Raw genomic sequence first — 288,358 nt, 5'->3', positions numbered from 1 at the left:
TTGTAATCATCTCTGATTCCGTCCAGGTTATCACAAATGACAGGATTTCATGCTTTTTAAATGACTGAGTCATGTTCCACTGGGTACTTGTACCACATTTTCTTTATCCACTCAGTTGATGGACATTTAGGCTGTTTCCATTTCTTTGCTAGTGTGGACAGTGCTGCAACGAACATGGCAGTACAGATGTCTCTTCGACATACTGACTTCATTGCCTTTGGATATAGTAGGTTGGATCCCATGGCAATTCTGTTTTTAGTTTTTTTGGAAACTCACTATTTTCCATCATGTCTGTTCTAATAACTTTCCCACACACAGTGTATAAGGGTTCCCTTTTCTATTTATCCTGGCCAACACTTAATCTTTTATCTTTCTTAACCATAGCCATTCTGACAGGTGTGAGTTGATAATCTCATTATGGTTTTCCTTTGCAATTTCCCTAATGGTTAGTGACATCCAGCAGTTTTTCATGTATCTGTTAATGGGATTGCATCAAGTAAAAAGCTTCTGCCATCAAAAGAAACAATTAAACGGGTGAAGAGACAGTCTGGATTGGAAGAAAACATTTGCAAACCAGATATCAGATAAGGGGTTAATATTCAAAATATATAAGGAACTCCAACAGTTGAAATGCAAGAAAACAGATTACCCATTAAAAATGGGCAAAGGATCTGAATCAACATTCCTCAAAAGAAGGAATGTGTGTAAAGGACCTTTGTGTATAAAGGACCTCTTTTAAAGTGGGACTTTCATATACACGGTGGAAAGCATTCCCATTCTAGGGTTTATATCTGCAAGGAATTGTCACATAGGGGACACTAGGGCACATGTACAAAGATGTTTACTGCAGCACTGTGTATAATAGCAAAAGCTCGAAACTAGCCTAAATACAGAATAAATGACAATATAGTCACACAATGAAATATTAAAGTCATTAAAATAAATGATCTGCGGTTGAATGCATCAGTATGGACGAATTTTAGCAATATAACAGAAGTTAAAAAAAAACAAGCCCCCAAAGATAATACAGAGCAGACTATACTAGTTAAAAAGTTAAAGCCATCAAAATTTAAAATACATGCTTTTTAGGAGTATATATTAATCAGATATGGCTTCATTAAAAGGAAATTAAAGGAATGATGAGATTTGGTATGCTGTTTAGCTTAGGTAAAGTGGTGAATGAGCTGGGGAAGGATTCATGGCTACATGTGAACTTTTTTTTAAAACAATAACTATATTTTATTTATTTATTTGTTTTCACGTGGTGCTGAGGATCGAACCCAGGGCCTTGCACATGCTAGGTGAGCACTCTACCATTGAGCCACAACCCCAGCCCTACATGAGAATTTTTATAGGAGTCTTAGCTTTCAAATTCAGCAGTCGATTTGTATTTATTACATTATAATCAACAAAAACATTAACAGATAACAGCGATACATATACTTATGAGGAGAATGTTCCTTGAACTATGGAGTATGACTAATTCAATTCTGAATATATCTGGGGTCCAAAGGGAAAAACAAAAACAAAAATCATACGTTCACTGTGAATGAATTCCTCCCTGATTGTATCCTCCCAAGAGATAATCACGACTAACATTTTGGTATATTTCCTTCTAGCTATTTTTGAAGAAAAATAAAATTTGTATTTTTGAAGAAAAATATAATCATGATATTTAAACATAGCATTATTCTTTATATTTTATATTATATAAATTTTTTTTAAAGAGAGAGAATTTTTTAATATTTATTTTTTAGTTTTCGGTGGATACAACATCTTTGTTTGTATATGGTGCTGAGAAAAAGGGAGAGGGCACAATTTACCAACATTGGGAATGAAGAGAATATCACTGTATCTTGTTGACAATAAAGGATACAAGCAATTATTGTGAACAACTTAAAAATTTTTTTTTTTTTAGTTTTAGTTGGACACAATAGCTTTATTTATTTTAATGTGGTTCTGAGGATCGAACCCAGTGCCTCACACGTGCAAGGTGGGCACTCTACCACTGAGCTATAGCCCCAGCCCCATTGTGAACAACTTTATATCAATAAATTCAACAATTCAAATGAAATGCATAAGTTACTTGAAAAACCACAATACCGACAAAAGAAGAAAGGAAATTTAAATAATGATATGTCTATTTTTTTATTGAATTTGTTATTAAACCTTCTCACAAAAGAACCCCAGGTCATAACTCAGTGGTAGAGCGCTTGCCTTGCACATGTGAGGCACTGGGCTCGATCCTTAGCACCTCATTAAAAAATAAATAAATAAATAAAATAAAGATATTGTGTCCATCCACAACTTAAAAACAAAATAAAACAAACCGGTTCATTATCTAGTTAAGGGCTAAGTGATTTTTTTTTCAATGAGAAATTTTGGACTTTGTTAATTTTTTTTCTACATGTATAAAATACATCATATCCAAGTAAGGCTTATACCTCAAGAATTCCAGGTTGGTTTAATATTTGAAAATCAGTCCATGTAATTTTCTGTGGTAATAATATAATGGAAAAAAGCCACATGATTCATGCAATAGATACATAAAAAGTATTTGACAAAATTTAATATCCATTCATGATAAATTCTCTTTAAATTAGGAATAAAAAGAAGGTTGACCTAAAAAAGGACATTTCTGGAAAACATACAGCTATCATCATATATAATAATGAACTATTGAATAGCTTCTCCCTAGTTTTATGAAAAAAGTAAGAATGGCTATTTTCACTTATTCTATTAAACATTGTACTGGATGTTCTAGCCAGTTTTATAAGGCCAGAAATAAAAGCATCAATGAAGATTGAAAAGGAAAAAAAACCCATATTTTTTCTTCACAGACAGCATGATTATTTGTATAGAAAATCCTTTAAAATATATATAAAAAAAGAAAGAAAGTAGAACTAACAAGTGAATTTAATAAGGTTTAGGAAATGGGTCAACATTTTTTAAAAAAACAATTTTATGTCTATATATTAACAAATAATCCAAAAGCAAAGTGAAAACAATTCTTCCATTATAAACACAAAATACTTAGAAATAAATTTAACAAAAGATACATGAAAACTCTATGTTGAAAATTTCAAAATATTGCTGATTGAAATCAAGAAGACCTAATTAAATGGACAGGCATACCATGTTCATAGAATGAACTCAGTATTGTTGAATATGTTCTTCATTCCCAAATTGAATCTCCAGATTCAATACAATCCCACATGGTCAGGTTAGCCACAGAGACAAACCCACTTTAGAGTACCAATTTCTATGTTAAGTCAGCTTTTTCACTGCTGTGACTAAAGAACCCAACCAGTACAATTGTAGAGGAGGAAAAGTTTATTTCAGAGCTCATGGTTTCGAAGATCTCAGTCCATAGAAGTCTGGCACCATGCCACAGGGCTCCAGGTGAGGCTGAACATCAAGGCAGAAAAGTGTAGTGGAGGGAAGCCGCTCACGTGATGATCAGAAAGCAGAGAGAGGTCTCTACTTGCCAAATATAAACATTTTGAGCTTTTTGGAATTGGTGGGAAGAATTTTGAGGTGCTTAGCAGTGTGTCATGGTTTAGATTGAGGTGTCCCCCAAAATCTCACATGGGAGGTAGTGCAAGAAGATTTGGAGGAGAAATGATTGGGTTGTATCCTTAACCTAATCAGTGAATTAAACTCTGATGGGATTAACTGGGCAGTAACTGGAGGCAGGTGGGCTATGGCTGGAGGAAGTGGTTCATGGGGGTGGGGCCATGGGGTATATATTTTGCATCTGGCAAACGGAATCTTTCTCTGCTTCCTGATAGTCAGGTGAGCTGCTCTCCTCCACCACACTCTTTCACCATGATGTCCTGCTGGAGGTGCCCTTCTATGGACTAAGACCTCGGAAACCATGAGTCCTCAAATAAACGTTTCCTCTCCTAAAATTGTTCTGGTCAAATATTTTAGTCACAGAAAAAATCTGACTAAAACAAAGGTGATCATATAAAGTTTCCTTCTGATAAATAAAATGAAAAATCTCAAAAGCCTATGGATTTACAAACTAATACAAAGTGCTAACACATTATTTTAAAATTAGGCAGATTTACCCCCAAGGCACTGGGAGAGCAGGAAAATTCAGGCTTTTTCCCATTACCAACCCCCTCCCCTCTTAGGCTGAAACTCCCTTTACTATAGTCAAAAGTAGATCTAGAAGTGAGTTCTCACTGACAAGCAGGTAAACTACCAACTCAGCAACCTGCTAACTAGCTGATGGAGAGCAAGTCGGAGAATCCTCAGGATGGGCACTTCTCATGGAAGCATGCCAAATATGAAGTCAGTCTGTCTGTCTCTCTTTCTCTGTCTCTCTCTCTCTCACACACAAACTGTTCATAGACTTCCTAGTCTTCTGTACCTACTACCAATTTCATATAAAGGGATTCTGAATTTGATTCTCCAATTCAAAACTCCATCCCAAAGTCCAGGGTACGTGTAGCTCATTGGCAGAATTAAAACTATGAGGCTGCCAAAGCAAGGGTATGTCCAAGAGACTTTATTTCCATACTGGCATCACTAACAGGAAATGGAGGAAGTTAGGTAACTTGCTAGGGTCACATAGCTAGCATGTGGTTCTGCACTTACAAATCAAATACTTCCTAAACCAGCTCTGGGAATTAAGGCTTCTGGAATTTTGTTTCTTAAACAGGAGAAAGAAAATTTGATGGGAAAACAAGATGACACAGAACCACCAAGACTCTGTGCAGCCCAAAGCCACTGCAGCAGGGCGGGTTTGGTGGGGTGGGATGCCTTCCCCTAGGTTTTCCAGGGAGGTGAGTGGAGCAATGCCTCCCACCTTTTTTGTACCAAGGATTTGCCGTAGTCCGGCTGGGCAAAATAACCGAGAGGTGACAAGCCACTTGAAGGTTGAAATGGGAACTACTTTATTGCGAGTGAACTCAGTGGGAACTGAGCGAGAACTCAAAGTAGCGGGCACCCAAGGTAGCAGGAGCTGCTTCTCTGCAGGACAGCAGAGGTACATAGACCCAACCAATTACACACAGTTTAACTTAATTAACATCATCTAGAAACAGTAGTCAGTCAATAAGGAATCCTCATCATCTTAATGGCTCCATGGCGTTACTTCACAAACCACTCCTCCTGGCAAACTGCCAGGTGCCATCTTGACTTAAGTTGCATCCCCAACAAGGATTGAACCCAGGAGCGCTTTCCACTGAGCCACATCCCCAGCCCTTTTTATGTTTTATCTAGAGACAGGGTCTTGCTAAGTTGCTTAGGGCCTCACTAAGCTGCTGAGGCTGGCTTTGAACTCGAAATCCTTCTGCCTAAGCCTCCTGAGCTGCTGAAATTGCAGGTCTGTGTCATCATGCCCCATGTGATGTCCCTTTTTGATGGTGAGTTTAGAATGCCCAGGAAAGCACTTTAGTTCCCCCCCCCCCTCCAAATCTAGTGTTCTGTTGGAATCACTGCCTTGTTTTACTTAAAATCCTTTCCACCTGTGTTCCCAAAAGCCTCTTTGGCAATTTCAAGCTCTTCCTCTGGTTTTGGAGATTGTGCAAAAGCTGGCACCGTGCAGCCTGGCTCCTTGGGCTCTGGAACCCAGCACACTTTACAACACTCATTTTACATGATGGAAACCCCTCTGGGCAGTCGCCTGGTTCATCTCTGCATGTCACTAGGAGGCAGCCTTGGTACTGCCTCGCAGAGCTGGCTAGCCTCCCTGCTTGGCCGGTTCCCTTCCAGAGATTCTCCGGACGGTAACTACAGTGGAGAATAAATCCTGGTGTCCTGAGGATGCACCTCCCTTGTGTTAACTTCTCCTTTTTTCTTCACACTGAGATTCAGTTTATTACCTAGTCTCCTGCTGCATAAGATCTCCATGAACAATTCAGGCCATTTCTTTTTTGCTTCTCTCCCAAACACCCGACTTCTGAACGCTCTTTATTGTTTCAAGGGATATTTTTTTGCTTTCTTTTCTTTTTAATATTTTAGTTGTAGATGGACACAATACTTTATTTAGTGTGTTATTTTTGTGTGGTGCTGAAGATCGAACCCAGTGCCTCACACATGCTAGGCAATCGCCCTGCCACTGAGCTACAACCTTAGCCCCTTCTGCTTTTATTTATTTATTTATTTATTTTGGCACTGAGGATTGAACTCAGGGGCACTCAATCACTGAGCCACATGCTCAGCCCTTTTTTTGTATTTTATTTAGAGACAGGGTCTCACTGAGTTGCTTAGCACCTTGCTTTTCCTGCCCTAGCCTCCCAAACTGCTGGGATTATAGGCATGCACGCCTGGCCCTTCTGCTGTTTTCTGAGAGATTGAAACAGGCGTGTTTCTGCTGATGGGATGCCTTCCCTGCATCTAAGTCAAAGGCCGGAACACCCAGCCAAGATGCTAGTAGCAACCAACAGAGCTGATTCCTACAGTGGGAATCTACAGGCGAAGCTTAAGGAGGGCAACCTGGAGGGAGGTGTGATGTGAGGAGGGGACTTAAAGGCACCATGGCTAATTATAGCAACCATATTGGGTAGGAGCCAACTTCTCCAGAAATAGCCATCCTTGAAATCGGGTTTATGATTATGCCTACTTCACAGGTGAAGAAACTGGGAGACCCAGTTCAAGGTCACAGAATAAGAGGCAGACTCTGAATTCTAACCTCAGCAGCCTGGTTCCAGGGTCTGGACTCTCAGCTTCTACATTACATGTAATAGATTGAGGGGAAAAAAAATCTATAACATGTAATAGACTGAGAAAAAGTCAACTGCCCTCTTTAGTTCCCTTGGTGCCACCACTAGGACCCTGTAAGAGACTTCTCTTTTCCTATGACACCCCCCACCCTGTGAAAGTGCTTCTGGTTGTGGCTAAAGACACCACTTGCTAGGCTTTAGTTTTTTCATCCATAAAATGGGAATAACATTTAAGCTATAAGCACCTGATAAGTATAGCCATCTCATAAAGGAGCATAATTATTACAGGGTATACCAAGTTTCACAGAGGTTAGGAAAGAACTAGCTAGAAATGTGATGTCTCTGGTTTCATGAATCTAGAACTTTTCATAATTGCCTTACCAATATAGAGATAAACGGGTTGGGAGGATGGGAGAGAATGTGTTCAGCACGTGCAAGGACCTGGGTTGTATTCCAAGCACCACCAAAAGAGAGGGCAGGGAGTGACAGGTCATTTATCATTCTTTCTTACAGTTCTATTACTCAGAATCTCTAATTTAGAAATGCTAGATTCAGTGATTCAGGACTAAAGGGAACCATTTCTGCCAACATCACAAAGCTTGGGGACCCTTGGGTTTGAAACCACCCAGCAGAGAGGATCTGAATCCTGGTCTCACTGCTTGGAGTTCTGCCCTACACATAATTAAGATGAATAACAACACAAAAGAAAAGAACAAAACGTATTGTTTCATTAATGGTTTTATTCATTGGGAAGAATAAATGTTGCCAATGAGAAAGACCAGTTTTCAGGGAATTATGACATTTTTGCTTGAAGGTGCAGAAAGTGTGAACAATGAACAGTGGACTGTCTAAGCCAGTGGTGGTTAACCCGTAGTCCATACAGCCCTGATGTTTCACAAATGCATCTCAGGGCAGCTCTGAAGTTAGTGATTACCTTACTGGCTGAATGTTAACTTGTAAAGGAATGGATGAACAGAGGCTATGAAACAAAACCATGACCTTAAAGCAGAAGCACCGGAACTTCTTTGCTTGCTAAAGACATAATTAGTTCTAGACAGTGGTGACAAGGTCAAATCACTCCCCACCTCTGCCTTCTATTTTCCAAGAAGGCCAATAAGGAGAATCAATGATGGGATGATCTCAAGAACCTGTTAGCTCTAAAATTCTTAGATCCCTATGTGAATTGTGTTATTTTCAAGGTCGACTTCTAACAACAAAAAAATTTTTTTAGGATTACCTTTACCTTTACACAATTGTCTCAAAGTTCATACATCATTTCTTTTCTCCTTTTTTTTTTTTTTGGTATTGGAAATTGAACCCAGGGTTGCTTAACCACTGAGCCACATCCTTAGCCCTTTTTGAGACAAGGTTTAAATTGAGCAGGATCCTGATAAGTTGCTAAAGCTGGCCTCAAACTTGTGATCCTCCTGTCTCAGCCTCCCAAGTCATTGGGATTACAGGTGTGTGCCAGCATGCCCAGTGGTACATCACTTAACATTTCTCAGTGATGACAAATCCTAGTTTTTTCAGAACAAATGAGATTTGGGGAAGCGGAAAAATGATTTCATATATTCCAACCCAGATACCCAAAGGCTTTGTGAGTGCCTTTCAAGAACTGGGTGCTAGTGAAAGCATGACGAAAGTGAATAGGCCAAACTTTTCCTTTCCTCAAGGGGTTCCAAGTCTTGTGATAAGCTGGCAAAATAGGTTTCACGTGTGTGTGTGTGTTTTATGTCCTAAGTCAGGCCATTCTGATTGGAGATAATGAAATATTTGAGCCAAAGATCAGAGAAACTGGTGGTCACTTTAGAAATAAGACCTACCTCCACCATCTACAATTTTTCCATTCATTTGATTCAAGTGTAGGGGTCCAGCTATCCAGAAAAAGCTTTGTACACATGCAGGGAAATTTCTAAGTGCAAGTCCATGTAATGTGTATCCAGCAGGCATATGGGTTGGTGGAAGTTGAGGGCCTGCTCATCTGCATCTATTTTCTCAATGATGAGGCAAGTGACTGGGGAGGAGTGTGGGAGATTTAAACAGTGGGGTGAGACTTGTTTCAGAGTACAAAAATAAAGAAATATGCCTGGAACTTTGGAAAGTAGTGAATCTCATTTGAGATTTCCAGTCATGACTGCTCAGCAAGAGAGGTGATTTCATCCAGTTCCAACAGCTACTTCAGTCTAGGTGTACAATCAGTGGGCAGTTGGATTTAATCATATTTAAGGTTTTGCCAAGTTAGTTCAATAGAGGAAAAGAGGTTGATGCTGGCCAAGATAGGAAGCAAAGTCAAGGGCAGTGATGGATTGGGGTTCCTGAAAAATTATCAAACACGGTGGACAAAGTTGAACTGGAAGAATAAGAAATAATGATTAGGGACTTAGATCACAGGGCTTTGAAAATGTTTTTAATTGTGCAGTTAAGACAACTGAGTCTAGAATACAATTAGCTTAAAGCTCTCCATGGGGCAGAGTGGCTGAATGAACAGACTAGCATTTCTAGTAGCAGCAGCTACCAGGGACTTAGTAGAGAATGCTATCTACTCTACCAGTGGAGGAAGCTGGAAGGAAAGTGGAGAAAAAAGACAAGAGCTCGCAGTGTTACACTGCCTCTGAGCCTGAAGGGAGTTGGCTTTTCTTAGAGGTTCAGAAAAAATGAAGGTGGGTGTGCCCCATGTTGCTATCAAATGCCAATAACAGAGCAGTGGACTGGTGGGTCAGCCTTTTAGCTTGAAGTTCCTTTCATTGGTGTATTTAGGGACTTTGATTCTCTCCTCAACCATAAGAGGAAATTTGAATCTTTTTAAGAAGTTATATCGTATTATGACCCCAATGTATTTTCTCAACATTACCTGCTGCTGTTAGTAGATATTTCTACCTTCAATTTTGGTAATACTGTGCCAAAAGTACCTCACGACTTCTAAACAGTAATTGTCCCACTGTCATTTGGGATGTCAAAAGTACATTCTTTTATGGGTTCAGAAAATCGTCAGTAGCCTCCCATTTGCTATTTCACTCAGGGTAGATGGTAATTGACTAGCCTAACCCAAGAACAAGACCAACTAGTTAGGTTTAAGAGGTGGAAACCTTACTAGCATGCAGAGGCTGGCACTTTCTATTCTCCATTAACGTTTAAAATATTTAGCCCTTCTTAGTAAATAGATATCCTTAAAATCAACCTCCCCTTTGAAAACTTTCAAAATACACTATCTCTGGGTTCCTTTAACTCTGGCTGTAACAGAGATGCATTCGTTGTCCTGGACAAATGGGGACATGCCAAGACCAGAATCTTTGCCCAGAGAACCTAAGAATAGATAACTATCATTTCTCAACTTCAATCTCAGAAGGGGGAAAGGTCAAGTGGGAAAAAAGTGGCTGAGAAAAAGGTGAGCAGAGTCTGAAATAAGGGAGGAAGGCTGAGAAAGCCGGGGGAAGGTAGTGCACTGGAAAGAGCCCCAGCCTGGGCCTGCGGGAATTAGGCCTCACAGCCCAGTTGTTCAATGTGCACTTTGAGAAAGATGCTTACATGCTCAAGTATCAGTTTGTTCATTTTAAAGACAACAGTTACCAATGAATTGCGCTCAGAACCCTTGAACAGTACAGATGAAAAGCACAGTGTCATGGTATAGAGGTTACGGGAAGGAAATTACTTCACTGGAGTTAACAGGGAAGGGTTGGTGTTACTTTGGATGATAACATTAAGAGGCCAAGTGATTTTTATTAAATATAAGTAAGCTCAAAATATAAGCATGTTACCAGGACTGACACTGAATTATTAGTATTTTTCCAACCATCATCTGAGGACCCTTGACACTGAGTTGTGGAATTGAATTCAACATATGCCTGGATTCCTATACCCAAAGATGTCCCCCCCAAATTCAATGCCCTGGGATAATATGAAAAGAAAAAGAGAACAGAATGGTGAAAAAAATTAAAGATATCCAAACTATAAAGATATGCACAATAACTCTAAAAGTTCAAATTAAAACTAGACCTAAATATTTACATATTTTATTAAATCTTTACAATCAGTAATTATAATCAAATACACAATTATATACAAGAATTATATACATTTTGCCCAGACTTTTACATCACAGTACATAGTTTCCCTTAGAAATATTGTATACATTTATCACCAAACAATAAAACCCAACAACATAAGTGTTACAGCACCTGTTAGTACAGACATCTTTTTCATAAATTACATCATAAGAAAATATACGGCTGTAAATTGGGCTTTTAAAAATGTCTTTTATAAAATCTGAACATACAATGTTTCATTCACAGAATGTTTTTTTCTATGTTCTGACTGAAGCCTTGTGCATAAAACGACCAGTTGAATATTTACTAAATTCTACCCACCCCTCTAAAATTATAAGCACTATTTAAATTTCTTATGCTGAGCTTTCTTTATGATGAATTTGGCATGGGGTTTGGTGAGAGAACAAATGCTGGCTTCACTATAAAAAGGGTTCTGTGATAGTAATTTAAATCTAAAAGAGTTCTCAAGAGATATATTAGGGAAATTAAACTCAAAGTGCACAATTTTTCATTTTAAAATCTAATACTGTGAAGAAAAAAGGAAAAGGAAAATGTCACAAAGTAATTTGTTCTGAAACAATTATACTCTTTTTGGAAGCCTGTTACAGTTAAAAAGAAAAAAGAAAACTTACCCAACAAAATATACCATCCCAAACATATCTAGTAAATTACAATTCTTCACACTTAAAACTTTATGGAAAAAGTACTGCAAATTAGGGCATATTATTTCAGTGGATTTTTATATGCAAAAAAACCCTATAGCTATTTTTATTATTAGGTAAACAAGTTAAGTTTTAAAACTTGAAAATACCTGAATTAAATACTTGTTCTAATAGATGACTTTTAACTTTCAGATAAAATCCTTACTTGGTTCCAGGTTTGTAAACACTGTATAAATCTTTCTTAGTCAATTTTATGGCTGTGGTGATCATTTCAGCTCTATTTCTAAGCAGTCAACATTTAACTGAGGTAGACCAGATGTTTCTAAATTCAAGGTCTCATAGAGTTCCCTGAATCTTTAGCAAGTAAATAAAACATCTATGCAAGGTATTTCACAAACAAAACATTATAAAAACTAATGCTGTTTGAATTTTTTAATGAATTAAAAAATGACTTCATGGCAGTATGTCAAATAAGTAAATGAATGCTGAGTCAATTATGTTGGTGTTTGAAGCTGAATGAAAAAAAAATATATATATATACATGTGTGTGTATATATATTCTTAACTAGGGAAAAATTGTATATAATTCATTCTGGGTATTAAGTATAACAGATTAAACTTTTTTTTCCCCTCTTTTTAAGAAAGGATTTAGTTTATCAAACAAGTGAATGATTTGCTTCTAAATCTCAGTGAAAGGCAACAACTCCCCCTAATGGCCAAAGGGAGAGTAGCAGTAAGATGGCTGTTCCCAAAGGGCCTGCCACAGCATCCTCCATACCATTAAGTTTTCCTTGTTGGAAAAAAAAAAAATTATGTGGTTTTGATAACTCAGAAGAATTAGATTTAGACCGAAATGCTTTGAGTTACAAATACAAAATCAAATCAACGTATATAAGGCTTCTGTAATCAAAGTCTTAGAGGAACATCTGCTCCTTTTCTCCAAGCCCCAGTCCTATAAATCAAGGCAAGTCAAGTAATTAAGCTTCAGCTATTTTGGCAGCTTTGCAATTAAATAAACAAAGCACTATGTCTATCCTTCTGTATACTGTATGTATTATAGTTCTATCTTCTTACATCAAATTTCACATGCAGAGACTAAAAATATCCATTTTTTGGTGTCAGGTTTTAAGGGCCAATAAAGGTCTTGTTACACTACTTTTTCTCCCCCTTCCCTTCCCACCAAAGTGAATTCTTTATTAGATTTGTTACTCACTGACCCAATTATGTTTAGATTGAATTTAAAAGCAGGTATTTATCCCTTTATAAAAAAATATATTTACCTGGGATCTAAGACATACTGTACATGAATATACACAAGTACAATACAGCACTGCTGTTCTTCAACAGCTCCATATATAGTGTAGGTTATTTAGTACCTCAAAACCAAGTTTTAGGAAAAGGTTATTGTGTGATGTTATGGTAAAAGAAAGGAATCAAGTCTCTCAAATATTCCTTTATAACTGATTAAGATAAGTTTAAGAAAATAAATAAAATGAGTAAAGCCATGATTTCAATAATGGGCTGTCTACCAATATCAACAACAAAATTTCAACAATTTAAATGTGGCCAGCACCAGACTGCCACCAAAAAAAAAAAAAAAAGGAAAGGAAAAAAATTTCCTTAAGCTATATGGCTATATGTAGTTGCTACTGTGTAAATTTTTTACACAGGTTACCATAGAGTAATTTTCAAGTCCACATCAGAAAGAATATATTAAAACAAAAAACAAAAACAATCCTAAAAACCATGATTCAACAAAAAATGTGACAGATTCCTTAGGTATAACTTTAGAAACTAAAGTTTCAAAGGAGAAAGATGGGAATTTTAGACTACTACCACTTTTATCATGGCTCCATAAGATAGAAAAATGGAACAGAATATATTCAGGTTGGCTATCCAGGCCTGTTGGCTCAAATTGCATACTAAACATGGGCTGGAGTAAGGCTGATGGCTAGAGGTAACCACCTCCAAAAGAAATGACTGGGAAAGATTTATAATCTACCCCACAAGGATATAACTCTAAGCTCCATTTAAGAGTAGTCACAGCTTTCCCTATGGAAGGCCCCATGGAAAGTTCATATTGCAACTTACAATTTCTCCCTTCCTCAATTTATCAAAAGAATTAAGTAACCAATTTCCATAACATATGACCTTTTACCTCATCCCACTGATTAGTCTTTATGTAGAAAACTCACTGAGAAAGTATATTGGTTTCACCTTTGGTTTAACTGAAAAGAACATTGTTTGGGATGGGGGGGATCAAGTCATCTTAATCATTTGTCACTGAACAAAGTAAGCATAAGTGATGAGCAAAAACTTTTTATCATGAATGTATTTGTTTCATAACCAGTTAGGTCACTTAAAGTGATTTTGTGAAGGCAGCATAACCAGAATGCCACAAGACCCATATGTCTTCCCAAGAAGAGCCTCTTACCCCAAAACCAGGAAAGTAGAGCTTCCTTTAATTAGAAATCTACACAAACTCCTATTTCCCACTCCATTATTAACTGAATGTGTTTCTTGTCTATCCAGAGACTAGAATATGGTTCCTAGAAATGCCCAGTAATCTTTCCCTGGCCTGACATGCTGCAGGGTGTGCAACACTGTCATTTGAGGAGAAGACTGAGTTTTTCCATTTTGATGGGACAGTTTAAACAAGATCAATTCTAACACAGCATGCTCCAGATTCCTATGACAACTACCAATCCCAGTCAGAACGTGGTTGCTCATCACCATACTTAAAGCCTCCCACTGGAGAGCCTGCTCAGTATTAGGGGGTCTATGACCACAGTTTACCTTTGCTTTTAAAATACCTACCACAAGATTCTTTAGTGAGTCATAGTTCATCCTTCTCCATCATTTCAAATGCTTCTATATCTTCATTCCAGTCTGCTAATATGGAGTCTATAGGCTGGACCTTTTTACCCCAGCTGACGTTAGGATTGGAATCTTCCTCAGTTTCTGATTGTTCTTGAAGTTGGTTATCTAAATCTGTACATTCACCATCAAGACTTGTAGTCTCATGGTCTTCTGTGGGATTAGAAGTCTGTTCAGAAGGGGAAAGGCTTGCAGCATCATCGCTATCTGCCGGAGACAACGACTCTGGGTGAGAGTTCAGAGAACTTTCCTCAGGAGACTCTTGATCAACCAAATCAACTGCCTGAGAAATCGATATAATCTGTTCAGCACTTTGATTCTGAGAATCATTTTCAGAGGATGGTTGTTCTTCATTTTCCATTTCAGGATCTGTATAGAAAAAAAAAACAAACTTCATACTACTTTTCCTCTCAAATTTTACTACTGTACTTGAAAAGCCATACTGGTTTTTGCAATAAAAGAAAGAATAAAATGTCACACAATCACACTAATGTAGAACAGTGAACATTAGCACTGAAGAGAAGATGATTGTCTTCTAATAATGCAAACACATTTTCTTAATATTTATTTTGCAAAATACGCCAGCATTAGGAAATAAACATTCTTCTAAACTGAAAGGAATGACCAATAACAGTGAAGACTGACTTCAATGAATACTAGTAAATACCAAAAAATTCATTCAACAATATTAAAATGCATATAAATTTGCAATAAACAACAAAAATTCATTAAATATCTAAATTTAGGAAAGTTTGTACATGAGAATAGTACATGAGAATAGAATAAATAAAAAAGTTTTTTCTCAGCAAAAGAAATAATAAGAGAGGTAAATAGGGAGCCTACATCCTGGGAACAAATCTTTACTCCTCACACTTTAGATAGAGCCCTAATATCCAGAGTATACAAAGAACTCAAAAAATTAAACAATAAGAAAACAAATAACCCAATCAACAAATGGGCCAACGACCTGAACAGACACTTCTCAGAGGAGGACATACAATCAATCAACAAGTACATGAAAAAATGCTCACCATCTCTAGCAGTCAGAGAAATGCAAATCAAAACCACCCTAAGATATCATCTCACTCCAGTAAGATTGGCAGCCATGATGAAGTCAAACAACAATAAGTGTTGGCGGGGATGTGGGTAAAAGGGTACTCTTGTACATTGCTGGTGGGACTGCAAATTGGTGCAGCCAATTTGGAAAGCAGTATGGAGATTTCTTGGAAAGCTGGGAATGGAACCACTGTTTGACCCAGCTATTCCCCTTCTCGGTCTATTCCCTAAAGACCTAAAAAGAGCATGCTACAGGGACACCGCTACATCGATGTTCATAGCAGCACAACTCACAATAGCAAGACTGTGGAACCAACCTAGATGCCCTTCAATAGACGAATGGATAAAAAAAAAATGTGGCATTTATACACAATGGAGTATTACTTTGCATTAAAAAATGACAAAATCATAGAATTTGCAGGGAAATGGATGGCATTAGAGCAGATTATGCTAAGTGAAGCTAGCCAATCCCTAAAAAACAAATGCCGAATGTCTTCTCTGATACAAGGAGAGTAACTAAGAACAGAGTTGGGAGGAAGAGCATGAGAAGAAGATTAACATTAAACAGGGACGAGAGGTGGGAGGGAAAAGGAGAGAGAAGGGAAATTGCATGGAAATGGAAGGAGACCCTCATTGTTACACAAAATTACATACAAGAGGAAGTGAGGGGAAAGGGGGGAAAAAACAAGGGGGAGAAATGAATTACAGTAGATGGGGTAGAGAGAGAAGAGGGGAGGGGAGGGGAGGGGAGGGGGGATAGTAGAGGATAGGAAAGGCAGCAGAATACAACAGACACTAGGTATAGCAATATGTAAAACAGTGGATGTGTAACCGATGTGATGCTGCAATCTGTATATGGGGTAAAAATGGGAGTTCATAACCCACTTGAATCAAAGTGTGAAATATGATATGTCAAGAACTATGTAATGTTTTGAACAACCAACAATAAAAATTAAAGAAAAAAAATAAATGTGTCACCTTAGCTAAGCAAAGATGCCCAATTGTTTGGTCAAATACCAATATTTGTAGATGTGATTGATCAGCATTTGAACCAGTTGACTTTGAATAAAGCAGATGAATCCTCCAGAATGTGGGCAGGCCTTCCCCAATCAGCTGAAGGCCTTAAGAAAATAAAGACAGAGAAACCCTGAAGAAGAAGAAACTTTGCTTCCAGACTGCTACACAGGAATCCCACCTGAGTGTTCCAGTCTGCTAGCCTGTCTTATGGATTTTATATTCAATTCTACAAAACCATCTTTTACCTACATTTGCAGATTGCTGCTGGCCCTGTAAGTTTGGACTTGTCAGTCCCTTAAGATCTCGATATCTATCTCTCTCTCTCTCTCTCTCTCTCTCTCTCTCTCTCTCTCTCTCGTATTATTTGAGGTTTCAGTTTCCTGCTGTTGTTTCAGCCAACCTTGGTCCAAAAATATTAAACAGAAAATTCTAGAAATAAACAACTCATAAATTAAAAAAAGAACAGAATAAATAGAATACAATTTTAAACAGCACATATCATCACTGCTATATTTTAAAATAATGTATCTTTGAAAAGTGAAATTATCACTCAGTAAGCTGTGAAGATTCATTTAGCAAGATTTTGGGTGAATATAGGTATTAAAGCAACAGATCAAATAAAATATTTTTACAAAGACAAGAAGAGATTATTTACAAAACTTCCCATTGTATGTGTATGAATTTTAAGGCGTACTCATTCTAAAATCCACTGCAAGGCTGAAGAGTAGATTAAACCTCTTGTAATGAATATACAGTGAAACAACTAGAGGCATTTAGGGTTCCTGCAAAAGTGTTTAAATAGTATTAATGCCCACGTGCTATATCTTAGTCTCTGCTTCTGTGATGCAGTCAGTCAGCAGATAGCTACAGAGTGTTCACTGTGCGTGGTACTAGAGATAAAATGAGGGACAAAATCAAACGCTGTCCCTACCCTTATGCATCCCATAGTCCAAGGGGAAAAAGATATTTAAATACATAAAATAAAAACTCCAACTGTGACACATATTTTGAAAGAGGTGTGTGGTGTTAGGAAAGCTTATTGTAAGTAAAGAAATGAGAGGTTCCTTCAGAAAGTAACCCTTGAGCTGAGATTTAAAGGATAAGCTGAGTTCATTAGTCAAAGAAGGAAAAAACAAAACAAAACAGAAAATCTGAAGAAAATGTGGGCATGCAGACAGGATGTGAATTGATTCATCCTGCTTAAGAAGGAAGTTTATGTCCTTAGGTTTTGGTTTTTTTTTTTTTTTTTTTTTTTTTTGAGGGAGAAGTCCTCACATATCTTCTCTGTCTTCTGAGCTATAGAAGAGGTAAATTTAATTAAACAGTTAGGGAAACCATGATGGAATCCAAAGAAATCAGGGAGCTGGTTGCTTAGGGCTTAAGTTCCAAGGAGATCCAAAGAAAGATATTTAAGTTTCTTTCTGGATTGTATTGTTGTAGTTTAGAAGGACAGAAAAGGGTGCAGGATTGTGTTGCCTAGTAATGAAGACTGAGCTTCTGACTACATATAATACAATATTACTTTTGAAATCTAAATAAAGCAATAGGATAAGAAAATAGAATAAACAGTATAAGTACAGGAAACAGAACTATAAAATTATTGTAAATTATTATAAAAACCTAAATACTAAGGCTGATAAAGTAATTTAATAAGATTAAAATCACTGCAAATACCTATCAATCCTCTATAGTAGCAATCACAAGCTAAAAATAAAATCATACTCTTTTCATAATAAAAACAAAATAAAGCTACAAAACAGAACTAAATTCATTGTGAAAGTTATAAGGCTCATATTGCTTACTACTATAAAATCATAATAAAAACAACACCGGATCTGAGACACACACACACACACACACACACACACACACACACACACACATACATAAATATATATCTACCCAGAAAGTCTTAATTTTTTTTTCATTTATATATGACAATAGAATGCAGTACAATTCACACTACACATATAGAACACAAATTTTTTGTATCTCTGGTTGTATACAAAGTATATTCACACCAATTTGTGTCTTCATACATGTACTTTTGATAATGATGTCCATCACATTCCACCATCATTTCTGACCCCATGGCCCCTCCATTCCCCTCCCACCCCTCTGCCCTATCTAGAGTTTGTCTATTCCTCCCATGCTCCCCCTCCCTACCCTACTATGAATCAGCCTCCTTTTATCAGAGAAAACATTTGACATTTTGGTTTTTTGGGATTGGCTAACTTCACTTAGCATTATCTTCTCTAACTTCATCCATTTACCTGCAAATGCCATGATTTTATTCTCTTTTATTGCTGAGTAATATTCCATTGTGTATATGTGCCACATTTTTTTTAATCCATTCATCTACTGAAGGACATTTAGATTGGTTCCACAGTTTAGCTATTGTGAACCAAGCTGTTATAAACATTGATGTGGCTATGTCCCTGTTTTTAAGTCCTTTGGGTATAGACTGAGGAGTGGGATAGCTGCGTCAAATGGTGGTTCCATTCCCAGTTTTCCAAGGAATCTCCATACTGCTTTCCATATTGGCTACTCCAATTTGCAGTCCCACCAGCACTGTATGAGTGTACCTTTTCCCCCACATCCTCGCCAACACTTAATGTTGTTTGTATTCATAATAGCTGCCATTCTGACTGAAGTGAGATGATATCTTAGAGTAATTTTGATTTGCATTTCTCTAATTGCTAACAGTGATTGAACATTTTTTCATATATTTGTTGACTCATTGTATTATCTTCTTCTGAGAAGACACTGTCAGGTCCTTGGCCCATTTATTGATTGGATTATTTGTTTTTTTGGTGTTTAGCTTTTGAGTTCTTTATATACCCTAGAGATTAGTGCTCTATCTGATGTGTCAGGGGTAAAGATTTACTCCCAAGATATAGGCTCTCTATTTACCTCACAGATTGTATCTTTTGCTGGGAAGAGACTTTTTAGTTTGAAAGTCTTAATACTTTACCTTTAAATTAGGAAAATGTTGTTAAGTATGTGATTACAAATGAATCCCATTTCTTTTCTTTTTTTGGAACCAGATAGAATTATTTTAAAGTTCCTATGCAAGAATATATGTCAAAGAAAGACAAGATTCTGGAAAGAATCAGTAAAGGCAAAAAAATTCATACCAAAAAACCAAATAGCTCAATTAATGGGAAAATGATTTAAACAGACACTTCTCAAAAGAAGAAATACAAATGGCTAATAAATATATGAAAAAACATTTAATATCAGTAGCAATTAGAGAAATGCTGATCAAAACTACACTTATAGTTCATCTCACTCCAGTCAGAATGGCAGTCATCAAGAACACAAATAATAATAAACTCTAGAGAGAACGCGTAGAAGGAGGAACACTTTCACACTGGTGGGGTTATAAAATTAGTACAACTACTTTGGAAATCAGTATGGAGGTTCCTCAAAAGGCTAGGCATGGAACCTCCATATGGCCCAGCTATGCCACTCCTAGTTATTTATACTGACAAAGTGAAGTCATCATACCACAGTAATGCATGCATACCCATGTTTATGGCAGCACAATTCATAATAGCCAAAATAAAATCATCAGCCCAGATGTCCATCAATGAATAAATGGATAAAAAAGTATATATACACAATGAAGGTTTATTCAGCCATAAAGAAAAATAAAATTGGGGCTGGGGATGTGGCTCAAGCGGTAGCGCGCTCGCCTGGCATGCGTGCGGCCCGGGTTCGATCCTCAGCACCACATACCAACAAAGATGTTGTGTCCGCCGAGAACTAAAAAATAAATATTAAAAAAAAATTCTCTCTCTCTCTCTCCTCTCTCACTCTCTCTTAAAAAAAAAAAGAAAAAGAAAATGATATCACTTGCAGGAAAATGGATGGAACTAGGGACTATCATGTTAAATGAAATAAGCCAAACTTAGACAGTCAAGAGTCTTATGTTTTCTCTCATCTAAAGAAGCTAGAGAGGAAAAAGGAAAAGAAAGGTGGGGGTAGATCTCATGAAAATCAAAAGGGAGTCAGTGGAGGAAAGGGATCAAGAAGTGGGAAGTATAGAAGGGGAGTGCTGGGGAGCTTGGTATACTGTGTACTGTGTGCATGTATGAATAGGTAACAACAAAGGCCATCACTACATACAACTATAATGTACCAATAAAAAAGTAGGGAAACTGAGAAACAAAGTTTGTATTTTCAGTCCTTTTGCTACTCCGAGGCCAAGAGCTTGCTTATCCTGGTGATTTGCCTTCAGTTTCCTGAAGGTGCTTTTTCCACAGTCGAGGTGAGGCTGATGCCCACTGAAATTGAAAATAGCTGTACAAGTTCACTTTGTGTTTTCTGATTTCCATGGCTGATAGGTAGCTTTAATAAGCACTCTTCTATTGACACACTATCTTGATTCTGTGTTTGTTCCTTATTAATTTAAGAATGGCTTGAAATCATGTTGATATTTGAGTGTGGGTATGCAAGAGAAAAGCATACTTCTGCTTACTTGTCCCGATTTGAAAGTGTTATTTTTCTATAATAAATGCTCTACCATAGAAATAAATGTGGCTATACTATTTCTCAAAAAAAAGTGGGAGTAAAAATAAAGAGTAAGGGGAGAGCTGCCATATTAGACATTAAAATTATTCAAAACAAAATATTTTATTACTGGCATAGGAATAAATGGATTAGTAGAACAAAAGTGCAATTCTAGAAAAAGATCCAACTATGTAAAAAATATTTGATATATAGCAAAGATGGTAGTTTATTTCCAAGAGAAATGGGTGGTTTGCTTAATAAATGGTATTTAATAACTGACCACTCAATTGGAAAGTTAGGATCCTACTTATATTTAAAAAATAAATTCCATGTGAATTAAAAACCAAAAATTAAAGAAATGGTAAAAATTCCAGAAGAAAACTTAGGAAAATATTATGTACACCTAAGAAGGTGTGATCTTTTGAAGAAAGACTGGAAACCCAAGATCCTTAAATGAATTAATTAGTATTTTTGTTTACATAAAAATTTTAAATAAAATAAATTAACATAAAGTCAAAAGATGCTATGCCTTAAACAATATATAAATATTCTCTCTATAACTGTCTTTTATATGTATATATCCTTCTACACATAAAAATAGGTCCTATAAATAATGTAGAAAGACACACAATCTTATTTAAGGAAGGCAAAACTTATGAATAGACAACTTAGTCCCTTTATATTTTTCATTTGTGTTGATAACAAATAATACTAATAACAATAATTTTGTCACTGTGGTCCAGTCCTGTGTGGCTCCTTTAAGCTATTAACCCATGTGGGACTCACTGAGCCAACATTACAGAAAATATTCCTTTTGAATGAATACATTATTCTTAGTCTTGTCTTGAAAGCCTTACCTTGGCCTATGTAGCTTTTACATACCTATATGCTTCTGATTTCATTACTAACCTTATGAATAAGATTTCTGGATATTGCCTTGCATCACCAGTTAAACCTGTCACTTATCACACTGTCTTCTTAGGATGTTCCTTTCAACTGTAATTTACTTGTCTGTTCTAGTTACACGTCTTTGGACTCTTGAATACAGACATACATCTCTGAAGAAGCAAGACCAATCTCAATGAAAAATATACATGTAAAGGCAAATCTGCTGTACAATTAACAGAAACATGCACTCTCATTTCTTGCTGCAAGGGATATGAACTGCTACTGCAATTTGCAACATTTATTAAAATTAAAAAACCTGTATCTTTTTCGCCAGCACTCCATTTTAGTAAACCTCAATTTTTCCACAGGTAAAAGTATCAACAGATAAGAAGACATGTACACGATGTTCCCTGCACCACTGTATATAGTGACAAAACAAACTAAAAATCCTAGAACTGATTTGGACACTTAACAGTGAAATGATTAAATAAATCATTGTAAGTCATACTACAAAATTTAATGTAGCTTTTAAAAGAATAACTTCTGCTATCCTACTAGCATTGAGCAATGTACTTAATATGGATTTAACTGTAAAAGGCAGTTACTGAATGATATTTATAGTATATACCATTATTGTGAAAAGGAAAAAAAAATCTATAACTTTGAAAGGTATGAAGCACAAAAGAAAATAACAAAGATTACATACCAAACTCTTAATATGGGTTGGTTATCTCAGGAAAATGAGATTATTTTAAAACTTTTAATATACCCCTGAGTGAACTTGTTACAAGTTGAAATTTTATTAAAAAAAAAAAAAAGCAACTGGGCACGAGGATGCACAATTGTAATACCAGCAGCTCAGGAGACTGAGGCAGGAGGATCACGAGTTCAAAGCCAGCCTTAGCAATGGCGAGGCACTAAGTAAGACCCTGTCTTTAAATAAAATTTACAAAATAGGGCTGGGGATGTAGCTCAGGGGTTGAGTACCCCTGAGTTCAATCCCTGGGTATATCCCTCCCCCCCCCCCCGCAAAAAAGGAAAGTTTCCCAAATGCCAAATGTTTTCTCCGATATAAGGAGACTGATTCATAGTGGGGTAGAGAGGGGAAGGAACAGATGAACTCTAGATAGGGCAGAGGGGTGGGAGGGGGCAAGGGGTTAGCAATAATGGTGGAATGTGATGGACATCATTTTCCAAAGTACGTGTATGAAGACACGAATTGGTGTGAATATACTTTATATACAACCAGAGATATGAAAAACTGTGCTCTATATGTGTAATATGAATTATAATGCATTCTGCTGTCATTTATTTTAAAAAAATCAATAAAAAAGTGAAAAGTGTGGAGGGAAAAGATTCCATAACACATAACAGATATAAAAACATGTCTAACACATCAATAAGAAAAATACAGACAACTCAACAGAAAAATGTGCAAGAACATTGAGGAGGCATTTCACAGAAGAGAATATCCAATTGCCCCATAAATACATGAAAAAGGAGTCAACCCCATTAGCAACCAGTGAAATGCAAAAACTGTATACAAATTAGATGTATTCATGGAGAACACTATCCAGAATGGCTAAAATTAAAAGAAATGACCATAATAAGCATCAGCAAAAATGCAGAGTAAGAGAAGCTTCATACACTACTGGTGAGAGTGAAAATTTGTATAATCCCTTTGGAGAATAGTTTGGCATATCCGCTAAAGCAAGCAAGCATACATACACTCTATTATCCAGCAACTCCATATGCACATGCTCAATAATGGTTATAGCAGCTGTGTTTGTAATAGACCCAAACTGGAAACAAACCACATGTCCAGCAATAGTAGAATGGTTAAATAATTTGTGCTATGTTCATACAAAAGAATTTGATATAGCAATGAAAATAAATAAATTCTACCCATAATATGTATAAATTTCATAAACACATCATTAATCAAAACAACCCTGACTTAAAAAGCATACTGTGCAACTTTATTTCCATGACTCTTGAAAAATAGAGTGTTTAGAGATGCCTGATTAAATGATAATTAAGAATGCCAAGTAAGTGATGATTACAAAAAAAAAAAGTTTTCCAAATGATAGCAATAATCACTGTATGAGGCCAACTAAATTGAAAGGTAAAGGTGGATGGTTAAGATATCAAGAAGAAAACATTTTGGTTTTCACAAACTTATGGAACTATATAGAATGAGAAACACAGGCAGCAGTCAGGAAAATAAAAATGGCAGTTGGAGTTAAGGTCCTTCATACTACTATAAATCTTTATTCCAAGATGCTTGTTTTTTTACCAGTGATCATAGTTTCAAGAGTATAATTTTTATATTGTGGGCATGTCCACCATTATGTACAACTATAATGCACCAATAAAAAAATTTTTTTAAAAAAGTAACTATTACATAAATTCTGGAATGCTGTAGCAGAAATACAGGAAGCAAAGAAAGAAGAAAATCTTGAGATCCAAAGAAAAGAAAATCAGTATTAATAAAAAGGGACAGGAAATCTTAGTAAAGACTTAAGAAATTGGATTTTCTTCCTTCCTTCCTCTGTACACTGTTTACTGAAGCAAGGAATACAGAGAACTATTTAATGTAAAGAACTATATGTCATATAAATATCATAGAACTATAAAAAGACACCTTAGATTTTACGGGACAGTAAGAGAAAGTTTCTTACCAAGATGCCGTTTCAATTGGACATTTAGGGGACGGGGACACATTTTCTAGTGTTCTCAAAGGGGAAAAGGGCCATGGGGATAGGGACAGAGATCAATAAGACATTTCCAGAAAGAGGGAAGATATGCGCAAATGCAAAAGAGCATGCAAAAACATGCAGTCGTTAGAGAAGGATGGTAGCTAAGTAGCAATTCTGCCAATAAAAATGTTTGGGATGTTCCTCTCCAGGCAAATATGTTCTAGTTTTTTTTTCCTTGGAGTCAAATCTTTTCAGCCATCTGAGTTCTATAGTTCAAGTATAGAACATATTCACCACAACCAATTTGAGCAGGGAATAATCTTAGGAAAAGTGACACTGCCTTACTTAAATTGGGAGCAGTTCAAAGGATGAAACCTTATTTACTTTTGTAATTTTAATTATTTGTTTTAATGTGGTGCTGAGGGTAAAACCCAGTGCCTCACACATGCCAGGTAAGTGCTCTTACTACTACAACTCCAGCCCTGAGACCTTATTAATTTTGAAAAATCTTTCCCCCCATTTTCTCTACCTTTTTACCAGGTAGATACAAATATAGGAGTAGCCCTAAAAATGTCTTTCTATAGCACTGTAAGCTGCAAGCATGACAATGTACTAGAACTTCAAAATGCTGATTTATCCTCCTTGAGAAATATTAAGGAAAAGAAGAAGTTGATTCTTAATTGTAAATTGCCTCAATTTGGATCTAAAGGTAACAAAAGTTTGGCTTTTGTTTTTGGGCACTGGGATTGGAATTATTAAGTATTTTATAAATTGAAATTTCAGAAAGATGAGACACACGAGAGACAATATTAAACATTTTGTTCAACAACAGAATGCAGACGACTTTTAGAAGTGCCACTGATTTGACCCAAGGAAGCAATATTTTCACTTGATAAATCACTAATGTTTTATCATCTGAAGAAGAATGGGTAATAAGATATCTGAAGATTGTGGCAAGCAGGCAGGACTATTTCACGTATGTGTACACTAATGACTAGAATTTACCAGAATAAGAAGATGGAAGTGGGAACAGGGGCTTGTTTGGGGGCTTCTGTTTTCTGTATTATATATGCAAAGGACTGCTCAATCAGTATGGTGTGACTTTATAAAGAAAAATACATATAAGTGGAATGAGGTTGTTAGAACAATTTAGAGGATATTTTACTGTTTGAATTTTAAGGCTGTTACTATCTGATGTATTTATGTAATCTTAACTACTACCCATAATGATCCCAAATGGCCATACACATCTGTTTCTTCAGAATATAGCTGAGGAACTACTACTTCACAGTCGCCTGGGATGCAAGCGACTGTGAAGTAGTAGGATCTGACTCTTGTCTGCAGAGAGTCTGATTCAATACCTTGGTGTAGGATTAAGGAGGCTACACTTTTAATAAGTACATCAGCTGACTCTAATACAGGGGAGAAACATGTCTATGTAATAATTCAGGACAAATTAATGATAACACTACAGAACTTAACTTCTTAGAACATTATCCTAAATGAATAAAGTAGTTAATTTCATTAAATTATTATCATGGATTTTTGTCACAAATATTAATAATTAAAACTTGTTGCTGATTTGGTTTGATAGAGCTGTATAATTCTCAAAAGAGATGTTATACAACAGGATTTCTAAGACTTTTTATCTAAGGATCATGATGTAATAGAATCACAATAAATTTAAAGACCATCAATATATTTTTTAAAAATTACTGAAATAATGTCCTTTCACTGTAAAATCCCTAAGAGTACTATTTAACAAACTTCTTTTTCCCTCATAGAATTAGTCCTTTTTTAAATCCTTTCTCTAGTATGGGAAGTACATTCTTTACCATAATCTTGTAGTCCTAACCCCATGTGTGCCCCCTCCATTGTCAGCTTTTAAAACAAATCAATATTTTAAAATTTTACTTGTATTTAAACAAAAAAAATGATCCAAAGTTATAAATACCTAAATCATAATGCTGTTAGTATTGGGGATTGAACTCAACACTGAGCAACATCCCCAGCCTTTTTTGTATTTTATTTAGAGACAGGGTCTCACTGACTCACTTAGGACCTTGCTAAGTTGCTGAAGTGGGTTTTTAACTCACAATCTTCCTACCTCAGCCTTCCCAGCTGCTGGAATTACAGGCATGCACTACCATACCCAGCTTACAGTGAGTCTTATATGAACATGAACTAGTGAATCCATCTATTATACAGAATGTATACTTTATAGAATTTGTTATGACAGGCTTGACAAAGAATTATATTTATTATGGGGTGGCTGACTAGGCATGAAAATAATTTAATTACATTAAACAAGAAACTATGATGGTATTCACTGAAACAAAATTATATATGTATATATGTGTCTGTACAACACATACACATATATAATTTAAGGCTTTTTAATGCAAGATACTTACTACGATTAATAATGTAGCTTGGAATCATTTTACCTTTTAATATTGCTGCTGAAATTCCAATGACAGCACAAAATGGGGGGAAAAAGCAAAGGCATTAAAGAGTTACATAAAATAATATTAATTTGCCTACGTTTAGTGTGCCTAATTTCATGTATGTAGAAATGAAGATCTAAATTTAGAAAAAGGGCCTGGGGGAAGGGAGAAAATAAGGAACATAGGAGGATTTAAGAAGAAAACCTTGTATTCTACTTCCATCTATATGTCCTTACATATATATAGCCTACAGCCTACTCCATTGCTCTTCAGTAGCTGACAATGCAAAGAATCTTAAAAGATAAAGAAGACAAAACACTGAGAAGCAAACATCAGATTACTAACAAACTTTTTTTTTTTTTTTTTAAAGAATGTCCCACTTGGAAGTCACAATGAAACGAATCAGTTTCCTACACATCTACCAAATACGATAGGGGACGTAGCAACCCTATACAAACTGTACAACTCCACTCATGTAAGGGGGAAGGGAGGCACAGGGTGTCTGCAGCAAGAAAGAAAGACTGCTACCACAAGCAGGATCACAGCCCATGTCTGATGGTTCACATTCCCACATCTCTCGCCTGTCCCTGGGTGTAAACTATAAACGAATACCAGTAAGACCTTTCCTTTATATAGTAGTAATTTGAAAGCTCTTTTAAAACCTAACACACACTTTGGCCTAAAGAGGACTACATGCTTTCCTGAATTCAGGTATGTTATCTTGTTCTTCAGGCACAGCCACTCTTATAAATACCCAGGTGATAAACCTAGATCTCAGCAGTACAATACTGCTAGATTTCTGTGGCCATCATCAAGACAATGGTTATATGAGTATAAGCGGCTGGTGAGACAAATTACTATCATATATTAGATAACATCATTCTATACCATCTATTCTTTTTCCTTATAAAAGACATCAAAGCAATCAGTGAAACTGAATGGAAAATATGAAAATGGTTTTCTTGATGTTGTGTATTTATCATCTGGACAGAACCATGGTAAAAATTATAAATTACATATAAAAATATAATTGTACAATCATTCTCATTCAGAAAACCGAGCAAATAAATATTTTACTACTCTTTATTTTCAAACCAAAATATATCCTGAAATCATCTAAAAATTTTACTTACTTTACCAATGAAAAACACACACACATACAACTCTCACTTTCTGGTAACTCATTTTTGTTGTAAAACTAGAAAAATTAATGCTAAGCTGCACAAAAAAAAAAAATTATTTTTACCCTTACCTCGATCTTTTGCTTTATCAGAAAGGAGCACTTCGACCTCCTCATATTCCCGGATGGCATCTAATATGATACTTCCTTCTTTGCTGAATAAGAATAGCATGGGGATCTTGATGTCATCCGTATCCTTTCCATCACCTGCCATCTGGAACAGCGGGGCAGTATCACTGCTGCTCCCCTCATTGTCATCTAGACAAAATGAATGCAGCAAATATCAAGACATCTGTCCACTGAAAAGATTGATCATACGTTACTGCTCTTTTTTTTTTTAACCTGTTGAGAGATTTAATCTGCATCAAGAGCCAAAAAAACTCCAAACATTTTGGACCCATTAATTATCCTAAAGAAATAATTCAAAAAGAAGCAAAAAACTCCATGCCCAAAGAAGTTTACTGGACTGCTATTTATAATTGTGCACAATTATAAACTATTATAAACAAATGATAATGAAATATTTGATGGAAAACAAAGAAAAACAGAATGACAAATGAATCACAGAATGCAAAATTCTATTATAACTGTAAAAATTTCATGTGCTTAGGGAAAAGCCTGGAAATAGAAAAATTTAATAAACCAGATTACAGTGTCAGAACTATGAATGAGTTTTTGTTGTTTTAGATTCCCTTTAATGACATCATTATAGGTCAAACATCCCTTATCTGAAAATACAAAACCCTATGAAATTACAGATTTTCAGATTAGGAATTTATAAACTGATAGTCTATGAAAACATCACAAAATCCAAAACTTAAAACTCCAAAATTTGAAATACTTCTGGTCCCAAACATTTTGGACAAGGGATATTTATTCTGTATATTGTCTTTAACTAAACTAAAAATTGATATAACTTTTATATGTAATACAAAGAATAATTATGACTATATATATTTTTTTCTCTATAAACCAGTTACACCGTACAGTTATTTCACACTGGTTCAATAACATTTAAGCAGCCCTGTTTAAATGCACTGTTATAATGGAGGGGTCAATCATGTCCACCCCCAGTATCACATGCCAACTTCCCTGAAGAAATTGCCTGTCCTATCTTAGAGCACTTGCTCTCATAAACCACTGCTAAGTGGAGAATACGACATATGACCCCCACTCTTAGTAGACAAAGGATGCTACCTGACTGTTTCCCTGGAGAACACAGAGAGACTGTGTCTGTTAGTGGTGAGTAGTAGTCCTGTTAAGTGATGCGGACTCAGGGTTGAGGCTGTCATTTAAAAAAAAAAAAAAAAAACGATTGGAATTGATGAACAAAGAGGGAGCAGGCTGGTGAGAAGCTGGAGAAAAAGGCAGAATTACAAAGAAAAGCAAAGAAGAGAGTCAAGAAGGATCCAGAGATGCAGATAGAAACAGAAATAGAAAAAATGTTAGTATCATGGTTTCTAGTGGTTTTTAGTTTCTACTGCTACCTCTAGCATACATAGGACATATTTTAGACTTTGTAGTTCTCTGTTGTAACTTCCCATCTCTGAAGCTCAAAGCCATAAGACAATATAGAAACAAATCAGAGTGGCCATGTTCCAATCTAACTTTTTACAGAAACAGGCAGTGCGCTGGACTTGGCCTATAGTCTATTGTATGGTTTGGATATGAAATGACCCAGCAAAGCACATAAGTTAATGCAAGAGTTGAAATAATTAGATTATGAGGGTTGTCATCTAATCAATGGATTAATCCATTTGACAAATTAACAATTTAAATGGACTAATTGGGTGGTAATTGTAAGCTGGTGGGGCATGGCTGGAGGTATAGTTAGGTCACTGGGGGGGGTGCCTTTGGAGTTTATTATGTATTGTGTCCAGGGTTCCTGCCACTTTCTCCTGCTTTCTGGATACCATGAGGTGAGCAGCTTTCCTCTACTGCCTGTCCTTTCGCCATGGTGTTCTGCCTCACCTTGGGACCAAAGAGACGGGAGTCAGCTAACCATGGACTGAATCTTTAAAACCATGAGCCCATAATAAACTATTCCTCCTCTAAGGTGGTCCTGTTGGATATTTTATTCATGGTAACATTAAGCAGACTACCACAATCCATAGTTTGCCAATTGCTGATTTATTAAATAGAAGTTCTCTTAATATTTATTTAACTAATAAATCAATATTGAAGAACCCATATGGAATAAACAAAAGAAATGAAAATAAATTTTCACTGAGATAAATCCTAATTTTAAATGTCTTTTTTTCCTCCCATGGTACTAGGATCAAACCCTGGGCTTTCTACTATGCTAAACCCCCAGACCTTTAAATGTCTTTTTGCTTACCCTGAATTCAGAAATCTATCCTAACTGCGGGGTGGGAGAAGATCCAAAATGGATTTTCCCTGTGAGAAAAACTCTACAGAAGAACTCACGATTATAGTAAGATCCCAGCTCTTCTACTTCTTTTGAAATGTAAACTCCTGTTTTGTTTTGTTTTTTTGTACCGGGGGTTAAACCCAGGAGTGCTTCACCACTAAGCCATATTCCCAGCCTATATTTTTTATTTTGAAACAGGATTTCACTAAGTTGCTGAGGCTAGCTTTGAACTTGAAACCCTCTTGCCTCAGCCTCCCGAGCCGCTTACGTTATTATAGGCATGCACCACTGTACCTGGCTTCTATTTGCTTTAAACAGAAAAATTATGTTTCCCTTGACAGCAGTCATAGGCTGCTTGCCGAAATATAAGTGATTTTCTATGAAGGGCAAAAATACAAAACCTACTGGTTGAAATATATAAAGTGATTTAAAGCTGGTAATTTATAATTTCAGTAGAAAAATATATAAGTGGATAAAAATTTGCTGATAACTAGTACTAATATTGATACCCTCTGTTATGCCTAGAAATTTTACATGTTATCTTTAAACCTTGAAACAACCTAAAAGGTATTTCTTACCATTTTTTATTGGAGCTCAAAAAATATTCTACATAACAACAAAAGGTTAAAAAAAAAAAACTGTATCTGGGCCAATGTTACTCTGTGATTTTGTGGCAGAGCCTGGAACTATGTTCACATGTCTCTGGCTCCAAAGCCTGCTTCTATGAGAAAGAACAGAAGTTGTCAGGGGCTCCCCACTGGAGCTGGCAGAGTATAATTCTTGCCTTAAGGAGTCTCATGGGTACATTTTCTTTTCCACAGTATTGAGCATTGTTACTACTCCTCCACCACCCTCACTCTTTACCCCAAATATTTTCACTGATATTAACATACAGAAACAGGTAACTAGGCTTTAAAAAAAAAAAGATATTATAATAGAGAAATTATTAAGTCATTGAATTATCTGTCATTTATGTTCTCAAAATAAAAATAATATGACAACTCTATAATAAAACTTTAGAAAACAAAAGGAAGAATTCTAAAGCTTCTCTCTCCCTGGTCGACACAATGGCACAGAGGCTTACTTACCAATGACAATGCCACCGATGGCTCCAGCGTTCTGGATGTTGCGAGCCTTTTCTGCAAACATGCACTGTCCTCTTTGTATCAGTGCGATTTTTCCCATCACTGCCTCGGGGTTAGTAAGCTCTGAACAGCCATTGTATGGTTTACTGCTTGCCACAAATCCTCGAGTCTGTCAGAAATAAAAGTAACTCAAATCTTCTATCTTCTCATATTACAATCTAGTCATTAAACCTCGATAAAGTCTATAGCTTTAATGAAATTAGAACTCATTTCTTTTCTAATGATAACATATCTAATATAATTTAGCAAAATTTTTGTTAACATTTTGTAACAGTACTCCATTGTGCTTTGTATTTGTATTGTGCTTTTGTATTTTGTAAAACATTTTTCAGAAATTACTAAACCTGATCTGTAGGATGACTGAAGGAAACAAAGCACATATATCCATCTTGTTATGGGGCAACTCAGGCCAAGGTTAACATAATTTGCTCAAAGATACAATAGTTTTAGCTATTTTCTATATTAAGCTCCTAAGTTATATTTTTGTTCAAATAAAGGTTCTACTAGTTGTTAAAAGGTCTGAAAATATTTTTTTTTTAAAAAAGATATTTTTAGTTGCAGATGGACATACTACCTTTATTTTATTTATTTTTATGTGGTGCTAAGGATTGAACCCAGCACCTCATACATGCTAGGCAAGTGCTCTACCACTGAGCTACAAACCCAGCCCCTGAAAATCATTTTTTATATAAATTAAGGTACTAAGTCAGATCATAGAATCTGAGCAATATTTTATTTTACTTTGTAGTTTTTAAGTGCTGGGGATTAAACCTAGGGACTCACACACATGAAATATATGTTCTACAGCTGAACTATATGCCAACTCCCCCCAAGATTTTATTTATATATATATATATATGGGTTCTTTTTAGTTACACATGATAGTAGAATCCATTTTGACATAATTATACAAGCATAGAATACATCTTGTTCTAATTCAGACCCAGGTATCTCTCCTTCCTCTTCCCTCTCCCCATACCCTGTTCTCTTCCCTCTATTCATCTCTAAAAAATATTTTAAATAAAATTGTATATGCACATTACATACAAGATATACTTTAATTTTATTAAATCTGGGAGACTAGTTTTTTTTTGATGGTACTCGGGATTGAATCTAGGGGCTCATACACACTAATCATGTGCTCTACCACTGAGCTATAGCCCTAGCTCCTAGGTTTTTATTTATTTTATATTTTAAATATGGGAGGGGGTGCTGGAGATCAAAACCCTAAAGGTTTTTAAAAATAAATTAAAACCACTAAGTTAGAGACAAAGAAATTAGACAATACTAAATATTTTAAATTCAGTTTTGACAAGCCTATTTCAAGTGGACATACCTCCTTATGTTTAGACAGATCCAGCCCAAACTGAGCTGGTCCGGCAGTCAACACTACCCTGCCAAAAAATGGGTGAGAGACAATTTGCACAGCTCGTGGAGGCAGTTGCTGCTCTTTTTGCTGCTGACTTGACAATTCAATCATCTCCTGCATGAACCTCAATCCATCTTCAGCATCGATTGAACTAGCAGCCTATGGAACAAACAGATTTGTTTCATCCTTCCTTTCTGGAAACTTCCACCATGTCTTTGATTTCCTAAGTGTACTGCACTATAGTCTCCTGCTCATAATTTCTCCTTTTAGTTTTAGATCACTGCTAAATTGGTGGTACTTGGGATTGAACCTAGGGGCTCATACATGCAAAGTATGTGCTCCACCATTGAGCTATAGCCCTAGCCTTATGGGCCTTATTTACTTGTCCCCAAAATAAATATTACTTCCAGGTTTGCTTATTTTCCCCACTGCCCCCCTCCCGCCAAGAGATAAACCTCATATCTGACCAATATCCTCCCTCCTTGAAATCATGAACTAATAGGCAGATTCAATTTGATTCAGAACACACAAATCAGGCACCTATTCTATCACAGCACTTCCCTAGGCACAGGGGAGACAGCCCCCTAAGTATGCTTCTAAAGGAGAAAGACATGTAAAATTAACTATGATAAAGTCTCTTAAGTGAAAAAGTGGAATAGATCATAGGCAATAACTGATTTTGCTTGTATATTTGAGAAAGATCAGAATAACATTTGAATTGAATCTTAACCAAGGAAAAGTTGGAAAACACTGTAGAAAAAAGATGGTGGATTCTTGACACTTTACAAGAAAAACCAAGACTTGATGAAAGTTGGAGGGTTGAGGGCAGAATTTAAGCCTATTCTCAATTTTCCTAATTTTCTGTTAGGGTTTACTAATATAGAGAACAAAAAAATAAAAGATGAGGCTGAAGTGGAAGTAGGAAGAGAGCAAAGGAGGAGGAGATGATTCAAGTTTGGACAGGTTGAGACTGAGATGCAGAAATGTATAACAGGTAGATTAAGGCTGGGTTTAGGACTGTAGGTAGTAGGTTTTCACACTACATCTAAGAAGTACAAAGATCACAGCTGACCTGTAGAAACAGGGAGGCTGCTGAAGAAAAGGACAGAAAGAAAAGAATGTCACCTAGAGTCTTAGGTAGCACCTATGTTGAGGGAGTATGCCAAGAAAGGAATACAAAGGAATCTGCAAAGCAGTGAACAAAACAAACAAACAAACAAACAAAAAACCTGTGTTGCCAGAATATCCTGGATACCAGAAAGGAAAATGTTTTAAGAAGGGACCAATCAATAATTAGAGAAAAGTTAAAGCACATTAAGGATTAAGAGCCACTTGGTGGCTATTTCATCACTGGAGCCTAAGTGAAAACATCCTCTTTAATAAAGAATAGAGATGAAATAAAACTCTGAGGGAAATGTGAGGTCATGGGACATTCGAATTTGAGATGAAGATAAAACTGAATATGATTCCAATTTAAAATCATTCAGCAAACTAAATTTTTCTCAGAATCTATGTGCTTAATAAGGTAAATAATGTAAAGGTCTCATGTTATGAAAACTTTTAAAGTAAAAATCAATACAATTTTCCTTAAAATACATGTTACTTTCCTAGTCACAAATACATACAAATTTTGATTTCTACAATGAATAAAATACTTAGATTCGGTAATTTTTTGGAAAGTAAGATAATGTGAATCACTGAGATATAAATATTAAAAGTAATTACTAACTTCTAAAATTATGCTTGAAATTAAAGTAATAATGAAAAGATGGACCAAGAAACAGAAAATTAGATATGGGTCCTGTATTTGTTTGGGAGGGTGGGGGTTTACTGGGGATTGAACCGAGGGGCACTTAACCACTAAGCCACATCCCCGGCCCATTTTATTTTTTATTTTGAGAGGTCTCACTAAATTGCCGAGGCTGGCCTCAAACTTGTACTCCTCCTGCCTCAGCCTCCAAATCACTGGGATTATAGATGTACAGCACCACACCTGGCTCTGGGTCCCGCATTTGACTCTATTAATATAAGCAAAATATCCAATCTGATTTAATTGTTATTATACTACAAAGGGGTTAGAATTAGATTACTTTCCAAGATACTTCTAAATTCTAAAATCCTGATTCTCTAAACCATGTATTCGAAAAAAAAAAAAAAAAGGGCAGGTGCCATTATCTTATTAAACCTAAGGAGACCAAAAAGGGCAGAGAAGAGAGAGTATCTAATTAGTATAGCAAAGTCTTACTTGGATTGCATGTTGGACCAACTGGACTCTCCCATCTTTGAGGTGAATCAAACTCACCCCCATCTTCTTCAGTATTTCTAAATGTTCAGGGTTAGTGGCCATGAAATCTCTGGCTCTCAGAGGGGGTTTAGCTCCACTCCTGAAACTCTCCTCTCTGCTAAAAATAATTATAGGCAAGGCTTTAAAAATTATGAATTAGAATTACAGAGAAAACATAGAACAAATTAAAATGTTAGATATTCGCAAATTTGCTGATTTTAGAACTAATAAAACAGAAATAGCTAGAACATTTATTTTTCTACACATAATTTAGGTTATTAATAAGTTGTATAACTTTCAAATATACTTTCCAGTTATAAAAGCATATATATCATCTAGATAAGGCAGTATTAGTCAACAGTACTCAAACTCTTTGAAGACATAGAGTAGGTAGTGTCTGTCTCTCAAAACACAGTTTTTTTCTCCCAATATTTAAAACAAAACAATATTTGTATTAGTGAATAATGCTCACTTAAAATTTTTTTTTAACTTCTTTATAATGGCCTCCCTAATGTAACTATCTGCAAAAAAATGAACACATCAAATCGAACAGAATTTAAACCAAGAATCAGTAATACCTTTAAAAATAAAAACAAAACAACAAAACCCTGGTTTTCACTACCCACCAACTACAGACACAGGAAAAAATATTTTATTATGCATGTATCCTCTATATAAAAATGAGCTAGAGATATTAAAAACTGTTACATTCTGCCCACTACTATTACTCAGTTCATTAAACAAAGGATTCATTGAAAATTTCCAAAATAATACATGACTGCAAATCAGTTTCACTGTGTAACTTTACTAATAATACAATGAGTGATATTTTTGTTGTAAGTGAATGCCTTGGCTCATGGAATATGCTCCTTAAGCTCTCTGTCATCTACCAAGAATTAACTGTGGTGTGCGCACGTACAGATGTGCAACGACAAATCCCATCAGTGAGTGTAACTATAGTGCACTGATAAAAAACGTGTGTGGGGGGGAATAATTAATTTTTGTATTAATAAACACAAAATTATACATTACACTCTGCTGATGCCTCTTGGACAGCTCTTATCCACCACATTTTTCAAGGGTTCACGAATGCTCTGCGCATACAATGGATCATTAGGAAAGAGAATCTGAGTATTTGGACAAGTCCAATCAAAATTACTGTCATCCAGTTCTGTATATTCTGAGGTCTACAATATAAAAGAATTTTATATAAATAAAAATGATTTTACTTTACATTTCATTTAAAAGAAACATTTAACAAAAACATAAGAAAATACTATATTTACTTTTTCTCTTAGCATACATGTATTTATTAAATTCTAGTCATGGATTACCTTTTACTTAGAAAATAAAACAAATACATAGAAATGTAAAAAAGAATAAGATACTTAAGTGAAAAACTCACTGTGTTCTTCTTAGAGATGCTTTGATTTGTAGTAGAGAGCCAAAGGGGCAACAGATGAGCTTCTGTGGTAAAGATGTAATCTTCTATGTCAAAAATAATGTCTTCTTTATCAGCAAATAATAGATACAGATATTTAAACATTTCAGCCAAGAAGAAAGAATCCATTCTAAAAATAAAAAGTCACAAATAAACAAACACATTAAAAACATCTAAATGTCAACTACTGAAAGACAGTCAAGGTTGATGACCTTGTCTACACCAATTTTAATGTCCAAAGATCTATAGAATCTCTCACTTCCCCAGTATCAGAATAACTGTGACTCCAAGTATATTTTAAGGAAATAAAAAAAAGACCAGAGGAGCTGCCTCACACACAGACACACTAAATCTTGTTAATAATGAAGATAAGGTTTTTCTATAGGCCTCTAATGAGGGGAAGTTCTCTATTTTTTCTATGAAGGATCAATAGCAGAAAGGTGACCCAGATGAATTTTACTAGTGAAATCCATATAAGAATTTTCAACTAACCAGGCGTGGTAGCTCACGCCTGTAATATCAGCGGCTCAGGAGGCAGAGGCAGGAGGATCGTGAGTTCAAAACCAGCCTCAGCAATGGCCAGGTGCTAAGCAATTGAGACCCTGTCTCTAAATAAAATTTTAAAAATGGGGCTGGGGATGTAGCTCAGTGGTTGACTGCCCCTGAGTTCAATTCCTAATACAAAAAAAAAAAAAAAGAATCTTCAACAAATATTAACAGAATCGGATGAAGTGATATGACTTTGATAAATTTTATTATGCAGCCATTTAAGTGATAAATAAGAAGGCTTTAAGGGTAAAGGAAACCATTTATAAGAAGTCAATGAAAAAAGTACAGCATGAAGTCACGTGCACTATAATTCTAACTTTATAAATATTTATATATCTGTCAAGACGAGAATGAGGAGGAAAAAAAGGGGGTAAAGGATATGTGCCTTTACAAATGACTTAATGTTATAATGTTTTAATAACATTAAAAAAAGTTTAAATAAAATTAAGTGTCAGGAAAAGAGCATAGCTCATTGATGGAGTTATAGTAACATCAAATTTATTTCCTGGTCCAAAGCTTCCAAGGTTTTGGCAGTAATAAATAACTTAATAGTTTACTAGACAGATTGCACAGTATCAAACCTCTGGCCAAATATACAAATATCCTGGTATACAGTAGGCACTCAATAAACATTTACTAAATTGAAAAGTTTAAAGAACATTACTAAATAAGCTGGAGAGGCATCAGACTACAATAGTGGAGAACATTGGCTTTGGATACAGAAAGATCATCCACCAACCAGCTTTATGATCACTGGGATATTGTATGAGAACTGTTGCTTCAGTTTACTCTTCTGTAAAAGGAATATAATAATAAACTCACAACACTGATATAAAGACTAAATGAGGTATTATTTAGCACAGTACTTAGCATATACATGAGATCAATGCTACAGCCCTCCTTTTCTTATTATAAATGATTTCTTATTTTGGAACAAAAACTCACTTGTAAAGTTTCAAAATTGTTTTGCTCATTTTGGATGTTACTCTCATAAGAATGGACAAAAAAACTTTCCCTTCAACTTGTAATACACTTATCATAATTTAACCCTGAAGGGCTGATAGTTACCATCATGAACAAATGTTATTTTGAGAATTGTAGACTAGTAAGCAAGACATTTGACAAATTTGAGAACAAATTATAAAACATGATTTGTAAATATTTAAAAGAATAAGATCACTAAAATTTAATGAATTGGGTAAAATCAGCAAGTTGAATATAATATCCTATGATCTAATTTGTATTTAAAAGCCATAAACAAGCCAGGCGAGGTGCCACACACCTGTAATCCCAGTGGCTCAGGAGACTGAGACGGGAGGATCGCAAGTTCAAAGCCAGTCTTAGCAAAAGCAAGGTGCTAAACAACTCAGTAAGACCCTGTCTCTAAATAAAATACAAAATAGGGCTGGAGATGTAGCTCAGTGGTCAAGTGCCCCTGAGTTCAATCTCTGGTACCAAAAAAAGAGAAGAAACCATACATAAACAGATGCACAAATGCACAAATGCAAACACGTAGGCATTAAAAATATATGGAAGGCTATCAAATTGCTAACAAATGCTAGCTTAGGCAGGAAGAAGAAAGTGTCTTTAAAAGGATTTTCATATACTCTTTTTTTTTTTTGCCCTTTAAATTCTTTTTGGTAATCATGGATTAGGAAAATAGGGTATTTTGAAAAACCAAGCGTGCACGTGTGTCTGCACGCATGCGTACATTCAGGCCTTGGAGCACGTGGATGCTAGTAAGCTAAAGGATCCTGCCAGCAGAATAAGCAACCAAATGCAAAAAGCCTGTCCCTGAAAGCTCTCCAGTGCCATAGCATGAGGCACCAGTCATGATCCCACCCAAAATTCTTTCTAATAATTTGTTTGAGAAAAATTTAAGGTATGCTTATGCAAAATGCAGATCACTGAAACTAAGTTTAGCTTAGAGACTGAAACTGACTGAGATAACAGTCAACATCGTTTTGGTCTAGAAACAGAATAAAAAAACAGCCAAGGAAATTTTGCTGGGATGGATATAAAGTTCTAAGTTTACACTAAAAAAGAAATTGGTTGCTCAAGAGCAGGGTGGAGAACATCCATTTGTCAGCAGGCTTTGGTTAAGCATCTGAGACCAGCTGGGGTCAGTCACAAGCTCACTGTGAGTAGAACACAATAAAGCTGTTAAAAGTCTAATGCAGGCGTAATAACAAGTATAATAAAGATCAGTAGTTGTCAACCATTTTGGGGGTGAAATGTATCTGAGAGGCAAAATGTCCCATGAGGAAGAGTAAGTTGGTGAAGGAGTGACCCTCACTAGATAGAAGTGTGAACTTGTCAGCCTCTGAGAAAATTAGCAATCCTCTGTCTGAATTCAGATGTTTATAGTGCTGCTGTGCTGGGCATATCTTGAGTTTGGGTAATTCTAGACAATTTTTGTGATGTTGGGGACTGAACCTAGAACCTTGTAACTACTAGGCAAACACTCTACCACTGAGCTACATCCCCAGTCCATGGACATGATATTTTGAGAGATATTCTACATACTGGAATAAAATCAGAACAGAGCAAAGGCAGTTGTAAGAGGTCCAGAAACTATCAGAAAAGGAATATTTGGTGGGAAAAAGAAAGACGTGAAATTTTGGAAAATGGAACCCCCCCCCAAACTAGTAAATCATATTTTCTTCTGTAATATCTCCATCTGTCTCTCTTTTGCTACTATAGCATATATCTGTGGTTCCAATTGTTTCTTTCCATATATGCTTTATTCACCAACTATAAATTATGGGAGGGCAGAGACTGGTTCTAATTTATCCTTTCATCCTCACACCTAAGTGCAGTGCCTGGCTGACAGTAGGTGGTTAATTATTGTTCTTTGAATATAGTAGTTGTCAAAATCCAATGTGCACTGACTAGAATTCTGATTTTTAGCTAACTGTGTAATCTTGAGCAAGTTCTCTAATTTTTCTTTGCCTTGGTTTCTTTATCTTTAACATGAAGATCATAACACAAGTATGCTTCAGGGGACAGTTGTAAGATCAGAGTTAAATACAGAAAATGCCCAGAAGACTGCCCGGAGTCCAGGTGACAGTCAACAAATGTTCCAGCTATCCACGGTATCTGCTTTCATTTCTTGCTGTTATCTGTATGCCTGCTTCCAGAAACCTACCCATTTCTTACCAGCTGTGGTCAGGTAAAGGGGTTACCAACAATCTGAGTGAAGGACTGAGGGACAGTCCTGTGAGTAGATGATGACTGCTCTGTTTCTCGTGTCTTTATTCCCTGAAACTTCTTTTGTCTTCTAACTCTTGCTCATCCTTCAGGACTCAGGATCCTGCAGGAACTTCTCAGTGACTATCACATCCCAACTGGCCTTCGCGTCCCTTTCATGTATTTCACAGCACTTATGCAATGTTTTAACAGTCTGTTTATCCAAAAAATAAAAGTCTGTATATCTGTCTGTCCTCAGTGACAGAATGGACGTTTCTTCATAGCTTTAATCCTTAAAAACTGCCATAATGCTAACACAAGAGAGGCCTCAGTAAATATTTATGGAATGGACATTTGCTAATAAGCAAACAAGTTCAGTTAGCTGGATAACTGATCTTAGAATAATTGGAATGTTGGTGAATAGCAAATTGACCAAAGTGTGCTTTTTATAGCTTGAATACTTCATGCCATCCATACCCATCTAGTATCCAGTGAAACAGCAACTACCACTGAGGGTCTTACCCACCCCTCCAAATCAGGAACAGAGTAAGAGTACACACATTAACCATGATGTGTTTTTGTGAAATGTTAGACCGAATACTATTAATCATCCAGATCTTTCATCATTATCTTGATAGTTTCTAACATCACACACAACATAAAAACTGTTAACAAAGGGGGGAAAACATTTCGAACACTCCTAATACCAAGGTTCTGATATTCAACAATTATTCATTCATCCATTTAAAACTTATTTGAGCACTTATTATATGCTATGGTAAAAATACAAACCTTTTGAAAAATTTTAAATGTGTCTATTCAAAAGAGCTTTAAAAATAAACACAATTGCACCCTCCACTATACTTTATCAAAACATTAAACTTAGCTGAATCCTAGCATGTATTTGTATTTTGTGCCGTTTCAGTTACCCTAACAAAAGGGGGAGTTAGCAGTTGTTTTACCTGTCCTCATGACTTCCAGTACGAACATCCTTCATGGCAGCAAATCCGCAAGGCACTCTAGCATACTTATTTAGATTTTCAATAAGTGTTTTCCCTACTTCAAGGTAGTAAGGATCTCCTGTAGCCTATTAAAAAGGAGAATATATATATATACACACACACACACACATATATATATAGCTTATATATTACCCATTCATTTATCAAATATTTATTGAGTACCTCCTGGTGCCAGGCACTGTATCAGGCACTGTGATGCATGTTACACAGAACCTAGATCTGAAAATAAACCATGGATCCGCCTCACAGAATTTCTTAAACAATTGAAAATATGCTCAATTGCAAACTTTAGCATTTAGATTAAATTTCTAATGCCCCAAAAGGTTTCCAGAGACACATGCTTTAGAAAGCAGCTTTAGAAAACCCAAATTCTCTTGAAAGAATTGTTTGGCTAAATATGTTGAAAAGGCATAAAATGTACACATAAAATCTTATATCTTTCAATAACTTTATGGGCTAGAAGAGTATAAATGGTGATATATCCAACCATTATAACATTAAATGTCAATTTCTATTATAAAAGAGTGAGAGATCCAACAGGGAATGGGGCTAAAAAGCAAAGAAAGGTAAAATATCTTACTTTATATAAGAAATAGGTACTTTCTGCAAATTCTGGCCTTAAAGGATGTTGAGCCCAATGTACCCTGAAATCTGTAGTAAATGCCTGAAAAAAAACATAAAATGTGATTAAAAGAATGAGCAGGCATTTCTAGAATATAAAGTGGCATATATTAACAGATAAAAGTAATTAAAATATCAATCATATATTTTCATTTATAAAACATAATTTTTCACTGCTAAAATCACAATTAATTTTTACCAAGGCTACCCTTTTTATTAATTAAATGGATTACTCTGCAAATAGCCATTTGAGCTCTTAGGAAATCAAGAAAACTCAGTAAAAAAGTGATGAAATTCAGTAACTCTTAATACATGAATCCTGATGGTTTATATAATTGCGTTTTCTTTTTTTCCTTTTCCCACCATTTCCTCTTTTATTTTTGGTCCTGGGGATTGAACTCAGGGGCATTCAACCACTGAGCCACATCCCCAACCCTATTTACTTATTTTTTTTTTTAATTTTTTAGTTGTAGTTGGACACAATACTTTTATTTTTTACTTATTTTTATGTGGTGCTGAGGATCGAACCCAGGGCCCTGCACGTGCTAGGCAAGCACGCTACCACTGAGCCCTAGCCCCAGCCCCAGCCCCCAGCCATATTTTGTATTTTATTTAGAGACAGGATCTCACTGAGTTGCTTAGTGCCTTGCTTTGAACTCATGACCCTCCTTCTTCAGCCTCCTGAGCCGCTGGGATTACAGATGTGCACCATTGCGCCCAGCTTGACCATTCCCTCTTAATTATCACTTACCTAGTCCTCATAATTCCTTTTAAATTTCTTTAACTGACAAAACCATATGTGGTACACAATATGATGTTTTGATATATGTGTATACATTGTGGAATGGTTAAATCAAGCATTTCCTAAACATTTTTTTTGTGTGATGAGAAACATTTAAAATCTACTTTCATAGCTATTTTCAAGTATATATATTTGTATCTTAACATTATTTTAGTATATATTTTCTTTTCTAACAACCTCAAATCATTTGTGGAAGGGGACAAAGGAATTGATTAAAAATAAATCTTACTCTATTTGAAATTTAAATCTCTCAATAACAGAGCCACCTGTTCAAAAAAGAGGAAACCAAAATCTTTATAGGAATCAAACAAAAATTTATGTGATAGATGTATTTGTTGAAACCTCATTTTATTCTTCCTGAATATGAACTTTCTCCATTGCCATGTCCTACTGACCTAAAGGCTAATAAAACAATACTCTGTAAAACAAATGTATCAGGGAGCATTCTGAGTTAGTGGAATGCTTAGAACTCTCACAGAGAGTAAATAATCAGGGACAGAACAAGGCCATCACATTTGGAAATTTGTAAAGGTACATTTCTGGAAAGCCAAAAGGCATGCTATTAAAATTTTGTCATATAGATCTAGTAAGAATACTTATTATTAATATAATGTTAAAATTAAAAAAAAAAAAGAGTAATTCACAGCCAGTATGAGCAAGGCCAGATATTCTCCAAATTTCCAGGAAGCATGTGTGACCAGCAAAAGTACACTTAATGTAAACAGGCATCAAACAAATCTTAGAAAATAAAAGATGACAGGATCTCCCTAGCAGGTAGGTACACATGGAAAGTTAAAATGAGAGACTATTAGGGTGCTGAGGACACAACTTAGTGGTAGACAGCCTAGCATGTGTGAGGCCCTGGATTCAATTGCTAACACCATAGGAAAAAAAATTGACAATACTGCAATGGCATGGTTTAGAAAGGTTGACAAACACTATGTTGGAATTTCTTCTTCTTTTTTTTTTTTTTTTTTTTTTTTACAAAAAAATTAATAATGGCATTATCCAAAAATTAAGCTGCTCACTTTGATACATGAAGAAAAGCAAAAACAGGGGCTGGGGGTTGTGGCTCAGTGGTAGATGCTCGCCTAGCATACACAAGGCACTAGGTTCAATCTGCAGCACCACATAAATGTAAAATAAAGATACTGTATCCACCTAAAACTAAAAAATAAATATTAAAAAAAAGAAAACATATAATGTTACATAAACAACAACAAAAAACCTATTTAACCAGGGGAAAATTAATTAAAAAGAGCAAACATGTTGCAAACATGTTATGAAGATGTCATTTTTTTTTAAATTAGCAATTTACAGTATATATGTAAATGAGAATTCTAAAGATTACTTGCTTACCTCTGGTAGAAAATTGTGTTTTTTAATAACTTGATATAGCATTTCATGAGTTTCAATAGCAGGTCTAATATCCCCCTTTAAAACCTAGAAGTCAAAAACCACAAAATGACCCAATAAAATATGAGTTAATTTTATATATAGTCATTTTACAAATGGATATGAGTATATTAAGACACCTTTGGAAAGGGACTATATTTTGTCATTCAATTTTAGAGATTATAAATGTACTTAATTAATAATCATTTTATTTTAATATCAACAAAATGTACTAGGAGAAGAAAAGTGAGGAATGCTGGAATGAATCTGACCTTTCTTCTGCACATACATGACTACACCACAGTGAATTTTTATCTTTATGCACATCTATAATGCAATAATTTTAAAAAACTATAAATAAGTAGAAGAAAAGTCAAGGGAGTAAAGGAAACGGGGGGAAGTAATGGGGACTGAATTGGAACAAATTATATTCCATGCTTATATAATGTCAAAATGAACCCTAACATTACGTATAACTATAATGAATTTAAGAAGAAAATGTCCTCTCCATACCTGTAAGCCTGGAAAAAAGGCAAGCAAAGCATCCATCCACGTCCGAGCATTCAGCATTGGTTTGTGGATATGCACATCAAGTAGAAGAGGGGGCTGGCTGATGTACCTCATTATGGCATCATAGTGCTAAGAGATTATAATAATATGTTCATTAAAATAGACTGAAAGACACGTGCTACTCTAAATATACTAAATAGTGCAGTCAAGAAATTAAGCCTGAATTTATGTTCATAAATAAATTCACATCTGTTAACTGTAGAAATACTTGAATTATTTTAGATGGAATTTTTTTCTGAAACATATATTCTCCCTTATGTCCTTTAAGTCAGATGCAGAATACTAAGGACTGTATTTAATATGAGATTTTTAGAGGAGTAAATCCAAACATCCCTACCTCCTTTTGGGATCAGCCTGTGGTTAGCACGCCTTTTCGGCCCAATGATGCTCTTAGCTCTCCTTGGAATACAGTCACAGGCTTCTATGTTACAGACTTAGTTTTCTCCTGTGTCTAGGAAGTTTGGTGCATTCTCAGCTAACTGGTGCTGAAGTTAACATAACATCACTGTTCCTACTCATGGTCTCCTATCTTTGCTTTTTACGCTCTTAGCAACTTTTTCTCTTTCTTTTGTCTTCTCCTTGGTATGTCTCAGCTTTCTAAAGAGGACAAGCTGTGTTTATGAGCCAACAAAAGGTTATCTGTCCAAATTCACCTCAAGAAAAATCTTACTGTAATCTAACAAAGAATATATGTGATAGTATTTTTAAAGCATTCAATTGATAATTTAGTAGGGCATATAATAGGTTGTTTGGTTATTGTTGTTACTTTGCTAGCTTGTCTACTCTTTGCTAATCACTATTACTGAGTACCTGCCACGTGTTAAGGCACTCTTCTAATCACTTTATGTATATGTATGTTTATTTAATCCTCCCAATAGCCATATAAATAGTATTAATACTTGCTTTTCATAAATGAGAAATAAAGGCCAACAGGGTTATTAAACTTGCCCAAAGTCACAAAACTAACAGGCAGTACAATCAAGATTTAAAGCAGGATGACTCTCATACTTTTACCCTCTTACTGTCTCACATATGTAATGTGGGTGAACTGATGGGGGTGGATGAAAGAAAGGAAAGAAAGAAAGAAAGAAAGGAAGAAAGAAAGAAAAAAAGTAAAAATTATGCTTAAAAGAACATAATGATATAGCCTATGAGTTTGCCATATTAATTTCAGTTTGCTTCACTTACAAAGGCAATGCAATTGAGCTCAACAATCACCCCACTCCCCCAAAATTATGACTGTGGTGCTGATTCAGTCCTGACCCTTATAAACCTGCTTCTGAAATGCACTGTCATTAGTTTCTCCAAATTCTGCTCTATTTGGTATCATCAAGGACTAAGCCAAACTTTCAAGATTCAAATAAAATTGGATTCCAAAGGAAAAAGCTAACTGTGACTTATTCCAATAACTGTCTTCCTTGCACAAAAGATTAGGTAAAACTCAAATCTACATATTTTATTACTTATTGGCAAATCTAGAAAATTTCTGATAAAAGATTAAAAAACAAAACTATTATGTAAGTTAATTTTTTGAAATGTATGTAGCTTTTACACTGTCTCTGTCTAATATCATCAGGGAATTCTGACAAAAAACTACCAAACATTTAAAAACAAATTATTTTTTAGACTGCAACTCAGGCAATTGAGTTTCTATCAAAATCTTAAATGAAATTGGCTATAAAATTAATACAAAATTTGATCAACTTACTGTATTAAATCTTTCCAGAAAACTGTCATCTCCAAGTAAGACATAGGCTTTCAAGAGATACTCATAATATGAATCAATCCCTGCTCCAACTCCACTATCTATAGAAAATACATATAAATGATCTTTTATTAAACAAGTCTTAAAAATTCTTTATAGAGTACAAATGAGGGTACGAGTATATCAATAATGAAAAATTAGTCTAAACACGAAATTGTTTAAAGTAAAAATTATACATTTACAGAAATATTAACCCTACTATATAAATAATAGTTCCCTTGTTGATAATAGTTGTTTTTTTCTTTTAAAATCACTTTGTAAAATTGTTTACAAAGGGCTTATTTAAGAGCAAGAGATATTAGAAAAGACATATGGAAGATGGAATAGAAACAACAGTGATTTAGATAACAGGAATTACAAAGAAATAAAGGTGAAAGGGATAAAATACCTAAAAAACTAACTATCAATTTTTAGCAAATTAAAGATTTTAAAAGAAAGGGCCCACATGATATAAAAAGGAGAGATACAGAGGAAAACCTACACCTAAAGTTATAGTAATTCTTTTCAAAATTTCTCCTTGTCTTTGATATTCATACTCCTTCAGAAAGAAAGAGAAGACCACATATAAAGGCACTGAAATAAAAATGATATCACTTTGTGTGTATGTGTGTGTGCGTGTGGTACTAGGGACGGAACCCAGGGCCTTGCACACACTAGGCAAGTGCACTACCACTAAGCTGCATCCCCAGCACTTGCTGTCATATTTAAAAAATTTGCTTAAGAAGACAATGAGTGCTTACTTTAGCAGCACCTATACTAAAATTGGATCATGAAGCGTTTCATGTATTTAATTAACAATATTTCAATTTTCCCAATTCTTTGTGTATATAGTATTAAACAAAGTGCTTCTAAATGAAAGAATAATAAACATTTCAAACCCAGTTTAAAAAGAAAAAGACAAAAGAGCTGTATTTTCAAAACTTCACTCAAACATGAAAGCACAATAAAGATACTGTTAGGCATAATCCCTCAGCAGTTATTAAACACAAGAGTTTGGGCTGAAATGCAATTATCCCTTGGTATGTGCAGGAGACTGGTTTCAGGACTCCTGGTAGATACCAAATCCAAGGATGCCCAAGTACCTTACATAAATCGGTGTAGTATTTACATACAACTTATGCCCATCCTCCCATTTACTCTAAATTGTCTTTAGATTACTTATAATACCTAATGTGATATAAATATTAAGAAAATGGTTATTATACCATATTGTTTAGAGGATGATGACAAGAAAAATAAGACTTTATATGTTTGGTACAGATATAATTTTTTTCCAGATATTTTCAATTCACAATTGGTTGAATCTGCGAAGGCAGAACGCACAGATACGGAAAGCTGACTCTACTTTTTGTTTTTTGGGGGGTATGGGGATTGAACTCGGGGTCACTCACCACTGAGCGACATCCCCAGTCCTATTTTATATTTTATTTAGAGACAGAATCTCACTGAATTGCTTAGGGCCTTGCTTTTGCTGAGGCTGGCTTTGCACTCCTGATACTCCTGCCTCAGCTTCGGATTACAGGCCTGCGCCAACATGCCCAGCCTGACTCTACTTAAATAAGAAGAGAGATAAACCCAGATGTTGATAGGAAGAGAGAAAGAGAGAACTCCAAGACTAAAAGAAAAAAAGAAACAAAGGGATGGGAGAACATACTAAAGTTTATGTTTTCAGGAGGCAAATGCAGGCATCAATGAAAAACAAAAGGATTCAAATGAAAAATAGAAGAGAGACATACTGAAATAATATTAACATAGTATAAAGAATGTTGAAATATGTTAAAATATCAAATATGTAAATGGACTAAAATTAACAATTACGAGACAAAGACAAAACAGATTTAAAGATATATATTTTTACCAAAGACACACTTATAGCATAAATACCTGCAAAGACTGAACATAAAAGAATGGAAAAAGACTTATTAGGCAAATGCTATGCAAGATAAAGCTGATGTAGTTACTACCAGACAAAATACACTTTCAGACAGAGTATTATTAGAAATGGACAGGGTCACTATATAATGTTAAAAGGTTTAACTAAGAAGAGAAAGCAATTTAAAATGAATGCACTCAACCGAATATGTAAAGCAAAATCCAAAACTATAAAAAGAGCATTGTTGGAAATTTACCTAATTTTCTTCATGATTAATAGATCAAGCAAACAGAAAATCACTAGGATGTACACACTATTATTAGTAACTGAGCAAACTAACATACATAGGGTTCTAATCTGACAACTGGAAAAATTACAATTTCTCTTAAGCATATGTGGAACATTTATAAAAACTGACTATGTTCTAGGCCAAAAAGAATACTTCAACAAGTTTCAAAGGATAGGTGTCACATAGACCATAAACATCATACATGTAGCGTACAGACCACTGAACTGTAACTATTATAAAATTTTTAAAAATATCTCCCTATATTTGTAAAGTGGAAAACACTGCTAAAAATTCTAAGAAAGTAGAAATCTGTGAGAAGTAGTTTTACCTCTCATTACAAACACAAATCAACTCCAGATGGCTTAAGAATTTCAATGTCAATAATATAACTTAAAAACTTCTAATACTTAAATATCTTATGAACCTCTGATTAGTAAGAGAGTCCTAAACAGGACAAAAAAGTATTGATCATAAAATTACAGATTGATAAGTACAACTATATTAAAAATTTAAAAGAACTTAAAGTCAAAGTTGTGAATCATAAACTGGAAGAAAATGTATGTGATACACACAACTGACAAAGAATTAATATTAAGAATATATAAAAAACTTTTACAAATAATTCTTTTACAAAAGCACACACGAACCCAAAAGAAATGGAAAAAGTACAAGACCATACAATTTAAAAAATAAGGAAACATACATGACCAATAAATATGAAGTATTCAGCATCATTAGTGATTAAGAAAATGTAAACTAAACCATAACAGGATGTTATTTAGAAACTTATTTGTATGGCAAATACTTTAAAATCTAACAATATACAATATACAATGTTGGAGGGCATGTCAATTCACAGGTAATCTTATAAAGTGATGAAATAACTGTAAAAAACAATTGGACATTATCTCCTGAAGCAGAACATTAACTTATCTTCTGACTTAAAAAATTCCACTCCTAGGTACATGGCCAAGAGAAACTCTTAAGACATGTACAACTGGAGTAAACAACAAAAATATTCACAACACTATTGCTCATAATAGCAAAATTCTATAAGCAAATGCCCATGATGGATTTAGTAATTCAATAAATTATCAAACAGCAATTAAAAAATTATAACTCCATGCAACAATATGCATGAATCTGAGTAATGTAATATTAAGTGAAAAAAGTCTCATAGGGGCATCAAATATGACATCCTTTAATAAAATTTAAAATAAAACAAACTACACATTTTTAAGAATACATGTAGATTTAATAAAATTTAATTAAAAGGAAATTAAGAGAACAATCAACATAAAGATGATGACTACTTCAGGTGGAAGGAGGCAAAGGTGTGGAGTTACAAAGGTGGGGAGAATCAAGGACCATGTACAATAGTATATTATCAAGTAAGTTGCTGTTGTAATGGTTCATTAGTGGGTATTTATTATAAAAAAATGATTAAATAAAATGGGTCATGTATGGACCAATGATAAGTGTCATGTCATAAGTCAAGAATTATGACCAATTCAAAATTAATTATGATTAATTAATTTATACAAGAGGCTTAAATTAGGTTTAAAAAAAAAAAAAGGAGAAAAAATGCAGAATTTTGAAGCCTATATTCAGTTTTCTTTCAGAAACCATTCAGATAAAACTTAGGAAAATTTTTATGATACTGAAAAGATAATAGTTTTATTTTAATGTTTAATAAGCAATTATATAACATAATTTTACTTATTTAAATATAGGCAATTATTTTTTATTTTATACAGAAACAAGATAAGCCCTGTGGAACATAGAGAATTATATAAAAAAAGATAATCTCATTAGGAACATTCTAGTATATTTCCATTCTTTGATGTTTATTTTATAGGGGCATTTTTTTCATTTAATTTTATTTTCTTATTGGTGTATCTCATCTATACATAATGGTGGGTTTCATTGTTACATATCTGCATATACATAAAAACACAATTTGGTTAATTTCACTACCAAATACACCCCCACCCTTCCCTCCTTCCCCCACCCCCACTCTAATGGTTATCCTTCTAATTCCATGGCATTATAGGGCTGTTTTATAAATATAAAATTATATTCTTTATACAATCATATCCTATGTGTTCATATAACATTGCAATGTTTATTTCCTTACTTCTAATTCAACATTCATATAAAATAATTTTCTTAGCTATTCTTTCTCCAGTGTTAAAAATAACTATATGATGAACATCTTTGGGGACAATTTTCTATAGTTCTTATTATGCTAAATTAAAGAAGTAAAATTATTGATCAAAAGGACTAAGATCACATTAATGTGCACTTCATAGTAAATGTAGTGTGCCAAGGAGGCACTGTTCTAAATGCTTTACATTAACTCATTTAGTCCTCACGATCAATCCGTAAAGTGCTACTATTATCCCCATTTTACAGATATGGGGATGTTAATATGGAGAGGCACACAGAAGTTAAACAACTTACCTCTGATTACACAGCCTCAATTCCAAAAATATGACTCCAGAGTCCATGTTCTTAGCTACTATGCTACACTTTATTTCCAGAGGTAGGAAAAAAAAACCATGAAGGACTGATAACATTAAATATGTCCACTAAGCTATACCTTGATGTGAGATGGCTGAGGTATCCAGATCCTGTAGTCCTCAAATAAATTAATTCTAGTGTTTCATCTATACCCTATACCTACAATGCCATACCTATAAAGGCATGAAACAGAATATTATACAAAGATTATTTGAAAAAATGAAATCCTTTATTTCCCAACTATTATGAGGACATGAAGGTTTGACTTTTAAAAGCCCAAGTTACATACCTTTCCGCACCCAATCTCCAGTATGAATATTGATAGTCACACCCACTAAATTACTACTTCGCTGTCTTTTTTCCCATAGAAAATCAAGAGCTTTTCTTGCATATTCCTAAAATTTAAAAAGAAAAGCAAACTTGAAGAACTGCATGCCTTTGGAAAAAAGGAAACAAACAAAAATCAAAGGCCCACAGGATATTTTAAGAATTAAGTAAAATTCTTAAGCTAACCATTTATAATATAAACGTCTTTGAAGTCGTATCTTGGCTCTTTTTCAGTCAGTCTATTTAAGGACTCTGAAAATGCTTTTTAGTGGCAGTGATCCCACTTTGAGATCACCCAATTTCATTTAAACTTATAGTACACCTTCACAACACACATGTATCATTAAATTATATTAATGGCTGGCATATTAAATGCACTTGTTAAAATAATTTCTGTCACTTAAATGATCTAAGGAGTATCTAACCTCCTTAGATTCTTTATTGGAAGAGAATTTTAAAGTTGGAATGCTATCTTTGAAAGAGTCATTTCAGAACCTCTCTCTTTGTGGGGGAAGGAAGTACTGGGGATTGAACCCAGGGGTGTTCTACCAATGATCTACATCCCTATCCCTTTTTATTTTGAGACAGGGTCTTGCCAAGTTACCCAGGCTGGGTTCCAACTTGAAATCCTCCTCCCTCTGCCTGGATTAGAGGTGTGTACCACAGTGCTCTGCTATATCCTACTTTAAATGACACATGACATCATTAGTAAAAAGTTAGTAAATTAACTAGGTTTCTGAACATTTATTTGGTTTTACCAAACTTACAACCTTATGACAGCTTTTTATGTTTTCATTTTTAACTACTGAATATGAAATTAAAATGATTTCTGATTAAATTCTTAGTGTGGGATAAAAATGTTAGAAAATATAAAAGCAAAGGGCATGTATAGGTGAAGTTAATTTCAGAACACAAGCCTAATAGAAGTACCACTATAAAAGAAAAAAATCATTAAACCAATCTGCCACTTTGTATATTTAAGAATAGAGTGTAAAGCAGGGCGTGGTGGCTCATGACTGTTAATCCCAGCAGCTTGGGAGGCTGAGGCAAGAAGAATGCAAGTTCAAAGCCAACCTCAGCAACTTAATGAGGCCTTAAGCAACTTAGTGAGACCCTGTCTCAAAATAAAGTACAAAATAGGCTGGGGATGTGGCTTAGTGATTAGAGAGCCCCTTGGTTCAATTCCCAGTCCAAAATAACAACAACAACAACAACAACAACAACAAAAAGACCCAGTGAAATAGAAAACTTAACCCAAGTTTAAAATGGAACTCTAGGACACTAATACAAGAACTCAGACCTTTTCATAGGTTAGACCAAGGTTGGCAAACTTTTTCTGACAAGGGCTTAACAGTAATTATTTCAGGCATTATATGCCATGTTGTCACTGATCAAAATTCTCAACTCTGTTACTGTAACACAAAGCAGTCATAGGCCAAAATAATTAAGCATGACTGTGTTCTAATAAAACTTTTTTAAAAAAAATACAAAAATAGAGAGGGTTGGGCATATAGCTCAGTGGTAGAGCAATTGGTGAGCATGTGCTAGACTCTGGATTCAATCTCCAATATCATTACTTTAAAAAAAAAAAAAAAGCAGGTAGTGGCTAGATTTGGTCCACAGGCCAGTTTACCTATTATATCAATGCTCTGTCCATCAATTGCATCAGGTTGCTTCTCTGAAAATCAATTACTGTATATTCAAGAAGTTTTTAAAAAATCATGATTTTCAATAGATTTAGTTATAAACACAAACAAGCCCAGTGGAAAGAGCATGAACTCTGAATTCAGAAAGAGATGGATTCTAATTCCAACTGCATTCATTCACCCACTAGCTCTATAGGTCTCTTATCCTCTCTTAGCCTTATTTTCCTCACCTTTAAATTCATCAACATCTCTGAGTTTGTGGCTCATATTTAAAAGTATGCAATAGTATTTAAACTTTTTAATGAAGGGAAAACATTAATCAACAAGGTATGGAATAAGATTTTTTAAAGGTTACCTGTTCCACCATGATAAATGTGTCCTTAAGACATCTGAACATACAGACACACACATACACAAAAAGATCATTTCACTTGTTTTATTTATAGTCTGATCCAGTGCCTATAATGCTGGTATGCATTTCTTATTTCTGTTTTGTCCATGTGTACCATTTGCTGAATTTTAAAAAACTCACCTAAGTCATATGTTTGAAAAAGAGGGTGCTTTATGTAACTTTTGCACTCCAGTGACAGGCTTACATAATTAGCTTTTCAAAAAGAGAGAGAGACAGAGACAGAGACATAGCTACACCACAACAAACTATGTGGATGTTAAGTCTTCTAGATAATAAGTAATATTTCCCTTGGAGTAAATACATTTATGGATCAGACTCTCAATCATGACTTAAATGCAAAAATTTCACTATGGTTTTAGCAGAGTAGTGAAGGTTTCCAAAATGCAACTGACTGTTCAGAAGTCTAACAAAACAGACATAGTATTTCATATAAGACATTTGTATTAAGGAGCCATGAAATATTTTTTAAAAAATTTTTTTTAGTTGTTGATGGACCTTTATTTTATTTGCTTATTTATATGTGGTGTTAGGAATTAAACCAAGTGCCCCACATGTGAGGCAAGTGCTCTGCTGCTGAGCTACAACTCCAGCCCAAGGAACCATGAAATATTTATATAATATAGCTAAACAATCTTCTAAGAACAAAACTAAACTTTTACTTTGTAGTTTGTGAACAAAATACAGAGTGATATTTAACATAATTGCTTCGCAATGACTTTGATGTTTTCAATAATTAAAAACTATGTAATAGAATTAGATGAAAAGTTCATCAAAATAACATTTATCCTCCAACTGATAATCTTAAAACTTAACCAAAGGAAAACAAATATGAAAAGAGCTATGCCCAAAACCCAGGAGATCAAAGACCATGAAAAGCAAACCTCAAATATTGTTGCTCCTGTGAATCGACTTAAAGCAGCAAACTCAAGGATCAAGGTACCTGCACATGCTGTACAGGTATCTGTCTCAGTTCCCGTGCGAGCTTCGGGTTTTCTGATGCCAAACTTTAAATTGATCTATTATAGAACCAGAAGACTATAATTAGCAACTATCAAGAGATATTAGATTTTTTGATAAGAAATTACCTTTTTATCAAATCATGAAAAATAGTTCATGAAATAACTGATCACTGAGATTTACTCTGATGAGCTTTGTGACTTTCTAATTAATGTCTAAGGAAATACATTCTAAGCACATAATATACATGTGCCATTTTCTACAAAATTAGCAAGAAGGATTCAATCTTTCTTTTATTTTATTTTTTAGCTTATGGGAATCCTATTGTTGACATTTGGTTTAGAAGCTGGTAGGCTCCTGTCCTCTTGACTAGGCCTCCAGTGCCTGATGTAGAGCAGGCACTGGTAATGGTGTCCAATTATTAGTGTAGATGTTAGAAACAAAAAGCTTATTGCCCTACTTACTTGAAGGCTTAAGACAAAAAGATATAAAAGTATTAATAAACTTTTATATTTAGAAGGAATCTGAACCTGGTTCTTCCTGATCTTGAGTTCCTGAAAAATCACAAAGTGGTTTTTGAAAAGGATACTTTTTTATTGAAAAGTAAAACAATAAATTACCTACACTAAATTTATCTACATTATCTCTTTGCTATCCTGGAAAATCCTTAAAACATGTACAAATCATAACAGAATTTCTATTAACCCTGTATTTTAGGACATGATCATTATTCGACCTTAGGAGTAAGACCTTATCTGAAAAGTGGACAAGTTGCTTTCAATTAACTTTAAAGAAATGGCAATATGTAGTGTGGATAAGCTTTAAAGGTCAGTTTAAAAAATGTCCAGCAGCTCTTACAACAGCATTTCTGTCTAGCAAATTCTTTTGGGTTAAAAACAGTAACACAAATTTTATCAATTATGTATGATACCTAAGACAGAATGGTTACACAAATTTTCATAGGCAAAAGCAGTTATTTACTAAGTATGTAGAAGGAAGGATAGAAAGACATTTTCTTCTGTAGTCTCTTTTTTTAAAAAAGTTTAAAAAATCTTCTTGAGATTTAAGAAAATGTTACTTTGTTTACTATAATGCTCATGTTATCTTCTATTACAATTCCATGCTTGCTTTTCATATTATGGTAAAAGTAAAGAAATGCTAGATTCCTCAAAATACAGCACCTCTATTTATAACAAAAACTAAAAATATTCACTAAAAATAAACTGAATTAAGTAAATATCTATATATTGTTTAAAAATAGTTTAAAATTGCTTCTAATTTTAATAAGTTGAAAGTGAATCAACAAAAAATTTAACCAATAAGCATATAGATTCACATTAAAGAGATTCTATTTTTTTCCTCATTAAACTGGTTAAAAAAAAAATGATAACATACAGTGTTGGCCCCAGCACCATGGCACATGCACTTTTATGTAAAACTGAAAAAGTACAGAAGAAACTTTCCGGGAAGCAATTGGGCAATTAAGTAATTCCTCTTCTAGTAATTTAGCTTAAATAAAAAATGTAGTCTCTTTTTTTTTTTAACAGATTTAAGAATGTTTTTACACATGTAAGAATGTTCACAGGAAAACCTATTTAAAATATCAAAAACTGGAAACTTAAATTGAAGCTCATTTCTAGGCTTTTTCATTAAAGAAAAAAGTGCTGATCTTAACCCACTAAAATTAATGGATAAGTAATGGGATGTGTACTCTAATTTGAAAAGCACTAGCCTTTAACATGCTATATGTCTACCTAGTCAAAGATGGCTTTTTTTCTTTCTTTTTTTTTTTTGGTGGGGTGGGTACTAGGGAATGAACTCAAGAGCACCAAGTCCTATTTTGTATTTTATTTAGAGACAGGATCTCACTGAATTGCTTGGCACTCACTTTTGTTACAAAGATAATTTCTTGATGGAGAAAACAGCCTTACTGATTTATACTGGTAGAGAAGTAACGCCAAGTAATAGATAAAGTAGGCCTAAAAATATGGACTGAAAAAAAAAAAACCCAAGCATTTCAGGGGAACCTAGACTGCTTTGGTTGAGGTGGAAAAATGATTCCACTGGGGTATGGTACTATAAGAGAATGCCAAAAAGTCTACTGTCTAACTGTGAAGAGTTCTAAATGATAAAGAACACTTAATAGGGACGATGAATGAGCGAAACTTTTAAGTTATGCTTTAGTAATATTAATTTTTCAAGTGCTCTGGATCATAAACCAAAGAGAAAGGAGTAGGATAGGTATTTATGGAAGTTTAGGGAAAAAATTATATTTGCTTCAACAGTATAGCTGCAATAAGAAAAGGGAAAAAGTGATAGAGCTTGGTAATGCCTGAGGTATCTGACTTTGATAAAAAGAAGAAAATAACAGTGCTAATAAAGAATGAAGAAAATCAGAAGAGACAGCTCTTTCCATCTTCAATGACCTCCTTCCCTCTGCTTTAAATAAAAAATTCTCTCAGAGGAAAAATCAAATAAAAAATTCCCACAATGACTCTATTGCCAGCATTCCTTTAACTACCAACACAGAAGAAACCCCCAAATAAGTGGTCCACATGTACTTTCTACCTACTTTGGATTCTTCTTTCCCTTTTAATTTACCCTACTACAACCTTCAAGGTTCTGTTTGTACTTGATTCTCCTCAAGTTTTCTAGGATGGCGTGTGTGTGTGTGTGTGTGTGTGTGTGTGTGTGTTACTAGGAATTTAACCAAGGGTGCTTCACACATGCCAGGTGAGTACTCTACCACTCAGTCCCCCACCTCTTTTTTTTTTTTTTTTTTTTTTTTTTGAGGCCCTGTATTACTAATTTGCCCAGAATGGCCTTGAACCTGGGATCCTCCTGGCTCAGCCTTCCAAGTAGCATTATCTGGGATTATAGGAGTGTTGCCATCATGATTGGTGAACATCTCCTTTATAAGTTCCCATTTTTGGATTTTATAATACTATTTATATTTATATATTTATAATACTATTCACCAGCTCTACCTCCTCCTCATTCCTCTGTCTGTCCCCTCTTCTCTCTGGTCTTTTCCTTTGGAGAATAATACCTACCTGCTCTCAGTGCTTTGACCATAACTTCAGCACAAACAATTCTGGCTCAAGGTTTAGTCTAGCATATATTTCTTCCTTCTTCAGCATAATCCAAATTGTTATACATAGACACAGCAAAGCTTAAACTAATCTAATTCTCACATCACTCAAATGTAAGTTAATTGAAATGTCAATATAAATTTGTTATATAGCTTTGAAGCATTTTTTTCCAGTGCTAATAAAGAATGAAACCATTGAGAAACAATGGCTCTGATCAAAAAAACATTTAAATGTTTTGTAAAACAACAAAGTATACAAAGACTGTTATACATATTTAGGATTACTTACTCTTGGGTAAGGAAGGCCACTGGTAGTATTGAAAGCTGGTAAAAGTTTGTAACCCAATTGCTTTGCCATTTGCAGAAGTTCATCATTGTACCACTGCATGTATTCACCTTTTTCTTTCAGCATGATTGCCAGTGAGTGTCCACCCAAAAGACCCCTGTGATCACAGAGATGAAATATTATCCACCTCTTACAGACACTTAAACATACCACCTAAAAATGTGTGAGCATTTTGTTATCAACAAGTAAACATAAGTAAGGAAAGACCATAGAAGACCTTAATTCTTTACTGGCTACTTATGTTATGGCAAACTATTAGAATTACATAGCCAACATCAGATATTCTATGTTATTGTAAAGTGTTTGGCATTTTTAAATACACTAAATTTTCTTAAAACAAAGAACATCCTAGACATCACATCTAACAAACGTGACAAATTAATCTTAACAAATTGCAAACTTAAAAATTTATCACCATAACATTTTAAAAATAAAAACCTCCTACTCCAGTAAGTGTAAAAGATTCATAAACTCTGAAAAGCTACATTACCACTCATATTTAATTGAAGAGTAGACTTATTTGAACAAAAGGAAATGAGGTACAATAAAAGTAATTATTAAATATAAAAATTTACTAATGTTGAAATAAATGACTAAATCTTATAATTACACATTTTAAAAAACATTTTAGTTGTATGTGGACACAAGATCTTTATTTTTATGTGGTGCTGAGGATCGAACCCAGGGCCTCACGCATCCGAGGCAAGCGCTCCACCACTGAGCTACAACCACAGCCCATAATTACACATTTTTAAGCACCCCAAGATCATTTCACATTGTTTAGTTGAAAGGCAATCCTATAAATTTGAATTTATTCGGCTTCGTTGAGAGGTGCATGGCTAAGTTTAACCAACTATGGAAGCTAGTGAAAAAACTAGTGACATAGCTAATACGACCTATGTCCAACCTTCTGTTGCTCTTTACATAGGAATACCTCTGATTTGAAGCTACCACTCCAAAACCAGCTGCTGTCTGTGACCAATATAAAGCAAGGTTTTCCTAACTCTGTGGGACAATACTCCAGTTTTTTAACATAAGAAACTACTTCCTTACCTTTGATCCATAAGCAATTTACCCTAAGCTTCTCAATTACTAAAATTAAAGCATTGTTGGCTTAAGTACTCACCCCAGAACTCTGATGTTTGTTTCAAAGACAGAAACAACGACATCATTATCTAAATTAACATCTCTTAAAACTTTTCTCACAGCTTCCTCAAATTCTTTAGTTTTATTTAATACCTAGAAGAAGAAAATTACAAAATGAAGTTCTTTTCTACAAAGTGAAAGACAAATATTCTCAGAATGAGCTACTAAAAGCAACTTAGAATACTTTAAAATGCAAAAAAGTGGCATATATAATAATTAATATTTCCCTTAAGTGTATTATAAAAATGTAATATCTCAAACTAAAAAAACTTAAATGCCTAATTACATAGCCTCTTTATACCTTTCTTTTTTAGACATACTGAAGTATCTTTTTTTTTTTTAGTTGTAGTTGGACACAATACCTTTATTTATTTATTTATTTTAATGTGGTGCTGAGGATCAAACCCAGGGCCTCGTACATGCTAGGCAAGTGCTCTACCCCTGAGCCACAACTCCAGCCCCATACTGAAGCATCTTTAGAACTTTAAAACAATCATTAGCAAAACTGATACTAGTTTCTTAGTACATGTTGGGCATCTCTAAGCCAAAAACTGGAAATCTGAGCATTTTTGAGTTTTCAAGGTTATACTGGCATTACTCAAAATGTTTCTGATTTTGGATCATTTCAGATTTTTGGGTCAGGGATCCAAAAAAGTAAAGGCTATTACAGCATACCAAAATACAAAAACTGAAATCTCTAACACTTCTGGTCCCATGTATTTCAGGAAACCACCTCCCCTCATAAATATGTGTGTTCTCTCTCTCTCTCTCTCACTACACATACACACATGAAAAACCTATGACCTCATGAGGTGAACTTTACTGGGATTGGTTTCCAAGTCAAAAACCAAACAAACCACCCATCCTATATACCAAACACCATCTTAAACAGCAGTTTACTCTCAGAAGAAAGTACTTTCTTTAACTGACTGATCCTAAGTGTACACCTGCCATTATTATCCCATGGTCGTCCTGTTCATTAAGGAAGCTGTGTAACAATACAGCTCATAGGCTCTCAGTTTGATCCCCAGCACCAAGAAAAAAGCAGGTCCTGATCAGAATTCTGGTTCTTTCACTTACTACCTGCGATCCAAGTCAAGTTCCTTTAACCTCTGAGCCTGTTCCTTCACCTAGAAAAAGAAGAAATGCCTACTCCTATGGTTGCTTTCTTAAATGAGATAATGTGTTTCAACTGCTTTTAGCAAAGTGTCTGAATACTAAGTCTTAACATCAAGTGTCTAACCTCATTACTATTATCACCACGTAGGTCTAAAATTCTGACTAAACAACTCTGTGGATTCTTGCATGAGCTCTATCACATAGCTCACTGTTATTACACAGGCTGTTTTGATCTTTCAGTCTAAATTAAGGCTGCATGACTAGATGTTATTTAGAGACTAGACGCATTAGAAGTGTTCTTCCTTTACTTGACTGTTCAATATTTTTGTTTTAGAGTTTGTTTTTTTTTTAACTTGACCTGATACTTTCACAAAAAATTCTAATTCAGGTTTAAGACATTCCATAAGATTATGTGCCTAATTTCAAGTAAAAGTAAATCAGAGGCAAGTTCTAAGTACTAAGTCTTTTCAATCTCAAAATCCATGTAAACTCTGCAGCAATAAAAGTAGATACAAATGGTCCTGGTCCCCTCACTTGTGGAATGAAACACAACAGTTCTACCCTCCCCACCCTCCAAACACATACATTTTAGTATCCAGTTTCTAATCCCATCTCACCTTCTCCCTAGTGTATCTCCTGAGTTTTTTTTTCTGTCACTCTTCTTACAAATCTCCTTCCACATGTGTTCTCTAACTGAATAACGTTTCCCTCTTCTCTCCAATATCAAACTAACCAACAATAGTACAATATCATGTGTTTCAAATGAGAATAAAAGGGGACAGAGAGTTATCTCTGTATATAATTAGCTAGGAAATTTGTTTTAAAACAGCTCCAATAGTTTCTTAATCTTCTAGCTGATAACAAAAGGACAATCCAGATCTCATCCTTTCCCCCATGATCTTTAATCTGTTTCAATTTTTTTTTTACAGATTTCATGGTAATGTTGAATTTAAAGGCACCCTTAACATTTCACTGTTTGACTCTATGACAATCAATAGAAACTAGATACCTGGTATTTTGAATAGTTTAAATTTGAAGATCAAATTATGGCAACAGAAATTCTACTTAACATATTATGGTATGACAAAAATAAAAATGGTAGAGCTGTATACACTGTTACAGTGATACATCCTACTAATATTTTCAAACTGTTAAATCACCAAATGAAAAATTAATCACAGAATAAAAGCAAAGTCAATCAGAAATATTACTACTTGTATTGACAAATGTATAATATAGCATTCCTTCTAAATATAGCAAAACATTTCAAAGTACTTTAATTTCCTCTAATTTTTTGTTTAAATTCAGAAGAAAATATTTAATAAAAATTAATAAAAATTCAAAATGAATTGATATATTTCAAAGCTTTAATACTATGTAATAAGTTACTTTCATTATTCCCTCTTGAAAAGACTGAAATTTAAAGATTTCATGTAGTAAGTTTTTAAGTGTTTATCAGACTTTACTGATTTTTGTGCTTGACTCCTCTTAGACAGCTTCAACAACCAAGCATTACTTATCTAACTCTAAACCAAAGATCAGTGAGAAGTAATATAGCTACTAGGGACCAGCACCTATTCTAGACCCTTTTGTAGTAAAAACAGGGGTCCACAGAAATTAAATAATTTGGCCAAGTATCATGTATCACTTCTTGTTCAGAGCGAGGACACAACTTACAGCACAATCTTGTTACACCACACACTTTGGTGTGGCCTACTGGATCAGAGTTCACATGTTAGCAAGATTCCTAGGCAACCTACAGTACATTCAAGCTTAAAAATTACTGCATACATCAGAATCATCTGGAAACTTGTTTATGTGCTGGGCCTCTCTCCCAGTTTCTGATTCAGTATGTCTGCAATACAGCCAGAGAATTTGTATTTCTAACTAGATCTCAGGTAATGCTGATGCTACTGGCCCAGGGATCTTATTTTGAGAACCAATGCCAAAGTGTGTAACAAGTATAACCTGAAGGATATAACCTTCATAATAATTAATGGCTTCCCCATTAGAGAGGCCAACAGATTTCTAAATGTAGGAAAAGTTATGCATCCTGAAACTACTTTTTTCTCCTTCATTTCTGATAATATTTTGGAAAACTCATATGTTGAGGTCAGTGTTCATGAAAATCAACTAATAACTTAGAGAAATGATGAAAAACTTGTTACATAGAGAAATAAAGCTGAGACAAATAATGAGAAACAAATTTAAGCACACCTATGGTCTTTCCCAATGCAAAGCTTCTACTCTTCACCTACTCCCCAAAGTAGACCTGATATGTAACAGGTACAAATAAAAATTACCTATACCTGTACAGGTACACTTAGCAATAAGCTATTTTATGCTGAACACCCAGGACAACTAAACCAAAAATTAGGCATCAAGTAGGAGAAATGAAAAAAAATGCACATTCTATTTTTCATAGATATTATAATGGGGCTTACACATTCTATTAGTCTCTTAAAAAAATGAAGTTCAAAACTCTGACCCAGTTAATAAGATCTAAACAACCACATTTTTCTCAACCATTGACACATTTTAAAACTGAAGAGACTCAACTACTATGTAGAACTATAAAGCTCTAATAGAAAATTTTTTAAAAGAGGAAAAAATAAACAGTAATACCCAGCATCACCCAGAATAATTAAATCAGAATAACTTAAGCAGGGATTACCCCACCCCCACAGGTGATCTTTGTAGGTTGCTATTAGAACTGAGAATCTTTGTTCTAAAAATAAAATATGCCTTGGTAAAAAAAGAATATTGAAACTATCCAGAAGCAAAGTTTGGTTATGAAAAATTTCTGCTACCCTGAAGATATTTTTGTCTTGTTTTGTTTTTTGAATACTAATAAGCACTTGGAACATCAACATCAGGCCTAAAGAAAATCCTTAAAAGAGATTACTTTTATACTATAAGATCTAAAAGAAAGACACTACTTGAAATCATAACATCTGGAACTCAATCTTTCCCCTTTGTGATTTCAAATAGTTCTATATCATATGAGCTTGAAGAGAGAAAAGAAGTCATTAATGCTAAAAATTACTGTTCAGAAAATAAACTTGTTTATGAACATACTGTAAGAAGATTCTAGTTAACAATTTCAGTGTTATTGTGGCATATCATTATGAAACAAGAATATCAATGACATTTGCCAAAAGTATTTTCTTCTAATAGCGTCAACCCAACTTAAAAAGGCTAGGAGGGGGCTGGGGTTGTGGCTCAGTGACAGCGATTTGCCTAGCATATGTGAGGCATCGGGTTCAATTCTCAACACCGCATATAAATAAATAAATAAAACAAAGTTTCATCAACATAAAAAAAAAAAAAAAGGCTAGGAGAACCTCCCTAAGATGTCATCACATAGAGTGACAGCCTTATAAATTATTTGGGTATTTCTATTATTCTGCTTAATTTCACTTGACATTCACTTGACACCATTAACTCTACAGTGATTTATTTAGAAGCAAACATCTGCACATCTTAAATTCTGAAGGCTTTTATTTTATACTGTATTGATTATATTTATAATACTTGAGTGAGTATATTATATCCAAAAAGAATCAAACGTACCACAAGAGTGTCCAAAGAATCAATCAGTGTCAGGGAAAATCTGAGAAACAAGTATAATGAGACACAAAATATTAGCATTCTAAGTATTTTATTCACAAAGTATAAACAGACATACCCACATCCTATTACTGGTAGCTTCTATTAACTAGTACTTCCATATATCTATGTTGCAATACAACATAAAAAGCACTGAATGAATCTGAAAAGTCTTAACATTCTACACATCTTTGAAGATATACACAGACATTTATTAGTGATTTTAAAAACAAATGAAAATATAAAAGTAACAACACTTTATAACGTTAATATGCATATAGCTTTAACAAACTAATTTTTCTCCAATCTAAGAGGTAAATTGATCAATTTTTTTTACAAAGACAATAGAAAGGAACAAAGGTATTTAATGTAATACTTAAAAGTGATTTTCAAAATTTAGCAAATTCCTGGAAAGTTAGATTGCAAACTGCCTCTAAGGAGCCTATGACATGGGACTGTGAATGCTAGGCCAGGCCTTGTACTCTACTCACTTTCCCAAGGCATCATCCACATCGCCCCGACTTGGCTCCTGGCCTCTCACTCGACCTCTACAGGTTAAAGGCATGAGTTCATCAGCTGGGTAAGCATGTTCCTGCAAAAGAAAACTTACTAAGTCACTAAGGAAGATAAGAGAAAGTACAAATCATTTAGGAAATATGACCTTTTCATAGTTAAAAAAAAAAAAAAAAGTAAGATGAGATTTAGTCAAAAGTTGTACAGTCTGGAAAATTTTAAATTATAATTACTAATGTAACACCTGCTTGAAAAAAAGTCAAACAATACAAAAAACATTCCTTTAAAAAGCTGATAACCAGGGCTGGGGGTGTAGCTCATTGGTATAGTATTTGCTTAGCATGTGTGAGGTCCTAGGTTCAAACCCCAGTCCCAAACAAAACAAAACTAAACAAAAAACCTATCCAAATAAAAACTCCCCACACAATCTGATTTCCCTCCACTAATCTCATTCCCCAGAGGCTACTACTGTTAAGACTGGCATTTACGGTTAGGGTTGTGGCTTAGAGGTGCCTAGCATGCTTGCCCATCATGCTTGAGGGGCTGGGTTCAATCCTCAACACTACATAAAAGTGAAGATATTGTGTCCACCTACAACTAAAAAATAAATGTTAAAAGACTAGCATTTATCTTCCAGATTTATCCATACACATTCAAATGTATGTACATACATAATTAATAATTTTTATTTATATATAGGTGCTATGCCACATGCATATACTATTCTAAAATTTGTTCATTTGAATCACAGTGAATACTATGGATATACTTCATTCTAATAACTGCAAAGTAATAATTTAATATTAGCTAATAGTCACTGAGCACTTACATTCTAAGCACTATTCTATACATTTTAATAATTTAATTATCACAACAACCCTCTGCAATAGACTCAACTCCATTTTACAGCTGAGAAAATTGGGGCCTAGAGAAATTAAAGAAGCCTAGGCCATGCAGGTAGTAAATGAAGGATCCAGAATTCAAAGCAAGGTAATCTGACTCCAGAACCTATGGTTCCTGCTCCTCAGAGTATTCCAGTACAGACATGCCAATTTATTTATATCTTCATTGATGAATATGTAGGTTGATTTCACATTTTCAGTATACAAACAATGCTGCAATGTGCACAAGGCCTTGGGTTCAATCTCTAGCACCACCAAAAACAAATAACAAAAAAACCAATGCTGTAATGTGCATCTGCCTCTTATACATATGCTAGAATTTCAGTGAATTACTTGAAAACAACCCGCTGAGTCAAGGGCATATTAATTTTTTAGTATTCCCTTTCTCGTTCTAATAGTCATAATTAATTTTTGATATTATCTAACCAATGGCATCAATTTACAATTTATTATATTCTAACATAGGAGATAATCAATGCTTTATATTTTGCCAATCTGGATTAAAAAACTGTAATCTCAAATTTCAGTTTTAATAAGGATAAGCATCTTTTTGTTTTTATTAGTCATTGCTACTACCTTTTTGAAATGTTTGTTTATACCTTTTTTCCATTTTTATGGGTTATAGGGGGGTGCAAAAGAGACATTATGTTTGTTATATGTAAATATTTTTCTCCTGTCTTTTGTCTTTTGATTTTTTTTATGGTGTTTTCACATTAAGCTTTAAATATACAGTCCCTTCCTTTTCAGGCATACTTTATAAGACAACCTTAGGCCTCTGAAAATAGTACTCTTACAAATGTATATTTTTTTCTTACATTTAAATATCTACCTAGAATCTACTTTGTGTTTATAATGTGAAATAGGGAATTTAACAGCATTAGCACCCCCAACAGCCAATTTTATAAATGCCACTTTAAAAAAAAATTCGTTCCCACAATGATTTTTCTGCTGCAATAAATTATTAAAATGTACAGAGATTCACTGCCCGCAAACACACATTTTTGTAGTCTCTATTCTGTTCTGTGGACATATTTGCCTATCCCAAAAGCATTATCTTAATTATTCTATCTTTGCACCATACTTTCTCACATTGATTCTAGATAATTTTAAAATTTCCTTCATATGATAAAGTTTTAATTAGAAGAATCTAATCTGGGAGAACTGATGTCTTTACTGATTCTTCCTATCTAGGAATATATTACCATATTTATTCACAATTTTATGAATTCAGTTCTCATATATTTTTTATTAAGAGCATATTCGGTTCTGACCTTTTTTTTTTTTTTTTTTTGGTACCAGGGATTGAACTCAGGGGCACTCAACAACTGAGCCATATCACCAGCCCAATTTTGTATTTTATTAGGAGACAGGGTTTCACTGAGTTGCTTAATGCCTTGCTTTTGCTAAGGATGGATTTGAACTCTTGATCCTCCTGTCTCAGCCTCCCGAGCTGCTGGGATTACAGGCATGAGCCACCGTGCCTAGCTTCTCACATATTTTAATTAGAGCATTATAATTATGCATACATATATTTCTAATATTATTAACAGGTACTTTATAGTTTGGATTACTGAGATTTTAGAGAGAGAGAGAGAGAAAATATGAATAAATTTTAATATTTATTTTTTAGTTTGGGGTGGACACAACATCTTTGTTTGTATGTGGTGCTGAGGATCGAACCGGGGCCGCACGCATGCCAGGTGAGCGCGCTACTGCTTGAGCCACATCCCCAGCCCTGAGATTTTTTTTTTTAAAGAATGACATGACAGTTCATTTTCAGTTTAGATGCTGATAAAGTACGTGCAAAAATCTTTTTTCCTACCTACTATAAACACAAGCTGAGCTTGAAAATAAAGAAATTTTCAAGTACCAAAAGTAAATAGTGGATTATAGAAGATAAAGCTGCATGACTACAACATAAGCACTAGGAATAAAGAGGCTTTAGTGGGAATCACAGTAATGCCTAAAGGGCACCAGAGTTGATGCTGCTGGCCCTGCACATGTGGCCATAGCCAGGACCAGGCTCTCTAAGTTGGCTAGCTGCTTCTAGGAAACTGAACTGAAATATTTCCTACCTTCTAGTCACAGAATTAATAGAAAAGGAAAGAAACAAGAAACACCTGCTGAACTTTATATTTTCTTCACCAAGGGAGAGTCATAAAAGATTTTCCCTAAGATTAATACAATATCAGAAGCATTTAGAGGTTAGAAACATTGTGTTAACTTCATGTTTCAATTTTAGAAAACATTTATTAACTTCCTGCCAAGAAAATAATAGGATTACCATACTCTTACTTTTTCCCACTTAACATAGCACTTTTGTCAGCTATGTTATTATCATAGGCAGTCTTCTCTTCACATGGTCTCACTTTGCATAATTTTCTACCACTACAACTTAAATATCCAAGAACATGGTTCAAATGTCAGTTAGTAACTGCATAAAATACAAATTTTGATGCTAGTTCTTTAGCCCACAAATCACTACATAAATAACAGATGTTTATCCTGATTGGCAGTCAACTGTATTACTTCCTTCAATGTCAGTCAGTAACTGATCACTCTGTATATTCATGTCCAAGTCCTTCATTTCACACATAGACAGCAAGGATGTAGTATGCTGACTTCTTGTCATTCAGTGATAATCATCCTATGTGACAGTTTACAAACTGGATAATAAAAGAGAATTAGTCAACAAAGATGAAAGCTCAGGAAAGAAAAAGAAAAAAGAAAAATGGAATGTTGGAAGTGAAATTCAAATTGAACCTAAATGGGTTTAGAGAAAAAATGGCTGACCCTGGAAATGTTAACACTGCACCATTCAAGAAACATATGCAGCCAGAGAAACTTAGTGAAAGCCAAGTTACCAACATAACTTAAGAAAGTGGTTGGGAAAGGATGAAGACATCACAGAGGAAGTGAGGCCTGCAAAAGCCTTCTTATTGAAGGAAGTCCAGGAACATTTCTTGACACTAAAAGAGCAAAGGATAAAATGTCAGAAGTGGATCCAAACTTAAAAGCAGTGTGAAAATTCATCAAGCATAGAAAAGATGCTTGTTCCTATCCTAAGTGATACAGTGAGAAGCCACAGGCAAGGAAGTGTTGTTCAAATTGCTTTTAATGAGTGTTTTACAAAGAAAAACAACTTATTTTTCAATATTTTTAAATATTTTTAATTGTAGTATACCAAATATCATTTTGCTATTTTTTACATTGCTCTCTAAATTTATAACCATCAGAAACAGACTTTTTAATGTTTTGACAAAGATTTTTCGAGGCTTATAACATTTGCATTCTAGTGTGGAATCTCAATTCCCAATATTGCTAGTGTTAGAGCCCTTCTACATGAGGGGAGTCAATTACACCATTTTTCTATGGACTCTCCATTCTTGAAGTTTTAGTTTTGACTTCTCCTAGTTGCCCAGTGTCCTCAGGTAGTTTATTCATATTAGCTTATTTTAAATATTGTTCTGGTTTTCCTGGGACAACAATCTGAATGGATGCTTGAGGCAGCTTTCCTTCAGAAATTGTAAGATACATCTCCACACCCTTCATATATTCACTGGGTACTGCTGTGGCAAAGTTTCTAAGAGCAGTCCAATCTTTTGTACACTGTACATAACTTGTTTTTATTACGCGAATGCCCATGAGTTTTCATTCTTGAATTTCAGCAAGAATGGTTCCAATTACATGTCCAACTTTCTCCTACTGCCTCTCACTCAACTGAATTATCTAGATTCTAAACTCATAGTACATTAAGCAAAGGAAAAATAGAGACCAGGAACATTACACATACAGTCAATAGAAAGGCAAAGACAAAAAACCAAAATTAACCAACCAAAACAAAACACTCAAAACTTTTAAAACTGGCTGAAGAATACGAAAAAGAAAAAGCATCGAAGCCTAAAACCTCTTCAAGTATTCATAAAAATTGAGTGCTCTATGATTCATTCCCTGAGGAAAGGATTCCAGGCAACAGATGTTTTGATATAATTAGAATCCACATACAGCTACCAAATTCTGAATTCAATACAGTACTCAGTAATTTTTTCATCATAAATCCCTAATTACTTTTACATGTGTTTTTCACATGTCAAATTCCTAATTACTTTTTCAGGTGTCAATTCCAATAGAACTGATTTCCCAGAATGGACATATTTCACTGCTTTATAGTTTAATATTTAACATATAAGTAACAGAAGTCAGGAAAACCAAAATTTTAAAAGTTGCTGATGATTTCAAAAGTCATTCTGTAAAAAGCTCATTGAAATGTTAATTTGGTTGTTAAAATTTCCTTTCTATTTTAAACCCCTGCTTAGAAACTTCACACTATTTTTAAGGTTTTATAAAATAGACACAAACACCTCTGTCTGAAATAAAATACAAACTCCAAATAAAATATGAAAATCCAAACCCTGAACTTACCTAATAATAAAAATGTAACTAACAAGCAAAGCATAACAATCACATAAAGGAGTTTTGAGCCACGTATGAAAACATTTTATGTCCTTTTGTTTCAAGATTAAGGATAAAAGTAAAACCACACCCTTTTCTTTGGGTTAACCACAAAGCAAACTAGAGAGGGCTCCAGAGAGTAATGCATACGTGGCAAATAAACAGAGACTTCAAACATCCTGGCTGTCCCAAGTACAGTAGTATCTCCTCTTCACAGTGTGCTTCCAGGCATGACTGAGAGCCACGAAGACATTTAATAACTACCACTCAGAAATAAAATACGAGTGATACAAAAGTCCTATACAAATTAAGTGTATGTGCCTAACTAAAGCAAAAGGGTAAAAGTAAATTATAAAGAAACAATAGATTCTCCACATCAGACTTAAATTTAATAGGGCCTTGAGGTGACAAAGTGATCTAAAACAATCAAAGCAACATCAAAAATTTACTTTTTAGTAAAATAAATTCTAAAATTAGGTAAGAGAAAAGGTTTTATTCTACTAAAACCAATAATTTAAAAAATCATTAATTATAAAAATTGTTGGAAATACCAGTTATGCTTATTTTCAATAGTTACATACACTTTTTAATGTTTTATTCCAGATCCTCATTGTTAAATATCCTTCCTCCCTAAGGCAGCTAAGATACTCCTTCTTAAAATAAAAACACAACAGAAATAAATAAAAACTAACAAACATACTAATAGAATATGCTAGCTACTGCACCTGCACAATCTACCAATTGTCTTTTCAATTCCACTCCTTTTCTATTTATCACTTATATTCATTTATCAATTTTTTCAGGTGTTTAGAAATTCACTTATCTAAAGTATTTGACTAACTTCCTACACTGAATATTTGTTGTCCTTTAAGGTATCCTATTTCATGAAATGTTTCTCTACTGAGAAGAAATAAGTAAAAAAACTGGAGTTGTCTCATATGATTTTAAATTAATACTATTAATATTAATTTAATACTATTAATATTAATTAATATTAATAATATTTCAAGTTTGTATTCAAATTTAGATGAAAACAAAAGTCTCCAAATTCTTTATTAAAATCAATTTGGTTTTGGTCAATAAATCAAACTGATATAATATTGTTATATTAAAAAAATAATAAATAATGAAATAAAGTCTTGCTACTAGCAGATTTTTTGAATAAAATATTATAACAAGGGCTGGAGCTGTAGCTCAGTGGTAGAACACATGCCTCACATGTATGGGGCACTGGGTTTATCCTCAGCACTACATAAAAATAAATAAAATAAAGATATTATGTCCATCTACAACTAGAACCCGTGCAAAGAGGGTTTTAAAAAAAATTATAACAATAGATGCAGAAAAAGCATCTGGCAAAATTCATGATCAAATTTCTCATTCCAGGAATAAAGGGGAATTTAAGTTGATAAAGGGCATCAACAACAACAAAAAAAAAACCCAACATCTAAACTTGTACTCAATAGTGAAAGACTTTTACCCTAAAATTATAAATTAGGCAAGGATCTCACCATTTCTCTTCAATATGCTACTGGAGGTCCAAGCCACTGCCGTAGCAGATGGCATGACTGACCACATGGAAGATCCTAAGGAATTTACCAAAGGGCTACTAGAAACAACAAGCTCAGTCTGTCAGAAGACAAAAGTTACTGTATTTCTGTGTAATATTAATGGGAATAAGGGAATTAAAATTAGAAAACTATCATTTACAATAGCATCAAAATACAAAATATTTTGGATAAATTTAGCAAAAGCTGCACAAAGACCTGCACATTTAAAACTACAAAATGAGGCTTGGACATTAAATAAGGCCTAAATAATGAGACAGAAACATTATATTAATGGATTAAAAGACAATGTTGTTAAGAAATCAATCTCTTTAAATTGATTCTCAGATTTAAACTGTACAAGAAAGCTCAAAGGACTTTTTAAAATAGAAATTGACAATGCGATTCTAAAATTTACGTGAAAATGTAAAGGATCTAAAATAGCCAAAACCATACTGAAAATAAACAATAAAAATGACAGATCAACACTGCTTGAGTTTAGAACTCAACATGAAGCTATAATAATCAAGACAATGAGATATTGGTATAAGGATATTTAGATCACTAGAACAAGATACAGAGTCTACAAAGAGACGCACATGTGCATACAAATGGTCTATAGATTGTTTACCCCCTCCCCCCCCCACACACGTAACAAGGTAATTTAGTGGGGAAAGAATATTAATTTTAACAAATGGTGACAGAATAATTGGATAGCCTCATAGGAAAAAAATGTAAATCCACCTTTACCTCATACCATATACAAAAAATTAACTCAAAATGGATATAAATCTAGATGAACAAGTTAAAATTATAAAACATCTATAAGAAGAAAAGAAAAACTTCGTGATCTTAGGCTAGACAAATTTTTTTTAGGTAAGATATTAAAGGCATGAATTATAAAAGAGAAATTGATAAATTGGACTTGATAGATTATCTTTACAACTTAGTAATAACAGAACAAATGACCTGATTTTGAAATGGAAAAAAAAGATGTGAACAGACGCTTTATCAAAAAAGATACAGAGGCTGGGATTGTAGCTCAGTGGTAGAGAGCTTGTTTAGTATGCTTAAGGCGCTGGGTTCAATCCTCAGCATCACATAAAAATAAATAAATAAAATAAAGGTATTATGTCCATCTACAACTAGGAAAATATTTTAGAAAAGATATATGAATAGCAAATAGGCACATGGGAAGATTTTCAACATATTATACATCAGGAAAAATCAAATTAAAGTCATAATGAAATAGCATTACACATCCACTAGAATGGTAAAATTAAAAAGACTAAAAATACCAAGTTTTTTAGAGGACATTTAGTAACTGAAACTCACACACTGCCAGTTGCAAACACAAAATATTGCAGCTACTTCAGAAAAGTTTGGAAGTTTCTTATAAAGTTAAACTTACATATGACCTAGTAGTTCTACTCCTAGGTGAAAAATATATGAAAACATATGTCCACACAAAAACTTGCACTCACGAGTTCATAACAGTTTTATAATAATATCAGAAACAAGTTAAATACTCATCGACAAATAGTGTTCTATCAAAACCAACTGAACATTACTGAGCAACAAATACACTATGATGTCTCACCAATATCAGTAAATCTCAAAAGCATCATGCTAAATGAAGAAACCTGAATCAAAAGACTACATACTGTATGACAACGTGAAATCCTAGAAAATGGAAAACTACTGTGACAAAAAAAATGAAGCAATATTTGGAAGGGTCCGAAGTGAGGGAAAGGAATTTACTGCAGAGGAGCACAAAGAAAATTTGGGGGGATGTTAGAAATGTTTTATATCATGATTATGGTGGTAATTAAATAATTACATACAAATGTCAAACTAAGAATTGTGCACTTAAAATTGGAACTTTACTCCTCATAAATCATACCTAAATTATATTAATTAAACAGAAAGATCTAGTTCTCCTGAATTAAAACTCTATTTGGGGTACCAGAATATAATTAAAAAACATTATGAGTTAATATGACAGCATTCTTGTATAGGTTTGGTGAGGTTTTAGGATGCTACAAAAGTAGAGGTCAAGGAACAATGACTAATACATGATAATCCCCCAATGGTTTATACAAAGAGATAAATATAAATTTATATCCTCTAAAATACTTCGTTTGCAGATTTTTTTTTATTTGCACTGTGGATTGAATCCAGGTACATTTAATCACTGAGCAATGTCACCAGCCCTTTTTATTTTTCATTTTGAGTCAGGGTCTTGCTAAGTTGCTTAGGGCCTCACTAAATTGATGAAGCTGGTCTCAAACTTGCTATCTTCTTGCCTCAGCCTCCTGAATTATTGAGATTATAAGTGTGTACCACCATGCCTGGCCAGATTATTCTTTTTAATGAACAAACTATTAAAAAGAAACATAAGGTACAGTCTCAGATGGAGAAGATGAAAAAAATTCCAGATGAATGTACAACAATGTGAATGAACTTAATGCCACAGAACTGGCATTAAGTTAACTGGCATTAAGTTAACTGTATACTTAAAAACAGTTTCTCTGGTTCAACAATAAACATTAATCAACTATTTCTTTTACGAAATCAAACTTAAAAGTGGTTATAGCATTAGCTATGATTTTACTAGTTAATGGACACTCTGCTTACCAATTCATTCCAAGTCTACTTGTAATACTTAGTGCTCTACCAAGTGCAGTTATTGCTTAAGAGAGTTTCTATAGTAGTCAGGAAAAACACTGGGAAATAAATACCATGTTAGAGTTAAGATCCAAAAAGGTTCTACATTTGTGTGTTCCAAATACACGTCATTTTGTCATCTACATTAATGTGTGAACTGAACTTAGCATAAAGATTCAAAAATATGCTACTAGGAGCCCTAAAGTGACTATGGTCTGGGGTTAAGTAAGGTTACACAAGATTTGCCAAAATAAATGTCAAATTTCATGTTATTTTGGGAAAAGAGAAAGCCATCTGTGTAACTCACTGTGGATAAACTGAATTCTGATTAGGGTTAGAGATCTGTCAATCATTACAATATTAATGATTATGCCAATAATTGAGGAGATCAGAAAATTCCTGAATGTAACTCCAGGGATAGCAGAGATATAATAATCTACCAAGAGCAGGCAGGACATTTTTATTAAGAAATAAACTGAAGAAAACCTTTTATTTCATGACCAGAAATAAAAAGTAAACTCAAAGGGCACATGCACAGAACAGGAAAGAATGTATGTGTTTTAAGGAACTTCTCTGTACAATCTGAAGAAAAAGCTCAGAATTAAAGCTTAAATGAATTTTAGAGGGCAATATCAATCTCAGGCAGAGGATACATAATAATAATAGTAGTAGTTATTATTAGTAGTTGTTAGTAGAATAGGTAGTAAATTCTTACATAGAGCTATTATCAGTAGCAGTTGTGAGGAGTAGTAGTCAATTCTTGCATAGCACTTCCTATCACTATAAGGCTTGCAAACCATTGTCTCTATTTCACAGAGATGAGGAAACAGGCTCTGGGAGATTAGGTAACTTTCCCATTGTAACCCAGCTGGTAGGTGGCAGAGCCACCTAAGGGTATCCTGTTCCAAGCCCAGAGCTTTTGCTCTTAATTACATTATGTTGCCTGTCTTTGGAAAATACCATTGTTTTCCTGGGAACTAAGAAGGCTAAAGGAACTGTTAACTACAGACTAGGCCAGAGAATATAAGGAAAACTATGAAATGAGGAAAAGCTATCAACATTTATTAAAAGCCCACCATGAACCAGATATTTTACATTTTAGCAGAGTAAGCAACTGACAATTACAAAGTAAGGAGATTTAAGAACCCCAAATTCACCATAAACATGAGTGTGTGTATGTGTGTGTGTGGGGGGATAATGAGGATGGAACCTGGGAGAGAGGGAGAGAGGGAGGGGGGGCTGGGGGAGGAGAGGAAGGGGGGGAGAGAAGGGGAGGAGAGAGGGGGGAAGGGAGGGAGAGAGGGGGGAAGGGAGGGAGAGAGGGGGGAAGGGGGGGAAGGGGGGGAGGGGGGAGGGGGGGAGGGAGAGAGGGGGGAGGGGGGAGGGGGGAGGGAGGGAGGGAGGGGGAAGAGGGAGGGAGGGAGGGGGAAGAGGGAGGGAGGGAGGGGGAAGAGGGGGGGAGGGAGAGGGGGGGAGGGAGGGAGGGAGGGAAGGAGAGGGGGGGAGGGAGAGGGAGGGAGGGAGGGAGAGGGGGGGAGGGAGGGAGGGAGAGGGGGGGAGGGAGGGAGGGAGAGAGTATGTGTGTGTGTTAGTTACTGGGGATAGAACCCAGGGCTTCAGTATGCCAGGCAAGTGCTCCATCACTAAGCCACATCCCCAACCTCATAAATTTGTATTTTTATTTTTTGATTTGATACTGGATATTTAACCTAGGGGTGCTATACCTCTGAGCCACATCACATCCCCAGTCCTTTATATTTTTTATTTTGAGACAGGGTCTCACTAAGTTGCATAGGGCTTCCTTGATAAGTTGCTAAGGCTAGCCTCAAACGTGTGATCTTCCTGCCTCTTCGTCCTGAGCCACCAGGGTTACAGGTGTACACCACCTCGCCTGGCCATAAACTCATATTTTGAAGAAAGTTATTATTTCTTTGGAAAAGGCAAATATGGAGTGTAATACTCAAATACAAAAAATAAACATTACTTGATTTTATCTTTACCAATAATTCACTTTTAAAAAAATTAATAAGCACTTATATTCCACATTCAATGCACAGAAAATAAAAAATTAAAAATAAAGAAAAAGAGTCTCTGTTCTCAAAAAATCTTATTGTTTACAATAGTACTTTGTAATCACCTCCATTTTACATCACTAAGACATGGCTCCAAGGGGTTAAATGATCAGTTTAGGGATAAACTAGTGAAGAGCAGACTCAGAAGTTGAACTCAAAACCATCTAACCCTAAAACTAATACATTTTTGGTAACAAGCTAACAGTGTTTCGGAATGTAGAAACTAGAAAAACTTTTCAAGTAACTTCAAATAACAATTAAAAGGTACCTGGATTCTCTTTAATATTTTAGAACTGTGTCATATCAGTTGAGAACCCGAAAAGGGGAAGGATAAACTCTAGACTAAATCTTGGGTTACATACCTCACAGATTGAGCCTAACATGAGGACAATGCAAGAGTCATGCAGATTGTAAAATATTTGAACATTTAAAAATGAATTGCAGTGAGTATGGCCCACTGGAAATATGGAAGAGGCTGCTTTCAGAAATTTCCAGTCTTTGGAGTTGAAATCTCTCTAGCTTAAATCTCATAAGTAGTTGTAGCAAAAAGTTAACCTGGTTAGATTACAAAAGGAACTGGGCCAAAAAGTTCACTGAAGACTGCCCTCAGTACCTGCTTTGTCACAAACTCATTATTTAAGTATACTCTATGGTGAGAAAAAAATGTATTGGTATAACTTTCTGTTGTTTAAGAGACACAAGATATTAAAGGTATCAAGCTTTATAAAGAGAGGCTCCTATTCCTAGTAAGAAGTAGTAAATTTATCTAGTTAAATACTTTTTTCGACTTTCTAACCAAAAGTCTACATTTATGAGATGACTATGATTTGGGGAGTAGAGCATGAATCTACCTGCCCCTCTCAAAACCATTAGCCTAGACTTGTTAAACTATGCTTTATCCAAACTGAATTAAGCAGGTATAAATAATTTTCAAAAAAATATTAAGGGAATGGCGAAGTCTAAAACTTAAAACTCTTGTTTTCAATGTAGATTCAAAAACTTAATTACTATCATATTCTAAAATATTAAGAAGTCAAAATGTGCTCGTACTAAATGAGCAATATAAAAGAGAACAAGGATTATCAAATGTAAAACATGTTTTAAAAAGATAAAAACAAAGTACATATACTCAGATGTCCATCAACAATAATGATGTTACTATATGAAGATATTTGGTTGATATATAATAAAAATGGATTCAAAGAACTATATACCTCTTGAAAAATATTGAAAACAAAATTCTACTTAGCTCCCTGCCAAACTTTTGCCAACTACATTTTAAAGACTATAATCATAAAAGAAAATCTGCCAACATTTTTATTTCATTTTTGGTACCAAGGATTGAATCCATACAGGGGCCCTCAAACACTGAGCCACATCCCCAATCTGCTTTTTTATTTTTGGAGACAGGGTCTCACTAAATTGCTTAGGCCCATGCTGTGTTCCTGCCTCAGCCTCCCAAGCCGCTGGGACTATAGGCATGTACCACCACGCCTAGGACATATTTTTTAAATGTGAAAGCAAGGTTATAAAAAGTGATTCTAGGGCTAGGGATATAGTTCAGTGATAAAGTTGCTTCCCTAGGATGCCAGAGGCCCTGGGTTTAATCCCTAGCTATGCAAAAAAAGAAAAAAGAAAAGTAATTCTCAGGATAATTTGATTGAACACTTAAAATTACACAAATTTATATGCAAAACTTTCTTTTAAACTCTAAAATCTGCCCTACAGATTGTATAATAGATGTTAAGAATTTTCACCTTGTAAAACTGAAACCATATTTCATTTTAAAGGAGTTTTAAAACAGTATAGATGTATAGATTAGTATAGCAGAGAGCAAAATATATTCAATTCAGAGTTCACAAGGATATAATTTGAATGGAAGCTAGGTGATACAATTCGTCTCTTTTAATAGTTTTCTTCAAAGATTATATAAAGTAATAAAAGTTTTTTAACTTAAGAATTTTCCTTAAAGTAACGGCTAACTTCTTTTTCATGTTTTCATCCCTAATATCTAGTTATATAAAACACTCAATGAGCATTGTTGAAAATGCCCAAGGAAGCTTTATTTATTTTTTTTGGTACCAGGGATTGAACCCAAAGGCGCTTAACCGCTGAGCCACATCCCAAGTCCCCTCCCCCCGTTTTAATATATATTTATTTAGAGACAGGGTCTCACTGAGTTGCTTAGGGCCTTGCTAAGTTGCTGAGGTTGGCTTTGAACTCTCATCCGCCTGCCTTAGGCTCCCAAGGTACTGAGATTACAGGCTTGCTCCACAGAGCCCAGCTCCAAGGAAACTTTAAATACAAAGATTAATGATTGATCGATTTTCAATTTATTATTACCTATTTGGTAAGAATAAATTGAAAATCTATCCATTCACTTAGAACCACCATATTCTGTTGCTTATGCTTGCCCAGATGTTTTTAAAATCTTTTTAAAAATTTCTTTCCATATTTTGTTAATTGGTGCTTTATAATTATACATAAAGGTGGAACTCACTATTACATATTTGCTCACATGCACACAATAAAAACTTTCTTTAAAAAATATGCTAGTAATGTGGGTTTCAAAATTCCCAGTTATGGTGCCCATATAATAATCAGCTTATATAAATGAAAAGATAAGCTTTCTACTTACCATATAGTTACCATAAGCATGATCAAACATTTCCAGTACTTGATTCCTAATTTCAAAAAACACAGAAATGGAGAAAAGTTAAATACATTATATTTATCATGTTACAAAAAGTTAATTCTCCCTAAATATTCCAACAAAAAGCAAAAGAAATATTTAGTTAGACGGGGACATAGAGAGTCGGGAAATATACCAGTTAGTAAATAAATTTTCATAAATTCACTGCAAAGAGCTGGGCCAAACTTTACTCCTGGTAATTGAAAAAAAGTTCATCTTATAATTTTTCCTAAAAAAAAAAAAAAAAACCTGCAAATGATGTGTGCCATGAACAGAGGGAAGGAATCTTTATGAAAGAGGGAAGGAAATCTGATGATGAAAACCAATTACTGGGGCTGGGGATGTGGCTCAAGTGGTAGCGCGCTCATCTGGCATGCGTGCGGCCCAGGTTCGATCCTCAGCACCACATACCAACAAACTTGTTGTGTCTGCCGATAACTAAAAAAATAAATAAATATTTAAAAAAAAACAAAAACTTCAAAAAAAAAAGAAAGAAAAAAGAAAACCAATTACTATACCTCTTAACATAATTATTTAATATGTCTTGAAGGGGAAATACTACTGGAGAGCTCCAAAAGAAATAATTATTGGTACCATTCATTATTTATCCTATGTGTCCTACCAAAAGAGAGGGATGGGTGTGTGTGAATAGTGATATGAAATAATATTTAACAGAGCCAATGTCTTTCCAGATAAACTGAATAAAAGCAGTAATGCCTAGTTTAAGAATATATTTATGGTTTGTCACATTTCCAAAAGATATATTTTATGATATACTCTGTTCCCTTTAAACAAACAAACAAAAAACCCTGTAAAAATAGTACTCACCTGTAAAGTGAGAAACCTAAGGCTCAAAAAAATTAATATGCTGTAGCTAACATCACTCAAGACCTTCAAGGTGACTATTTAAAAAGGATTTCAGATTTACTAAACCAAAACCTATGAACCAGACGTAGTGGCACATGCCTGTAATCCCAGCAACTTGGGAGGCTGAGGCAGGAGGACTGCAAATTCAAAGCCATTCTGGGCAACTAAGTCAGATTCTGTCCCAAAACAAAAAGCACTGGGGATGTAGCTCGGTGGTAAGGCACCTCTGGGTTCATTCCCAGTAGTGCAAAATAATAATAATAATAACAACAACAACAGAAAACAAAAACAAAAGAACCACCTATAAGGTTGGGGCAAAGGAATCAGTGTCTCAACGTTCAGGGGCTTGAATGCTATTAGAAAAACCACAAAAGTATATGTTGTGGCCAGACAAGGTCAGAGCTCTCAAAAATTAACAGAGGACAATAGCTAAACAATCTATTATTAACTCTTCCCCAAATTCCAATTACTAGTAGCAAGAACTGAAAAAGTATAAAGAAATAGATAGTATTTTTATTTTGCCTCCTATTATAATGCAACTGTTATTTTTGTCATTGCAATCGTGGATGATGAAATACTGATAATCAACAACCTAGGAGACAGAAAAGACCTAATTTCTGGACCCTGGCTATAAAGACCAGCAAAATCAGGTACACTCAAACTTGTGATATGAATAAGCCCTGAAAACATTTTTTTAAATGAATAATAATAATTTTAAAACACCCAATCAGTAAACCCAGGTGCAGGCCTATAATCCCTGACTACTAAGGAGGTTGAGGCAGGAGGGAGGATTCAAAGTTCAAGGAAGGTTGGGCAACTTAACAAGATCCTGTCTGAGGATGAAGCTGAGTGGTAAAGTGCCTGCCTAACACACACAAGGTCCTGGATCCCCAGTAACAGAAGGAAAACAACACCTCATCATTAGAAATATTTTATTCACTTGGTTAAAACATTCATTCTTTATGAATTTGTATAGATATGATAGAAAATGGGGGCTGGGTTGTGGCTCAGTGGTAGAGCACTTGCCTAGCACTGGGTTTGATCCTTAGCACCACATAAAAAATAAACAATAAAGGTATTGTGTCCATCTATAACTAAAATATTTTTTAAAAATGATTAAAACCAAGAAGTAGAAATTGCTATAACTAGAAATGGTAGTGCCTAGGTGGGAGTGTTCCAAATGACAAGCTTTAACTTGCTAACCCAACTTTGCAAGCACTGAATTTTCAAAATTATAAGTAAATTATGATTGCTTACAAGTAAGACACACTATTTTCCCAATCCTTTCATTTACGCATCTCTTATGATCAGCAAATTTCACAACACATACTTCGAAGTGGACATATTTAATATCTAGCTGCTCTCTGACTTACAAGTCCTAAGAGAGACATATTTAAACACAAAATAATATCTAAATACAAAATAATTGCTATATTAAACAGAAAAAATGTTTCTGTAAGATTTTATATCTGTTCAACAACTGAATAAAAATGTATTGAAAAGCATATCTCCAGTTTAAAAATCATGTCTTTTTCATTTTAGATAATTTTTAAAGTTACATTGCCAGCCAACACCTATGGTAATTGAATTGTTTTATAGTCATTTTTAAACAAAAAAGATAGCATTAGCAAAAGCTGCCCTAACATTTGGAAACAAAATTAAAGAACAATGTATTCCATGAAAGATAAGACTATGATCAGGTAAATAATCCACAAACTACAAGCAACTGCTTACTATTCATAACAATCCCAGTTTTCTATTTTCTGTTTGGTTTGGGGTGCAGGGAAGAGGGTAGGGCATTGTCTTTTTATCATAAATTTTATTTGGACTTTTTAAAAAAATCACACAGGTAAATCTAATAAATCAGAGTTCACGTTCTGAAAGTTTCCAAAGGGGAAAGTCATCATGTATTTGTGGTTTGTAGCGTTAGTCTTATTCTACTCTTATTCTAGGACAATCTAAATTAAGAAGCCTAAATAACTGTACTTCACTTTTGCAAATGATCTCAAATTTTGAGCTGAAATCTCAAGCCCATTTGGTTGGATTTTTCCAACTGAAAATTAATTCTAATAAAAAATGAGTTATCCAATGACTCCTTCAAATAATTTTTTTAAGGAGAAAAAACAATGGTCAAATAAAATACCTATGGTCCATAATCAACTTCATATGTCTAAGTTTTAAGAAAGTGCCCAATGGATGGGATCTGAGATCAGACAGACCATGGTTTGAAAACTGGTTCCACCACTTACTAGCTTCACAACTCTTAACAAGTTAACCTTAAATCTCAGTTTCTTCACTTAATAAAATGAAAATCCCATTCACCTCATGAAATAATAGTATCACAGAGACAACACATGTAAAGTACTAACAAAATGGGGTATTCATTAAAAGTTGTCAATGATACATTAAATTCACTGAGAAAATTTAAGACACTAATTAGTTTACTGGGTAATTCTGTTTTGATAGTTAATACTTTTATCTTTTTTCCATTATGATCTTTGTTGCTATTTTATTTAAAATAGATTTTTGCAATCATTTAAATAAAGTACATAAATTAAAACCTGATGGTTCCACCTCCCTTTCATCCTAACGCTACGAAATAATTATCTTTTCATTTTTTCAAATCTTATTAGACAATATTTTTTTCTTTAAAAAATATGGTATAGTACTATATATAGATTATTCCACAACTTGTTTGTGCATGTGTGTGTGTGTGTGTGTGTGTGTGTGTGTTGGAATACATCCTGAACAGCCTTCTAAGGACGCACCTCCTTCTTCCTAATGCGTGAATCTACTCCATAATACATGCAACATATTCAAGCATTTCCCTCCAAGGAACAGTTCTCTTATAATGTACATCAATCTCAGTGCTTTTATTTCTCCAAGACAGAATCCCAGGGGTAGGACTGATGAATCAAACAGTATGCACAATTTTAATTTTGTAAATTTACAGATACAGTCTGTAAGTCACATTTACACTCCCATTAAGTTTTTTCCCCAAGTCATAATTAGCCAGTACAGTATCCTTGTGTTTTGTATTTACTAATCTGTTAGGCAAAAGCAGCTGTCTTGTTTTAATCTGTATCTCTTACATTTATGTGGTTGAATAACTTTTCATGTTTATTGACCACTTGCAGTCCCTCTTCTCTGACTTAACTGTTCATACTTTTGCCCATTTTCTATTGGTTCTCGGCTTTTTTCTTATTCTTATGCGGAATCTCGTGCCAATTAGCATTACTGAGCCTAAATTAAATGCTGAAAATACAACTGATAGTTTTATGACACTTTCAAGCTGATAAAACGACTCTGGGTACAGTGAGTAGGTACACTTATTTAGGACTTTTGATTAATACTATCAAACAGTCTACTATGAAAACCGCAGTCAGGAAAACACTGCAAGGAAATAGTAAAATCTGTAAAGTTCCAATGAACGTCCCTTTTCCCTAACAGGTGTAAGCCTTAACTAATGCGAGATCAGCAACATTTTCCAGCTGGGAGTTCATCTGGGCGAGAAATCTAACCACGCCTCTGTGGGCAGGCAACCTCAGGACTCTCGCACGCGGCTACATGGGCTGTAGCCCCCTCACGGGTCACTGACATGGCAGCTGTGTTGACACACCACGGCTGGACTCAAGGAGCCCGCACATGTCACCGACAGCCCGAGCGACACCTCGACAGCCTCTCGAGGTCAAGTCGCGGGCAGCGGTTCCCATCTTCCCGGACCCCGGTCCACCCCTCCGAGGTCCTCGCGCGGCAGCAGCTGTTCCACTCGCGACAGGGGAGGCCACTGCGCGCCCGGGTGTCAATGACAGGCACCTCGCCTGTGGTCAGCCTCACCAGGAAACCCACCCCAGGCTGCCAAGCACCCTTACCCAAGCTTCTGTTTCTCCTCCCTACTCATGGGCGCGGCCACCGCCGTCCCCACGGACGTGGCCGACACCAGGCAGAGCGCGGCCGTCGCCGCCACCAGGCTCCATGGCGCTCGCTGGGGGACCGGAGACCCAGAGCCCCGGCCGCCGCCGGCTTCGCTCATGGCCCCGCGGTTCCGCGCACGCGCAGCTGCTATGCCCGGTCCGTGGAACACATCGCCAGACGCCGGTGGCGAGGGGGCTGCAAGCCGTGCCGCGGGCGGGACGTGGAGTGAGGCGGGCAGCCGCCGGCGCCAAACTGTTTGCTGAAGCCACCGAGCCGGTCCCCAGCGCCAGCGCTGCCACCGCCCTCCGCCCTCAGCAGCAGGGAGCGCCTCCCCCAGCTTTCCGGTGTCGTAGTCTAGGAAACCGCCTCCCCCAACGCTACTTCCGGGTAGGGCCTCGGCGTTGAGCCTCAGGACCAATGGAGACCGCCTTGGAGAGGGCCAGCGCCGGCGCCGGGCGAGCGCATTGGCCCTGAGAAGTAAGACGTGGACAAAAGGCGGGACGGGGGAGGGATCCGCCGCTGCGACCCTCCTCCGACCCTCCAAGTCGCCACCTGGGGACTTCCAGTCCCAGCCTGCGCTGTGGAGCCCCGCACCCCCATATCCCTGCTCGCGCCTCCTCCGTAAATTGCTTCCCTGGCTGGCGCGCTGCACCCTGGGATGTGTAGTCTTCGCGGGTCGCGAGCGGCTCCGTACGCCCCGCTCTCCCCAGCGCCCCGCGACATCCTCCTAGGGTGGGCTGCAGGGTCCCGTCAGCTGTTGATCCCTCTTCCTACGCGGGATGTTTCCCTGAGGGCGGACAAGATGAGGCGCACCATACCTAGGTCGGTGCTTAGGAAGTAGTGTTGGAACCGTCCTCTGCCTTCAGGGAGATTACAAAACACGAAAACAGCAAATGAGTTAAGCCTTTGACAGCATTGTGCTCAAGTGTTACTTACATTATTTTATACACTCTTCTTGACTCTAATAGGTAAGTACCCACCACCAGCCCTCCATCATTTGCACACGAGGAAACCGAGGCTTAGAGGAATTAGTGAACCAATCCTCCTGACACTGCTGGATTGCATTGCAGCCAGCGTCTGATTCAGAAGTCGTTGCATTTAGCACTGGGTCAGAACCACAAAGACGAAGAAGGGTGCATAAGGACTAGTTATCAAAAAAGTTAGGTGTAAGATAAAATGAGCTGTAGGTTCCTCTTGAAAAAGCACATTGCTTTTTCTTTTGTGGTATTTCAGTAAGTGCAAAGTGGAGGAGCATGGATGTGACTTCTGTGACCACAGTAAATTGCTTATTTGTCCCCTCAGCGGAGTTCAGATCTCTGGATACTTCCTTGGCTTGTATAACATTACCACTTACCTCTTTGATTAACCATTCAGGCTCCATTAGTGACGCCCCTTCCTTCACTCCCCATCTCTCCTCCTCCTCCTCCTCCTCCTCCTCCTCCTCCTCCTCCTCCTCCTCCTCTTCTTACAAATACAAGTTTCTTTCTGTCCTCTTTCTCTTCATTCTCTAATTATTCCTTGGTGATTTCTTATATGGAGCCAACTCTATTTCTTGGTTGATTTCTAGATCAGTGTATGCCCTGATCATTATACCCACCCTCCCTAAGAGAAATTTCCTATGCCTGGCCCAAGAGTAGCTCAAATGTAAAATGAATGTATTTAGAATCATCTTCACCTCATCCTCTTCCCTTATAGTTGGTGTCCAGTCCGTTGCCAGATTACATAGATTCTACCTCTGGTATCTTTCTAATTATTGCCTTCCTACTCCTACTTCTGCTTAGTTTGAGTGTTCATTACCTCTTTCCTGAACCATTGCAATGGCTTCCTTGTGATTTCTCTACCATCCTGTTCTTTTTTACACTGCTACCAAGTTGGCATTCAAGGACATCTGCAAATGCTCTGCACACTTTCTCTCTTCTCTCCTGCCCTGTCCTCAAAACTTATGCAAGGATCTTACATCCTTTCTGTGCCTTTGCTCTTACCGATCCCTCTTCTACCCCACCATCTTTGTAGAATACCCACAATCCCCATTAAGGCTTGGATCAGACTCCATCTTCACAAAAACCATCATTTTTAAAAAATATTTTTCTAGTTGTAGATGGACACAACACCTTTATTTTATTTGTTTATTTTTTATGTGGTGCCGGGGATCAAACCTAGTGCCTCACACATGCTAGGCAAGCGCTTTACCACTGAGCTATAACTCCGGCCCACAAAACCATTATTAACCTTCCAGTCAGTACAAGTCACCCTCCTCTTGTTCCTCCATTGTAGTCTGTGCCTTTATTATTTCATATTTCACAGTCTATCATGTTCATTAGATTGTGACCACTGGAAGGGTAATGACTTGTTTATTTAGTACCAAAACTCCAACCTGTGTGTTTCCTACTAAAATGTTGAGCATTTTTGTTTTCTGATCACTTCAGTTTTCTCACCTATAAAATAAAAAAATATATGGTTTTTAGGTACATACATAAATGCTGTAAATCACATGAGGTCATTTCTAAACAGTGTTTAATTTTATCTTTTTATGAACCTGCAATCCTGCATTGGTTAAATCCTGGATCCTCTCTGGCAAACTTAATGATGAAGTTAGCTAAATCAATAAATACCTATGAGTTGATCTTGGCTGTGTGATAGAGAACATGACACATTAAAGGTCAACACCAATCATCCAGTATTTGAAAACTAAGAACAAAGAACATTGAAAAACAGTCAATGGCTTTGAGTTAATGGAAATATAATCAAGTCAGTTAGAGTGGAATATTGTCAGTGACTCAGTTTTCTTTACCTTCCTGCTGTTCAAGCCTTCATAAGAAGTCCAATTTGACTATTAACTGTCAATAAGAAGCAGCATACTGAAGAAAGAGAGATACTGGCTTTTAGGTATTTAACATTGTCTGCATTTTTGTTTGTTTGAAGCTAACACTGCATTTTTAAGTGTCATCATTGAGAAGCCAGAACATATTTTTTGTTGACTTGCTAAATAATAAGCATCTTTTTCTTCTTTACTAAAATTTATTTTTTAGCTAATGGTTGAGTCCATTTTTCACTGACCTGCAAACCTCTAAGTAGAGAAGCTGATGTTGCCTAAAAAGTATTGAAATGTATCATAATCTAAGGTGGATCCCCCATGGAAGTGAAATGTATATTTATTTACAAATGCATTTCAAAAGAGAACCCATTTATGGTTGCAAGTGCAGCTTAGTGGTAGAGGGCTTGCCTAGCATGAGTGAGGTCCTGGGTTCAGTCCCTAGCACCAAAAAACAAAGAAAGAAAAGGAGATAATACTTATAATAATTAAAAAGGAGAATCCATTTTAACACCTTAATGAAAATAATAGGAAGTCTTAATTATCAGTTTTGGACCCTAGGAAAAATTTATAAGCCCAATATACTACTGATTAAAAGGATATAGGAATTAATTGAGAGAGCTTGGTGTTTTACACGGGAGAAAACACTGGTGAAAAGCCCTTAAGGAGAATAAAATATAAAGACTTTATGGATCCGCCTAATTCATAGATGGGTAAAGCCCATTAGAAATAATAAGAAATTGCTGGGTGAGGTGGCATAGGTCTGTAATCCCAGTGGCTCAAGAGGCTGAGGCTGACCTCACAAGTCTGAGGTCAGTCTCAGCAACTTAGCAAGCCCCTAAGTAATTTAGCAAGACCCTGTCTCAAAATAAAAAATAGAAAGGACTGGGGATAAGATTCAGTGATAAAGTGCCCCTAGGTTCAATACTTACTACAGAAAAAAAAAGAATATTAAGTAGAAGAAAGAAAGAATAAGAGTCATTTATAAAGTGCCCTTTAACCAGCTAAGAGTTTGTTTGCACAGCCTTGTAACTTATGTAAATATCTTTGTTCTGTCAGCTGTGAGGAAGGAGTAGGAGCTTAGATAGAACCATATGGATTCACAAACATAAGAGAGAGGCTCCACTTTAACATTATGGCTCAGAAAGAGTCTGGGAGGCTTGGACCAGCTGCATGAGACAGGTTACACAGCAGCAGTTGCCCCTAAATGAATTCTTTAATATTACAGATCCAGTTACTCTTAAAATTCTAGCATGGAATTTGGGAGTGGTGGTTTTGTCATTCTTCACATCGCTTTTCCCATTGTTTGTGAGTGTGTGGAATTTCCAAAACACTTCTCTTCTTGAGAACCCAGTCTTGCAATCATGAACTCAAGACAGTGCTTATTCTACTTTCACAGCTTGGGACTGGAGGCCCTAGAAGGAGTACTTCATGAAAAAAGTAGTCAGTGAATGTTGTGGACTGACTCCCTGCCTGACTTATCCAAATTCCAAGAGAGAGAATGAAGAATTCAGATGACTTGCTACCCCAAAGATGTCCCCAGGCCTTTTTCTATTTCTCAGACATGATTTGAGATCTAATATTGAAATTAAGCTGTATTTTCAATCTCTTTTGCCCAAGAATATGCATTTTAACAAAATTTGATGCTATTTCCTTTTATACTTACCCCAGAACACTAAGGTAGGGGGACTTTTGCACCCAAATTCTACCACATTAAGTATAATATGATGGAACCAAAATAGACCTGTAGACTAGTGGTACAGAATAGAGGACACAGAGTCTAACCCAAATAACTAAAGGTATCTTATATTAGACAAAGGCACCAAAAACATACATCGGAGAAAAGATTGCCTCTTCAACAAATGGTGTTGGGAAAACTGGAAATACACATGTAATAAAATGAAATTAAACCTCTACCTCTCACCACACACAAAACTCAAAGTGGATCAAGGACCTAGGAATTAAACCAGAGACCTTGCGCCTAATGGGAGAAAAAGTAGGCTCAAATCTCCATCATATTGGATTAGGCCCCAACTTTCTTAATAAGACTCCTATAGAGCAAGAATTAAAACCAAGAATCAATAAATGGGAAGGATTCAAACTAAAAAGCTTCTTCTCAGCAAAAGTAACAATCTGTGAGGTGAATAGAGAGTCTACAGAATGGGAGCAAATCTTTACCACAAGCACATCAGATAGAGCACTAATCTCTAGGATATATAAAGCACTCAAAAACCTTAACACCAAAAAAAAGAAAAAAGAAAAACCAAACAACAAATAACCCAATCAATAAATGGTCCAAGGAACTGAATAGACACTTCTCAGAAGAGGATATACAACTAATCAACAAACATACAAAAAATGTTCAGCATCTCTAGCAATTAGAGAAATGCAAATCAAAACTACTCTTAAGGTTTCATCTCACTCCAGTAAGCATGGCAGCTATTAAGAATACAAACAACAATAAGTGTTGGCAAGGATGTGGGGGAAAAGGCACACTCATACACTGCTGAGCCAATCTGGAAAGCAGTATGGCGATTCCTTGAAAAACGTGGAATGGAACCCCCATTACCCAGCTATGCCACTCCTCGGTTTATACCCAAAGGACTTAAAAACAGCATACTACAGGGTCACAGCCACATCAATGTTTAGAACAGCACAATTCACAAATTATGCTGCTAAATTGTGGAACCAACCAAGATACCCTTCAGTAGATGAATGGATAGGGAAACTTTGGTATATGTACACAATAGAACATCACTCAACATTAAAAGAGAATAAAATCATGGCATTTGCAGGTAAATGGATGAAGTTGGAGAATATAATGCTAAGTGAAGCAAGCCAATTCCAAAAAAACAAAGGCTGAATGTTTTCTTTGATATGAGGATGCTGACTCAAAAAGGCAATGGAGGGGGGTATGGGAGGAATGGAGAAACTTTAGATAGGGCAAAGGGGAGGGAGGGGAAAGGAGGGGGCAAAGGGGTAGGAATGATGGTGGAATGAGTTAGACATCATTACCCTAACTACATGTATGAAGACACGAATGGTGTGAAAATACTTTGTGTACAGTGACTTGAAAAATTGTACTCTATATGTGTAATATGAGATGAATTGCATTCTTCCATCATGTATAACAAATTAGAATAAACAAACAATTTAATAAAAAAGTATAATATGAAAATCACACCTTTGGTGTAGAATTAGATTTACCAGTCAGTTGTGGGAACTGAGATGCACATCTCTTGGATGCATTGAAAGAGCATTTACTGGAAGAGCATTCCTTTTTCAGGCAAAGTCAAAATTCCAGACCACAGGAATGCCTTTTCCTGAAATGATAAAGAAAGCAAGCTGTGGGTCCATGTGTGTGGGTTGAGAAATGCTGGTCTTTTCTCATCAGAGGGTTCTAGAAGAGATTATGCTGGCCTAAGGCTCAGCAGTGAGCTGGCTGCTAGAAATAAAAAGTGCTATTGTGTGAGGTAGAGGCAGCCCTCTGTCACCCATAGACCCGTCACTGGTTGACTCTGTTTACGCCAATTAGTGGCTATTGTTCCATTATTTTTCATGGGCCATTCTCTGATATTTACTATTTTTTGGAGCTTCTGCACCAAAGTTAAGCTACAGCCATTGACATTTTCTTACCTTCTCTGATGATGCCTGAGTCTTGCCAACAGTGGACCCTCAACAGTGATTGGCAGCAATGGCAGGATGACAACAGAGACCAATAATAAGGCCAGCTAGACAACCTGGAATTCTCTGATTAAAGTAATTTTTGTTGTTGTTTTTGTTTTTGCTGTGTGCCTTAGATTTGGTTCAATTCCAGGAAGGTTTTATTTTATTTTTTATTTTTGGAGGGATGTGTGTCAAGGGGAGACAAGTTAAAATTGGTTACCATGGTCTAAGAGGGAAAATAAGTGTTTTAAATAGGGAATTCTAAAAAGAGCATTATTTCTGTGAAATTTATACCCAGTTCATTCTAAATCATAAATCATTCACAATAAGCATCTTTTTTTAAGATCTGAGAAGTAGAAAATGTTTTCCAATAAAATTGTTTCTTACAGATTTATTATTCATCTCAAAGGATCAAAACCCACTATAAAATTTTTAAAAATATATTTTTGTATAAAGAGATTATTTTAAGGCAGACTCTTTATAAATGGTTGTGAAAATGAAACTTTTAGCTGTTGTGAAATCAAAACTTAGTGTATATCAAGTATTTAATAAATATTTATTGAATAAATAAGTAGAATTCCTGGAAGACAGAGATATGAGTAAAGATGAGTCTATCTTTAAAATGTTCAGCACTGTAGATTGGTAGCATACAGAAACCTTGTCAAAATTTATAATAAAACATGTTGAACTCTTCGCTACATCTTGAAAGTATCCACTAGGTATTTTGTGGTGTCATGGACGGGTTGGGGGTGATGGTAATGTTTTGAGCTGGGAGAATGCGAGAATTGTTGTGTTTATCACATTTTCCAAGGAACAAAATTCCATTATTGCCTAATCTAATACATGAACACTACCTTCATCCTCCACCCTCACCCTTTTACTTTGTTAGGATAATGAAATTTTGATGGTTGGTTTCTAAATGAGTTCTTAACATCATTCTGAGTGTTTTGTGTATGTATTGTTTTTTATCCTCTTAACAATTCTTAGAGGTAAGTACTATAATGAGTCTCGTTCTCCAGAAGAGGAAAATGAGGTACCAAGTGGCCCTCAGTTTCCTGGTCATTAAATGGCAAAGCCACATTTCAAACCCATGCAGTCCTACCTCAGAGGCAGCATTTGACCAGCCAACACCTGGCCTCATGAGTGACTTCCAAGATGAGTTAGTGTCTTCCCTGCTGCCTTACTGACTAAAGCAAAAGTCTGTAATTTATTTAAATAGTGTGCTGCTCTCATCCAGCAGCTCGGGAGGCCGAGGCAGGAGGATTGTGAGTTCAAAGACAGCCTCAGCAAAGGTGAGGTGCTAAGCAACTTAGTGAGACCCTATCTCTAAATAAAATACGAAATAGGACTAAGGATGTGGCTCAGTGGTCAAGTGCCCCTGAGTTTAATCCCCAGTACCAAATAAGTAAATAAATAGATAGATAGTAGACTCCTCTCAAATTGGAAAGCAATGCACAATTTATCCTATTTGTAACATTTAATTAACTTATAGGACATCTACATTGCCTTTAAATGTTTTTAAATATAAAAAGCATTCATTAACTCTATAATGAATAATTTACCGTTCCCAGCTATAATACAGAGTCTGTAGGAAAAACCCTCTCTGATGGGAGATATAGGATAAGCACACAAATCATGCATGAAGCAGCAAACAAATGCCATCTGAGAAAAGCAAATAGAGTTAAGGAAATTCAGGGAGGTAAAGCTGCCAAATTTAGTGACCTAAAGCTCTAAGAGTGTCCTATCTTCTTGAGTGTTGTTTGTAATACCTGCTATGTGTAAACCATGATGAAATCTTTGAAGATGTCATAATGAGGAGCAAGACCCTAGAGAAGGTATTGATAAGTTAGCATTTCTTGGTTATAAGGTAAGATTCATTGAACTTAATAACTATATCACATGAAATCCTCTGAGTACACTTCTGAAAAACTATGTTCCTCAGTTTTCTGGAAATACTGTTAAATGGGCTCCCCTACGTCATTCTCATTACTCCCTATTGTCTTCATCATATTTGACCTATCCTTTCATTCATTCATCAGTTTAGTCATTCAGTAGACATTTGTTCATAAGTAGCAGTTTGGGCAAATGGTTGAATGGCTGTACCACTCAACACAATGGAAACCACAGATGAAGGACCATCGGGAACAGGAGGACTTGAGTTTGGTTGGGACAGATGAATCTGCGGTGCCTGTGTGACATTCAAGTGAAGGAATACAATAAGCATAGAGGCTAAATATACAAAACTTGAGAGTCACTAGCCACATAGGTGGTAGTTACACCCATATAAAAGTGGCTCTTAACCTGAGGGGTAAGTACCCTTAGGAGGTCTACCAGTTGCTTCAGGATGTCCATGTCATCCTAAACTTTCATCATGACTTCTTCTCCCCAATCCCCAGTGAAGTTTCCTGGACTTTTACCACAATCTCCATGATGTCCGAGACTCCCCAAAAACGGATAAAAATAATTGTGGAAAGAGATTGATAGGGGCTAGGGTTGTGGCTCAGCAGTAGAGCACTTGCCTAGCACGTGTGAGGCCCTGGGTTCAATCCTCAGCACCACATAAAAATAAATAAATAAATTAAATAAAGGTCTTGTGTCCAACTACTACAACTAAAAAACAATATTTTTTTTAAAAAAAAGAAAGTTGGGGACTGTCCAACAGTTAAGAGGGAGAGGAAAATGACTGGGTGGGGGGAAGACCAGAGCTGGTGGTGGTACATGCCTATAATCCCAGGGACTTGTGAAGTTGAGACAGGAGGATTGCAAGTTCAAAGCCAGCCTCAGCAACTTAGCAGGGCCTTAGCAACTTAGTGAGATCCTACTTCAAAATTCCAAAAAAAAAAATTTTAAAAGGGCCAGGGACTCAGCTCAGTGGTAAAGGGTCACGGGTTCAATCCCCAGTGCAAAAAACAAAAAAATTTAAAAAGCAGAACGTTTGGAAGCAACCATGGAAAAGAACCATGGCAAAGAGTAATAATTCAAAGGACGAGAAAGTTTCAAGGAGGGTGTGGTCCATGGTGTCTCATTCTGCAGAAAGGTCAGTTAAAGTCAGAAAGGTCCTTATCTTATTTGCACATTCCTCTAGGGTGGCTTCTGTATACTCAGTTAATGCAGTTAATGTTAGTAGAAAGACATTAGGGCTATTAAATAATTTGAAAAGAGTGAAATAAAAAATCAAAATTAATAAAAAGACATGCTAATTTGATTAGGTTTGCCTTCACATGAATAAATAAACATATGAGATTGGACAATAAAACTTTATTAAGTCATTTTACAAAGTTTCTTCTAGGTAGTGAACTGAATCAATCTCCCAAATAATTAGAGCCAGTTTTATACATAGGTAAAGTAGGCACAGCTGGGCTGGGGTTATGGCTCAGTAGCAGAGCACTTGCCTAGCACATGTGAGACACTGGGTTCAGCTCTCAGCACCATATGTAAATACATAAATAAAATAAAGGTCCATTGACAACTCAAAAAATATTTTTTAAAAAGTAGGCAGCAGCTTCCATGGAGTATTTGAAAAGATGCTTATCCCTATGTTTCACCCTCCTGTTGCTACACTGAAAGACCAATTATTCTGGAAGTAGTGCCTGTGACCTGGATCATGTTTTCTGGGAGGCTGGCCACATTAAGCAGGCTTAGTGTGTGTGTGTGTGTGTGTGTGTGTGTGTGTGTGTGTGTGTGTTTTAAAGAAGGAAGTTTTGAGCATAGTAGAACAAATGACAATGATGATGCTACGGAATAAGCCAAGGTGCTAGAAGAAAGTGACCCCAAATACAATGGCTTGTACAAGATGGAAGGTATTTTTCTCAGGTAACAGTCAGAAGTATGTGGATGATCCAGGGCTGATGGCCTATGTATTCGATGGTCGTTCAGGAGCTCAGGTTGCTTTATCAGTTGATAGGTGTCTCTAGGGTTCACCAGCATCAGATAAAGCGTCCAGCCTTCCTGATGGTAGAAAGAGAAAGGACAGCAGGCAGCTTCCTTTATAAAGATGTGGCGTGGAAGTTGAACATCCCTTTATTCATCTTTTGGGGAAGGAGCTAATCCCTAGGCCATACTTTGCTACAAGGCTGAGATTTTTTTTTCTCTGAACAGCCATGTACCCATCTTAACTTGGGGATTCAATAACTAGAAAAAAGAAGAGAATAACAAATATTGGGAAACACTTGGCAGTCTGTGTCAAAATCCTTGCTTTGATATCTTTGTAAGTCATCATTAAACTTATAGTGAATATGCAAATGTGAATTTTTAAAACACTGAAAAGATTTCTAAAATGGGTTAGCTGTGGGAAAATCAATCCCAGTTTACTTTTGACTTTTATTGCTATCTATAGTTTTATCTATTGAAACCCTTACTACTATAAATAAATTATCTCTTTGAAAAGGTGCTTAAAAACCTCATTATTTTGACTGAGCCTTGGGGAATCTTTATAGTTGCCCAGTTTATCATTTTGGCTTTCCTTCTCCTTTCTCCTCAGTATAAGACGTGTAGAAACAATATGTTACTGGAAATACTGCAAGGCAGCTTCCCTTGTGAGTACTTAAATCCCATGGTGATAAGAGATGTAGCTAGTAAACAGTAAAAGCTAGAATACTAGCGATTGAAAGAGCACCTAAAATTAAAGAATAAAAAAATATAGTAGCCTTCGCATAAAAGCACCACAGAGATGTTACTTCTTGTTCCATTTTTGGAGAGGAGGAGCCTGTCAGAGTTGATAAGAAAAGTTAGTGGTTTGCAGACTTATTTGATTTACTTTATATTGGGTTTTGTCAAGAAGGCAGGGAAATCATGAGAATTAACACTCAAGGGAGGGAGAATGTAGCAAGTAAACAGAAGTCTTTCTTCATCACCTCCATTCTTCCAGGATTCCAAGAAACTTGGATTTTTAGAAACAATTCTGTTCTGTGTTTATGAAGGTTTATTTTTTCACCCCTAGAAATCTGATTAGATTTCACTAATGGCATGTGCTCAAACTGTGAAGTCCACCATCCACATGTGGCCCTTGAGCACGTGAAACTGTTCATTCTCAAGTGTAAATAGACGGATTTTATTCTAATATCACAGATTTCGGAGACTTGTTAAAGTATGTGAGATGATTTTTGAACGTTGATTAAATATTTAAATGGATTTTTAGATATATTGCTGAATAAACTATGATCACTAATTTCACCTTTTTCTTTTTGCCTGTGTGTGTGTGTGTGTGTGTGTGTGCGCACACAAGCTCAAGTTCTCCTGTGCTTGCCTGCTCGCATGCTGATGCAGATGCAGGCACTGAGGATTGAACCTAGAGCCTTGTATATTCTAGGTAAGCACTCTACCTCTGAGCTACACTCCCAGCCCTCTTTTGCTTTTTCTAATGTAAATTAATTAAATTTTAAATTATGTCTGTTGGATAAGAGAGAAGGTAGCTGCTCTTTTCCAAGCTTGAATTAATCTATTCCATAGTAATTTGCTTTAACCTAAAGGTTGTGAAGATTTAAACCAACAGCCTCTCCACCTAAAATTCCTTCATACTCCAAGTCAATGCAAGAGCACTTATAGGATATATAGGGTTATTGGCTTGGGGTTGAACAGTTTTTAATGGTGGATGTTTTGCTAATCTGCATAAAGATATTTTCTATTTACTAATTCTATCAGATAGCCCTTCCTCACATTGGGAAGCAATTGGGTTCTTTGTACTTCAACTTCTGAAACTTTTCCCTTTACCATAATAAAAATAAACCTAATTCTTGCCATATGAGTCTTCCTATTTAGTTGAATTTAAAAAGTACAAGGCTGTGCAAGAAAAGCTGTCAACAGCTGTCAGCCACCTTCCCCAGCTCCAGACTATTCCTCCCCAGGGCAAACAGAACAGTCCCTGTTGTCTCTTATTTGTTTGACAAATTCTCATATCAATAGAAGTTCTTTTATCAGAAAATTCATTCTAAGCTCTGCAAATACAAGTTTGTGGAAGAAAGCAAGTTATTCTAAGATGAAAATAGTCACTAATGAACTGAGCTCTAAGAAATTAGCCTGCACTCAAACATCACTTTCACACCAACGTCATTAGGATACAATAGTTTCTTTCAAAGAGAGTGATTTAAATACCAAAGGATGGAAAAGCAAGCCAGGAAGATAGAAGAAATCTTTTAAAGGATGATTTTTTTTATAATGGTGTGACAAAATTCATATGATATGAATTGTCTCATGTGATACTATCAAATGATTATTTCCAGGAGAAGGTTTTTTTGTAAATAAAACAACAGCACGTTTATGAGATAGGTTGAAAAACATGACCCTAGTATTTTTCACCTCCTCTAAAGGGTGAGGTCTCATTTCCTCCCTTTGAATTGGATCTGGCCTCATGATTTGCTTTGGTTTATAGAATACATTAGAAATGGCAACATGAAAGTCCCAGAGGTCTGGCCCCAAGATTCCTGTAGTTTTCACTTTGGGCCTCTTGAAATGCACCTGCTAAGTAAAGGAGACCTAAGCTAGTCTACAGGATGATGAGTGACCACACAGAAAGAGAGGTCCAGCCAAAAATCAACACCAGCACCTGTAAATGAGGTCATTTTGGTCATCCAACCTCAGTTAAGATGCTAGATAATTGCAGCAAATAGTTGACCTTGGATAATGAGAAATGTTAAAGTTGATATATTGATATACAAAACAACAACTTTATATACAAAGAACTCAAAAAGTTAAACAATACAAAAACAAATAACCCAATCAACAAATGGGCCAAGGACCTGAACAGACACTTCTCAGAAGAGGATATACAATCAATCAACAAATACACGAAAAAATGTTCACCATCTCTAGCAATCGGAGAAATGCAAATTAAAACTACTCTAAGATACCATCTCACTGCAGTAAGAATGGCTGCCATTATGAAGTCAAACAACAATAAGTGCTGGCGAGGATTAGGGGGAGGTACACTCATACACTGCAGGTGGGACTGCAAATTGGTGCAGCCAATTTGGAAAGCAGTATGGAGATTCCATGGAAAACTGGGAATGGAACCACCATTTGACCCAGCTATTCCTCTTCTCGGACTATACTCAAAAGACCTAAAAATGGCATACTACAGGGACACAGCCACATCAATGTTCATAGCAGCACAGTTCACAATAGCTAGACTGTAGAACCAACCTAGATGCCCTTCAATGGATGAATAGATTTTAAAAAATGTGGGGCTGGGGATGTGGCTCAAGCGGTAGTGCGCTCGCCTGGCATGCATGCGGCCCGGGTTCGATCCTCAGCACCACATACCAACAAAGATGTTGTGTCCGCGGAGAACTAAAAAATAAATATTAAAAAATTCTCCCTCTCCCTCCCTCCCTCCCTCCCTCCCTCCCTCCCTCCCTCCCTCTCTCTCTCTCTCTCTCCCCCCACTCTCTCTCTTTAAAAAAAATGTGGCATTTATACACAATGGAATACTACTCAGCACTAAAAAGTAACAAGATCATGGCATTTGCAGGGAAATGGATGGCATTAGAGCAGATTACACTAAGTAAAGTTAGCCAATCCCTAAAAAACAAATGCCAAATGTCTTCTCTGATATAAGGGAGGTGACTCAAAAAGGGGTAGGGAGGAAGAGCATGAGAAGAAAATTATCTCTAGATAGGGAAGAGAGGTGGGAGGGAAAAGGAGAGAGAATGGGAATTTCATGGAGGAGGGAAGGAGGATCCCGTTCATTATACAGAATACAGGTATGACGATGTGAGGGGGGAAAAAAAAAAGCAGTGGGTCACATTAGATTGGGTAGAGAGAAGTGATGGGAGGAGAGGGAAGGGGAAGTGGGGAATGGAAGGACAACAGAAGAAAATAGACATTATTATTGCCGTGTGTATATACGTGACTGCATGACCAATGTGATCCTGCAACCTGTACACGCAGAAAAATGAGAAATTATATCCCATCTGATTCAAAGGTATGATATGTCAAGGTCATTGTACTGTCATATGTAACTAATTAAAACAAATTTAAAAAGTTGTTATTTTGAGTCATTAATTTCTGGGATGGTTTGGTATGTAACAGTAGATACGTAGATAACCTGATTCAGATGAATGATCATATTTTCATAACCCACCTTCCCCTACTCTATTATCTCTCTAACCTCTGTCTTTCAACTCTCCTTCTTATGCATTCTAACCACATATCTGTTTGCTGTGACTTTGCCCCAAGCACAACAAAGTCAATCCTGGCTTGCAGACCTTATCCCTCACCTCCTTCAGGTCATTAATTCTGCAGAAGACTGACCCCACTGGGGCTATATTAATCTACGCATTTATCTCTCAGTCTTTAGTTTTTGTGTTTGACATTATCCTTTCCAAGTTTTGACTCTGATCACTTGTTTTTAGTTAATCCAATGAATATTTGTTAGAAAATGTTATAGGAAAGAATCGACAGAGTTGTTGTAATTAATGAATCAAGGCTGTAATGCATAATTTTACTACAAGATTGCTAATTCTGAGCAAATTGCTTTTCAAAACAGATTCTTGGTAACAGCTCTGTATAATTTTTGAAGGGTCACCAGTTTTAATTAAGTGGAACAAAGCCACTGCTTCCATGATAAGTATTATGTAACCAGGAGGAAAAAATAATTAAAGAAAGCTCTCCAATTTTATGGTTTACTAAACTTTAAATAGAGTAGTCATGAACCCACTGCTGTAGTGCACACCTATAATCCCAGCAACCCAGGAGGCTGAGACGGGAGAATTCCAAGTTCAAGTCCAGCTTGGGCAACTTAGAAAGACCCTGTTTCAAAAAAGTAAATAAATAAAGGGCTGGTGACGGAGCTCAGGATAGAGTCCCTCTGGGTTCAATCCTCAGTATGACAATAAATAGATAAATTAATTAAGTAATTAAAAAAGAATAATTATGATCTTGTTCTGTCCAAGCTGACAGAGGCTTTCCCATCTTTATCTTGTAGCTTGCCTGGGCATTGACAAGTTGCTGACAGGCAGGCGAATAAAGAAAAGTTCACGCATGACTTTCACTGGGAATTCTGCTCCTGACCCATTAGAGATGTGCTGAAAACAGTTATGGTCATGTGTTTGGTCTCTTCTCATTAATGGAGTCTATTAATGTTATTGTCAGGTATTTCTTTTTTCCACCAAGAGAGTTTCTATCTGTGCTTTTGATCTAGAAAGCATTATTTTGCAAACAAAAACAAACAAAAACCCATTTACACATCAAAGGATATTCCAGGTGAAAATTTTAAAACTCAGTAGGCTTTTCAGATTTCAAATAACCATATGTTGTGTTTCTCACTGCACGGCATGTTGTGCTTTAATGAGTGCAATGTCTTTCATGTTTGCAATTTCTTAAGGCACATGAAGCAAATGGAAATGGCCTTAAATAAATTAAGTTTTCTTTCATGTTAGACCTCCCAGGGGATTCCTCAGCAACACATAGCTGAGACTATAACCTGGGAGTTCCTAACTCCCATCTGGCCAGGCGTTCACAACTCGCCATGCCTAGAGCTTGGCTTCCTATGATGGGAAGAAAGTATCAGCAAAGTAGCCTGCCAGATGCCAGGATGTCAAAATAGGAATTCTGATGGAGAAGATCTGAGTTGAGGTCAGAACTTCAAAGATCAGAAGAACCCTTCAGAACAATTCTTGAACAATTTTATTTTTTATTTGTTATAATTAGTTGTACATGACCATAGAATGCATTTTGATACATCATACATAAATGGAGTATAACATTCTTCTGGTTGTACATGATGTAGAGTCAAACCAGACATGTAATCATACATGCCCTTAGGGTAATAATGTCTGATTTATCCTACTATCATTCCTACCCCCATATACCTTTCCCTCCTTTCCCTTAACTCTGTCTAGTCCAAAGTACCTCTGTTCTTCCCTTGCCCCACCCTTACTGTGAATTAGCATCTGCATATCAGACAGAACATTAGGCCTTTGGTTCTTTGATATTGGCTTATTTCACTAAGCATGATATTCTCCAGCTCCATCCATTTGCTGGCAAATGCCATAATGAAGAACGCTTTTGCTAAATTCAAATTCTAATTAAATTATTATTAAACATTCATTTTTTTCCGATTTGACGGTAATACATCTTCATTGTAAAACATGAAGATGATCTCACCACTTCAAGCCATTCTTTCCATTTTAACAATTTTCTCCTAGGCTCTTTTCTCTGTGCATATATGTTTGACCTTCTTGTGACTATGTAACCCATAGCTAAACCTTTCCCACATTACTACAGTTTGTAAACAATTCAAAGTTGCTATACCCAGATATACTGAAAATAAAACTTGCAGAAAGATTCAGATGATTCTTCTTGGTATTTTGAAGTTTATTCCAACATGAGTTTGGAGGCCTGCAGTTAGAGAAGATGTTTTCTATCCTTTCTCTCTTTCTGGCTTGTCTCAATGGAGTCTGAATCCAGTTCACTGGATGAGTGCCACAGGCTATATCTTGCTGGAGATGATGTCTCCTACATGCATTAGTGATGTAGAAGTCATCACCAAGCATAAGCCACATTTCTCAATGATGATCTAAGCCACCACCCTCACTGTGTAGCTGTAGCCCACTTTGTTAATGGTCTGGTTTTAAAAATAATTTTTAATGACTATTCTATCATTCATATTCTATTCATAGATGGAATACTACTAAGTAATAAAGTTCTTGGTTGCAAACAATACTCGTGCTAATTGAAGAAACTAGTATTTACATTAATGTGTTCTTTTCTTGGAAGGCCCAAGAACCTGGCCTGAAGAATCTACACCCGTGACATTGGAGCCCTGCTGCTGGACCTCTCTCTCTCTCTCTCTGCCAGTCCACCACACTCAGCAGAATGGATTTTCCAGAGACACCTCCTATTCTTATCAGTCTTTTGAATTGTAATTGTATAAGTGAGCCTGCTTGGTAGAGCATACATCAGATATCATGGCCTACCTGCAAAGGAGAGTGGAAAAGTTAAGTTGGTGACTTCTAATTTAACAACACATATTCTTATAAGGTGAGAAATCTCTCCTATAGGGGAAGATTATTCATAAGCTTCTAGACAGACAAAAAGTCTTCAATACAACTACATAATGCTAGATTGTATAAATGTTTCATAATATATAAATTATATATTTATACATTACATAAATATTTCATAATATATTTAATAATTCCTTTATTGTTTAGCCACTTAGGAAATTTTTTACAGTCAGGTTTATTGAGGTATAGTTTGCATACAAAAAAATATTGACTCTTTTATATGGTTTACCCTTTTTGGTAAATGGTTTTATGAGTATTGACAAAAGTACATAGTCACGGAGAAACCACCATAATCAAGACACAGGATGGTTCCATCACCCCACAAAATTGCCTCACATACCACTGATTTATTTTTGTTCTTATAGTGTTTCCTTTCCCAGAATGTTAGATAAGAAGAATCATAGTATGTAGGCTCTTCAGGTCTAGTATTTTCTACTGTACCCCATTGTTTTGGGATTCATCTGTATTATTGTACATCTCAGCAGAACAAGTCTTCATTACTTCGTAGTATTCCATCTATGAACGTACCATAGCTTGTCTATCTATTCACAACCTAAAGGACATTTGGATTGTTTTGGGGTTTTGACAGATATAAAGATAGCAAACAATGGGCTGGGATTGTGGCTCAGTGGTAGAACATTCACCTAGCACATGCAAGGCCCTGGATTCGATCCTCACCACCACATAAGAATAAATAAATAAAATAAAGGTATTGTATCCAACTACTTCTAAAAAAAATAAATATTAAAAAAGATAGCAAACATACTCATTTGCCTATGGTTTTTTTAATGAACCAAGTTTTCATTTCTTTTCAATGAACAGCTAGATTTAGCATTATTGGATCATATGGCAAAGGTATATTTAACTTTAGAAAATACTGCCAAGCTGTTTTCCAATGTCATGCCATCTTGCATTTCCACCAGCAATGACTGAGGGTCCCTGTTGTATCCTCACCAGTACACAGATTTTAAAAAATTTTATCTATAGCTAATATGTGTTAAAAATAATATTGATGCTAACCCTCAATGAAATTTCAGGACAGAAAACAGAATTGTGTAATACAATACAGTGAACCTCAGTGAAAAATCATGCTCTTTCCCTGTTCCCCCAACTTTCCTGATAAAATTTCATCTTCTTGGAGATAGGAAGAAAATATGAATGACGTAGTTTCTATTACCTAGGTGAATTAGTAGTTGGTTCTGTCCAACTCCAACAGTTCCACATGGGAAGAGTTCCTCTGAAAAGAGTTAGAAGTTCCTTTGAAAAGAGTTAGAAGAGTTAGAAATGTCCTGTATCGTTTCTGATTTATCAAAACCCTTGGAATTTTGAGGGACAATTAGCCTTGCACATTGAGGAAAGGAAATGAAAGCCACTAGAAATCTAAAAGTTACAATCAATATATATATATATATATATATATATATATATATATATATTGAGCCTGAAGTGACTTTGAATGTTCTATTAATTTCTCTGACTTCTGTATTTATCATTTGTATCGAATTTTCTCATCTACATTGTGATTTGGCTCAGTTCCTGATTATCCACCATTCCATATCCATTGCCCATCGCCTACATAACAACCTTAGTACCAAATGCACTGATTTCCCTGTCTTCCGACCTGCTAGTGTCAGCATTTTGATGTTTGTTTTTGGCTTCCAACCCAGCCATATCTTCCAGTTTTCACCCCATCCTTACCTGAATGCCTGTGACTTTACATTATTGATTACTTGGATGGGAACACTGATGGTGCATAAAGCAAATTTATGGATGACATAAAGCCAGACGAAAAATATATTAGATGACAGGCTGGAACAAAGAACTCAAAACTAACAATGTAAATTGTAACTAAATGGAATTTTGAATTTTATTTTACAACTTAACTGCATGAGCACAGAATGGGAAGTCATGAGTTTCTTCTGCCACATGTGGAAATGGCTTAAGGTGTAAACAGATGACATATTGTATGAGTCACTGGAGTGGTGCAATTAGTGACAGCCAAAACATAATACAAAACAAAAAAAAATACTTCAATGTGGCCAGAAGCTCACTAATAGAGTGATTGTTCAAAATGGGGAGATAATCCTAGTTTGTTCCAACAGGCCACAGACCATGCTTAGAATATCAGATTGAGTTTGATGTAACACACTCTAAGGCAGACAAAGACAAACTAGAGTGTGTCTACCCCATCAAATCAGCTTTGTTTCTTTCCAAGGTACTAATAAAGAAGCCAGTGGACACATTTCATCCTCATCCTACCTGATCTTTTCTGCAGACACACTGACTACCCCCTCCTTCAAGGTGTCTTCTCTAGTTCCTCACCATTGCTCCTACATTTTTTTTCTAACTCCCTTTCTGACTTTCTCCCCACTTTTCCCACTTCTGTGGATGCTACCTAAGTTTCCTAGCTCACTTTTCTATAGAGTCTCAAGGGAGATATTCTATCCACTCTCAAAGCTTCAGCTACCACATATATGTCTTTGACTCTTAAATTCTTATTCTAGCCTTGACATATTTTGGGTTCTTGTTCTATACATCCATTTTGTGGGAGTAGAAATTTGTGATTAGTAAATGCTCAGAAGACCACAAAGATGTCTCAAAGAGGAATAATAAAATATCAAAAAGAGATTAACAAGACACATCAAGTTGAAGAAAAGATTTGCTAAGACAAATCTAGCAGAGATTTCTTATAGTCTGGAAGCCCTTACAGATGAAAAAAACTATGGAAACACCTTTGTTTTTCCCAAATTGCATGCTAGGAAGAGGTGTTTTCTAGAAAGAAAGGATTCTTATGTCCTTCTCCAAGCTGGGGTCAGAAGTAGAAAGGGTATGTTGGTGAGCCTCACATTTAGAAATAAGTTGAGGGCTGACAACAAACAAGTCTTTCTTTTACCACCTCTGAAGGAGTTAAAAATGGTAGATCTGAAAACTTGAATATAAAAAAAAAACGTTTAATTTTTGTAATTTCAGAGTTTTTATTGTTTTATCCCATTTATGTTTCCCATAGTTCTCGGAAGCAAAAGCTTTCACATTAAATTGGGGTGGGGGAGTATTCCTTGCATTCCTTTGAAAATAACAAGTAGGGTAGGTAGTGAAAGGAGGTGTCTCACTCTGTGTCAGGTATGGGGAAAAGAAATCTGTAGGTGTTAGACTGAGGTAGAGGCTATTGAAGGAGATGGGGGATATTTTGATAAATCAGCTTCTAGGAAAAAAGGAAAGCACAAGGAATTAATTTGTAAAAAGACCCAACATAGAAACTCAAAGCCACACCACATTAAAAAGAGAAGGATTTAGGAATATTTCGTCTGAAGAAGTCATCTCAGTTTGGAGATATTTGAAAGCTGTTATGAGGAAAAAGGCTTGGAATGTTGTGTACTGCCCTGATGGACGAAACTGGACCCACAGAGTTAAATTATGGCATGTGTTTGGGGAGGTGAATGAAGCAGGGGAAAATGGCAGGGCAATATTTTTTACCCTTTCATTATTAGAGTTGTCTGGAAATGGCGTGTGCTCCTTAGAGAGAGAGTGGGTTTCTCATCCCTGGCAGATGACCACACAGCAGGCAGGTTTTAAAAAGGAAATGCAAGCACAACAGATGCATTTGCGCTGGATGAACTTCAGAGTATGTTCTAGCCTCAAGCGTTTATGATTCTATGACTATATTGATGTCTAGACATGGAGCACAAACTTTCTGTCCTCTAAAATCTTACCAACTGGTTATGAGACAAAACACATGAGAAATCATTAAAGATTTCTTGGTGGCACATAGAGAAATGCCCAAATCAATATCATTAGCAATACTAACCAAGAGAATTCATAGGAAGGAAGCTTAGAATTATGTGGTCCTGTGGAAAAGGAAGAAATTCTGGGGAGACGGCATACGCAAGAAGTAGAATAAAATTGTCATAAGTCTCAAAAACTTTTATTCAGCTTTTGTTAAAAATTTGAAAGGAAACTGTAGGTCACTCAGCACAATATTCTTTTTTTAAATTTTTCTTTAGTTTGTAGATGAACACACAGTATCTTCATTTATTTTTTTGTGATGCTGAGGATCAAACCCAGTACCTCACATATGGGAGGCAAACGCTTTACCTTTACACTACAGCCCCAGCTGCTGCAGTCTGGCTGGGCACAAAATAACCGAGCCACCACAAAAGCCTTGTAGATTCAAACAGCAACTCTTTATTCTCGAACTGTCACTGGCACTCTACACGCAAGTTCTGGGAAAATCCACACACTCCACCGGGCTCTGCATACCAAATACTCTCTGAATCCCTCGAGAACTCAATGGGAACTCAAGGAGCGGGCGCCTGAGGCAGCAGGATATGCCCTATTCCCAGCAGGATCCACCCTAAACCCGGATCCACCCTGGTCCTTGAGCAGGGTCACCTTTCTCAAACATTCATGCAATGTCACTGCAAATGACCTGGGTCCAAGGCAAGCCCATTTCCATAATGGAGAGTCCTCCCTCTAAGCAACATTGGGTAGGCTGACAAGGAAATTGCCATGCTACTTGGCTATGGCTCTCAGCATCTCCCCCCCTTCTGATTAATTAAACAACAAGCAATGTGGCTTAGGGTCCGTGCCTGTTAGGTTGTCCAATTCAACATATGGTTCTCACCCGTCATCGGATGATCTGACCTCTAGGCGTCAGCCTCCTGTCTTAGGTTGGTACCACTGCAATTGGATTACACCCATCACTGACTACCGGTCCAGCATACAGCCATACTTGTGGATAGGCCTATGCACCAGTGGGGGGGGGGTGAGGTTCTTTGCCTCACCTCTGTTGGCCCCCAAATTTTAGACCATCACTAGCAGAAGGGAGGAGGATACAGAAATGCCACGACACCAAGCCAATTGATGGCTCCTTTGGAAAAATTGCATCACTGGTGACACCATCAGCAAAGATATGCCAGCACTACCACAATTCGCTGCACCAACAGATAGTTCACAATGCATACAAGTGATACATAGTCCAGGCAAGTTCTTCAAGCAGTTCAAAGTGGAGGAATCTATCAATATGTCCATTTCCTCCCAAAGTAAATCGACTCCTTGATTGAGCATTACTTGTTGAGTTATTATTCATTGATGCATCAGTTTATACAGTTTACTGTGATAGCTATCATAGAAGCTGTAGATTGGTTTTATCTTTGTCTTCACCGGCACTGGGATGAAGATAGGAATTTTGGCAATGATGCTAAAGAGACATTATCCTGAACAGAATTATTAAATATAATGAAAAGGAAAGGTGAAAGTAAACAAACAGATCTGTTAACCTCCTTTAAAAACAATCCTTAACAGCTATTTACCTAATTTAAATTAAACCATTTAAATCACATGAATAAAAAAAATTTGGATCCATTTTTTCATGAGCGCTCCCCATATATGAAATATGGACATACGCACATACAGACATACAACACAAAACACAAGAGTGCACACAAAAGTACAACACATAAGACAATAGTAAAGGCCTTGTAGTTTTATACAGGTGAAATTTCCATTGCAATGTTTAAAAACTCCACAGTCAAAAAATAAAACTGATCAGAAAAACATTAACCTAGGTTTGTATGAGCTCAAAAATAAAATAGAACTTTATGATGCGGGAAAAGGCAATAATAAAATAGATATTGAAAAAAGCATCCTGGTTAATCACTTTCACAGATGTAAGAATAGCCAAGCTGGAGCTCTGGATATCAGCTGTTATGGATTTGAGTCAAAGCATCTTCTTTTTGGTCTGTAGAAATTGCTTTGGTTAGTCTCTCTGGAATCCAAATCGGCTGCTGTTCTCCCTGTGGAAACACACAAACAGAACCCCCGACTCCAGACAATCACTGGGTCAGGACCTTTCCATTGTCCTGTTAGAATATCTTTCCAAAGTACCTTAGGCTTATGTACATTTTTTGGATACATATGTCTTTCCGCAGCACTATAAGCCCTGATGAATCCAAATTTTAAAAGTTTAGAGTAAAAAGGGTTATTTTAAGTTTATCTTTGGGGGATATATACCCCTTTCCAATTCCCTCTTTTTGTTTTAATAAGTACATTTTAATAGTTTGATGAGCTCTTTCAACTATGCCTTGTCCCTGTGGATTGTATGGGATTCCTGTTATATGAGTAATACCAAATGATGAGCAAAATTGTTTAAAAGAGGTAGAGGTATAGCCAGGACCATTATCTGTTTTTAACTGTTTTGGAACGCCCACAGTGGCAAAATTTTGTAAGCAATGAGCTATAACATCTTTAGTTTTTTCTCTGGCATGAAGGGAGCCCATCAAATATCCGGAAGAAGTATCAACTGTAACATGCAAATATTTTAATTTTCCAAATTCTGGCAAGTGTGTGACGTCCATCTGCCAAATATGGTTAGGTATCAGTCCTCTAGGATTGACTCCAAGATTAACTTGTGGTAAAAAGGTCACACAATTTTGACATTGCTTTATTATATGTCTGGCTTGTTCCTCAGTTATTTTAAAACACTTTTGTAAAGTATTAGCATTAACATGGAACCTTTTATGAAAATTTGTAGCTTCTTCTAGTGTAGAGAAAATATGTATGTCATGTGTAGTTTTATTTGCTAAATCATTGCCCAAACTAAGGGCTCCAGGCAATCCTGTATGTGCCCTCATATGTCCTATAAAGAATGGATCTTTTCTGTCCAAGATTAGACTTTGTATAGCGGAAAACAAAGAGAAAACAGTAGAGGAAGGGGAAATCCTACCAGCATCTTCAAGGGATACTATAGCATTAACTATATACTGACTATCAGAAAATAAATTAAATACAGAATCTTTAAACATCACAAAAGCCTGTAAAACTGCATTAAGCTCTACCTTTTGAGCTGATTGTTTGGGTACTAAAAATGTAAAAGTTTGATCAGGGGTAACTACTGCTTCTGTACCATTATTTGACCCATCAGTGAATATATTTGGAGCATTCATGATAGGGGTTTTTCTTGTCATTTTTGGAAAAACTACAGGATGCTTAGACCAAAAAGACAACAAAGGATTAGATGGTAAGTGGTTATCAAATGAAACATTAGATTTACACATGATTATTGCCCAAGTATTTAACTCATTAGCTAACTCATCAATTTGATCCATAGTATATGGAGTAATAATTTTATTGGGAGAAATTCCAAACACTCCCTTCGCTGCTTTTATTCCTTTGAGTATTAATTGTCCTACAGCCTCAGGATACCTAGTAAGAATAGTGTTAGGAGAATAAGATAAATGTATCCACAATAATGGACCTTCTTGCCAAAATACTCCTGTAGGAATTTTTTTTTGTTGGTAGTACAATAAATAATAAAGGCAAACATATCAATTCTATCCAAATGCATATTTTCCATATATGTTTCAATAATTTTTAATGCCTTTCTTGCTTTAGGAGTTAACATGCGGGGTGAATTTGGATCTTTTGGACCTTTTAGAATATCAAATAAAGGTCCCAACTCTCCTGTTGGTATGCCTAGATAAGGCCTTATCCAGTTTATGTCTCCCAATAACTTTTGAAAGTCGTTAAGTGATTTGAGTTGATCTACTCGTATTTGAATTTTTGGTGGACGGGACATGGTTGAGGATAATAGAACTCCTAAATAATTAATTGGAAAATTTAATTGTACTTTATCTATTGCTATATCTAGATTACAATTTTTAATAAGTTTGTAAGCGTGGCATAACATTCTAGCAATGTGTTTTTATCTTTATGTGCTAATAATACATCATCCATATAGTGAAATATTTGTAGTTCAGGATTTTGATTTCTAAGTGGCTGGATTGCTTTGTTAACATAGATTCTACACATAGTTGGACTGTTAGCCATCCCTTGAAGGGGTACTTTCCATTCATATCTCTGATCAGGACCTTCATGATTTAGTGCAGGGATAGTAAATGCAACACGTGGACTATCCTCGGGATGAACTGGAATTGAAAAAAAAAAAACAATCTTTAATATCTATAGCTAAAACATGCCAGGTTTTTGGCAAAGCAGACAATTGAGGAATCCCTGATTGAGCAGGTCCCATAATAACCATCTCATTATCAATGGCTCTTAAATCTTGCAATAATCTCCATTTACCAGATTTCTTTTTGATGACAAAAATGGGAGTATTATGGGGAGATACGGAAGGTTGCATATGTCCTTCCAATAATTGTTTTTTGACCAGGTCATGGGCTACTTGTATCTTTTCTTTAGTCAGGGGCCACTGAGGAACCCATACTGGTCTTTCTGATTTCCAAGTAATTTTGATTGTCTCAGTGGCCCCTTCTGAAAACCCAATCCATGTCTATTTATTCCTTGATCTATTTGAATTGGTGCTGCTATACCTTGTTCTTGTTCTCCTAATCTTTTCTCTTTCCTAAAACCTTGTCTAGCCCTAGTAGTGGGTGCATTAGGATTGATGTTATTTGTTAACATCAAACCTAATTGATCTAGGACATTTTGTCCCCATAAATTTATAGGAAGATGATCCAATACATACGGCTATATAGTTCCTTCACATCCTTCAGGATCCTTCCAATCTAATACCATTGCACTTCTATGGGGATTAGTTGCCACTCCTAGGCCTCGAAGCGTTTGAGTGGCTTGTTGTAATGGACAATGTTTTGGCCATTCTTGACGAGATATGATGCTAAGGTCAGAACCTGTGTCCAGCAGCCCATTAAATTCATGTCCTTGAATATTAAGTTTTAGCATTGGGCGAGAATCTAAATTTAAAGACAGCATAGCCCAATCTACACCTGTGGAGCCTAATCCCCTGGAACCTCTTTCTACACTATGGCTGGAAAATTTATCATGCAGGCTGGGTATTATTGATAACTGTGCTATTCTATCTCCTGGTGAAATTACTGATATACCTCTTGGAGAACTAGCTATAATTTTTATTTCACCTACATAATCGGGATCAATTACCCCAGGACTTATCATAAGTCCTTTTAGTGTAGAAGAACTGCATCCCAATAATAAGCCTACTGTTCCTTGGGGAAGAGGTCTTTTTACTCCTGTGGGAATGATTTGAACTCCCATCTCTGGAGTTAGTACTGATCTGGCGGAGGCGCAGATGTCCAACCCTGCGCTCCCTCAGGTTTGTCTGATGAGGGATTTAATGGACAATGTGTCCTGGGCACTACCCTGATGGTGTTGCTGGGTTCCTCCACTGCCCCGTATATTTGTGGTTGTGGGCCCCAGAGCATTGGGCCCCCCAGTCCATTTTTTGGCAATGGAGCCTGATGCCTTTCTCCATGATACCGTGGGTAAATACCTGGTCCTTGTCCATTTTTTGATAAGGGAGTACCCTCTATGGTAGTTTGAGAACGGCATTCATTAGCCCAATGTCTCCCTCTACAGCATCGTGGGCAAATACCCGGTATTCTATTCCTTTGGTACCTAGTTTTGTTAAACCCTTTTCCTATGGGGCAATTCCTTTTAAAATGTCCTGTTTGTTCACAATTGTAGCATGTTTTTGGCCTGGCATCTAAAGCCTGTTGTACTGCAGCTGCCAAGACTTGCCCTTGTTCATTAATGTCTCTACATAATTTAATGTGTTTAAATCTTCATGTTTCCATGGTCTAATAACCTCTCTGCAGCAACAATTTGCTTGGTCATAAGCCAGTTTTTTTATTAATGGCATTGCTTGTTCTGTATCCCCCAAAATTCTGGCAGCTGTTTGAATAAGCCTATCTACAAATTCAGTGTAAGGTTCATTAGCTCTCTGTATTACCTTAGATAGCTGATCTTGTAAATCTCCATGTCCTTGTAAAGTCTTCCATGCCCTAACTGCATCTGCAGCAATTTGTGCATATATAGCAGGATCATATTCAATTTGTTGCCGTTGACCCTCATAAGGTCCTTTTCCTAATAACATATCTAGATTTCTTTGAGGGTAACTGGCTGCTGCATTTCGCCTAGCTGTCTCCGTGCAAAATTCCTCATTGGCAACCTTCCATAACAAATATTGTCCTCCATTTAGCACAGATTTACACATGCTAGCCCAATCTGCTGGCGTCATGTCCAAGTTGGTAATGGATTTGACCATGCTTACCGTGAAGGGTGCTTGGGGACCATAGGTTGTTACAGCCTCCTTTAACTGCTTAACTGTTTTGAAATCCAAAGCACGGTGAATTCGCTGCCCTCCTGCCTGCTCAAGTGCAGGGTCTACCACGCGGCCTGCGCAGTGGTTTCATTAATGAGGTTCTAGGCATAAAGTTAGTTAGAAGAGATCAAAATAAAACACACAGACCAGTTACCTTATTTATATTGCTAGGTCTGAGACGGCTCACCTCTCTGGTTCCCACCTCTAGCCGCCCAGCAGGGCAGCGAGGATTACTCTGGGCTAGCAGGAGAGAGAGAGAGCGAACATGCCGGGGAGTAGCCTTTTATTTGGGGAACAAGAGATTCAGGGGAGAATTCCATCCAATGAAGGTTGAGGGGGGGCTGCACTCCAAGGTCAGGGTCAGTGATTGGGTCCCCGGGGTCAGTGGTCAGGCACACCCCCACACGGATGGGCTCTCTCATCAGGAAAGGGTCGGGAAAGCTTCGACAGAGCCAAAGCGCCTCAGGCCCTTAACGGGAGTCACCCAATCACGTGTCAGAATGGCTCCCCACAGCAGGGCATGCTAATCTTTGAGGTCCTGTCTCAGGATCCCATTTATCAACTAAGCGGTTTGAGGGCCACTCAGCTGTCTCCATAGGTGGAGCTGTTGGTTGAATTACACCCTCTGGTGATAAAACAGAGATAGTAGCAGCCTCCTGTTGTAGCCTTTTTCCTAATAGCCCCTTTTCCTTTAAATTTTCTTCCTCTGTCTGACTAGCTCGAGAGATCTTCTCTTTTGCTTGATCTAAAATGTCTTTCTCCATGGTCTGAACCTCTAACAATTTACTTAACACTCTTTCGGTTTGTTTTTTACTAATTTCTAATTTACTATAAAGATAACGCAACCCAATAAGATAACACAAAACAAAACCAAAACTGAATGAAACAAAAACAGAATAAAAAATCGTATCAATTTTCTCTTCCTCAGGGCCGACAAACTTCAAACCTTGAGCCAACCATTTTTCCCAGTTTGCCTGAGAAATTTCTAGGGATAGGCAGCCTGAAACAAAAACAAAATAAATCAAAACAAGAACACATTGTTTTTTGAAATGGTCACCCATTCTCTTGCCTTCCCTCAGGGGCGAGCAATTTCACTTACCTCCAAGCTTCAGACGTTCCCCGCAAGGGCCGCCAAATGCCGCTGTCTGGCTGGGCACAAAATAACCGAGCCACCACAAAAGCCTTGTAGATTCAAACAGCAACTCTTTATTCTCGAACTGTCACTGGCACTCTACACGCACGTTCTGGGAAAATCCACACACTCCACCGGGCTCTGCACACCAAATACTCTCTGAATCCCTCGAGAACTCAATGGGAACTCAAGGAGCGGGCGCCTGAGGCAGCAGGATACGCCCTATTCCCAGCAGGATCCACCCTAAACCTGGATCCACCCTAAACCCGGATCCACCCTGGTCCTTGAGCAGGGTCACCTTTCTCAAACATTCATGCAATGTCACTGCAAATGACCTGGGTCCAAGGCAAGCCCATTTCCATAATGGAGAGTCCTCCCTCTAAGCAACATTGGGTAGGCTGACAAGGAAATTGCCTTGTGTCATTCCTACTTGGCTATGGCTCTCAGCACCCAGCCCAGCACAACAATATTCTAATGAGAAAACCTCACGGGCAAAATCTGATAACAAGTGTTTTCAAGAATGTTGTATCCTGGGGGTCACATTTTAATAGGCAAAGGAGAGGGGTAACGAATAATGTTCATCAAATCAGTTAACTTAGCATTATAAAGAATAAAGGGGGTGGGCTGGGGGTGTGGCTCAAGTGGTAGCGCGCTCGCCTGGCATGCGTGCGGCCCGGGTTCAATCCTCAGCACCACATACGAACAAAGATGTTGTGTCTGCCAAGAACTAAAAATAAAAATTAAAAATTCTCTCTCTCTCTCTCTCTCTCTCTCTCTCTCTCTCTCTCTCTCTCTTTCTCTCTCTCTCTCCTCTCACTCTCTCTTTAAAAAAAAAAAAAGAATAAAGGGTATTAACCAAGTAGGATAAAGGTTGTAAGTAAGATTTTTATTTGATTGTTTGGTGGTAGGAAATTGAGTTTCTAGCTAGTGTTTTGTTTTATTTATTTGTTTGATTGATTTAATTGGGAGAAAGGAAAAGAGCTTCCTTCAAAAGCAGGTACATGTTTATAGTTATCCCCCTAAAGGAATTTAACTTTTTATAGAGACTATAATTATTTGCCATAGAAAAATGCATTGGTTATTAACATTTTGGAGAAAGAATTGTGCTTGCTACATCAGTTACAAACTATGTTTGCAATATGTGATGTTTTGGCACTCTCTTTGAGATAATTAACATGTTAACTGTCACCACTGAACTTATTATAATTAGCCTAAGAGAGATATAAACAATGTAAATTTTTTTGTGCTAAATTAGTGGTAAAATCTTCTTTAGATCTTTTTTCTTACAAGGTTTATGAATTCTAAAAAAGATATTTTTAATAGAAGATTCATTCTCAAAACCAATGCAAAAATCAAGGTTTTGGGGCTGGGGATATAGCTCAGTTGGTAGAGTGCTTGCCTCACATGCACAAAGCCCTGGGTTCAATCCCCAGCACCACAAATAATACTAGTAATAATCAAGGTTCTTTGATATATCAAAGGCTTGGAGTTGGGAACGATCATGTTTTGTTCGCCCAATAGCAAGTCTGGCTCCAGCAGAGACTAGACATTAGAAGAGTGCATGACAGTGACTTAGATTGGCTGAGGGAGTATTTATAGTTAGTGCAGTCTGGAGGCAAGAGTGTGGGTTTTAGAGACCAGCAGGAGTCATTTGAATCCTGGTGAGGTAGACAGATTGCACTGATAGTCCCTGGTTAATGGCATCCTTGGATTTATGCCCAATGTGGTGTGACCTTGCAGCTCTCCTATCCTTTGAAACTTGGCCAGCCTCTTGACTTCCTTTAGCCAACAGAATAGGGAGGAAGTGATGGCAGGCCAGTTCTGGCCCAGGACTCTAAGAGCCTTCTGCTGGCTTCTCCTTCTGTCTCCCTCTCTCTTTCTCTCTTTACTTTGCTTCTACCTGAAGAATAAGCCTGGACTAGATTGCTGACATCTGGGAGGCCACATGGAGTAGAGCCTGGTTGTCCCAAAGGTGTCTAGACTAGACCAACATCTAGCCACTCAACTCCCAGACATATTGAGAGAGCCATATTCAGAGAACTATGTACCTGATGCTCAACCTATAGTCTTTGGCTCAAGAATGTTTTAAGCTACTGAGTGTTAAGAATGGTTTGTTTTGTAATGATTGCTACGTGGTACAACTGTTTAACTAGTCACCAGCTATGTAACCTGCAGGACATTACTTAACTTCTCTGAGCCTATTTTATTCATCTGGGCTTAAGTTTTATAGTACATTACCTTTTTTAATCCCCACAACAACTTTTAAAAAGGAAAGTGAATGAAGTGACAGTTGTGCAACATTCTCACAAAGGACCTCAGAGAGAGAGTGAACCTAATTGATAATCAGGCTTAATGAAGAATTTATTACAGTCTGGACACAAAGTGACCCCCAAAGACTAATGCATTGAAGCTTGATCCCCAGTGCAGCAAGACCAGAGGTGAAGCCTTTGGAAAGTGATTGGATCATGAGGGCTCTAATCTCATCCATGCATTAGTCCATTGATAGTTGAATGGACTTCTGGGAAGTGGGACGCAATTGGAGGAAGTCACAGTTACTGGGGGGACACCTCAGAAGATAATTCCTTGTCCCTAGTCCCTCTCTTTCTCTCTGCTTCCTGGCTGTCATGAGTGAACAATTTTCTTCCATTATGTCCTTCCTCCATGATGTTCTGCCCCACATCAGGCCCAAAGTGATGGAGCTGGCTGACCATATACTGAAACCTCTGCAACCAAGATCCCTCAAATACCTTTCCTCTCTGGAGTTGTTTTTCTCAGGTATTTGTCACAGCAAGAAAAAGCTGACATGGAGTTCCAAAATGTGATTTGATTTTTTTATGTGTATTGAATTTCTCCCTAAAGTTAAATAATTGAAATTTTCAAAACAGAAAAGATAGCCCACAAGTCTGAATGGAATGAGGGCAAGGACTGATTGTTTTGTTTACCACTCTATTCTCAGGGCCTAGCAGAATATGCAGAACAGAAAGTAGTTTCAAAGAGAGGGCAGAGAAGGGCAAAGCTAACCAGAAGGGTCCAGGTTCTAACAAAGAAAGGAGTCTGTGTTTTCTTTATTTATATCAGAAGACATCAAAGAGATTCTATGGAAAGTTCTTCACCAAAACAGGATAGAGGTGGAGGCAGGTAGGCTGCTCAGTTCCTAGCTGCTCGCGCCCATCTTTGATGCTGCATGAGAACACTTAGCAGAGCTGAGGGGGAGTTCTCTTGCATTTGGGATATCTATCCCTGTGGGACTGCCTTGGGAAGTTCCCGATGCCAGATCTACTCCCCCATTGGCTACGATGCTGAAGAAGGTCCTCATGCATTTCACGGATGGCTTCCTGCAACGGTACATTGAAAGCATCATCTAACACAAATAGAAAAATTCAAGGACTCAAAAACTTGAAGCCTCCAATAGATAGAAATAAAGACACCTTCCTTTTTTCCCCTCATGATCTCTCCCAAATTTATGTTCAAATAAAATCACTTTCCCAAAAAAATGGGACTGTAGAAGGCAGGAATTGAAGTCATACCAGGAGAAGTCACCTCTTAGTTTCAACGTCACCTCAGTGGCTTCTTCAGCACACAAACACACTTCCCTGCCCAGTGTGCCTTGTCTCCCACCCCTCTTGGGATTGTTAACCCACACAGAGTCCTTCCCCCACTGCATGTAAGTACTGCTTTGTGTAGACACCAGATGGAAGACACACCAGGTCTGCAGAAAGTCTAGAACAGCACCCACAGAGGACGCAAGATTCCTGGAAAGAGTTTGTAGGAATGAGATAAAGGAATTTTGGTGATTACCAAGTTTTCTTCAGGGTTTAAAAGAGGCAAAAAGAGGGCAGGCTGAATAGGTTCAATAATTAAACATGAACTTGGGTGGATAGTCAGTAGTTGCTCCTCGTGTGTGCTATCAGGACTCTCCTCCTCTTCTTGCAGAACTCCCATTGGTTTCTAGGTCTTCCCAACTAGACTGAGCTTCCTAAAAAGCAGGGACCACATCTTCTTTCCTGCTCCTTGCCCAGCAAGAGGAGAAATGGCCAGAAGGCAAAGGCTCTCTATGAGCATTGGTGGGTTTTGCAGACTAGAGCGCAAAGCAAGGGAACTTTTTAACCTTTTTTTCATAGTTTATATCATGGAGACCTTGGGAAAGCCCAATGGAAGCCACTCTCCTGAAAACCAGGAGGTGGTTCATAGTACCCCTGATTTGGGGGTAACTTGGCCTTCAAACTCCCTTCTGAAAAAATGGGTTTGCATAAACTCATGGTCAAGTTTCATCAGTAAAACAGCACACCAGGTTGAGTAGTTGCCATCTTTACACATCCTTCAGGTACGCTGAACGGTCATCAGCTTTACTTTTATCCAACATCTGGAATGGGTGATATTTACTTATTCATTCATTCAACATGTATTGAGCATTTACTATACATAAGGACTGTCTGTCTGCTAGGGACACAAAGATTGAAGACGGGGGTACATGCCCCAAAGGCAGAGGGAAGGTAAATGGCTACATTAGAGTAAGAGAGGAGAACAGAAGTAGGCAAGTAAGTCAGGGTGAGAGTTCAGAAAATGTTATTGGGTATGGGGGCAGGGTGGGGAGTTTGTCCTGATGTGTCCCGACTTTCAGGAAAAGTGGGAACTGGCCAGATGGAAAGGGAGAGCTGGATGCTTATGGTAAAGTGAAGAATATGGCAAAGATTTAGAGATGCTCAAGAAACAGCCACTCTGAGTGTGGCTAAGGAGAGAATAACTTTAGAAGACTCTTCTCAAAGCCTCTACTGTCCTAAGCTACACCCAATAAGCATAGATAAGAACAAAAACAAAAACACCCCCAAACTCTGCACACTTCCAAATCAACTCCCTCATCTCCAATTCCAATATGATTATTGGCCCTACATAGAAGGTCCAAAGGGGCCACTCTGGGACTGATAATTGGATATTGTAAATTTAGTATGGAAGAAGGAGAAAGAATGATAAAGTTTATGCCACGCTGAGCATCTCCATAGCTGCTAGACTTGATTTTTGCAATGTATCTCTCCTGCCTGAGTGGTTGGTATAGAATTAAAGCTGAGACAATAGACAAGGTTATGTCAAATGAGGAAGCAAATTTCCAGTCTAAGTTCACGTCACAGACATTCTGGCCATGTCCACCCTGAGAATTTGAGTTTGCTGATTGCAGGATCACAACTACTGTGTTTGCTTTTATTTCTCCACCACCCACTATAGTCAATGCCTGTATATAACAGATACACAGTCATTATTTTTTTGATGAATGAATTCATGGATAAATGAGCAACTGTGAATGAGAGTGAATAAATACAATTTTATAATTATAGAAAGACTGAATGTTTTGTCCAATGTTACCCACTGAAAAGATATTTAAGATTGAACAGCCATTTAATGCGCTGAGTAATGGCCCATTTCTGTACTATGGGTGTGATCCAATTCCTAGAAAAATAAGCATATGCATTATCAAAGTGTAATTTCCCCTGGCATTAAGCAGCTTCCCTGCAGATTCCTTCCTAACAATAGAAAAGCAAAAGTTCCACAGTGTAGCAAGGGTGACTCACCTTTCATTTCTGCTCCTTCCAGCTCAAGTATGACATTTGCTTAAAAGATGAAACCAGCCCTATTCCAAATAAATGACATCTGGGACAGCTCTTCAAGGATGAGGATTTTATTGGAATATAGGCACTTGGCAGAGTAAATGCATGGCTACAAAGTGTTTTGAGTTTATTTGCTTCAAATAGTGACCATAAAAATAAAACTACAGTATAGATTTTTTTTTCTTCATGAAGTTGCAGACTTCTGAAGCCAAACCCCCAAACCCATTTGTTTATGGAAAAGTACGGAGGCACAAGTTGCCAGCTTTTTCACCTAGTGAAACTGTGTTGTTAAGTCAGCAATGTCCTTCCCTTTCCCCATCTGAAATTGCTGTGTAGCACCTAACAGTCACTTTTTATAAGGAAGGAAAGTCTGGGAGAATAGTAAAACTATCTGAAGTCATGGGCTCTGATCCGGAGAACTGCAAAACCAGCCTTGAGAATCTTTATAATCAAACATAGGTCAGACCTAAGAAACTGCTGTTCTTCACCTTCAGCCTCTTTATAAAGCTTTTGGAAAAACTGAAATCTTATCCTTATAGTCACAAGGGTAGTTTTTTTTTTCTTTCTTTCTTTTTTGGTTAGGAAAAAAATAGATAATGCAAGGCACTACTCTCTGTCCTCCAAACTACATAGGAAAAAATAACAAGCCAAGTTTTTTTTCCAAGGAAAATATTTTCTTTGTGAAAGGTCAACAGTAACATAAATGGTTTAATGTCATCATTTTTGCCAAAAACCATGTCTTCGGATTTTAGGCATTTCTAATGCTTTGCCCATAGCAGAAACCACCCAGAGCAACACGTGGAGGCCTTTCACGCTGTTCATTGAGATCACAGTAGCCTGGCTCCCACCAGGAAGCCACCAAAGCAACACACACAAACTAGCGTGAGCAGCAAGACAAACATCTGGAAGTTCTTCCCTTCAAACTGTTAACACGGTTACAGATTAATGCGCTTCTGTTTCCTGCTCCATCCTAGTATGTAACAAGCACTCTGCTTATTTGAGAGAACTTGAGAAGTGTGTAAAAGCAAAGTTCCTCGAATGCATTTTCCAGCACATCTTGCCACTTCGAGCCTCATCCTTGATGTATAAAAGAAGGGCATGGATACTGGTCCTTCCGACACAGTCAAATGAATCCTCCTTTAGGGTGGGAAACTTCTCAGCTTTTTTAAAGGGGGCGAGAAGCCCTGAGGTGAGCAAAGGGAAGAGGCTCTGGAGGGGAGCTGGCTGTGCCCTGGGACTGCACCCGCACGAGATCTCCTAGGGAGAGCGCAGTCTGTGGGGCTGGGCACTGCTCCTTTGGCTCCTTGCCTTACTGGGCGATGCTTCTGGCCATCTGGCTGTCAGCCCCTTGGACTTTGAACTTTATTGAAGGGAAGACTCACCAAGGGCAGAAAGCCTGCTTACAAACAGCTCCCTTCCTAACAGCAAGCCCCAAATAGCCCCTGCACAGCAGCGAGCAGGGTGTTCAGTTCCCACGTTTCCTGAGCAGGGTGACACGTGCCAGTTCCTGTACTAGGCGTCAGGGATATGAAAGGTACTGCACATGCAGGAAGCCATTACTCAGGGCTGTGGGCTTGCAGCAGGAAGCACATAGGATGACTAACCCCTAGGTTCTGTCCTGGAAGAGAGCTTCTGGGAGAGGCAGGAAGTAAACATGATTTCAATACTCGGAGCAGAAAGCCAGGATGTGAGGGAGGGAGCCCAGGGTGGGCAGGGACCAAGGGAGGAGTGGGCTCTTGCCCTCCTCACCTGTGATGGGATCACTCCTAGACAGGAGGGTCTAGCCACTCTAAGAGGAGCTGAAGCAATTTAACAGGAGACCATTCGGATACTATTATTCATCCTTTATGGGGAAGGGAAATATTTTAATTCTTGATTAAATGGCTGACCTGTGAAACCAATTCTCTGAAGAACTGATATAAATACACTTGATGGGGATAATCAAAACAGGCTTTTAGGGCAATATGTTGAAATCTAATATTAAAAAGTCTCTGGAAGGAATCTTCAGGATGTAGTACTTGGGACAATCTGGCATTTTTTGAAGGACAACAGAACAAATCTTAATTTTTTGCAAGTAAGTCTATTCTGTCTTGAACATTAATGGTTACAGACTATGCTCCATTTAGAAGATTTGGTATTCTCACAAATATTTCTATTTCCTTCCAAGAAGAAAGAACAGCAGTTTTTCATGGTGTATCCCCAGTGGTTTTTAACTCACAGGAACTCAATTAAATTGCTGAACGACCAAATGATTTCTACTTTTTGGTAACATTTTTGGAACTTGATTATACAAACCTTGGCTTCTGTCTTTATTCATTCCTTCTTTTATTCATTTATTTTGTTCCCTTCTGTGAATGAGTCAGGATCATTTGAATGGAAAGAGAGAAAGCTGCTATGGTTTGACAATTGGCGCTTGTATTTCTTCTAGACTAAATTCTCATGGGTCTTTTAATTTGTATAAGACAAAGCACTTTACCTTTTCTTTTGTCATTACTATGCCTAATACTGTATGTGGCATGCAGTAGCTGTTCAAATAATGTTTTGTTTATCTAGTAGGCTTTAAGCGCCATAATTTAGCTGACTTCCTTGCACCGTCTATGGCTAATTTGAAATGCTTTCAGGCTTATATACGCCAATGAGATTTCCTTGCCTCATCTGAATTTCCTTAAAAGGTGATTAACTGATAAGAATCAATAAGATTCATTAACAAGAAATTGATAGCAGAATTAGGAACAGGCCCAGACAAGATCACAACCTTCCTCCCTCAGTTGCAACTCAGCTTCTCCAGAGACCACACAGGTATGGGCGGCCCCCTGGGGCTGCACATGGCAGGGGCCACTAGGTTCCTGACCTTCCCTTCCTTGCAGACTGACTAAGGACAAATGCTGAGTCTTGAAGAGGCTGTGAACTTGATAGAGTACATGGTGAGGCTGGAGTTACAGTGTATATTTGTATTCTTACTCAAAATTTAAAAGCCTTAAAGTGCAAGTGGAAAACTGCACCCGTGCAATGTGAGAATACCAAGCCCTGAGCTCCCTCTCCTGGCTTGAGCTCTCTCTCACCCCAGCCCTTTGGTAATGCCTATTAAAATGCTGAAGCAATCATTCATGGTGGAGCAGTCCTGTCCCACAAAAGTCTGCCTCCGTGTTCACACCCTGTGTGTGTTACCTCTGGAAATAGTTCAGAATTTTTTGATAGCAACTCCTAAGCCTACCCATAACTAGAACCCTTGTTCGAAGAAAGACTCTTGCCAAATCATCCCTCTCACTCCTCTGAGGGCTGCTCTGAGGCGCTCTCCTGACAAGCTTCCCACTCCTTCCCGTCCTCTAGACCCTGGGTGTGGGGGGCGCTCTCGACCACCCACGGACACTCATGAACGCGGGCAGCCTTAACCTCAGTAACACTTCCCACGGCTGGGGCTGTGCAGCTTTCCCCTCCCATTGCTTCTCCTTCCTCAGAAACCTGGCTCTCTCTGGGGCAGCCGGGGTCAGAACCTACAGTGCCACCCTCCTGCAACACAGCCTCTCCTTCACGGGCCTCCGGCATGGAAGTCCCTGCTGCCGGCTCCCTCTCGGGGGGCTCCACAGCCTCTGCTGGCCCCTCCGCAGAGCCTGGACAGCTGGCATCCTGGCTGATCTCTCCACTGGCTGGCTGAGAAGCAGGGCTGCTGGCCTCTGGAAATGCCCCCGTGTCCACTCCGGGGACCTCAGCCTCTGGAAGGGGAGGTTGGGCCTCCCTCTCACTGACTGGGCTTTCCTCAGAGTTGTCCTGGGGCGCAGCTGCTGGACTGCCCTCGGTGTGGATTTGGGGTTCCTCTTCTCCTTTTTCATTTTCTTGGGGAACCAGTGTCTCATTTGTGTCTGTTCCCATCCCTGGGGCTGACTCCGCTGGTCCATCAACCGTCACTGTCAACAGCTCTCTGAGCTCCTTCAGGGATCCTGAGGCAGCCATGGACTCGGGCTTCTCAGGGCTGGGTTCTTCATCCCCAGGTGGCTTTCCCGACTTTGGCTCTGCTGAAGGTGTGCTCAGGGCTCCTGCAGCGTCCTCTGCAGCCAGGTCATTAAGCACCTGCTCATCCCCACCTGGAGGAGGGCTGGGCCCAGGGAGAGAAAGGCTTTCTCCTTCTGCCTCCGGCTGCTGGTATTCCTCTGACTCCTGGAACACCTCGCTGCCACTCGGGGTCTCGCTCTCTGGAGCTTCCGGAGGGACAAGGGCAGACAGTCTCCTGGCAGGGCTGGCCTGGTTTGACCCCGGGGGGGTTTTAAGATCTGTTAAGCTGGACACGCTTTCACTGGGCAAGGCCAAATTGTCTTCAAATAAGTTGTGCTTCTTCAGAATCGCAGCCTCCTTTATCACTGAGATACACCAGAAAACAAAACACAGCATTGACACTCTGCTTGGCAAACCTGGATTTTCTCATTTTTATCCAGAAACCAAACTCCCCCGCCACCCTCTCTGGATACCCACATTCTCAATTTCAAGACCCGGCGCTTATGGCCATCCACTCCAGGTCCCCTCCCCTGATGACCAGTGACGACAAATGTCTCTCCAGACTCAACCCTGGCAGCATTTGTTCATTCATTTATTCAAACTGCAAATGTCTGTGGGGCATCGATATGGAACCAGCACTGAGAATCCAGAGGTGAATTAGAGATGGCCTTTGCTTTCGGAGGCTCATAGTCTCCAGCAGCGTCTCACTCAGAGAGGGCCCATCACATTGCATGCTAATACGTGTAGCTCTGTGTGTCCACCTAGATTGGAATTCCTGCAGGGCAGGGGCGGCCTTTTTACCTCTGCTTTTTCTCAGAGTACATTCCTGAGTGTGTCCTAGGTGTTCAGTTCTGATCATGCATCTGACAGAGCCTCATTTGGCATGAAAATCTCTGCTCACGGAGACCAGCCTCGAAGCCTTGGGAGGGAGGCAAGACAGCAACAACAAAACAGTAGCAGCCGTTTCTGGCCACAGGCCTCCACTCCTGGCTGTGAGGGCTTGCGGTCCCAATAAGGCCACATTCCTGGGGGTGCCATCCCTATCAGAGGCAGTATAGATTTGTGTCTTTGGTATAATTTTTCATCAGTTCGCCATAGACTATTCTAACGAAATTAGAATATCGTGACAATTTTCTTATTTTTTAAAAAATTTATAGAATTTTATTTGAAAAACAGGGAAATACAGAATACGTGAAATCTTTAAAGTGCATTGTGACAATTTCTTTTTTAAACATTTCTTTATAATTTCATTAAAAAACACACTTGGGGAAATACTGATATAATTGAGTTTTGACAGTTTTCTGACAGAGGGCAGTCAAGTGTCCAAAGGAAAGGAGCCTTCTTCCAAATCACCCAGAGGTGGCTGTGATAGCTGCCTGCAGCCCTGACAGGGTCCTCCTTGGTGTGGACACCATGCCGGCCCCTTTACACGCCTCATCTCCTCAATCCCTGTGATTAGCTACTGTGACATGCATGGGCCTTGTGCATGGCCAGTTTTCTGTGTGGAAGCATTTAGGGACACTCCAGGTCTCTGCCACGGAGACCAGATGCCTCCTAGGCCTGCAGTTTGATGGTGGCCCTCTCCAGCATATTTTTATCAAAGTGTCCCCATTTACACTCCAATTCCAGGCAAGCTCCGATTCCACAGCACACGGGGTGCCAGAGTCCTAGAAAGGCTCCCAGGGCACTGTGTCACCATCACTCTGTGTCTTTTTCTGTCTGGCCTAGCGGAGGCGAGGAATGTGCTGAGCAAGCTTGGGTCGAGCCTGCGGCTGGAGCCACTGCTGCCCTGCTCCGGGAGGGGCCCTGAGCCTCAGCCCACAGCTCTTTCCCCGGTTCCATCTGGCACGGTGCATGGAGACAGCTCTTCAGAAGAGACCTTCATTTAATCCCCCTGAGCCTCAATTTTCTCATCTGTTAATGGAAGCGTAACATCCCCATCTCCAGAGTTCATGTTTGTTGAAAGAGGATAATATCTGAAGGGCTAGCACACTGGGTGCCAAATCAAGGGTGCTCAGTCAAGGTCACCTCCTTCCTTCCCCACCCTCCTTGCTCTCTAATGCCAACTGTCTCTTCCCCTTTCTGAGTCTTCCTAATTCCCACTTCAGAAGTGCTTCCCTCCACAGGGAGTTCCCTCCAGCGCCCCGTAAGCCCTCTTACCTTTTAGAGCTTCATCAAGGAGGATCTGATATAAAATCTCCTCGTAGACATTTTCAACGTGGATCATATTGGTGTGATCTGCAAAGATGAACTGCTCGTATTTCTGAAGCTCCTGAAGAGAGAGAAATAAGAGGATGGAGAGGAAAAGCTGTGCCATGGGATTTCTGGTCTCAGGGAAGATAAGGAAAGGGTGACTCCCACTTGTGATCCCCTCCTGGGAGTGGGAGGGAGGGACGAGGGTCATGTTGGCCCACAGGCAAAAGATGCTTAGATAACAGCTGAGTCCAGCGATCTTTGACTGTGTTTTCTCCAATCTGAGTCACTCTAGGCACGCAGGCACGTATGCAGGGTTAACTGCCCAGGACAGGGTGGTGTTTGACCATTGGCAGTTCCAGTCCCTTCCCTCATCCTGGGCACACATCCTAGGTGCCTCAAGGGGGAAGACAGAAGAGATTTTTGGATCATCTCAAGACCTTGTCAGGCCTTGATAGAAAATAAGGGTCTGGGCTGCCTTATTTTCTATCAAATCTAATGTATTTCCTTTTTCCTTTTTAATTTAATGCCAACAGTATTTTATTGTATATATATATAAATATATTATATATAATATATGTTATATTATATATTATACATAGTATACAATAAAATACATAGATTTTAAAAGTACAGTCCAATAATGTTAAATATATAAATATACCCATGTAACCACAACCCAGATCAGGATGGAGAACACTTCCTTTGCCCCCAAGGCTCCTCCTTGGCCCCCCTCAAGCCCACAGCCCTCCAACAGAGAAGCACCATCTGACACACATCATGATAGATTCATATTTGCTTGTTCATGAATAAACAAAATTATATATTCATTTGTGTTTGCTTTTCATGTTTTCCCGTGTTTCTGCATGTATCTGTAGCTCATTCCTTTCCATCGATAAATAGCATTTACCATATGGATAAACTAAAATTATTTATCCATACTCCTTGGACATTGAGATTTTTCCACTTTTTGACTGTTGGAACTGCCATGTTATTGGTACATATTAATTATAGAAAATTATGGGTTTTGTGGGGACATATTCATACATGCATAGTACATATTTTGATCATACGCACCCCCCCTCCACTGTTCTCTCCGTGACAGTAGAATGTATTTTGACATATCATATGTACATGGAGTATAACTTCCCAGTTTGGTGGTTGTACATGATGTGGAGCTACACTGGTTATGTATTCATATATGAACATAGGAAAGTTATGTCCGATTTATTCTACTGTCTTTCACATACCCATTCCTCCTCCCTTCCAATCTGGTGAACCTCCACTCTTCCCTCCCGCAACCCCTCACCTATTATGAGTCAGCATCCACCTATCAAAGAGAGCATTTGGCTTTTGGTTTTTTGGGATTGACTTATTTCACTTAGCATGATAGTCTCCAGTTCCATCCATTTACCAGCAAATGCCACAATTTCATTCTTCTTTATGGATGAGTAATATTCTACTGTGTATATGTACCACATTTCTTTATCCATTCATCATAGCATGAATAGCCAGAACCATCAGTGCAAAGATTGCTGAGAAGCGGGATAACTGGGTTCCATTCCAAGTTTTCTGAAGAATCTTCATACTGCTTTCCAGAGTGGTTGCACCAATTGCAGTCCCACCAGCAGTGTATGAGTGCATTGCCTCTTTCCCCATATCCTTGCCAACATTTATTGTTACTTGTTTTTTTTTTTGTTGTTGTTTGTTTGTTTGTTTGTTACTCAGGATTGAACCCAGGGGTGCTTAACCACCGAGCTACATCTCCATCCCTTTTTATATTTTATTTAGAGACAGGATAGAGCTATAGTAACAAAAATGGCATGGTATTTCCAGTTGCTTAGGGCTTTGCTAAGTTGCTGAGACTCTTGGCTTTGAACTCGTGATCCTCCTGCCTCGGCCTCCCGAGCCACTGGGATTACAGTTGTGTACCACCATGCCTAGCTATTACTTTTATATAATTGCCATTATGACTGGAGTGAGATGAAATCTCAGTGTAGTTTTAATTTTTTAAATATTTATTTATTTTTAAGTTTTAGGTGGACATAATATCTTTTTTTTTTAAAGAGAGAGTGAGAGAGGAGAGAGAGAATTTTTTTAATATTTATTTTTTAGTTCTGAGCAGAGGATCGAACCCGGGCCGCACGCATGCCAGGCGAGCGCGCTACCGCTTGAGCCACATCCCCAGCCCCTGGACATAATATCTTTATTTTACATTTATGTGGTGCTGAGGATAGAACCCAGTGCCTCATGCATGCTAGGCGAGCACGCTACCACTGAGGCACAACCCCAGCCCTCAGTGTACTTTTAATTTGCATTTCTCTGATTGCTAGAGATATTGAACATTTTTTCCTATTTTTGTTCACTGACTGTATTTCTTCTTTGTGAAGTACCTACTCAGTTCCTTGCCCATTTATTGATTGGGTTATTTGGTGTTTTGGTGTTAAGTTTTTTGAGTTTTTTGTATATCCTGGAGATCAATGCTCTATCTGAAGTGCAGGTGGCAAAGATCTTCCCCCATTGTGTAGGCTCTCTCTTCATGATTTGATTGCTTCCTTTGCTGTGAAGAAGCTTTTAGTTTGATACCATCCCATTTATTGATTCTTGATTTTATTCCTTACACTTTAGTAGTCTTGTTGAGGAAGTTAATTCCTAAGCTGACATGAAGGAGATTTGGGCCGACTTTTTCTGCTATTAGGCACAGAGTCTCTGGTCTAATGCCTAGGTCCTTTATCCACTTTGAGTTTTGTACAGGGAGCGAGATAGGGGTCTAATTTCATTTTATTACATATGGATTTCGGGTTTTCTGGCACCATTTGTTGAAGAGGCTATCTTTTCTCCAAGATATGTTTATGGAGCCTTTGTCTAGTATAACTGTATTTGTGTGGGTTTGTCTCTGTATCTTTATTCTATACCATTGGTCTTCATGTCTGTTTTGGTGCTGACACCATGCTTATTTTTGATACTATAGCTCTCTAGTATAATTAATTTAAGATCTGATGTTGTGATGCCTCCTGCTTCACTTTTCTTGATGAGGATTGTTTTGGCTATTCTGGGCCTCTTATTTTTTCCAAACAAATTTCATGACTGTTTTTTCTATTTCTGTGAATAACATCATTAGAAACGTATAGGAACTGCATTATATCTGAATAGTGCTTTTGGTAGCATGGCCATTTTGATATGTTCCAATATTAATTCTGCCTATCCAAGAACATGGGACATCTTTCCATCTTCTAAGGTCTTCTTCAATTTCTTTTTCTTTTTCTTTCTTTCTTTCTTTCTTTCTTTTTTTTTTTTTTTTTGGTGCCAAGTATTGAACTTGGGGGCACTTGACCACTGAGCCACATCCTCTGCCCTATTTTGTATTTTATTTAGAGACAGGGTCTTACTGACTTGCTTAGTGCCTTGCTGTTGCTGAATCTGGCTTTGAACTCGTGATCCTCCTGCCTCAGCCTCCAGAGCCATCTTCTTCAATTTCTTTCTTTTGTTGAACAGGGTTTTTTTTTTTTGAGGCCTTAAGGACTTTATTTATCTTGGGTATATACATACCTAGAAGTGAGGTTTCTGGGTAGACATAGCTTTAACTTTATAAGACCCCTTTTCTGGCTGAAGAGTCATGTGAGGATTATTCAAAAACATTCTCCTCCATTCTTCCAACTGACCCTGACACTCACCCATTCCTTCTAAGATAGCCCAAGCATGATGCAAAATCCCTTAACCTTTTCTGCTGTCTAAGGATTTCCCAGTGGCTGCCTGTGATCAGCACAAGGACAGGGCAGGGACATAGTGTACCAAATCATGTTCCAGTGATCAAGTCAGCAATCTCTGCACTGATGGTTCTGGCTCTTAGAGAACTGGAGTGGGATTTGATGCCTTCAGCAAGTGAACGGAAATCACAACATTCAAACAGATTTCAGTGCTAAGACTTGGGGGCGCTGTGGTCCAGGGTTGTATTGCCGGTAGGCAATGATGGGATCCCTTGATACCCACCTGAGAGGAAACCCAAAGGCCTGGAGAGACATGAGCTTCAGTGACTCCTAGACAGTTTATGAGACCAGGCAGATGGGCAGATCACTGCCCAGGAGACTGGACACTGTCCTGAATGCACCACTGGCTCCTGGGTAAGCCATGTCACCACTCTGAACCTCTGTCTTTTCCTCTGCTAAATGAGGGACAGAGGTTCATGCGTGGAACACCGTTTCATCTTCCCTTCCTCTGTCATTCATCCCTGAGGACCAACTGAAGGCATGACTCTGCCAAGTCCTCCCTGATCCTAAAAGCAGGGTCCAGCACAGTCCCAGGAATCCTCCTGCATTGGGCCACTCTTGTGCTCCTCATGCGGCATCCCATATGGCTGTCACCTGCCTCTACACTGTGAACTCCAGGACAGCAGGGACACTGCTGGGGCACAATGCCTTGATGGTATTTGATGCATTTTAATACGTGGTTACTGAATAAATAGACCTTTAAAGTTTCAACCAACGGAATAATTCTGTGAGAAGGAATAATGGAGGGACATTTGTACTGCTGTGACCTGCCCAGTTTTACAAAACAGGTCTTCTATATTGAATTGATTGAACTTCATCATATGCTTAATTCTCCGAACCAATTAAATTGGAATCGTGGGGGTAAGTCTTGGGGATTTTTTTTTTCCCCAAAGTTCCCCAGGTTCTTCTAACAGCAGCTAGGATAGGGTTGAGTGCCACAGGACTAGGAAGTTCCCAAGAACCAAGGCAAACACGTGACAGTAAAATAAAGACTCATATGAAGCAGATAATCCCCAGATTTACCCATTCTGTAAATACAAAGCTTTGAAAGCTCATGCCACTGACACAAAACTCGGAGTCACCAGCTTTTCTGAAAGCAGTGTCAATTGCAGATTCAATTGCAGGTCTCTGTGGACTGGACCCAGCTCACTCTGCTGAGGTTTGGAAGCGAGGTGCAGACAGGAAGGGGAACCATCTTCAGCCTGCCCTTGTCTGGGAGGAGGTGGCTCTGAGACCTCCAAACTGCCTTAGGGACTGAAAAAGAGAAGTCCAACTGCAGGCACGTTTAGAGGTGGACTCAGTGGTGGGCTGGGTGACGGCACTTTCTGCACATAAGGCCAAGGGACAGTCATGTAGGCCAACTCTTTCCCCTTTAGCTTAATCAAATGCTTTTCTACTAAAGAAATACACCCCCAGAAATAAATGCCAATACTAGATACACCAATGACTAGCTGAAGGAAAATGGCATTTAGAGAATATAAAAATGACCAAAGAAAATTCCACAGTGAAATAAACTCACAGATGAATTTTAATGTGTCATTGCTTGGAGACTCTCCAAGCTGCCAAAAAAGCCCTTTTGGGGATAAAGAAGTTCTTTAATCTTTACTCCAAGAGGGAGCAGGCCTTGCCAATGCCCAAGCTTGCAAGTCATTCTTAAAAGGCAGAAGTATGACAGGCGAACAGCTTCAGGGAACCCACCATGGTACAGGTGAGTGTGGACTGTTTAAACTCGGGTGGGAACCTGCACTGTGACTTTGGGCTGGTTGCTTAACCTCTCAGATTTCCTCATTTGCACAATGAGGATACAAACAGGACCTCCTCAAAGGGCTATTGTGAAATTTCTTGCAATAATCCACTTTGTTTAAGCATCGTAAGCATTCATCAAGTGTTAAGGGTATCATTCTAATCTTCTCAGTCTTAAGAAAGATATTGCAAAATATTATTGGCTACATTTTAAAAAGATGAATTCTAGACCAAAAGAGGAGAAGTGACTGGCCCAGGGCCCAAGGGCAGAAACATGCAGGATCTGGGGCTTGAACCCTGGTTCTGAACCAGCCCTAAGACTCCACTTGCCCACTACTCTTCCCCTCAGACCAAGTCACACCTCTGTGATCATGGCTATCCTTGTGTGCCGGCTGTGTGCAGCACGTTTACACAATGTCATTGATTTCAGTAAGCAAACATTACTGGATGTAACAGAACAAATACCCTACTGTAATCATGTTGCTGGAGATTTTCTGGATGTGGAAGTCAAGTTTCGGAGCACATGTTGGACTTATGAGCCGTGCTATAATAGGGAACACCTGGTCCCCTTAGGCATTCAGTGCCAACCCTTAGCTTGGCTCAAGTTCAGATAATTACCCTTTGAGATTTCCTCTAGTTCAGGGGTCAGCAAATCCTGGCAGCTTCCTGTTTTTGTAAATAAAGCTTATTGGAACAGAGACTTAGATCTGTCTGTGCGCTGTCTCTGGCTGCTTGGGTGCCACAACCGCAGAGTTGAGCAGTCACAACAGAAGTGATAAAATGGCCCATGAAGCTTAAACTATTTACTATTTATAAAAAAAAGTGTGCCAACCCCTCCCCAGGCCCAGTCAGATGTTTGCAAGTACAGAGCAGCGAAAGAGCTCATTTGAATTTCAGAGGCAATAAGAGCAGGCTCTTTAGGGTGACCCATTTGCTTACTGGTTTGCAGGTGGATGCCAGTGCCTTCTGCATGGTGGGAAGTGTGATCTGAACCAGCGCCTCCTGAAAGATCTTCTTCCGGATGGTGCTGCTATCATAATCATATTGCTGTCAAGGCAGAAACATATGTTAAACAGGAACACGACAATCTGTTAACTTTCCCTTAAACAAAAAACTCAAGACACCCACGTCATCTCCCTTCCCCAACCCAAACTTCTGAGGACTCTTGCATTTCCAAGGTCTCAGAGATTTTTCTGTGTCATTCCTGCATACTCGAGGTGTAGGTTGTGACGGAATGACCCATCTCACCATCCCCTCTTACAGATATGGAAACTGAGGCAAGGTCAAAACAGAGAGGTGCCATCTGTGTTATCAAGCAGCTGGAGATGGAACTAGGGGGTGAGTGTGCACCTCATCACCCTGTCTGGGTAGGCCCCTGGGAGTCACGGTTGGCTATTACATTATACTCTGTTCTGCAGGCAGGGTCAGTGTGTCGCAATGATTTGCACAGAGAAGAGAGGGCCTGGCTCGTAGCACCATCAACACTGAGACCTATCAACCAAAGAAATTCAATATCTAGAACAAGAAGGATGACGGTTCTCTCTGTTCTGAATTGAATATCCACACCTGGAGCCAAGGATTTGATTTTCAATGTCACTTCAAGGTGATCACAGACAATGTAGAGAACAGTCACAGTGATATGAGCAGAATGGTCAGGCCAACTGAAGGATAGTTAGGTGAGGGCATTTATCAAGTATTATGGGAGCATTTGATAGTGGCACTATCTTTTCTTTCAGGTCAATTGTAAGTGCATTATTATTATTTGTATTATCATGTTTTCATTGTTTTTATCATTGTTTTTAATTGCAATGATTTGGTTGCTAGAGTTTCCTCTGGTCTATGAGACATCAAGAGCAGGTGTAAAATCCAAGGACCTCCTCCAGGCTTTGACCTTCTGAGAGCAATGTTTAGGGGAAACAGCAGGTGGTAAAAAAAATTAGTAGATCACCAATGACTAGCTGTTTGAGCTTTGGTAAAAAAAAATCACTTAAACTTTTTGAGGCTCCGTTTCCTCATCTGTAGATTGGGGATACATTCTAATCATCTCACAACTTCCTGTGAGAATCAAACGAAACAGCCTAGGTGTTTTTAAAAAGCTTTAACAATAACTGTAGTAACTATATTTATACAAATTCCTATTATTTTAACCATTTACTCTGCACTCACATGTGAAGCCAGTTTAAAACAATTTCATTCGGCAGATATCTTTTCCTTGCAATTCCTTTGCCTTCAGATTTTGATTTTTCTTAAAAATGCTGGCTGATTTTATAGATTTTACTATGTTGTAAACTCTTTAAAGAGAGAATCTGTGCCTTTCTTGTTTTTATATATTATACAATACCTGTCACAGTGCTTGTGGGGACAGCCAATAACGTTTGTCAAGTTCGACTGCTGTGAAAGTAAGCTTAGTTACAACTAAGTGGTGGGTAAGGATGCTTAGTAGCTGTAGTCCCTAAAGTGTCCACTAGATGGCAGAAGAGGCATGAAAGCCACTGGGGGAATTGCTGCTGGATGACAGTCACGGGGAGAAGAAGGAGAGGGGAAGAGCAGATTGAAAGGGAGGACAAGGTATTTTCACCTAACAAAAGAAACAGGGGCTTTCTTGTTTTATGCTTCCACAGATGAGAAAAAGCCTTTACCTTCAGGACTCGGAGCTTGACCTTCTCAATGGCAGCTGCAATTTTGGAGGCGTCTCCTTGGAGATGTGGGGAAAGCAACTGCTCAAAAGTGAATACTGCATTTTGCATGAGCTAGAAACCAGAACAACACAGAAACAGAACAAGTGAGAGGCTGGGATGACCACCCAGCGGTGTCCATCTGGGCTTGGAGAGAAGGGAGGGGTTGAGCCCACAGAGTCCTGCTGTTCTGGGAGGTGACCCAGGGCAACGGGTTCTCATCCACTACCTGGGCTGTGAGACCAACAGCCACATGGCTACAGGGCAATCAGTAAGAGGTTAGGAGGGACGTATGCAGGTCTGCATGCATGTATATATATATATTTTTTCCTCATCTGTTTCCCATTGTCCCTCATCTAGAAAGCCCAGGGCTGTGGGACTGAGATGCCCCTCCTCCATGCTCTGGTGCTGCAACCACAGATTGACAAGATGAGGTGGGAGCCTTTGCCAACCATTTACAGGCTGCACCTCCAGGCTTAGGTGGACATCAACTACTCCACAGCACATCTCTCTGCTTCCCATCCTACCACCTCACATCCTTCCTTTCTCTGCAAGGCTGGGAAGGGAGAGAGGGTGAGGTCAGGAAACAGAGACGGTTCAGATAGATGTCTTATTCTCTACAGTTGTACCTGTATCCAGTCCTCAGGGGTGCACTCTTATCTAGACTGCTGTTAAACTGTTGTCCAGTTTTGTTCCTTGCCCATCTTTAATCCCTCATGACTCAGAGGTTAGGTAATAAGATATATTGATGAATCCTACCCATAACTGTTAAAAAAAAAAAACAAAACGCTCCTTTCTTTCCCATGCCTGGGATTGATCCCACACCATTCAACCCATTTTCAACACTGTAGTGAACTTATCTAAGAATTTGTGTCACTACTGAACTGTGAAGTGGGATCTGGCACAATGTCCAGCCTAGAGTAAGCTTGCCCCAAAATATCTGTGAAACAGAATAGTGTCTGATTACACCTTTCTTCATTTAGGAATACTGTAATACGGAAAGAGTTTGGTATTCATTTCTGTTCCTGGGGAAAAAAAAATTCCTTGCGGGTAAAAAAAAAGGGGGGGGGAATCTATCAATAGACACAAGAAATTCAAATATGAAGTTATGATTGATTGACTGGCTTACTCTTAATCAGATTAGGAAATTAATTTAAGCCAGTAGTTCTCAATCCCAGCTGTGTATTACAAAGAGTGGGAAGGCAGGCAGGGGAAGCTCTTTTAAAAATTTTACATATATATAAATTATAAATATTTACATATATAAATTAATATTTATGGGAATCACATATATAAAATATCTGTCCACCTACTTATATACATCAATATATATTCAGAATCATTGGGGATAAGGTGGAGACATCAGTATGTCTTAAAAATCTCCCCAGAAGTGTCTAAAGTGCAGGCCAAGCAAGGTGAAAAGCACTGAGCAACCAAGTAATAACCAATTAATGCTACTCTAGTCCCTCAGGTATTTCTTCTCTGTGATGCTCATCAACATAGAAGGAAGGAGAAGCCCTGTGAAGGACAGAGTGTGTCTTCAGTCAACAGGACGGAGGAATCGTGCCCATTTCCCTGAGCGGCACCAGTACCCGCTCGCCTGCCAGCACCTTTCTCTGCCCCCTCTCCGTCCTCATGAACCAGGGCTGCCCTGAGGCTCCCACCTCCTGCATGTCGTTCTGTGTCCTCTGGACCACCAGATCCATGTGGGGGCATCTGAAGCGGCTCTGGAGTTCCTGCAGGCGCTCTGGGAGCAGGTTGACTTTAGTGTAACAAGGTTCCATCTTCACAGAATCCAGAGGAAGATTCATAAGCTGGTCTAGATGCTGCGTTTCAGTGAAGAGAAAAATTAGTACCTTCAGGTTGTTGCCATATTTCATACATGTCATACAGTTAGAGTGAATCACTACTCAGACCTGGGACATTTTCAGCTGCTTTGTTTTCATTCTTCAGTGGGTCCCTTGGGCAACTCTATTGCTAGGACAGAAACCCATGTCAGAAACAACCGGGTGACAGGAAGACTCAGGGGTGCCTTCAGGGCAACTCCAGCTTCTTCAGTTCTTGATAAACTCCAAGTTCCCACTTCAAAGCTCAAGAACCAGGCAGGCTCGCTCTTTGGCAAATGGAATTGGCAAAACTTTCTTAAAGGACTGACAGCCCTCTCCTCAACCCCAGGGAGACTAGGATGCTCCCTGGACTCCTAGACTCGGGGAGGGAAACAGGCTTCCTCACACCCCTCTGAGGCTCTGCAGGGCGCACAGGGCTTCCCTCTGCAGAAGGCCACCCTAAGGTGCTCGTGATGGAGAGGGGTGAGAGGAAGAGGGTTGACAGCAGACACCCAGCTTTGAAAGCTGGGGTCTCTCCTACTCAGTTTGCACAACTGCCACCTTTAATCAATGAGACCACAGGGCTTCTTCCTGCGAGAGCCCAGCTGCTGAACCCCCAGGATTGTCAACATACTCTCACGTGCAAATGTTGCCGCAACAGAAGCATTCTATTTTCAAAGTTTATTTTAAAATATTTTTTAAACTGAAGAATGGATGCTTAATATAAAAAAGGAGACTAGGTGGAGAAGAAGACAGAGAGAAGGTTGCTGAGAATGAGGACTCCAAGGAGAGAGGCAGGTTGAACCTCGGGAATACAGGACGCATCGTCTGTCAGGAAGTGTTAAAGGGCCATTCCCGTTGTTCTTCAAAGGGAAAAATTACTCCCTTTAAGAAGCACATTATGGGCTGGTTCACTGAAGTGGAATTAATGATCAGAAACACAGTCGAATTTGACCCTTGTTGTGTGATTAAGGAATGTGTCATTTAAAAAAATATATGTCAATTATTTAAGCAGGCAGGGGAGGAAAAAATGGATTGTCACTTTGCTCTTCTTAAATTGTCAAAGTTCAAACAGGCAATAACACCTATCACTGATGGCAATGTGGGGGAGAAAGCCCCTGCCATATACAACTAGTGGGATGTAAAATTTAAACCTTTTTTTAAAAGTACAATGAAAACATCTATTAACATGAGAAATATACCTTTCAATCCAGGAATCTATCCCACAGAAAAAAAACATCATATATAAGGATATATGTACCGGTAATTTATTGTAGCTTTGTTCATGGTGCCAGCAATATTGGGATGATTGAATAAATCATGGTGCTTTCATATAGGAAATATTATGCAGCCATCACAAAGAATGATTTAGAGCTAGAATGGTTACCGTGGAAACAGTTTCATGAAGTATTTTTGAATGAGAAAACTGATAAGCAGTGCAGTGTAGGAAATATAATGCCACTTTTCTAAAAGCAAATCATAAGAAAATAGCTTATGAATATGCATGTTTATATACTATATAAGCATGGGGAAAGTACAGGGTAGCACCTGCTAAGTCAGTGACACTAGTTATTTAAGAGGAGGTGAGTGGTGTTCCGGAGGAAGGGGAGTAAAGGCAAATTTAAAAAACAGGCTGCAAAGAAAACCTCAAAAGGTTTACAAAACAGTGTTGTTTTTATACAATTATACATTTGAATATATGCATAGGGACATAAGAAAGAGACAACACAGAAGGGTGACTACAGCTTATAACAATTCATCATGGGTTTTATTGTTCCCAACACAATGATATGGGTAATGTTTCAGGAGGTGGAAATGCTAATTATTCCAATTTGATCATTATGCACTATATATATGTATCAAATTATCACACTGTATCCCATAAATATGTACAATTGAAAGAAAAAAATAGCTATTAGCTTTTAATGATGGAAGGAAGAAAGGAGGGAGAGAAGGCAGAAAAGGAAGGAGGGAGGGAGGGAGGAAGGGATGAAGGAAAAGAATCAGAATTAAATCATCTGGTTTAATCTACTGACTTGTTGGGATGTTCATCACGATATGTCAAGTAGAAAACCAAGTTGCCAAGTTACGTACATGCCAATTATTCTCAATTTTAGGGTACACCATATCCTCTGAGGTCTTGCTGAAACAAGATATCAGGGTCCCTTCCCCAGAGTTCCTGATATGAGGGGCCTGAGGATTTGCATTTTTAACAACCAGGTGATAATAGCATGCTGGTCCAGGGACCCCACTTTGAAAAACCCCATTCTATATCCTGAGTGTATAGTTTTGAAAATAAACGAATCAAAGAAAGTTCTTTAAATGAGGGTATATGCTTATATATTTGGAAGAACAAAGAAAAAACCCACAGGAAATTCAGGGAGTGGGAATGAAGGTGGCTAGGAGTTAGGGGAGGACTGGATTCGTGTGTATCAGTGATGATGATTAATTTTGCCTGTGAATATTGTGCATATATGAACTGAGTATACTCTTTCACTTATACAAACATTATTATCTTTTCAACTTGAACATCTTTAATGAAGAAAATTAGGTGAATGGATGGATGTATGAATGGGCAAATAAATGAGGTGGCTGGATGGGTAGAGGAGAGACCAGATGAGTGGTTGGGAGGGCAGAGGAGAAGGAGGAGGGAGAAAACGAGGCTGGTGGGCAGATGAAGCACATGGAGAGGGCAGCCCCAGCAGCCCAGCTGCCCACAGCTCCTGGCTTGCCATCCTACCTGCTTTAGCTGGGCGCCGTCTTTGGTGGTGCGAAAGCTCTGGCTGAGTTCATCCACTTCTTTTTCAAAGAGCGAGCGCACCTCACTGAACCCTGAGCTCACCGGCCCCATGAGCTCCTCCAGAATGGAGGCCAGGAAAGGCTGCACACTCTCCCCACAGCTCTTCTCTGCGGGTTGGGCCACCAATGCTGCGGTAGGAAATAGCCAAAAAAAGTGTGACTTAGGATAAAATTGGATCCAGGGCACTGGAGCCAGGTCAGGGCTGGACTGTGCCCCATGGAACCACCCAGCAGCCTAGGCAGATTCAAATGGGCCAGACAGATGGGCACCAGGGTCCAGTGCCAGGGTCATCAGAATGGGAACCAATGGCTGCTCTGAGAAACCATGCAAACAGACGCTCTGCCCTCCCGAGTTTTCTCTGCCCAGTTTCTTTCTCTTTTGCTTGGTTTCTGTGAACACGCAAAACCTAATACTAAGAAGAAAATGCTGGGGACCGGCTTACTCCTATCCATCATTCTCCTCATGTATGCAGTTTTTTTTTTTCTATAGACATAATTTATTATTTTATAATTTATATTTTTATATATTCATTTCTCTAAGAGAACGAATATAATTCCATCACCCACCCCGCACACACAAACTTTTTAAGGACAATCTTTTCTCAGTCAAATGGAACAAACTTGCATTCAGTTTGCCATCACACCTTCTGTCCCCGTTCACAATTAAAGCAAATCCAAACAAGACCACAATATTTTTTTACCCCTGATAAGGAAAAAATATAGCAACAGATATGTACAGAGTACAGAAAATCACAAAGAGAGATTTTAAAAATGTTGCCATAATTCCTCTCCCCAGAGACAAATAGTCGCTTTGACTTGGAGGAGGAAGACCATGGGTCTGGGTGCGACAGAGCAGGGCAGGGGATCAGGTAACTTCAGAAGCAGTGAGTAGGGGACAGGGCTGAGCCTGCTCTGTGGAGCTGGACAGGTCACAAGCCTTGAAACAGCATCCCAGAACTCAAAGGGGAAGCTCAAGCCCCCAGGGCATCCCATCTCCATGTTATAGATGGGGAAAAAAGAGGCCTGGCAGTGTTGGGTGACTCAGCCAAGGTCACATCCCAATTTGCAAAAGTGAGACTAAATTCAAGGGTGTTTTTAAAGTTCTTATTGGCAAAGAACTTGCTTATGGGGAGACGAATGGTTTTGGTTTATAGAAATAAGTCAGAGTCATGGAGGATCAAATGGGTCCTTTGATTCTGAGAGTCTTAGATGAATAGTACTAAAAATATTTGGGATGTAAACTATTAAACAGGCTTTGGAATTACTAGGAAAAAAACCATTTTGGTTTTATGGTTCAAATATGAAACAATCTATGCCTTGTAAAAATGACTTGTTTTGATATTAAAATGCAAAACTGTTTGCCAGGAGAATAAATTAATTATTAGTTAATTAAGTGTGAGAGGAACTACTTGAAAAGAATCTAATTGAAAATTTGGAATAATCCTGCAACATGAAGTCGTGATTCCGCAGAGCTGGCCGACTTCCCCTGCAGCCTGGGGTGGACAAGGTTGGGAGGGTGGGCGTGGCAGGGGATGCTCCTCTGGGCACTTGCTCCGGGCCTCCTGTTAGCCGCAGGGTGCTCCAGCCGGCTCTCCTGCCTTCTTTCACCCTTGTTTTACCTGGGCCTTCCTTCTTCCATTTTTACTCATAAACATCCTTCTCATGTCTTCAAGGCCCAGATCAAATGCCACCCATCGGGCACAGCCTAATGCCCTAGTACCACCTGAACTATGATCTTCAGGTGACAGTTTCCTGAACTACGGTCTTCAGGCGTCTTCTCATGGGCTGCTTGAATTCCACATCCCACACTTGGATGCTCTGCTATTTTCTCAAGCATGCAAAGATGCGGTAGTGATGAGCACCGTGTTGTGACATGTTAATTCAAAAGGCTTGCTCAAGTGAGGACAACTGTCACAAAGCCCTGAGGGGACCACGGAGCCAAAAGGAAGGGTTCAGAGCCAGACTGTCACTCACTAGCTGGGCAAGTTCCTTAATCTCTGCCTCAGTTTTCTTATCTGTACAATGGAGCTCATAAAAGTCATTCCTTCCTGGGATTATGATGAGAATTAAATGGGTTTACGATTTGCAAAGTGCTCAGAACTGAGGAGGAGCCCTGGAAGCCTGCAGTTCCTTCTAACTCTTACTGTACCTGTTGACATTATCATTCTTTCTAATTGCCCAACATTCAAACAGCACCCTCCTTAGGATGCACCCGCAGTTTTCTGAAGTTGAAATGGGATCCTGACTGGGAACCACTAAGCTTTGTTCCAATCTCTCAGGGCATCTCCCATATTCTTCCTTCTGTCTCTGTATCTCTGACAAGAAGATATTCATCTTCTTACCTGGAAAATCGTGTTGTCTTTTAATTCTCACAGCCCCTGGACTCAGCAGAAGCAGAATAAATGCTGAAGAAATGAAAAGACAACTGCAGAGCAGAGCTCAAGTGCAGAGAGCACTGCTCACCACTCCCACAGTCGTTGTTGTGGTTGTTTGAAATCCAAGGCCCCTTATCAATGCAGCCTGAGATTTCTCTCTTTGTTTAAAGGTAGGAAACCAGAGGTCTGGTTAAAATGTGCTTCCGATATTTTGTTTTAAAAAGACTTCAGGGTTTACTTCTTTTTAAAAACTTTTTTCTTTTTTTTTTCTAATTTTTTGGGGAGTGCTTAACCACTGAACCACTTTCCAGCCCTTTTTTATATTTTCTTTAGAGACAGGGTCTCAGTGAGTTGATGAGGGCCTCACTAAGTTGCTGAGGCTGACTTTGAACTTGCAATCCTCCTGCCTCAGCCTCCCACACCTCTGGGATTCCAGGTGTACTCCATTATGCCCAGCTTTTTAAGGTTTCTTTTAGGAAACAACTAATAGTCCAGGGTAGAATCTTTTTCCAGTGTATGAGGACACACAGAGCAACAGATTTAGATGAGAGAATGTTTTAATTTGAGCCATGGGAATGTCTGTGGTTGGGCCCAACGCAGCCCCAGAGGGCAGAGAGTTGGCGCAGGAGTTGGTGTTGGCAGTTTGAAGCTGTACAGAGTGTTTCAATGTATAGTCAACCCTAGATCATTGCGCTCATGGAGCAATGAGACCTGGATGACAGCAAACGGACAGCGCTCTGGAGTTGCTCTACCTCTGGCTTTGGAAGGCATCGTGTGAACAGACCCAGACAGATACCATGCACTCGTGGTGTTAGGCCTTCTCTCATCTTCTCTCAGGCAGGACCTGTCCTGAGAGCCCAGAAGCAAGCTGAGCTGCAGTATGAAGAGGGCCTGAACTGCACAGGAGAATCCCCCAATCGGACAATCCCATCAGACTGCACGCCTTGGAGTCCAGGAACTGGGGCTTCCGTGTGCATTGACAAAGCTTCACCGAGCTCAGGAGGCAGGTGGTAAACATTTTTTAATAAGCCAATGATATCTGAGAACTAACTATCTAAAAAGATTGTTGATAATCAATCACAAATGAGCCTACCTGCTCTTCCTCTGAAATGACATCAGGTTGATATGTTCATGGGGTTATGGAGGCCCCAGATACCTTAGAATCTTAGGATTTATCTTGGGGGATTCCTTCAAGGCCACTTAAGTCCTCTCATGGGGGAATGAGCAAACTTTTCCATCAAGAGCCAGATAGTCAATTTTGTCAACTCACGGTCCATAAGGACTCAGTTCCAACTACTCAATTCTAATGTTACAGCAGACAGCAGCTACGACAACACGTGAATGAATGAGCATAATTGTGTCCCATAGAACATCATTTACAAAATCAGGTGGTGGGCCACAGCTTGCCAACCCCACCCTTCTGAGCCCTCCTGACTTCAGAGAGGAACACTGAGGCAAACAGAATTCAAGTGACCTCTCAAGTACACGGGACTGGCCAATGTTGGAGTTGGAGCTAGAAACGCAGATTTATTGACTCTAAGCCAAAATTGTAGGCTTTCCAGTCAAAAGAAAGTCTGTTATTCATTTAACTATTTGCTGAGAGTCCATCTATGCCAGATATGGTACTAGGCAAGAATATACTTAAGTAAACCAAGACAACATGGCTCTGGTCTTTTTTATTTTTTTGGTACCAGGGATTGAACTCAGGGGCACTCAACCATTGAGCCACATCCCCAGCCCAATTTTGTATTTTGTTAGAGACAAGGTCTCATGGAGTTGCTTAGTGCCTCACTGTTGCTGAGGCTGGCTTTGAACCCGCCATCCTCCTGCCTCAGCACCCCGAGCTGCTGGGATTACAGACTTGCATCCCCGCGCCTGGCTTGGCTCTGGTCTTTGAGAGCTTACAGCACAGCAGAGGTGGACAGAAGCCACTTTAAGTCCATGTAAGAAGTTCAATAACTGGAGCAGCACAGACAGCATCAGAATACACAGGGCATGAAGCAAGTTCCCTCCACCTCGTGTCCATGAAGCTTCCAAGGAAAGACCTAGGCTCTTCATGGCACCTACAGCGGGCTCCTAGTATAACTGTTATCACCTCCCCAATTCCCTCAGTTTAATTCTCTAAAACTATGAACAGTCATCACTCAGTATTTTGGGGCAAGACCCATCTACCTCCACTACCGAGAACACCAAAACCCAAGGGCACTCAAGTTCCTGATATAAGATGGCACAGGATTTGTGTTTTACTTACGTGCATCTGTCTGTATACATGACATACTTTAAGTCATCTCTAGATTTCTTATAATACCTAATGAACACAAATGCTGCATAAATAGTCATTACACTGTATTATTTACAGTATTATTTAGGAAATAATTTTCAAGAATAGAAATCTGTACCTGGTGAATACAATTAAAAATATATATTTTTTTTGATCTGAAGCTGTTTGAAACCACCGATGTAAGACTTGCAGATACAGATGGCTAGTTAGAGATCTAACTATGAATGAATCCCTAAACATACAGCTTATTTAATTAGTAGGAGCATGGATTATCTCCACTGACCTTTGATCTTCCCAATTAAAAAGTTCTTTGAGTTCACAATCTGATCCATGTCTGATCGGACTGTTCCCTCCAGGCCCTTGGTCAGAGCTCTGCATTCCTCCTTCAAGGCACTTAATCCTTCTGAAACTTGGTGTTGAACCAGGTTGTAAGCCTCCTCCAGCAGCTGAAAGGGAAGGACACAAGAATCTTGGCTTGCAGCGGGGAGTGTGTGAGGGGCTCAAGGAGAGGGAGGAGGAGGGTTGACGCAGACTCCCACGGCATGAATGGACTGCAGGCACATTTGAATTTTTCTTTTAAAGTTCAAGTTTGTTTGGATTAGTCCTCATAGAAGTGAACTAAGCAGGCTTGAGGTGGGCATTTCTTCACCCAGGGAATAAACTATTTAAAATCAGCAACAACAAATGCCCTGAAAAGGAAAGGGAAGAGGAGGTGCATTTTGAGAAGCAGGGCTGCAGAGCAACCTCACCACTTACACCGAGCCAGGCCCTCTTCCGGTCATTCTTCTTCCCCTTCATTTTAGGCAGCAGGTCTGTCTGAAGGGTTGGCAGGAGCTCCTCCATCACCAGGTTGCTCAGGATCTGGGGTGTGGAAGAGAGCCCTAGGTCAGCCAGCTAGTCTGAGCATTGGGCCTACTAGAGATCTCATAGTGGCTGTCCCCGTCCTGGTCTTTGTGAACTCTGTTGGGGTAATGGTGTGTGTGTGTGTGTGTGTGTGTGTGTGTAGCTAGGGATGGGGAATGGACACAGGGCCTTGTGCATTTAAATAAGACCCATTCCACCATGAATCAGACCCCCAGCCTAGGTTAATAGCTTACCCCTGGTTCTGAGGCCACAGAAATATCAACTAAGACAATCTTGTGGGGTAAACATGCTTAAACATTCACAAGGAACAGAACCGTCTGCTAACCCTCCTCCAGTGCCATTTCCTCATGGAAAGAACACCATCTTCACCCTCTCTGATATTTAGAAAAAGAAAAGAGGAACAATTTGAAGAAGAAGAGCTCGAGAACAATCCCCAGATGGCCTAAAGCCCCTGAGCCACTGCATTCCCCTGTCCAGCACTTACATCCTGCACCACCACCATGCCCAAGAGAAAGGCTGAAGGTCCAGATGTGGTGGCACACAGCTGTAATCTCACCAGTTTGGGAGGCTGAGGTAAGAGGATCGCAAGTTCAAAGCCAGCCTCAGCAACTTAGCAAGTCCCTAAGCAACTTAGTGAGCCTCTGTTTCAAAACATTTTTTAAAATAGAAAGGACTGGGGATGTGGCTTGGTGGTTAAGTGCCTCTGGGTTCAATCCTGGGCCAAAAAAAAAAAAAAAAAGAAAGAAAAGAGAGAGAGAGAGAGAGAGAGAGAGAGAGAGAGAGAGAGAGAGAGGGAGAGAGAGAGGCTGAAAGGAACGCTAAAGATTTGCTAATACCAAGGAGAAGGAAGAGCCACAGAGAAGATCTGCAAGGTTGTTGGTTAAACCTGCTCTCTAAAGGCTGAGCTCAAGCCTCAAAAATGTTCCTGCCAAGAAGGAAGAGAATGTACCCAAAGGGCAAAAGGAAAAAACTGACATGGGCAAGAATGGTAATAACCCTCAGAAACTGGAGATGTCCAAACAAACCAGGCACAGAGGCCTGAAGGTACTGGAGATGCCAAGGAAAGTGTCTGCTTTTCAGAGGACTCTCTACTTCTGGCGACTGGACAGCTTTAAATACTATTTTTAAATCAAGTTTTATAAAAACAGAGAGTTTTGTTTTTTACTTTTTTTAAAGCTATGTTGTTAACCCACAGAACATGTTGTTGTTGTTTTAGGGGCAAGAAGCATATATCACAAATAAAAGTCTCCAAAGCTGGATTGTTGTGGGGAAAACACTTTTCTCTTGTAGTTTTGAGGGACTTCCTCTTGGCTCCCAGAGGAGGGATTCCTTGACGGTGACACACAGCCATCCTGGCACAGATGCCTCATGGCATGAAAACACTAAAATTAGTTTTTACATTCTCTTCTCACTGTCTGTCTTCAGTATCCACTTAACCTCCTTAAACCCAGAGACCTATGGGAACCCGTTCTTCACAAAATTGGTTATCAGTATGTCAGACAACCTGGACTTTCCAGTGATACCATTAAGATAGTGTCCCTCAAAAGTTTCCCTTTCTAGCTGGGTACAGTGACGCAGCCTGTAATCCCTGCGGCTCGGGAGGCTGAGGCCCAAGGATCATGAGTACAAAGCCAGCCTCAGCAAAAGCAAGCCACTAAGCAACTCGGTGAGACCCTGTCTCTAAATAAAATATAAAATAGGGCTGGGGGTGTGGCTCTGTGGTCGAGTGCCCTTGAGTTCAATCCCCGTTACCCGCTTGTACCCCCCAAAAAGCTTCCTTTTCTAGATAGTGGATCTCCAGATGGAGAGTTCTGCCATGTTCCTTTCCTTTCTTGAAAGCAGCGATGGCTCATGGAAAGTAGTTAAAAACATGCTGAATGTGGTGTCAACTGTCACCCTGAACTTGTCCAGTTCAGAGCACTGAAAGAAGATGTCACTGGGTCTTACAGTGGCTTTTGGATGCTGGTAGTCCACACTAAGAAGGGAGTTTAAAAGTTGTTGGATACCGTTGTCTGTCCATATCCTGCCTGAAATAGTATGAGTGTTTATGAAAAGTATCTTAAATAAATCTGGACACAGCTTGAAAAACAAAAAGGAAAGAAAAAGAAAGAAATACTTTGAAACAATCGGACGTTGGTAGGCTAAGCTGATTACAGGGAGGCCAAGATGTTTTTTGAAAAAATGTGTTCCTAAATCTCTCCTAAAATGTTCCTTGGATCAGTGAAAACATTTCTTTGAAACTGAGCAGATCTACGTCCATGCATTATTGCTCCCTCAACACTGACCCTGCTGTCTTTACCCCACACCCCACCCTCAAACTGCAGCAGCTCTTCTGCTTAGCTTCACTTTTACAATGAGTCTTCTGGGGCTCACAGCTCAACTTTCAACAGCATGCTGCAGAGTAAGATTTGCAAAAGGGATCTGGGGTGTAGCTAGCTCAGTGATAGAGCACTTGCCTAGCATGCATGACACCCTGGGTTCAATCCCTAGTATTGGGGGGAAAAAAAGATGTACAAAAGGGCAAGGGTAGTGATGGGTGGGAATGGAAACAGGCAGAAAAGCAGAGACTCACTCAAGATATCTGTTCTGTGAAGTTAAAATAATATTTATCCAAAAAAACGGATCTTCTCCTTCTCACTTTTCATAAAAATTCAAATGATGCTTTGGGGATTACAGAAGATTTCCTCTGAGGTCACTGGTCAGCTGCATGCTAGTGGAACCACTTATGAGCTCACTAGATTTTGCCTTTCACGAGGGCTCTGTTAGGAAAGGGTGTAGGCTTCTGCTCACACTCCCAGGTGGAGGTGCACAAGCCCTCTAGTCCACCTGTGCCCCTGGCTTCCAGGAGAGAAGGCTGCTCAGGTCAGGGCAGTAGGTGGGGCTGCTCACCTGCACTGTGCTTCTGCCTACTGGGATGAACGGTGTAATGGGGATGGGATTTCCACTAGTCCTGGGAGCCCATTGGTAGAGATGTATTTACCTTTCTTAACCATTCTCTGGGGACAGTTAAGAGATGAATCATCATTTTCTGAGGAGTTGAACAGGAACTTGACATGTACAAACTCCATGGAAATCAGCAAGTCCAACAACTACATTCTGTAAGTAATTAATAGTCCCCTGGGAAGGGCTCCATCCTGTTCAGATGGGGAAGCTCCCATTTAGAATGCACCTGCCTGAGCAATCCAAGTGTGGCATGAGGAGAGGTAGCTAAGAGGCACAGAAACTAACACCGGAGCTTATGACCAATAGGAAATACTATCTTGGTTGTAAAGTATTAAACTCAAAAATCATAATAAATGTCCTAATGCGCCCTGTTGCTGAGATTGGTTTGAATTTGAGCGTGAGTATGAATAGATTTGAAAAAGAGGCAAATGTTTTATAACAAGGCCAAAGGGGGGTGGGGGGGAGAACATTCCATTTGGGTGGGCTTACAGTTTTCTCTGGGTTTTTCCCACACAATGTTCCAAAAAATTTGGTTTCATTTTACAACCATGGAGTTGACAAGTAAATATGTCTGGGAAAAGAAAGAGGAGGGTAGAAGTGGGGTGAGTGGATTGGGGCTTAGGAAGAGCTGTGGGTGCTGACACCCAACTGTCTCATTCCCACATCAGCCTCCTCTGATCTTCAGCCCATCCCACCTCACATGCCCAGGGCCCACTCTGGGATTCACTACCCTGGTCAGCTCTCCATAACCAGGGCCATAGGCCTTGGGCTTTTGTAGGGAAAGTAGCTGATCTAACAAATTACATCATAACAACAAAAGCGTTCTCTAATCTCCTCCACACAAGACAGAATCCACTGAGTTTTACCATGAGGGTCCTAAAAATGTAATCTCATCTAATAAAAAAGAACAGGGAGAGTGTGGGGAAAACCTAACCACTGGGATACTAAGATTTTAAAATTTTATCATGCATATAATCAAGCATGTCATTAGGCTGATCACAACCAACAAACTGGGGCTCACTCACTGAAGGCCACACCACAGTCTTCCTTTCAGAGACCGAAGCTTGAGAAAGCTGTGGGGCCCAGTGGACAGCACCCACTTCCTGAGGTAGGCCTCAGGTCTGACTAGGCTGCTGGGCCCCCAGCCCTGGTGCTACTGAAGGACTGTGGGTGAGAAAACTATTTAGAAGGTCACACTCAAAACCATTCAATAAAAGGACGGCTCTAGAATGCATGGACGAGGCCTGAAAGGTGGATAGTTTTCTTGAAACCACTCAGCTCTGGGAATTAGGAGCTATGGTCTCTCCCATCTGGCCGATGTAAAGGCAAATAATAAACTTACCAACTGGGAGCTACTTTACAGTTTGCAGAAGACTGTCTCTCATGATCTCACTTGATATATTATATTGACAAGTAGCAAACGTGTTGATTTTTTTTTATTGATATACAAATAGTTTCACCTTAACAGTCTGTCAGGCCAGATATTTTGAGAAACTTCTTTGTCTGGACCCTTGCCAAAAATAACCATTGCCAGGGGAGCCCGCCATACTTGCTGTGTGAGTCACTACTATGAAGAGATAATGTAACAAGGCTGAGAATCTTCTGATATGGTTCCCAGGGGTGGGGGTGGGGGTCACACAGTGTTATGATTAAGTTTGTCATAGATAGGGAAAAAATGCAAATAAACCCAGTGCTTTAGGTAAAAGAAGTCATATTCTCAAATTCAGTTACACTTTGCCACTTTCTTTAGCTCCTCGATCCTGACCTCTTCGCTCTGAGCTTAGGAGCTTGACTGTACCATTCCAGGTATTAAGGGTGATGATGAATCTTAACCTTCACCAAGCCGTTTACTTTCGCCAGCTTCTCCAGGCCCATCTGTGTCACAGACTGGCTTTGGACAACCTTTCTGAATGTTCTTTTCCTCACCTGGAGAGTGCCGGACAAACACCCTGAAAGGCACTTTTAGCACTCAGGTTTTATGAGTCTGATTTCACTAAAGAAACTCAGATTCTTCATGGGGCCACTTGGTAACTCTTGTCTAGTTGATAGAAGATGGAATGCTACAGTTGTTTCCTAGAAGGTCATTCTTATTGTCCCTCCTCTGGATTTTTTTCCCCCTGACTTATGGTATTTGATTGTGTGGGGGGTGTGCGCTGGGGATCAAATCCAGGTTCTTACACATGCCAGGCGAGTGCACTACCACCAAACATCCCCAGTACTTGGAAATAAAAGGATTTAGAATCTAAGAAGGGGCTGGGGAGGGAGAAAGATTCCAGTTCACATGGCAAAACAGTGAAGAACAGCTCCATCATCATGAGAAAATTTGGGCTTTAGATGTTTAATGAACATACAGAGGGCAAAACACCATCCAGCACCTCCTAAATATCGTTTCTTGATAGCAAATTTCAGCAACCTCCAAAAGAGGCTCTCTTGGAGATGCAGCAAATATAAATGCATAAGTATCATTCTTGGACACCATGTTTCTATAACTGAATAATGCGCATGATCAGCCACGTGAACGGGGTCATCACGGAGGCTAGGATCAGAGCACAAATCAGCTTCCTTTGGAGATTTGTGACCACACTGAGATTTGCTTCACACTGAGGTATTTAGGCCATGACTGGCATTTTACTGGGATCATGGGAAATTATAAGGGATCACAGAGGACACAAAAGTAGGAAAGATAAACAAAACAGATAATTGGCTAGTGCTTTTGAAATTTGTTTCTATTTACTACTTCACTTATATGTCATTCAGTACCAAGTTATGTTATGTGCATGTATGACTGTCACAATGAATCCAATAAATTAATTAAAATATATAATATTCAATAGATAAAGATAGTACTGTGCCAAATATTGCTTCAACAATATCTCACTGAATTCTTACCATTCTACAAGGTAAACATTATTATGACCATTTTTTTTCCAGAGGAATAATCTGAGGCTGAAAGAGGTTAAATAATTTGCGAGATTTAAATCCAAGTCCAATGACCCTGTCTCCACCCCCCCATACACACATTGCACAATACCCCATTACTCACATCTGCTTCTAGTCTGGAAGGATGAGGTCATCTGGGAGAAGTAGTGTTTTGATAAAAGACAGTGAGAGCAGCTTTCCACTGTGCCTGGGGTGCTTTGGGCTGCCCTATTAGTGCCTGGCCTGGGGTTCTTTGTAGTGGGTGCCCAGTAGCTTACTGACTAACCGCTTCTAGCCAAGAGAGAAATGGCCTTTGGAATGACATTTTTCATTCTTGCAACTTCTCTTCTGATTGCTTATTAAAAATAACCCTGACTTCCTACCAACCAGAAAGAGAGAAGATCCAAAATTCTGAGCCCTGTGTTACCTGGATTTCATCCCCAGTGATCATTTCCCAGGATCCATAGTGACCCTTCTCCTGTCGGAAGAACTGCACAGCTTCTAAAAAGGCTTGGGCTTCAAATGTCGTCTGCTTCATGTAATCTGGAGGAAAGAGGAAGGGACAGTTAGCAGAGTAAAATGCTCTAGTGTAGATTTTTCCATGGTTCTTCAAATGTAAAGGTTGAAGCCTAGCATTATCTTTTACAAGTCATGAAGTTATGAGACACAGAAAAAGCAGAGCAAGCACCCAATTCAAAGTTCATTTGCAGGTGGGCATCACGTTACTTCTTCACCACCCTAGCTGATTAATTCCATCAGCCAGAAGCAGGCGAAAAACCTCCTTTTTTTCTCCTGTAAAAATGCTTCTCTCTCTCCACCAAGGCATCAGTGACTTTGCCCTACCAACCCCACATCTCACTCATACTGCACCTCTTGTGTCCAAAGTATCTCAGTTTCCCAAATACAACCCCGATTTCTTTGTGACCTAATGTCAACTATCTGTGAAAAGGACATCTATGTAATATGCTAATTCATGCAAACATCAGACAATAATTATTAATACACCTATAGCAGAATACCCTTCTTTGAAACACTTGACCTGTTTCACTGAGATTTGGCAAAAATTGGAGGAAAATATTATTTCTTATGATTTTACAGATGAGGAGACCCAAAGCACAGAAAGATGAATTAATGGCCCAAAGACCTAGAGATAGTAAGTGGCAGATCCAGGGTGACTGACTTTTTACTTTCTTCTGATCAACACACTACATTGCTTTACATACTAGTTTTATGGGTTTTTCCTTCCAAAAATATTGGACTGTAAGTGGTGTTATAGGTAAGAAGTCATATCCCACCACAAAGGAATCGATATCCAATGGCAGGATTTTATTTATGTGTGACAGAGGGAGCTGGGGCCAAATGTCCATCTTAGAATTTCACCAATTGCACCATCCAGGCCAGGGCCTTCCCTTCCAACACATAAGACTAGATTTTGCAGGACACAGTGATAACACAGCTGTAGAAATCTTAGTGGGAAATGAACTTTTAAAATAATCTAACCAGGGCTGAAGGTATAGCTCAGTGGTATAGTGAGTGCTTAGAATGGATGAGGCCCTGGTTCAATCCCCAACACCAAAAATAGAAAAGAAGAAAAGAAAGATCTAATCAAACAGTAAAGAAATCAACTTTCAGAAAGTGAAGATGAAGTGAGGGAAAGGGACAAGTTCCCTGTCTCTCTCACCACAGGGCACACACAGTTGTCTTGCTAGCAGCTAATCTGCACTTACCCAGGAAGATGAAATTGGTCACTTGAAGGTGTTGATTCACTGGAAGACCTCCCTAGTTTTAGACAGTGGGTTATTCAGTCAAGGGCCAACTGACTGATGGGGCAACTGGGCAGAAGTAAAAGAGGATGAATCTTCTCTGCAAGGTGACAACCAATTAACAGGCTGTAGGGAACTCTTGAGATTGGCTTACTAGGTCCCAAGTCTCAGGAACTTGAAAAAGAGAAAACACATTTCAGGGTGTAGACTCTAAAAGGGTTCAGGAAAAGTTCTTCAGAGATAACCTGAAGACCAGATTTTCCATCTTCAAAAATGTGAACGAGGAAAACGACATTTCTAATATCAATATAAAGATCTCATCAAAGTCGAAAATCAGAAAATGGGCATGTCCCAAGTTTTTGAGTTAAAGTATTTTCTTCCTTGTTATTTTTCTTGGCTTGGCAACTGATTGAGTGTTTAACCTCAGAGGTTTAGAAGATGAAAATTAAGGTCTTGCTATAAAATACACAGCACCATTGGTAGTGCGCTCTCTCTCTCTCTCTCTCTCTCTAGGGGCTTGATATGGGGTTCAGTACACTGGGAGGGACTTGACCGAAGGAGATGGAAATGGTAATTACTACATTGGGATTCCAGATTGACTCATATGCTCTTATTTTTAACAGCTGTTTTTATTTCCAACCCAAGGAAACAAAGAGATGGAAGAAAATGTGGTACTGTATTTGGACACAGGGATCATGGCCATAATCCCTGGCCAAGGAATGAAGTTTTAAATTCTTCATGTCCTTTTGAGAAGAATAACTTTTCTTATTTCTTCCCCTGCTGACCTCAGTAACTGGAGGAGATATTGTAAATCCTGTGCCTTCCCTTCTATGTCTACATCAAAGCAAACAATGACACTCACACAGATGGCTGGGTAGCTGAAGATGGTTGGAAAAAATAACCAAAGAAGTGGGATTTGGAGACAATGATACGGGTATCAGAGAGAAGTCGAAGAAGGAATAAAGGAAGAGCTAGAATGTAATAGTGGTGGGAGTGAGGCACCCTACCATAAGGAGAGAAGAAAAGCACTAGTGATCAGATGGACCACAAAAGAAATCATCGTCATTGAGCCATGAAGCCTGAGAATACCCACTCTTTACCATGAAGACAGACAAACGAGATTTTAACTGTGCCTTTTCCATAAGGGGAAAAAGGACCTCATCTATTGATTTATCATTATATTTTCAGCTTGTAAGTCAACTCAATAAATCTATTTATACCAAGCTTTTAGAACAAATTTGTCACTAAATTGCTTTATGAGTATCTGTTCTTATGGCTATAAACAAAACTCAATGGCAATTGCCGGGCCATTAAGCAGATAAAGAACAAAGGTTTGCTTTGCAAAAGACAGAGCTACACTGCAATAGTAATATGATCTTCATTTCTCTTAAATTGTTTTAAAAGGCATTGCTGAACTCAGTCAGAATGTACAGGTGTTTGAGAGAAACCAGATTATCAGTTATTTGATCAACTTCCTCCTGCAGATCTCAAGGGAAAATTCCAGGTTCATAATCACCCTCTCTTTCCAACAAGCAAATTGAGACTTTAGTTCAGTGGCCCCCAGGATCAAGAATGGATTTTGGTCTTTAGACTTCCTCCTTGCAAGCAGACTCAGAAAAATGGCAGATATCAGCCCAGCGTGCTGTAATTATGAGGCCATTTAAGGAGACAGATGTCCCCGGGGAACAACGTAGACATCATTAAATTCTGCTCCTTTATTTTATGGATGAGAAAACTGGGGCAAAAAAATGGTTAATTTCGTAGCTGAAGGTCACACAGCTGGTCAGTATCGGAGCCAAGAGTTGAAAAAACAGCTCTAGCGTGTCATAGGCAGCCTTGGCATTCACGCTAATTTAAATCATGGACTATGGGAGTTGGAAGTGATCTTAAAGGTCACCTCCCCCAAGCTCTCCTTCCACATTGGGATCCTTCAGAATCCCAAACACTCATTTTGGCCTTGGCTTGAACATTTTCAATAACAGAAAGCTCACAATTTCATGAAATAGCTCTTCCTGTCAAGAACTACTCTAATTATTTGAAAATTTTTTCCTTCTATTGAGCCAAAATATGTTGCCATGAACTCTGTCTCATTAATCCCACTTCTCGCTTTCAGAGCAAAATAGGCAAGTTTATTCCTGTTCCATGCGGTAATATATGATATATTTATATACACATATTTACAGTTTATATATATATATTAATTTCAGCCCTCCCTTTTCCTTCCTCCTTTCAGTGATACATTATAATTTATCAACATCTTTCTTAAACTTAGTCCTTAGAAATGACTCCATGACGCTGGATATTGTCTGACTAGTGCAAATTAGATAAAGTAGAAAGATTATTTTCCTTTTTTTGATCTCTAACCTCTTTTTTAATACAATAAATTGTTGACTCATATCTTTCCTGTATCCAATAAAATCCTTACATCCTTTCATATAAAACTCTTGCCAACCTAAGCCTCTCCTAACTTGTATTTCTGCTTTTGACTTTGTAGGATGGATTTTTAACACTATCCCTATCAAATGCCTACTTAGTGTTTTCAGCCCAGTCAGCCAAAGCCTGCCAAAATCATTTAAAAATTGTGATTCTGTCCCCTAACCTTTTTTTTACCTCGGTATTGTTAGAAAATTTGCTAGGTTTGCCTTCTGTGTTTCTGTCACTGATCACGGATAAAACATTCCCAGATCAGGGGCACAGACTGAGAGCCCTGGGAAACAAAGTATTTTGGGAGACATGTGGGAGACACATTTTGGCCATTCATCCAACAGTCCCATCCCAGGACTGGGAAATGTCTAGGAATGCACTGTTGTTCTCCTCTGTCTCTCCCTATTTCCTCATCCACACAGCTGCATGGAAAACTCATATTTGGGAGATACGATTAAAAACTTCGCAAGCGAAGGAAAGCTTCTCTAGGCCTCTTGGGGACAGTTATTCAGGAGGCCAGCCAGAGAGGCATTGCTTTTGGTTTTTTTCCACTTATACAGATTTACAACATGTCTGAGTCAACCGAAACACCAGAGCTCCTAGGCCTGGGGAGTCCACGTAGATTGCGACCCTGGCTGCCGTGTCAGGACCGGGTTTGGAAGCTGCCTTGTTATTTTATTTTATTGGTAAACCGTGCCAAGCCATGTTAGCTGATCCGCCTGGTGATTTGTGACAGTTATGTAACAGTGTTACTCACTACACTGCTATGGCTTCTTCTCACTGATGTACCCATCGTCTAAACCATCTTTGGCTTCAGGTCTTACAACACCCTTCCTGGGAGATCGGCATTGAAGCTGCGTGCCCCAATTTCTTCTCCAGATCTGTCTTTAGATCTATCTTCTCTTGAAGGTGTGCAGGGGAAGGTGACCAATACTGAGTAAGTCCCTGCCACGAATCAGGAACCATGTCTCATGATCCCAATAATCCTGCTAGGTAGGAAGTAACCTCCACTTCACAGAGTTGCAGGAAGACACAAATAGCTTAATGTAGTCAAGCAAGGTCGACTCACCTCCAAATCTGCTCACTTCCAAATCCCATTGTGGTTTAACATTAAGAGAACTTTTTGAGATGATTTTTAGGTTCATATGCTATTGTAAAAAGGAACACAGAGATATTCCACATACTCTTTACCCAGTATCCCTCCTGCAGTACAATAGCACAACCATGAAGTTGACATTGATGCGCTCCAACCTTCTTGTTTAGATGTCACCTGCACTCGTGTGTGTGTGTGTGTGTGTGTGTGTGTGTGTTGTGGTTTAATTTTAAAGTTGTTTGTTTATTTATTTTTCTAAATGGCTTATTGAAAATTGCAACCTCCAGTTGAATTTAAATAAGGCAGTGGTTCTTACAATATCATTTTTTAGAGTCTCGAGAAGCTTCTTGGCTTCATTATTTTTATTTGTTCTTAAAAAGAAAGAAGCCAGTTCACAACTACAGCAGCTAATACATAGCATTTACCTTGGGCCCAGAATCACTTTGGGCGTAACAGTATGGGACACTTCACAAATCTGCATGTCACCTTGGCACCGAGGCCACACTAATCTTCTCTGTAGTGTTCCAGTTTTAGAATATGTGTTACCAAAGTGAGCACAAGCATCACTTTAAAAGGAACCTTCCTTCTCTAAGTTTAGAATCATGTAATTCCGGATTTTGATCAATCTAGCTCAAACTCCCCACTTTACAAGTGAGTCCATTGAGGGCCAGACAGAATGTAGCATGACATTACTACAAATAAAACAGAACAAGTGAAAACCTCCTCCCCGGAATCCAAAATGAATGGTGTCCATTCTAAAGAAATGGTACTAAACATTTTAATTTATATTTAAAAGCCTATTTATACATGACCAATATAAGCAGGTATTTTTTTTACTACACTCTAGATGATAATTCCTGTAAAAACTAACCCAGGGGGCTGGGGTTGTGGCTCAGTGGTAGAGCGCTCGCCTAGTGAGTGCGAGGTCCTGGGTTCAATCCTCAGAGCCACATAAAAATAAAAAAATAAAATAAAGGTACTGACAACTACAACTAAAAAATAAATATTAAAAAAAACTAACCCAAGGTATTGAGAATAAACTGGTAAATTTTCAGAGGTTCTGAACTATATTTTGTAAACTCTTTGATTAAAATACTAATCTACTGTCTATATCACAGACCTACCAGCTATAGTGGAGAGGAGCATGCCAAGAAAGTATGTCCCCCTCATGGGGACGCAGGGACCGAGGGTTTGCTCTAGATGAAAATACCATGTTATGGGTCTTCCCTTGGAGGACACAATATGCACCTCAAACAAAGAGAAGGAAAGCATTTCTAGTGAAGACTTTGTTTTGAAAGAACATGTTAAACACCCAGAAAAATGACGCATGCCTCACCCAGCCCAAAGCAGTCATCTCATAAATTCTTGACTCGTCAATAAAAATTAAAAGAGTGTTTGTCAACAGAGAAAAGGAAGTGGTGATGACTAGAACAAGTGAAGACAGATTGGCCTCATTTCCTTTAAACAGACCAGACTGGTAGATTAGAAGGGTGGTGGAGACATCCTGTGTCTAGATTTTTCGCAAGGCAATTATCAACGCTTTGCGTGATTTTGATTGACACGCTGATAATGCAAATAGCAAAATAGTTAGACAACCCAAGGGATGGGTGCTGGTTAAACGGCTGAGGCGATTGCTGTAGGATACTTCCCCTAAAACATTTCCAATTATTTGGAAAAGGAGCTATATCCACATATATCTGATATGTGAGATATATCTCCTTACAGTTATCAAATTTTATTTACTTCCTACTGTATATCAGTAACATAGTTAGGTCCTTGCAAAGAAAAAAAATATATAATATTTTTGTGGGGATAATGGGGGTTAAACCCAGGGGCTTCACACATACTAGGCAAGAGCTCTACCACTGATCTACATCCCCAGCCCTTTTTATTTTATCATGAGGCAGGGTCTCATTAAATTGCCCAGGCTGACCTTGAACTTGAAATCAGCCTCAGCCTCCCAAGTACCTAGGATTACAGGCATGTGTCACTACATCACACCAATATAAGGATTTAAAAATCAAGTTCCTCACTGTCTACAGGATTACAGAATCAAGATTCAAAATGAAGTATAATATGGATAAATGTAGCACTTAATCCACAAACACAACTACAATAATGAACAATGTGTGCCCAATACATAGTAGATGTGCAACAAAAAATTAGCAAGTACATTGAATGAATAAAGGTACAAATTTTGAAGGAAAAATCAAACCCAGACCCTGGGGTTTCACATAACTGTGAGATCAGTGCAGGTCAGAGGTGCATGTCACAGGTGTCCACAAAGCAGCTGAGGTTGGATCTCAGAAATGTGGATGGCAAGGAAAGTCAAAGACGGATTCTGACATTCACTCTCCTGAGTTATTGCTCCATACCTGTAGCTCTTTTTTAAAAAAATATTTTGTTTTAATTGTAGTTGGACACAATACCTTTATTTTATGTTTATGTGGTGCACAGGACCAAACCCAGCAACCCTCACGTGCATGCTAGGTGAGCAATCCACGGCTGAGCCCAGCCCCAGCCCCAGCCCCACACCTGTAGCTCTTGCTAGCACCAGAATATTTTGAAACATTTTAAAATAAAGAAAACAGGTGGAGTTTTTTCTTCCCTTCCTGTCTCCTTTGCTTCCTTTCTCCTTCCCTCCTTTACTAACTTACTAATTTAAGAGGAATCTCACAGCTTTAGAAGGAAAAAAAAAAAAAACAGAAAGAGGAGGTCTCCATCTATGTGAAGATCTGCCGGGTCAAGAGCAGTGCGTTTGTCCTACATAGGTTCAGATGCTAGAGTCTGAACAGAGTGTGGCGGATTTCAACTCAATACAGGGGCACTTTTTTAACATTTAGGCTTATCTTTTTTTTTTTTTTAAGTGAAATAGGTTCCAATTGGACGTCAACATTCCCTTCACAGGGATCCATCAGGGCTGAGTAACCCTGTAGAACGTGTACAGACTTGCTCAGATCCTTTTGTTATACACTGTCATGGCAGCCCGTGCCTATGGCAATAATTTTATGATCACTATAATCATGTGAAATACGATTTTCCCTTCAAATGCAAGTTTCAAGAGAAGATGGGGCTACTGTTTGTATTCACCACGGTACAACCCCTAGCACATAGCATTTATTAATCAAAGAAAGGAAGGAGGGAAGAAGGAAGAAAGGAGAGAGGGAGGGAGGAAGGGGGAGGGATTAAAACACCAGAGGGAGTACTGGGCTAAATCTTCTAATCTGAAATTTCATGGTTACAAACAAAGCTCAAGTGTTGCAAATAAATCAGAGGGTCATAGTGAGCCCCTTCCCTACTGTTAGAAGGAGCTCTGGAAGGGAACTGATATATTCTACCTAATGTATCTCAGACCTCAGTGAGCCTCAAAATCCCCTAGGCTTAATCCCAGCCCCAGAGTGACCCAGTGGGCCTGGGGTAGGGACCAAGAATCCACATATCTAACAAACTCCAGTGAGGCTAAGGCTGCAGGTCTAGGAACCCACTGAGAACCCTCCTCTGCCCAGCCTTAGGGAGTCATTCCCAAGCACCTCAGTCTCCCATGGTGCTGGTTATTAATTCCATTCTCCACCTTGCCCCAGAGGTTCTGAGTCAGCAGGTCTTGGATGGGACCCAGGAATCTGCAACTCAGCAAGCTCTCCAGGTGATTCTGTGGCAGGTGGTTTAAGGACCACAGTGTGGAGAGAAAATAACCTAGAGGAGAAGACTGGACCTTTGAATGGTTAGGCTCTTGATGACCTTGTTCCCCCATCAATAGGTTAGGAAATGTCCCTTTTATCAATGCCCACCCGCTTTACACCAATGTACCTAATTCAAAGCGATGCTTAAAAATAATGTTATGATGAGCTTTGTTAAAAAAGTATATGGGTAAAGAGTCGACCTTTTTCACCAGTTCCACACACCATTCCAAACAACCAGAGCTCTGCCCTCGGAGGAGAACCGCCCTCCTCCCTTGAAGCCCTCATCACCAGACATCAGTCCTCAGCTGTAACCCTGGTTGATCTCATTTCTCCTTTTGAATACTTACTTAGTGGCTCTGTGGTCTGCATCTTGGATGTGACAGCCTCTTCTCTAGCATAAATGATCTTGGTTCCCTTTACCTTAAGTTTTTTTTTTTTTTCCCACCAAAGGCTTAAAAAAATTAAAATGACCTATGCTCTAGTTTCTCCCAAAAAGTAAGGCTATTGTCATAACTTGCTTCTTTCTGAATACCAGGAAAATACCCTGTGCCCTGAAGCTGTGATTCATGGAAGTCCTCCACGAGCCTTTGATAATCTATTGTCCTTTGTGCCTCCGCTACCTGGGCAGAACCAGGCGGGACAGGAATAAGGACTCCATCAGTTATTTCCTCTCTGCCCAGGACAAATATCCGAGGCTTTATCTGAGCAGATTTGTTTTCTAAGACAGTGAGTGCAGAACTCTCTCCCAGTCCTCTAGTAGCTGAGGAGATGCCACTGAAACGTATTCAGGAGAGAAAAAAAGATGACACTCAAAAACTTCAGAAAAACAAATGAAAACTATCTAATCCCCTGTTTAAAATGTGAGTTGAAAAGCACCTACCATGTAAAGTTTAAAAGGCAGCTGTGACAATGCACAGGCTCGGTTATCTTTCAGTGACATTGTGGGGAGTGGTGTGGCTTACCCCTGCAGGCAAGACTGAACCACGCAACCCGGCACAAAAGAGGACGATACTCCTCTGGTCACAGACTGCTCCTTTGTTTAAAAATTTTATTATTATTATTATTATTATTATTATTATTGTTGTTGTTGTTGTTGTTGTTTTGTACTTACAGATGGACAGAATGTCTGTCTGTCTTTATGTATTTACTTTTTTTTATTTTTATGTGGTGCTAAGGATTTAACCCAGTGCCTCACATGTGCTAAGCAAGCGCTCTGCCACTGAGCCCCAGCCCCAGCCCTGGTCCTTCATTTTTTGATAGTTTTCTTTTATTCCTGGAATAGGGAACAGTGTGGGTCATGACACACAGAAGTGTTAGAGAATTTCTTCCTGACTGGTTCTATGGGTGACTCTACCATCTGAACGCAGAACCCAGAGTTCCTCTTACCCATATCCAGGACAGCACACTTTCTATAAGTAAAGACAGATGATAAAATGACCCGGCCAGGTTTTACACTAGAGAACAAATCACTGGCACCAACAGGCATCCCTTCTCCATATCCATTACCAGATGGCACCTACAGGGCACAGTACTAATGATGCTGTCTGGGGATCTCCCACTCATCGTCACCACCAATGGTGGATGACAGCATCAACCTTGAACTTGTCAAGAGATTTTACAGTTTACACCATCTCGTTTGATTCATACAGCAATTTTCATGAGACAAGTTAACCAGAGGTAATCATTCCAGGTAAAAAAGGGGAAAACTGAAAACAAAGAAGTTCATGTCATTGCTCAAGGTCAAAAAATTAATTTTATTAGTTTACCAATAAGAATAAAAATAATAAAAAAACAAATTTCTTGTCTGATATAGACTCATCTTTTAAAAAGAGCTAACCTTACTTTAAGCTTCTTAACTCCAGCAGACTATTGTCTAGGGTAATAACTCACTTTCCTTATTTGTGACTTTTTTAAGGAAAAAAAATTAAATCAACTGTGCTCCATTCTTTTTGTAAGAAGTAGGAATGGCAGCCACGGACTCCTGGAAAACCATCACCTGTCCTGATTAGGAAGGTGACGAAGTTGGCAGACTTCCCAGTCCCTCCTTAGGTTTTGAGGGACAATAACAATTTAGTAATCAGGTTCTTAGAAAACAGATAATTTTTTTAAATATTTATTTATTTATTTTTAAGTTGTAGTTGGACACAGTCCCTTTATTTTATTTATTTATTTTTATATGGTGCTAAGGATTAAACCCAGGGTCTCACAGACGTGAGGCGAGCACTCTGCCACTGAGTCATAACCTCAGCCCAGATATTTTTTTTTTTTTGTAAATGGAAGCCTGAGAAGTCATGTACTAATAAAAATAGGTCTACATTCCTGACCTAGTACAAGAAGGAACAGTGCTTCAATGGAGCATGTTTTAATTTCTGTGTGAGCAAAGTCCATGATGCACAACAATTTTGCCTAATTGCTTAAAACCAAAAGATACTCAGAAAGCATTTTGCTGCTGGGATGGTTGAAGGCCTGTGTGGTATGTCAGTATGTGTTGTTTCACTAAGGGATTCAATTCGCGTGGTTTTGCACTTAAGATCAACTACATGATTTCATTGTGAAACTCTAAGCATTCAAAATCATTTTCAATAAAGGCCAAGGAGGATGTCATTTAATAACTTAGCTAACAACAAATTTAAGCAAAACAAGATAGGATTACTGAATGGAATATTACGCAGGCACTAAAATAACATGTGATGAGTTAGAAATATCATGGAAAAGTAGTTCAGGATGATTTTTTTTAATTGCAATGACATTATGCAATGACATATATGAGCTGATTAAGCAATGTGAAATGCACACCCATGTGAGCAGAGATTGAAAGGGAATGAATAAGAAATGAAAAGTGAATTGTAAGAGATTTTTGTATTTGTGGCTTAACGTTTGTAAATGTTATGCTGTTAATTATCCTTTGGAAGATGCATGCTGATTTAATGAATTTTTTTTTAACTTATCCTCTCATGACCATGGGTGATATTTGCCTCTCCAGAGCCAAGATGGCACTGCAGCAGTTTGCCTCTTAGAACCTGAGAGAGTTCCCACAAGCAGGGGCAGCTGCCAAACCACAGCGGGCTCCACAGTCCCAACACGCAAGGTGCATGTGCATCTCTCTGGAGCTTGAGCCCAGCACGGGGGGTTTCCGTGGGATTTCAACCGAAGAGCCCAGTCTTTACCTCTCCTCCTGACAGAGACTGTTCAGTGTGGTTTACTCAAAAGAGGACTCCACTGCCTTCTTCCTGTGTCTTGCTTTTTATAAATAGAGGGTAAAAAAACCCTCCCATCATGGAGCACCTTGGGGCTTGTCCTTGCAAGTGTGTGTGACTACTACCTCCTGCTTCCCACCCTGACAGCCAGATCCCGGACAGCACACATGCACATGCATTGGAAAGTGGAGAGGTCACCCGTGACACAGCTGGATGAACTTGTGTCCCATCACACAGTCATGTCTTCGAGGACAGAGGCTGTCCCTGTAGGTTACAGCTCAGGGTCCAGTGAAAATCAAAACTGGGTGAACTGGGTGCTATTTCTACTCCTGACACTTTTGCTGTGACACTTGAGGCGAGTTACTCTCTTTCTCTGGGCCTAATTTCCTCATTTCAGAAGACGTGTTAACTGTGATTCTCCTTTTTTGGCTATGAAATAGTTAATTCTGTGACCATCTTAAAGTACAGCTTGTTTTATTAACATTCAGATAGTGCTTTCCATGACACTATTCCAACTCTGGGGCAGAAAGTTCCACTTCAAGGCCACAGTGACCTTTTCTTCCCGTCAAACCTTCTCTCTCTTTCTCTCCCAAATACTTATCTTTCTTTAAGCTGCATAAAGTGATCCACGTAACTGTCAGAAAATGTTAAATGACATATGTGCCTTTCATTATTTTCTTCTGGGCAGGGTTTGTTCCAGAGTCTCTTTGCCCTCCCAATTCCCTGAGTAACAGTTCATGTCGTGGTTACGACTCTGGGCTTACCATATGGGCTAAGTAACTAAGCTAATAAAATAGTGCAAATATTCAAGATTGCCATTTCATGACCTATGACAACATTGTAGTAAAACTGACCAACAAAACATGAAATCATTAACTAAGATGGTTACGTGAGCTTGGTCTCTAAAATACCTGCCCTCCACTTTTCCTTTGAAAAACTAGACTCTCTCTAATATTCTTTTTAACATTTAACAAAAGCATCGTGATTGATAAAATCATTCACTTTATCAGAAAAAGTACCATCTTAGTTTGTTTTTTTTGCATAAAAACTCTAAGCCCATTTAAGAAATCCTATCTCCACCAGAACTTTCTCTCTCGTAAAGGGCTGCAGAACAAATATAATCACATACCCTTTGACCAAATCAGGACTATCAGTCGGGATACAGGTCAGTTTGGGATTGTTCTTGTTAACTGAGGAATCTTAAGACTTTCTGTTTGCTTCTGTGCTGAAGTTATGGAAGCGTTATGTGCACTTACTTTGGAATTCAGCTGAGCCCGATGTTCCAGTGATTAATCCCATTTTAAGCAAATATGCCCTCTCAGGCCCTGATTTATGCGGGCTATTATTTTCTTTCTTACTTGAAGCGAAGGGTGGGTGGCAGCCCAGCCCAACTGGCCCAAACAGCTTGCTTCTCTTCTTTTGCCACTTATGCTTCCCATGGGACCTTCTCCCACTCCGACCCTGACACACACATGCACACAAGTACCTTTGCACACACTTCATTCTCTCAGCTGCATGAAATAATCTTAGTTTTAAGCCATGCACGGTGGCTCACATCTGTAATTCCATTGACTTGGGAGACTAAGGCAGGAGGATCTCAAGTTTGAGGCCAGCCTCGGCAACTTAGCAAGGTCCTGTCTCAAAATCTAAAAAATAAGAAGGACTGGGACATAGCTCAGTGGTAAAGTGCCCCTGGGTTCAACCCCCAGTACTCATCATTATCACCATCATCATCATCATCTATATGTAAAGACCTTCCTTGGAGTAGTAGCAGGGGAAATGGAAGGGCAAAGAGACTCTAGTTTATGCCGTTCAGTAGAAATACAATGAAAGCCATGTGGGCAATTTTAAATTTAACAGTAGCCATATCAAAAAATAAAAATAGGTAAAATTGATTTTAATATTTTAACCCCAAATATGAAAAAAATATGCAACTGATCACTATAAAAATTATTAATGAAATATTTTACGTCCTTTTTAGTAATAAGTCTGCAGAACCTGGTGTGCCTTTTATACTTATATTTTGGTTTGGACTCTGCACATGTCCAGTGGCTGCCTGATTGAACAACACAGCTCACGGTTTAAGAGGTAGTTGTTTATCTGAGGGGAAAGGAGGAAGACAATGAAAGAGAGCATATCCCTGTTCACCTGGCCAGGTTCAAACAGCATGATTACCAAGAGGATCTGTTCTAAATGAACAATGAAGGGAGAGATCTGACTTCTTCTCTAATTCATCATTATACACATGGCACAGTTCATCTCCTAGAATGATCTCAGGGTTAGAGTAATACACAAAAATAAGAAATCAAGTGGCTTGCAACAAGTCCCCGAACAGATTAACGCTAGTTCAAGTTTAAGCCCCTTGACAATTAGATCTTACAAACTCTACCTTATGGGCAGTGAGGAATCCCTGCAGTGCTAGCTTTGAGACTCTCTAACAACAATGCCATCGCATAATATTTCTGCTCAGTGTGGTCGAAAATTGCCAACCGCCAACAGACACATTAGATTAGATCATTTCCAAACAGGATACAGTCTTACAACAACCTGGTATATTTTTAGCAAGAAGCTGTTCACTCAGCTCATACCCTCTCCCAAAAAGAAAAAAAAAAAAAAACAGAGAAAATATTTCATGAATTTAGGTGCCCCAGTACTTGTGGACAATCCCAGTAGTGGCTATTGACTTGAATCACATGTAATTAACTCATTCCATGGACTTATTTGAAAGAATTTGTGCAATGATCTGATTCCCTTATGGTAAAACATAGAAAGAGAAAATTAAGACAAAAAAACGTCAATTCTTGAGTCAGAGCTTTCGGATGAATCAGTGTGAGTGTGTGTGTATGCACGCATGTGTTTCCTATGGTAGTGAGTTTGTTATAAGTAAGTGCCTCTTGGGTATTCCCAGCTTCTAGTGGTATTTCTGTGACTAAGGAAGACACACGGAATCATAGAGCTAGAATGGACTTCTGTCCGGTCACTTCCCTACAACAGGCAGCACTTACATGATAAATAAGTGTAATGGCGTATCAATCACTGCAGACCTATAATCAGTACTGGTGATAGTAGTTGCTAATGTGTAAATAGTGTGGGTCTCCAGGTTAAAATCCAACACATGTGCATCGTTTGGAAGACACCGTCTCCATCTGTCCATGTGTCACACATGAGAACATTAGGTTCCTGATGTTGGCAGGCTCCACTGTGTGTGACCTTTATTTCTTGGGTTACAGTTGAGGACATTTTCACAAGCAGCATCTTGTTTAAGGTGACAGATCATGAGTAAAGGGAGGACTCAGCAGAGCCTGGCCCTGGGCTCTCTGCCCCTAACAGTACTTTCCTTTGTGTCCTCCACTCAGAGAGACAGCACATGTGACAATGATGAGCCTATCCCTGAGAGCATGAGACTGGTCTCTAAAATGAATTCTTAAGATCGCCTATGGAGGGCTGAGGCTGGGACTCAAGGGTAGAGTGCTCGTTTAACGTGTGCAAGGCCCTGGGTTCGATCCTCAGCACCATATAAAAAATAAATAAATAAACAAAACAAAGGTATTGTTCCCAACTACAACTAAAAAATAAATAAATATGTTTAAAAAGACTGCCCATGGAATATGACATGTAATAATTCAATGATATTTTCTAAAATAACCTTTAAATTAATGTGGTTGTAATTAGAATCCCAGCAGGCATTAGGGGCTAATTAATTACAATAAATGGAAGCTCCACAAGTAAGAATCTATTTCTAAAAAAAGTCAAGATGTAATATGAATATGAATGTCATGTCTAAAATAAATGAATTGTAAGGGAAAATTTTTCTGATCAGATATACAAATATACAACAAAAATCTGTAATTTACTATAAATCAAAATTTCATCCACATGGGAATAAACAAATAGACCAATGGAAAAGAAAAGAAAATACCTAGTTAACTTCAAATATATATATATACACACACACTCATATACGTAATTTTTATATTCAGTGGGAAAGTTAGATTATTTCATAAACAGTGCTGGCACAACTGGTTACCCATCAAGCAAAAACGTTGGGCCGATGACATACAATATAAATGAACATGATTTCCACACAGACTACAGACTTCAATATTAAAAGAATAACAACATAAAAACTTTCAAAAAATCAGGAAATTTATATATATATATATATATATATATATATATATATATATATATATTCTAAGATTATGGGAAATCTTCTTACCAAAGGCAGGAAATCCAAAAACCATAGAGAAAAGATGGATATATTTGGCTGTATAAAAATCAAACATCCTTGCATGGCAAAATATATCATAATTAAAGGCTAATAATAACAAACAGTACTGGTAACAGATAAGAGATGATTTTATTTTAAAAGTTTTTAATTGGTCCAGGGATGTGGTAAAATTTGGTAGAATGTTTGTCTAGCATGCATGAGGCTGCAGGTTCAATCCCCACCAAACACACAAAATAATGCCTCTAAATATATAAAAGATATAGATATATAGATATTGTAAAGGGCAATATATAAGTTTTCACAGAGCTTTTACTGAAAAAAGAACAAGAAAAGCATGAACAAATAAAAATGGGTCAAGAACACTGATGGACAATTCTGAAAAAAGTAAATCCAAATGCTGATAAATATCGGATAATCTGCTCGGACTGGCAGTCAGGAAAAGGCCACGTTGTCATCTTGTCAGAACAAATAAAGAGCCAAAAGACCTATTGCCCGGAGGAACACAGATAAAGGGTCCTCTCCTACACTCACCCACTCTGGAAATGTGAAACTTGACAGTCCACCTGGAAATTCATCTGGCAACATCTATTAAATTATAAATGCATTTATCCAGCAACCCCTCTTCCTGGACCTGCCTCACAGAAATAAGAACACGAGGACATATTTAATCAGGGAGCATAGAGACAAACTGGGAAAGAAAGCGAAGGCCGTCACCAGGAGAACTGATCAACGCAGAGTGCAGTCCTTGGGCTGTGTCTGCCCATAAACAAACTAGACTACGCCAGTGCACTCTGAGGAATTTCCATGAGGTCATGAGTGAGGAAAATAAAATACAGAAAAACGTGTATCACGTGGTCCTCTTGTTCATAAACAGTGACCAAGAAACCTTACCATGTATTTATGTATCTGATAAAAGATGGGAAGATTCATACAGGGTTTTTAATACTGTTTGTGGAAGGATTCAGGAAATGGAGGAGATCCAAGTCACACATGTACATAAAATTACATGTTTATATATGCATGAGTTTATGTATTTAAATGTATTTAAATATATGCATATTTTAAAATATGTTTTATACAATATATGTTATATAAATACACATATATGTGTATATATATGTACATATACATATATATATATATATTTTTTTTTTGGTACTGAGGATTGAACCCAGGGGTGCTTAGCTACTGAGCCACATCCCCAGCCCTTTTTTATATTTTACTTAGAGACAGGGTCTCATTGAGTTGCTAAGTGCCTCAATAAATCACTGAGGCTGTCTTTGAGCTGGCGATCCTCCTGCCTTGGCCTCCCAAACTGCTGGGATTACAGGTGTGCACCCCCGAACCCGGCTATAAAAATATATATTTAAAAGAAAAATTTTAAAAATGGGGGAACAACATTAAACTCAAAAAATCATTTGGTTCATTGAAACTTTGCTGCCTACAAGCATGTCCCCAGCCGGCTTACATCTGTCAGCACCTCTCTCCCTCCATGGATCTTCTATCAAATGATGGTAACAAAGTACATGATCTCTAAGGCACTTTCCAGCTGTGGCATGATCATTGGATGTCTTGGCTTCCTGTGTCTCCAGGTTGAGAATATCAGTTTGGCATATTTTCCCCAAAACCATACAGTCTATGGAAAGCCCCAAAGGAATCTAAAAGCAGAAGCTGAGAACACACCACACCTGATTTCTGTTTTAACTGTTCTGATTTTTGTTTTCTTGACCTGGCTGGTGTCGATTTTCACCATGACAAGGAGCCACTGCATGTCGTGTGTGCAAACTTGCACGCCCGTGCTTTGCTGGTGTGCTCTGCAATGCCCATCCAACTCTGCTCAGTGACAGCTGGTCACCAAACAGGCATTTTAAGGGAAGGCCTGGACAGCCAAGGGGAAGGGGACGGCCAAGGAGGGCGAGCAAGGCAGCCAGTTCCACCCTCGCCCTGTTGCCTGGGGCTTTAGAATCAATCCCTCCTCACTTCTGCAGGTCAGCAGAGAGGAATCTGAAGCCTGGGCACAAACTTCATGGAAAAATGGATGAAGGGACGGGAATGGGGGAAGCTGTCAGGTCAATATCCTGAGACTTTGAAAAAAAAAAATTGTTAGGTTAGGATTGAAAGTGAAACCAAAACAATAAACATGGTTTATGGGACGACATTACAAAAACCAATGGGTTATTTGATGAAAATAGTTTTGTATCTTGATAATAAGGTTGATTATATATGAAGTGTTGACTGTATATCAGTCACTGTGCTAAATACGTTCCTTAGGTTAATCTCATGTCATCTCACAATAGCTGTATGGGGGAGGCAGTATGAGTGTCTCTGTCCTACTGACAGGATCTGAGGAGTAATAAGAACAAGTAACACAGCTCCTAAGTAATAAAGTCATGATCTGAACCCAACATAGTCTGATTCCAGCTGAGCATAGCAATGCACACTCGTAATCCAGGTGATCAGGAGGCTGAGACAAGAGGATCATAAATTCAGGATCAGCTCCAGCAACTTAGTAAGACCTGTCTCCAAAAGAGCTGGGGATGTGCTCAGTGGTAGAGCACATCTGGGTTTATTCCCCAGAACCAAAAAACAGTCTTGATTCTCTATATGAAGCTATAGTATAGTGGTATACTATACCCCCTACCCCACAAAGAGAAAATCCATTTTAATATGCAATCTCAAGTTCTGAGAAAAGCTTCCTGTGGGCTGAAAATCTACTTCATGAAGAGACATATTACTATCACATCCAAGTACTTTGTTCTCACAAAGATCTGTTATGCAAAGTCTCTAGCCCTCTCTGTTAAAAAGATGCCTGGGTTTTATTTTCACATATTCTATTTTTTCTGTGAGAAGCAAGACAGTAGGTATATTAGACATTGCAGGCCACACAGCCTCTGTCACAGCTACTCAGATGTGCCCTTGATTGGCAAAAGCAGCCCAAGAATACCCAGGCAAATGATGTGGCACTGTTTCACACAGAAATAGGCGACAGTCAGATTTGGCCTTTAGACCAATTTGCCAATTCTCACCCTAGACCACATGATCCTCAGACTAATTTGCTGTGTTACTCCTTCACAGAATCCTTCCCTTGAACCCATCTAAACCAACCTCTCTGTTATAACTTCTTGGTGCACCTTCTACACACATCTCAATTTGTAATTGAATTTTTTAAAAATTAGTATGAGTTTGTAACCTCCAAGAAGGCAGGGATCATATGTACAGCACTGGATTCCGAGCACCTAGCAAGTGCTTGGGATACAAAAGGTGCTCAGCAAGTATTTGCTGACTGAAGGAAATGAGGAAGGAAGAGAGGGAGAGATGGGGGTGGGGGATGGAAGAGTCAGTTAGTTACTCATACTTAACCTGGTCTGTCTTCCAAAGTGGAATTAGTCAAAAAGCCACCTCTCCCAGCACCTCTGGGAGTATGCAGTCTTACAGACTATTAGAAACCAAGTGCCTTTTCTATGTGGGAAAGAAATCACTCTTTATCCTTTTCTTCATAGGTGCAAGAGCACCCACAGTTATTCTCCAAGGAAAGGAAAGAATGAGAAGATCCACCTGGTCTTTTTCTTGCCAGAAGTCAACATTAGACCATGTGAAAGTAAATATTATGAAATCACCTGCCGACTTTCCCTGGCACCTGCAGACCTTCCCTGGTTTGTCTTCAAAGGTTCCCCCGCCTGGTTAACAGCAGCTGCTGTACCATGATCAGAAGCCACTGGCTAATAGTGGGTCTCTTGATTCTCCACGGGTCCCCTTCCCCTGGGTGCTCCACCTCTCACCAGGTCTTGTTAGTTAAGGTTCCATTCCTCCTCCATGAGTGCCAAGGACTTCCCAAGTAGCAGTCCACTCTCCCTCACCTCATCCCCCCATGTTGTGGCAGGATCACTAGGTGACTTGCCCAGGGTTCTCAGCCTTGTGGAGGCTCTGAACACTAAGTCCTCCCATACCTTGAGAGACCTCATCTTCCTTCAGAACAGCTGACATCCTATTCCTAGATGGACAAAAATTAAAACATGGCTTTTATTTTCATTCTGGCAGATTCTAAACTGACCTGAGGGTCTCTCCTCTGATACTCTGAAGGTGTCGCTCATTGTAATACAATAGATGGTGCGTGTTAACAGGTGCCATTTGGGGGCTTTAGCTGAATTCAGATTTGATTTGTCCTAACTTTGAATTATACATTCAGTTTCCACTTTTAATTAAATAAAATTCCTAGAAGCAAGCAACTGCAATGGCAATTTCAGGAATTAGATTGCCTACATTTGTAAGAGACACTTCTTTTTTACCAAACACAAATCAATTTTTATTTATTTTCATTAGTATAAATCCTTGAGAGGGACAGCATCACATGGATTCTGTGTCCTCAACAGCTTTAGCAGGAAGATTGCTTTGGGATTTGGCCAGAGCCCTGATGCTGTTTCCACGGACACGAGGAGTTACCTTTCCCAAGATTACTTTGGTTTTGTCTGGTTGGCCACTGGGAGTCAGGGTAATATCTTTTGCTTTGTACACATGAGCCCAGCTCTTGCCCAGGTAGAATTCAGTTTTGTCTCTGGAATAAATGCCTTCAATTTTAAGAAGTGTTGTGTGTTCCATTTGACTCTGGAGACCCCACTTACAGCCAGAATAAAATGGCCTTGCACATAGCCTGCCAGACACATCTGCCTTTTAGAAGGTCCTGTTTACAACAGGTCTCCTCAGGCTCCAAGAGGGCAGAAAGAGAAAGGCCTACGGGAGACACTCGCACCTTTGGGAGCAAAAGAAAATGTCTGATCCTTCTTCTAATTGACAGAAGATATTTGAAGACTTTTTCCTCCCCTCAATCATTGACCAGCAGAACATACTGTGTTAGTTAACAAATTCCTGGGACCACAATACCGGACAAGAATAACTCAGAGGAGTAAAAGTTTATTTTGACTCATGGTTTCAGAGATTTCGTATGTGGTGGGGGAACTCCATGGCTTTAGGCCCAAGGTGAGGCAGAACATCATGGCAGAAGGGTGCGGTAGAGGAGGGCTGCTCACCTTACCAAGAAGCAGAGATGGACAATATGATTGATGTATGTAAATTCCATGTATGCATTATATGTCAAATTACATTCTACTGTCAAGTATGACTAAAAAAATAAATAAATAAAAATTTTAAAAAAAGAAGCAGAGATTGGGGAAGGGGCCACGGGGAAGTTGCATCCCCCAGTGAGCCACCTCCTTCAGCCATGCCCCACTGCCTATGGCCACCACCCAGTTAGTCCATTCCCACTAGGGTAGGCTGATGAGGTTACAGCTCTCATAATCTAATCAGTTCACCTCTGACTCTTCCTGGGCTAACACAGGAGTTTTTAAGAGACGTCTCCCAGCCAAATCATCACACATCCCCAGTTTTCTCAGGGATATAACCTGGTTTCCAGACCTCGCATATTCTGAACACATTCTAGAATACAACAGCAAGAGCAGAGGTATAATCGTGAATTGGGCTTAGCTATCTAATAGCTTTGTGATTTTGAATTTCTTCATCTCCGTGTGCCTCCGTTTTACCTACAAAATGAAGACACAATTGTTTCCTCTTGGTATTATCAAACAGACTGAGAGAGCATGTTAGTAGTACCTGGTTTAGCCTGGTGTTCAACAATAGGTTTCTAGTATTACCACTTTCTAAAATCCCTCTCAAAAACGTGGCAGGGAAAGTGCTTGCTGGGATCTTTGACACACGCTGTTAGAAGCTGAGAGGCAAACATTCTGAGTCCACCACTTGATAACTGCCTGCCACTAGGCAAGTGACTTTCCTCTCTAAGCCTGTTTCTTCGGAACAATAACAATCTCTAACCAAAATGATTGTTCTCCTCCCTAACCAACAGTGGTCGGAACACAGTAAGTGCTCAGTAAATATCAGCAAAGTGAGTGTTTTGTCATTATTATCGGCAACTGAATTTCTGACAAGTTAGAAGTTACAAACCATTTTATTTCTATTTTCTTCCTTTAGGAACTGTATAGTAATCAATAAACATTTTATATAGATATGATTGAATTCTGTGAACAAATATGAGTTAAGGGAAGCCATGATCTTCTCTACCATTGTTCCATGGAGGAGATTGGGGTTCAGAAATCACTTCAGTGTGAGGAGGGGTAGTGTCTGCACAGGCTTGGGCTTGTTGGTGGTGTTGTTTTTGTCACTTATTCTAAAGCAATGGTAAAGCTAAATCACCAATGTGACTGTAAAGAATTATGTGTTAAATGAAAACATATGTGTAGATTATAATAAAGAATTTTTTAAACAAAAGAAAGGAATGTTCCATGGGGCACAGCCAGGAAAACAATAATTTAAATCATGGCATAATGTGAGACATCTCACTTTGCCAGTCTGGTCTTAGAAATCTGACTAGTAAGATGGGTTTTCATGAATTACATATGTAATAAGCGCCAAACACTGCTTTATATAAGGAAGGAAGACTAAACAGGAGCAACAGGAAGGAATGAGGAGCATGAGGCAAGGTTGCAAAGCTGACATGCCTCAGGAAAATGGAAAAACGCAAGTAACTGCATGAGGAGTCAAGGAAGAGTGCTGAGTCTTCCAAAAACGGTGTCTTCTTTGATAACAGAAGAAGAATAAACCATGCTCCCTTAATAAACCATGCCTTCCTTAACATCCTTATGGTTTCCAGACACTTCCTCAAATGCTCGCTCTTTCAGTTAGAAAAAGAAAAGGAGCGTGTGCTCACTGTGGCCCAGGCCAGGGCTGGGGGCTGAGATGTAAGATGTTCCATGGGGCAGAGGCAACCTCCAGGAGCCTCTTGTTTTAGGAGTCAAATGAATAAATACTCAGCGATGGTACAATGTGCCCGGTGATGAGAACGAGAATGGAGAGGAGAGAGGGACAGATGGACGGACATCCACCTCCGATAGAGCAAGAAGGCTTTCTAGAGGAAATGACACATAATCTGAGGCCTTCAGAAAAACTAGAGCTCCCCAGTGAGTTAAAGGCCCAAGATTTAGTTCTAAGAGCAGAAAGAAGCAAAGGGTAGTGAAATAGTATTATAATTCTAAAAGGTGTTCTTTGGAGGAAAATTCACAAGACAAAAAAATATAATTTTAAGAGTAAAAGGTGTAACAATCCATTCAACTCCATTACGGCTCCCTAATATTTTACAATTTCAAATCTACTCCCTTCTCTTCAGTTATGATATTCATATTTCCAGCACCATTTTAATTACATCATAAACTACTTAGATTCTTGATCTGATGAAAGGATAAATGGTATCCTCTGAGCAGTACTTTAAATGTGTTCATTTAAAACAATCAATGTGAAACCAGAAATCAGAAGAGGAATTTTTCAAGAGATGAAAAAAATTTAGACTCCCTTCTCTGGCCAATGGGAATCTATGCTGGGAATTTCCCTGTACTTCATCACAACCAATCCCACTATAAATGTCAATCAACCTATCTTAAAAACTAGTGATATTGAGAACCTCACCAGGCAATCCCAGGTGGCTTTTAGCTTGCAAGGTATCTATAGAAGAAATAATGGAAATTCTCTACCTCTTCTACCCAAACAGAATCCAATATTTCTTTTCCTTTCAATTAACCATTTATTAATGTGCAAGTGAGCAAACTGTTTCATTTTGAAAAAGGACATTAAATATGATGACCTGAATCTCACAAAAGTTACAAAGTGTGGTATCTATACAAATGCAGTGCCAACCAGGAAGGTGCAGCCCCATCACACACAATACACACACCACACTTACCCAAGGTATATAATATTGAATGATCTTAATGAACAGCCTTGTTGCAAAATTCTGTGGCTTGTGACTAGGGCATACAAGTGCCAGGAAATACGACTTTGTATGTGTTAAACTTCTGCAGACAAAAATTGCAAGGTGCAAGCTATCTGTTCTCGGCAAGGATGACTCATTACTGTTGCCAAAAGGAGTCTATGACTTTCTGGAAAGGTTTTTGATTCTCAACTCGAAAATATCTAAGCTAATATCTTAAAACTCGGAAAAGTGGGCTAAGGGTTTATTTCAGTGGTAGAGTGATTGCCTAGCATGTGTGAGGCTCTGGGTTCGATCCCCAGCATCTCTCTGCAACACACAGACACATTCTCACAACTTGGGGAAAAAAACAGAAGGGTACCTTCAACTTTCCTCTCCAGGGATCTAAGCACAGAAAAATGGTTCAAATGTGTTCTAAAGCCCATCTGGCCTAAATCACCATGTTCTCTGAAACAGAACCACTGGGTTTGGCCAAGAGTTGACACGAAAGGAGATAAGAATGAGCTGAAATGATGTTCCTGGTCTACTTTACATTTTTTTATTCTACCTTTCCAAATATCAGGAGAAAATAATTCCTCGAACGCTCCACCATCAGTAGAATGGGCTAGCCTTACAAATGGAGTCTTGTTCATGACCTGCAGCTAAGACAATGTTCTGCACACATCAGACCCTTGAGACAGGTTCCTTTGTTCCCACTTTGGTCTATCCTGAGACTTAAAGTGTCATTTGTACCTGACATACATGCACAAACTAGCAGAAAAATGGTAATCACCAATCTAGGCGACTGGGAAGTCTGGGCTGTCCTCTAGTTTCTATAGAAGCAGGGGGGTAAAGAGAAGTACAAATAAAGTAAGAAGTCTCAGTTTCCTTCTGAGCTGGTACTGGCCGAGACCATGCCTGATCTCCACAAAAGGAACTTGCTCGTCAGTGGCTTAGTGTGGTACAATGTGAAAGTAGGTATTATGATACCATTGCCCCTCCCCAACTTCCTCCTCTTTTCCATTCCTTTCTAAGCCGCATAAAAAAGGAATGTCTTCTTAACAGCCATAGGCTGGGGATCTGAAGCATGACTTGTGGTTCTCAAAAGAAAACTCTTAAAAAAAAAAATCAGGTCAAGTTGGGACATACCCCCAGCAAGAGCCAACATGGGAATCTAGTTAACATAAGAAAATGCTGAAAGGAAAAGTAAATGAGGTTAATTATAGAAAACATAACGAACTAGTAATACATAAGCACCATCCATTTTTCAACCCCACCCCTGTAACACCCTACAAAATTAGTCTCAGCTGTAAATTTGTATAAGCCAAGAAAGTTCTAGTGTTGGAAAACATTATTTTTTACAGTCACAATTTATCACAGGAACACCCACTTGGGTTAAGGCACAACTTCATGTTTCAGAGCAAAGAAAAGACAACTTCTGCATCTCAGTTGCCATCTAAATTTCAACAGATGTACAGTAACTCACTTCCCTCTTAAACAAATATTAAGAAACTAATATGTCAAGTTTAGTAAGAAGTGACCAACCTCAAATCATGTGGTCCTGAATAAGAATTTGGATTCAGACTCTTTCTTCCTTCCTTCCTTCCTTCCTTCCTTCCTTCCTTCCTTCCTTCCTTCCTTCCTTTCTTTCTTCCTTTCTTATTTATTTATTTTTCTTTCTTTCTTTCTTTTTTTGGTAGCAGCTAGTCACATCCTGGGCATACAGTAGGTGCTTACTAAGTACTTGCTGATTGGAAGTCACATGGTACAGTGGGTTGGAGCACAGATTTTGGAGTCTGACTGCCTGGGATTAAAACCTCAGCTGCAACTTCAGGATCCTCATCTTAAAAACAGGGCTGAGGCAAATCACACTGCCCATCTCACAGGATTGCTGTGAGGATTAGATGAATTCATACAGTGGTTTTTCCCAGTACAGAGAATTTCTATTACATAGAATTAAATAATACAGAAGGCAAGAAAAAGGGTCATATTAGAAAGGCCAAACTCGGTAAAGAGAATGTATCTCCATTGTACTTACTATGAAGTTTAAGATTACTTTCAGAAAGAAAATGCTATAAAGAGCCCAGTTGTGGTACCCTAACTAAAATAATATAAATAGTTTAATTTTACCATATAAATGCTAAACACATTTTGGGCATTCAATGCTTTTTTTCCCCATTGATCACTTTCTAACTATATTATTAAATATCATTTCAAATACCAGCTTAACATTATAAAAATCCTAATTCTTTACTAATCATATAGTTTAAAAAAAATAAAAATTAAGTGACTTATTCATGAAAATAGAAGGGACACCAGAAGGGACAGGGAGGGGTGAGGAAAGAAGGGAAAGGGGAAGTACCAAGGAATGACCAAATGATACTGTTCTGTCATGTGCATGTATAAATATGTAACAATGACTCCTGCTATTATGTATGATTATAATGTTACCAATTAAAAAAAGAACTAAAAAAACCCTAAGTTGTTTAAAGCAAAACACCTTACATCTGAGAGGAAAACCCTAGGCAGCTGTCATTCTCTACCTCTGAAGGGATGCTGTTTGAAAGGCAGGTTTGGGGGCCCTTCCTCAGAGATTCTAATTCAGCAGGTCTGGACTAGAGCCAGGGAATCTGAAATTTTAAAGTTTCTTCCCCTCCTTCCTGACTGAACATAATTTGTTTAGAAGCAAGCTGTGGACAGATCACATTTTGAAAAGCATTGCTAAAGTCTTTGCCTATGGCTAACCCTACATGAATAACATCTTCTGATTAAGCATTGTTTTCAGAGAGCTGAGAGTTACTCCATTAAGGTTGGAACTATTCTCAGTGGAAGCCTTCCTAAAATGTATTCCACATTTCTCTCCCTGTCTTTTCTTTTTTTCAGTACTGGGGATTGAACCGAGGGGCACTCTACCACTGAGCTAAAACACTAGCCCTTTTTTTAAAATTTATTTTTTAAATTTTGAGACAGGGTCTCGCTAAGTGGCCCAGGCTGTGCTCAAACTTGGGATCCCCTTGCTTCAGCCTCCCAAGTAACTGAAATTTACAGGCATGCACTACCATGTCCAGTTTTAATTTCCTTATCCATATAGTATACAAGGTGCAATTTTATCTTACTGAAGGGGTTTTTTAAATTATTGTTATGGATGATGTGCGCTATAGTTGCAGAGAGTATTTGTTATAGAGTTACCTGAAGGACTATAGTAGCCCTATAACTGTCTTCAAGTTTCAAGTTCTGAATGTCAGGTTTAACTTTTGAGTCTTCTCAAATGGCTAATGTGCAGCTGCAGAATCTCAAGGACAATGTAATGGGGAATGAATGTGGACTTCAAGATAGAAGCAGCCTCTAGAAATCTGCTGTTAGTGAGTCACCTTGTCAACACCATGCAACTTTTTCTGTGGGTGTCTGGCAAAATGGTATGCTCTATACCCTAACAATCCTCTCATTAGAAAAAAAAAAAAAGATACACTAGATCAATTACACTTTCAAAAATATTTTAAATACCCATGAATTGACAATAAAGTAGGAAACTTTTATTTTTATTTTTATGAGTTTCTTTTCTTAAATCTTTATCTTATTTATTTTTATGTGGTGCTAAGAATCGAACCCAATGCCCCACACAGGAGAGTCGAGCACTCTACCACTGAGCCACAACCCTGGCTGTTTTATGGGTTTCTTAATGGATAGAATGCATAGCCCTCAAATTTATATGTTGAAGTTCTGATTCCTAGAATCTCAGAAAGTGACCTTATTTGGCAATAGGCTTATTGCAGATGTAATTTGTTAAGATGAGGTCATTCTGGAGTAGGGTAAGTCCCTAATCCAATATGACTCGTGTCTTCATAAAAAGGGGAAATTTGGATGAATACATACATAGGGAAAATGTCACGCTGAGATGCAGACAGATCATAGCGATACTTCTGTTAGCCAAGGAGAGAAGGTTGGAACAGATCCTTCTCTCATTGCCCTCAGAGAGAAGCAATCTGACCACATCTTGATTTTGAACTAAACTATAAATTTCTACTGTTTTAGTCACCCAGTTTGTGGTCCTTGGCTATTATGGCAGCTCTAGCAAACTAATACAAAAAAACAAAAACAAAAGCCAAGCGTTGAAGCTAGCTTTCATTTTGAAGGCATTAGTAGAATCTAGTGACCTTAAGCGACACTTTTACGGCCTCCTCAAATGCTGAGTACCAGAACCCAAGTCTAACTGCTTCTTTGGGTTTTCTATACATATCTGTGAAGCCTCCATACCATGTAAAAATATCAACATTAAATTAAGCTTGTACACCTTTGTCCTCTTAATCCATCTTTGGTCAGCTTAATTCACAGATCTTAGTAACCGAATCTAAGTTTAAAATAGACAATATATTTGGGGGTTAAAATAAAAAGATTCAATTAAAGTTCAGGTTCACAACAGCCTATATGTAGAGGAGTATGTTAAAGGAATTACGGTACTTTAAGTTCTCTAATTTTTCATGGTAGTTAAACACGTTAATTAATTTTTGGGTTCAAGTTTGGTCTTACAGGCTAAACTTTCTGGGACCACTTGCAAAATAGAAATAGAATATATTTCTATTATATAGCAATAATAATTCAGAAGAAGGCAAGAAAGTAAAGGAAACAGAAAGGTGGAATACATAGAAAACACAAAATAAGTAGATTTAAAACCAAAAATAAGAGTGATTATAATAGGTATAAATAAACTGAATGGTCCATCTAAGAGACTGTCAGGTGTTTTTATTGGGTAGATTTTCTATGCAAGCCCTAAAAAAATTGGTGTAGCTACATAAATATTAGACAAAAAAGATTTAAGGCAAATAGCGTTAACAGAGAAAAATATATCATTATATAATGAAAAAAGACTCAGCTCACTAGGAAGCTACAACAGTTTTAAATCGTGTATCCATTTAGTGTGTTTGTGTGCATATATCTTAAAATTAGAAGTCAACAATTAATAGAATTAATGCAAACAATAAAATAAATAAATCTACTAAACATCATGGTGGTAGATGTGAACATAATGATCAGTAATTGATCATTTTAGCATAGCAAAAAAATAATCAGAATTTAGGTTTGAAGGGCATAGCTGACATTGCTATGTCAATTGCACCTATGATTATAAAGTAGGTATTGACCCATGAGCTTACTGACCACATATTGGGCCACAAAGCAAGGTGCAAAAAATTTTCAAGGACAATATCATATAGACTATACTGTCTGTCCATGATGAAATTAAGCTAGAAATCAGTAATAAACACACAACATATATTTGGAATTTAAGAAGCACAATTCTAAGTAGCACATAGTAAAAGAAGAAATTACATAAGTTAGGAAACATTTGAATGATGATGAAAAATACTGCACAATAAACCTGAGAAAATCAGCTAAAATAGTTTGTAGAGTGAAATTTATGGCATTTTACTTAGCAAAAGAAAGACTGATGACGAATTAAGTATTTTAGTTTTACAGTGTTACAAAACCAATTACCCTCAAAGCTACTAGTTTAAAACAGTAACAGGGGCTGGGGCTGTAGCTCAGTGGCAGAGCACTTGCTTTTCATGCAGGAAGCACTGAGTTCGATCCTCAAAACCACAGATAAATAAACAAATAAAAAAGGTCCATTGACAACTAAAAAAAAAAAAAAAACAAACAAACAGTAACAAACACTCATCATCTCTCATGGTAGTGGGTCAGGAACCCCAAGGCAGCTTGGCTAGGTGCTTCTGGCCTGAGGTCCCTCATTAGGCTGCAGCCCAGGATGGCCAATCCTGCAGCCATCTGAAGGCTGACAAGAGGAAGCACAGGCTTCCAAGGTTGGATGACTCACATGGTCCTTTGGTGCTCTTTTCTTCAACCAGGGAGCCCCATTTTCCTCCTTTTGAATTTGGATCAGACACAGTGACTTAATTATGAACAGAACGAGGCAGAATTGATGCTATGTGACTTGCAGGACAAGGTCACAATCAGAAAAACTGCTGCCTGCTTTCTCTGTCTCGGGTCACTTACTTGGGAGAACCTCACCCTTGGCATGTGGGAACACACAAGCTGTCCCCTGTGGTGGGTCCTCCTAACAACAGATGTGGTTAAAATGCCACATGGATAAAGTTTGAAAATATGCAACAGGATCGAACGCATGGGGTAAAGCTATCAAAAAGAAAAGCACAAAATCCAGGATGATATTCTCTCCAAAGGAAAGAAGGCACCAGTATCAGGGAAGAACATGGAAATTTCAGAGGGATCAGGGATGTTCTCTATGTCTCCTAAATACATCCTAAGCATTCATGTATGTCTGCTCAATATTTAACTTAAAAAACTCTGAGTAGCTAATGGAACGAACAATGTAGCCTCTATTGTGGTTCTCTTCCTTCTCACATCCCTTCTCTAAGTTTGTTCTCCATGTGTGTGTGGGAGGGGAAATAAATATAGCTCCCCTTTCTAGAACAACAGGAGAGCATTTTCTCCAAGCGCTCCTGGATGTTGACTTTTAAAAGAAGCCTATAACCTATGCAAGGTGCAATTTAATCTTACTGAAGATTTTTAAAAGAAATTCAGGGATAGATGCTAAGTAGAATCCTTTCAAAATGTTGATCATCTCACCACTGATTAAAACATCCATCACATTTGTTCTGTCACTTTAATTAGTATGTTTCAATCTCAACAGATCCCAACCACAAGTTAACAGAAAAAAAGGAACAAAAACTTGAAAACTATTCAAAGGTTGCCACAATCAGTCACAATCATCTCAAAAACTGTCCAGTGATTTTTGGAGGCTACACAATCTAAACAGCACAGACCAAAAAAAAAAAAAAAAATTTTTTTTTTGCTTGAATTAACTTCAATGCTCTGCTTATTTAGTCTTTTTTTTTTATTGTAATTGTTCCAATTTGTCACCCTCAACTACTGTAAACACACACTCTTTAGACCTTCATATCAAAATAACTGTTTGGTGAGTGGAAGTAGAAAAGGGGTTGAGCATCAGTGGTTTCAATGAACCAATATCGGGTTGGACAGGCCAAAAGAAGCATTTGAAAGCAGTTCCATGACAACACAGCTCTAGGCAGCAATGAACTTAACCATCTTAATAAAGATGGGCCAATGGTCATAAACACAAATAGCCGAGAGGGAACAGTTCTCTGTTGTTCTTGTCTCCGGTGGAGACCCGTCCCTTCAGCTCCAACTCTTAGATTTCTTTGAGAATTTCAGGTAATTGAAGTAGAATCAGAAGCCTAAATATTATGAAAGCATGTTTCAGATCAATTATTTTAAAATTATTCCGACCCATATGCTCACAAGCAGTGTAAAGTCTTTTTAAGTTGTATAAAATCATATGTGATTTGCATTTTAGACTACACAAAATTTAACCTGTAAATAAGCTACATTCTTAGCCACTTTATCTCCAGAGCAAACCTAAAGATATGCAAAGATAAAATCCTGTTTAGCAGGTAGACAAGATGCTAAGGTGAGCTTTCAGAGTACCAATGAAGAAACCTGTCTCAGCTCTCTGATGACCTCAGATGAATAGCTCTGGATTTGCTTCACTCCCGATCATGCAAATGTACCACAAGAGTGATTCGATTTAAAAGTAGCATGTTTAAAATTCCCAAAAGATAAGTTTTTATAAGGCCTCATATGTATAACTGAAACAGTTGTCGAGGGCCATTAGGATATTAGGATGTCAGGACAACTGATCCCCTGCTATGACCTATTTGAGCCTTATCACAAATAAACTCTAAGGAGACAAATGGTGACCACAAAGGTCTCTCCCAAATTTAGAGTTTGATGACTAGTCACCAAGGACCAGAAAGAGGAAGTGATGATTTCTTAAGAGAAAACCACATACTCACAAAGGAAGAAAGAGAAATATTTATAATTGTAGAATATTAACTGTGTGACACAAAGAACTCAAGCTAAACTCCAGGAGAGACTGCAATCCAAGCAGAGAAAAATCCTTTTAAAGACTCTAGTTTGGCACAGTCCTACTAAAACAGAAAATTGGTACTTAGTTTTTATGAAATGGTAATTACCAAGCATTTTGTGTGCATGCATAAAGGTTTTTATGCATTGCAACAAAAGTATACTATAAAATATTTCTTAAGTCAAAGCATCCAAAAAGATGTTTGTAAAAGTTGTATTCTTATTTAGCATTCTCCAAACATTATTCATTTAAAGTGCCCCAAAAAGCCTAAGCAATTTTCCAGCTCATAGATATGTGTTTGTCCAAAAATATAAATTTGTGCCATGAAATTCAGAAGTATGTTTTCATCTATTACAAACTAAAATTCATTGTAAATTTTCAGCAAGAATTGTTTGATGCCCACACCCGACACTTAGTCCCTCAACTAATGAACTTGATTCATAGGTAAAAATGGGCTCTGGGAAGAAATTCACTTGGCGAAAATAGATCTGAGATCTACCACTGAGGACTAGAGAAACTAAAACTCCACGCATAAATAAATACACCAAAACTATTTGCTGTATCTGATTTGAATTATAAGTGATTTTTTTGTTCTAAAATTCAGTTTAATTCAGCAACATGTATTGAACACCTAAAAGGTCCAAGTGCCAAAATCAAATCTAATAAAGGGGTCTGGATTCATATGGGAATTCTGGGATAAGAGCTCCAAAATGCAATCACCAGTGCCAAAATGCAATCACCCTCACAGCTCCACATCCAGCCTGCTGACCCCATCACAAGGACCCTTGGAGGTGACAATTTGTCACAGGTGACTGAACAGCTTGCTGAGGTTTACAGAGTGTCTTTACATCATTGTGGTCATTTTTGTCAAAATCCCCTGGGTCATTCTTCTGTACTTTTAAATCCACTGCCCTCGCGCTTACCAGATACTCTACTGTCCCTTCTTCCTTAGTGCTCATAATGATGTGAACACTGGCTTTTGCTTAGGGCAGTTCAGCTGTCCTCTGGCCAGCACAGCACTGTTGAATAAAACTTTGCCAGTATTCCACTTCCGCGGAATAATTATCATTCATCCAGTGATGGCTGTCCTCTAACATCCACCTCTTCTGTTCCTCAATCCTTTAGGTGGAGGTCAATGGCTTAACACTGACCCATTCCTTCATTCAACACTGCACTCCTCCCTGCAAGCTACCAGCATCTGTTACCTGCCAAAGCTTCCTAAGTGGCCTTCTGGCACCCCAGAAAGCTATACCTACCCCTACTGTCACCGTGCACTGTAGCCACTATGACCTTTCTAAAGTGGGTGCTTGATCAGGTCATTTATCTACTTAAAACTTTTAGGTGGTTCCCTATTGCTATTTGAATAAGATCCAAATTTTTAAGGTGCATCACAAAGCCCCTTATAACCTGGATCTCATCTGTCTCCCCATCTTTGATGGACTCCTATCTAAGCAACAGCCACAACAAACTTCCTCTAGTTCCTTGGATGGTCCAGGCTCTGTCTTGCGTCTGGCTCTTACATATCCCATGCCTCCTGCCAGGAACACTTTTTTCTCTTCCTGCAAAGTCACATGCCAAGGAATGATGATCCTGAGCCAGAAGAGCAGACTCACATCCGTGTGACCATTATTCCATATTGCGTGTGTGCAGCCCTCTACGTGTATCTGAAGTTTTAACTGTATCTCTGTAACTGTAATGACCAGATTTTGCAAACTAAAATTCGGAAGAATAGGACTGAATTTGGAATGATAGCACTTGACTCAGAACATTTTGGGATTTATGCAAATCCCATTTTGGAGCAGCTGACATTAAGAACCCTGGCCTTCTCTGGTGAGGGACAAGAGACAGGGAGCAGCAGCTGTTGTTCTAGGCATATGCCATTCGATGGGCTTAATATTAAGTGACTCAAAGTGAGGTGTTCTGCTAAAGATTAATCTTGAGAGTTCTTTTTATGCCTGCTCAATAAAGAGGTACCAAAATCAAACCAAAGCAAAACACACATGTGTGCACACCCCCACACCTCCATGTTCCATAAGAGTGTAAAAATCTCTTGGCCCCTAAATGTTCCCCTCCCTTGAAGGAAGGAAAATCATAAAGCTTCCTACATTTTTTTTGGATGGGGGAGTAGGGATATAGCTCAGTTGGTAGAGTGAACAAGGCCCAGGGTTCAATCCCCAGCAACACACACACACACACACACACACACACACACACACACACACACCAGAAAGAGAAGCGAGACAGGAAAGACCCATGAGCTCACCAGCCCACAATAGCCAACCACTGTTCCCTGTAATGTCATGATGGTCTGCGACTCTGACTGGAGCCACTGGAAGTTAGGCCAGATTTTCTGCATCAGGACTTAGTGAGGGACAAATGGTTTCTGGACAGAAGAATGTGCCACAGACCCAGGGTAATAAAACTAGGCCTCATTATCTTAGTGCCTTTGATAACATACTGGAGAGCAGACTTGGGTTTTGAATCTGCTGGAGTCTTCCATAAATGGTGTCTAAATGCAGGCTACATAACATTCAAAAACTCCCCGGAGAAATTCCTATTATGTACATGGGAGGGGGAGTGTGGTCAGCCCCAGTTGGCTGGGCCCAGAACATTCTCTGTTCAGTGAAACTTCGCAGTTCTTGTGTTCAGTGCCAACTGCATGTTCGTACTAGACCAAGAGGTGGTAAGAGTATTGAAAAATGAGCTGGATGGAACAGGCAGAGCTGGGAGATTCTGTCTCTGAAACACCAAAGCCACAAGGCAAGATATTAATAAGGGAATTATTTTTATAAAGACTCTAGTCAGGAGTCAATATTATGATGAGTTGCTATAGCAAGACAGAGTGACATTATTTTTTTCCATTAGCCTCCTATTGATACGCATGTTAAAACCCAAGAAGTGGCTGAGATGCATCACTAGTAACTTGCTCTGTGAGACTTATGGTCTTGGGGAAACCCCTGAACTTCATGGCATACAGTAAAATTAACCATAGTAGGAAATAAAGGTCCTCATGGAAGGTAACTCTGCTCAATGTCAACTGCTCAAGACTTTCAGTACTAGACAGGTGCCTCTTGACCTTCATGGGTTATATTCTAATAAACTCATCACAAGTTGAAAATATAAGTTGAAAATGCACCTGACCTATCCAGCTCCAGAGCTTGCTTAGATTTCCCTAAATGTGCTTAGCACACTTGCATTAACTTAATGTAGAAAAATAATCTAAGGCCAAACCTATTTTATAGTAACATGTTGAATGCCTCATGCACACAGAGGTGGGTGTTTTGTAGACATAATAGAATGCAAAAACACAAAGCATGAAATCCAGAAATCTCTGTCAACACAATACACTGGAAAAGTATTGGTTGTTTCCCCTCATGATCGTGTGGCTACCTGGGAGCTGCCCTCACTGCCACTGTCCAGCTTCAAGAGAGAATCACACTCATTATTATGAACCCTGATGCATATTGCTTTTGCACTGTCATAAACTAGAAAAATCATTAATTCTAATGCTGCCAAGTTGAGACCATCTGTAGCCGCTTCTTCCCTAGGCTGTGACCTCTAGTTAACTCTTTAACACATTAACTTTGATAACTATCAAATCAGAATATGTTTTCCGCTCGCCCTGTTTGAGTCTAAATATGCCCTGAGAGAGCTACTTTGCATGCTTCCTTCCTGTGTTCCTAACACCCGCGTGGAGCTGGGCACAGAGTTAAGGCCGATGGCATTTGACTGGCTGCCTTTTTGACTTTCAAAGAACACAATGCATTCGCATCCAGGTATCAAAAACACCACATAATGGAATGAAAGATCTTTTTATTATAGCTGGAATATTCATCAAATCAATACCAGAGGCAAAAGGGTCTGAAGCAATGTCACTCCGGGTGTGGCCTTTGGACCAGCAGCACTTGGGTCACTTGACAGTTTGTAGGAAAAGCAAAACCCAGGGCCCAGCCCAGACCATCTGCGGGTGGAGCCCAGACACCTGGGCTTTAACTGGGTTCTCCCAGTAAGTCTCACCAACTCTCAAGTTCTGAGAGCCATTGCTTTGGTTTTGGGTACATGTCCCCTAGAGGTCCATGTGGTAAAGGACTGGTCCCCAGCTGGGTGTTTATGGGAGGTAGAGGAATCTTTAAAAGCGGGTACACTCTGGGAGGTCTTTAAGGTGATTAAGGATCTGTCTTTGGAGGGGATCATGGGGCCCTGGTCCCCTCCTCACTCCCTGTTGCTTCCCAGCCATGAGGTGAGGGGCTCTGCTCCACCACCTGCTCCCACCAAGATGTGCTGCCCGCCACAGGCCCCAAAGCAATGGTCCCACGACCACAGACTGCAGCCTCCAACCCTGAGCCACAGGAACCTTATCTGTTATGGCGACACATTGAAAGCTGACTTCAGACAAGTGGCACGGTTATTCAGAAATAAAGGTGAAAAGAAACGAGAAATGTCATAAAGACTAGAATTTTGCCGGGGTCAACTGGCACATTCTTGCTGGCATATGGATTAAAAGCATCAGGAAAGAGGAGGAGGAGGAGGAAGAATCACGTGTGGAATGATAGGCATGAATAGTCACAGAGCAGCCACGGCCACCAGATCACCACACCCCATTCTGTTTCCCTGAGACTTCGCAGTCCTGGCTGAACAACCAGTGAGCAGGCCACCTTCCTCCAGTACAGAACTGTCACTTCCCTGGGTGTCCCTCCCCACCCCCGGGGCAGCACTCTCTGTCCCTCCTTCTAGGAATCTCAAATGACCGAGTCAACTCAGGAGAGGCAGCCCATTCGGGACGAGAAAGAAGCTGTGCCGTACCATGATTCAGGTGTCTGATGCAGTCACTCAAGAGGGTGCTGAACTTCTTCTGGTCCGTGGCCTCGTGGAAGCAGAAGTAGCCATGTCTGAGGAAGGGCTGCCACAAGTACACTGGGAATGGCTTGGGCAGCACCACCAACGGTTGAGAGTTCTCCTTCTCACTGGAAGCTAAAGACATATTGAAACACAATCTCAACAGACAGGTCTTTCACCTTAAATACTGACTTCAGGCTGGGAGGGTATCTGGGGCAGGCCCTGGGATGGAACATGGGTGAGGGACATGCTAGTTCGGACTTCTGTCCATCCCTCCACCAGCCCTCCCACCCCCCACCTCTAGTCTCACTCCATGGCTGATGTCACCAGTGTCATCCTGACTGCCGGCCCGTGGCTTCTTCTCTCTTACCTGTCCTTTTAGTCTGATCTCGAGTAGCTGTTGCTGCTAACAACACCTCTTCACTTCTAAGAGCTTCTCTCTCCCCATTTCCTGTATGTTTTGTTTTGTTTTTAAAGCTGTTTCTTCTCTGTCACCTTGTGGTTCCTTTGCTGTCCCTCCAAGTCACATTTGCGCTGGTCTTCGGTGGTTTCTACTCCACTCTGTCTACACCAGCCCAGGGTGAGCTCATCCCCTCCGGGACATTTCCTGTCATTCCTCGACTCCACACCACCCTTCCCACCTTCCTTCCTGTCACGCTCTCCCATAGAACATTCTCCCTCCTCCTGCAAAAGTTGGTTCAGAAGCCACCTCCTCTGGGATGCCTTCGCCAGCACCTCCTCTGCCACCTGAGACAGAACTGGGTGCTCCTTTCCTTGCTCCCCAAAACCACTGTGATGATGGGTTGCCATGTCTGCACCCACACTCAGGGGACAGTGGTGGGGAGAGTGAGGTGAGCTTCCCTGATGATTCTCACAGTGGCCTCCCCAGGAAGCAGAGCCACCACCCTGAACAGTGGGCTCCTAGAGGGAGGGGACAGCCTCTCATGTGTCCTGGTATCCTCAGCCCACAGCACAATCAGGGAAACCAGGAGACCTTTGGCGTCAGTGTGTTCAATCAACAGATGTGCTATGTGGGCCTGGGGAATTTTAGAAGCCCTAAAAAATAAGACTTATGTTTTCACTCCAAATCCTTTCCAAGCAACGCATGTTCAACCAGGCTACTCTGCAGAAGCCTTGCCTCTGCGTGGCTCCTTTCCTGCATTCCGGTTACAAGCCACTGCACATGGCTAAAAGTCCCAGCTTCTTCCCAGAGTCACAGAGAACATGCAGAAGGAAAAGTTGGTTGGGTGTTCCCTGTGTAGAGAATGAGCAGGGAATGGGAGGAAAGAGGACCCTCGGGGAGTCTGCAGAGAGCACTGGCATTCAAGAAACTCGTCGTTAATAGTAATGATGAGATGGTGAGAAGAAGCGTTTTAGTTTGAGACCATCCCATTTATTGATTCTTGATTTTAATTCTTGCACCAAAGGAGCCTTATTAAGGAAGTTGGGGCCTAATCCTACATGATGGAGATTAGAACCTACTTTTTCTTCTATTAGAGGCAGAGTCTCTGGTTTTATTCCTAGGTCCTTGATCCATTTTGAGTTGAGTTTTGTGCATGGTGAGAGATAGGGGTTTAATTTCATTTTGTTGCCTATGGATTTCCAGTTTTCCCAGCACCACTTGTTGAAGAGGCTATCTTTTCTCCAATGCATGTAATCTGTGAGGTGAATAGAGAGCCTACGTCTTGGGAGCAAATCTTTATCCCTCACACATCGATAGAGCACTAATCTCTAGGGTATGTAAAGAACTCAAAAAGCTAAGTACCAAAAAAACCAAATAACCCAATCAATAAGTGGGCCAAAGACCTGAACAGACACTTCTCAGAAGAGGATATTCAATCAATCAACAAATACATGAAAAAATATTCATCATCACTAGCAATTAGAGAAATGCAAATTAAAACCACTCTAAGATTTCATCTCACTCCAGTCAGAATGGCAGCTATTATGAAGACAAACAACAATAAGTGTTGGCGAGGATGTGGGGAAAAAGGCACACTCATACACTGCTGGTGGGACTGCAAATTGGTGCGGTCAATATGGAAAGCAGTATGGAGATTTCTTGGAAAATTGGGAGTGGAACCACCATTTGACCCAGCTGTCCCTCTCCTGGGTCTATACCCAAAGGACTTAAAAACAGCATACTACAGGGACATAGCCACATCAATGTTTATAGCAGCACAATTTACAATAGCTAAAGTGTGGAATCAATCTAGATGCCCTTCAATAGATGAATGGATAAAAAAAGTGGCATATATATATATAAAGGAATATTACTCAGCAATAAAAGAGAATAAAATTATGGCATTTGCAGATAACTGGATGGAGTTAGAGAAGATAATGCTAAGTGAAGCTAGCCAATCTCAAAATGCTGAATGTTTTCTTTGATATAAGGAGGTTGATTCATAGTGGGATAGGGAGTGGGAGAATGGGAGGAATAGATGAACTCTAGATAGGGCAGAGGGGTTGGAGGGGAAGGGAAGGGGCATGGGGTTAGATGGTGGAATGTGAGCATCATTATTATCCTAAGTACAGGTATGAAGACACAAATTGGTGTGAATATACTGTGCATACAACCAGAGATATGAAAAATTGTGCTCTATATATGTAACAAGAATTGTAATGCATTCTGTTGTCATATATAAATAAAAAAAAAACATTAATGATGGGAGGAAGGCCCAGAAGGAGCCAGTTCCTGGTAAGTTAATAAAACGGGATTGACTCAAGGACAGAACAGACTTCTAGGGGGCATATACAGAAGCCCTGTTCCACTGTCCTGGGACCTGAAGGGAACAGAGTGGAAGCGCTGGGGGCAAAAGCTGGCCTCCAGCACAAAGCCTGGCACACAGTGACTAAGAATGAATCGCCATGTGAGTTAACAAACTAATGCATGAACAGCTGCATGCTGTGGACACCTCTAGATGTCACAGCATCCTTTCAGCCCTTCTTTCTCAGCATAAAAACCCTGATTTTCAGTTGGGCAAATGACTGCATGAAGACTGTTACATATTTCCAGCTTCCCTGTAGTTTGGTACCCCATAGCTACTAAGTTCTGGCCAATGGGATGTAAGTAAAGTGGCGTATGTAACCTTGGAGAAAGGGAATGAACATCTCTCCTTCTGTTTTGTCCTCCCTGTTGCCTGAAATGAGAAAGCTGTGGCTGGAGCTCCAGCAGCCATCCTGGACTCTGCTACTAAGGTCCACAGCCTAGAAATAAATAGGAGAAAACTAGACAGAGCCTGTCCCTGACAAATTTATGGATTTGCCACACCAACTCTGGATTAAAACCCAAATATTTCTAGCAAGAACATAGAATGCATTGATATTAATACCTTATATGCATATATGACTATATGACCGGTGTGATTCTATATCATGTACAACCAGAAGAATGAGAAGTTACACTCTATATATGTACGATGTGTCAAAATGCAGTTGACTGTCATGTATATCTAATTAGAACAAAAAAAATAATAATAAAAACTGTGTATTTAATTGAATTTTTCTTCATGTGCAGCAAACCAGGATCTAACTAATAAAATGCCAAATAAGTGAATCACTTTAGCAAAACAACAGTCGCCTTAATATTCATAAGCTCCGGTGCCTTTTCTCAATCAAGCAAGGTCAATTCCTTTTATCTTGCCTAAGTTTCTTTTTAGTAGAAATACTATCACATAGTAAGTCCTCTTGATTAACATGGTTTTGTGAATCAATTCTCCTTGCCCTTTCCAAGATGTCACAATTTTGTACAAACAACTGAAATCAACTTTGACCCTCTGCAATTAAAAGCTTCAGCAAGACCCATAAAATCCACTCCTATTAGCCTAGAGTTCCCTCACTTAACCTTTTACAATAATTTTTCCAAATGCCATCCATCTGCATATTTTCTGAATTGTATCACAAAGACATCACAAATGACCTACTATAGAATATTCTATTTTTAAAACTCAGAAGGCCACACCATATGATAAAAATAGTCATTGAAATGCCCCAATCTGAAGCCTTGGGACAATAGCATTAGTCACATAAGCCTTGTGTTTTTCATTGCTTTTCATTCCTCTGGTATGATTTCATCAACAAATCAATAAGTATATTGTCTGTTCCGATGGATTTCCTTGAAAAGTTCTGGAGAAATTCTGAACAGCCAACATGTTGGTATTCCATTTCTAGCTACAGCTCTGTAGTCAGGATGGCAAATAAATAAATGTTGAGAGAAAATATAAAATATAATAATGTGTATAGTGCACATAAAGTGTTGTTTTAGCCTGAATTACTTAGTAATAATTTGTTAATCTAGGTTTATGATCCATGTACTAATCCCATAATTGTGTTATTAAAAACACTATGCTAAGCATTCTGCACCAAAATAACAATTGATGGAATGATTACATTTTCTCCCATAAATTATAATGAAATGATTGTGCCTATTAATAAAAACCAGGCCTCTCTTCAAGAAGCCAAGTAATTACTATGTGGTATGATTTATACAAAGCCAGATGGAGCTATCACATTATTCACAGTTCATGAATCTCTGTGAATTGCCCTATTTAGTCTATACATTATCCATCACTTTCTCTCTAAAAAAAAAAAAAAAAAAAAAAAAAGGAGTGAATGAGAATCAAAGAATGTTAAACCTAGAAATATCAGAAATACCCTTTTAGACTTTCAAGTTCAAAACCCCATTTTAGAATTGGAGAAATAGAAACCAGAATGGTTCAGCAGCCTGCTCCTCTAAAACATTTGATAAGTGGCACAGTGAGAAGTAGATAAAAGTCCAGGCTCCCAGTTCTGAGTTCCATGCTCTGTCTATGGCAGCACTCAGCTTTATTTATAGACAGGTGAATTGATACAGTGCCTTTTTAAAATTTTTTACATATTAGCTATGAATTGCTATAATATTTAAATTCAGGTTTTTTTGTCAATTTGGGATGTTTAATTGCATATCACCCCAAAATTAGAAAGACAATAATCCCCCAACAGGGTCAGTCTTGTTTATTGAAAGAATGGGATTGTGCTTTTCACAGACTGAGCCCTACCTGTTTATTTCCACTGCTCTGGGAGGTGCTATCAAAGCCTGCAATATGTTCAAAAGCTTCCAGGTACTTGACCAATAGCAAATTTTCCATGTGCTAGAAACACGTAACTGATTTGTGCAATACTAAATGGGACATCAAATAACAGAAGTGGTATAACGTTGGCTAAACAAGAGAAATGATGTCAACCCTTTGTCTGTGGGGCATGGGTTTCTCAACCTGGACATTACTGATTTTTTTCTCTTCATTGTTGGAGACTGTCCCATGCACTACAGGATCTCCAGCAGCATCCTGGCCTGTATCCACTATCCCTGGCCTGTAGCACTCGCATTTTAATTGTAACAACCAAAATATCTGCAGACAATGATAAATGGCCCTAAAAAGTTAAATTCCTCTTCCCCATTAAGAACCACTGCTCTGGCTCAATAAAATCAGTTTAAATTTTTTTCCTTGAAAAAAGAGGCTCAGTGACTTACCAATAGGGTCTGGGAAATGCCTGTCACACAGTAGGTTATATTCATCTTCTGATGTTAACACCTTGCCACCGGCTGGAAGAATTCGACTTTTAGGAGCCGCTCCCTTCTGATAGGCCTGGGAGGAAAAGGCATAAGTGAATTAATTTCTTCCCCATTTGGATTTTTTGGAAAGTCATATTAAAAATGGACACATAGACACAGATACACACACCCAGAGACAGAAATCTCCACATTAGGTCATTGAGTTAGAGCCATTTATTTAAAAAAAAAAAAAAAATCTGCTCTGCATACCTGCCACTTGCAAGGCAGTATCTAGTACTTTTGTGTGATGGTCACAACACGTCAAATCAGGGTCCCTAATCTCGGGAATATTCCTCGTAGGTATGCTCTCGAATGGGAAAAAATGACTTCAGCAACATGCACATGATTTTTAATTTATAAAAGTGCTTTTAAAAAAAATACACACCCCAGAATCGTACACACCACATTTACCATTTCAGTCACTAATGCCGAGTCATTCTGATAACCGAGAAGGTGACAACCTCACAGTTGCTGCACAAAATGCTCGGTGACTGATGTGGACCAGGTTCAATGACCAACAAGAAGATGCAACAAGGAACTGTTATGATGGTTACTGGATTTCCATCAGAAACTTTAAAATGTTGCTGTGATAAAATATGCCAACGGCTTGGCCCTCAGATGTGACTGTTGGGCATAAAATAGTTGAGATGGTAGTGCAGTTTTGTGACATCAAACCATTCTGGCTGGCAGACAGGAAGCTCTGCTGTTTAAGAAATGCAGAAGAGGCACAGAGCATCTCTAGAGCAGTTAGGCAGACACAGCCACAAAGTCACCCAGATGAAGTATGTGTGCCGGAAGGGAGATGCCTACATCCAGGCAGAATTTTGAAAATAGAAACCTTAACGCAAGCTGAGAATTGAAACCAAGAAACTGTGGGACCCAAACGCCCAAGTGTACTCTTGGGAATAACTAAAATAACATTGATCTAGGCAACAAACTCAGAATAACAATAACACATTCTGCATCAGTAAGATATCGAGTGAAGAAACCTAAACTAAACAAACTCTCAGATATCTAAGAAGTTTGTTTTCATACTTGTGAGAATCATCCATCAACAGCTTCAACACATCTGGGATCCAGAGCCTAACACAGGACAATCTAAATGTGTATGGTTTGGAGAAATTTCAGCAGCAATTTGATTCAGGCTGGACTAAAATGTGAATTGTTATTAGTTATAATAAGCTCATTGGCTTTCATAAACATTACATTGTTTAATCCTAAAAACAGCACAATGAGTTAGGTATTATCTCTATTTTACAAGTGAGAAAAATGAAGCTCAAAAGAGATTGAATCACTTGCAGATGGCCCAGCAGTGAGTAGGTAACAAATCCAGGATTTTCCTCATGTCTGTCCAGCCCCAGGGCCAGTGTGCAGAAGGTAGGCTTATCAGTGCTCCTGCTTAGTTACCACACAGAATTGGACTCACAATAAAACAACAGGCAATTTATAGGTTCTTAATGTGCGATTCTGGGGTGTGTATTTTTTAAAGCACTTTTATAAATTAAAAATCATGATTTTATTAAACTGTACGCAATGATGACAAATGGCTGGAATTTCCCTTCAAATATCCCAAGTGAGTTTATAAAAATGTGTGTTTATTATCAAATTCAGGCATTCTATCTTAATGACCACAGGTTGGTAGAAAGTAATGGACCAAAAATAAATAAATAAATAACCGAACAGTTTCACGCGTAAATTTCAAGTTGAGGGAGCAAGTTTTCAGAACCAAGAAGTAAAACAAACCACCAAAATTTGATTCACAGAGAAATTTCAATTAGCGTCAAATGTAGCAAAAACCTTAGTAAACCAAAGAAAAAGCCCTTCAGGGTTTCCTCCCAATTTAGTTAGAAATAATCATATCTGCACAACATTGGGTTCAACCAAAGGCCTGGCTAGGTGCTAAATGCCTCAATAAATTTATTTATTGTAAACAACAAAGGGATCATGCATTCATTAATGTGAAAACTGAGGTTCAAGGAGATTTACAATTTAGGTAAGGACATTTCCCTAGAACCTGGCAAAGATGTGACTCAAAACCTATCAGAATAACCAATGTGCTACACTGCCTCTCCTCAAGGTTCTCTGAAAGGACAATATAAGGGGCTATAAAAAAATAAGGCAGGGATGGGATGTGGCTTGAGTGGTAGCGCGCTCGCCTGGCATGTGCGGGGCGCTGGGTTCGATCCTCAGCACCACATAAAAATAAAATAAAGATGTTGTGTCCACCGAAAACTAAAAAATAAATGTTAAAAAATTCTCTCTCTCTCTCTCTCTCTCTCTCTCTCTCTTTAAAAAAAAATAAGGCAATCTGTTATTACTACCATTGCAATTTGCAGTGTATTAATATTTTGCTTCTGAGTACAAATTAAGTGTTGAATGAAATCCTAACATAGATAAGTGGAGAAAGTATAAACTTAGCCAATGTTGAAGGAAGTAAGTCTACTCAAGAGAGCACTTGAACCTCATCCAGTAGCCTGTGAAATATGTTTGTGCTATATTTTATTCCTAATTTCTACCAGAAATGGGAAGGAAACACATGGTCTGCCAGCCTGAAGCTTCCTACTATGGTTTAGTATCAGGCAGATGGCTCCATACCATGCAGCTTGTCCTGACCGCTCTTGAACTCTGCAGAATTTTAAACATGTTATGATCTTTAACTGGTAAATCGTAATTACTCATTTCCAAGCAGGGGTGGGGGGTGGGTGTTGAGGATTTTATGTAGATAAAACTGTACAGTCTGAGATCTGGAAGGAGCCATTGGGATCATTCAACCAAATTTTCTATGTTTGTGGCCAGAGACAGCAGGACACCTGTCCCTGAGTTCAATTCCAATGAGTGGCACTTGACCTAAACTGTACTCTCCCAAATTCGCTGCCCAGTATACTTTCCCTCGTACTGTGTTATGTCCCTATGTGGGGAAAGAAATAGGAACCAAAAACACTAAAGTCCTCTTAAGGTCTAGACATTTTACATATATCATCTTTCGACCTTTTACAAACAAGAAAAATAACCAGGAAGAAAGTCCAGAGGCGGGGGAAATAATCAAGAAGTGGAATAAAGTATGTGGAGTGTTCTAAATTCCCAGGAACCCAGGCAAATCCCATCACAACCTTAGTGAATAAGTAACTCCTCTGCCTTCTGTCACACACAAGGCTTAAGAGTGGGAGGACATGAAGACAGCAGAGGGAAGGATGTCAAGCCAGTGACTGGGAAAGACCTGGAGGCTGAAGGACCCGGGGAAAGGCTCCTGTGCGAACTCAGCCACTCTGCGCAGCCTTCCCTTTTCACACTCAGTTGTGATCATGTGCTCAAAGTCTATCTTGTCCCCAGGACTGTAAACATCTGTCTAAGCAACAGCTATTTAACCAGAACCTTGTGTAACACTTGGCCCAGAATAAAAATTCAATAAATGTCATTTTAATTGAAATAATCCCCGAATGAGTGCTTCTTGCACGGATCTGTGGCAAAGGAGAGGGTGAGCTGATCCACCTCGCCAAGGGTTTAAGAATATTGTGAGAACCTGGGGTAACAGGGAAATGTCTCACCTCTCTGTTCTCATAGCTTTCCACAGCAAAATCATTTTTAACCACAACGTATCTGTCCTTCCATTTCCGTATGTCGTCAGCAAACTGTGAGAGCTCCGCTTCGTACAAGACGGTTCCTGGTTCCAGCGGTGGCTTAAAGAAGATGGACAAAGTTAGCCACCTCAACAAGAGAGGACACACTGGGTTACCATGGCCTTCGTCCTGGTGTTTCAAGGCCTGTTTGAGGAAATCATGGTGTGCAGAGAACCTGGAGAAATGGCCGTTCCTCCTCTCCTCCACCATCGCCCCTTCCTTCTCTCCTCCACCATCGACCCTTCCTCCTGACCAAACACAAATATTTGTCCTATTGTTATTTTTATGTATTAAAAATAACATTTTCATTTTCCTGTATTATGCTGTAGGTATAGGAGCATATGGTAGAAGGGATTATAACAATCAAGTTGTACCTTGCATACACATGGCACTTAATAAATGCTTGATAAGCTGTGGGGGAGAGGGAGTGAGTTGGGATAATGTAAGCTGTGGACATCTACCCCAAATCCCTGGCATGTCTCAGGGTAATTTCCAGAAAATCAGAAGAATGAACAGGTGATTCCTCGATTCATCACACCTCCATGCGCGCCTCAAGAGCCAGTGCTCAATGGGTTCCCAAAAGTCATGGCGACCCAGGCTTACAAACACTTCACCCCTCCTCACACTCCTTGATATCATGTTGGGTTCAAAAACAGGGAGGCATCAAGCCAGCAAACCTCAGTTCTACCTCTCCGATTTAAAAGGCTGGGCATCTCTCCTTAACTTTGATGACAGATGTGGTACAGGGGAATCTCCAGTAGATTTCTACGTAGGTCCTCCATTGGGCTTGCTGTGTAGGGATAATTTCTGTCCCGTCTCATTGTACAATTCCCACCTTATTTCAAAATATAGTCCAGCAAAGTGGCTTAAAGTTCCATCGTGACAGACAATGTGGCAGCTTGATATCTTGCCTGGTTAAAAGGTCAGAAAGGCCAGGCGCGGTGGCTCATGCCTGTAATCCCAGTGGCTTGGGAGGCTGAGGCAGAAGGGTTGCCAGTTCAAAGCCAGCCTCAGCAAAATTGAGGCGTTAAACAACTCAGTGAGACCTTGTCTCTAAAATAAAATACAAAATAGGGCTGAGAATGTAGCTCAGTGGTCGTGTGCCCCTGAATTTAATCCCCAGTACCAAAAATAAAGGTCAGAGAAGACCTCACTCCCTTGTCAAATGAGGTTGGAAGCAATATCAGGGGAACTTCATCTTCTTACATGCAGCTTTCCTCAAGCTGGGCCATTTCATCAGTGGATAAGCTTGCCAGGCTAAAAATGTGAACTCACCCTAGACTTACTGCATCAGATTCTCTGGGGTGTGGACCAGAATTTGCATCTATTTTGTTTGGGGACAGGCTGGTTTCAAAGTCCTAGGCTCAAGCACTCTCCCAATGCTGGGACTACATGCTTGCACCACCAGCCGGCTCAGAATTTGCATTTTAAACAAGCTCCCTAAATTTTAAGAACCAAAGCTTCACAGGGATTCCTATCAGCTCTCCCTACATACCCGTGTCGCTGAACCTAGTGGCTAACAGCCTCTGCGTGGCGTTTCACCATTTATCACCCACTTCCTCCTTGAAATCCTGTCGTTATTGGCACCTTACACGTTCCTGATTTTTCTCCTTCTCCACAGGCTGTTTTTTCTTAGCCCATGTGTCTGGATCCTTCTCCTCTTTCTGATGTCCAAATGCTGGTGGGGCCAGTACTCTGCGCCTCTTCTCCGCGTTCATTCCTCAATTACACCCCATGACTTTCCTCCTGGTTATAAGACAACAACTCCCCAGATGGCTCTTCTCCAGTCCCAATCTCTCCACTGAGCTCCGGATCAGAATACCCAACTGCCTATTCAATGTTTCCATAGGTGTATGTAAAATAAGCATCTCAACCTTGGCAAAAATGAACTCAGGCCTCCCATTCACTCCCGAGTAAAAGGCAAGTCTATCCACTTATCACTCAGGTTAAATACCAAGAGATCCGCACTGATCCTGTCCTGCTACTAGCAAGTTCTGTCACCTCTATCATAAGTACCTCTTCTCTCTACCACCACCACCCTCCTAGTTCAATTCCTCTCCACTCTTCTCTTGGGCTTCTGCAGTAGCCTCCTTGCCAGTCTCCCATTTCCCCTCCCTTCCCATAGTCTATTCTCTACCCACCCTTCATAGGTCACTCTGTATTCAGTAGCCTCCAGTGGGATTTCCCATTACATTTAAAACAAAATCAAAACCTTCTGGTGTCCTACAGGTCTACCCCGTCTGGTCTCTGTCTACCTTTCTGTAATCGCTGCTCATCCCTGTCCCCTGCACACAGCACTCTGGGCACGCCAGCTTTCCCACCCTGACTGTAGGGTCTCTGGATACTCTTCCCATGAACTCTCATATAGCTGTCATTCATTCCAGCCATCTCTACAGAGGGCTTCCCTCACCTACCAACTTCCCCAAAAGAAGATGTCTGCTTTATTTTTCTTTGTGGCATTTTCCATGACCTGACCCGATATTTGTTTGTTTGTTAGTTTATGGCCTGACTCCTATGTTTGAATATAAACCCCAGGAAGGCAGAGAATTGGTCTCACTCTCCAGTTCTAATATGCATTAGCACTCTGTCAGAAACAACAGTCTGACAAGGAGGTGCTAATAAATATTTGTTGAGGTTAAAGTTAATAATGGGGCAAAATAATAAGAATACATTAGAGAGCTCAAAGAGAAAAAATCATATTTGATCAGGAACCAAAATAAAAATGCCCATAGCAGAAGACACTGCAATTATGACTTTTTAAAAACTGAACTTTCCTACAGCAGGTCAGATTTCCTGATATCAAAGCATCAATGTGGAAAAATCACATACTAAAAGTGGACTCGTGCCAGTTTCTTTTTATATGGATTACACCATCAGCAAGAAATCATACAGGGCTGGAATTATAGCTGGGCTGGGGTTGTAGCTTAGTGGTAAGAGTGTTTGCCTGGCACATGTGAGGCACTGGGTTCAAATCTTCAGCACCACAAAAAGTTAATAAATGAAATAAAGATACTGTGTCCATCCACAACTAAAAAAAAAAATTAATGAATTAAAAAAAAGAAATCCTATATATTCTAATTTCTAAGCAAACAGGATTTTTTGAACATGAATGATTTCAGGACATATTTTTTAAACTACCATTCAAATCATCATTTATTTCTGAAACATCATGAACTATAACGCTTTCTTCAGTGGGAGAAATTCATGAGCAAAAGGTCCATAGTTACCTTGGTCTTCAAAAATTGTGACGTTAAATCTCTTTGCTGTTCTACTTCACTGCGCACGTGATTGCCGAAAGCCACCGAATACTGGCGACTATAGTATGGACCAAAGTTTTTGATGGCAGCCTCAGTTTTCCCTGGAAAAATATGAAAATTATAATTTTAAATGTAGCATCTCTCACAGAATCGACACCAACTACACAATTCTCTCAACAGTCTCCTTCATGCTACTGTTTCCCAGGGATTCGTTCCTAGCCTGTGTTCCCTGAGAATGTCCATGGCCGCTGCACCTGCCTGGCTCTCTCCCTCCCCTCTGGCCGCTTCCCAAGAGACTGCAGGGAACCTAAGACTCCTCACCCAGTAACCAAGAGGGTTTTTTTTTTTTTCATATACACTGTACCCATTGCCATGGGCACAAACTCAATCATCCTCCTAGTCCTTCCAAGACCATTCTGCCTGGTCTCTCTACTTTGCCTTGCTCTTTATTCTCCTGCACATCCAACTGTTCAGCTTCTTACTCCCAACCCTCCCACAGTCCACCCTTTCAACTCTGCATACATGTCTCTCCATTTTTCTCCAGATCCCTGAAGTTCCACCTCTAGACTTTCAACCCACAGTCCTGGATAAAGCAACAAAGAGTTTCCTCTAGTTGTGGTCCTCTGCTTCTGACTTTCAAGATTGTGTATGTATGTGTGTGTGTATGTGAAAGAGAGAGAGTGAGAGAGAGAGAGACTGAAAACATTATATAATCACCATGAGATCAAGAGGGGGGAACTTTGGTTTAGGAGTCTGGGGACCTCGATTGTGGTCCCATATCTAATTGTGAGACAGAAACCAGCTGTCTGACCTCAGCCGACCCACTCAGCTCTCCAGGCTCCAGTGTCCCATGCCACATGCAGGTCTGATCACAGAGGTGCAGCTCCCTCACAATAGTGATTGGCAGCTGCCATAAACAGTCTATCAGCACCAGACACAGAATGAGTATCAACCACACGTGGAGAGTGTGAGGATTAGAAGTAGAGAGAGAGTTGGACCCTGGGAACTTCCCCCTGCTTTTCCAATCCCTCCTTAGCTTGGGGAGTATGTGAGGCGGGAAGGTGGGCCAGAAAGGGCAGCTTAGAAGTCCTTCTGGAGCAGCTTAGAAGTCCTCACAACATTTTAGTACTTTCTACAGAAGAAAGAAAAAAATGTGAAGTTTCTCTGCCTGTACCAACAAGTAGTTAGCCCATGGAACAGGATATCAGCCTGAGGAAAAATAAACCTGACGTAACATTCCAAAATATTTTTTAAACACTTCATGTGAACTTGGCATAATTTTTGTTTTCCAAATTTGATATTATAGTCAACAGAGAACTATTAAAATATAACTTATTGGCAAAATTTGTTTAAAGCTATTCTTCATGTAATATTGCAGAAATAAGTGAAGCATTCTAATCTAGTGTACTGAGATACTACTCTATAAAATAAGTGTACAAAAATCTGTTTGTACACTTAGGAAATTACCACCCCAAACATCCAGAATATATGAATACCCTCTCTATATGGATAGAATACTTTTGCTCAAGCATCTTAGTCTTGGGATATGTATGAGATAAAGGAGAATTTTTTTGCATTCCTTTAGCAAAATGACATTTACTGGTCATATTTATGGGCTTTAGTAATTATTTCTTGTAAGGTCCTTTGAGACCCACTAATAATAGATTCTGTAGACATGCAAATAAAAGCTCCTATAATTTCAATCAGGCATGCTTTTGCTTGCTTTGTGAGTTTATGGTATTATAGTTAATCAGTATTTGCATAATACTTTAATATGCTCAAGCTTTATAACCATCTAATTGGTTATTATTTTATTAGCTTTTATTACCATGCAGCCATAGTAAAATTCTATATCCTTGTCTATAATTTTCTTACAAAGGAGTGGGACATCCCACAATGAGAATGAGTCTCTCTTTACCAAAACAAAATGATTAACAAAATTTGCCCTTTAGCTCCAAGTAAGCACTGCTTTCTGCATCAAAAATGCAGACTGTTAATTGCTGATGCTAACTTTTGCACTCTTGCAAGCATTTGGATGGAAATAAAAGGAGGTTGTGGTCATTTTACCATGACCTCTATAAAGCGTCAAAAGCTGACCTGCCACATCACCAAGCTTCTCCCAGGTCCACCTTGCTTCTACTGATGTGCTCTGATGCCACCACTCCCTTTTAATACAGGAGAAGAATGCTTCTGTGATTTAAATATGTGCATACGGTACTATCAGCACATCACCTGCCAGGCAGCACTTATAAAGCTTCCTTAGGTAATTAATCCAATGATAGGTTCAGAAATGTAAATAATAGTAAAAGCGTATTGATTAATGAATGTGTGATCAGGCACTGTTCTAAGTATTTTTGCGCATGTTGAGCATTTCATTTGCTCCTCACAAACTCCTGTGACATGAGCCCTGAACCCTACTTTACAGCTAAGAAATTGAGGCGCAGGGAAAGACTCCAGGTAACACTCCTACTCACACATGCTTTTTGTCTTAGCTCATTAATACTAACATTTTGCTTTTTTTTTTTTTTAAGTTCTAAGGACAAAAGAACCTAATGCTTATTCTCCGAATGTATCTGGATTTTAGTTTAAATAAATTTGAACCAAAATAAAGGAGCCCTGGGTGTGGGGATCTTGAGAATAAAAATAAGGTCTGACATTGGGCAAATGTCACAGTAGTCAGAAAGACACACTCTGGAGTAGATGGACATGGTTTCCAGTCCCATCTTTGCTACTTGCCAGCTGTGGGACCTCATGAGCATTACATGAAGCCAAGAGTAGCAGCCTCCTAAGGTGGTTGTAATGGTTACATACAGCAATGTAGCTCAGCACTGAAGCGGGCACACAGAAGGTGTTCAAGCTAAGATGATGATAACAATGAAGCCCCCTGTCAAGTACCAGGAGAAGGTCCTCAAGCTGAACTAAGAGTCAGGAAGAATCCCAAAAGCACTCTTGCTCAGGGGGCATCCTGACCTTCTGTAACAGAACAGGTGCCCCACCCCTTGCATACTCAAAACAAATACAACCTGTACGTTCACAGATATATCAGAAAAAGAGACAATCCGTGCATTGATGAATTAAAACCAACCAAGTAAAACATTAGAGCAAAAGGCACTCATTAGTAGCAATGCTGCACTAAGCTTCTCTCTCTCAGAGTCTTGATTTTCTCATCTGTCAAACGGGGATAAAATGCCCAGCGTTTCGTGAGGAGTCAATGAAAAATTCACCATGTAAAAACAAAGTGTCTAAAATGACTATCCACTAACTGATCAATAAATTTTTGCTATTATTTAATATTCTATGGTGAAAGCATTCAGATAAGCAGATCATCCCACAGGCGCCACACAAAATTAACTCAGCTGAAACCAGCTTGTTTTCTACAGTTTTCAAGATTCTTGAGTATTGAATTTCCTTCATTTCCCTGCCCCCAGATTTAGGATGACATTCTCTTTCCTAAATTGCTTGTAAAATGGTGCCAGATCTCCCATGAGAGGGAGGTTGGTGACTGGATAATAGAAAGATGAGGATAGATGGAAGGGCTTCTTCCACAATTTGGTACATCAGCTCTTGGACATAGCGTATTTCTTTTGATCCTACTCAATGACTGTGGCCTGTGCTGAGCACTGTGTGGGTACAGTTCACTCCACAGGCCACAGTCTTAAGCAATCCAAAAAGAAGCCCCTTCCACAGCTCTATCCACAAAATGGAGCTTCGCTTCAACTTTGGAAAAATAAGAGAAGTTATCTGGTATTCCTTTAAAAGGCCGCTTTAACCCATACAGCCTCAAACCTGCAGCCCTCATTTGATTCCTCCTCCACTCCCACGTTCAGTTCTCAGGTGCTGTCAATCCTATTTCTACAATATTTCTGGAATCTATTCCTTTTCCCCCACCCCAACCACAGCGCCTTCTATAAAGATTTTATTATCTCTCCATAACTATAAAGAAATCTTCTCTTAAAAATATTGTTTAGTTGTCAATGGACCTTTATTTTATTTGGGGTGCTGAGAATTGAACCCAGTTCCTCACACATGCCAGGCAAGCGCTCTACCACTGAGCCACAACCCCAGCCTCAAGAAATATTTTAATCTGCCCTAAGTCAGCACCACAGCAGAGCACAGAAACCTAACTAGCTCTCAGCTCTTAAAAGGGAACAATAAAGTCAAAATCGGAGTGGGACTGATATCCAGATCCCAGAGAACTGTGGGGAGGATGCCAAAGCTTGGTTTGTGGGGCAGAGGCAGATTCTGAGAGGGCCAGAGTCCAGAGCTGATGGGGCAGAACAGGAGAAGCAAAAACCAAGCTGGCAGTGATCCCACTAAAGATAAAACTGGCACAAGTTACCAAGACCCAGAAGCTAACGTGGGGAACCGTCCTTCAGAACCAAGTCATGGCACTGATGCTACTAGGGAACGGGTTCAGAAGCCACAGGGAGCATACATCATTAGTCATGGAGGTGCAAACCTCTGGCCAGCCAAGTTTCATCTGACACGTTGCTGCCAGACCTTGTCACTCCCTACCTTTGTAAAAACCCTCAGCAGTTCCCCCATTGCCTGAGGAGCAGGGATGCCTTGGCCTAGTGCTGGAGGGATCTGGCACCAGCTGTCTTTATTTCCCGCCTCTTCCACTCAACCTTAGGGCCCTGTGGATACTCATGACCTCGCTCCTTCTGCCCCCAAGAACCCTGCAGCCATATTCAGACCCTTGGAGCCTAGAAGGCAATCCCAACCCTAAAAGAAGGTTTTTGGATCTCTTCAGCCGGAAATAAGCTCTTCTGCATTCTCCTGAAACCATGCATTGCTTTTGCTACGGCTGTTTAAATATAGCTCATCCTTCCTCCAAGGGTATACTGTATTTATATACTTAGCAAATATTTGTTGAATGAATGAAAGAGTGGTTGAGTAAATATTCAAGACTGACTAAAGCAAATCACAATGCATGATAATAATGAAACCTGTGCCAATTTCCCAGGAAAGAAGAAAGGTATAGTTTTCAGCTTGAATATTTATTATTAAGAATATACCACCGGGAATGGTCATGTACCCCTCTAATCCCAGCAACTCAGGAGGCTGAGGCAGGAGGATTGGGAGTTCAAAGCCAGCCTCAGCAACTTAGTGAGGCACAAAAAAAAAAAAAAAAAAAAAGAAAAAAGAATATACACTCAATTAATTCATATTTGCTTACCAAAATTAAAAAAAAATCAGACTCTTAAAGGGTAATTTCTTTTTAAGATTTTAAATGATTTTTGTGCATGAAATATATGTGGGAAATTATTTACAGACAAAATCCCTTCTTAGTTTGTTCGCTTTCCTTGACCAGTCTAGAAACATAGGAGGTCTAGTTAAAACTTACATGAAGTCTGAAGAACCTGAATATACTCAGCAAATATTTGTTGAATGAACGAAAGGGTTTCTCATTCTAGAAGGTTCTTTTAAAGCTAGTTCCCAGTCCTACAAAAGTCCAACTCAAATCTATGCTTTTTCAATAATCTTGAAAGATAGTAGAGGATCTGTAGTTCCCTGTTATTCCAGTGTCACAACTATGATATATTGTAGAACGTCTGACAATTCAGATTCCTCCCTGTTTCTATTATTTTGGGGAAAGGAGCCCAGAAGAACGAAAAGATATAAAAACATCCAAACATTATCTTTTCTATATTCCCTTCTTTTTTATTTTTTAAAACAGGATTACTGGGCTGGGGTTGTGGCTCAGTGATACAGTGTATGCCTCACATGCATGGGGCACTGGGTTCAATCCTCAGCACCACATAAATTAACAAAATAAAGATATTGTGTCCATCGACAAGTAAAAAATTTTTAAAAAACAGGATTATTGTATTTGTATCCAGTTTTATTTACATAACACTTCATCTTTATTTTTCCTAGACATTCTAAATAAGTCATGATTTTACACATGATACATTTCTATTGCTATTACGAAAAAATACAGAATTTTAAAAATTTACATATTTTAACAAGATGGCTATTTCCTGTGAACTGATGTAAATCCACACATGAGAGAAGGTTAATCAGGCCTTTGGCATTGTTTCTTAAAAGCCATGACAGTTTCAGGTGAAGATTAATTTGAGGAAACAAGACAAATGCCTCTGAAAAATAAAATATTCTTAATAATTGCAAAATAAAGTACAATATCCACTACTGTTTATTTTCCCCAGAGTTTCCTCAAATTATAAAAGCTTGAAAGCCTTATGAATTATAGCATCAGCTATGATCTCAGTTTGCTCAGCGCCATCTCTTTACCCCTTAGGGTGGGGAAATCGGAAATCCCAATTCACCACACAGAGGTGCAGAAATCTAATTACACAGAATAATGCCCAAGGACTCTCTTTTTCTTCTAGCAAATGCCCTAGAGAATGAAGATAAATTGGATTCTCCATAATTGAACTAAAGGGTGTGTGTGTGTGTGTGTGTGTGTGTGTGTGTGTGTGTGTTTGTATTTTTTAAAGCACATTTATTACTGGTGCTCAAGTGACAGGTTTTTGAACAGACTCCACTAGGTAAAGGCAAAATGATTCATGGGCAGCCTTGCTTCTGCAGCCTCCCCTGCGGAAATTCCACCTTGAGTTAAAAATATGAGCTATAAACCAACTTAAACTCTCTGTGATTTACTTTGGATATTAATCCACAAAGAGAAACATACAGCATTCATGCTCACTAGAGCTTACATTAAATATATTAAAAGTCATGCCAGGACCCTCCCAGGGCTCGGTGAGCAACTAGAAGAAAAGCAGACACACTCAGGAACAAACAATAGAACACACCTTCCTCGTTTCCCACACTCACACTCACAGCCTTCCTCACTCTATGAGTAAAAGCTGAGAGTAAGCTTGCCCTCAGACTACTAGAAACCCTATGTTTCTCCCAAGCCTGTTCTAAAAAGCAAGTCCTGTATCTTTTCCATGGCCACCCGTCTTTTAAAGGCACTTACGATGCTACATTAAAGAGCAAGCACCAGGAGACGCAGAAACAGTATTTTCTACCAAGGAGCACAGTCACTGAAATCAAGGTCCTATCTGCTCTACATACTTGTAGACTAATACCTTCACATATTAATATAGGTAAGCGAAATGGGAAGCCAGGTATCTCAGGAGACTGAGGCAGGAGGGTCCAAAGTTGGAGGCCAGACTGGGCAACTTAGTGGGATCCTGCCTCTAAACAAATAAAGGGCTTGGGGGTGCAGCTCAGTGGTAGAGTGCTTATCTAGCACATGCTAAAGCCCTGGGTTCAATCTCCAGTATTTCGAAACTTAAAAAGAGAAGGAGAGAGAAATGGGAGAAGACATAGAAAGGAAAAACATACTACCATTTTGTAAGTTTTAATTTCTACTACCTTATTCTATAGAAAAATGAAACCTCACTGTGGTCACCTTTTTCACATTTAGAAAAATCCGGAACAGATTTCTAGAACTATAAGGACTTAAGTTTGGTCTCCTCTTTCTCTATTATTGCTAGAAAAAAAAAAAAAAATATATATATATATATATATATATATATATATATGTCAGTACATTTGTGCACACATCTTTCTTGAGCCATAATTAGATGGAGATAGCTTTGAATTTTCTTCCATTTCATTTGGATAAAGTACTTGGAAATTTCCAAGATTATTTTGCCATTACCTCACAGCATGCCTCTCATTTTCTCATGACACATCGGATGAGAATAAATCTTGTTTATTTTGCCTCTTTTCTAAGCTAATGTCCTCCAAGGAAGCTGCAGATTGGCTGTCTGTTCTTTACAAAAAAAAAAAAAAAAATGAGAGGGAAGAATGTGAAAAAGGAAATTAAACTAATCTGACAGCTAAATTTTCAGACAGTATCAGAAGAACTGTGATTTTGAGAGAAATAATAATGCTTTTGCTTAGTGGACAAGCTTTTTTTTGGTTTTGAGGACAGTGTATTACCAAAATTCAGAAATCCAAAGAATGAGATTCCCTTTGCTCTTTTTGAGTCTAATCATAGTTACTAAATCTTTTCTGTACATATTTTTAGCATAAGCTTTCAAATTGCTCCACAATCCTGAAAATATTCCTTGCTTAGAGATTGCAACCATGCAAATGAACACAACATGGACATTAAAGAAGACAGGCCAGACTCAAAATAGACCAGGCAGCAAGTACAGGAGTTTGACTGGTTTCCCTCTGCAACCCATTTGGTCTTCTGGTGTCCTTCCCATTTTCTTATTTCATGTCACTTTTCTCCTCTCCACATAGAGGTACGTTTGTTTCAAATACTTTATAGATTCTCTCTCAAGAATCTATGCCATTCGTGTGAAAAAAAAATGCATTTCTAGATAACTGTGGTTTGGGCTCAGGTGTGCTTATATTCTGTTCACCTGAGAACATGGGAAATAATAAGGAACAGGCTTGGCTAAGAAATGAAAGGCATTTGTAGGCTTTAACAAAAACTTTGAAGATTATTCAACACTTCTGTAGGCCAACAACTTTTTTGAAACTATTTACAATGATGACAGGGTATCCATTAGAAAAATTTATTTTAGCATATCATTACAAGATTTTTGAGAACTGTCATCATGGTTCTACCCACCATCCTCTTGAACTGATTAGGCACTAAGTCTCTGTATATAGTCCTCTTGATAACAATCTAAACATTGCCAACAATAAAATCTGATAAAAATAAAAGAAGAAAATACAGCTCATTCCACAGTCAAATTTTGATTTTTTGGCAATGCAATAATTTCCATTCACTAGATCAGTTAATTATTATTAAATTTTAAATTCCTGAGTGATAAACATGAGTGGAAAACCATCCAAAAGTTATTGTATGTGATGCTCTAAAAGTAAACAAGGAAAAATAAATGCTTGCCAAAAACTCCAAAGGTACTATACAGAAAGCACTAGGTTCTCCCAAGCCACCCCCTTTTCAGATGAAAATTGCTTTTCTGTAAAGTGAGTTCACATGGCACTTAACAAATGTGCTGCAACCTCAGGATATCAGCTCTGCGTGGAGTCTAGGCCTCACGTTGGAATGAATTCCCCCCTAACTAGTCATTCAAGCATCCAAGGGATTAAGTCTGAAGTAGCACTGTAAATAACTGAGACCACCTTCCTCAGTGCACCTAAGTGAGCATCTTGAGTTCCTGTGGGTGGCAGCCCAGACATGCCCAGGCCAATGACATGCCAACTTCTATATTGATAAAAAGATCAAAGTTTATAGACTTCTACAACTGGATGGGATCAAAACAGTCATCTCCAACGTTCTCCTATTTTTAGATAAAGAAATTAATTGGCCCAAAGTCATAAAACTAGTTAGCAATAGAACATTCATGAAAAAAATTTTTTTAAATACCAATGCCAACTTTTTAAGAGTTTTCCTCTGCTAATCCAATACTGGTTTTATGGAGGAATCCAAGCATGTTTTATAATTAATTAAGGAATGTAAGTAAACTTTGGTAATAAAAATCACATTGCCAAGAAGCCTTATGAAATGATTTTAAATTGGAGTAAAAAGATGTGTTGACTTGACTGGACCATGAAGCACCCAGATGCTTTGTCAAATACCATTCTGTGTCTGAAAGGGTGTTTCTGGGTGGGATTAACATTTGATTGGAAGACTGAGATTGATTGAAGATTGCCATTCCTAAGGCAGGGGTACCTCAATCCAACCAGTCCAAGTCTTGTATAGAACAAAAGCACTGAGTAAGAGGGAATTTTTAAAATTTGTTTTAATTAGTTATATATGACAGTAGAATGCACTTTGATACATCATATATAATGGAGTATAATTTCTCATTCTTTGGTTATACATAATGTAGAATCCCACCAGTCGTATAGTTACATATCTACATAGGGTAATGATGTCTGATTCATTCTACTATCTAGCCTTCCTACCCCCATACCCAGTAAGAGGAAATTTTATTCTGTTTGAATGCCTTGAGCTTGGACATTGCTCTTTGGACTCAGACTAAAATATTGGCTCCTCGTGGATCTCCAGCCTTTCACCTTTTGGACTAGAACTACAATATCAGCCCTTCTGGGCCCAGCTTGCCAACTGCAGATCTTGGGATTTATCAGCTTCCACAATTGCATGAACCAAGTCTTCATAATGAATATGCTTTTATAATTTTCTTCATTATGTGTATGTACACACACACATAGATATATGTATCCTATTGGTTCTGTTGCTCTGGAGAACCTTGACTTATACAGATATCATTGAGTGAAATACATTGAGTGCCATCCCAATCATCAATTTATTTCATTTAACATATATCAAACTTTTGGAACAATAACAAGTTGAAAACAAGCAAACGCCTAGTGCTTCTACATAACGCATTCTAAAAATTACCAGTAGAAACAGCATGCCAGTGTTCCACAAATACATAAATCTGTGCTTAAAACATTCTATTAGGTGATCTATGAAAGGCAGTGAAAGCATGTGGCTCAGCTTCATCCAGCTGGCAGAAGCTGCCAGCAAGAGGACAGAGACCCAGCAGAGCTCTGAGCACCAGGGAAACCAGTTGACCTTATCTGAGTACCCCTTAATCCTATTCAGGTGTTCCAATTAAGTGGCATCACCGTCTCAATTAAAGCTGCAGTCCTCGCTGGCTAATAACGTAAGGCTCCCTGGGAAATGCACTAATTAAGTAGATTTTCTTATCTACCAATTAAGAACTTATTTTCCATGAAATCAAGGTTAAGAGGTACTACTATGGACCAGATCTATCATCTGCGGGGTATTTGAAATGCTTTTAACCAAGTTTCTCTTGTCTCTGCTCTGTATTCAACTTAAAGCAAGAGATGAGATATACTGAGCTAGAGACCACTAATAATGAGGTTTTTGTGTATGTGTGTATTTTCTTTAATTATGATACATTTCAAAAATATAAAATAATAAAGTGAATAATATGTATGCCTGCTGCCCAGCTAAGTAAATGTCAACATTACGGCTTATTTGCCTCAAGAGTTTTTTAAACAAGTTATGATAATTATATTTTTCAGCTCCCTCTACCCTGCCCCACAACATCACCAGGTACCACCATGTGAAACTGTTTAGTCCTACAAATCATTTTAAACTCTTACAGCACATTTTGTATCCATATGCAATTAATCGCATTGTTATGCGTGTTTTCAAACTTTACCTGTACTTCTGCAGCTTGCTTTCTTGACTCATACCCTATATATGACATGCATACATATATATATATGTACACACATATACACAACCTATGTACACACATGATATATTTCATTCTAGTTTGTTTTAAATGCTTTCTATAACTCTAACAGTGCAACCTTTTTCTTTGTTAGTGGGCCTGTCACTTATTTCCTTTGTTTTTTTAACTCTTATAATCAACGCTGATATGAACGTTAGCTGATGTATCTCCTGGTGCATATATGTGAGTTTACCTAGAATGTGTTTCCAGAAAACTGAAGCAAAGTGCCCTCCAAAGTGTGTAAGCCACTTCTCTGCAGCAGAGGACCAGGGTTCTACCCTCCCATGTCCTCAGAAACTCTTGATATTGTCACACTTAACATTTTTGTCTATTTGATAGGTTAAAAATGGTACCTTAACTTCCGTTTACTAGTGAAGTTGAGCATCTTTTCATATATTCACTGGCCATTCAGGTTTCCTGGATAAATCCACACCCTCTTCCCCTTCGCCATCTTATCTTATTGACATGAGAACATTGCCTATAAAGTTTATGTATGAACCCTTCTCAGAAACATTGCAAGTATATTTTTGTGATCTGTGCCTTACCTTTTTGCTTCAATTATAATGTTATGTTGAAAAAAAGTTTGCAAGTTTAATAAAGTCAAATTTCACTAGTGTCTGGATTAGGAAATCCTCCTTTATTCTTTTTTTTTTTCATGAGGACAGTCTCCTATATTTTCTTTTGAATGCTTTTTTCATTAAGGTCTTTTACTACTGAGGGTTTATTTTTATGTAGAGTATGATTTATCATTTTTAAAATTCTTTATTTGTTTGAATTAGCTACACATGACAGTAGAATGCATTTATGCACTTTAATTTATCATATTTCTCATTTTTCTGAGTGTACATGTTGTAGAATCACATTGGTCATGCAGTCACATATATACATAAAGTAATAATGTCTGTTTTGTTCTACTGTCCTTCCTACCCCCACACCTTTCCCCCTCCCCTCCCTTCACTTCCCGTTACCTAATCTAAGGTAACTCTATTCTTCTCTAGTGCCCCCCTTACTGTGAATTAGCATCTGCATATTAGCAAAAACATTCAACCTTTGATTTTTTGGGATTGGCTTATTTCTCTTAGCATGATATTCTCCAGCTCCATCCATTTACTGGAAAATACCATAATTTGATTCTTCTTTAAAGCTGAGTAATATTCCATTGAATATATATATACTATATTTTCTTTATCCATTCATCTATTGAAGGACACCTAGGTTGGTTCCATAGTTTAGCTATTCTGGATTGATAGAGTACGATTTAGAAATATGTTTTTACAGACAGATAATTGTGAGACTCTTCTTAAATAATTATCAAGTTTCTGCATTTGGATGGTTTGCTTTGAGCTCTCTATTCTGTTCCAGTGGTCTACTGTTCATCCAGTACTGTTATTAATACCTTACTGTCTCAGTTATTATAGTGTTAGAATAATTTCCAAGATCTGGAGAAGAAAATTCCTCCCATTCGTCCTTCTTCAAATTTTCTTAGCCATTCTTTGCCAATGTTCTTCCACATGAATTTTGGGTGATTTATGTCAAGTCCCATGGATAAACAAGGCTGACATTTTATCATAATAATAATGGATTTATGGCTGTCAGATTTATGATGTAGTCTTCCCATCTAGGACCACAACTATAGCACCAATGTGTAACCTAGGGAAGGCATCCCTGCCTCAAGGCAGATGCAGCCAGTCCCACCTGAATGGAGAATACAGCAGGGGCTAGATTTTAGCGCTGCTTGCGCTCCAGCCCCAGACCTACTGAATAAGAAAGTCTGGGAGTGCAACCTAGAGATCAGTGTTTTAGCAAGTCCCCCAAGTGATTGTGATATACCAGTTTGGAAACATTGGCTTAACCTGGTAAGTCCCATTGCCCCAGATATGGAACACCTATAGAAAATTAAATTGAGCAACAAATACATCACTTCTGGTAACTTTTGAAATAAATATTATGTCTTTAGGGTTCTATTCTTTTGAGATGATTAGCACATTTGAAAAAATATAGGTATTTCATATACATGTGATATATTAAGGAAATATAAGCTCTAGATTATGGTTTATTTACTAGCTATTTTAATGGACCTGTGCCAATTTCATTGAAATTCACATAATTAAAAACTTGGGACTTAATGGGTTAATCAATTCCCTATCAACAGATTTTTGGGCAGTTTGTCTTGTGAAGTATAATCAATGCTGGAATAAATCATGTAATATATGATTTTTGTGCCTGAGCAGGTGTATTATAAATCAGACACATTTGCAAAAGTCAAATGCCAAGACAAAGAGTAAATGCATTTGATATTTTAACAAAAATGGACAAACTACCTTCCATAGGAATTAGACCACTTTGCCAATGAGAGATTCCTCTTTTATGCAGATGTAGAGAGTTAATAAAGAGCCCAGAAATATCATCCCACCCACCTGAGCTTAAGCCTTCCATTAAAACTGTAGTTAACGGAGAATGGGAAGAATTATTCCCAGCATTGAGATTTGGAATGTACATTGTATAGTTTCACCAAAGAAGAACTATAAATAGCAGTTACATATAACTTATGGTTCTATATTATACTTCACTACACTATTTCCTTAATGTACCTTGCAGACTTTTATAGGACAAGCCAGGAAGCTGGAGCCACATCCCCAGCCCAAGCCAAAGCAACATTTATAATACCATTCCTTTAAGAAAAAGGATTCCAAAATCCAAACCACTGACTTAAATTTCAAACATTTGGAGTACATGAAGGACTGCCTGGATATGAGAATAGAAACTGTTATTTCCATTTTGCCAAGGGAAATGTTTTAAAAGTGAATCCTCTCTTGGATTAGGTGAACTTCCTGCGGTTGATTGGATATAGATTGGAGGTAGTTCAGGTTACTCTTGTGAAAACAAATTTGACTTTTTGTGGAATAGGTTAGTAGCTGTTTTCTGTCTGTGTTGCCCAGAGCATGGTACCATTAGGGGTTCACACGCAGCCACTATGAGAGGGTCCACTATTTCACTTAACTAGCACATCAAATGGGAGACCTCTGGGGTTTCAGATACATCTAAAGAGGGCTGGTTCAATCTCAACACAGATTCAATCTGCTAAACAAAGATGAACTTGGAGTAGCACAGGATTCTTCTCCAGAAGGATGCAGGTCCAAAACCCTGTTAAGCTAATTCCACCATGTTGTTACCTATCCTTCGCCAAGTTACTTTATCTTCAGAACACATTTTGCAGCTGTGAAGCCATCCACTCAGCTACTTTCCTTCAGGGAACAAAATGGGATTCTTTCAGAGTATAGTAAGCTCTCTGAATAAAAGATGCAAACATTACAAGAAAGGTTTCAAGAAACATTTCAAGAAACATCCTTCCTGTGCTATAAAAGCATTGTCTAGTAAGTGTCGTCTGCAAAGCAGGTTAACATATGTCAAATCTCACATGGTTACTTTTTTAAACTAATAATTTCATTTTAATAGCCATGTGTGGCTATCATATTCAGCAGTGCAACTGCAGAAAACCTTCACATCTTCATCTTAAAAACAGGGATAAAGGGCTGGGGCTGTAGTTCAGGGTGCAGAGTGCCTGCCCCACAAGCGTGAGGCCATGGGTTAGATCCTCAGCACCACATAAAAATAAACAAATATAATAAAGGCATTCTGTCCATCTACAACTACAAAAAAAAAATTTTAAATGGGTTTAAAGATCACTTATCTGGTCCTAAAAGTCTCTTCAGCTGCCTGATAAAAAATAGAAAATCCTGTTCACTACCTCAGATCTACTGAATCCAAATGTACCTGAAAGACGAAAGAGAATCTGTTTTCAATATTCTCCTCCAGGAGATTCTTATGATCAGTCTAGTTCAATGTATTTAATAGCATCATAATGAAGTGTAGATGCCTGCATTTCTAAGCATTAGCAAGGTGTCTGGTGCTGAGCATATTCCAGAGGAAGAAGTCTTTGTGTTCTGGAGATATTAATTGTTCACATACCTGTTCCCTGGTATCAAAAAACCCACTTCAAAGCTCTTGGAAAAACAGTAAGACAGTCTTGTATTTCTGGAGGGTAGGGATGGGGGCTGCCAAGTTCCATGTTCCAGAGTGCAGAGGGCTTGTCTTTGTTTTGTTGTGATAAGGAAGAATACAGCAATACGAGTCCAGGATCTCTTGATGCTTAGCTTAAAGGAGGGACGATCTGATGATCTTGACTCTATTCTCAATTTGATATGATAAATTGTGTTTGAAATCTGGTAAAGGAACTTGGAGTGGGAAGTAAGAGAAAACCACTGATGTGCAGCTGCATCCTCAAAGCAATTTGAAAAACAGATAGAAAAGAGAGAGAAAAACAGAGGAGACAAAGGTTAAAGAAAAGCTCCAGAGCAAAGTCTTCCTGGAGGCCAGGTTAACTTCAGGAAACAGAAACAGAATGATCTCAATAGGATTAAAGGGTGTCTTTTTGGCAAACGACCTGCATTCTAGTCCAGCCCTGAATCTGCGGCTGTTTCCAGGAGCATATCATATCACGGCCACAGAGAGTTCTGCAACTTCAGTACGGTTTCAGAAACCCACCAACATTCCCATTTTGCAGCTGTGGGATCCATCTGCTCATCTACTTTCCTTCAGAGAACCAAATGGGATTCTTTCAGAGTAAACGAGGCTCTCCAAATAAAAGACGCCAACATTACAGGAGAAAGGTAATTACTTACAGAGTAGGAACAACCCCTGTTAATAATGTTTCTGTGGGCTCTGCTCATTAAGGAAACAGATCTGGAGTGTAAAAAGAGCCATCATGGGATCCGAGTTATAACAAAGATCCCCAAAGGGGGAACACAAAAATGGTAATGAGAGGGAAAGAAAGTTGCAAGAAGGGAGTAAATTGTTTACATGTAAAACTAAAAGAAGCTTAGGTTAGAAATTTCATCTGAGTTTAAATTTTTCACCTTATTTAATTTTAACATGTACATGATAATGTTAGGAAAATTCTATGTATTTGATTTTTATTTTTCTAATAAAGTGGAAGATAACCCAGCTACAAACTACAACAACAAAAAAAAATGCATTAACTTCCCTTCATCACAAGCATAATTCATTTATATATTTATATTATGTGTTACATATATCCAGATAAACTACACAGAGTATAGTACCATAATGTGGCCAAGACTTTAAAATGAGGGCTTTTTTTAAGTAAAATATTTTATTGCCAGGATAAGATAGAAGGTTGCTTTTAAGTTTCCATTTAATGTAACAAAATAGAAATATTTTATATTTATGATAATGTAACAAAAAATAAGTATTTCAATTATTAAAGGAAAGAATGTATGAATGAATAAATGGGTATGGGTAAAATCACCACTTCTCCTTGCCTATAACATTCCCTCCCTCCCTCCCTCCGTCTCTCTCCCCATCCCCCCTTCCTCTTCCCATCTCTCCCGTCCTTCCTCCTTCCTACTATTTTACTAGACTCTCCTGCAGCCTTCCTGGCCCTTGCCCTTCTTGATTTTCCTAGCCCCTAGGATCTTTTCAGGCTTAATTTCCTTCATTACCTATCCTTGACCTCTGGAATTCCACAGTTTATCCTTTAACACCATAGTCAAGAATACTTGGATTTTCTTACCACTCATTATCTTTCTTTAAAATCTTCCCAGCCATTTTTATAGCCCTGGATCAACCCATCTGTCCATTTTTCTGGCTGATTCTTGCAGGCTTCCCAGGCATGCGGAAAATCGTGGAAAGCTGTGCACTGGTTCCAGTACAAACAAATGAGCACTGGCCTCGGCCAGAGCGTCACTACCCAACAAAAGTTTCTCATGCCTAATGGCTGACTGGTCCACTTTTCAAAGAAGCTATTGCATCTTTATAAGTATCCACAAACCCTGGTCTCCACCCTCCGTTTGTTCTCAGAAGATCCCCTTATTGAAGGAAATACAGGTATTATAAATGGCATTTCTCTCCTACCAGTTCAAAGTTCATTTTCATCATCAGCTACACTTTCCTTCTTCCTGCTTGGCTCAAAAGGAAAACATGCTAATATTCTTCTTGCAGACTCACCCTATCAATCATCTCCTTTTTCTCGGATCATCCTTATCTCCTTCTCTACTGTTTTTTTTTAACCCACAAATTTGCTTAAGCCCTAAAGAAAAAGAAGCACTCATCTCCTTCAGGCACTTCAAACTTGCTCCCATCTCTCAGTTAACAGACTCACCATCACCTGGGTGCCTGCAGCAAGCATTTCAGAATTTTCCTTTACTTTCCTCCTTTTGGTACCACAATCAACAAAGCATGCCCATTTGACCTTGGAAATATCTCTCAAATGCAGCTTGAGAAATGTTCCCTCTTCCTGGAACCCACAGACGCAGGCAAACTGCCGTTGATCTTCAAAGTCAACGGATCATCTACTCTGAAGCTTCTCCTGACGTCCCTTCACCCACCACCTCAGTCATAATTAATTGCTCCCTTTCTATTTTTACCCAGGCTTTTACCTGAACCTCCCCACCCCCACCTGGGCCCATTTCTACACTGTAGTTTAATGATAGAGTCACATGCCCTTTTTCTCCAGTACATCAGCTCACTGAACAATCACTACTCGTCTTTGTCCCTGAGAACCTTGAGGTCAGTACCAGTCACAAAGTATTCCTCCATAAATATTTGATGAATTGACATTGCAAATATTAGCTTATATCAAGTGCAATTTCCTTGTATACCCTCCCAAACTCCTCCACCATGGGACTTGAAGGAAAGCAAATGGAAACTGAATTTTCCACATGAATGGAACATTTATATCAATGTTTACACTTAGGAGTAGTACCTCTGAAATTCTTCAGAAAGCTCCATTCCAAACCTGTCTGTTTCTTATATATACTATGAGTTTATTTTCCCTTCATTAGAGGACCAGAAAGATTTCAAATAAATAATAATGTGTCAGGAAGACTCATCCTAAAGCAATATGTTTTAAAATACAGAAATTTAGGATGAGACGAATTGGAAAAAGGATGATCAGTAACTTAAGTGTTTTAACATCTGGTATCAACTGGTCTGTCCTGACCTGGAGGTAAACCAAGCAGACCTGCTCCTCTCCTGGGGCTCAGGAGAGCAGCTCTCACAGGGAGCATTTGATTCCTCTTCTCCAAATCCTATCTGAAGCTCACTGTCCCACTGAGAGAAAAGAATCAAAGCCACACATTTACCAAGAAAGCTTTGAGGTGAAATTTAGATGAAGATACTGCTTATGTGACATGTGCGTACATACACACATACACACACGCACACACACACACAACTTGGTTAATTTAATCCAACTCAGTGTGTGAGGAAAAGAATCAGCTTTAAACTGTCTGAATATCAGACATTATTTCCTTGCTAGGAAAGAAAATACTCAAATTTATTTTGGAAAAAAACTTTTAAAAGAACAACCCTTCAGAAGAAAAGAAGTGAGCTACCTTTTCATCCATTTTTCTCTTTCATTAGTGGCTTTGGTCTACCTGTGAGAGATGGCAGCAGGTGAAGGATGCCCCAGGGATGGCAGGGTAGACACCCTCGGTGATAAGTGTAAAGTGCATGTGAGTACACAGTGCCCTCTGAGTCACCTGCTCCTTGATAACCCGCATGTAAGGAAGTAAACACACAAAACAAACTCTAATTAATAACCAACCCTCTCCAATATTTTTAATCACACATACTCAAAATCAATCTCCAGGTGGAAGGAAATTTCCTTACAAGGGAAAGAGATGAAAAGCTTTGTTTCACTCAATTATCCAGGAATAGAAAGAAAAAAAATATAGATAGATAGGTAGATAGATAGATAGGTAGATAGATAGATAGGTAGATAGATATAGATTGATAGATTGATCTTACTTGTGAAATAAGATCTGCCAACCAAAGTCAGGGAAATGAATGGACAGGAAATGAGGCAAACTTTAAAGAGGAAGTAGTTTTAAGCCTTAAACTCAAGGGCATTGAGGAGTAGGAAACTCACAAATGTATAAAAATGGAAAATCAAGGGTCTTATTTTAAGAAAGAAACTCAGAGCCTGTGACTGGTTTATCACAAGACATGAAGTACACCCATTTTTATTTTTATTTTTGTAGTTGTAGATGGACAGCATACCCTATTTATTTATTTATTTTTAATGTGGTACTGAGGAAAAATCCAGTGCCGCAAACATGCTAGGCAAGCACTCTACCACTGAGCCACAACCCCAGCCCCACCCATTACTCATTTATGGCTATTTGGGGAGAGTTCAAGAAAATAACCCATAGAGACCAAAAAGACAGAAGGTGTATTATATGTAAAACCCTTTTAAAGTTTATCATCAAGTGCATGTAAATCATCAAATAATAACCTAAGGGAAACATCTTAAAGAGAATAAGATCATCTCTTTTATTACAATTACCTATGACTATTTAAAATTCAATAGATTAATCCTAGATACCATAATTGTAGAATTTAGTAACTTTCTGCTTTAAAGTTATAAAAGTTAAAGCAAATAAAAGTTTTCTCTCACCAAAAAAAAAATGTGTTTTTAGATTTCATTATGTGTAATACAGTATGAAAAAAGTAAGATTAGGGAAGTAAAGTATGACATATTTTAAACCGAATGGAACAATTAAAAAGATATTTGTAAAAAAGAAAAATCAAACATGTAAAAATGCATCATAAAGATAACCAAAAACAGCTGGGCGTGGTGGTGCATGCCTGTGATCCCAACAGCTCGGGAGGTTGAGACAGGAGGATCTCCAGTTCAAAGACAGTCTCAGCAAGGGTGAGGTGCTAAGCAACTCAGTGAGACCCTGTCTCTAGATAAAATACTAAATAGGACTGGGGATGTGGCTTAGTGGTTGAGTGCCCCTGAGTCCAATCCCCAGTACCAAAAAAAGAAAAAGAAAAGTGAGCAAAGACTTTCACAGAGAAAGATCACAAATAAATAAAAGAAACAAAACCAGCTATGTAGAGAAAAAAGACTGGAAGGAAATACATCAAAATGATAACAGTGATTGTCATTGGATAATAGCTCATAGATAAATTATTTTCCTTCTGTTTTTATAAAGCTATATGCCATACAGACATAGCGTACTTTTAAGTGGGTATAAAAGAAATATTCTCTAAGGAAACTGTACAAAGTAATAACCTGCTTACAGAGTATACAATATTTGCCCAAATTACATATTACATATCATTAACTTCGTACTTAAAAATCAAGGCAAATGGGTGGTCTATTAACTGCCAGGTAAGGTATAATCAATCCAATAATTTCAAGGGTAGTAATCAATGGTAATCCTCAAAATAGCATCAATTCTGCCATCATTTTTGAGGCCAGACAGTTGAAATAAGTAGTTGATTTAGCTAAACTATATGACTCTGAACTATGATTATTTGAAGCCTGGAGTCCCAATTTTAAAGAGCCATTATTTTTTAAGAGAGAAAGAAGAGAGAGAGAGAGAGAGAGAGAGAGAGAGAGAGAGAAAGAGAATTTTTTAATATTTATTTTTCAGTACTTGGCGGACACAACATCTTTGTTTGTACGTGGTGCTGAGGATCGAACCCGGGCCTTGAGCATGCCAGGCGAGCGCGCTACCGCTTGAGCCACATCCCCAGCCCCTAAAGAACCATTTATTGTACAATAAAACCAACATGGGCTCATCTGTTTCTCTTCTCATTTTTGCTTTCATATTACAATTTTCGAACATGATACTTTTGAAATACATTAGATCTTCCTTATGTGCACCTAATTAGGGCAAATTAATTCATGGGAGTTGAAGGAACTACCTTCCACAACACTTGACTCTCTCACTGATTACCTTTTGTACCCCTCTCATTTTCATGGGATGCATGTAAGGCACAGATATTGAATCATTTTCCTGACAGTTTCATTACACTTGGCTTTCGATTAAAATAACCTCTCTTCCTATCTCTTATGTTGGTGTCATAGTTTCTCCATAGAAACTCCCTTCCTTGGAATTCCATCCAGTCCTCTGCTAAATCCCAAAGCATTTTTATTTTTCTGTCAGCCCTACTGAAGTATGATTTATACCAAAAAACTCACCAAATTTAAGAGTAAAATTCAGTGATTTGTAACAAATGTTCGTAATTGTACAAACATCATGATCACAATATGAAATATTTTTTCACACCAGAAAATCCAGATTTAAAAAAAACGAATTCAGTCCATCTAACAAATACTTACTTTTTTTTGTAACAAATACTCACTTACTTTTGTTCTAAATATTCATGTTCCCTCAAAATATTTAATATTCATATAAAAAAATATAAAATATTAAATTTTTATGTTCCCTCAAAATAATAGTATTTTAAGTGCTTCTAAGTGGTGTTTTGTTTTGACTTACTAAGTGATATTTAGTAAGTTTGATTTTCTAAAAGTGTGAAAGAAAGGCCTCTGCCACTTATTTTTTGTAAATAGCAACTTCCTGGGCTTTTTTCTTTCTCAAAGAAGAAGAAATATGTTTTCAGACACTTACTTTTTAAGACATAAAATTCATTAGCATAAGAATTTCCCTCTGTGCCCAAGTGTCCTGAGTTCAATCCCTGGTACCCCCATCAAAAAAAAAGAATTTCCCTCTGAAAGTATGTCTTCTTTTCTCCATAAAATGGATTATACATTTAAATGTGAACTTTGTTTTTTCAAACTTAATATAACAATAAAACAAGAACTGTTATACAATTCTGTGGCTCAATGGTAGAATGCTCACCTGGCATGCGTGAGGCACTGGGTTTGATCCTCAGCACCACATAAAAATAAAATAAAGGTATTGTGTCCTTCTACAACTAAATATATATTTATATAATATGTAATATATATAAATATAATATTATATTTATATATATTACATATTATATATAATATATAAAATAACATATTACATATGTTATTTTATATATATATATATAAGAATTAGTTAATTGTTTCAGCTCAACTAAGGTGTAATCAAAATTTTAGAGTATACCTGGAAGGGCACAGAAAGATTTGTATAACCTCTACTAAACATCATGCTTAGGATTGTAAACATCACATTTCACCATCTAACCAGCACTCAGTAGATTAGAACAAAAGCAATCCTCTTAAGAGGGCAATAGAAGTAAGACCAAAGGCATGAATTAAGAAATCTTCCAGCCTCAGAGAACACCCAAGGGATCAGTCCACTCATGCTGAAGTTGTCCTGCTCACGTTGCAATGCCCTTGACTGCCAGGAATAAGAGCCACGGGATGTTTACCTTCCAGGTCGTCTTTTGCAGACTTTTCAGGACTGTCTAGTTTGCTGAGCATTGCTTTATCCTCTTTCATAACTTCCTACTCAGTATTTCTTTTACCAGTAAGCAACTAGAAGAAAATGGATAGGGTAAAACTCAAATCTATTCATTTTGCAAATGAGCAATAAAATAAGTCTTCAGAGATTCGCTCTAGGTACACTGCTGAGAGGAAAGTTTGAAATCTGTTCAATTCAGAGTGAAGGCTGCCAAAACACAGACAGATATATCTATCAACCTGCTGCCTGGAAGAGAAGGAGAATGACAGTCTGATTTCTTTTGGCAGGTTTCCCACATCTCTATTTGTAGGCACACTCTGTAGTTCAGGATGTCTGAGATGAGCAAGCTCAAAATGGTAAGAATGAAACTGGCTCAAGGAGGGTAAGTGATGTGATTGCAATACAAGAATATATGATTTATGAAATGTGAACTATCAAGAAGTAAGCAGAAGCCAGGTGCAGTGGCACACGCCTGTAATCCCAGCAGTTTAGGAGACTGAGGAAGGAGGATCTCAAGTTCAAAGCCAGCCTCAGCAAAAGCAAGGTGCTAAACAACTCAGTGAGACCCTGTCTCTAAATAAAATACAAAATAGGGCTGGGGATGTGGCTCAGTGGTCAAGAGCCCCTGAATTCAATACCCAGTACAAAAACAAAACAAAACAAAAGAAGTAAACACACAACAAAATCACAAAATCGTCCATTAAACCAACTCCTAACTGGTACGTGTAACAGGTGAACGGAAGCAAGAACCAATATGTCAATGGTGCCTCCTCATGCACCAGACAGGAGAAACAGGGTTCAAGTTCATGAATGCTCAGGGCACCAGCCTCCCTTCTGGCATAGCCCTTTGGTAAGACGAATGTACTCCCCAAACATCCATTATGGCTAGAGGGTACATTAGTGCACATCAGGAAACCAGAGCCTCAACGGGATATGCTATAGTTCAACCAACTGAGTCTTTGAAAGATAAAGCAAATACTTTAGCAAAAGGTAGAGGGGCCCAAGGGCACATTCTAAAGTCCGTGTATTCCATTGTTTCTAAGACGCATATTTTATTTCCATTTTAACATCTATAATTTGGGAGTGTGTTTTATAATCAATGCAGTCTTAAACTGCCTTCTACCAGTTGTTATCAGTAGTCGCATGTGCACAAAACTTGGTCATAGGCGTTCATATTGCTAGCATCTTAACTGAGCTTTGTTTAACTGTGTTTAATTAATTGCCATTTTGCATGTCTTTTAAAAATTACAGTGATTCAAACTTGAAACAAAAAATTATCATGTAAGTAGAAAGGCATGAAAATGGATAAATTCAATATTAGTGGAATAAGCATTTGTCTTTGGAAGAATTCCACCACTCACTATTTTACTAAAAAACAACAATAATTTTGTGGCATCTGAACAACAGATAAATGGAGCTGAGTTGCACTTGGCTACAGAGATATGTGCAAAAGATTGTCTGTCTCATGCCAAGCAATACATAAGAGCAGGCCAAAGTGCTAAATATCTCAGAACAGATGCAAGAAATGTCAAAGCAATGAGAAGCTGGTATGACTGATTTATGTGAAGAATAGGACAATCATTAAACATAATTGGCAACACTTTTTTTCTTAATGGAACACAAAATAAGGGTGCACTTAAAACTGAGGTCAGGTTCAAATCAAACAAATGCCACAGTCAATTTTGTCTTTAGCACCCTCTCCGTGGTTCTCCCTTCAGATATTTCCATATACCCCCAACTATTTCTGCACATCAGAGTTACTTTTTGCAAAATTTGAAACATAACATCTAATTGTGAAATGAGTTATGGAAAAGGTAATCCCAGTGTCTATGTAGAATATTAAGGATAGGTAAAATCTAAGACAGAAGTCTCCTTCCCTGAGGATGCACCAGTCTGACATCTCTTTAATGCCACATGTTCCACAAGCCCTTTTGAATCCTCTCAACCTCAAGTGATCTATCCTTCCTTTGAATCCCCTTCTCTGCTATTTTAGAACCTCTGGCCAATCTCCTGTTATGAACCAGGGATAGTACTAGACACTTCCATGTATACTTACACCATTTAATCCACACACCTTCCAAAGTAGGGTCTCCCTAGACTCTCTGGGTGTATTAAAAAACTAATCCTCATAAATTTTCACTCATGGCAAATATCCTAATTGGGACCATAACTTAGGTCTACTGACTTTGTACCTGAGGCTATTTCCATTAACAGAAACACCTATGTCATCTTACAATGGTGTGGTTATCTTACCTATTCTCTTCACAATGAACAAGACTTGGATTTTATGACTGACAATCAGTTTGAACGCTCGCTATAGAATGTCTGGCTTCGAGCAGGTACTCAAAGTGTGTTTAGTTAGAAAGTTGTGCTCCAGGTATTCCAATCCCATGGTGATTGATAGCAATGCAGAGGTGGGAGTCTGAGGACCAACTGGCCTCCTTGACAATTGTTAGAGGTGGAGGCGAAATGAACGCTTATTGGAAACTGGGATGAGAAAGATGAGAAGAGTGAAGAATCTCAATAGGTATGTGGATATATCATGGGCTCAAAAGAGGCAATAATTGATGGAAATGATTGAGAATGGAAGATCTAAAGTAAGCAACATGATAGAAATGCATTAAAAGGGGAAAATGTAGAAAATGGAATAGTGGTTTGTAAGAATTCAACCTGGCTTGATCAAGCTGTGATCATAATTTTGGGTAAAATGTAGGAACCCGGGAAAAGAAAGCCTAATTGAGTAAATTCCAAAATCCAATGACACCCACTGAGGTTTGTTTGTTTGTTTGTTTGTTTTGAACTTTGATCTGGGATCCAGAATGAAAAATAAAACCTCCTTCTCCAGGAACTTATATGGGGAGAGAGAGCTCAACTTGGATCTGGTGGCAGAAGGTCACATAAGAAAGAGCTACAGTCTCAGGTGAAAGTCAATGGAGACCAGTGAGAGAGTAACAGGACTTCAGAGTCTGAAGAAGCCAAAGCTGTCATCTAATTCTACTTATTCTTATGAGGATGCAAAAATAAGAGAAAGCTAAGCGCCTATCTAAAGATTTACATTTATGCTAAACTAATTAAGTAAACATGAGCTTACCCTCTCAGAACTGACCTCATCCGGATACAGCCCTGTTCCCAGATATCCTCATCAGATGGGGAAAGCCATATACTATTCACTCAAGAAAATGCATCTCTGCTGGGCCGCCACTGTGGTGGATGCTAGAATCAGGATCCTGATAGACAGAGAACGAGATGAGAGCTCACTAACTCCAGGAGTATAGTTCTAGAGGCAGGCTCTTCCTGTCTTTGATCTCCAAGAGAATGAAAGTAGACAGTTTCCCAAGAGAAACAGGGATGGCATAGGAAATTCAAAACTTTTTGAGCACCAACATGACACTACAAGTACAAAATTCCATTCCCTGAACAAAATTATTTTTAAAAATTGTATAAAATTACCTTCAGGCTATATGTATAAGGTATATATGAAACATAAGTAAATCCTGTGGTTAGCTTTGAGTCTAAAGTCCAAAGATATTATGTACATTCAAATATTTCAAAATCTTAAAAAAAAAAAAAAAAAGCTGAAATCCTAAAGGCCAACTGATCTAGAGGCCAATAGTCTAAATCAGTATTACGGGGATGAGATCAAGGTATCAGCAGTCCCACCAACCTCTGGAGGGCCACACTCCTTCCAGATGTGTTAAGGTAGAATTCCTCACTTATTTCATATTTGGTGGCTGCAGGCACTCCTTGGCTTGTGGCTACATTACTGTATAGTGCCTCAATCTTCACATTGGCTTCTCGAATGTGTGTGTGTGTGTGTGTGTGTAACTGATCTCTTTCTCTTATGAAGATACATGTGAATGTATTTTAATAGCCTCATCTCAAGATTTTTAATTTAATCATATCTGCAAAGACACTTTTCCCAAATAAGGTAGCATTTCCAGGTTCCATGGATTAGGACCATCCTTGGGAGGCATTCTTCAACCTAATGCACCTTATTAAGAAAATTCATCTCCACTGTTAATATAAAAATATTTTCAAATAAAGTAACCCAGTGTCTCATATGGACCCAAGACTTCTCCATCCTTTTCCTATTCCTTCTTTGCATCTTTCCTCCTTACATAGGAATATTTCTTTATAAGGAATTAATTATAAGTTCATCAGAGGAAATAATAAATATTAGGCAATGCAAATACTCAAAAATAATAAAATGATCATTAGGTATTCACTCCTAACTTTTCTTTTTGTAGCTGATTTTTAAATCCTTCCTACAGTGGTTTTAGAGGTCACGCACCTTCTATTGTACCACTTCTGCTCCAGAGAGTGGTACCCATTACTTCTTCCCCTTCTGCTTCTCTGCATCACCACAAAGAAAAGATCAAGTTACACTCTACACAGACAGGTGAGGTTTGTATATTGTTTGCATATTGTTTGATTCATACATCACCACTCTCCTGAGCCAAATGCTCTATAATTTCTGAAGATATCAAATGAGAGCTGATTCCCTCAATGCGTGCAGCATAAAGAGAGGACTGCAAACAGTCAATGTCATAATAAAAGGAAACATGGGTGCTGGGGGAAGCTCAAAAAATTGAGCAACGTGTTGAGGAACCGGATTCAAATCCCAGTTTACCACTTACTTTCTTAAAGTGTGACCTCTGGCAAATTATTTTAGTTCTTTGAGCTTCAATTTTCTTTCCTGTAGTGTGCAGATAAAGACTGTCCACTCTAAACAGGCCATTGTGGGAACTAAATAGCATAATAGATGTTCAGCACATGGGACATTGCAGGTGCAAGGAACTCTGAGGCTGGGGAAGGACTGGGGAAGACTGACAGACATAAGGCCTGAAATGAACTTGGCAGCAGGTGGAGGTTTATCAGGCCAGTCCAAACAAAGGCTGAGAGCCAGAAGGAAAGAGAGTCAGAAGATAAAGCCAGAGAGGTGAGCAGGACTCGGTCATGGAGAGTTGTTGGAAACACTGTAATGGGGAAGTCACATGCTCAGATTTATACATGTCAAGGGTGGTCTGGAGATCATCGAAAATGAGCGTCGTGAAGATCAGTTACAATTTGGTGCAACAATCCTGGAAAAGCATAGAGTTGGTATTGACATGGAAATCAGTAAGAGAAGAGGTATATTAGAGAACTTTAGAATTTACTAGTTAGTGGTGAGCTGTTTGAGGCAGCTAATGGAGAAGAAAAAAATAAGGACACCTCCACATTTCTCAAGTTATATCTGCATAACTTCAAAGCAACTAAGAGAAGGGCCTGCCTACCTTTTTCTTCTCTCTCTCTCTCTCTCTCTCTCTCTCTCTCTCTCTCTCAGTCTCTCTCCTGTTCTCTGTGTGTTTTTTTTATTTCACATCAAATCCTTCCTTGTGATGTGACTCTAAAAGAAATTCAAACTATGACGTCAATACAAGTATGCTGGACATATTTTTCAGATTTAAAGTGGTTGTCTTGACCTCTTGGAGCCACTAGGAAAAGTATTTTTAGATCCTGTTAAGCTTTACTTTCAGAATATGTAATGATTGTGATGGGAGTTCCAAGCTAAAGCATATTTCTCACCCATAAGAAATTATACAGTTCTAAGAGGACTTAGATGCCAAATATAAACAAAATTTTAAAGGTAGGCTTTTAGGGCTTACCACAGAAATCATCACCAATATCCCATGACCAGTGGAGAAGCTACATGTTTAAAAGCCAGCTCAGTAGCTAAATCAAGTTACATTATCAAATACTCATTTGATAATTTACTCCTGAAGCAAATTGATTACCATTCCATCTGGGAAGGATTATGGATTATTTTTACTCACTTTTCTGATTTTGCTTGTCTTGCCCTGATTAACATCATTCAACATTCAATTAAAGTGTGTCGAGTTGTTATTATATGTAACAGTCCTAGATGCCTTAGAATTCTAAGGGAGAGCACCGTGCAGGGTGAGATGCAGCCTGTTAGTGCAGGGCAGAAGGCACTTGGCACCGGGTAAGTGCCACGGACAAGGCTGTCAGAGACCGGAAGACAGCTGTGCTCCCAGGGCGAAATAACCAAAGGCAGAGACCAAGGCAGAAAGACTCTGGGGCAGGGAGAACCACCAGAGCAAAAACAGACAGAGTGACAAGGCCAAGCCTTCTCCCCCCCCCCCTTTTTTTTTTACTGTCCCCAGTAAGCAGTCCTTTTCTGGTGCAGATTCCTCTGCCTAAAATAACTTCCTTTCTTCCTTCCTCCTTCTGTGAGTCTCAATTCAAAGGTTGCTTCCTCTAAGAAGCCTTCTCTGACCTTTTTAGGTAAATTTAAAGTTTCCTTTTGGGAATTCCCAAAGCCCCTCTGAACACATTTTAAATGCATTCATCACTTTATATTAAGGGTGACTGACGGGTTTTAAGACCCCATGTTGCCACTTGTCATCTCAAGCACTTGGGGCAATGACTTAACTTTTCTGTACTTTGATCTCTTTATCTAGCAAATGGGATGCTACAGGCTAGGATGGCAGAGCATAAGTTACATCAAGGGCTGAGCAGCATGCCCACCAAGCTCAGGGCTCAGTAGGTACCAGCCACTCTCATTATGACCCACTCAGAACTCTGTCTCCCACACTAGATCGTCGTACACCTCTAATGGGCAGGGATAAATTCCACTCATCTCTGACAGAGATTGCATATTTCAGTAGCCAATGTGTGGATCTGGAAGTATTTCTGAGAAGACCTTCAGGAGAAAATACTCAGTAAGCAGACAGTAATTCAGAATTTGAACTCAGAAGAAAATCATTCACCAGGATGTGTACAATTGAGAGCTGTATTCACGGTAGTGATATCAAGAGATCAAATAGTAAGAAGAAAGGAGAAAGGAAGAATAAGGTCTAGAAAAATCTCACAATCTGGAAAAGAATAATCTCCCTATCTGGAAAGGAAAGAAAAGGCAGAAATGGTGGGAAAGGGGGATTGGCCAGATTGGTAAGGGAGAAACAAAACTGGAGGTCATCCTCAATCATGGAAAGCGCAGGAAGTAACAGATTCAAACAAAAATGGTGGTCTCAACAGTGGCAAATGTTACAGACAAGAAGAGGGACAACTGAGCAAATGGGATTTCATGAAAAGAGGCCACCATTCATCTGTGGGCAGTTTTTGTGGACAAGTGAAGGTAGAGGCAGGAATACAAATGAGTAGTAAGGCAGAAGGATAAAAGTCATGAATATAAAGTTCTAATCTTGAAAAAGTTTGGTGGTTAAAGAAAAGAGAGAAAAGGATAGCACCCAACATGGGTGACAACAGAAAAGAACAAGGGAAGGATTTTTGGCTGTGAGGGTGGAGACAGTGATGCTGGTACTGGTGAGATGGGTTAGACTGAAGCGTTTTCTCCAAAAGAAGAAAACAGTGAGGAAGTCACGTCTCCAGACAGAGTGAGAAGGAGTGAATAAAAAGCCTGGTTCCTGGGCTAACCTGAGGTTCTGGGGAGACACCCCAACCCTGAAAAAAAGGGCAGTGTGGGTAAGAGATTATTCAGAGACCGTGCTGGCGAGAGAGCCATAGCCCCTAGTGGCCAGCACCATCAGAACTGTGGCTGGACCTCAGTGGATAAATAAGAGTCTCCATGCCCACTGCAAGACCTGGCTTTGAAGAAACCAGTGATCGTGAATGGCAGCAAAGGTGCATGGTAGTGAACAAATCTCCCCAAATGAACTTAGCAGACCCAGCAATGACCTGAAACTTTGAATTTCTCAAATTGTGTAATACCACAGACTTCCCTCACACCACCGAGTGGTGAGTGGCTTGAAAATATAGGAAAGAGAGCAATTTATTATTTTTTGCTTTTAAATGCTTTTCTGAGGAAAACATATTAAACACCTAATATGTGGTACCTTAAGTAGCGTAAATTATCATCCTCTAATTTATTTGGGTAGGAGTAGGGAAAGAGCTACTGTTGTCTTAAAACCTTGTCACAATCATATGAGTCCTCATTAACTTACTATTAAAGCAAATATTTAGCAAGAAAGTTAGGCGAAGCGATTTTTTTTTCTTATGAATTCTGTCAGTAAAAATGCTCACACACATTTAGGACTCTTAGTTAAGAGACAAATGGTTCTTGTAAAAATGTGAGGAGGCCTTCCTACTTCTGAACCAAAAAGATACAGTAGAATCATCAAAGCCTTTTCACCCACTTTGCTGGAGAGGGGTTCTCTGGGTGGATGTCCCTCACCTCTCAGCTGGCTGCAGGGCCAGTACATACAAATACAGTTCTGGACACCCTGCGCTCTATCCTTTCTGTCCCTTGCTCTTCTTGTACACTCTTTGGGAAATTTTTATATACATTTCATCAGCTCTTGACATCACCTATAATAATACCCAAACTTCACTCAGGGATCCGATTCACAAAAGGAGGAAGAAAGAGAAAGAGGAGAATGTAAAGAAAGGAGAAAAGAAATCGTAGCACGCACACTAAAGCCAGTTGAGGCTATTTAGCATTCCTTTCCTTCTCAATGCCAACAAGTTTTATTCTAAGTTAGGAAAGTTAAACACCTAAAATGTCAACACTTTTTATTTAGAGAATCTGGGAGAGATTCCATGAATCTCCTGAATTCAGATCCCTGGGAAAGGGGAGAAGGGGAACACAGTATACGATCCTACTATTACTTTACTCACGTTGCTTAAACCATTTACCACTGCTTCCCTGAGTTCCATGTTAAAAAATATCACAGGTGGGTGCCTATAGGCATCTTCCTGCAACATGCCAAGATTAAGCAATAGATCAGGTGCTGAGAGGTGAAGGAGACCACATTTGCCCTAATTGGTAACAAATTCTTCCACTCATGCTGCAGCTCTCTGACCTAAGTCAGATCTAATCCTCCCAGTTCTCTTTAAGAAACATGTGTCACAAAGTATTAGCCCCATTAAGAACTGTGTCTCTTCTAAGGGGCTGGGGTTGTAGCTCAGTGGTAGGGTGCTTGCCTTGCATGGGTAAGGCAGTGGGTTAAATCCTCAGCACCACATAAAAATAAATAAAGGTATTGTGTCCATCTACAACTAAAAAAAAAAATAGTGTCTCTATCATGCTAAGTGAAATAAGCCAATCCCCAAAACTCAAAGGTCCAATGTTCTCTCTGATATGTGGATACTCACAATAAGGAGGAGAAGAATAGTACTTAGGATTAGACGAAGAGGAAAAGAAGGGAAGGGAGAGGGGATAGGAAAGACAGTAGAATGAATCAGACATCACTTTCCTATGTTCATATATGAACACATGACCAGTGTAACTCCACATCACATACAACCACAAGAATAGGAAGTTATGCTCCATGTATGCATGATGTGTCAAATACAGTCTACTGTCACATATAACTAAAAAGAACAAATTTTAAAAAATAAAGAGCACAAACAAAAAAAGTATCTCCAGGACTTAGAAAGGCATACAATACTATAGATAAGGAGAGTCATGTCTGTCATTGAGGTTTTTGAGGTCATACAGGGTCAACGTCTTCAGTTACTCCAACATGGAAGTACAGAGAGCAGGTGTCTCCCACGAGAAGGATGTTCATAGTTCCCAGAAGAAGAGGGAAGTTTTTAACCATAGAGAAGTATATGGAGACAGTGTAATGATAGCTGATGACAAAATAGAGGACCGATCTTGACTTAAATTCCCCTGGCCCAGAACTCAACAACAAAGACTATATTAAGAGAGTGCTTAGAATCATAACAATGCCTACAGTTTGCAAGAACAAATGAAGTGGCTGGTACATAGCTCAATGGTAGAGGGCTTGCTTAGCATGTCTGAGGCCCTGAGTTCAATCCCCAGGAAAGCGAGCGCACGCGCGCGTGCACGTGCACACACACACACACACACACACACACACAAAGTAAGAGAAACAATTTAAAATTTGCAGAGGTTTCTGAGTTGTTTATTCAAATACTCACAAATTACTGACCTGTAGAAAAAATTGAGGGAATTAACAGAGCTCATCATGAAAGTTATGTAGGCCAAGAAATACAATAATAAACTATCAGGAAAAAAAAACATGATAATTATGGTATCTTTCCCCTTCCTGCATGAAAATTATGCCTTTCTTGCATCCATTTAGCTATTTGCAACTTAAAAGGGGAGGTACGTTTTCCGGGTTATAAAATACAAAAACACTTAGCACAGCAGAAAGAACACAAATGAGATCAACAAAAGCCATGAATTTCATCACCTGTTTAAAGAAAATCTTTACCAACATATTTAAAGCCAAACTTCATAAATATATGTGCAGTAGAAATGTGCTGAGAGCTGCCATTTGTGGAAGCATTCCATTTCTCCTGGACACTGTCTACAGAGGAGCCCAGCACCCAGGACGACTGGCCAGAGCGTCTCTCACACTCACACCTTAACTGCACTCACTGACACTTCAGCCAGTGACTTGAAAAATCCTCAACCCAAACAGGACAAAAGTCACACACAAAGATGAGAACATCAATGAGAATGTAAACAAAGTGTTCTGCTTATTTTGGAGAGAAAGTGATTCCTTTTTCAGTAAATCAAAATATGGAGAAAAATGGTTAAGCTTTTGGGGCCATGCACCCCTTTAATAGCCTGCTGAAAGCTTTGAATACAGAAAAAAAATTAATATAGTCACAAAATTCTGTCACTTCAAATTCCCTGACACCAAGTCAAGACACTTTGATTTAGATGTCTGTGAAGCATCCTTCTGAAGTTATCAATCCTGATGTTCTCATTTATAAAAGAAGATCAGGCCTGGTGTGGAGGCCTGTAATCATAGCAGCTTGGGAGACTGAGGCAGGAGGATCGAACCTTCAAAGCCTCAGCAACTTAATGAGGCCCTAAGTGACACAGTGAGATCCTATCTCTAAATAAAATACAGTAAATGGGCTAGATATGGGGTTCGGTGGTTAAGTACCCCTGAGTTCAATTCCCTGATACCAAAAATAAATAAATAAAAGATCAGAATACATTATGTGGGAAGCCTGCATTAGCCCATGAATGGAGAAACAATGGCCTTGGCCTGAGAGGCAAAGGAAAGAGATTACATCAAAATTTATGGATGTTTCAGTTCAGACTTAAGTTCAATTCCTTAAATGACAACTCCTATAGTGTTACAGTTTTATAAAAATGAAAGCTTTTTGCAGATGTATCGTGGTAAGGATGGCACAACACTATGAATCTATTTAGTACCACTAAACTCTACACTTTAAAGTGTTCAGATGGTAAATTTTATGCTGTGTATTTTTTTTTCTTTTTTTGAGAATTTTTTATTTATTTATTTTTTTATTGGTTGTTCACAACATTACAAAGCTCTTGACATATCATATTTCATACATTAGACTGAAGTGGGTTATGAACCCCCAATTTTACCCCAAATGCAGATTGCAGAATCACGTCGGTTACACATCCACAATTTTACATAATGCCCTATTAGTAACTGTTGTATTCTGCTACCTTTCTTATTCCCTACTATCCCCCCTCCCCTCCCCTCCCATCTTCTCTCTCTACCCCATCTACTGTAATTCATTTCTCTCCTTGTTTATTTTCCCATTCCCCTCACAACCTCTTATATGTAATTTTGTATAGCAATGAGGGTCTCCCTTCATTTCCATGCAATTTCCCTTTTCTCTCCCTTTCCCTCCCATCTCATGTCTCTGTTTAATGTTACTCTTTTCTTCCTACTCTTCCTCACTGCTCTCTTCATAGTTGCTCTCATTATATCAAAGAAGACATTTGGTATTTGTTTTTTAGGGATTGGCTAGCTTCACTAAGCATAATCTGCTCTAGTGCCATCCATTTCCCTGCAAATTCTATGATTTTGTCATTTCTTATTGCTGCATAGTACTCCATTGTGTATAGATGCCACATTTTTTTTACCCATTCATCAATTGAAGGGCATCTGGGTTGGTTCCACAGTCTAGCTATTGTGAATTGTGCTGCTATGAACATCGATGTGGCAGTATCCCTGTAGCATGCTCTTTTAAGGTCTTTAGGGAATAGTCCGAGAAGGGCAATAGCAGGGTCAAATGGTGGTTCCATTCCCAGCTTTCCCAGGAATCTCCAAACTGCTTTCCAAATTGTCCGCACCAATTTGCAGTCCCACCTATGCTGTGTATTTTAACATAATAAAAAAATAGAAAATATTCAAAGAAATAAAAATGATGGGGCTGGGGATGTGGCTCAAGCGGTAGCGCGCGCTCGCCTGGCATGCATGCGGCCCGGGTTCGATCCTCAGCACCACATACCAACAAAGATGTTGTGTCCGCCGAGAACTAAAAAATAAATATTAAAAATTCTCTCTCTCTCTCTCTCTCTCTCTCTCTCTCTCTCTCTCTCTCTCTCTCTCCTCTCACTCTCTCTTTAAAAAAAATAAATAAAAATAAAAATGATGACTCCCGCGGGGTTGGGTGGTACACCACTGTAATCCCAGGGACTTAGGAGGCTGAGGCAGGAGGATTGCAAGTCCCAAGTCATCCTCAGCAACTTGGAAAGAGCCCATCTCAAAATAAAACACAAAAGTCTTAGGGAGAAATTTCTATTTTCCTAATAGAGGCAAAGAGGCTATGTTTGAGGTTCAGGTTAATGGAGCTAGAACACGTTAATGCTGAATGGCACAGGAAAGAAAAATAACTTTTGTTAAGAAGTTGAAGATGTATCTTGCTGCTTCAATATTTGCAATGTGCTAAGGAAATACAGTGTAGCAAGTTAACACCAATAACACAGCAACTGCAAATTGTTGTTCAAAAATGACTCTCAAAAATTTTGCTCATATAGTTAGTGGAATCTTAGATGAATTAATTAACTTAAAAATATGTGTTAAGTGCCAAATTTTCTCACACATTATACTAGACACTGTGGTTGATGCAACCCAAAGGGAAAAAAGAAAACTCAGAATTTTAAGCTTATCACAAAAAAAGAGGTGGGGTGAATAGGCCACTCTTCCCAAAGGATATATGGAAAAGTCATGCATGCATTTGTCCCTGACATTTGTCCCTGACAAATGCAACAGCTACATAGTAACCTCTGTAGACATTGCTGATTGTCATCTCTGTGCACATAGAGCATTGGGGAATCACCTCCAAAAGATATCCAAGGACCACAAGGAAACCTGCCACTGCCCTGGGAGGAAGAGAAGGGATGGTGGTCACCGCTTCTTACTGGGGGAAATGGGGTCTCTGTGCAGACAAGATATGACCAGTCAAACTTGTTGTCTGTGTTTCTGGTGACTGGTTCTGGAACAGAATAGTCTCCTGAGACATCATAAGCCACTAACCCCCAGGTCTTCACGGGAGTGTCCGCACTACTGAAGACAAAAGGAAAATCATTGGCACCTAAAAAATCACTGGCTGGAAACTGAAAGACCCAGAAGTACAGATGGGGTTCTTGTAGCCTCTTCCTCTCAAGGATTAAGACTTTGGAAAAGGAATACTGGGGGAGTGGTGGGCTAGAAGAGGTGAGTAGGGAATCCGAGGGCCACTGCTATTCAATGCCATCAGGTAATACAGTAATGGGCTTTCGGGAGGGTTGAAGCACATCTCGCAAGAACAGGGAAGAGTCTTGGAGACACCAGGTGATGTTTAGATAGAATATGAAGAAGGGAAGAAAGCAATGCTTAGATTAAAACCATGAAGCCAGTTACCATAGAAGTCTCTGGTCATGCCGTGGGAAAAAGAATAATGCATGCGGAGTCATGAGATTCCTATACTTTTTGGGAAAAGTTCCCAACATGACTCTCAAGAGTCTCATAGATGTATGGGACCAGTACAGAGCATGGGAACTTGTAAGAAAGATGACAAATACCATCTTATACTAGTTACTGGAATTCGGGTGTACTCCAAAGAAATATCAGCAAGGAAGAGAGATAAAGAAATATCACCAATCACTTGTGTGATTGAACCATGAACCTGGGTGATAAAGACAATGAAATAGCATTTGCATGAGGATTAAATGAGAGGGAAAAAATCATACTGTTGATGAATCAGATATTAGCAGACTCTCTGGCCAAATAGAAGAAATGGATGATGTGTTTCTAATTCAGTTTACAATGCTGGCACGCAGGATGAAATCGTGATGGGAAACTTCCACTACATGCAATTAGAGACTCAACTAAAAGCAGAATGTCTGGCAAGTTAGTGCTTGGACAGAATAACAACTTTCTCTATAGAAAGAGGAAGTTGCCAGGGGAACTGCTACTTGGAGCGGTACCAGCTAGTGAAGTGAAATAATGAAGCTTGGATGAAATCAATGGTATCATTATTGCTTACGGCAGAAGCACTCTCAGCCACCCCCAACTTTCACTCACTTTCCACTGTCTTTGTGGAAATATGTTGCTGATGTCCAGGGAGCCAGGGCTCCAGTTCTGTGGACCACTCTCTAGTATCTGCACTACCTGCCAAATTGTGTGCCTATCAATCAACCAGTTGTGTTTCCTTTCAACCTATTCATGCCAGTTGTCCTGGACATGATGCATCAATAACTTAAATATTATACAAGCTGAATAAATGTTAATGTAAAAAGAAGAGTTGTTAATTAAGTCTAAGGCTTTAGGATGCTTTCATAGCTACAAAAGAACTGCTGTTAAATTAGGTGTAGGCAAGACCACTGTAAAGGTCACTTGAGGGCTGGGGATGTGGCTCAAGCGGTAGCGCACTCGCCTGGCATGCGTGCGTCCCGGGTTCGATTCTCAGCACCACATACCAACAAAGATGTTGTGTCCGCCGAGAACTAAAAAATAAATATTAAAAATTCTCTCTCTCTCTCTCTCTCCTCTCTCACTCTTTCTTTAAAAAAAAAGGTCACTTGAAAACTTTTTTTTAATATTTATTTTTTAGTTGTAGGTAGACACAATATCTTTATTTCAATTTTTTTTAATGTGGTGCTGAGGTTTGAACCCAGGGCCTCACCTGTGCTAGGCGAGTACTCTACCACTGAGCCACAACCCCAGCCCTACACTTGAAAACTTAAAAACTGTGAAGAATATAGATCTAGATGGAGTCTCTAGTAAGATTTCTTTAAAGGTGTTTCCCAAGCTAGATGCAGTGACAAATGCCTGTAATCCCAATGGCTCAGAAGACTGAGGCAGGAGGATAGTGAGTTCAAAGCCAGCCTCGGGAAAAGCAAGGTGCTAAGCAACTCAGACCCTGTCTCTAAATAAAATACAAAATAGGGCTGGGATTATGGCTCAGTGGTTGAGTACCCCTGAGTTCAATCCCTGGTACCAAAAAAAAAAAAAGGTGTCCCCAACTTTTTAAAAATTCAAATTACAAATAATGAAAAAGTTACAACACAGGACTCAAATAACTTCTTTTAAAAAGAACTTAGCCCATGCCAAAGACTGGTGAATGACATGTATGTTTCATTAATATATTTTAAATTAAAATAAATTTTCAAAGACTAGGGTGTAGCTCAGTGGCAGAGTGTGTTCTTAACACACTCGGCTTGGGAGGCTTAGTTGAATCTCTCTCTCTCTCTCTCTCTCACACACACACACACACACACACACACAAAGACTATATACTTGGCTTGGGTGTCGATCAGTGGTAGAGTGTATGCCCATGGCATGTGCAAAGTCCTGGGTTCACTCTCCAACACAAAAAAGGAAAAAAAAAAAAGAAAGGGGGAAAAAATCAAATATTCAAGGAAGACATATCTTTTTATGATTTGGAACTTTGAGTGTCTTTTTGATTAATTGTCCAACTCCATTCCAACAGCAACAGGTAAAGTGCTTCTGTTCTGAAAGCCAGGTTAAGTAGTGGATGGAAATGCAATGATCTGGGCTTGAGAAAGGCCGATTTCAAAAGGTTCAGGAAAAACAGAATGATGGGGCTGGGGTTGGGGCTCAGTGGCAGAGCACTTGCCTAGCATGTGTGTGGCACTGGGTTCAATTCTGGCATCATATATGAGTAAAACAAAGGTCCATCAACAACTAAATTTAAAAAAAAAAATTAAAGATCTTTAAAAAATGACTTTATGTCAAGAGACTCTGAAAAGAGTCAAGTAGCCCCTGTCCGTGTTCAGTCTGCAGTTCTGTCCACACAATCACAGACTGTGATTCCACCAGGGAAGAAATAACGGAGCCCCTACGTAATTCTATTGTTGCCTCTGATTTCAAAAAGACTAGGATGAAAGAAAGAGGGGCTCCTCAAGAACGAGTATAAGATTACGGAGGCGCTCCAAAAACAGTGTCAGCTGGGTGGAGACCTACGATTTATAAGAACAACAAAAGGAACGCCAGGAAGAGGTATGTCCGCGACACAATGCTGGAATTACAAGGTGAAGGGACATCTGTCCTACAATTACTCTTGTTCCTGTCTTCTCTTCTGAGAATAACAGTTTTAAGACTCAATAGATGAAATATTGTTACAGAAAAAGAAAGTCTGAGACTGGTAAAGAGATTTAAAGAGGGCAATGGACTATGGGGTATGGTATAGAGGTTCCTCAAAAACCTAAAAGTAGAACTACCTGTGATGCAGCTGTCCCACGCCTGGGTATCAGCATACCCAAGGGAAATCTGCATTCCTCGGCTTATTGCAGCACCATTCACAATAGCTAAGACATGGAATCAGCCCATGTGCCCATCAACAGATGAACAGATAAAGAAATGTGGTTCATATACATGATGGACTATGTTCAGCCATAAAGAATGAAATCCTGGCCAGGGGTTCATACCTGTGGTCCTAGCAACTCAGGAGGCTGAGTCAGGAGGATCGCAGATTTGAAGCCAGACTCAGCAACTTAGTGAGGTAGTAAGCAACCTAGAAAGGGCTGAGGATGTGGCTTAAGCGCCCTTGAGTTCAATCCCTAGCACACACGCACACACGCACACACACACACAGAGAACAAAATCCTATCATTTGCAACAATATGTATGGAACTGGAGGATTTATGTTAAATTAAACAAGTCAGACACAGAAAAACAAATACCATATTCTCTCTAAAATATGGGGAAAAACATTAAAAGTGTTGATCTAAAAGTAAAAATAGCAATTACCAGAGACTGGGAAGAGTGTTATGTAGGCAGGGGACAGTAGGAGAAGGGGATCAGATAAGATCAATGCACACAGTATACATGTATGGAAGTATCCCAAGGAAACACATTTATATGTACAATTACTATGTATTAATTAAAAATAAAGTGGGCATTAGGGCACTATAAAACAGCTACAATCCACTGTACTGGGAAAATTTACAGACAAGAGTGCTCAGCATTGCCAACAGGGAGAGATGCTAGAAGAGTTCAATGTACAAATATAGATTTGATTCTCAAAAGGAGAAAAGAGGAGGAATGAGTGGGGATTTATAAACATATATTGAAGACTTTGAGCTTTTCAACACCAGGAAGGATTATAAAGTTGACATTAATGGATGGCTTGCAACTTCATGATTTAAGCAAATTGATGAGAAGTAGTATCTGTTTCTAAACTAACAGCTGTTATCAAATTTATTGGAGAAATAATAGAGACATTCATTTAAAAAAATTTTTAATTGTAGATGGACACAATACCTTTATATATATATATATATATATATATATATATATATATATATATATATATATAGTGCCAAGGATCAAACCCAGTGCTTCCTGCATGCTAGGCAAGCTCTCTACCACTGAGCCCACAACCCTGGCCCCTCATTTTTTTAAAGCAGGATCAAAACCAGAATGACTGCGAATGGGGGTGGAGGAACATTCTTCATATTTTAGTAAAAAGGAATCTGGCTCTACAGGAAGCAAAGTTGCCTAAAAAGTCTATATAGAGTTCAAGACAAAGACCTGCATTGTCCCCCTCCTTGCTCTCCATTGGATCACATGACACATAGTCAAAGCCTGTGATATCTCTATAAAGTGTGGCAGCTCTTGGACCCAAAAGAGTATAGGAAGATTAAACAGCCAAAATGCATTAGGGCTAGAGAACAGTGCCACAAAGGCCAGGTGCTGCAGTGAGAAGATGTCTGGCTTCAGACACATGAGTCCAAAAGTCACATGATTCCACTTACAGAAGGTACCCAGGACAGGCAAACTCGTCGATGGAAAATAAAAGCAAGCCCACTCAGAGTTGGAAGACGAGGAACAGGGAGCTGTTACTTAACAGGTTCAAAGTTTACATATGGACCACTGGGGTCTGAGAGTGTCCCTCAAAGTTTCATGTGCTGGAAACTTGGTCCCCAGTCTGGCAACACTGAGGGGTGGTGCAACCTTTAAAGATGAGGCTCAGTGCGAGGAATCTAGTTATTAGGGTTCCACCCTCAGGAGGGATTAGTGTAATTCTCCAGAAACTCCGTTAGCTCCCACTAGAGTGGGCTGTTATAAAATAAGCCAGACCCTGAGTGTCTCAGGCTTCCTGTCTCATCATGTGATCTCTTCTGCATGTGCTTTTGCCTTTGAGAAACCATCCCCCATGAGGTCCTCACCAGAGGCCAAACACCTGCGGCTGTCTGATCTTGGACTTTCAGACTCCAAAACTGTGAGCTAAATAAACCTCTTTTCTTCGTACATCACTAGCCTTAGGTATGTTGTTATAGCAACAGAAAACAGGCAATGATGAGGATTATGGAAAAGTTTTGGGGACAGATAGTGGTGATGGTTATACAATATCATGAATTGCATACATACAAATGGTTGAGGATAAATATTATGTCACATGTATTTTACCACAATTTGGGGGAGGGAAAAAAAAGTCTGGCTGTGACCAGAGATTAAACAGAACTGGGTTTGAATTCCAGATTCTTGTAATTTGAGTTCTCTGCCTACACAGACAGAAGTCCTGGTGCTGATCAGGGGCCAGAGATCAGGAAGAACTAGCTGATCCTAGCAAGAAAGGGTGGCAGAGGACTTGGCATGGGAGTTAAGTGCCTGCCAAGAGGCAGGGGTGGAACTAAGAAGAATTCTGCCCTGGCATAACTCATGAACAAAATAACTGTCCAAATATGGATTGGTTGGCTTGAGGAGATAGTGAGTTTCCTATTACTGCCGGTACTGAAAGCTGCTCACCTGTTTGATAAGAGCATTCAAGCATGAGGTGACCTTTAATGACCTTTAAATTCCCTTCCAAAAGGGCAAGCAGGTGATGTTTATTCCTTTACCATAATCCCCTTGAAATAGGAGACATATTCAGAAATCTCCCGAAATAACGAAGTAGAAAAATAAGAGATACGGAAAAATAACTCTCAGATGATTTAGTTATTCCACCTCTCTTGGATAAACTCAGTTGGGAGATTCAAGAATATGTAATAAAAAGAGAAGAATCCTTTGGCATAAGAACAGTCAAATACAACAGTCATTATTATATAAGTTTATAGAATTTGTTTTCAAGAGTCCTTCAGGTATAGATGATACCTAGAAAGGCCTAATTCAAGTACATTTCTCTCTGTAAGAGGTCTAGAGTCAATTCACACCTGTTCAGAGGAAATAAGTATTCATCTATTCATTCATTCAACAAACAAAGATTGATGAGAGATAACATGGAATACAGAAATGGTAGGAAAATGAATGAGATAAAATTTCTGCTACCAAGAGCTCAGACTCGTTACTGAATTCCAAGAGGTTTGATATTCAGTGTAGCTGATATATTATGCATCTGTTATGCCTTCTTTTAAAAACTACAATTTAAAAAACTGTTCAAACTCTGAACATATATATATATATATATATAAAGATATTCAATTAAATATTATTATAATTATAAAAATTTGAAAATTATCTAAATGCCCAACAAGAGAGAAATGGCTAAATAAATTATAGGATATACAAAAGCTAGCATGCTCCACAGCCAATAAACACTCTTTAGAAGAATATTTAGTGATGGAGAACTTGTGATATAATATGAAGTAGCAATATATAGGTTTGAATGAAAAATATGGTTCAAACTTGTGTTTTATGTGCATTAATAAATTTGTGTGATATTAAACAAAGAGACAGTGATACTTGTAGATAAAAAGAAAGAAAGGAAACAAATTATTTATCAGTGGATTGAGGGAATCAGGAATAATTTACTTTTTTATACATTTTCCTTCATCTTTCATGTAGTAATTTTTAGGTAGATTATTACTTAAAATATTTAAATAAAAGTGATGTTTTTCTTTAATATTTTGCCCTAATTTTGTTTTAAAATCTTCTACATTTACTAAGCTCCTGAGTGTGTGATTTGCCTCTCTTCTTTTCTTTGAAATTTTTGTTCAAAAAAGTTGGCTTATAGTAATAAAAAAAATTATCTTTCATTGAATCCCTATGAATAGAACACAGCATGGCTGAATCCTCACAACTAAATGCAAATTAGTGGTTAGTACCCCATTTTACATATGTAGGAACTGAGGCTCAGTAAATAACTTGTGCAAGGTGACCCAAATAGGACCCAAATAGGAGCTGCTCTGAATCCTTGGTTCACTCTTCCCACTGAATCACACAGCCCCCATGTGTCCCTTCTATTTGTCCAACCAACTATAAGTTTGAAAAGAGAGTAAGAGTTGTCACAGAGCACTTTCCTTTGAAAACAGAATTGTGAATCTTGCAAGAATAAATATCTTGTGTTCCTTCAGACTATCAAAGCTAAGTCAGGAAAATGCTAACAGGTATGAATTTCACATATTCAAATTAAAAAACAAAAGAAACCATAAGTCTGAATGAAGTCTATTAGGAAACTGAGGATGACCATATCTACAGGGTTTGGATTCCTGCTCTGCCACAGACCAGCCACAGGCCAGACTCCATCACAGTCACTAGCCATCATCATAACTACCACCATCTTTGTTGAGTGGAGACCAAGAAAGAAGTAATAAACAGAAAATTCAATCAACTGTTTATTTAAAATAAGATAATTTTTATCTGCTTTTCTCTCCAAAATAGTAAAAAAAGAAAGAAAAAATAAAGGTAAGAACCCTTCCCCCAATCCCAACTCAAGTAAATGCACCAGCCTTATTAATTTAGAAGTAGCTGGTCTCAAGAGATAATAGAATCAGTTTCTATTATCTTAACAGGGAACAAGGAATGTGAACCAGCTGGTGAGAAAGTGTCTGACTTTTTTTACAGGTCATCCAGGATTATGTAGCCCAGTGAGATAAAAATTTTAAAAGGTAACTGAATGATGAGAAAGAGTTAATGTAATTTATTCCCCAGTGTAATTTACTCCACATTCTTAGGCAGACAGGCCCTAGACACACTGTCTTTTCACTCCATCATTCTCCAGATATGTAACAGGGGCCATTAAGCTAGGTAAAAAGATGAATTGCTAGAGATGATTATGCATGCCTTCAGCAGCCCATGAAATGTACCCAAGAACAATAAAAATATCTGATGACCTGTCAGGGAGATGCTTATGCAAATGAGGATATCATGATTATACTTCTGCTTGTTCATCTAAAGGCTATCATGAAATATAGATGGAAGAACTTCACTTGCTCAGTAGCATCACAAATAAGAAGCTGGTTTCAGATCAGGGTATGCTGGAAAGGAAAATTCACGGCCAAATACCTTATTCAGCTATAAAAGAAGACAATAATGGACATAGATCAGCATCCAAGCTTATTTCCTTTAGAAACAATAATTTTATCAGATGATAGTTCTTACTATTCTCTTGAATTATGGTATTTGGTGCTGAAAATTATTTGTAATCCTCAGAAGTAAAATATATCATAAATATATGTCTTCAGCATCTTTCTGCTCTTAAATAGCAAATGATATTTCTGACCTGAAACTCAATAACCCTCAAGGTGTCCACTAGTATTAATACAAAAAGAAGTCAACACAACAGAAATAAAGCTACACAGGAAACTCCTTATGGGAGCATGAACTCAGTTGGGTTATTCTCAAGTCCAGCCTCTTCTTCCATGAGAAACATATGGAAGAGCAGGACTTTGGCTTCAAGGAGAACTTTGTTAGACATTAAGTGTTAGACATACAGAGTCACCACAGATAATCTCTCTGGGCCTCAGTTTCACCATCTGCAAAATGAGGTTACTACCTCAGGAAGTTATTGTGACAATTTATACGCGTCACATGTATGAAGTTCTAAACATAGTGCCTGGCAGGTAATTTAGGGCCTCATTGACACATGACAGTCACTATTAGGCAAGACATCCATCTGCCTACCTGACATCTCCACTTGAATTTCAACTTAACATGACCCAAAATGAGCTCTTCATTTTTGTCCTTACATTTGTTCCCCCAGTCTCCCCCTGCTTCAGTGAGTGACAACTCCATTTTTTCTACTACACAGATGGTAAACCTTGGAGTCGCCCTTGAAGCCACTTCCTGTTCTCTTATATACCACATATCTCATCAGCAAATCCTGTCGACTGCACCTCCAAAATACATTTATGACCCAACTTCTTCTCACTTCCGCCAGCTATCCCTTAGTGGAAACCACCATAATCCCCAACCTGGATTATATCTCCAGCTTCTTCCTAACCTTCCTGCTCCTCTCTTCTCTCTTTAACTCCACACAGCAGTTAAAGAAATCACTGCTGCTCACAACTCCCCATGGAAAAAAGCCCAAGCCTGACAACGGCCTGTCCACCCCTCTGTGATGTGATTCCCCCTCGGTCCCTGCCCTGCTCTGCCCACAGTTCCCATCACTCATCCTCTGTACCCACACGGGCCTTCTTGATTCAAAAACCTTATCACCACAGCCAGTCTTGTTATTTCTTTCTTTTATTTCTCCTCACCACCATCTCTGTGATTTAGCCTGTTTTGTTCATTGTCTTTCATAAAACAGGGCATATTCTATTTGGCGACTATAATGAAGGCGGCCATGAACACTTTACTGTGAGAAATAGATGGGTTCCATGAAGCTTAGATTTTAAGGAATAAACTAAAGGCTGCAATTTGGCTTGGGGTGTGGCTCAGTGATAAAGCATTTGCCTGGATCACACAAGACCCTGGGTTCAACTATGGTGTCGCCAAAAAAAAAAAAAAAAGAAGAAGAAGAAAAAGAAGAAGAAGAAAGGAAGAAAGAAAGAAGCTACCCATTGTTGAGAGTCCCTGTCCCTATCACAGTGTTAAGTACTTTACAAGAATTGGTGTCATGAATCTTCACAACAATCTTAAAAATAACAATCTCTTCCCATTTTGCAATGTAAGGAACCAAAGTTAGAGGTGGGCAGATACCTTGCCAAAGGCCGCACAGCTAGTGGGGGTCACTGACTAAACACAAGTATCTGCCCACGAGTCAAGGCACTGTGAATCAAGAAAATTACGTGGTTAACATTATAGAAGAATTCTGCTGCTCTGTAAGCTCATTTTATTTTATCCAGTTTTCTGAAAATGAGTAGATACATATTGTAAATAATATTTTGAAAGTTTTTATTACATATCTTAGCAAAGCTCACAATTATTTGCAAAATATGTCACATGTATCTATTTCTTCTCTTAATTAACAATGCAAAAATTTAAAAATATACCTGGAGAAGTGCTGAGTTTGGCTTGTCAACACATTTCAAGGTATATAGTTTTATAAAACCCATATGGAGATAGGAAGGGTTTGTGTTCCCTCTCTTGGACATCCATTGATGTCAGTGGTTGTGATGATCTGAAATTAGCCAAGTAGTTAGTTAAGGTAGGTCTGAAGAGTTTCTTGTGAAAGTGCCAAATAACAATTATCAAAGACAGAAAATTCCGAAACATGAAACATGTCAGTGAGTCACTGAAATTATCATGGGTCAGAAGGCACTCCGAGAGCTCATTTTAGAACTTAGAATTCTACAGACCACTGAAAATGAAAAAAAAAAAAAAAAGAGGGACAACTGCTGAGTCTAGGTCATATCTTTTGCAAAGAATGTGAAGTAATGTAACTATGATTTCAATTACAATAGCAAAATATACAATTTAAAGAGCACTAACATTATTTAAAATTTCTAAGTGGGTGGGAGGGAATGTTGTATTGGCAATATATTAAAATAAGGGCCTTATTATCTAGGCTTTTATCTTAAATATCTCCTAACTACACAATGGCCCTGTTTGAGTCAGCTTTTTCATCAGTGACTAAAAGACCTGACAAGAACAATCGAGAAGGGAAAGTTTATTTTGGCTCAGGGTTTCAGAGGTCTTAGTCCATAGACAGCCAGCTCAGTTCCTCTGGGCTCCAGGTGAGGGAGAGCATCATGGCAGAAGGCACAGCAGAAAAAGCAGCTCAGAGCATGGCCACCGGAAGCAGAGAGGAAGCTCTGCTCACCAGGAACAAAATATAAACCCCAAAGACATCCCCCCCCCCCCCCCCCCCGTGGCCTGCCTCCTCCATCCACACCCCACCTGCCTACCGTTAATCCATTCAAGTGGATTAGTGCACACTGATTAGGTTCAGGGATTTCATCTCTAAACTTTCTTGCATTGTCTCACAAATGAACTTTTGGGGGCCCCCCATAGCTAAACCATAACAGTCTCAAATATGATCCTACAGAAATTGGTAAATTGGGCTGGGGCTCAGTGGCAGAGTGCTTGTCTGGCATGTGTGAGGCATAGGGTTTGATCCTTGGCACCACCTAAAAACAAATAAAATAAAGGCTTTCTGTCCATCTACAACTACAAAAAAAAAAAAAAAAAAAAGAAAGAAAAAAAATTGGTAAGTTACAGACGGAGACTGAGTTGGAAGGGGGGAAACCCCATGGGAAGGAATATTCCGAAACAAAAAGGTCAGTAAAGATTACAGATATCCTCTTTATTATTTTTAAAAAGTGTGGGGGAGAGCAAAAAAAATTAAAGCCCATCATTGGTTTATTTTAAATGCTTTTCACTCTACCACCACCTGGCTGTGAGGAAGGGGTAGTCATATTAAATATGGGTTCCCCATGTTTCCATCCCCATAAGACCAAATCCAGAACAGATAAGGGTGTGTGTGTGTGTGTGTGTGTGTGTGTGTGTGTGTGTTAAATCTATGGATGAAGACTATAGTCCATAGATTTAAAATTTTAATCTATATAAGCTTACGCGCACACACACACACACACACACACACACACACACACACATATTTTCAGGGTTCTTGCTTATGGCTGAATTATTGAATATGTTCAGGGTTAGACTAGAAACTCAAAACTTAGAAATTTTTGGTCTGGTTTGATTAGACATCACGGACTATGAGAACTCTGTACCAGGAGTGTTTCTGCCATTACTCGCTAAGCAGGTAAGGGCAGCTCATTCAGCCTCTCGGAGTACAATAAAAGGGTTGCAGCACTATGAATCCTTTTATGAATCTTTATCTAAGAACAGCAATGTAAAAGAAGTACCATTTGAGCCATAGATGTGAGCCTTAAATGTAACTTTAAGTTTCCTGGGGCAGGGGTTGTGGCTTAGCGGTAGAGTGCTCGCCTAGCACAGGCGAGGCTCTGGGTTCAATCCCCAACACCACATAAAAATAAATATATAAAGATATTGTGTTGAACTACAACTAAAAAATAAATATTAAAAAAAAGTTTCCTAGTAGCTACGTGAAAATTTTTAACTGAACAAATTCATGTTAACATATTGTATTCAATCCATTAGTCCCAATCTATATCACTTCAATATATAATTGCTACTAAGTAATATTAATGAGCTAGTTTGCCTTCTTTGCTTTGTACTAAATCTTCAAAATTGGTATAGCTTGAATTTGCATCTTCAAGATTGATATACTCTTTGCACTCAATCTTCAAACTTACATTATAAATTTGGAATTCCACATTTCAAGTGTTTAAGTCACTAACATCTGATGGCTACTGGACGGTGTAGATTTAGAGGGATTCAACTGTTCCTACTTAAAGATAAAAAAAGATATATAGTCTGCCTTCAAAGTGAGAATCCACTTGAAGCAGAAAAATCATTCATCAAAAGGTTAAGTTTAACATGTTCAGGGTGATATAAGAGGTGACCGATAGAGAAAAGAATAGGACTTTTTTAATATAAGAATTACCTGTGGAAAGTTACAAAGGAGGCTGGCATATTGAAATGGGAAGGTTAGATAGAAATGGTTCATGCCACCTTGAGGCCTGATCCACCAAATCTACCCACAAGTTCCTCCACCCTTCTTCCCTTACCTGTGTTTATGCACAAGTCTCCATCAGGTCTTTGTGGCCCTGAGTAAGAGAGTCCCTAGGTCAGGGTAGGTCAGGGTTCTTAAACGGGGATTTATGATGGCTCTGTGGACCAAATTCAGGGGTTTAGAGTCAAGTGAGGAAAATACCACCTTTATTTTTATTAACCTCCAACTTCAATTCAGCATTTCCTTCAATTATGAATACAGGCAACAAACCACAGAACTTAGCTGTACTGTGACCTTGCCACCAGGCTCAGGAATGTTTTCATAGTACATTTCATTTGCCACAGATCTTAGAACAGCACTTGTTAAAAGTGACAGCAGTTATTAAATCCACTGCAAGACCTTGCCATTGAGTGCATTCCTAAAGAAGCATATATCTTACTATGGCAGCGACTTTTAAACATGTTTTGTTAATTTAGTAATACTACTTCTTTAGTCCTGTGGTTGTTTTTGGTTTTGCTTTTAATTTCATTTTAAAATGTTATTCTAAGAAGGGGTTCATAGGTTTTACTAGAATACCAAAGGGTCCACGGCACAATGAATGCCCTAGGTAAAAAGCGTCTGGGTCCCTGTGACCCCACTCTGATTCCTAAGCCCCACAAGTCGCACTGGGATCACTGAGATGTGAGGGATTATTATTTCAGCTGTTTGCCCATTGTAAACACCGGATAGCTGAAATCTAGCTTTTGGACCGCTGCAAGCAGACTCCACACAGTGAAGAGAAGGGTACTAGATGTCATGTGCTGGTAAATGGGGTCTCAAAAAAATAAATAAGTGAAAGGACCCATGTAATGGCTGGTTCCAACCATTAATGTGATATCTGTGAACTCTGCAATAGGAAGGAATGTCCAGAGCAAGCTCTTGCACCTGCCAGTGTAAGAGGAATCCTGGCCTACTCCTTGGATGGCTGTACCCCATGACAATTCCTTGGAAGGTGTCTTCCTATTGCCTTTTCTTAGCTTTAGGGGAGGGGATGGTTTTGAACCTTGAGAATAGTTACTTAAAGGTTTCCATTTAAACCATTGTGACTGACACTTTCATAATGAGTAAATAAAGCAGAATACCTTACATGCAGTAATTTGGAAATTCAACAAGCTGTTGAAAAGAATCTAATTAGTACTAATTACAATACTAGAGTGTCCCAACACATTATAATGCCATTGCTTCTGTAGAGGCATTGTGTTTAAACACTCAAACATTAATTAGTCTACAGAACAAATGTGTAAGATAGGTATTATTTGGCAGTATGTGAAAGCCAATTATTTACTCTGCAAAGGCTGATGCCATTACTGATCGTAAAACAAATTGATTAGCATAATAGTAGAACTGGGAAATCTGGGAATCGCATTACATTTATTATGTTATCTTATTCATTTCTCAGCTCCATTTATCTCCCAAGCATTGCTACAGCCCCTGTTTTACATATAAGAAACTGAAGGTAATCTGCCCACAGATACAATATCTATGGAGAATCCAATTTCAGATCCAGCAAGGCCTCAGGAGATTGTCATACCTGTTCTTCAAATATGAAAGCTCCAATAATTAGACTTCTGTGCCTTGCTTCCCAAATATAAATTTTCCCTTTGTAATGGAAAAGTTACCTAGCAGCATCATTTTATTTAAAGTTAAAATGACCTGCAATACTGCTTGCATCATTTGAAAATTTCATAATATGTTTAGATGAATTTTAATGCCATTGAGCTACGGCCCCAGCCACTGCCAATGTTCTTAGTAGGTCTAGGAGAGGAGCAGGGTAGCCTGCAGAGAACTCTGGGTAGGGGAAGCTGGTGAGGCACCAGGGCTGGTCTGGGACCAGCGCAGATGAGCAGGGGCAATTCAGAAATGAAGGGAAATTATGGATATTCTTTTAAAAAGGAAATTGTTAATATTTGTCATGTCCCCTTAACTATGGGGCTTACAGAGACAAGTACCAATTGTCCTCACATGCACTTCAATCCCCAGCACCACACACACACAAACACACACACAAATCCAGATCATTTAGGATCAAAACATGAAATCAAAGTTTTAATAAATGTTTCCTCTTATACCAAGGGACAAATAACAGGTTTGGCTCACTTGAAGGGCTGAAAAGAGTTAAGACACTGCTCAAATCTGATCAGGTTGATACTGTTTTCCATTAAAGAAAAAAGCTGTGTGAATGGGCAATTTCTAGAAGAAAGACTTAGAATTTGTGGAATTATCCTGTTCCCTTTCTCTAAGACATTTACTTTCCAGGCACGTGGTAGGCATTCAATAAATGTTAGCTTTTACTATTGTTGTTATCATTCCTCAGAACAGGAGTTATTTGTTAATTAAGAACTGACATCTCAGTTGATTTGCTACAGGTCTTAGTCATCCTCTAAAATTCTTATTTACTTTAAACAGTGCATTTCAATTATTGTTATTCATTTAATTCCCTCCAGCATAACCATTTTAAATATTTATACTCAGATATTACACATATGCCATGTTGCTAATAAAATTTATCCTTATTCTAACTCTAAGCCTGTGTCTGCATTGCTTGGGCAATTATTCAGACATATCTATCTAACACATGCAGCATGACTTACGTAGGAAATAATTCCTTAAACAAACACATGCAGTCCAAATTTGGAAAACCTCTGAATTCTTTTGGGCTAATCATAGAAATTGGTACTTGTCTCTGTGAGCCCCATAGTTAAGGGGACATGACCACTATTAACAATTCCCTTTTTAAAAAGAACACCCCATAATTTCCCTTCATTTCTGAATTGCCCCTGCTCATCTGCGCTGGTCCCAGACCAGCCCTGGTGCCTCACCAGCTCCCCTTACACAGAGTTCTCTGCAGGCTACCCTGCTCCTCTCCTAGACCTACTAAGAACATACGGCTGGGGCCGTAGCTCAGTGGCAGAGCACTTGCCTAGCTGTGTGTGAGGCGCTGGGTTCAATCTTTAGCACCACATAAAAATAAACAAAATAAAGACATGCTGTCCATCTACAACTACAAAGACAAAATTAAAAAAGAAAAGAACACTAGTAGCAGGTCAGTACAGCTATCCTCTCTCCAGATGTCCCAACCAATTACAGAAACACAGAAGTTGTGTTGTTCTTCCTTAAGACTAGTATTAATATTAGGAGACTAGAAGTATTCTTCTATCTTTCATTTCTCTTCTGTACTTTAACAGGTGGAACATATTTGTAATTACTGCCTATCATCCTTGTCTGCTAAATTCATCATGCCTGTAATTCCTAACTCCGTTCTATTGGTGTGTTTATTTTTTTCTTGTAGTTATAGCTATTTTCCTGTGTTTTTCACTTGCATAGTCATTTTTAATTAGATGCTGGACATTGTCCATTTTACATTGTTGAAAATTCATTTTATTGTTTTCCTATAAAGATTTGGGCTTTGTTTACTCATGCAATAAAGTTATTTGGGATTGGTTTGGTTCTTTTGAGGTTTTTGGGGTTTTTTTAAATTTTTTATTAGAGCAGGTCCGAGCAGCCTTGTAGTCTAGGGTTAATTTCTGCTCACTACTGAAGACTCTGCCCAAGGACCAATATTACAAGGTCTTTCTATTTTGGATGATGGAAGCATGAACTATTCCCAACTCTGAGTTCCAAGAATTATTTGTCCCTATAAACCCAAAGACACATGATCTTTGTTCCAGAACATGGTCTTATATTATTTCTTTCATAATTTTCTCCCTTATCTTTATTCTTTAGACAGACATTAAAATTTTTGGATTGACTCTTGGATTTTCTTTTTATATATTGCCTTTTCTATTTTTCCTCTTCTTTCTTTCTTTTTTTGCTTTCTTTGCTACTAGAGAGGGAACCCAGGGAAACTCTACCACCAAGCTATATCCTTATCCCTTTTTTATTTCTAATTTTTAAGACAGAGTCTCACTAATTTGCTCAGTCTGGACCCAAGCTTGCATTGCTCCTGCCTCAGCCTCCAACGTCACTAGAATTACAAGCATGCGCTACCATACCTGGCCATTTTCTCTTTTTTTCTATTTTCTATATATTTTCTGAAATGTTTTTCAACTTTATTTTGTAAAGTACCAAGTGGATTTTTAAATTTCTGAGCATCAGATTTTTAATTTGCAAGAGCTCTTTCTTATTCTATTATCATATCATCACATCCTGAACCTGTTTTACAACTCAACAGTTGTTTTATTGTGTAAGAAATCCATTGTAGATTTTAAATCTTTTTCTCCTTTCATTCATTCATTAAGCTAACATTTACTCGTCACCACGTCCTTCCCTTTGTTCTTCACAGAGAGAGCAACTTATGATCCTCCTGAACACTATCTCTCACATGTATCTCATCTTCCTACTCTACCAACAGTTTTCTATTTTAATTCCTTTTTTTATTCCACCTGAGACACTTATCAAAATTTGTAATGTTGCTCACCTACCCTGGAGCCATTCATGCTTCTTATAACTGAACCTGATTTTGTTCAGGTGTCCATGATCCATAGCCATGTGCTTCAGGAAAGTAGCCCCCCCACACCTCATTTGAGGGGCAAATTTTGATTGGTCTAAAACATCATAATAATTCCATACTTTTACCAGCAATGGCTTAAGAAGACATTTGTGCCTAATTCTGATCAGTGGGATGTCAGGGAAGTCTGCTAGCGAGGCATCTGGCAAAGATTTTTTTTCTTTCTTTCTTTTACAGAGAGACTTAAAGATTGGATCATTTTTGAAGCCAGGTATGGTGGTGTACGCCTAAAATCCCAGCAACCTGGGAGATTGAGACAGGAGGATAGCAAGTTCAAGACCAACCTTAGCAATTTATCAAGGTCCTAAGGACTTAGCAAGATCTCATCTTAAACTAAAACATGAACAAAGGGCCAGGACTGGGTGTGGTGACACACGCCTATAATCCTAATGGCTCAGGAGGCTGAGGCAGGAGGATCACAAATTCAAAGCCAGCCTCAGCAACTTGGCAAGGCCCTAAGCAACTTAGCAATTCTCTGTCTCAAAACTAAAATATAAAAAAAACAAAGGGCTGGGGATGTGTCTCAGTGTTTGAGTGACCCCGGGTTCAATCCCTAGTATCAAAAAAAATTATTTTTCATTCCTCAGTGAATTAACGAGTCCTGGCAATGAGCATCCATAGCTGCTAACATCAAAAGGAGAGACAACTGGTTGGGGCTGGGGCTCTGGCTCCGTGGTTCAGCACTTGCCTAGCACAGTGAGGCACTGGGTTCGATCCTCAGCACCACATAAAAACAAATAAATAAAATAAATGTATATATGTCCATCTACAACTAAAAAAAAAAAAATTAATGGGAGGACAACTGTATATTATGTGTCATCAAATGAAGAACAGCAACACATGTAATCTTGATTAAAAAAAAAAAAAGGTTGAGGATCAAATCTCACCATCTCTCTATTTGTAGAAAATACAGGAGAAATGTGTGGAACTGCACCAGGAGCAAACTCTTCAGTGTGGAAAACAACATGTCAAACAGCCCAACTCCTTCAACAATATATATATTGAGATACTTGAAAGATATGTTTTTTAAGAGCATAAGACTACAGTGTTTAGAAATGCATGGTTGAGTTGATAAAGCCATAAGGAAAATCTGAGAAAGTCATTATCATAAATCTAGGATGAGTGGTCTGTGACTGGGGTGGCCCCTAAATCGCCATTCCTCCTGGTACTCTTGCCTATGAATAGTTCCCTCCTCTGGAATCTGGGCTGGTTCTGAGACTTGCATTACCCAACAGAAGATGGCAGAGTGATGTCGTGCCTCTACAGACCCAGGCCATAAGAAGTCCTAGCACCTTCCTGAAGCTTTGGTGTTCTTGCAAACCCTGATCCACTATTTTAAAAGTCTGATAATCTACTGGATCAACCATGTAGGAAGGCTACCTGAACAGAAAGAAAGCCTTCCCAGCTAAGTGCAGCCACCAGATGATCTGACACTGAATCAGGAAGGACCACAAGCAAAAATAAGAAGTAGAACCACACAATTGGACCTAGTCCAGACAGCAGAATTGTGAACAAATAAATATGCTATTAGAGCCTGTGTCTTTAAAGTACTCTGCTGCACAGCAGACTATGGCAAATAATGGCTATTTTTAGAGAGACAAAGGCGAGGAGAACTGGGATGGGACACATGGAGGTTTAAGCAATGGTTTATTTTTTTAGTGGGAGTGGTACCAGGGATTGAACTCAGGGGCACTTGACCACTGAGCCACATTCCCAGCCCCATTTTGGGTTTTATTTAGAGACAGGGTCTCACTGAGTTGCTGAGCACCTCACTTTTGCTGAGACTGGTTTTGAACTCGCAATCCTCCTGCCTCAGCCTACTGAGCCACTGGGATTACAGGCATGAACCACCATGCCCAGCTGTAGAGGGTCTTTCTATTTCTTGACCTGAGTAATATCTGCACGGATATTTGTCTTATATGATTCACTAAGCTATGCATCTTTTCTGTGTGGTTTTCTGATCCTATGTTTTATTTTAAAATAAGAATAGGTTTAAAAAGGAATTTAAAAAATATCCACATGGTTTGGCATAGAGACACTTACTCTTCTTCCAAAATTCCTTCAGAATGGGCTTTAAAAAAAAAAATCACTTCTGGGCTCCTAGCAAAAACCATTCATTTGTTCTAATCCTATAGACATATTCCATACAACATCAAGCATAGAAATATGAGCTTTTTTGGGTCTTAGACCTTGCAATTTGTGAAACTGAATAAATTGCTTTCATATCTCTGAACCTTTTATGCTCTCCTCCAAGTGAGAAAAACACACAGTACCAAAAAAAGGGGGTACTTTTAAAAGCTGGCTTGCATTTTCTTACTGGCAACAATTTGCTAGTCTCTTTTTAAAATAAATTTTCCAGTTTCAAAGGACAAAAATCTGCACTGCATTTGGGGTTTTGTTTGGTTGTGTGAGTGCATTTTAGTTTGAAACTTAGAACTTCAGCCTTCGTGTCCTATAATTTAAGAAAGTGCTTTAAACTACTGTAGCAGATGGAGTGTGCTTTTATTCTTTCCATCATCCTTTATCTTCATTTCCCATTTCATGATGCAAATTGTTATATGGACTTTGCTCCTTAGAGTGATGTTACCTAGCTTTACTAAGAAAAAAAAATTAAAATTTCCAATTAAGAGATCAGAATTCTATTATTGTAATTTATACAGCATATTTTATAAAACTTTCATAGTACACTTATTTTAATTAAATTAGAAACTATTACTACAAATTGCACCCCTCCTGTTGTACTTTCTACCTGTGAATCCAGTTCAGACTTTCCCAAAGATTACAGTAAGACTACAGTCAGTTCAGCAGTCCACAGGAAAAAATAAAGTAACATAAATTACTATTATCCCCTTAGTAGTTATGATTACTACAGCACCCGTCATGGTGTAGTCCCTTGCAGTCAGTTTGCAGTGGAATGAGGTGCTCCATGGAGAACAGGTCTTGATTCAGCATCAGACCCCATGGGGCTCACCAAAGGTTGTATTAGAATTCACAGAGACCTGTTTCCTCCACAAGGACAGGAGAAAATGTTCATTTGTCTCAATCTGCTGTCTTTACTTCCTTTTTGATTCAATCCAAAAAAAAACCCTCTCCATTCACAAAATCTTTTATGGTTTTCCAACATTAGATTTGGTGCTTTCTAAAGAGCATTCCTTCCCAAAATCTTGGTTTCCATTCATGAAGACTGAAGGAAGTAGAAGGTAATAGCTGACCCTGGAAATTCCCAGTCTGCAGCAGTGTTCCTGATTCAAAACTCCTAGTAGTTTCATCAGTAGTTTGGGATGCTTGAAGACATTTTTAAAATCAGAATATATTCTGTTTTTAAAATGGGGATACAGCTCAGTTGGGAGAGTGCCTAACTCACATGCACAAGGGCCTGGGTTCAATCCCCAGAACTACACACACACACACACACACAAGAATATAAAGTAATATACTGGACCCTCTCCCTCCTCTTTCCCCTACCCAGCCCCCTAACTCTCAACAGAAGAGCTGTAACTCCTTGCTTCTCAGAAGAGTCCTCTCATTTCTATAAATTAGAACCTAAGACAAATACTAATGGTAGAATCATTATTTGCTTTCTACTTTCTTTAGATTAATTTTTCTTAAAAGAGAAAATAGGATGGCATTTAGTACATTGGCTACAATACTTTTGGCCACAAAGAACAGATAAAGTTTGTCTGTGGATAAGAGTAATAACACAAATAACACTGGCTTAAATAAGATAGAGACTTCTTTCTCTCTTATTAAGGTCCAGAGGTAGGTACTCCAGAACTCATTATGGGGGTTCTACCGTGTGAACGCCAAAGGAGCCTGGGCCCCTTTTGTGCAGTTACTCCACTCTGCACAAACTCCTTAAAAAGTTGCTTCATGATCCAAGATGGCTATGTAGCCACGTTCACAATCCAGCCAGTATGGGGGGACAGGACAAAGGACACCCCACTCTTGCCTTTTAATGTCAACTTTTTGGAAATAGCATACAACCCTTTTGCTTATAACCCACCAGCCAAAACTCAGTTACAAAGGAAGCTAGTTTATTCTGGGGGCTCATGCGGTCAGCTAAAATGCGGAGATTCTATTATAGAAGATGGCAGGAGAGAATGATACTGGAAGATAACTAACAATCTTTACTTCCCCAACTCCAAGGGAGTTTGACATTTCATATACAGGAAAGACCCAAGGGTAGGAAAAGCAGGTGATGAGCAAAGCATGTCATAGCTTCCCTTTGAGAAGCTCCCTCAGGAGGAGGGGAGGGACATGGAAATACTGGGGAATGATATTGACCAAATTATATTGTTATGTTGTGTGCATGTACAAATATGGAAAAATGAATCCCACCATTATGTAAAACTATAATGTGCCAATAAAAAAATAAAAAATAAATAAAAATAATATTTTGGCTAACAACAATAATGAAAAAAAAAAAAGCAAGAGAAGCTCCCTCCGCTTTGCAGAGCTCCAAGTATTACCTTTGTCCAGTAATGCCTTTGTCTTTAGGCTAGCTCCCTCTTTTCTTCAAGAAAAAAAGAGCAACTCATACATCTCATTCAAGTGCAATGAAATCCAAACCAATCAGCACCACCCTACCGGGGCCATACATGAAGATAGGCTCTCCAAAACAGTGCCAAATGGGACTCTGTTAGGAAGAGGAATGGGGAAAGCAAGCTGGGTTGGCATCCCGCAAGGACTACCATACTCCATATCCTAACTTTCCATCACAGCCTACTGCCATTGCTACTAGCCAGGTAACTTGGACCCCACGGTGACTGTCAAAAGGATTAGCTCGATAAACCAGACCAGTTCTTACACCCATCTCCCACCAGCAAATTATGCAGAAGAAGTAGTAAAAATGTGACCTAGAGCTACACACTTGCATTGGTAGACTGCAAATGGGTACGGCTTTCCCGTCCTCTACATTGCCAGTGAGACTCCACCTCAGACACTTATCAGCATAAAGCCACCAACACGGGTGTCACTATGGGAGCACTCCCCTAAGAGAAACGTGTGCTGCCTTAAGCTGAAACTCAATTCTGACTTTATAAACATCAGATGGTTGATGAGCATTTCCAAATAAACCCCTGGGCCCTTTACAGACTGTCACTGACAGTGGAGTAGAGAATTAAAGAGGGAAAAAAAAAAAAAGATTTTCCAAACTATTGGCTGCCAGCAGGCCTAGAAGGCTCCCCCCCCCAGCACTCCCCCCAGCACTTATGTGTCCCCATTCTCAGCCGAAGCACTGATTTTCCAGTACTTTCGTGATCTTCTACAGGACTCCTTACATGGGAGAGTTTCAGGTTTGTTTTCTTTTTGATTCATTAAAAATTCAATAGTGATTTTTAAAAGGAAATAAAATCATTGCTTTAAACAGGAAAACACATTGTACTTTGGGAACTTGTGTTTTCGTTTTGTTTTGTTCCTGGTTTTTTGTTTGTTTGCTTGCTTTGTTTTGTTTTTAGCTAAAGTTCAATATTAGCCATGTCAAAAGGTTTTTTTTTTTTAAGAGAGAGGATTTTTTTAGTATTTATTTTTCAGTTGTAGTTGGACACAATATCTATCTATCTATATTTATTTATTTATTTATATGTGGTGTTGGAGATCGAACCCAGGGCCTCACCCGTGCTAGACAAGCGCTCTACCACTGAGCCACAACCCCAGCCCAAAAGTTTTGAAAGGAAAAAAAAAATATGGCATAAAAAGAAAAAGACACCTTAAATTGACCATTAATGCCTAGATTAGATGAGTTTTGTTCCTCACAAAAGGAAAATCCTTGTAGATTAGTGCCAAAAGCATCACTAAAGGCTGAATGACACTGAAGACAAGTTGGTCTCGGTATTATTTATTAACAGAAACACTGTATCATGGGAAATTACTGAAAGTCCTCTAGAAACCATACTAAAATGTAGTCCATTTTAAGAAACATAGGTGTTGTCATCTTCAAAACTGACACTTTCACAAATAAAGTAACTTCTCAATGCATCTCATATCTCTTTACCTAGAGACTGACTAAATCCAAATAAATGATGTGTTCAAAACAGCCACATGACACAGATCACAGTGAACACAAAGTTTTAAGGCACACAATAAACTGCAGCTGTTAAAGGACTTGTCTGAGAGGAAACACACGGATTGACTCATTAGCATATTGGAAGTACAGATGCTTAAAATACATATGAAATAAAGTTAACAAAACTCAAAAAAAATATATGGACTGGTCATTCCCCATATTAACAAAATGTTTCAGGCTTGAAAAAAAACTTATTGTCTGGGCTACAGGAGCTTTCAAATTCATATTTCACTGGTGGCTTCTTTATGAGAAACAGTTCATAAAACTGTATTTAAACTTTGCAGTCATACCTACCATTGTTTGCCTACAACTAAATCGAAGCTTGAGAATGTTTATAGGCTAAGGGATGGGCGAAGGGTAAAGACAGGGTCATGGTTTTGTTCAGGGACTGGAGGCTTCAAAACCACCAAGAACTCCCAGCCCCGTGATCTGCATTTGCTCACGCAAGAACAATTCACAACACAGTGCATTTTTCCAAGGTTCTTTTCTTTTTTGGCAAGACTAGTGTTCTCACATGAAGCCATGTCTCATTTTATCTGGAGGTATTCTAACTTTAACTCTTTTCTCCCCTCCTCCATGACACATACCTTGAAAGTCCCTTCCAAAAAGAGAAAGAAGGGATGGAGAGAGAGAAGGGGAGGGGAGGGGAGGGGAGGGGAGGGGAGGGGAGGGGAGGGGAGGAGGGACAGTTGAGAATGGGATAGACAGCAGAATACATCAGTCACTAGAAAGGCAATTTGTAAATCAATGGAAATGTAACTGATGTGACACAGCAATCTGTATATGGGGTAAAAATGGGAGTTCATAACCCACTTGAATCAATCTGTGAAATATGGTATATTAAGAACTATGTAATGTTTTGAACAACCAACAATAAAATAATTTAAAAAAAAAAACAAAAAGAGAAAGAAGAAACAAAATTGAACCAGGCTATGGCATAATCTGCTACAATTTTACTCATCCAAATGCATCCATGACAAGCCCTTCAAATGTACCCTGTACTTTTGTATGTGTAATAATTTATTTCAGAATAAAGAAGAAAATATTTTCTTATATGAGTGCAATACCTGCATCAGTCACAATAGCTCTCATGACCTTGAAGTCTTCAAGCAAGTTTATCTTCATATTGCTGAATTTCAGATGATTACTATACATTGCTTTGTTTCAACTTCAGGTGCTTTGAAACTTTCCAGTGAAACAAAGTCTTACAAAGGCCATAAATTTAATGTTGCTAAGAACCAAATACAAGTCCTTCTTTACTGTTCTGCTGCACCTTTCTGTCCTACCCATCGGTGAAAACAAGCAAACTGCCAAACTTTCCAGGCGGGCTTAGTTTAACTAAACAAAATATCCATCTTTTGCCCCTTTTAATAAACAACAGCAAAGGGATATGTGATCACCTTTTCTTCCCTGACAGTACAGATTGTTGATGATCTTCTACCTTCAAAAGCACCAGAGCAAGAATCTGGAAAATCAATTACAGTACACTGACCTTCGAGTGCCCTGATCTGATATCCTTTTAAAGTGATTTTAAATGTTGTGGCCACAGAAAACAAATATGGAATAAGAACACCAAATAAAGACCGGGCGCGATGGCACAGGCCTGTAATCCCAGCAGCTCAGGAGGCAGAGACAGGAGGATCGCAGAGAGCGAGGCACTAAGCAACTCAGTGAGACCCTGTCTCTACATAAAATACAAAATAGGGCTGGGGGGTGTGGCTCAGTGGTGGAGTGCCCCTGAGTTCAATCCCTGGTACCAAAACAAAACCAAACCAGAAAGAGGTATTGGGAAGAATTAAGGTAAGATTTAAGGGTTTAATAACCTAGGTATTAAAAGGATTTCTGAAGCCAGGAAATACACCTATCCCCCCCCCCCACCTTCCACACACACAGACTCCTAAATTTACAAGATCATGAAACTAGGTAATGGTTGAGGGCAAGGTTAGGCTGGTGGGGAGGCCAAATACACCAGGAGATAAAGGCTCATCACTTCCTGCCGTTTCAGTTCGGTTTGGTTTTTGGTTTCTTCTGCCTCTTTCACTTTACCAAGTCGCTTTATCTCTGACCATCTCCCCAAATGAGCTTCTCTCCATCTGTAACTTTAGCAACTCTTACAAAACATGCCAGGGTTCCTCATTTGCTTTCCTCCCGTCTCTGGGGAGGGAAGGGAACCATGCAACCTGGGAACGTAATGACATGGTCTTTTCTGCTTCTGATGAAATGATCCTGCAAGCGACAATGAAGTCCAAGTGAAGCCGAGGCCGAGGCTGCATTTTACAAAACCCAGCCAACATCACACAGAGGGAAATTCTGCTTCTCAGGCTGGGAATCCCCAGGGAAACCTCTAACAGCCAGGGATATCCCCGCTCTTTTCTTTGCGGCCAAGTTCAGAACTCAATCCAGCTCCAGGTACCAGAAGGCCAGATGTTTCCGGGAGGGGACCCAAATGACCCCAGGGCGGGCGGGGGGAGCGGAGGAGTAGTCATCTCCTCCTTGCATCCTGCACCTGCCCCTCTCCCCAGCTTCTGCCGGTGCTTCCCAGACGGTGACCATCCCAGGTCCCCACCCCGGCGGGTGCGCTCTGCATGCTGCGCTCCTGCCTATAATAGGAAACCAGGCGTGGCGCAGGTGGGCCCCCGGGACCCCGCTGGCCCCAGCTTGCCCATGCACCCTGGGGCGGGTGCCCAGCGACCACCCTGGCCCCGGGACCCCGGCGATCGGGCGTACCTCTAATGTAGGCGCACTTGCCCTCGTCCAGCTGGCTGGAGGCCGAGCCGCCCATGGTGGCTGTGTCGGGCGTGCAGAGCGCGGCAACTTCCCAGCCCGAGTCCCGGACAGGACTGGCCGCTCCGGACTGCGCGCGCTGCTAGCTCCTGAAGGTTGATGCGACCGGGAACCCGGCTCCGTAATTAAGGGCAAACTTCCTCCAAGAGGCGTCGCCTTCTAGGGCGCCTCCTCCGGGTCCGCGCCCTCTGAGGATCTGTGGGCTGGCCCGGGCCTGTCTACCCGCCCTCGCCTCACTTCCCAGCCCCCAGGGGCTGTCTAACCCCGAAGGACTGCCCGCTCCTACTCATTGCCGACTTTCGCTTGTTTTCACCAGTTTGGGGGCAGCCCAGAGACGTCCTGGAGGAAGTGGACCATTTCCCAGTTGAGTGTAGTGCTCCCTGATCTGGAACCTTCCCCACTCACCTGGAACCAGGAGGAAGCAAGATTTCCCTTGCTTTCACCCTTCTTGTTGAAGCACCGTTTCTCAAGACCCACCTGAGATCCTCAGCACCCTCCCTCTCCAGTCCCCTAAACACATGCCCACACTTCAGTCTAATAAAACTGGGAGTGGGACTCCAGGATCTGCTCCAAGGGAGCATGTGCGGTGGCCCACGCCTGAAATCCCACGAACTCTGGAGGCTGAGGCAGGAGAACCACAGATTTAAGGTTCAACTTGGATAACTTAGTTGGACCCTGCCTCAAAATAAAAGAAGGGGCTGGGGGTGTAGCTCCGTGGTGTAGGCCCTCCGGGGAATGCCCATGCACACTGAGATATGGGAACCAGTAGAGGATCTCTTCCTGCAGCCAAGAAGTTGGGCCAAGGAGAGAGTGAGAAACGAAGGGGGGGAAAGGAGAGAAAAATGTTAAAACCTAAGGAAGAACTAAGGCTGAGTCTTATACTCCCAGACCTAAAACTTCCTGAGACTATATGGAAGATTCGAGAGAAGACCTTCAGGTTGGTCCTCTCCTTATCAAACTGGAAGTAGATCATTAGAAAGGACCCTTGTTCTTTTCCCACAACTGCTGTTTGGCTTGGCAGTCACTCCCAAATAAGATCAGCCTGGGCAGAGGGGTCACCAGGATTTCGTCCTATACTTAGTAGTCAGATGTTTAGCAACTCCTGTTGACTTAACCTCAAGGTCAAATGGTCTCTATACACCATAACCAAAGCCTGAGGAGGACTTTGAGGGCTCCCCACCGCAGCCTCTGAAGTTAATCAACAAGCACTTTAACACAAATATTTCTCTCACCTCGCACCCAATCTCTTATGCCCCACATTCCAATCCATCAGAAAGTCCTGTCAGCTTTACTTTCAGAATATGTCCAATATCCAACCAATTCTCATGCCCTCCACTGTCATTATTTCTCAACTGATCATTTCAGCTGGTCTCCTTTCTTCAGAGAAAAAGCCACCATCTGTCACAACCTAGGCCTGGCTTATTCTCTGACCCCTTCCACCACCACTTACCTCCCTGCTCTCTGCTCCAGCCACGAGGACTTTCCAGCTTTTCCTGTGACACATCAACCTCAGGGCCTTTGTACTTGTTCTTCCTGTGCCTACAATGATCTTCTCCCAGATAGTCACACAGGTACTCTCTAAGTCTCTCACTTCATTCAAGTTTCTACTTAAATGCTAATATCTCCTAGAGGCTTTCCTTGATCCCCTGTCTACACACAGTCCTGAACACCACCCTTGCCCTTTGTTATATTTATTCATATCATTTAGCATCATCTAACATATTTTCTGTCTTCTCCTGTTGATATATAAACTCCATAAAGTCATGAATTTTCTTTATCATTGGTCTTTCTTGTTTGTTTTTTTAATACATGTTTTATTTTTCCATTTTTATTTTCCCTAAAGGCAGATATTTTTGCTATTATGCCTTCTGATATATCTCAGATGTCTAGAACAGCACCTGGCACATAGTAGGTGCTCAATACAAAAATCACTGAAAAAAATAATTAATTAAATATAAAACATTAAGAATATGGACTCATCAAAAACTCTTCTCCGAAAGGAAGGGAGGGGTGGGGAGGGGGAGGCGGGGCAGGAAAGATGGTGGAATGAGATGGACATCACTACCCTAGGTACGCATATGACTGCACATGGGGCGCGACACTGCATCATGTACAAGCAGAGAAATGAAAAGCTATGCTGCAATTGTGAACCATGAGTCAAAATGCATCCTGCTTGTCATATATACCTAATTAGAATTAATTAATTAATTTTTTTAATCATTTATTGGTTTATTTTCATATCTACTAAACACATTAGTCAATCATCTGACTTCATTAGAAACCGTTTTAACACTTTTTCTCCCTCCTGCCATAAAAATACAGTTAAGTAATTTGTTTAAAAAAAAAAACACAAAACACTAAGATCAAGTGTTCTGGTTTCCTCTCTAAAACATTCTTCAGAGATAGCAGTCTATAAATCAGTAAGACAGCAGGCTGAAGACTGAAACAATCTTTCACTTAAAAGTGCCAAGCTCTAGAATCTGCTCTCTAAACCTGTCCTCTCCATATGCTAACACATGTACAAATGAAACCACTGATTTAAAACTATTAAATAGTTCTGATTTCTGTCTGCTCAGTTTAAATGAATGCAACTTACATTTAGCATTATATTCAGAAAAATACATAAGTCTCAAGGTCCCCAATAATTTGGAGTACTGAACTAGATAACCACCCTAAGACACTTCTGACAGAAGTAATGCATTACTTAAAGAGAGGTTTCCAAACCTGCTGTTAGAACCTACACAAACATAGAAAACACTGATACCCAGTTATGGTTCACACGGTTTACTCTTCAGGCAGTCCTTTGCCATTAGTCTGCTTTAACTAGGCCAGAGTCCAGCAGGAAAGTGCACGGTGCACCAGATTCACCATCTCTTAAGTTGCTACTGTTTTCTCTTCTTTACTGAAGGGTTGAACTGAGCCAGGCTTTACCCATGACAGGCCAGCAACATGAACACTTTTATTGTGCTGTTCTTCAGGCTTTTTCTGAGTTAGCATCTTCTCTCTGGCTTCATCATGTACAGAAGGATTCCATGGAGTAAAGCTAATTGCATAGGGGTCTTCTATTTTAGGTTGGTCAAACAAACGAGCAGTGCACACCTTAACACTGTCAACCACTTTACTTTTAAAAAGCTGAATGTCCTTTTCATACAGGACTGCAGCCTCTGGGTTTAGGGGGCTTGCTGTATCAATCTTGTAGAAAACTCTCCTTGCATACATTAATACTTGCCAAATATGATTATGGTTTCGCCTCCATTTTGCAAATGCTCTTTTCACATCCAGTTCACCCGAGGTGGGATCAACTAGCGGGTGAAAGACAGGAATATCAAACACCAAGCGTGGACAGTCACCATCTGGATAGTTATCAGGGATGTAAACTGTGAACTTGAACACACCATCCTGATAAAGCCCATGCCGTATGAATATTACTCCAAACCACATTAACGCAGAGCGGTAAGATGGCTGCACATAGACGCCTGGCAACTTCTGCTTCACAACCAAGGTAAATTCTGCCAGAAGAGAGTATTCCAGGTAGAAGGGTCCGTAAGAAGCATGTGTGCCATTTGCCGACTGTGCTGCTGGGGCAGGTGATGTAGGCTTAGTGATGGGCAAAGCATTTTTGGGAATAGAAGGTAGCTGTTTTTTTGGTGCAGTTCGTGGAGGACTGGTTTTCACATCCCCTGTTAATGTCTTCTCTTCACCATCAGATCGTTTGCGTATGGAGCTTGTAGACATGCTCCAGAAAGGGTTCATAACGTGTACTCCAGAGAAATCCAGTGGTCCTTGTCATCCAACTCTTCTGTCCTCAGCATTCACTTTACCCAACTGGTTTACCCAGAGCCTTCAACGCAGAGTCCCCAGCTGCCGAGCGCCGTCGCCGCCCGACAGCATCTCTGGCTGCAGTGCCAGCCCGGCCCCTGCCCTATCCCCGCCCCGCCCTGCCCTCGGTGCCGGGCCCCGCCCCCTTAATTAATTAATTTTAAAAACCAAAACTGTCCTCAATAAATGAAGAGCATTTCCAGATACCTACTCAATGATTTAAACTCCTCCGTGTTGAGCTCTTCTATCAATGCTGTTAATGCTCTAGTCACTGATAATGAAGTGTATTCTCACTTTATATAATGAAAGGAACCCCTTTCATTACATAATTCGCTGCAATTGTGCCTCAGAATGTTATTATTACTGAAGAAAACTAATTCAGATCTCCTGCCAGAAGCATAGCTTTAGCTTGTCACCTCTTCTTTAGGAATTCTCCGAGAAAAGACTGATTATACCAATCGATCATTCTTTCCTCTTTGTGGCATGTACACCAGGAACAAGGTACAAGAAAGGATCTGCATGGTGTAGTATTAACAGGTTTATAACCTGGCAGCTCCAGCTTTGAACAATTAACTAGCCGTGTGACCTGGACAAATTGCTTAAGTCGCCTGTTGTGTTAATCAGCTTTGTGTCACTGTGACAAAATACCTAAGGGAATCAACTTAAAAGAAGGAAGGGTTATTTTGGCTCACAGTTTCAGAGGTTTTAGACCATGGTCTCATGGTTCTGTCGCCTTTCCATTCCTCTGGGCCTGTGGAAGCTTTAGACCATGGTCTCATGGTTCTGTCGCCTTTCCATTCCTCTGGGCCTGTGGAAGCTTTAGACCATGGTCTCATGCTTCTGTCGCCTTTCCATTCCTCTGGGCCTGCGGAAGCACACTACACCAGGGCAGGAGTAATTAAATATTCCCTTTAAAGCCATGGCCCAAGGACCTGACTTCCTTCCATTAGGCATCACCTCCTAAAAATTCCACCACGTGTGGAACTGGAGACCAACCTTTAACACACAGACCTTTGGGAGACATTCCAGATCCAGATCATGGCACCTATCTCGGTTTCTTCATCAGTTAAATGGAACTAATAACATTTCTTTCACAAGCTGTTGACAAAAAAAACCAATCCGGTCAGGTCTGTGAAATGCTTAACATTCCCAGGAGTGTTAGAGTGTCCAATAAATGGAAGCTAGGATCATCACCAGCCAGGGCAGGAGTGATCAAGGAAGCAATTTTCTAGAGAAAGTGAAATGTTGTTTGGATCTTGAAAACCATTGTGCTGCATTAAGAAAGAAACTGCTGCTTTTTCTTCCCAAAACAAATAAAATTCTTTTTCTCCCAATGGTTTATAGGAAAAATTAAAGAATTCATTATTTTAGTCATAGTATTTAATATTTGAAAGTCCTATGTGGGCATCATTTTATTAATCACACATTAAAAGGAAGTCTCCAAGTAATTCAATAACTTTAGGAACCAGATTGAATTTTGTATGACTCAAATCAGCTCATTTAGAAAATCTCCTCTGCAATGTTCATTTCCATTCTGTATCAGTATATTTTATGTTAAAATACTCCTATGACCCTTTCTTTCAGGTGATATCACACACCAAAATAATGACGCCAATATCTTCATTGAGATACAATTCACATACCATAAAATTCACCCATTTAGATAAACTTTTTAAAAACCAAATTTGTTTGATAGTCATATAATATCCTAAAATATTGTATTTGGGGATTCCTTGCAAGGAGAATTATGAACTTGTTTGCTATGTTCTCGTTTGTATAGGGACATCTGTCTCTTGGGGGTATTTAACCACCTACAGAACAGGAATGGTCTCAGACTTTGTATTTCCCTGAGTACCTCATATTGCCCTATAATACAGGAATAAGAACTCTTAAATTACTTGACTCATTGGTAACATCAGTTATGTAATTTAATCTTCACAAAACCCATTCAGGTAAGCATTATTATTACTATTTAACGGATGAGGAAACCAAGATGAAGAAATGTAAGAAATTTAGGGCTGGAGTTGTGGCTCAGTGGCAAAGTGCTTGTCTTGCACATTTGGGGCCCTGGGTTTGATCCTCAGGACCACATAAAAATAAATAAATAAAAACAAAATAAAGATATTGTGTCCATCTATAACTTAAAAAAATTTAAAAAAGAAATGTAAGAAATTTATCTAAGGTCACTGGAGCCCTGGGCTCGTCTGACTCCAGAATTCATTGTTTTAACCCTGAGTGTGCTTCTTTTATCTTAAGTCTTAATTTTGTTTCACAGAACAAGCTGTAGAAAGCTGAACTGAATAAAATGGAATCCAACTTCTGCTCATCAACAATTTTTGAGAGGGAAAGAGCTCCAGGAGTTCCAGGGTGTGTAAACTTTTGTTAGAAGAAAGGACAGGTTGGGCTGGGGTGCAGCTCAGTGGTAGAGCATTTGCCCAGCATGTCTGATCCCCAGTGTTTTAGTCAGCTTTTTCACTGCTGTGACTAAAGGACCCAACCAGAAAAACTGTAGTGGAGGAAAAGTTTATTAAGGGGCTCAGGGTTTCATATCCACAGACAGCAGGCTCCATTCCTCAGTGCTGAATGTGAGGCAGGACTTCATGACAGAAGAGTGTGGCAGAGGGAAGCAGCTCACCTGGTGATCAGGAAGCAGAGAGAGAGAATCCACTCTCCAGGTACAAAATATCTACCCCATAGCCATGCCCCAATGAACCACTTGCTCCAGCCACACCCCACCTGCCTCCAGTCACTACCCAATTAATCCCATCAGGGATCAATTTATTGATTAGATTAAGGTTATGGCTTAATCATTTCTTCACCAAATCTCTTGCATTGTCTCACACGTGAGCTTTTGGGGGACCCCTGACATCCAAACCACAACACATGATACCACAAAAAAAATAAACAAACAAACAAACAAATAAATAAATAAATAAGAGTTGAAAAATCATGAATACAGGGGCTGGGGTTGTGGCTCAGCGGTAGAGCACGTGCTCCTCTTGAATGCGCGGGACCCTGGGTTCGATCCTCAGCACCACGTAAAAAATAAATGAATGAAATAAAGGTATTGTGAATAAATATTTTAAAAATCATGAATACAAATAATAAATGCTGGAGAGGATTGGGGAGAAAGGAACACTTACACACTATTGGTGGGATTGTAAATTTGTACAACTATGGAAATCAGTATGGAGGTTTCTCAAGAGACCAGGAATGGAATCACATTTCTAGTCTAGAAATGATCCAGCTAGACCACTCCTCAGTATTTATCCTAATTAATTAAAGTCAGGATATGAAGGAAATAGCTGGGATGTTCGGTCAACAGATGAACAGAAACAGAAATTGTGTATACACACAAACTACTCAGCCATAAAGTAGAACAAAATTATGTCATTTGCAGGAAAATGGATGGAACATGAGAGCTTTAAGCAAAATAAGCAAGAATTGGAAAGCCAAGGATCATATGTTTTCTCTCATGTGTAGAAGCTAAAGAGAAAACAGAGGAGGGAGGAATCTCGTGAAAATAGGAGACCAATAGAGTAGAGGAAGCAAATCAGGGGAAGGGAGAGAAAGGGGAGCTACTAGGGGATGAAATTGACTGGATTGTGTTATGTGCATGTAGGAATGTATAACAACAAATCCCACTATTGTGATAATTATAATGTACAAAGAAAAAATATAAAGCATGTTGCTAAAGGAGAAAAAGAGATTAATACACAATATATCAGTAGATAATCAAATGTTAGTTCATTTAAGTATATAAGCACATGATTTTATTTTTAAAAAATTTATTTGTGCTCCGAGTCTAACTAAAAACAAACAACAAAAAGGAAGACATTGATTTTTTTTTATGGTGAGCAATGTTTATTCAATGCACTTTTCAAACACGAATCATCACAATTTTATATAGCCCTTGAGCACTTCACAACACCTCTAAAAAGTAGAAGTATAAATGCTTTAGCAGAAATCAATAAAGGCGTAGAACTAAGAATGACAAATTTAGAACCAAAGAGAAATTTAAAGGTGTAGGCACACAGCTTCAAATATGTCAAAGACCAGCACACTCGTCTTTGTTTAAAAAAATATATAGAGAGATATATCATAGCCAAAGGCAACCAGAATTCTACAGGTTCTTTAGGATGCAAAGCTCTGAACTGCCTTGTGCGGTGGGGGTGGGAAGATGCTGCATTCGGTACTAGTGCACAGTACTAGGAAAGAGCGCCACCTGCTGGACCACTAATGATACTCTGTGCAGGGCCAAGGTTACCTGGCATTGAGGGAAATAGCACTCCCTGGGGTCCAAACCCAATTAACAGGAGTGTTCTTGGGTCAGTTTATAAGTCACTCAGTATTATTCATCTGTTTCTTACACATACTAACATTAAGCTTCTTTTCAAATGAATTACCCTCTAGAACACATATGTGGTTCCATTCCTAGTCTCTTTTTCTGGGATTTACATCTATTATTTTACAGTACAAGCTTGTACTTATTGTATATAATACACATTTTGACATGAATTTTAATGTAGTTTGTAAAGCCCCATTTTTGTTCTCCTCTCTTTCCCTCTCCCTCTCCCTCTCCAGATTTAACCCAGGGTTGCTTTACCACTGACCTACATCCCCAGCACCTTTATATTTTATTTTGAGGTAGGGTCTCACTAAGTTGTCCAGGCTGGCCTCAAACTTTTGGTCCTCCTACCTCAGCCTCCTGAGTAGCTGGGATTACAGGTGTGCACTACTGCAGCTTATTATTGCTTTTTGATGTCCCACAATGTGTCCCTTTTTCCTGACCTAAGAGCAGATCCTTACCACATCATTCCCCACCCCCATATACCTCTGAGTATTTATACTCACAAATGGTGTGGGGAGTGGGGTAGAGATGTTCAGAGCTTAAGTATGGAAAAAACATCCCCTCTTCTCCATTGGCATGACTTACTGTACCTGTTTAAAACTATCTTCATCCACCCTACTTCATTCATTTTCCCATTTTAACATGACACCAATTTTCTGTTCACTTAGGTTATAGCTGATAAAGCTATTATATTGCATATGTTAAGGTGAATCCATGTAATCAGATTGCATTCCACCAAAACTTTAGTTAGGGTCAGCCAGAATCATGTCTGAAGAAGAAGAAGAAGGAAACATAATCTAGAAGCATGGGGTCCTTTAAGACACACTATGCTAGTTATTTCTAAACCAGGCCAAGGAGAATCTTACCCAGGATCTCTGCATTGCAGCTATTGAAGAAGAGTGGGGTTCCCCTGGATTGATAAACTGGTAGAATATGAATCTTGAGCTGCTAAGTGGACATCTGTCCGTCAAAAAGAGAGAACCCTCATTGAGAGAAAATAATTATCTGATGGCATCTCATTAGTTGAGTCCTGGCTCACCCACTCATATGAAACCATAAATTCTCCTTGCTTTTGTTTGTGAAGCAAATTTAAAGTAGATGTCTGTCTTCTTTCCCAACCAAAAGCATTTTTACAAAAATAAGGCTTTAAATAAATTGCTTGTATGCAAGATTAAAATATTCCATAGCTAAATTATATTCCTTTATACAGTTGATTAAAGCAAATAAAAGCAAGCATCATTGTCCATAAATGATTTGCAGTATGAGCCAACAAATGTCAGTTATTATATATGACAGTTGACTTTTCTCTGTAATTTATCATTCTTTATAGTCAGTTTGGATTTATTCTCATTCTAGGCATTTGATTAATAATTGACTATGCATATACACTAATTCCAATTTAGATTTAAAAGCAGCTGGCTCAAATTTTGGCAAAATAATTAGCAATCCTGCTTTACATCATGATCTGGATATATAGAGAAATGTACAGGTATCATTATATATATATATATATATATATATATATATATATATATATATATATATATATATATAAAATTCTTTTTAAAATTTGATTCAAATAATTCTAAATTTACTCAAGTAATGATGCATTTAAATGAGGAGGTATGGCAGAATTTGAATTAGAATTAAAACAGATTGATAGAAAATTTACAGCATTAATGATCATGTTTTACATGGTATTATTGAAGTTATAGCTGTATAAATTTTACAACTTAATCTTCAAATTCTTGAAAATAGCTACCATAAGAGCAATAATAACTTTAATTTAGAAGTAGCCCAGTATACATAAACTAAGCAATGTTGAGAAAATTGTCATAAAAGTATCAGTATAGAACCTGCTGGAGAAAAATAGCATCAAACTTCTGAGTTGTCAGTGTTTGTTCGTTTGTTTGTGTTTTGATTTTTGTATTTTGAGAGAGTTGCACTTTTATCTTAATGGCTCTGAGTCATCTCTACTGTGCAGAACACTCAACAAATGTTTGCTTAATGAATGAGTGTTCAACAGCAGATATAAAAAAAATCTTTGGCACAACAAGAATTTTTTCCTGTTGTTGCTCTAGGTTCTGGAACACAGTCATCTGCACTGAACCAGAGGGGATTTCAGGTGTCCTTTTTTCAAGCTTCTTTATCCTAATAGTGAAGGAATGGAGAACAAAAGAGATAAATTAGCTGCACACAACAGAGATGAAGGTGGTAAACAGTTAATAAACATCTATCAAGTGCCCATTACCTAATAAATATTCGGCATGTTTCAGATAATGGAGATACCCCAGAGCAAAGTCTGGTCTTCAAGGGGCTTAAATTCTAGTAATTACAAGACATGTAAATGAAGAAATCAGATCATTTCAGGTCCTGATACACGATGTTAGGAAAATGCTAATGAAGAATGTTGTGGTGGAGAATGACAGGAGATGATTTAGGTAAATTCTCTATACTGAAAATTTACCCAGATGTGAGCTAGGTGTGAGTGAAAGATGGCCATGCAAGAGTAGGAGGAAGAATATTCAAAATACAAGGGCAAAGCCTGAGACAGGTATGTGCTTCATATGTTTAATGGAAAGAAAAACAGCTATAGCTCTTCAAAGAGAATGAAGAGGAGAAAATGGGCAGAGATGAGGGGAGGTCATGACAGACCTATGTCCACCATATTCTTTTTGACTTCCTGCAAAGTTTTAAAGAGTTCTGGCTTATTTAAAGATGTCAATTAATATAGCAACATAATAAAATATTCAAAACTAAACAAACCTAGAAACCATAAAAAAGGAAATGTGATGGTTTGGATATGAGGTATCCTCCAACAACTCCTGTGTAAATATAGAAATGTTCAGAAGGGAAATGAACAGATTGTGAGAGCTGTAACCTAATCAGTCCATCCTAGTTTGAAATGGAGTAACTGATTTTTCATGATTTGGTATTAATCTTAAAAAGGCAAGATGCAATATGCATAGCATGCTAAGACTTATTTAAAGGAGGATATGGAGAAGTATCTCTGGAACAATATACAAGAAACAAGAAACAAGATATATATATAGGCTGGGGAACAGACACAAAGTGGGAAAAACCCTTTGTAAAATGTGCCCACTTTCTTATATGATGTATTTGTAAACATTTAAGTGTATTATATATTCAAAAACATTGTGCAGATTAAACGAGGAAACTAATCATATGTTACATACAATCTGAGGAACACAAAACTATTTTTGTAAAAACAAATTTTTGGGGAAAAAAAAAAACCTTAAAAGTCCATTAACAGTAAATAGAGTAAGTAAATTTTTTAAGGATTTTTAAAATTGTAAATGAATATAATACCTTTATTTTATTAATTTTTATGTGGTACTGAGGATCAAACCCAGTGCCTTATACATGCTAGGCAAGCACTTTACCACTGGGCTATAACCACAGCACAACCCAAGTAAGTAAAATTTAAGACACCCAAACAAACAACAGACTACTAGGAAAACATGAAAAGACAATGAGGAGACATTTTATGTTACAATGTAGAAAAACTAAAAACTAAAAATACAGAAAGTTCTCTAGGATACATTTTTTAAGAAACAATGGGTTACATAGTAGCCTACCATTGGTACAAAATGTGGAGAAATTTATATATGCATAAAAGTTTATTGATTTTTTTAGGGGACGGAGAATAGTAGCTAGAGAATGAGGCTTACACAGAGATTTTTTTTTTACTATATACCCATTTGTAACTCTAAAATCCTGAACCAGAGGACTGGGGTTGTAGCTCAGTGGAAGAGTGCTTGCCTAGCATGTGTGAGACACTCACTGGGTTCAATTCTCAGCAACACATACAAATAAATAAAGGTCCATCAACAACTAAAAATTAAAGATATTTCATAAATTTTTTTTAATCTTGAACCAGACAAGAGTATTACATATATTTTGCAATGTGCAAAAAATAAAATTAAATAAAATGGTATACACCCATACAAACACAGACACACAAAAAAACTGAGGTCTCATTCTGTTGTGTTATTTAAATTTTTCCCCTTGTATTTTGAATATTCTTCCTCCTACTCTCCTACAAGATAGTGATTAAAATGACAGGTTCTGACATTGAGCTTCCCGGTTCAAACTCTCATCCCATCAGTGCTCTGTACCTTATTTTTCCCATTTCCCAAGATGAGAATCCTAAAGTCATTCTCAGAACTGAACGACAGAATGCTTTACCCAGAGGAAGTCAACTATCACCATTCCTAATTTGGTGTGGTTATCAAAGTAACAGAAATTTTAAAGTAGAAGCTATTCCTTTAAATTTTAAATTGTTTATCCAAAATGATACATCATAGGTATCAGTCCCCATCAGTGAAAGAAAAAAAAATCAGGCCATTTAACTGCAACATAAGGATGGATATTACAAATGCAAACAACATTCATGGACAAGTACTTTGTCATTAAGACATTTTATCATCCACTATTGTTCTTTCTTTTCATTTTAACATGCTGTAGTTTTTAAGCTATAGCATTTTATCTACTGGATGCTTATTATCCTTTTGATAATTATATGTGAAACCAGTAGTAGAACCCTGGCTGCACCCCTTCCATTCTATCTGGTCGTGTGTGTGAGTGATCCTGGTCACCCTATCATGTTCTGTGAGCCCCCTGAGGACAAGGATCACAGTGAGCAGTCAGAGTTGTGTCCTCAGTACCTTCCATGATGCCTGAAGCAGAACATCAAGAGTGAAGGATAGGGCTGGGGATGTGGCTCAAGTGGTAGCACGCTCGCCTGGCATGCGTGCGGCCCGGGTTCGATCCTCAGCACCACATACCAACAAAGATGTTGTGTCCACCGAGAACTAAAAAAATAAATATTAAAAATTCTTTCTCTCTCTCTCTCTCTCTCTCTCTCTCTCTCTCTCTCTCCTCTCTCACTCTCTCTTTAAAAAAAAAAAAAAGAGTGAAGGATAGCTGTGTGAACAGACAAGTGAATGAATGAATGAATGAACGAACGAACGAACGAACGAACACACAAAAGAAAGAATGAGACACTGAAGGTTTATGGAAAGTTCACAGACAAAAATAGTTTCATCTGCTTACCTTTTCATGAATTCCAAGGAGCTATTTCTTGAGGGTTCTCTCCAGTGGCAGTTCTAAGAACTACTGAAGGAAGGGTGTCTAAAACATTTATTAAGTACCTACAGTGTACTGGGCATGTATAGACACTTTAATACATGTTCTATTCTCAACAGTATAAGTACAGTAATTGCTAGGAGCCACAAGCAGATAAATGATGCATGGCACCTTTGCTTGTAAAGTGACGCCAGCTAGCCACTGAGATGATATGATTATGTTAAGATTTACATTCATATGCAAATTGGGCTCCTGCTGTTCACCTTGGCCTGCTACCGGACTCAAGTTACGGGACTCCTGGAGAGTTCCCATTGGTTGGGGAAGGATAGTAGGAGGAAATTCCGGGGGAGGTCCGGGCCCTCTGGTTCCGGGGGAACGCGCGGTTCCGGCAGACGCCCGCGTGGGAGGACCAGGTTTGGCTTGCCGGCGCCTACGGAGTATTGGCGGCTTTTTCAAATAAAGTTTTGTTCCTGCTTGAGTGGCTCGTGATTCTGTGCCCAGCCAAGACTGCGGCATTTGGTGGCCCGTACGGGGAATGCCTGAAACTTAGAGGTGAGTAAAATTGCTCGCCCCTGAGGGAAGGCAACAGAATGGGTGACCATTTAAAAAAACAATGTGTTCTTGTTTTGATTTATTTTGTTTTTATTTCAAGTTCCCTAGCCCTAGAATTTTCTCAGGCGAACTGGGAAAAATGGTTGGCTCAAGGTTTGAAGTTATTCGGCCCTGAGAAAGAGAAAATTGATACAACCATTCTCTGCTCCGTTTTTGTTTCATTCTGTTTCGGCTTTGTTTTATCCTATCTTATTGGGTTAGTTACCTTTATAGTAGATTAGAATCCAGTAAAAAACAAACCGAAAAACTGTTAACTAAATTGTTAGAGGTCCAAGCTATCGTAGAAAAAACACTAGGTCAAGCAAAAGAGAAGGTCTCTCAAGCTAGTCAGACAGAGGAAAATTTAAAGAAAGCAAGCTTAAAGGAAAAACAGCCATCAGGTGGAGAATTACAACAGGAGGTTGCTACTAACTCCGTTCTATCACCAGAGGGCGTAATTCAACCAACAGCTCCATCTACCGCTGAGCGGCCCTCAACTCCCGTAGTTAATGGACGGAATTCTGAGGCAGAACCCCAAAGATTAGCATGCCCTGTACTTGAGCAGGCAGGAAGGCAACGAATTCACCATGCTTTAGATTTCAAAACAATAAGCAATTAAAGGAGGCTGTAACAACCTATGGGCCGCAAGCTCCCTTCCCAATAAGCATGGTCGAATCTGTTACCAAATTGGACATGACACCAGCAGATTGGGCTAACATGTGTCGATCTGTGCTAAACGGAGGACAATATTTGTTATGGAAGGTTGCCAATGAGGAATTTTGCATGGAGACAGCTAGGCAAAATGCAGAAGCTGGTTACCCTCAAAGAAATATAGATATGCTATTGGGAAAGGGACCTTATGAGGGTCAAAGACAGCAAATTGAATATGACCCTGGCGTATACGCACAAATTGCTATAGATGCAGTTAGGGCATGGAAAACTTTACAGGGGCATGGAGACTTACAAGGTCAATTATCTAAGGTAATACAAGGAACTAACGAACCTTACGCTGAATTTGTAGATAGACTTATTCAGTCAGCCTCTAGGATATTTGGAAATACAGAACAGGTAATGCCATTTATAAAACAACTGGCTTATGACCAAGCAAATCATTGCTGCAGAGAGGTCATTAGACCATGGAGACATGAAGATTTAAACACATATATTAAATTATGTAGAGACATTAATGAACAAGGGCAAATCTTAGCAGCAGTACAACAGGCTTTAGATGCCAGGCCAAAAACATGCTATAATTGTAATCAAACAGGACATTTTAAAAGGAGTTGCCCCATAAGAGGAGGGTTTAACAAAGCTGGGTATCAAAGGAATAGAATACCGGGTATTTGCCCACGATGCCATAGAGGGAAACATTGGGCTAATGAATGCCATTCTCAAACCACCATAGAGGGTATTCCATTATCAAAAAACGGACAAGGACCAAATGTTTACCCACGATATCGTGGAGAAAGGTATCAGGCTCCATTGCCAAAAAACGGACTAGAGGGCCCAATGCCCCGGGGCCCAAAACCACAAATATATGGGGCAATGGAGGAACCCAGCAGCACCATCAAGGTAGTGCCCAGGACACATTATCCATTAAATCCCTCATCAGACAAACTAGAGGGAATGCAAGGCTAGACATCTGCACCTCTGCCAGAGCAGTACTAACTCCAGAGATGGGAATTCAAATCATTCCCACAGGAGTAAAAGGACCTCTTCCCCAGGGAACAGTAGGCTTATTATTGGGACGCAGTTCTTCTACACTAAAAGGACTTATGATAAGTCCTGGGGTAATTGATCCTGATTATGAGGGTGAAATAAAAATTATAGCTAGTTCTCCAAGAGGTATATCAGTAATTTCACCAGGAGATAGAATAGCACAGTTATCAATAATACCCAGCCTGCATGATAAATTTTCCAGTTGTAATGTAGAAAGAGGTTCCAAGGGATTAGGCTCCACAGGTGTAGATTGGGCTATGCTGTCTTTAAATTTAGATTCTCGCCCAATGCTAAAATTAAATATTCAAGGACATGACTTTAATGGGCTGCTGGACACAGGTGCAAACCTTAGCGTCATCTCTTGTCAAGAATGGCCAAAACATTGGCCATTACAACAAGCCACTCAAACGCTTCGAGGCCTAGGAGTGGCAACAAATCCCCATAGAAGTGCTATGGTATTAGATTGGAGGGATCCTGAAGGATGTGAAGGAACTATACAGCCCTATGTATTGGATCATCTTCCCGTAAATTTATGGGGACAAAATGTCCTAGATCAATTAGGATTGACATTAACAAATAACATCAATCCTAACGAGCCCACTACTAGGGCTAAACAAGGCTTTAGGAAAGAAAAAAGATTAAGAGAACAAGAACAAGGTATGACAGCACCTATTCAAATAGATCAAGAAATAAGTAGACATGGTTTGGGTTTTCAGAAAGGGCCACTGAGACAATCAAAATTACTTGGAAATCAGAAAGACCAATGTGGGTTCCTCAGTGGCCCCTGACTAAAGAAAAGATACAAATAGCCCATGACTTGGTCAGACAACAATTAGCGGAAGGACATATACAACCTTCCGTATCCCCCCATAATACTCCCATTTTTGTCATTAAAAAGAAATCTGGTAAATGGAGATTATTACAAGATTTAAGAGCCATTAATAATGAGATGGTTATTATGGGACCTGCTCAATCAGGGATTCCTCAATTGTCTGCTTTACTAAAAACCTGGCATGTTTTAGCTATAGATATTAAAGATTGTTTCTTTTCAATTCCAATTCATCCCGAGGATAGTCCACATTTTGCATTTACTATCCCTGCACTGAATCATGAAGGTCCTGATCAGAGATATGAATGGAAAGTACTCCCTCAAGGGATGGCTAACAGCCCAACTATGTGTCAAATTTATGTTAATAAAGCAATCCAGCCACTTAGAAATCAAAATCCTGAACTACAAATATTTCACTATATGGATGATGTGTTATTGGCACATAAAGATAAAAACACATTACTAAAATGTTATGCCACACTTACAAACTTATTGAAAAATTATAATATAGAGATAGCAATAGATAAAGTACAATTAAATCTTCCAATTAATTATTTAGGAGTTTATTATCCTCAACCATGGTCCGTCCACCAAAAATTCAAATACGAGTAGATCAACTCAAATCACTTAATGACTTTCAAAAGTTATTGGGAGACATAAATTGGATAAGGCCTTATCTAGGCATACCAACAGGAGAGTTAGGACCTTTATTTGATATTCTAAAAGGTCCATCAGATCCAAATTCACCCCGCATGTTAACGCCTGAAGCAAGAAAAACATTAAAAATCATTGAAACATATATAGAAAATATGCATTTGGATAGAATTGATATAAGTTTGCCTTTATTATTTATTGTACTACCAACAAAAAATATTCCTACAGGAGTATTTTGGCAGGAAGGTCCATTATTGTGGATACATTCATCTTATTCTCCTAACACTATTCTTACTAGGTATCCTGAGGCTGTAGGACAATTGATACTCAAAGGAATAAAAGCAGCAAAGGGAGTGTTTGGAATTTCTCCCAATAAAATTATTACTCCATATACTATGGATCAAATTGATGAGTTAGCTAATGAGTTAAATACTTGGGCAATAATCATGTGTAAAACTAGTGTTTCATTTGATAATCACTTACCATCTAATCCTTTGTTGTCTTTTTGGTCTAAGCATCCTGTAGTTTTTCCAAAAATGACAAGAAAAACCCCTATCATAAATGCTCCAAATATATTCACTGATGGGTCAAACAATGGTACAGCAGCAGTAGTTACTCCTGATCAAACTTTTACATTTTTAGTACCCAAACAATCAGCTCAAAAGGTAGAGCTTAATGCAGTATTACAAGCTTTTATGATGTTTAAAGATTCTGTATTTAATTCATTTTCTGATAGTCAGTATGTAGTTAATGCTATAGTATCCCTTGAAGATGCTGGTAGGATTTCACCTTCTTCTACTGTTTTCTCTTTGTTTTCCGCTATACAAAGTCTAATCTGGGACAGAAAAGATCCATTCTTTATAGGACATATCAAGGCACATACAGGATTGCCTGGAGCCCTTAGTATGGGCAATGAACTAGCAGATAAATCTACACATGACATACATATTTTCTCCACAATAGAAGAAGCTATAAATTTTCATAAAAGGTTCCATGTCAATGCTAATACTTGACAAAAGCGTTTTAAAATAACTAAAGAACAAGCCAGACATATAATAAAACAATGTCAAAATTGTGTGACATTTTTACCACAAGTTAATCTTGGAGTCAATCCTAGAGGACTGATACCTAACCATATTTGGCAGATGGACGTCACACACTTGCCAGAATTTGGAAAATTAAAATATTTACATGTTACAGTTGATACCTCTTCCGGATTTTTGATGGGCTCCCTTCATGCCGGAGAAAAAACTAAAGATGTTATAGCTCATTGCTTACAAAATTTTGCCACTGTGGGCGTTCCTAAACAGTTAAAAACGGACAACGGTCCTGGTTATACTTCCACCTCTTTTAAACAATTTTGCTCATCATTTGTTATTACTCACATAACAGGAATTCCATACAATCCACAAGGACAAGGCATAGTTGAAAGAGCTCATCAAACTATTAAAATGTACTTATTAAAACAAAAGGAGGGAATTGAAAAGGGGTATGTATCCCCCAAAGATAAACTTAAAATAACCCTTTTTACTCTAAACTTTTTAAATTTGGATTCATCGGGACTTAGTGCTGCGGAAAGACATTTGTACCCAAAAAATGTACATAAGCCTAAGGTACTTTAGAAAGATATTCTAACAGGACAATGGAAAGGCCCGGATCCAGTGATAGTCTGGAATCGGGGCGCTGTCTGTGTTTTCCCACAGGAGGAACAACAACCGATTTGGATTCCAGAGAGATTAACTAAAACAATTTCTACAGAAAAAGAAGATGATTTGACTCAAATCCATAACAGCTGACATCCAAAGCTCCAGCTTGGCTATTCTTACATCTGTGACAGTGATTAACCAAGGTGTTTTTTTTCAATATCTATTTTATTATTGCATTTTTCCCACATCATAAAGTTCTATTTTATTTTTGAGCTCATACAAACCTAGGTTAATGTTTTTCTGATCAGTTATATTTTTTGACTGTGTTTTACTTTTTGACTGTGGAGTTTTTAAACATTGCAATGGAGATTTCACCTAGGTATAGCTACAAGGCCTTTATTTACTATTGTCTTATGTGTTGTATGTTGTGTGCACACTTCTGTTTTGTGTTGTATGTCTGTATATATATATGTCCATATTTCTTATATGAGGAGCGCTCATGAAAAAATGGATCCGAAATTTTTCTTTATTCACGTGATTTATATGGTTTAATTTAAATTAGGTGAACAGCTGTTAATGATTGTTTTTAAAGATGGTTAACAGATCTGTTTATTTACTAATTTAAATTAGGTAAACAGCTGTTAAGGATTGTTTTTAAAGGAGTTTAACAGATCTGTTTGTTTACTTTCACCTTTCCTTTTCATTATATTTAATAATTCTGTTCAGGATAATGTCTCTTTAGCATCATTGCCAGAATTTCCATCTCCATCCCAATTCCGGTGAAGACTGAGATAAAACCAAACTACAGCTTCTACGATAGCTATCACAGTAAACTGTATAAACTGATGCATCAATGAATATAACTCAACAAGTAATGCTCAATCAAGGACTTGATTTACTTTGGGAGGAAATGGACATATTGATAGACTCCTCCAATTTGAACTGCTTGCAGAACTTGCCTGGACTATATATCAGTTGCATACATTGTGAAATATCATCTGGTGCACCGAATTGTGGTACTGCTGGCATATCTTTGCTGATGGTGTCACCAGTGATGCAATTTCCTTGCCAGCTCACCCCATGTTAATTGTGGTAATACTAGCATATCTTTGCTGATGGTGTCACCAGTGACGCAATTTTTCCAAAGGAGCCATCAATTGGCTTGGTGTCATGACATTTCTGTATCCTCCTCCCTTCTACTAGTGATGGTCTAAATTTGGGGGCCAACAAAGGTGAGGCAAGAACCTCACCCCCCCACTGGTGCATAGGCCTATCCACAAGCATGGCTGAATGCTGGACCGGTAGTCAGTGACGGTTTGATCTGATTACAGTGGATTCAACCTAAGACAGGAAGCTGACACCTAAAGGTCAGTTCTCCCAGGACGGGTAAGAACCATATGTTGAATTGGACAACCTACCAGGCACGGTCCCTAGCCACATTGCTTGTTGCTTAATTAAACAGAAGGGAGCAGATGCTAGGAGCCACAAGCAGATAAATGATGCATGGCACCTTTGCTTGTAAAGTGACGCCAGCTAGCCACTGAGATGATATGATTATGTTAAGATTTACATTCATATGCAAATTGGGCTCCTGCTGTTCACCTTGGCCTGCTACCGGACTCAAGTTACGGGACTCCTGGAGAGTTCCCATTGGTTGGGGAAGGATAGTAGGAGGAAATTCCGGGGGAGGTCCGGGCCCTCTGGTTCCGGGGGAACGCGCGGTTCCGGCAGACGCCCGCGTGGGAGGACCGGGTTTGGCTTGCCGGCGCCTACGGAGTATTGGCGGCTTTTTCAAATAAAGTTTTGTTCCTGCTTGAGTGGCTCGTGATTCTGTGCCCAGCCAAGACTGTGGCAATAATAAGGTAGAAATTATTTCTATTTTATAGCTAAGAAAGGATTATCTTCTAACGGGTGCACACAATCTATTCAATTATGAGAATTAGAAAATCATAACATTAGGTCTATAGCTGTTATTGTTTAAATTTGGTGTGTCCCCCAAAAGCTCACATATGAGACAAGGCAAGAAAGGTTAGAGAAGAAAGGATTGGGTTATGAGAGCCTAAACCTAATCAGAGCATTCATCCACTTGAATGGATTCCCTGGATGGTAAATGCAGGCAGGTGGGGTGTGGCTGGAGGAAGGAAGTCGTTGGGGGGGCATGCCTTTGTCCCTTGTGAGTGGGGCTGATTCCCACCCACCCCGCTTCCTTGTGGTCATGTCCTGAGCTGCTCTCCTCTGCCACAATCTTCTACCATGATGTTCTGCTTCACTTTGGGCCTAGAGCTCTAGAGTTGGCCAACTATGGACTGAGACCTCTGAAACCATGAACCCCAAATAAACTTTCTACCTCTACATTGTTCTTGTCAGGTCTTCTGGTAACAAGAACAAAAAAGAAAGAAAAGAAAAGAAAAACAAATCCCAACAACAACAACAAAAAAAAAATATATGGGTAGCTCAATAGCCTGAATTCTGCCTATTGAAGTTTAAAATGATCCATCTTCCTCAAGTTAAATGTTCTGACTCAGAGATCAAGATGCAGGATTAGGTAAAAATAACCCACACTTAAAGGTGTGGCTCAGAGGTAGAGCTCTCACCTACCATGTGTGAAGAACTGGGTTTGATCCTCAGCACCACATAAAAATAAAATAAGATATTGTGTCCACCTATAACTAAAAAATAAATATTTTTTTAAAAACCCACACAGCAATGCCTCTATACATATTTCTGATCTCTTTTCTGATAACACCACTATAAAATTCCTTTTGCAGCTAACTTGCACCAAGGTAGTCAGGAATTCTGCTAGGATTTACCTTGTTAGACATCTCTTTGCTTTACCATCTAGAACTTTTGTAGGCTTAGATACATTGGATGAGTACACTACTGCTTTATGTTATCCTCTGCTAATAAATATATATCCACTAGAGTACCTGTGATGATTCAATTTTATGTGTTGATTGATATAGTCTATTATGCCAAGCTGTTTGTCCAAATGCTAGCCCAGATATTTATGTGAAGATTTTTTTAATTAGAAAAATAATTTTAGCAGACAAGAGAAATGACATCTCTGGACCCCAATACACATATAGGGTCTAATAAATAAGGTGAAGGTATTTTGTAGATGTGATAAACATCTATAATCGATTGACTTTAAATAGAGGAGACTATCCTCAATAATGTGGATAGGCTTCATTCAATCAATTGAAACAGCCTATAATCCCAGAGGCTTGGGAGGCTGAGGCAGGAGGATTGCAAGTTCAAAGCCAGCCTTAGCAACTTAGCAAGGCCCCAAGCAACTCAGCAAGACCCTGTCTCTAAATAAAATATTACAAAAGGGTTGGGGATGTGGCTCAGTGGTTCAGCACCCCTGGGTTCAATCCCTGATACAAAAACAAAACAAAAAAGACTGCAATCCAGAATTCCTACCAAGTTTCTCCAGGCTGCCAGCCTGCCCCCAAATTTTCAGATTCAAGATGGCAACTTCAACTCTTGCCTGAATTTCTAGTTTTCAGGCCTGCTTATAAATTTCATATTTGCCAACCCTGCCATCCCATAAACCATTCATCTTTTCACATATATAGGATATTATATAATCAGAAGGGTTTTCTTTTCTTTTTCATTGTAAATTGCAATGATATGTTTTAAGTATTTGAGGAAAATACACCAACATAGGGGTGGTCAGAAACAATAGGCAGGTGCTCTATCTGTCTCTAATATTTGGATACCTGGCTCCTACACATCCTGGCTCTTTTTGCTCCAATTATTTCTCTCTTGGCTTCACTCCTGTGGACTCTCCAGTCTCGGGACTTGTAAATGAAGTTGCCCACTCTCACAAACTATTAGTTCTGTTTCTCTTGAGAATCTTGACTGCTACAGTAACTACAATAACTACATTATTTGTAACAGATCAAAAGTAAACTAGTATTAAGATGACTGAAGCAAATAAGAGCCTCTAATAGCATTTATTCAAAAACAAATCCAAAATATGCTTTGGAATCTTTTTTATAATGCATATTTTTTAAATATCTTTATTTATTTTTATGTGGCGTTGAGGATCAAACCCAGTGTCTCTCACGTGCAAGGCCAACAAATTTAAACCCGCTGAAGTAGAAAATTTGGACTATCAGAAAAACATCTGGAGTAACAAAAAAAAAAAAAATGGAGGGAATTGCTATTACAACAGTTGCTCAGAGCGGTTAGGTGACAGCCATTTAGCAACACCCAACAGCAAAGAGAGAAAAAAACATAAAATGAATTGACTTTTCTGAAAAACACAAGAACCTCAAGTGTTAAATAGATTTAGACCTCTGAAAGCTTAAATGAGTAGACTTTGAGGGGGACCTACCATGGACCAGAGTGTTTTCTGGGAGCTGGACACAGCCTCCACCCCTGCGAATAAGGAAAAATAAAAAGAAAGAACCTGGTAGGGGAGATCATCCAAGTTAACAAGCAATCCCTATGATTTGAGTGCTGTAAGTTGTTTACAGTCGTTTATGAGAACACTTCCCACAGGTATGGACTGAATGCTTATATCCTGCTACAGTTCATGTTAAAATCCTAGTGCCAAAGGTGGGATTTTGGAAGGTGATGAGGTCATAAAGGTAGAGACCTCATGAATGAAATTATTGCCCTTGTGAAAGAGACCTCAGACAGCTCTCTGTCCCTCTTTCTACCCTATGAGGATGTCACCAGAAGTCAGCAGTCTACAGTCTTGTGAGGGCCCTCAGGAGAACCCAGCCACGTTGGAACACTGATCTTGGACTCTGAGCCCCATAACTAGGAGACATCAATTTCTGCCATTTACAAGCCACCTAGTCTGTGGTACCTTGTTAGGGTAGCCTGAATGGACTAAGCATCTTCCTTAGGCAAGAAGGACAGAAAGATTATCCTACCAAAGAGAAAGGGAGAGCAGAGGGAAGGTAAATGAACAACAATATCAACAAGGTAAACCTTCTACCCAGGTCTCCAAATTGAAGAGGCAGGGATTTTGAGGGTAATGAGAAAAAAGACACCATGAATAAGGAAGATGATTCTAAAATATCCCAGGCAGAAAGAGGGAGCTTCCAAAGACACAGAGTTAAACTGACAGGTCAGCCCCTCGGCTTTGCTGTAGGGTAACTGGTGAGGCACTGGGGAAAGTGAAGCAGGAAAGACAGGGCTTTTCAAGACCCTGGATGTTGGAAGAGGAAGAAGAGACACCTGAGTGTGTGGTCTGGGAAACTGTGGTTGGTGGAGAGCAGAAGACTGGTGATTGACAGAGGGAAAAATGAATGAATTCTGCTGGGGAATGTTGAGATGGATGAGCCAGCGGAGCATCAATCCCGAAGTGGAGATTTCAAGTCATCGCTTAATAACCTGGGACTGCCCTCAGGAGAGAGTTGCTAAAAACACAGGACTAGTCATCATTAGCAAACTGGAGATTAGCCAGAGGGAACAGGCGGGACAGTATAGGAAAGAACCAGGAGCCAGGCGCGGTGGCACATGCCTGTAATCACAGCAGCTTGGGAGGCTGAGGCAGGAGGATCATGAGTTCAAAGCCAGCCTCAGCAAAAAGCAAGGCATAAGCAACTCAGTGAGACCCTGTCTCTAAGTAAAATGCAAAATAGGGCTGGGGATGTGGCTCAGTGGTAGAGTGCCCCTGAGCTCAATCTCCGATACTCAAACAAAGAGAACGAGCCAGGAGCCAAATACGGCTGAACCCTCATGTTTGAGAGGCATGTGAGAAGGCACAGCCTGCAGGAAACTAAAAAAATGGCAAGGAGGTATCATTGTGTCTTTTTCTTTTGTTTTATTGTGATTATAAATTATAATTATTAAAATATATAAAATTAAATATATATTTTTAAAATGTACAATTTTTAACCAGTGATTGAACTCAAGGGCACTTGACCACTGAGCCACCTACCCACCCCTATTTTGTATTTTATTTAGAGACAGGGTCTCACTTAGTTGCTTAGTGCCTCGCCATTGCTGAGGCTAGCTTTGAACTTGCGATTTTCTTATCTCAGCCTCCTGAGCTGCTGTGCACCACCAGACCTGGCTTACTGTGTTAACCATTTTTAAGTGTATAGTTTACCATGTTGTGCAATTACTACCACTATTCCCAAAATTTTTTAGTTGCACCCAACAGAAATCTTGGAACCACCAAGCAATTGCTCCCCATTTCTCCCCTCTCTCCAAACAATGGAAGCTTCTCAGCCAACTTTCTTTCTCTGTGAATTTGCCCAATGTAGAGGTCATATAATATCTGTAGGATCATATAAGTAGAATCATATAATATTTGTCCTTTTGTGTCTGGCTTTTTCACTTAGTATAATGTCTTTGAATATATATATATATATATATATATATATATATATATATATATATATATACTGTAGCATGTATCAGAACTTCATTCCTTTTTATATATTGTGCCTTTAAAATCAAGAAATAGGGGCTGGGGTCTTGGCTCAGTGGTAGAGCGCTTGCCTCACATGTGTGAGGCACAATTCTCAGCACTGCATATTAAAAAATGAGAAAAATAAACGTCCATCAACAACTAAAAAATTTTTTTTAATAAAATAAAATCAGCAAATAGAAGCAGAGAGAACAGCCATTGTGGGTGTGTCAGGACTAAATCCAAGTCTCACACCGTGGAGCTTGCCAGGGGAGGCAGGAAGGAGACAAGTCAGTTGGGAGGCCAGAACCAAAAACGGAGAGCAGGCGCCAAGAACTCTGCAGAGACCAGAAAGGCATCTGAGAGTCAGAGGCGGCTGGATAAATACTCATCTGAGAACGAGACAGAAAGCTGCACTCACACTGAAGAATGAGCCCAACACAATTTTTTTCTTTCTACTGGGAAGTCCCTGTGGACCCACAGATTTGTGGGTCCAGTTCCTGTATAGATGTGCCCCTGCAGTGCAGGGAGATGAAGGGGTACCTCTCTGCCCAGTTACTGTCTGAAGGAGAATATAGAGCAGAGGCCAGAGAACACATAAAAAATAGGTCATCAAGCAAAGGAGGACAGGGAGGCTGAAGGGCAGGCTTAATCCAGATAACAGGAGCATCCAGATGGAGTAAGCACAATCGCAGAAGCCCACAAAAACTAGATTCCGTCCATGCACGCTTTGTATGAGCAAGGCAGCTTCTCCTAGAGCTGCTGAGACTGAGCCAACAGGAATGAATCTAAGAGAAGACAAGCAGTTGGAACAAAAAAAAACTAAAAGGTACAGGATCAAGGTCCCCAAATATTGATGCCAGGGTCAGGTGCCCCCTGCTGTTTCCCATTGCCCTCATGGTAACATTGATACCCCCAAAAGCTGAGAGGATATTAGTGCAATTTCTGACCAAAACAAGTATTCTAAATGCTTTCAAGTCCTACAGGTGAAAATTATGAATATTCCTTCACCCCAACACACTGTGGATTGGAAAGCTTCTCAATAAGTACCATCCACCCAAAACATTAATTTTTCCTTGTAGTAATGTGTTCACCAGCTTCTGAATCTACCACTTAATTTTGCTGAATAAAGCAAAAGAAAATATAGAAAGCATCCTTTGAATGATATCTATCTTTTCAAATACATTGAGTCGGGCATTGTGGCATATGCCTGTAGTACCAGCAAGTGGGGAGACTGAGGAAGGAGGATCACAAATTTGTGGCAGACCTCAGCAATTTAGTGAGGTCTCAAAATTAAAAATAGAAAGGGCTTAGGGAAGTAGCTCGGTAGTAAAGTATACTTGGGTTCAATCCCTGGTATAAAAAAGAAATCAAATATATTGACAATTTGTGGTCTAATATATAATCTATCTTGGAAAAGCCCACATGAACTCAAAAACACTATATATTCTTTTGTGGCTGGGTAGAGTAGTCTACATATAGCCATGAGATACAGTTGACGTATAGTGCTGGTCAAGTCCTCTAAGACCTTGCTTATCTTCTGTCTTGTTCTATCCATAATGGAGAATAGGGTATTGAGGTCTCCAACTATCATCATCAAATTGTTTCTTCCTTCAATTCTGTCCATTTTTGCTTTATATATTTTGATGGTCTGGTCTGTTATTAGATGTATAAATGCGCTTTGTTTGTTTGTTTGATTTTTGTGGTACTGGAGATTGAACTCAGGTCAAGTGCTTAATCACGGAGCTCCATCTCCAGTTTTTTTTTTTTTTTTTTTTTTTTTTGGACCAAGGATTGAACTCAGGGTCACTTAACCACTAAGCCATATCCCCAGCCCTATTTTGTATTTTATTTAGAGACAGGGTGTTGCTGAGTTGCTTAGTGCCTCGCTTTTTGCTAAGGCTGGCTTTGAACTCAGGCTCCTCCTGCCTCAGCCTCCAGAGCCTCTGGGATTAGAGGGGTGAGCCACCACACCCGGCTGCTTAGTTGATTTTTTGCAGTGAAACATTTAAATTCCTTCCCGATTTCCTTTTGTGTATCTTTTGTTACTACTTTCTTTGTAGTTACCATAGGGGGTTATATTCAACATTTAAAGTTACAACACTCTAATTTGACGTTAGATCAGCTTAAGTTCAATAACATACAAAAACTCTGTTCCTATAACTGCTCTGCTCCCAACCCTTTCAGGTGTTGTCATCACAGAATTCCATCTTTACACTTTTCGCATCCTAAACAGTTACATCGGACAGATTCTGCCGGTGTGATTATTGTCTGGGTGACGCCTCAGATTTCTAGTGCTTTCTCCCGCTTCTTCCCGGAATCCTCTCACCTGTGCTGGCCCTTATTCTCTCCAAGCAATCTCCTGAAGCTCTTTCCTAAAGTATAACAGTTTCCTTGTGAAGATAAATTTTGGTGCTACTTGTAAAGACACTTTTTCACATTCCTAAATCTCATCTAAATCCTCATGTTTATCTATTCACATATTATTATCAAATTCTTTGTCACCGTGTTTATTAAAGATCATAATAATATCTATGGTTACCAACAAGCTAACATTCTCTGCTTTATCAGAGAGGCAAGCTCTCAAAAGACAGGGAAGAGATTTCACTAAATCAAAGACACTTACTAATGGCAATTAAAAGGCATATTACTTCACACATCAAAAATTGCTTTAATAGCTACTCATTTGGCTGCATTAATACACAAAAACAAAATCTCTTAGCCATTTAACAGACTAGAAGGCTGTTAAATAAAATACATTAAAGGCTTTAACACTGAACCATGTCCACTCAAAGCACAAAATTCCCTGCACATATCTAATGCTATTTCTCATTTTCAAATAAATGTTAACCTTAAAAACAATCCATTTTCTCAAAATTCTCCAAAAGTTTTTATATTCTAGTGCCCTTGGACCTTTTGTCTCCATTTTCTCTTATTCATCTCCTGGAAACAGACTCGGATTACTGTTAGCTTAAAATAATGAGCCACAGATTGTTTACTTCACACCTAATTGTACCCTCAGTGAGAATGACAGCTTGTTATAACTAAGCAAATTAAATTACTATAAGGTCAAGTTGTGATGAGTTCAGACTAGCTAGATAATTACCGATATGGGTCACTAGTCTCTCTACCAAGAACATATTTAATAATGAAGTAAGTAACACTTATTAGCCATCTATTATGTCTAGTCATTTCAGATACAGTCTCCTTTGACCCTTATAACTTGGCCACTAGTTGAGTATAAGCATCCCTATTTTATAGTTTGGGAAATTAAGATAAAAGAAGTTAAGCAACTGTGCCTCCCGCCCACCCCACAAGTAAATAGCTAGATGGTGACAGAACTTTCAGGGTTTTTTAAATTATTATTATTATTATTATTATTCCGACTCAAAAAAATCGATCTTCTGGCTGGGGTTGTAGCTCAGTGGTAGAGTGCTTGTTTAGTATGTGTGAGGCACTGGATTCTCTAATCAACACCATATATAAATAAACAAACAAAATGAAATAAAGGCTCATTGAAAACTAAAAAATAAATTAAAATTAAAATAAATCTATCTTCTGGGCTGGGGATGTAGCTTGGTGGTAGGGCACTTGTCTAGCATGGGTGATGCCCTAGATTGAAGCCCTCGTACCACACACACACACACACACCATATGTTCATTTTTTGGGGGGAGGTGTACCAGGGACTGAACTCAGGGGCACTCAACCAACTGAGCCACATCCCCAGCCCTATTTATTTAGAGACAGGGTCTCACTGAGTTGCTTAGCGCCTCACTAAATTGCTGAGGCTGGCTTTGAACTCGCAGATCCTCCTGCCTCTGTCTCCAGAGTGCCCATATGTTCTTAATGCAAGATTTTGACATATACTATTGCTTTTCATTTTAATATATACATTCACATTGGTGGTATTTTTATCTGAAATTAAAAATTACCAGTTTCCTTGTTG

The 288,358-nt window shown here is 38.7% G+C and overlaps 3 protein-coding genes across 5 annotated transcripts; all 3 read right to left on the bottom strand.

Moving 5' to 3' along the window:
* Positions 1 to 10,670: 10,670 nt before the first annotated feature.
* Positions 10,671 to 83,948, bottom strand: EDEM3 (ER degradation enhancing alpha-mannosidase like protein 3). Of its 3 annotated transcripts, none has more exons than XM_081299033.1 (20): positions 83,504 to 83,948; positions 78,711 to 78,756; positions 64,411 to 64,511; positions 63,884 to 63,923; positions 59,172 to 59,284; positions 57,989 to 58,142; positions 54,533 to 54,667; positions 51,556 to 51,661; positions 46,525 to 46,622; positions 44,760 to 44,885; positions 44,211 to 44,294; positions 42,009 to 42,092; positions 41,369 to 41,493; positions 36,633 to 36,798; positions 36,260 to 36,414; positions 35,189 to 35,345; positions 32,911 to 33,102; positions 31,518 to 31,683; positions 28,131 to 28,316; positions 10,671 to 14,625 (listed from the first exon to the last, which is right to left on the bottom strand). In XM_081299033.1, exons 1-20 carry the CDS (start codon positions 83,662 to 83,664, stop codon positions 14,216 to 14,218), a joined length of 2,805 nt encoding a protein of 934 aa, XP_081155159.1. In that variant the 5' UTR covers positions 83,665 to 83,948; the 3' UTR covers positions 10,671 to 14,215. The 3 variants fall into 3 exon arrangements, with proteins under 3 accessions (XP_081155159.1, XP_081155160.1, XP_081155161.1); XM_081299034.1 differs by having other exon boundaries at positions 35,189 to 35,342; positions 83,504 to 83,947; XM_081299035.1 differs by lacking the exons at positions 59,172 to 59,284; positions 78,711 to 78,756; positions 83,504 to 83,948 and having other exon boundaries at positions 64,411 to 64,508.
* A 33,959-nt stretch (positions 83,949 to 117,907) lies between these two features.
* Positions 117,908 to 259,517, bottom strand: NIBAN1 (niban apoptosis regulator 1). Its single transcript, XM_081299032.1, has 14 exons — positions 259,261 to 259,517; positions 197,551 to 197,681; positions 194,252 to 194,383; positions 190,626 to 190,740; positions 185,084 to 185,251; positions 148,655 to 148,770; positions 142,258 to 142,362; positions 141,785 to 141,947; positions 136,787 to 136,974; positions 133,885 to 134,046; positions 132,185 to 132,295; positions 130,485 to 130,592; positions 124,003 to 124,114; positions 117,908 to 122,207 (listed from the first exon to the last, which is right to left on the bottom strand). The coding sequence occupies exons 1-14, from the start codon at positions 259,313 to 259,315 to the stop codon at positions 121,117 to 121,119; spliced, it is 2,757 nt and encodes a 918-aa protein (XP_081155158.1). The 5' UTR covers positions 259,316 to 259,517; the 3' UTR covers positions 117,908 to 121,116.
* A 2,142-nt stretch (positions 259,518 to 261,659) lies between these two features.
* Positions 261,660 to 263,268, bottom strand: LOC308651732 (AKT-interacting protein). The gene has a single exon (XM_081299165.1). The coding sequence runs from the start codon at positions 263,068 to 263,070 to the stop codon at positions 262,192 to 262,194; it is 879 nt and encodes a 292-aa protein (XP_081155291.1). The 5' UTR covers positions 263,071 to 263,268; the 3' UTR covers positions 261,660 to 262,191.
* Between the last annotated feature and the right edge of the window lie 25,090 nt (positions 263,269 to 288,358).

This window comes from Spermophilus citellus (assembly GCF_964194105.1).
Source record: "Spermophilus citellus genome assembly, chromosome: 6".
Classification (NCBI taxonomy): Eukaryota; Metazoa; Chordata; class Mammalia; order Rodentia; family Sciuridae; genus Spermophilus; species Spermophilus citellus.
Note: the sequence above shows the minus strand (reverse complement) of the source record. Positions and strands in the feature narration are given on the sequence as shown.

Bases quoted from the DNA above. Each gene is read 5' to 3' on its own strand.
- EDEM3 (XM_081299033.1), bottom strand. From the start codon at position 83,664: ATGAGCGAAGCCGGCGGCGGCCGGGGCTCTGGGTCTCCGGTCCCCCAG. The intron at 59,285-63,883 runs GTACGTTTGATT...TTCTTCTTCTAG, and splicing joins ATTCTTTGGACACTCTTGTG to GTATTAAATAAAACTAAAGA. The intron at 46,623-51,555 runs GTATGTAACTTG...TATTTTCTATAG, and splicing joins TGGAGATTGGGTGCGGAAAG to ATAGTGGAGTTGGAGCAGGG.
- NIBAN1 (XM_081299032.1), bottom strand. From the start codon at position 259,315: ATGGGCGGCTCGGCCTCCAGCCAGCTGGACGAGGGCAAGTGCGCCTAC. The intron at 134,047-136,786 runs GTAGGATGGCAA...ACTGAAACGCAG, and splicing joins ACGGCGCCCAGCTAAAGCAG to CATCTAGACCAGCTTATGAA. The intron at 130,593-132,184 runs GTAAAGGCTTTT...CTGCCTTGACAG, and splicing joins TCAAGCTCCGAGTCCTGAAG to CAATATGATTATGATAGCAG.
- LOC308651732 (XM_081299165.1), bottom strand. From the start codon at position 263,070: ATGAACCCTTTCTGGAGCATGTCTACAAGCTCCATACGCAAACGATCT.